The sequence below is a fragment of the Tachysurus fulvidraco genome, chromosome 23 (assembly GCF_022655615.1).
Source record: "Tachysurus fulvidraco isolate hzauxx_2018 chromosome 23, HZAU_PFXX_2.0, whole genome shotgun sequence".
Taxonomy (NCBI): domain Eukaryota; kingdom Metazoa; phylum Chordata; class Actinopteri; order Siluriformes; family Bagridae; genus Tachysurus; species Tachysurus fulvidraco.
This window is the reverse complement of record NC_062540.1, coordinates 13,459,566-13,679,298: the sequence shown is the minus strand read 5'-3', so window position 1 is coordinate 13,679,298 and position 219,733 is coordinate 13,459,566. Positions and strand designations below refer to the sequence as shown.

The 219,733-nt window shown below is 40.4% G+C and overlaps 6 protein-coding genes and 3 long non-coding RNA genes across 15 annotated transcripts; 4 read left to right on the top strand and 5 right to left on the bottom strand.

The window, feature by feature from the left end:
• Positions 1 to 4,554: 4,554 nt before the first annotated feature.
• On the bottom strand, positions 4,555 to 154,143 carry rerea (arginine-glutamic acid dipeptide (RE) repeats a). Of its 6 annotated transcripts, none has more exons than XM_027170530.2 (22): positions 153,860 to 154,143; positions 76,499 to 76,955; positions 65,234 to 65,304; positions 41,251 to 41,356; positions 40,169 to 40,265; positions 39,086 to 39,190; positions 31,355 to 31,403; positions 29,586 to 29,707; positions 29,364 to 29,463; positions 26,011 to 26,109; positions 20,502 to 20,582; positions 12,330 to 12,492; positions 12,011 to 12,103; positions 11,155 to 11,354; positions 10,873 to 11,034; positions 10,665 to 10,778; positions 9,109 to 10,466; positions 8,362 to 8,584; positions 7,571 to 8,273; positions 7,121 to 7,291; positions 6,786 to 6,966; positions 4,555 to 6,612 (listed from the first exon to the last, which is right to left on the bottom strand). In XM_027170530.2, exons 2-22 carry the CDS (start codon positions 76,809 to 76,811, stop codon positions 6,579 to 6,581), a joined length of 4,545 nt encoding a protein of 1,514 aa, XP_027026331.2. In that variant the 5' UTR covers positions 76,812 to 76,955; positions 153,860 to 154,143; the 3' UTR covers positions 4,555 to 6,578. The 6 variants fall into 6 exon arrangements, with proteins under 6 accessions (XP_027026331.2, XP_027026332.2, XP_027026330.2 ...); XM_027170531.2 differs by lacking the exon at positions 153,860 to 154,143 and adding an exon at positions 98,115 to 98,613 and having other exon boundaries at positions 7,121 to 7,261; XM_027170529.2 differs by lacking the exon at positions 153,860 to 154,143 and adding an exon at positions 98,115 to 98,607.
• A 6,244-nt stretch (positions 154,144 to 160,387) lies between these two features.
• On the bottom strand, positions 160,388 to 169,047 carry eno1a (enolase 1a, (alpha)). Of its 2 annotated transcripts, none has more exons than XM_047807253.1 (12): positions 168,892 to 169,047; positions 167,277 to 167,371; positions 166,109 to 166,204; positions 165,574 to 165,632; positions 164,437 to 164,506; positions 164,164 to 164,297; positions 163,829 to 164,051; positions 162,620 to 162,817; positions 161,797 to 161,998; positions 161,556 to 161,664; positions 161,422 to 161,480; positions 160,388 to 160,857 (listed from the first exon to the last, which is right to left on the bottom strand). In XM_047807253.1, the coding sequence occupies exons 2-12, from the start codon at positions 167,359 to 167,361 to the stop codon at positions 160,794 to 160,796; spliced, it is 1,299 nt and encodes a 432-aa protein (XP_047663209.1). In that variant the 5' UTR covers positions 167,362 to 167,371; positions 168,892 to 169,047; the 3' UTR covers positions 160,388 to 160,793. The 2 variants fall into 2 exon arrangements, with proteins under 2 accessions (XP_047663209.1, XP_027026373.1); XM_027170572.2 differs by lacking the exon at positions 165,574 to 165,632 and adding an exon at positions 165,237 to 165,295 and having other exon boundaries at positions 168,892 to 169,046.
• LOC125140058 lies at positions 168,237 to 171,128 on the top strand. Its single transcript, XR_007139293.1, has 3 exons — positions 168,237 to 168,352; positions 169,407 to 169,542; positions 169,784 to 171,128. It is a non-coding gene; the product is annotated as an uncharacterized LOC125140058 (long non-coding RNA).
• Positions 171,129 to 174,350: 3,222 nt separating this feature from the next.
• Positions 174,351 to 178,898, top strand: ca6 (carbonic anhydrase VI). Its single transcript, XM_027170751.2, has 10 exons — positions 174,351 to 174,463; positions 175,227 to 175,409; positions 175,787 to 175,935; positions 176,191 to 176,286; positions 177,246 to 177,312; positions 177,392 to 177,549; positions 177,627 to 177,753; positions 177,865 to 177,948; positions 178,065 to 178,091; positions 178,177 to 178,898. Exons 1-10 carry the CDS (start codon positions 174,382 to 174,384, stop codon positions 178,788 to 178,790), a joined length of 1,587 nt encoding a protein of 528 aa, XP_027026552.2. The 5' UTR covers positions 174,351 to 174,381; the 3' UTR covers positions 178,791 to 178,898.
• A 100-nt stretch (positions 178,899 to 178,998) lies between these two features.
• On the bottom strand, positions 178,999 to 184,693 carry LOC113658363 (solute carrier family 2, facilitated glucose transporter member 5). Its single transcript, XM_027170752.2, has 12 exons — positions 184,535 to 184,693; positions 184,257 to 184,355; positions 184,011 to 184,168; positions 182,408 to 182,532; positions 182,174 to 182,326; positions 181,759 to 181,884; positions 181,103 to 181,290; positions 180,861 to 180,971; positions 180,684 to 180,785; positions 180,360 to 180,435; positions 180,035 to 180,162; positions 178,999 to 179,819 (listed from the first exon to the last, which is right to left on the bottom strand). The coding sequence occupies exons 1-12, from the start codon at positions 184,559 to 184,561 to the stop codon at positions 179,595 to 179,597; spliced, it is 1,518 nt and encodes a 505-aa protein (XP_027026553.1). The 5' UTR covers positions 184,562 to 184,693; the 3' UTR covers positions 178,999 to 179,594.
• A 537-nt stretch (positions 184,694 to 185,230) lies between these two features.
• LOC113658119 lies at positions 185,231 to 190,010 on the top strand. Its single transcript, XM_027170319.2, has 3 exons — positions 185,231 to 185,529; positions 186,915 to 187,007; positions 188,787 to 190,010. The coding sequence occupies exons 1-3, from the start codon at positions 185,335 to 185,337 to the stop codon at positions 189,243 to 189,245; spliced, it is 747 nt and encodes a 248-aa protein (XP_027026120.1). The 5' UTR covers positions 185,231 to 185,334; the 3' UTR covers positions 189,246 to 190,010.
• Positions 190,011 to 197,959: 7,949 nt separating this feature from the next.
• gpr157 (G protein-coupled receptor 157) lies at positions 197,960 to 202,014 on the bottom strand. The gene is made up of 4 exons (XM_027170730.2): positions 201,398 to 202,014; positions 199,885 to 200,098; positions 199,097 to 199,291; positions 197,960 to 198,898 (listed from the first exon to the last, which is right to left on the bottom strand). Exons 1-4 carry the CDS (start codon positions 201,775 to 201,777, stop codon positions 198,674 to 198,676), a joined length of 1,014 nt encoding a protein of 337 aa, XP_027026531.1. The 5' UTR covers positions 201,778 to 202,014; the 3' UTR covers positions 197,960 to 198,673.
• Positions 201,481 to 206,128, top strand: LOC113658349. Its single transcript, XR_003444367.1, has 2 exons — positions 201,481 to 201,915; positions 205,849 to 206,128. It is a non-coding gene; the product is annotated as an uncharacterized LOC113658349 (long non-coding RNA).
• Positions 206,129 to 206,523: 395 nt separating this feature from the next.
• On the bottom strand, positions 206,524 to 214,685 carry LOC113658348. Its single transcript, XR_003444366.2, has 4 exons — positions 214,471 to 214,685; positions 213,461 to 213,574; positions 211,697 to 211,748; positions 206,524 to 207,275 (listed from the first exon to the last, which is right to left on the bottom strand). It is a non-coding gene; the product is annotated as an uncharacterized LOC113658348 (long non-coding RNA).
• Between the last annotated feature and the right edge of the window lie 5,048 nt (positions 214,686 to 219,733).

Sequence of the window (219,733 nt, the reverse complement as noted above, 5' to 3'; positions counted from 1 at the left end):
TCAAGCTGTTTTCTGTCTTAAGCTCCAGGACAACATCAAGCCCCTGCAGGATGATTCAACCACTAGGCCCAGTGGGTGTGCAGAGTAATACTCAAAGGGCCTCAAACATTCAACTCTCACAAGAAGGTTTTATTTACTTCATTCTGTGTAAAAAAATTGAAGAAAGGAATAAAGTGGAATGTCTTAAAACGTCTACATTTGATGCTACTACCTAAATATTATTCCAGATCGAATCTGTGTTTGGAGATAAAAAAAAACAAAAAACATTAATACTCTCTGTATAATGGTTATAATTCCCCTATATAGCAATAATACTGTGTAAACAAAGCCTGTAGATCAAACTGTGTTTTCTGCTCTACTGGTCCTACAGTTTATGCTTTCTGATATAACAGCATGATATAAATCAAGTCATGTGTTTTTACTATTAGTTATTACCATTTTACTATTAGCAGAAATGAAGTCATCACCTTTGCCATAAACATAGATTTGTGATGGCTCAAAGAGGTGTACGTCATTAAATAAACCATCACAAACCGAATGGTTTATAGTGTGGCAGGCTGCCAAAGGGAGTAAGTATAAAATAGAGATTTCACATATCTCAGACAACAACAATGTAATCCAGGAGAAAGACAGAGAGCAGTGTAAAGAATAAGAGAGGCCTGTGGGGGAGGGTGGGGTGTTGGTGTGGAGTTGGTGAGGAATGCACAAGGCTGGCCAAACGCAGATCTCTCTGGTCTCATGATACAGACAAGGGAATAGTGATCTGCTATGGCAGGAATGTGAGAGCGGGATATCATTAGAGGCTGAAAGCAGCTCTCCTGTTCACACACATGTCTCCTAACACCAGAGGGACACACACCAGCTGTCTAATAACATGGACTGACTGCAAGTTACCCCACCAGAGAACACCAGCTACTTCAACCATGTCTGTTCTCACCCAGAAGACAGAGTGAGACATAGAGAGGCAGAAAGACAGATTGAAAATATTATTGCATGTAGGCGTTTCTATCCACTTCAAGATGGCTGTCATAAACAGATGTAATGATAAAGACTCATACTGCTAAGAGCAAGACTGAATTGCTCTGCTCTGAAAATCCACAAGAAGAAATAAATCCATTTATTTTCAACAGAGAAAAGATCTGTCTTTATACTAAACAGGAATGTTTTATAGAATGACTTTTGTGCTGCAGTCACAGTAAAAATGGAATAAGTCAAAAATGGTGCAACATTAAATGGTGGTGCACACATTTTTATGATCTAACACTAAATGCTAAACAAATTAAATAATTCCAGTGCAATTGCTAAAAATAACAAATAAATTTAGCATAAAAAGGTTTTACAAATGTTTCCTCGCTTTGGTCAGGGGGTCTAGTGAATTTGTGTAGATAAGTTAAACATGCATGTTCTTGAAATAAAGTGGTGTGAAAACGTTTTGGTGCCCTTCCTTTTTTTTTTGCACGTTTTTCACACTTCAATGTTTCAGATCATCAGACAAATTTAAATATTAGTCAAAGATAAATAAGTAAACACAAAATGCAGTTATTAAATGAAGGTTTTTATTATTAAAGGAAAATGAAATCCAAACCCACACGACCCTGTGTGAAAAAGTGCTTGCCCCCTAAACTGGTTGGGCCACGCTTAGCAGAAAGAACTGCAATCAAGCATTTGCGATAACTTGCAATGAGTCTGTTACAGAGCTGTGGAGAAATTTTGGTTCACTCATCTCTGCAGAATTGTTGTAATTCAGCCATATCTAAACATATGTATTAAAAATCTATGATGTATCTTAAACAGTGCTCTCCCTTCTTTCTTAAACATTGCACTTATAATATATACAGTTTATCAGCAATTCAATTCAGCTGCTACTATATAAAACCGATCACTACAACATTGCTAGTCTTATTGTCCTGATGCCCTGATGAGCTTAGTATGAATAGCTACCAGTTGCCAAAACAGCCCAAGTTGGTTGACCATATTTACCAGCAGGTAAGTTATTTAATAACTTTTTATTACATGCTTAAACTGATCAGATATTACTTAAGATTTTCTAATGGCCTTACTGTTAAATTATTACAAAAGAACGGATCTTTAATATGGTATAACAAGTAATTCATACACTGTTTCAAAATACTATATGGCAAATATGGACTACCAGTAGTTCTCCCTGTCTTTTGGTGGCTAGTAACTGGCTTTTTCAGTAGAATTACCTTCGATCATGTATATACTTTATCATCAGTGCTTCGTTTGAAACACAAAGAAATATCACATTTTTATTTTATCTCGATGAACAAACCGAAAGGTTCTTCTCAAATTTTGGCAAGCATACTTTGTAATAAAGATTACAAAATGTGACAAAGTAAAAGTATTAAATGTGACAAAGAAAAAGTATGTCATTAATCCTTTAGACGTAATCTAAGTAGCTATGTTATTGTAAATATCTAGTTCATAACCAGAAGATTGAAATGCTACAGCAGAAAAACTAACAAAGTCAATAAATGATTTCTTGAAATCTTTAGGATTAGGAGTAATATATGAGATGAGTATGTTGTACTTTTCTGATTGCAACTTTGAATATTAAAGATTTTCTACATACGAACTGCTGTTTTCTGAAAATGTAATTTAACTGCTTTGGAAAATAAAACATTTTAGATTACATTAACACTAAATAAAAATCTCTAAACTTTATTCCAATGTAAATGAAAGGCTTGAAAAAAGTTTGATGACTAATACACTAATTATCAAGGTAGATTTATTTAAATTTTGTCTCTATTGTGCAAGAAGCAAGTTGTAGTACTCAAGTCTAGAAATTACTAAGGCACGTACAGGAAATTAAGCAGATTCTGTATTCTGGAAAATCTTATTTTCTTCCAAGTTTATGGAGCTTTTGAGCTGATCCTACAAACAGTTCATACAAGATCGTAGAGCCCTAAATCGCTTGAAAAGCACAAGATTTGTAGCTTCTTAATAAGAAGAGTTTGTCACTGGTAGTCAGAACAGTTAAGGGGGAGTTTTAGAAGTGCCTAAAGAGATGTAAGAAAATCAGTCCAATCAGTTCTGAACATTTTAAGAACTGGAGGGAGGGAAAATGATGGTTTATGTCATTGGTATATCAGTGATGAGCCATGACACCTAATTACTATATAGGAAGAAGAGCACTATGTAGTAGGAAAAATCCTGTAGAGCCAGGTCGGATCACAGCTCCCAATCAAGTTAGCAAGTATGCCCCCCCACCAGGACATTCCTAATCCCTGTGCTGTTTATAAATGATAATCATCCTGCAGCTAGTAATAACATGTTTAACATAGCCCTTCTAGAGTAATCTCATCATATTGGATGTTTTTTCTTTAGCTGGCACATCCCAGCATGTGGCTCAGAGCCTCATACAGAGACCGAAAGCCTGACAAACCTGACAGCCAACTTGGCGAACAAGCAGACCCACCGCAGCGCTGCTGTCTGATGTTGCTGAAACATGATAATGAAGCTCCCAGCCTTCACTCTCATCGTGCTTCAGTCACACCAGGAGTACAGCCCTTGGAGCTGATAAGACCTCCCATGATGTGACTCAGTGATTCTTTCTCTTCTTGAGCAGTCAGTGATGAAAATAGATGTAACCTTGGTTCTAACGTTTAAAAACTGGCTATTTAGGCCCACTGAATTAGAGCCCTAACCATCTAATGTAAGACACTGCAAGTGCTATTTGCAGCATGATCATTCCCATGTTTTACAAATTATTAATACATTGTGTGCAAACAGACAACAGTAGAGGATCACAAATAATAAAAAAACGAACAAACAAAAAAGATATCTACACACCCTCATTCACTTGTTTGATACGGATGCCAGAGTACGATTCTGCTCACAATATAGAACTCTGTAGGATAGGAACATGTTTAATCTGTTCTCTCTCTTTACTGAGCTGTATGTGCAGACCTGCTACCTGATCCTGACATAATACTGCTACTCCTGAGGCTCCTTTCATTCTACAGACCGGCCTGATTCACCTCGGGACCTTGTTGTTCTGCTCAAGTTTCTCACTTTTTGCTATTGTGTAAATAGATAAATAAATAGACAAAAAATTCTATGCATAAAACTCAAACCAGCTAGCTTATCTCATTATCGCGATGCTACAGACCTGTACTAAAAACTGCAGCTGCTTTTAATAGTAAGGGGCTGAGAATAGGTTCTCCCGTTCACCTCTGGCTTGCACATTAGAGATCGAAAAGTACATATTTACATTCACCTTTTCTGACAATATCTATTGTGAATAAGTGATATACAAGTAAAATGTAAAAAATTCACACTACTCAGTGTTCCTTTACATCCTGAACCGAATCCAAATTTGTAAATAGATGTAAACACAAAAGATGAAAGCAGGTGTCTTTGACCCATATATACAAATACAGAAATGCAAAAAAGACATTTTTCTTCTGGCTCTTGGTATAAAAATTTACTGCAAAGTGTAGAAGGGGAAAACACAGGCATTTTTTGAAGCATGAACATTTACTTTTTCCATGTTGTATAACAAAGTGAAATTAACTAGAAATCAAGTATCCATGTGGTGTAACTTAATTTTATTTTAATTTCACAAAATTTTCAAAAAAATTACAAAATACTCAAATGGGCAGAACACAGGACTCACAATTTTGTTTTAATTATTTCTACTTTTGTTTACATTGTGTCATCCCATGGCGACTACTAATATATACAATAAGCTTCAAGATACCAGTATATATAAATCTTAGCAGTCAGAATTTACATTCTGCTATTGCCGCTTTGAAACAAGAAGCTAAACCATTGACAACACTCAACATCGAAGGTTTAAGACACAGAAAGGGAGGAAATGCTGAAAACAAAATTAGAATGTTGTATACACTGAAGAGACAAAGACAGGTAAATTGTAGAGTCCAACTCAAAGAGAAAAAATGGCTGATGATGGGAGTTTGGGCTTCAGCTGACACAAACAAGTTTCCGTGCAAGCTTTGGCTGTTTTGTTTTCCTCTCAACCAATGGAAAAAACCCAACCTGTCTTCTACAACAGCATTGATTATCAAGTATTAATCCAATTTGGAAACACAAAAATACCTTCTGGCTTTGAATGAATCAATGAATGAATATAAAATGACCATGATGATGTGTGAGACATAAAAAGAGTGAAATACTGCATATAACAGTGGATAATGGCTATCACATGGCCCATGGATCACAGGAAGTGCAGTGTCAGGAATGCAGAAAGGAACTGCAGTGGTAATATGTTATTCTCCACTACTACATACATGCACACACAAAATACGCATATTCTTGTTCAAAGCTCTTATATCCATCTTTTATGGAGAACCACGTCTTTCTAGTATCACAGTGAGGTTGACTGAGTGAGGAGCCTCGCACATGGAGGCAGAGCGACTTGAGTAGTGGAGATGGGGAAACTGCACTGCTGTAAGCACCCAACAACTGGTTTAAAAATCACTAAAAAGCATTCATGAAAAGCACTGAGGAAAAAAAAATATATCAGGCAATTCCGATCATTGTGAGATGACGGAAATACCAGAATCAATTAGTAGGTTCAGAAAGTTGCATGAAAACTTGATTCAGTTTTTATAAAACCAATTTCACTTTGGTGCACAGAACCAAGGCGTTTTTAAAATGCAAACATTCACAGTCAGTTCACTTAAAACCAATTAGAATGGAACTTTTCATTGTCTGATGTTATTCAGTGCAATTTTTGTAATCCCCTCGTGCACAGCCTTTGAGCAATCACACTTGGAAAAAATGAAGATGGTAATGACATCATGAATGAGTCTGTGTGTATCTGTGGCTGACAGTCTATAGGATGAAAAGCAGCTCAACTTGAGAATTCACCTTGGGTGTATGTGGATAAAATCTGGTACCGCCATTTCTCTGCGACCCTGTTTTATGGACCGCAAGCACGCAACATGGCTGCTTTCTCAAATAATGCCATCTCATTCCCCTCTGAAACAAGGGATGATATGCTTCAGGACTATTATACTGGAGGTCTACAAATCGATCAGGAATCCACATCTAATAATAATAATTATAATAATCATATGTATATATATTTATATATACTATTTACAGACTCAAAAAATGCCATGCTGCAGCTTTTCTTAAAATTAAAAACCTCCTACAATGTATTAAAATAAACATTGAATTTAAGATAGCACTTTTCAGATATAATGGCCCGAATTTTTTTCCTTTTTTTTTTTTTTTTTGGAATAAGCACAGTGAACAGTGACAAAGTGTCTGATATTCTAGCACCTACAAAATGTCAGGGAAGCTTCTCAGAGGATGTTCATGCAGGAGAGTCACAATCAGTCTTGAGGACGTTGTCACTACTCGAACGCTATATACCAAAAGGAAAATAAAGTCAACTTCTTGAGAAAATAAAAAAAGTCCATAAGTGAAAAGAAAACTGACAACTGAAAAAAAAAAGTTATCAGATGATCCTTGTCACTTTGCATTTTTTTAAAAATGTCCCAAGGGCACGCAAGTTCCTGTCTGACTGTTCTGGTGCGACCTCCTGTGTCCTGCTGACCTCTGTGATATCACATCCCTCTGAACGATCACAGCTGTTTATCGCTCTCCTTCTTTAACCGGCTGTGAGGATGAGAAGACAAACAGCACCAGTCAAACATATGCCATACACACAATGCCCACATGGTCATTCAGTTGATATGTTAAAGTCAATACTTGGTTGTGGTTTTCATAGGACAGTTAGTTTCAGAGAAGTTACAATGCAAGTCCGCTATTATCCAGTGTGACTCACTGACCTGTAGTAGTCCTCCTGACCAGGCAGAGGCCCTCCGTGCATGTGGTGGTGACTTTGAAGCCACTGTTGCTCCATGGCCAGTCTCTGCAGCTCTGCAGACTGAGCGTGCATAGCCTGCAGCTGGTGTGCTGCTGACATTGGCGGAGGCAAACCCCCAGGCAGTTCTCTAGGGTATGAAGTACCTGCAACATCAACACACAGCACAGTATAGACAGTTTAAGACCCAAAGCAATACAGCATGAATGCAGAATTACAATTATCTATTAAAACAGTACAATTATCTAAGGAGACAAGCCAATTTGGCACGTGATATGACTCTAATGGCAAAAGACGCACCAAATACAGGGTGCCGCAGCATCTCGTGCTCGTGTGGTGGCTGGCCGAGCAGAGGGTTTGGGATGGCTCCAGGTGGGTATGGGAAGCGGGTCAGGTGTGGTCCAGCAGCCAGGGGATCAACTAGGGGATGGGCCCCAGAACCTGGTGGACACACAAGACATTCACCACCACCTACTCCGTGTCAGCAGCAATTTGTCAGGGTACAAAGTCAAAATTACAATATTGTAAAAGTACAGACACAAGTACATGCCCACCATGCAACAATGTTCAAAAACCAAGCTCATTTACAGAGTTCACAAACACAGGCCAAACATAGATGCTGCTGCATGCATGCATGTTGTCACATATACCACACCAAAAGTATAGAAAATATTTTATTAAATGTAACTGAAGCAGGTGAGAAATTTTTGTGCATTTTAATGACTGGTGTGAATAAAGAAATTTTCTCACCTTGGTGCAGTGGGTCCTGCTGGTGCAGGTGGAGGTGCGAATGGATGTGCGAGTGCTGGTGATGGTGCGGTGTCACATTGAACATCTGCAGCCTGGCGATGGGGTCGTTGGCTATCCTCTCGGCATGCAGACGCTCGGCAGCCAGACGCTCCGAGTAGGACATCTCAGGCCGTAACTGGGGGTTGGCCAGGGCGAGGCGCTCACGCTCCAGATGGTTCAGTCCATGGTGAAAAGTGGCAAATGGGTGGCCTGCCATGGGAGGTAATCCAATCGGGCCATGGCGGGCAAAGTGCTCCATGGGGTTGGCTGAGGGATGCAGATTGTCCAGGTCAGCTGGTTTGACCTCAAAGCCTGGTTTCATCCTTAGTTCCCTTTCACGTATCTCACGTTCACGTATCTCACGTTCTCTTAGTTCACGCTCACGCATTCCAGGGTCAGCATTGTACAATCCTGGCATGTGGTAGGCCAGCAGAGGCTCGGCTGGGTTTAGAGGCATAAAGAATGGGTGGTTGCGGTTTGTGGGTGACATGACATGGGGTCGAGCATATTCACTTAGCGTGCGCAGGGCTGGCGTGTCTGGGCCAATATAGGGTGGCACAGTAGCGATAGTGGCTGGAGTTGCGTCAAAGGGTGGCCGCATGTGAGCTGGCCCTGCCATTGGAGGTTCACCCAGTCTGCCTTCATGTGAAGAACTGGATGCCTTCTGTAAAATCAAACATGACTCTCATTAGTTATATAAGAAATAGCACATATATATTTAATAAAGGCCTGGAACATACAGTAAAACCTACCGCAGCTCGCTCAGCCTCTTTCTCCCGTTCACGCTCTCTTTCCCTCTCTTTCTCCCTTTCCCTCTCTCTTTCTTTCTCCTCCCGTGCTCTCTGCTCTGCTTCCCTCTTTGCTTTTTCCAGTGCTTCCTCACGTTTTTTAGCCAGCTTGGATGATGGCAGTGGAGTAAAGTAGAAATCAGTTCTTGCACATGTGTTGTAACCTCGGTCAAGATACTTATAGAACCTGAAACAGCAGGACAGAAAAAAATATTGATTCATTCAATGTTCACAATAATTTGACTAAACTACTTTTACTTGGGAAGTCTGTTTTGCTTGCTGAGATTCCGTGACCATTTGAAATACAATTACTTCATGACAAATAAATGACCCCTGGCATGTCAGCTCATTATTCTTGGGTAAAGCAACTAAATCAGTCTCTTCAGTGCCTCAGACATAATGAGCTACATCCTGGGTGCATTAGCAGCCTCATTGCTATTCACTGGCAGTGTGTGTGCAGCACTTAGAAGACAGCACCATAACAGAGTGAACAAGAGATGTTCTCATGTACTGATGCATCCTTTTACTTTAATGATAGTCATTAATCTCATGCCTGTGCTGAATTTGATGACAAAAGGTCAGGTATAAGCAGGAACAGAACAGGTATTCTTAACTTTCTTAAACATTTACTACACAACCATTTACTAAATAACCTTATTGGTAATTTGATTCAGTGACCCATGAGATTAGAGGTAAGAAAGTTTGTTGTACCTTGCAGACTGGCTGGCATGACTTGGTGTGTTGACGATTGTGGGCTCTGGTGAGGGACTCCTCTGTGGAGGTGGTGGGCTCTCAGGCTCCTCAGCCTCATCCAGAGGCTCCTCTTTAATCTGCACGGCTGGCACGGAGGAGGGACCTGAGCAGGGTGTACTGATTGAAGCAGGTAGGGGCATGGAGATGGATGAGGGGGGCTGCTGCAGTGCTGCCAGGGGTCCTGCCACAGAAGAAGGAACAGAGGAAGGCGGCAGAGCAGCTGGGGCTCCTGGGATGAATGGATGAGGAGGGAAGGGTGGCTGTGAAGATGATGAGTGTGAAGGACCAGTTGAGGGTGAGGGAAGTGGTGGAGCTGGAGGAGGCACATGGTTTTGGGACTGCGTGAGTACGGGCGGCTGGGCAGCCGGAGGCTGAGGCATGGGCTGTAATGGGGGTGGATGGGCAGAGGGTGGATGATGCGTAGAAAGAGAACTTAGAGGCTTTAGGGCAGGCAGTGGAGGCAGGTTGGGTGGCTTCTGAGGAAACTGTGGAGCTGACAGGTGTGGCGGATGTTTGTGTGTCTGGGGGTTTTGCATCTGCGGGATGGGGGTGGTAGGTGGAGGCTTTATGTGAGGCATGGACATGGGCGCAGGAGTTAAGGGCTGTTCCCGTGGGGGCTGAGTGCCACTCTGGGAAGATGTGGACTGCGATGGAGGAGTGTGAGGCGTTGGCTGCTGCTGGGAAAGTGATGAAGCCTGAGCCTGGGATGACATTGGGGAAGGAGGGACCTGAGACTGTGGAAGAGGGAAATTCTGTGGAGGTAAAGAAGTATGAGGATGAGGCATGTGCGACCCTGCCTGCAGAGGATGGCCCATTGGAGGCATGGGGCCATGCAGCTGAGGCTGTAGAGCTTGTGGGCCACTCTGAGAGGGTACAGAAGGTTGAGGGATTGCCTGCAAGGGCGAATGAGGAGAAGGCAACCTTGGAGGGTGAAGTGCTGCTCCGGACTGAATGTGCGAAGCAATCTGTTGTGGAGGAACTGTGGTAGTGGGCACAGATGGAGACACTTGTGAAGGGAGTGGTGCTGCACTTGACGTCAGGGGCATAGGCGCTGTGGTGGAAGGCGGTGCAGGAGGCAAAGTGCCTGTCTGGCACTGGATTACGGGAGGGTGCTGGCCCTGGAGGACCTGCTGTTGCGCTGACGAATCTGAGTCACTCTCATTGTCACGCGGGCTTGGAATGCTGGGAGACGAGCTGCGGTTGTCCTGGTCAATGTCCTTGGGGTCACTGCCCTCGTCGTTTATGCTGCGGCCATCTGAGCTTTCAACCTCCCCCTCTCCCTCACATTCTGAGGGTGAGTCAGGCCGATTCAACTCCTGGAAAAAAAATAATAAATAAATAAAATAAAGCCAGTTAGTCACAACACTACTGCAGGGTCTAAGGAACTGTTTACTTTGTTCCAGCTCCTAATTTGAGAGAGGACTACTAATCCCATTCTGAAATATAACTGCTAAATATAGAGAGGCGTTAACAAAAGCTAAAAGGAATGTGGCAGTTCTTTAAATAAATCCGACCTGAGTCTTTGACTTCTTAGCACTGGCCCTTTCAGACTCTTCTGTGTCTGAGGATCCCTTCTCTCTCTGCCGTTTGGCACTCTTCATAGGTGAAGGTGCCTCCTCCTTTATTTTCTGTGGTTAGAGAAAAAAAACATTTAAAGTATTTTGATGCATGGGCAAAAGCACATGTTGTGCTGTTAATGGGTACTATATAATAAGGCCATACCTTGCTGGGTTTTTTCACTGAGTCCATCTTGCTATCAGTACTGGACGTGCTGGCTGCGCTGGGTGAGGTACGACCACTTGAGCGTAGGTCTTCATTGTTGGGTGAGGCTCTGCCATCAGGGCTGGCTGTCTGCTTCTTCCGGCCACTTCGTAGTGTCGACATCTACACAAAAACATTCATAATTGCTGTCACAGCAGTAACACACTAAAATATATGTATTGAGTACAAAAGCAAATATAATGCCACATATAAAAGGCATTTTTCCTCGTGGCTCGGACTCACCGGCCCGCGGTTCCGTCGAGTCCTCATGCTATGCTTCCCGCCGAGCCCATCCTCTTCCTCTTTGACGGGTTTGAACATAAACGGTGGAGGGTCCACAGGCTTTTCTATTGGGGGCAGCTCACCGTACTTCTTGAAATGAATGCGGCAGTCGGTGCACAGTAGGATATTCTCTCGCCCGCCGTGGTGCCAGTCCTTAGAGGCTGCAAACACATTTCCGACTCTGATTAGCTCTGCTTTTCTCTGACTGTAGAGAGGTACACATGGACTAGCCTGATCCCTGACTCACACCCTTACATCAAACAAATATCTGAACGCTCACACTCAGTCTGGCCATGCTGCATTACATAGTGATGCTCATAGCTCATAACATATGGGAGTACTGTGAGCGCCTACTGCACCCAACAAGTCAGAGGGTTTAACGAGGCAAAGAACAAATGAGTAACTGTCAGGTACGATGAAATTAACAGCTACATCCTCCAAGGTCCATCTGCCAGTGGAGAAAGGGTGAGCAGCATGGCTCCCTCAAACAGAGAGTAATTACAGACCTGCTGTGGGGATTATTAAGGGCCTGACACGCCTGTGATGCTAGAACTGTTGTAGGAACGCCACCTGTTTCTCAGCATTACTACTAAAATCTAAGACCGTGATCAGTGCACCTGGGGATTGGCTAACTGCTGGCTGAAAAAAGCTCATATTTCAATCAAGTCAGTTGAATATCAGCGTGACTCTAGTTGGATGATGTGCTACTAAATATCTAAAGGATGTGCAAATACCCAAGCCTGCCTTAGACACCATTAGAATGCAGCTGTCAAACCGTTGTAATGGACATTTAGAAGTGAACAGAGAACTTTCTTACTGGTGGTAAAACAGTGGCGGCAGGCGTAGCCTTTCAGCTCCTGTTCGCTGTCTTCACTGTCAAAGTCATCTTCACTGGCTGAGCTTAGGTCCACTGTAGGAGAGAGCCAGAAAAAATATGACAGCATGCCCAAACCATGACAATCAACTGTAAATTTACATTTTATATAATACAACCTATCTGGGTTTTGCAGGTGAAAAGATCATAAATGAATTTGCTATGCAATAATAAAGGGGCATGGCACTCAGTTTGTTTTTGTATTGAACCCACCTCTTTAGCTAAGTCTGCTCTATGTCTCTAGGAAATAAAGAGCACTTACAAAATTCGCTGGAAGGTGGTCGGGAAGGAGTGTTAACAGGTGTGGTTGCTGTGCGAGTCTTGATCCGACGGAAGACAGGCTGCCTTCGGTGTCTACGGTGGGCTCGGGAGCTAGCAGCCTCAGGGGTTTTCTTCCAGTAATAGTAAAAAGTTATCAACTCTCCCTGCAAACAGAGAAGCATGAAGCTATTAGTGAAAAGATGCTCCTATACTGTGCATAATGAAAATATGTCTTGCTCAGATAATGTTCACCTTTTAATCTTATCAAAAATGACCCACTGCTGTTACAAATCAAGAGGTAACAAATTTATGCAGATCCACTAGTCCAAAATAAACAAAGCTGCTAGCTGAATTTTTTTGCTCTGCTTTGTTTGTACTTAAAGCCCTCAAATGTCAAACTGATAACAGCACACAAACAGAGGCTTATTTTCAGAGGGTGACTGTCGAAAAAGGTTTAGTGCTGAGGTCAGCTAGCGAGCAAGAGCACACGGATGTTTGGAGCAAGATTCCATGCCGGGTTTTGCAGCAGCCTAGCATGTTGTGCTGAGGCAGTCTCTGTTCCGGGATTAGGCAGCGAAGCTCACTGAATGCTAGGATATTAGGATCAGTACATTGGTGGCTGCCTGGGTGGCAGGCGCTTGAATGGGAACAAAAGAACATGTCGGGGAGAGCTTTGGCGCTACAAATAGGGAGTGAAACGGTTCTGAGTCCCTTCGTTGGAAGAGTCAATTGAACTTTAATCAAACATTCAGGGTGTGCTTGCCAGGGAGCAGAGCGTATAAATCCAGCACACAAAAGCCAGCCAGCAAATCAATACCCTACTGAAACATTAACACATGCAATCATGGATCAGAAGAAGCTTTGCTGAGACAGCCTGCACAAATTAACTGGTGCTTTCCGGCAGCTTTCAAAATAATACACACACCCTCAAAGTAAGTCAGGCGGAAAGAGCAATTATGTAGTATTCTGCCCATTTTGGTTTATAACATTTCTTCCATTCCTGCCTTCCTACTACATATTCATTTTGCAACAGGAATTTACTTACATACCGGTTGCCTCTCTTTAAACATGCCTTAATGTATTAAGGTTTGCCCAACTGATGAAGGAGGTCAAAGCACTAGGTATGACGAGTCTGTCAAACTCAGCATGAATTAGATTTAGACATCATTAAATTGTTTTGCTTGCTTTTTTGCTTCAGATGTTCTTTTTGACATAAATTGGTCAATAAAACACTGAGCTCAACAACACTCTAGCAGCTTGGTGGCTAACACTTTCCTTGGCTAGCAATCAAGGAGGAGGAAGAAAAAAAAAGTTTTACTTTGAATTCTGATGCTCAGTGAAATTAAGATACATTCACTACACTGCACTAAAACTGTTCTGAATCAATAAAATATAAAGAAAGAGAAATAAAGACTCAAACTATTGAGAATTTGAAAAAAATAAAGTCCAAGCTTAGTGAGGGACTGTTAGAATGAATGTCATGTTGGCCATGATAAAACACTACAGTTCAATCATTATTGGTAAATTTAAAATTATTTCTGTGTTTCTGACCAAAATTGGGAAAAAAGCAAGAAAAAAAAGGCAATTCGTAAATATTAAAGATATGGTATATCATTAACCTACTACAAGCTTTAGTTGGATTTAACAAGAAGTCTAAACTGGTGTTAGTCTTTAAAAACCTGAAAAAAAATGTAATAGTAATAAATATGTATGAAAAACTCTCATGTAGCTTTTTTGCTGGTGACCACTAAAGAAGTAAATACTTCCTCAGAGTGTCCGTTTTCTATAAATGTTTCCCACATGCTTCTGGCCTAATGCACCAGCAGTGGAACAGGCTGTGTAACTCCCTCACGCCCTCCCCCTTCAGAGCCCGCTGGCGGACATGAGTAGGCGAAATATCAATTATCACAATTACATCAATTACTTGTGGGTGGCTGAGACGTTATCCAAATGAGAAACACAAGTGTGACAAATCCTCTTCTTTGACTCAGATTTCCACCCACCGTAGCCTCTCACCACATTTTAAAAACAGACACAAAGAGAAAGGACTAGCGAGCCAGCGCTCCTTCCACTGCCTAGGAAAATGGGTTCATGTTAATGTCCCGCGATAACCCTTTACAATATGTGATTAGGGTAACTCCTTTGGGTAATTCTGCTGTGATATGATGTTGGGAGAAATAATGGGCTGTGTAAGCTTGTGAAGCGTAAGCGTGTGTTGGAAAGTGCAAAGCTTTGGCGGGGATGAACAGGGCGCAGGTGCAAGCCAAGGGATGCAGACTTCCTGATGTGAAATCTAATTGAAATGTGCAGATCAAAACCTATCAGGAGGACAGAGGGAAAGGCTTTCTTCACTATGTAACACACTATATTCAAACCCTCCCTTCTCTTCTTTGTGGTGTCAGTATTTGAGCCGACTTATGAAAGGAGGTGAGGAAAAAGTCAGCCCATTTATGAAGAGAGAATTTGATGTTTCCAAAACAAAATTGCCATGGCTAAAATTCTCCAAAGTTCAGTTGAATAAATAGGGCAATGCTGTTGATATGAAATGAATCACTATGGTCATTCAAAAGTAATTTAGTTTGTAGGCTATAAAAAAACAAGCGGAAACAGCTTGAGAGCAGACATTCATGCACGTAGTGAAAACGCCATGCTTAATATGGTCTGCTTGTGCAATATGTGGAGGAGTGGAGATGAGGCTGAACTGACTTGATGAATGTTCTGTGTGGATCCTATATGGTGGTGACAAATTTCCTTGGATGATAGAGACCTATAGAAAAACCCCTTTCCAGTGAGGAAATATGATTTAAAGGGAAGTGTTGAGAGGCTTTGCTAAGCCACACTTTCCTCCTGTAGTCCTCATCTTCCTTCCTCTTAACTCTTGCCCATCCTTTTCCAGCACAATCAGAAAAGCAAAACAAAACAGCTCCCTGTATAGCGTTGACTCATAGGAGGAGCACGCAAAAATTGAAGATAACAGCTGAGGGAGGAAAAAAATGCCTTGCATGGGTTCCACACCCACATTTCTCAAGTCGCGTTCTTCAACATCAAAATGTCAACCTGTCCTATAGTATGTGGAGACATTTTGAGCGATTTTTGAAGATATGACATTTTTCTGCTCTCTTTACAGAAACGTAATTTTAGATTTACCAAAATGTTTATATTTTTATTAAAGTTTTCATGCATTTTAACAATGTTATTTGTCCTATTTTTACAAATAGTTACTAGAATGTTTATTTCTGTAATTTCTGTTATCTTTCAAAAAGCACATTCATGCTGGTGAACAAAAATCATGGTAGCTTAACGCTGAATTACAGGCAATTTCAGAATGCTTCCATCTGCAGGATATTTCTGCGGGGTGGATTATCTGACAAGGAAGCGTTTTAATCTTCTATCACTACACTAAGGGATTTTTCCACCATCTCATTTCTGCCCCAAGTAAGTGTTGATGTGGGCGTTTGTGAGCAGGTTCTGTGTGTGTGAACTGCAATTTTTAAGAGATCTTGCCTTGTTCACTGTGATTTAGAAACAGCTCTGGCAGAGTGTTAGGGGAAATTGGACCATTTACTGGACCCTTCTAGTTGTGCATGTGTTTGAGTGTGTGCGCGTATGCATGCTCAGTATGAGCGTGAAGGCTAAACTCCTGTATTTATACACTCATCCGTGCTCAAGCCCAGGCTTGAACAGATGGTTTCTGTTTTTCCTGGCAGATTTGTGATGAAGCCACAAAAGGCCCCTGCTTTGACAGGGCGCCAAACGGTTAAGGCTGGAGCTGGCAAAAGCAAGGCAAGGAGAGCAGGGGAGAATGCGAGGGGAGGGCAGTGAGGGGGAAAGAGCGCCGAAGGGAGTGAGAAGAGGGAGAAAATGGAAGATAACAATGGACAATCAACCTTGCGTAGAGAAAATGTCTCCAAAGCCTGCTCGCTCGAGCCAAGTGTGTTGGAGGCTAAAAAAGAACATGTGGTGATTGGGGGCAAGCAGTCAATCTGCAGCTGTAAACATCCATTAGCTGAGTTTGGATTGCTCTTTCCTGTCCCTATGCAGGGCAAAGAGTGCCCATGCGGAGGGAGGGGGGGTGTATCTGGAATGTAATTCTAGCCTTGATGGCAGAAAAAGTGAGACAGAATTTTGACTCACAGTTTCTGCACTAAACTACACAACCTGGCTCAGAATGTTTGATTAGCTCCATTTGCTCTTTATTATGAGCACAAAAACATTAATAGTCTCTAATAAACATTCAAAATTGCTTTTCAAATTGAATACTTGTTTGAAGCAATCTAAAATCTCTACCACTGACTTTAAGCAGATATTTTTTTCACCCAGTCACACAGATTCATTCACAGTAATTCATCTCGCTATGTAAAAGGATTGAGCACTTAAATATTTTCAATGACGGCATTTTCATTGACGGTAAATGTAATCAATGTGTTGTGCAACTGGTGAAAAGCCAAGGAAATTGTCCTCAAAAGACATCAGCAGGCAGGTTAGGCATTAATCTACCCTTGCTTCAAGGTCAGAATAGGAAACTCAGAACCACACGGTGAAACCTGGTTCTGCTCAAATATGTACACCCACTTTCAAGATTAAACCAAGTAAAGGTGATAGGCCTTGGCTGGAACAGCACTGTGCAAAAGGATGTCGACTGGTTAATCTCTGCTGCAATCCTGTTTTCTGTTGGAATAGAAAGTATAAGCTCTGCTTTCACAGGTCAACGAAGTACAAGCGCAAGAATCAGCACTTATGTTTCACTGCTGTAAGCAGTTTTTCCAACAGAAGAAAATATACAGCTATGGCGCGACTTTTCAACAGGGGCTGTTCAGGCTAATCCTAAACATCAATATGAATAGCCACGGCTTTGTTCACAAAACTGCACTGAATGAGCCAGAGCTAGACATATTCAAAAAGAACTGTCAGAACTGCAGATTGCATATTTGTTCTTCAAATGTGATGCAGAGAGCAGAGCTAGAAGAACTACTGGATATTGGAATGAATTCAGAAATACATAAAAACCTCCAGTATAATGACACAATGACATTTTCCACAAACAACAAACTCATTTCCAAGCAAGCTATTTTGTCACAGACAGCTGCTCCTAAATGTGGTAGCAGTTTTAAGCTTTTAAATTAGTGCTCAATCCTTAGTGTGTAATTACATGAAGTTCTCTGGGGCCAAGGCAGCCGGGTGACGATGTTACCATGAATTTAATTTGATATGTATACAGATCGCATCAGGGCAAACATCTGCTACAAGGCTAAACCAATACAAATCAGTCTTGAATATTGCAGATCCTGAGGCCGTGTGCTGCTTGTGCTACCCGGGTCTCTGGTTCTCTTCACGGCACTGGATGGAGACTGATTTGCACCGGATTCTCTTCACGGCACTGGATGAGACAAGTAAGAAAATGTTCCATATTCCCACAGTCTTTTCCTCCTCCTTTACATCCATCTCAACTACCTCAGATATGACAAGCCCAATTAGGTCAAGCTCTTTCTCCGGAAAAAGAGGTATCCAAATACAATTTATGGCTGAGATACAAGTCAAGGAGGGTTTAGTCGTGATTTGAGAAAATGTCAGAATGGCGAAACTGTGTTGACTTCCAATCATAATTACATACTGTTTTCTATATACTAATTTCTTAATGGGTAAAGCATGAAAATACAGTCTAAGGATTCATCATTAACAAGCACCTAGATAAATAACAAGAAGCAACAACAACTGAATTAACATTATCGATCAAATGTGATAGAACATAACACAGCAAGACAAAATGACACGTGTTAATATCACTCAGACCTGAATCAATAACAGCAGAGAGCTGAGTAACCGTGGCAGTGAGACTCGATTCTCCCACTAGGCCTCATGGGATGGGTTGTGTTGGAAAAACAAAACGCAAAAGGAATTATCTGTTATCTGTAGACTAAGCACGTTGGGGATGTTTAGGAACATTTCTAGCACGGGTATACAAATGATTCCATGACGTCGTCTTTTGAGTGGAGGAAATGGTGGCGGTGAAAAGAACTGCGACGGTCAGGCAACACACCCACTTCCCCTGCTTCCCCTTTTATTGCCTTCATATAAAGCATTCCTGAGAGCTAGTCAGGCCTGGTTTGTTTTCACAGCAGTGGGCGCTTACTTTTGGCACCAGCTCTTTATGAGAAACCAGCTAATAAGTGCTGAGGGGAGAGGCAAAGACAGATGCGCTGCACTGTATCGCCCTCTGTAGCCCTGGCTGAAGGCCCAGTACTTTAACAAGCTGTGTACACGTCGTGAATTGTAGAACAACTGCTCTGGGAAAGACAGTGCTTAGCAAAAATCATTATGTGACAAGCTGTTTTTGAAAAAAAGGGAAAAAATTATTGTTTACATTTGGGTTGCAGCAAATTTGTCTTCCAAGAATTTAGGAGAGGGAGAAGGAAGAAAGCGACTGCTGGGAAAATAGATCAAACTTTCCTCAGGGCATTGATTGGAAGTGGCACAGAAGACTGACTTTGAACACAAAAGAAAGTTCATGCTTAAGCAAAGATGGGTTTTAGGTCCAAGACAGTGTTGGTTTTTTCCTGTGTCTATATAGAAATATCCTCTCCACCCTGTACTTCAAATTCCCCTGCCTCGGTCAATCTAATAAATCTTAGTTTTCTTATTATTACAGCCATCTTACGCATGGGTTAATAAAGCTGGTGAAGGACATAAGCAACAAGACAAGCAATAACAAATTATGTAACCTGTCAGGTTTGGTACATCTATTTAGAATCTTAATACTGCAACATATTCTTAATGACCTTCTAATAAAATCCTGACTAACTGTGTGATTAGCAGACGTTAATTATAGGACAGTGTCTCTTTCTTTTTTCCACACCGAGTAAGTAAACACAGCACTAACGAGTAATGAATCTGAACTGCTATTCTAGTCAAACATCTATTCGCTTGTGTCAACACTCCCTTGGTTAATATTTATTTGCAGTGAATTTGACGTCTCAGCAGTGGTTCCTTTTGTAACCTGGGATATTCTTTAATCGCCCTGGTTAAATCAATATACTAACATACGTTTTAAACTCGCTTATGTTACACAGGATCCAGAAAGATAGTGAGATGGAAAAGGCAAACAGCTGACCTTTAAATGACAAACGAGGTTTATGTCAGAGCCAACAAGGATTTCTCTCAAACTGTGCTACAGGCAGAGCTAATAAAAAACAGATATTTCTGGAAATACGGTTTGACACAATATAAAGTGACTATGGTGGATTTAAGATTGTACATAAAGTGAAGCATTCTCAACAGACTATATGCACTAAATCACACTCAAGAGTGCAGGATTACGTCTGTCAATTGGCGAATTAGTTAAAATGACATGCCGACAATCGTAAGCTATGATGTATATCGTTGATGTTAATGAAGATCAAGTCTACTGTTAACCACAACACATTCTACAGGTTCAACATTTCTGTGACTAAGTCTTTTGTAATCCCAGTGAAATGAATCTGTCAGTTATGGTACAGCCTTCAATCACTTGTTTGATGTAAACAGTAAACTTTGCGAGTCGAATGTAAACGTTTCACCTTTTGAAGCACTTAAACAGTGTTTATTCAAGAACCAAGTTCAACTAGTTTTGTGTACGCAAATGTTAAAGACTTGACAGAAATGTAAAACAGCACTTCTTTAATATTTTACTAACCAAAGCGTTTGGGTGAGTACAGCTCTCAAACATAGAACACATTACCTTTAAACAAATCTAACAGTTAAATCTAGGTTTTTTTTTTATGTGATGCAGCTTTGGTTTGACTCGAAATGGAAAAGGAGATGGTAATAAACTGGGCAAAATTGTAAAAATGATCAGTTGTGAGGCACAGATATAAAGAGCGCCTTCCTCAGCAGCGCTGCATAAACAGCCATCGTTCTGTTTTGGTTGCAAACACAGTGTGCTCACTGTTCTCGGGAATCAATCCAACAACCTAATATGCTTACTGTTAAATCTAATATCCATGTACCATGTCCATCTGTGAGCTACTTGTATCTCATTTCTTTCGCTAGGTTAGGTTCAGTGCGAGACTGACTGGAGCGTGTTCACTGTAAATATTACAAAGGAGGAAAAAAAAACTGAGTACAAAAATAAAAGTGACCTCATTTAAAGGACTAAGAAAAAAAAAATCTAGGTAAGAGGCAAGAGAAAATGACTCACCGTTTCCTTGTTCGGTAGCAGCTCTTTCCGAATCCTGAAGAAGTTTTTGCCGTACTGTCTCAGTCCTTTTATGAACCGTTTCTGTTTACGAAAAAAGCACACAAAAAGGAGACAGGAAATCAGATAACCATTTTCACGTGCATGCAAATACCTTATACTGTAAATAGAAGAAAACATTCTGATAGCTATCTCTCTGTGGCTTAAGAGCTAAAGGTTTGCATGAAGAGGGAAAAAAGGGAAAATGACAGCAAAAGCAAGAAGGAGAGTTCATATTAATCTACAACAAAGGGCAAACATGAAGGCAATTTCATCTGAAACAAAGTGTTAACTCCACACTGGAGGCGTCTGAAGTTCAAAAGTGAACTTCAGTAAGTTACAGAGAATCTCAGCAAGCCTTTCCTGATCGAGAAATTCTCATATTTCAAAGTGAGCTGTTAGAAAATCCTAGAACAATGTACACTTATTTGTAAAATTTTAGTAGGTTTAAAAAAATGTCTAATCTTAACTTGATTAAAATTTTTTTACTTTTCAAGAATGAATGTCCCCACTAATAAACTTCACTCTGTGTAAATACAACAGAAATACAAAAGGAGATTCTCATTGGTTTCAATATCTCCATTCCTTTAAAAGCCAAAAAACAGGAGAAGGCAGAAAACATTCATAACCAACGGAGCAGACAAGCAGCAGATTTACTTTCTTGTTCCAGAGACGAGCCCCGCTCCACAGAAATCTCAGCCAATCCTTACAACCACCAAACTCCACCGACTAAAACCTGCTCAAGTCCGCTCGCCGTACGCTTCAATTCACTCAGGTCCACTGGCAGGTAGAAGAAATACTGAGACGCAAATCCACAAAGTCCCAAAAGGTGCGACGCTTTTTTATGAGCAAGAAATAGCTTGTCACTCTGTGCTCCTCCACTACAAAGGGGAAGGCTTTACATGTGATCTTTCTGCTAGGGAGCCTCTGCTTGGCGGCAGTCTGTAAAACCTGGAGTGGAGTTCTGCACTGCATGGTGGCTCTCTGTCACTCAAGCGTGCTCTGAGTGCAACCACACTGCTCAAGCTGCCTTTATGTGTGCGTTTGAGCATGTGTGTTAGCCCTGCAGTTTCACATCTGCCTGTGTCATTATTACCCCAACCCCCTTAGTATTGCCTTTCAAGGGGGGGTGAAAAAAAGAGAGCGACCGTACGGTTTATTAAATGTACTGGCAGCTCAGAAAGAAAGACACCATCCGAGCAAAAATGCAAGAAAGGAAGAAGTCATCAGCGTGTGTGTTTGCATGTACACACATAAAGGTGAATTAACCCAGACAAGGCATTAAGAAAACCAGACATGGAGCTCCTACTGCCTGTTACAGTCTCTGCTGGTTATGTAACTAGGGAAGTGTTTACACATGGCTTTAAAATAAAAACTATTTGTGGCAGGGTGGGGGCATTTCTTTTTCTAATCAACAATCTTTACAATATTTCCCCTACAAAGTTTTCTTAAAACTCACACCAAATTGCATTTCTTTGAGATACAGAAAAGGCTAATTTAGCAAATTAAACACACAAGTGTCATTAAATCAGCCCTTTCTTCGCCTTGTTATTTGTACAAACAGAAACAGATTAACATGCTCAGACTTGAATGGAGAGAAAAGAGTCAGTACCCGACAGTAAGTATTGAATCAATCTGATATTGTGGAAGGTGTAGGGGATTAACCAGTAGGTGGCGCAGTGCTCAAGAACTGTGGTTCAAATTTATTTTGTAATCAAGAAATATAATGTTAAAAACCAACAAACAGCCTTCACGGTTTCATTACAGGAAAAGCAATTTTTAAAAAAATGAGGATCTGATATTAAACATGTAGCTTCCCAGGTGTACTGCTCCACCGTGCCTCTTCTACCAAAAGCATTGCTAACACCTGGCACAACAATTGGTGACCAGAGCTGGACCAATAGGAGCAGGATAAACAGCTTTTCGAGATGTAGGTACCTGACATTCCTTGTGTGTTAATGAGGCTCTAAAAGAGCAATGCACAGATTGCAGGTCTTTCCCTTGGTATTTTGTTAACAGAGAATCTGCCACTATCATTCGGGGTCTCGGATCCTGACCGGTGGCCCAAAACCAATTACACCTGCCAGGTCTGAATGCATGTGTTGTTTCTGGCCTGATTGTGTCACCGTAATTGTGTTATGCCTACTGTAGCATTTACACTACTCGGGTGTCTGCAAGAGCCGTGCACTGCACTTTATCATTCTCTCTCCCTCTCTCTCGGTCTCATGCTCTGTGCTCTGCATGTCGGCTCCGTTTTAAGGCTCCATTTCAGCTGCCTGCTCTCGCTGCTCCCTGAGCCCAGCTAATAAATCATCCTCCAATCTGCTTGCTGAATCGCTCTGGCCCTGCCACTATTGCTCCAGCCCTGGGTTGCTAGGCAACCGTGCAGAGAAGAGGCGGGGCTGAGGGGGGAGAGCCGGAGGGAAGGAGAGTAAAGAGAGCGAGAGAAGAAGGAGGGGAGGGTTACCAAATAGCCAGGCGCACATTCTGCTGAAACAACAGGCTTCTTTTTTTTTTTTTTTTTTTTTAGAAATTGTTCCAGAGAGCTGGCTCTTTTCCCTTGGTTTTGCTTCACACACCCTCTCTTTCTCTCACTGCTCAACACTACACCATTGTAAAAGAAAGATCATGGAGAGGGAAAAAAAAAATAATGAAAAGGCCATTGTAACTCAAACACACTTCCGGCTTAAACAATAATTGTTGGAAGCTGAAAAACTGGTTCATGCGAGCGTTTAGAAAATGTTACAAGCGTTTACAAAAAGATGATGTCAGAGATAAGGATGAGTGCGCTTCAAACGCACAGCAGCCGTGGTGGTCTAAACATTTGTTGTTTTTTTTTTAAATGCGCCTCTTTAAGAGAGGGTTGGCTAAATACACAGCAGGCTTGTGAAATCACCACTTGACCTTTTGCGAGGGCTGACCTACTACGCAGGGGTAGCAGGATAAATTTAGCCAAAAACAAAGTGTCGAGAAAAAATGACAACTCTGACATCTGAGCACACAAAAAGACCACAAATATAAGACAGCCCACATCCTGATTCAAACTTTATATAATATACAAACCACAACAGAAAAAGAGCTCAACCTACAAAACCAGCTGAAACAATCATATTAATCAGATTGTGTATGATACCACTTCAGAGTAGAAACAAACTTTGGCTCAGTCCCATTGCACGCACTCATGCACAGGGAATAAATATGCAACAACTCAGCAAAACCAGCTTCTGCGTAAATGCAAAGGTGACAGGAAACGTGGTAGCGTGCCCTTCCTGCCCTAGCTAACTCAGAGTGCTATTAAAAACTCTCTAAACCTGGCTATCACAGCACGAACACAACCTGCTTTGAGGGAGTGTGAAGGAGAGAAAACACTTCTTAAAAAAAAAAAAGCTAAATTAACTTCAGGGTGGGCGAGCACTTTCACAGACCAGACGAACTGTTCTGAAAATGTGATTGTGCCTACAATTTAAACACTCACCCACCCATACACACACTCTCTCAAGCTGTGACCCTTTCTCTATTCCATCACTAGACACTGAGGTGGAGTTTAGGGGTTTTCTGGGGGGGGTTTTGTAAGCAGGATGTGCAGATCCATTCTCTCACCACAGGGGGGCCACGATGACGGCACTTGAGCTATCTAAGACCTCACGCCGTCATTCATCACTTTCTGACAAGCGGTGTGATAATACACAGCAGGACTATGGAGCGGGTAGAGACTCAGATTTCAGTCCGATTGCAACAACAGGACAGCCGCCATGCCAGCTTGTGCACTTTCTCTGGAAAATTCCACTGTGTTTGTTGGGTAAAAGCCTTGGATAAGCAAAAATTTCAAGGCATGCGTGGGCATTAGAGGAAGCAGCCCGTGAAATAACGATTACTAAAAATGTAAGTTTAAAAAGGTGCTACCAGGCATCGATTGCCATATTTAACTCTGCTTACAGAGAGATATTAGAGAATGCAAACTGAACTGGCTCAGCGGGTAGCTTTGAAAATAGAGGCAGAGTTTAGAGAACTGACCGCTGATTGCTTGCTTAAGGGGGTGGAGCAAGAGAGAGGGTGGTGAAAGGTGACCCTGAAGAAGGGGCAAGTCTGTCATTTTAAACCTAGTCACTGTCACTTTTATTTACATTGCAAATAGAAGTGGTGGAATAATGAGGCCTGGGTCCTTAGGGCAGAGAGAGAGACAGAAAAAGAGAGCTGGAGAGTGAAGAGAAAGCGGGGGCTGATAATAAATAAATGAGGAGCAGCAGGCAGGGCTGGTATGAACGCCAAGGTCAGGGCTACATTTACACCTGTCCCTCCAGGCTCTCAAAGCTGCAAAGGCACAACTTGAAATCAGATCAGTGGGAGTGGTGTCCTTGGCTTCACGGCAGTGGGGAGGTGATGTGCGTATGTGCGACGTGGCTCTGTCCTCCTGTCTCTCACCCCCTCCGGCAGCATGCACACACAAACACACATGCAAGCGCACACATAAAAGACCAACGGTGAAGTAATCGAGGCCACCTCTCATACACTATTCATCTCCTCCCTGTATTATTCATCCGAGACAGACTGTTACACACTTCACTTCACACAAACTCCACACTCCAAACCTCCAAAAACGGCTGTCTGCGGTGCACGCCAAAACGCCCGTCTCAATTAATACAGAACAGAGACAATGATTCTTTGAAATGACCTGCTGGCTCTAAGAAATGAACAACAATTTTTGCATGCTGTCCAGACAGAGGATGGAACAGTGATGACAAGTATTGATATACACCGTATAAAAGACTTAATCACAATTTCCTGATGCCATACCTGCATCCATGACATAGCATAGTTTTAGCAAGCACCTGTGAGGGAGGGAAAAAAAAAGCTAATATGTTTTTACTTAGCAGCAGTTCTGACCGTGTCTGCTTTATTCAAAAGTCTCCATCAGATGTAATCAGCAAACTTATTAACTCACATCCATTACGGATTGACTGTGAATAGGTGAACAGATCAATTCTAAATCCACCTAAAGTTTAGGTACTTTCCCTGTGAATGGAAAGCCACATTTTTTAATGAGATCCTCCAACTATTTTTTCACAAGTAGAGGGGAAGGGGGGGGGGGGGGATTCGAGAGAGAGAGGGGGGGGGTGTATTTCAGGCTGTCTTTATGATTGAAGTGACTCAGTAACATTGGGTGTGGACACAGAACCACATGTCACAGAGCCTGGACTCGCAAAGACTGGAGTGCCTTCAAAAAAAAAAAAAAAAAGGAGAAAAAAATGACAAAGAAGAAAAGGAAAATAAAAAAAAGGCTGTACATCATTAAAGAACCAATTCTAGCCTCAAAAAAATAAAAAAATAAATAAATCCCAGGACTGTGAACAACATTTACAGCTAAACTATTTTAAAGGAGTCTGTTGCTTTCTCACAGCACTGTTCTCTGCACTCTGTCTCATAGTGGATCAGGATGCAGTCACCTCTTTTAGAAAACAGACTCGTCTCTTACCACTTCGTCTTCGGACCAGCACTTCTCAATTAGCTTGGGGACAGGCTTCTTCACCAGACGCTGCAGCGCTTTCCCGGCATCGTAGCTGCTTTCATGAAGCTGCAAAAAGGAGGCAACTATTTTACTCAAACTTTTACTCAGTAGAGTCTATTTAAATATGCTGCTTTGCTTAGTTCTGAATGAAAGAAATGGTGGAATGGTTTTGATTGGCTTTCCACAAGTGTGTCAGAGTGATGAAGTTTGGGCATCTGTATTATTCAACTTCCTTGTAGGTAACATTTCACTTCACTAAATAAAGAAATGCACATTCAGATTTCGGCTATATCTGGGAGCTTTAAAACAAAATACAACACACAAATATTGGTAATAATAATAGATAATTATAAGTAAGAAATAATAACCCAATAGAACACGCACTTATAGGAAAATAATGAAATATGTGGCAAAGTGGAGTTACTGTTACCACCTTGAAGTTTATTATTTTCCTATACAGCATGTCACAAAGGTTTATAGTCATGTTTAATTTTGTGTAAAGCAAAAAGAAGAAAATGCTATAAATTTGACAGCCTCTCTTATTTACTTTTTCTCTCTCTCCATCTTTTGTCTTATAACTGGAGACTCTTTCATAAAATGTGTACCAGACATCCCTTATGGAAGTTTTCTTTATTAAATAATTGCTCTCAGAGCTGAAAATGAAGGCGCCACCTTCTGACCGATCGGTTTAGAGAATCCAACAAATTTGTGGTATAATGTAACACAAAGTCAAAAATAAAAAGTGTTGATTTCTTGGTTGTAAATACTGTTTTTGCTATATTATTTTGAATTATTCAGTTCTGGCAGTGATTTTCATGTTCACATCATCTCATTGTCATGGCCAATGCAGAGCCAATATCAAAAAATCATTACATGCAAGGTTGAAACATAAAAGTCTGTCAAAGGGGAGCAGGTATCAGGGCTGGGAGAGTTTTTTTCTGAAAACACATTGGAATTGCAAATGAGGAGGGAAAAGGTCAAGAAACAGTGAACCGCAGACAGCATTAATTCTCCACTCCCCCCCTCCTCGATCTGAATGGAAATGCCATGTTTACTCCATTTTGAGCTCATTGGTTAATGGCTCCCTCTGTGTTCTGTTGTGTTCAGGAAGAAAGGAGGAACAGGAACTGTCATAATTGTGCATCACGAGTTATGGAGTATGTGAGGCTTGCGTTAACTAATTGCTATTACTCAGTGCTATTACAAAGCACTGTATCTGACAGAGTACATGTTCATTTGAATTAAGGTGAGCACATTCCACCCTTAGCATGTGGGTCTTTCCTAAATCAGAGCTGAGTTCCATGTGCTCGATTAGCCTGTGGGCGTTTCTGGAAAAAGCCAGCAAATGTGGGAAACAGCAGAGGGATTTTCTACAATTTGTCTCCATCTGCTTTTACACAGGAGGCCTGCCAGGGACATCTCATTTCAATGTGTCTCTACTAGTGGACACCTAATTGTTCAGGACAAATTGCCCCCCTCCCATTTTTTTTTGGATCAGCAGAGCCCAGCTATGGAAAGTCAGTATGAGGAGTGGAGTAGAATTACAAAAGCAAATATATTTGAAATGGCTATGAACAGCAACATTTCTCTGAGCCATTGACTGGTTTATTGCTAAGAATAAAAAGCCATACTTTGATTATTCCAGCCCACAAAGTGTAATTGTACACTAGATGGAATAACGAGTGGGATGTGAGCCATTTGCATTAAAGATTAGACTCTGTATCCAAAACAGTGTGCAGTAACCTCTCCAGTTTGAACATTCTGTCCTGCTAACACTTCCCTCTCAAAAGCTTAACAGCAAAAGAAAATGACTCTTGCTGATGCCTGTGTTCTTATCCTTATACCACTCTGATGGATACATTATGGCTTTCCTAAGAGGGGCTAATAGGATCGGCCTAATTGCTGCATTTGTGTTTTCCTGGATGAATTTTTTACCCTTCAGTCAAATTATAAGAAGCACTGAAATAGGGATAAAAATAATATGTTAGGACTAATTTAGAATGGTAAACTATTGATGAGACAGAAATTACAACCTCTAAGTAATTACTGGATCTGATTCAAAACCAGAGATTAAACTTGGAAAACAAATTGTTCATATCTTTTAAATATTTTTTATAATGCAGCTTTACAAAGAAATGAATGCTGGTGTAATAAAAAACAACAACAACAAATAATGAACAAAAAAAACCCTGAAGAGATACATGCAGTAATGCATCCTAAACTAATGATCTCAACTATTATGGCACCCAAGTTCCTGCTTATGGTGGCCTCATGGTTTCCAAACACAAAAACATGATCCGGGGTCACGTTCTGCTAAAGATGAAGATTAGACACTGTTTGTTTCAATTCCCTTATTAGGTAACAGCTCTATGGATTTTGTACGAATCGGGCACGGTGAATTTGCTGTAAGTGCTAATTACAGCTCTTAAATATACAGATAACAGAAAATCAAACACAAGTGCATGTAACGTCCGTTATTAGCTTATATCCCGTACAATTGTAATAGAGTATACGTTTTCATCTGCGCTCCCTTGTGGTGAAATACTACAACTGCATGACATACAAGGCAAAAACAGTTGAGCAAAAAAAAAAAAAATCAGCAAACCATACATGATAGTTGTGCACCCATGATGTATAGAAATGCATTTACAATCAGTAAAATATGAAACTAGAGTCATGACTTCCGTGGCTGGCCTCTGATAACACGTATAATGCTGTGTTTCCGTTTTCCAGACATTACAGTGTTAAACAGGACTTTTGGGTCGATGTTACAAAGCTGTGCTTTGTTTGTGCATCTGTATTAGAGACTGAGCAGCGCAAAGCAAAATGCATTCATCATCCACACAAACCATAAACAGACTGAGCCGCAATACCGTCCCTGGCCATTTCACTGACAGATTACCAGTTATGCTTTTTATACCTCATAAAAAAGGAGAATCTTGCTGACAGCAGATTCAATTTATGAGCGGAGCAATTCCAACACTCGGTTATGTTTGGGCTGTTATGATAAAGGAAGGAAGAAGAAGAAGAAGAAGAAAAAAGAATCCCCCTGCCTGGTTCTTCTTTTCGTTGCGTCCAACATGCTAAAAGCAATTAGCAATAAATCCTTCTGCGCTTTGCAGGAGCATTCCTAATATGTGGAGTTAATAATGCAGAACTCATCGTTCTTATATTTATGTGTGTCTCCTTGGTTACTGATGATTTTTAGCAAGAACTGGAACAAATGAATTTTTTACAAAGCATAACACAATGGAAATTCAAGCTGACACGTTTACTAACCAACATCACTTATTTTGGTGTTTGTGAAATGATGAACTTACAGTGTTTAATGCATTGAGTGTAGTGTCATCCCGTGAGGCAGCCAAGCACCCGTCCTCTGTCGAGCCTCCATCACACATCCCTGCAAACGCTGCCATGCTCCTGCACACACAAAATCTACATATTAACATCTACACAGCTTTAAATAAAAATCGACAAACACATGGCACCATTTTAGCCTAAAAAGCAGTGAGAGTGAGCATGGCAGAGCCGTGTGAACTCACCTGGCTGCCCGCAGGTACATGAGCAGGTCACAGTCATTGACCCCCGGCATCCAGACCAGCTCCTCATTTTCGGTCACTTGGCCTCCGGGAGAGGGGAAAGGCTGCAGCTCTGGGAGCTTGGCCTATTAAATAATTTAGACAGGGTTACAAACAAACCACAAAAAGCCCAAGCAGCCAGTGACAAATAATATTAACAGTCCCTATGTGGATAATAGATGGGTAAAGCAAATAATTATTGCTGAATGATTTTACATGCAATTGAACCAGTTATGCCACAAAACAAGTGCCACTTCTCTTGCCATACAATTTATTCAAGGTATTAAAGGGAAAAACAAAGTGCTTTAAGGTCTTAGCAGCTGTCAAAACAGCTTCAATGCCCCAGTGCATAAATTACACATGTATCTAGTACTGCACTGGTGAAATGTACACCATTCTTCCTAAAGACTGATGTTTTTAATAATACAGTGTAGGATGCTGTGTCAGTAATACATAATACTTCAGAAGTTCAAGTGCAAAAGTTTCTGTTGCAAAGGCAAGAGCATATGATTTAAATCATATGGTACCCTGTGTGTGGGGTTGGAGTCATCCTGTCAGAAACCAGGTCCATCATCTTAGTATAAAGGACATAGGTCAGAAGAACACTATTAGTTTGCAGTAACCTCTTATTCTAAAACAACTAAAGAATGCTAGCTTTATGCTGGTTATTCCTTTCATATGTATGCATGTATCAAGTTGTTTTGGTGGCACAGTCCACAATAGACATCAAAACGTTCCATTTTGCATGTGAAAAACCCACATATCTCTAAATCACTGAGGTTCCACTTTGACACGGCAATTGAACTTACTATCTATCTATCTATCTATCTATCTATCTATCTATCTATCTATATATACACACACACACACACACACACACACACATTATGTGTGTGTGTGTGTGTATATATATATATATATATATATCTTCATATACCAGCATTCATACTAATATATCAACAATACGCAATGGCAATCTAACGAGGTTTTATTACTACATTAACTACTGTTCAGTGCTCCTAATGCCCCTAAACACCCAGTGTCAAGTCTTAATTAAGCCCATTTGGAATAGAAAAGTGCCATTTTAACAGAAGGGGCTTAATACTTGAACGATTTTTTCAACATGCCGTTTATTTCCCGTCGGCTCAATTACTGTTTGTGAGATCTCATTTCCTTATTGAAAGATATCTTAAATCGTTCCGGATAAATGGATTGCTCTGAATCCACGCACCAGTGCATTTCTCTCTGTTCCAAACGGATCACGTAGTCCATTTGATGACTTTTAAAGAGGGACATACCACTGTAATCATTCCACATGAGAACACACCGATGTAGTACGTTTGAGACAAAATGCTCTTTAAAAGCTATGACAGTAATTGTTGACGGTATTCTAGATTTTTCTACATCTGCCATTTTGCCTTGTGCCCTCGCTTTTTTTTTTTTTAGCCTTCGATTTCAGAAAATGAAACCAGATCTAATTTCCAATAAACATGGCCAAGTCTGTGTCTCTTTTAAGCCCACCCTAGCCCAGGCAGAAAGTGTGTGAAATCCATTTGAGTGCAAATATGTCCATATTAACCCTTTATGAGAAGCTTGCCGGTAAAATTACTATAAACCAAGAGTGCCACATGCAAGCACTAGCCTATAAGGTTGTGCATCATTTAGCATGTAGTGGGTTAGAACAGGTTTAAGGGAGCATGTTTAAAATTGTAAGAGTGAAGGAATAAACAAACCTGGTGACTGGGACCTACTCGAATCTCCCCTTGGGTGCTGTTCAATCGCCTGCAAACCAAAAACAAACAAACAAAAAAAAGTTCAGACGACAAAACAATACGGGGTTGAATACCGTCATTATAGTCGAAACAAACTACATTTGAATACATATGCATGATATGTTTCCATTCTAAATGCATGAATTTTTTAGCATTTAATACGGTTATGCTAAAACACAATTAGTCTCAGTCAGATGTCATACGTCACTCATGCGATCCAGTGTCTGCATATATTTACTAGTAAACTGTCATCTATCAGTGATTGATCAGAAAGTTTAAAAGATGAGTAAGGAGCCAAGACTAGTAATTAAAGCCACTTTTTACATCTAAGACTTTTCAGTGGCCCCAGACATGCATGTTATTTATTTCTTTAGTGTTCTTGTAATTACATACAGTTTGTATTGGTTATACAGTACGGTTAATAGAAAGGGAGTAAGCATCTAGGACTTAAACAACTTGCTAATAATATTAAAACAAGGTTAGCTAAATTATAATACTTTATATGACCATAGTAGATAAGCTTTATGTATATTTAAATGAGAAAGCCAAACAATTAAAATATCAGTAACAGTTCACCCTTAAAAAAAGCAAAAAGCTCATTGTACTGAATAAAGTTAAAGCGATTTCAACTGATTTCCCACTTTAAATGTGAGCACTGCAAATGATACAACACACTGCACAAAGGAGCACAACTTGTGAATAGAAAAACACACTGAAAATTAGCATCAGATGACGACTGCACTAATATATACAGATGTTCTAGATTAATGTAATAGTGTACGACAGGCAACATAAGGGGACGATACAGACTGGAAGCCATGCTGCTAAACAAAAGGACAAAGGCGGTGAGAAACTGGGAATGATGGGCCTCATTGTTCATGCAGAGGTACAGTACAAACAGCTTCCGAAAGACCAGACCGTACGATGGTAGAGGGACCCTGAAATGACTGCTGCTACAAAGCCCCCCTCTGGTAACTATGGCAACCACAATTTAATAATAGTGTTCCGATCTCCAGCTGCAGTGGATTAAAGAAAATGACAAGATGTTCCTCTCAAAAAGCATTTCCCCCTTCCGTTGCCAGGGCAACGGCGCCGATTTTCATATCGCCGTCCGCAGCGTGCGCCCAGAAACTGTCAGTGTGATTTGCGTCCGGAGCAGAGCACCCTCCATCATCACTGTGAAACTGGTTGGAACGCCAAGATGTGGTGTGTGTGTGTGTGTGTGTGTGTGTGTGTGTGTGTGTGTGTCTCGGGGCCTCTGGTAGCAGCTCAAGGTCTCAAATCACAGCCTTTCTTTCATGCCTGTTTCATAAACACTCGCTACAACACTCATTCCTCCTCCAGTCCCAGCCACTAAATTCTGACAAAAAACATAAGCACTGTCAACTGAAGGAACGCTGCACAAAAACATATATTGCAGACAGATGCAAAGTGTGCAGAGAAATCTACACATTAAACACACAATTGTCTACAGATTAATCCACAGTTTAAATTTTCATCTTTTTAAGATGCATATTTAAATTAGAATTGAGCCATGAAAAAAAGAAAATGAAAGGTGAGAACAGGAAGCAGATCAGAACAGTAGGTTTAGGCTGAAAGTATTTATTGAAGAGGTGCAGCAGAGAAATCACTGAGAAATCTCCAGAACATCGTGCTGCAGCTTTGGCACTGCTGGTAGGCCTGAACAGCACAACGTTGATCACCCGAGCAGGGGAACATGACCCCCAGGAAGCCATGTGCCACTCTACGAGACACGCTCGTTCCTTTCGGTTCCAACAACAATCTACAGTTAGAGTTCGTACTCAGGCTGAAGCAAATAAGCTGCAGGAGCTCTTTTAACAGAGCAGACAACACAAAAATAATCATGGCAGTAAATCATTTCACTCCCATGAGCAGCTGCTTGTTGCTGTGCTAACACACAAACATTAACTCAACATCGAATTAATATTAATGTCTGTTTTAAACAGTGATCAGAGCAGCATACTGACAAACATATGTCTTGTTACTTTAGAAATTATTTTAAAAATGCTGTACGTAACACAAATTTAAAACACTCCGACAGGTGCATATGAACACAGGCACTCCAAAAAACAACAACAACAAAAAAAACAACAATAAAATTCATTCAAAAGACATCTTGAACCTGTAGATGCATAAACATACTGCATTATTTACTTTTCTTTGTCCTCAAATTAAGTGACATTCATTTATATACAGCCCATATTTTAGTGTGTGTGTGTGTGTGTGTAAGCTGGCTATTATTAATCATCAGAGCCGTGCGTGCCATTCCCTTGTAAATCTAGAGACGTCCAAACACAGCCAGCTAGTATGGTATCAGATGTTGTGTGTTAACTTTGATATTTTGCACAAAGCATACAGACGAAAAGCTTCTCTCTCAAATTGGTGGATGAGTATAAACCACTGATTAATTATTAAGTCTTTAGTTACCAAAGAGTAAAAAACTATAAAATAATGACACACTTGCATTAACTCACATGTTTCAATCAAATACAGAAAAAGTGTTGGACTGCTATCAGGTTGGGTTTAACATTTCACGGTTCAATGTACGGATGCAGTTTATGCTGAAATGACCAGTGATGACTCACAACAGTGATTTAAGCACAAACACCTAAGAGAGAAAACAGTGTTAGACCACGGTGTCATCATGTCTGCGAGGTTTTGCTTAATTTAGCAACAGAAACCTGTTAAAGATGTCAATACTGAACCATATGCAGAGTTCTGATATAGGTGATTTAACTGGAAATTAGACAAATAAAACAAAAATATTGAAATGTGTATGAATACCATTAATGCCTTGGTATAAAAAAAATAAACAAAAGTGTGCAGTGTGAAGTTCTCTATGATAATACATTAAATAAGTAAAAAAAAATCCTAGCTATATTACACAAAAAATAAAGGAAAGCAGTATGACAACAGTCTACAAATATAACTTGTGCAAATGTATGTTTTTGTTTCTTTTTTCCATCCTGTATAGCAGAACTGTGATGCAGTAACTGATGTGTAGTGGCCCATGATGCGCCACAACAAGCTGAGGGTGCATCCTGCATAATTTAACTCCAGCACGAGGACAGCAATCAAGCTTAGCCCCGCCCCTCCATCAAGCTCAGCCAATCCCTGCACGCCTGCAGTAAAGTCATAACATAACATAACATAGCGCGAGCGTCCCAACTTTATTTACTCCAGTTCTGAGAGACATTAGCTTTATTTACTGGTACACTTAGTACCCTGCGCCATGTCACCCTGTCTGTAAACACACACAGAGCCCTGACTCTAATAACATAGTGACAAACATGTGAAGTTACCAGACTTTTCACACGTTACTGACAGGTTTATTCTTGATCAAATGTAAATAAATAAAAGCACCGTTTGGTACTTGGTGTCAAGAGGCTCGGTTATGAAGGAGGTATTGGCCTGGAGCTACAATGCAGACAGTTTATTAAAGCAGAGCACCGGCGACAGACACAAAGCTCGCGTTATTAAAGCCACTGCGGCATAAAAGCAGCAATAATCGCTGGGCTCAAAGAGATCTGCGGCTTAACAGGTGAAGTCAGACACGCACACGTACCTCCTCGGGCTGAACAAGTCATCCATGTCGGACATGACACGCTGTCCGCGTCGCACGCCGCGATACACGACTCTCCTTCTCCGCTTATGCGCTTCGGATGCGCTCAAAATGGAGGCTCATGAGCTCGCGCTTTCACCGAGCTCGTGCCTTGCGTGGTTGTGTGTGTGTATGCGTGCGTGTGTCTGTGTGTATGACCTCAGCTTCACACACGGCGCGCGCAGTTCCCGTTCCGACAGGCGCCACTGAGCATGTGCCGCGACCTTCCACACCGACACGCGCGCAAAGCGCACTCCATCCCCGCTGCTGTTACATGAGCGCGAGCGGAGCGTAGCTTACCAAACAAACGCGAGTGCAAGAGAGGGAGGGAGCGAGCGGAGGGAGCGAGCAAAGGGAGCAGAGGGAGGGAGGGAGCGAGCAGAGGGAGCGAGCGGAGGAAGCAGAGGGAGGGAGCGAGCGGAGGGAGCCACAACCTCGGATTGGCTGCGTCCGAGACAGCAAGCTGCTATCTGTAACCATGGCAACGTAGGGCGGTATACTCGTGTTTGATGCATATATATATATAGCATGCGGTTTGGGACGGAGCCGTAAAGAATGATTTTCATAACCATGGAGTCAGATTCCCCCTCGTTATGGGCGCGTAAAACCTTCATGCACCCCGTTATTACACTGTAATATAATATAAAAATATATATTAAAAGAGCCCACAGCAGAGCCAGCTTCACAGTCACACAGCATTTCACCATACAAGAAATGTGGAGCTTAAAATGTCTGCTCTTTGTGCTCTGTTAAGCACTGGTCCAATATTATTTCAAACCATCAATCAGTATCTGTGATATTCTGATAGTTTAAACAATTCTAAACTTCGAAAACGTTCAAGAAGAGATGACCAGGATTAAGCCTCCTATTATGGAAACCGAACACAAAAGCATTAACGACGGTCATTATGAATACACAGGACGGTATGTAGAATTTAGGCTGGGGCTGATTTCTACTGAGCTAAAAAATACTGATTTCTGCAGTCTATTGGTGTCACAACAATTTGTTCAATTAGCTGCCTTGCTGACAAATCCTTATCAGCAACAGTGATTGAGATGATTTACTCGATCTGCATCAGCATATTAATACGTACAAGACAAATAAGACTAAGCTGAAAAAGTGCTTTGAAATATATATCTAAATTTCCTAAAACACAAATTACTCCACAAATAACAGGGCGTGTGTGTGTGTGTTTGAGTGTATGTATGATGCATGTATGCATTTGTGTGTGTGTGTGTGTGTGTGTCAGTCATACGGATTTTATGGAGTGTAGCAGTGTCACATATATACATACATATATATATACACACACACACACACACACACACACACTAAAATAGTCTAACTGAAGCTAAAGAGCAGTACAAAAAGGTAAACCACATTTTCCCCCAGCCACATTTATATGTGATGCATGGCTATTAGACATTAATAAAATCAGACAGAGGAGAATTCGTGTTTTTCACACTTCCTCATAATTCACGGCACATGTGCACATCACTGCTGGCTGCTCGCCCGGACCCACATATCTCTCATCACAGACGTGTCAGTAATAGCTGAAAAAATGGATCAAACTGTGCATCTGGTCTTATCTTTATCTCTTAAACCTCCTGAGCAAATGCTATGAAGGCTTGAACTGTTACTTTAATAAATAACTGCAATATACTGTTGAATGTTACTTAATTAGAAAATAAATATGTGCACACTGCAGTTTATTTACAAGCTAGATAGGTCACTCCCTTTCATGCTTGTAGCATGATGAAAAAAAAGGTCACAATGCTCTTGCGTAATCACATCAAAACAGTGTAGAGATTTTACACACTCTGTACGGAGTTAATAGCTTTAAACTATTTAGCTGCCTCATGAAACACAGTCAGATGGGAAATTTAAACGACAGAAACAAAGTCATGAATTAATGAGGGATCATTTCCCAAAAGATATAAAGAGCGAACCGCGATCACTGAAGAGATGACAATGAGGCTGGTGTTTATATGCACTAAGCAAATTTTCCCTCAGGTGCCAAGATAAGGGACTGGATTGCATGATGACACAAATGTATAATTTTCCTAAAAATGGGTAATTAGTTGTTTTTCTATATGTGGATTTGCTTGCCATTAAAAAACAACAACAAATGATCAAATAACATTTTAGCATATAAAATAACTTCTGTTTATTATTATTAAACACAGAATGGCTACTGGATGGGCGAGACATCCGAGCAGTCTGTATGCTCTAAACAAAAGAGAAGAAAGTCAGCAGCAGGAGAAGACCACATTGGATAAACAAACATGTTAATGCTTTCTCAAATATTTATGGACAAAGTTATATTCAAACAGATGATGAATGCTGCTTCCTACATACTATTCTGTTACCAGGTCGTGCAGACTGATGCACGTCACCATCTGTCACCATCGGTATAACAGTCAGAGATCACGTTTTGAATAGACGAGGATTCCTTAAGCTGAGATGGAAGTCGATATTCAAATTGTAATGAACAGCGTGTTCTGTTAATTTGTACAAGCTTATCTAAGAACACCAAATGTCCTAAAGCTGTACCCCTAAGCTATGAGTTTATGCTAATAAATCATGTAAAACGGTCAGCTCTATATTTAAACGAATCCTCACCTGTTCTCAGAGTAAGAGGACTGATGAAAGTAGATTAATTTGCCCTAGAAAACAGTATTTGATCAAGAACAAAGGACAGAAAGGGCTACCTTTACTTTAATAAAATGTGTGCAAGGAGAGATGTTAGGCATCACTGCTCTGATTTAAACCATGCTGATAAGTGACCTTACTTTGTCAGTAGTATCTGATGCTGAGGGAAAGGACTATTTGTAATAAAATAAGGAACAATGAACCAACAGAACAACTGGTAAAACATGCAAGACCTTTATGTTCTGGCTCTTTTGTATAAGGAGACGTACATAAAAAAGCAAGGAAGTTACTTTTTAGTGCAATCTTTTTCAGTGTCCGATGTATGTAAGTTTCCAGCAAAAACACAATACAACATGACTGCTGATGATCAGTTTAGCCAAACAATTCCCCTGGGAAATAAACCAATTCTGCTGCAGTGATATCCCTAAACTCTGATGTGTAATATGGGAGAAGGCTTTATGTTCTTTCTGATAACAGTCTCTTCCACTGACCAGTTTTTAATTATTTACACTCCTAATTTAACACACCTGATTCAGTTAATTAAGCTTTTATTACCACCGGGTGCACATGACTAAGTTTCCCAACCAACTCCATTTTAAATGCATCAGACCAAATTTAATTATGAGTGTTATTTATTCAGCCATAGTTTAGTTAAACCTGACTCCTCCATGTTAATGCCTTTCCATGTTTATTTTCCATGCAATTAGGGTTGCATCCAAACAGTTACAATACAAGTATTGTTTAAAAAAACAAACAAAAAAAAAAAAAACCCCACTATCATTTCATATAGCAAACATGTTTAAAAGATGTGCGTTGCTGTTTTGCATACATCACTGATTAATTCCTCTCAACTGTGCACTATATTGTAAAAGCTGCTTTTGTGGAAAGGAAAGAAACAAAATGAAAATGAAAGGGGAAAAGAATTAAAAGGAAAAGGAAAAGACAGAGACAAAGACTATTGCTACATGTACAGTGCATGGAAATTCTTTTCTCTGCATGTTCTAGCTCGTTAGGAAACTGGGGTAAGAGCACAGAACACATTGCCCCTGGAGCACATGAGGGTTACAGGCCTTGCTCAAGGCCCTGACAGTGTTGCACTACACTGACAGATTGGCAACGCTGGGATTGAAACCTTCTGACACACAGCCCAGAACTTTAACCAGTGAGACACCAGATTGCGATTACAATCATACGATACTCATTGCCACTGAACAAACGTAATCATACACAATTACAGAGCATCCATTATGTTACATATTTTATAATGAGAAATGTTTTGTAATGGTTATTTTTCTTGGTAATTTGTGTAAATAAAGATATACTTTTGTTGGTGCTTTATTAGCACTATATTTTACTATTGATATCTTCAATTACTGTGCTAATCATTTTTAACATGGTGAAAACCCAGCGTGCCTTACCTAGTCTCTGGGTTATATCCTAAAATGTAGAAGAAGGAGTCGATCCGTGGTTTGAACTCCCTGGCAGCAAAAATGTCAGAGAAGTGGGCGATGTTACATTTTCCTCTGCAAAACATAAAACAGACAAACACAAATGAGCCTCAAGTAAATGTGCACATACATTTCCTGCTTCTACAGTAATCATGCTATAAAGTAAACACATCTGGGCAAGCGTGCTACCAGCTATGGGAGCTCAATCACTGTTAAACTAATATTGTTTCTTGTGCGAGTAAGGTAGAGATGAACAAAAAACTATTCAGAGGCATTGTTATAGACTGCATGATCCATCTCCTCAGCCTCAGATTTAAACAAGGGATGACAGAAAACACATGGGATCTGCCCACGCGCTCTCCCACACACACACACACACACACACACACACACACACACACACACACACACACACACACACACACACACACAAAGAGCTATCAAGAGCCACCAACTGCATCTCAATATTAGTTCACTCTCACTTCCACGCCTGTGCTTTCAAAATAACAAGCACTGGTGTGGTTTGGGTGCTCGGCACACAGACACGATACCTTTCTCTGAAGATGAAAGGGACAAGGGGCTCGAATCAAACATTACACCATGCTTTCAGAATTCACAGAGTTTACTAAAAGCCCTGTAATAAGTCAAATCAAAGGAGCCTTTGGGCAGCAGAAGTTGCGGCTAATTTGCCCTGAAATCACTGGTTCAAAACTGTGGCTTTGTGCGCCTCTTTCCAGCTGGTTTTACTTAAAGTGCTGGAAAGGAAAAGGAGGAAAAATGGAACACATGGCTGGAGAAAAAAAAAAAAAAAGAAGACAGGGAAGATCTGGTTTCAAACACTGAGAATCAGCATGCCTGTCCTCTTTTTTTCTTCTGACCATGGAAAAGAACAGCATGATTGCTTTGAGCTGTAGTGCACATGCAGAATGTTATAATGGAAAAGCTGTCAAGTCCTGAGGTCTTTACTGAGAGGCTCGATTGTTGCATAGCATGACAACACGAAGACTGTGCAGTAAGAAAATGCAGATATGACTCAAACAGCAGGTGGGTTACCTAAGGGCTGCTGTATGGTACGTGTCCACGTAGTCTGAGATGAAGAGCTCTCTGCTTTTTACTACAGGGTCAGTGATGACCAGTTCCCGACCCGAGTCTATAGAGAGAAAGAGAGAATTAAATATAGATCATTAGCATGCACATATTCAAGGGACAGATAACGACTCACAGCCTTACTAAAAATCAACAAACAAATAAAGAAAGCCCTATATATCAGGTGCATTTCTATAAACATAAAAGTTCTTCCTTTTTTTGTTGGTAGATATTTCATAAATCTATTTTGTAATGGTCATTGTGTATCATAGAAAGACCATCAACTATCCTGATACTGCTATATATATAAGATATAATAAAGACATCTGAATGTAAAATGCAGCATGTAGGCTAAGGGGTGCTGTGCTGAGACATTTAGTCCCATAACCAGATCAATGTATGAACCTAATGCAAGTTTATTATGTCTTGCTGCAAAGAACGTGCCTTGACCCCAGAAAGGTACTGATGAAAATCCAAAAAATAAACATCAATACAGAGCTTTATTATGATGGGGCAGGTTGACGGTTTGTCATTCTAACCCAGGCTAGGGTAGGACGTGACGTCAGGGAGAGAGAGAGGGAGGGGTGGCGATGTCTGCCAGGCTGACAGGACTGCAGAGGCGCTCTTGGCTATTTTATTACAGTGCATTAAAATCAATGCGGTCTCGACACAAAGCCGAGTGGAAGCCCTAACCTGTTATTACTTCTTGATGTATGCATTAGCCCAGAGATGGCCATGGGACTGAGAGATATTACGCTCAGGGTTATTTGCACTTCACCTCACACTGCCTTTGTTTGAAGGAGCGTTACTATGGAAACAGGGCCAGCGGGGTGTTTTCACACACACGTCCTCTTTTATTTGAGGTGTCATTTACTGTGATGTCTAACACATTGCTAAGGATTGTTAAGTAAAAGGATGTGGCAACCGGATCATATTTTACATGTGTTATTTGCTAGTGGTAAAAATCTCTCTCTCTCTCTCACACACAAACACACACACACACACACACACACACACACACACACACACACACACACACACACACATACCGTTCTCGTTGTTGCGGTCCTGTACTAGGTGCTGGTAGACAGAGTCAGGTACCTCGGACTGGCGGTAGTACCATTTTACACTCATTAACAGATGGTCCCGTTTACTCTGGAAGAAGAAAATGAGGCAAACATAAACATATAATAATAAAAACAGACATTTGTTTGTTAACAGCATCACAAATTGGCCTCTTGGCAAACAAGACTGTGCTGCATGTGCCTTCATGATTCCCTCACTCTGTGCCAAAAGCCCTCAGCAAAAACCAAGTCAATTAAAAAGGGATTGAAAACATTTAGTTTTAATACGGTAAACAGAAAAACATTTGCATTTTTGGACTACTAGAGAGCCAGGCAGGAAGGAGAGCTGTGTGTTCAAAAGGGAGGCGCTTCAAGCTTCAAGGCACAAATGCAGCCACCCTTCCAACTGTATGATAGATTAACTCCTGAATACAACTCCAGACACACATCTGTAAAGCATAAAACCATAAAACCAGCCGAGCAAATCGCATGCCGCTTCCTCTTCTCGGGTTGCACTGCAAATTCTGCCACCCGCTGTCTGTTCAGGGGACTGCATGCAGTGCCAGCACTCACACTACCTCCAAGTCACCAGGAGGTGGCAGCACTGGGTCACCCAGACCTCCCACAGTCACTCTGCTTTCCAAGCAAGGGCCAGGATGAGGGAAGAAAAGAGCAGAAACACTGTTTTCATTCCCTGACATGAAATATTTATTGTGCCTTCACACAAACCCAACTGACCATTGAAACAGTTTAAGAGAACGTTAAAGAAGCCACAGCTGAGCACCGAGCGAGTGATGGGGCCTCTGGAGCAGCTGCCAGAAATCACAGTCGTTTTTAACGTGCCTACAGAATACCACATTCCCCACAAGAAGGCTAAGCATGCCATCACATCAGTCTGCTGGAGGAAAAAACATCCAGAGTGGAACAGAAAACTGAGGACTTGTTTTCCCCCTCGGCTTGCCTCGCGTTCCCTGCAGTCGCAGAACTGAGCAGCAGAGTGAGCTCATTGTTGAGAAATAATGAGGACTCTGCTACATTTCATGTGGACAGCGCAATGGGTGTTAAGCTGCGTGCATGTGTAACAGTATATTTCCACCACCTGGGCTTGGCATGGGACATGAGAAGCTGTAAAGTTCTGCTGAAGGCTCTATACACATTACTCATGACTCCTGGGCTAATTTTCAGCAAAAGAGAATTAGCCCAGGAGTCATGATCCTGTTAAGTCAGATTTTAGGGATTTTTCTTTTTATGAAGTAGAAATGTAGCTCAATTCAGGTGGATTAAAGGCAGCCATTATTAGATCACAGTCTCACTGGGTCTCTTCTTTGTATCATCAAAAGCACTGCTGGAGTGAATTACACTGCAGATACAGAAACAAGGAGGATTCACATAGCTTTCACAGTTCAGAGAAATCTCAGCACTGATAAAGCACAAGGACACACACAATCGTTTTACATGAGCATACACACATCACACATAGAGCCACCCAGGCATCTTGCAACAACAACAAAATCATGAAACTAAATGAAGCTGAAACCTGTGACCTTTTTCCGAATCTGTCTCACAGTGGAAATGACTGTTTCCTTATTAAACCCTAATTATGTTTTTATGTCGCAGAGAGCAGATCAGTGCACAGAATCAAATTATCAAGATAAGCACTCGCAGCCAGACAGGAAGGAGAATGGGAGGCAGCAGCAAGCCGCCCATTACAATTACAAAGATGAATTGATTAGTGACATTCCAAAGTGCTCTTGCTGCCTCTGCAACTCTTTCTCCCATCTCTGTAGGCTGTATGTTGGCTTTTGCCCAGCACTCCTGGTGCTCTCGTGAAACATGCTATACCCCGCAAAACGAAAGCTCAAAGCCAAACGGAGAGGCCACTTATTCAATCCTACACCCAGTCTCTCAGAGTAGGCCCATTCACTCCAATAAATCTGAGCTTCATATTACGAGTAGCACACAAAGGCAAGCGCTGGTGATGCCTGAGCCATGGGGGTGGAGTTAAAGAGTGGAAACATTCCTAAGACTAAGCAGGCCTCACTACTCTCAGGAATTGTTTCGCTGCCCCTTTTGTCTTCGCTCCAAACTCGACCCCCCCTTCAACTGAATCATGCACTCACACTGTCCCCTTGTCTCTCAAACAGGCGCAAGCAGTAATTACAGCGCAGGCATGTTGAGTCCAAGTGCAGCGAGGGGTTAAGGCTCTTGGGGGAGTTGAGCTTTATAGACCAGTCTGGGAGGTTGTGACGGTGTTTGGAGTGTGCCGAGCAACAGCCACCTCGCACAGCTACTTAAAGCAAAACAAGTCAGAGCTAAAATGCCAGCAGATAGCCTGTGCTCCAGTAACATCAACAATGAAAAGAATAGCAGCGCATGGAGCATTTTTTGAGCCGAGAGGCATGAGGGCGATTGAACAGGAAATTGAAACGAACTTGAAAGCACAGGTAGTGATACAGTGAGTTAGGAGGAGTTTTTTTTTTTTTTTTTTTGCTAACTAAGGTCACAGTGTCCCGGTTCCACCTTTATTTGATTGAAAGCTCCATGCCACTCCCCTGCCAGGCCACAGGAACACTCAATGACATTACACACTGCCTTCTGCTTAGAGGAATCATTAAACATGGCCAGTGCGGCACCTCTCCTGGCAGCTGTCATCTGTTGGCAAGGGGGTGACTTGGGGCATGTTCCCATAAACTCCCGCATTAACAAGAGAGCCTGGTGAAACTGCAACACTGAACCCCTTTCTGTGTGCTCATGCCATATTACTCCATCATAGCCCTTGGCTAAGCAAAACCAGACCCGCCGGCAAGCATTAACAGGAAATATGGGTTTATTTTCCAAACGTTTATATTCTGTTTCTCTTTCGCACAGCAGATCCAAACTCCAGAGTGCTTTAACAGGCTCCAGTTTCAGTATAGGGCAGAGTGCGGCCACTGGAGGAAGCTGGGAACTTCCACTTCCTCTACAAGATGGAGACTGGAAAAGGGGATGAATGTGCATCTCAGAACTACAGTTGTAAACCAGAGGAGACAAAATGACTGGGGAGTGTCTTACTGAGTGTGTGTGACATGGTGGCATCAGGCAGACAGAGCTATGAGCTAATCTCCTTTCCAAACATGATATGATTAGTGCACAGCACACAGGCAGGCAGCGCTGCTTCAGGATGCTCTCTCATACATGATGGATGTGGCTCACACTGCTTCCACCCAGTGCGTTCTCGGACTCGCTGATATAGACCAGACACTGCTACACTCCATAAAATCCGTATGACTGACACACACACACACACACACACACACACACACACACACACACACACACACACACACACACACACACACACACACACACACACACACACACACACACACACACACACACACACACACACACACACACACACACACTCTCTCTCTCTCTCTCTAAAGCTCTTCCATGTGTGCCCCCAGCGTGCAAGGCTTTCCACAGCTGTGTGTGCATGAGCGAGTGAGGAAAAACATTCCCACACTCTGTTCTAAACGAACAAAGAAAGGCAAGAAAGCCACATGCACACAACCTGAATGTGTATTGTGTGGAATAAGCAAGTGCCATGCAGAAGCACTAACACAGAAAAAAGGGTGCTGAGCTGAGTCGAGCTCCACTATGTGGAGACGCAAAACAAGCCTTTTGCGTTGCCTCATAGCTCGAGAGTAATTGAGCTGCCCTGCCTCTCCTCTCGCAGGCTCAAACTAATAATGGTAAACAAGTGTTGATGACATGTTTCCTCCCTGCAAGAGCCTGTGTACAGATTACTCCTCCTCCGCCCGTCAACAAGAACAAATGCAAGCAGGAGGGGAGGAGGGGAAAGAAAAGGAGAGGAGGGGGGAGTCACAGCTGTGATGGCGGCATAGTCAGGACCTTTATGCTGCTCCACATAGGGTGCCTCTCTTTTCTCTCTGTTCTCTCCCTCTCTCAGCACCCATGCTATTTAGATATTAAATCTCCACTCACTTTGAACACAGCCTGCCCATCTGTCAGCCCTGCTCTCGATTGGATTTGACGAGCATTATGCAGTCGGGAGATTCTGAGTGTAACAAAACCAGGATACACTGTACACAATGCACAATGACTCGGTCGTTTACTGGTGGTGTGTCGAGATGTAGATCTGCTGCTACTGTATTTCTTGTCTTTTTTGAATAAAGCAGGGTGACTCATGCAGAGCTGGACGTGCAAATAATGCTAATTAAGACGTGCCCGCTGTGGCTGTAATCGTATGCAACACTACAGAAACACTTCAAACATTTAAGAGCCTGAGCACTTCACATAATCACTCTCTGATCTCCCTGCAGGTCTCGATCCAGAGTCACGCGATACACCAAGGCCTGGTTGATACCCAGAGACGTGGCACAGCGTTTGGTTTGCTTTGCCCAGCAGGTGTGCCTGGGCATTTCCCCAATTCCCCCACCTTTTCCATCTTGCCCTTCACTGCTGTCTCCTCCTCCTTCCTCTTTTCAGAGTGCCCCCCCACTAAGTGCTCGAACACTTAACAGCTAATGACTGAAACGTCGAAGGCTAGAAAAGCGGGAGGGGGGGGTTCATTTGTCAGCCAAGAAATGATTGACAGAAGTCTCCAGGCGACAATGCGTTTAATATTTAAAAGAGCTTGTTATTGTGTTGCTATGCAGAACTAACAATGTTGCCGTGCAGCTATCACACTGGTGTGGATTTAAGAAGTCAAACAAATAATAAAGCACAAACAAATGAGCACTGATTAGGTGTTGTTGCAAAAATATACACAGCGGTGATAAACAATGATAGGCAGGCTGATAACTGATAGCTGATAATAAGAAAACCAATTTTAGCTGTCCTATGAAACAATGTGCATGTCTCTTTATCTCTCGACCGACATCTCTCTCTGCAGAAGTCGCCTGCACTTCCTCGTGTTAAGCAATACAGAGTGAAAAAGGAATAAATCTGCTTGTCAATGAGACTATCGACATCAACAGCACAGACATCAGAGAGACTTGCACTGCAGGGGCTCTACATCATCTACACTTACCTACACACACAAAACAGTGAGTGAGCATTCAGCATGCTAATTCAGCTCATCATGGCGGCTCCAGCAATGATTCCATGCCTCACTATTCTAATTTGCATTTGCTCCCACCACAGCTTTTATCCACACACACACACACTCTATTCCAGATGCTTCACGGTTGCTAATGGCGCAGATTTTTGCGCTGGAATTCAGCAGGCATTTTTCAGCAATGGATTCGGATAACGGTAGGGCAGAAAACATGAAGCTATTCAGAGATGTGGGTAAAGCAGGCAAGCTGTGTCACTGGCCTGACATGAGATGTCTCCGATAAGCTCATTCATTTCGCCTGCACTTCATGCTTGGCAGAAGACGCTGCCAAGCGACTGGACTGCTGATTGACCGATGACTGAGTCAGTCCACAGGCAGTTGAAGTGCTGGACACCAGTCACACAAAACAACAACTCGGAGCTCCTGCTCCGTCAATTTAAGAGCCTGTTTGAGGGAACATTGGTTTGACGAAGGATTTCTGAGTACAGCCTGTCACAGAAACAGTGGAGACCTGGTTAAGCCATGGCTAAATGGATTAGCCGATTTGGTCAAGCGCGAGGTAAGCTGTGGCATGGAAATGGCTTGGGGTATGAGCTACTCCTGCCAAAACAATCGAGCTGATCTCAACCCCCAGCTGCTCCTCCCAGCTCTGTTATCCTACTCCCCAGGGCAGATTGATGAGGAGGCGTGTGTGGGGTTGTGGCGGGGTGGGGAGGTGGTGCCAAGCCTGGCATAATAGGCATTGTTGTTGCTGCTGTTTTCCTGTCTGCACGCTAATCGCTGTGGTGACTTGCTCATGTGATGATTATTAGATTGGGTTGATTGCAGCACTCAACATGAGATAGAGGAACTAGCTGAGATAAAGAGAAAACACTGTTACATGTATATAGTACTTTTTAAGATTTACAGTCTACATTTGGAACACGCCCCACCAAACCCCCCTTTCCAGATGCTTTGTGTTCATTAATGGCAGGGATCCAAGTCAGATTAAGAAATTGTAATGGCCACAATATTACTATGAATGTACCCAGATATGCCTCTGAGATTCAACCAATCAGAAAACACCTGAAGGCTGGTTGTCAAACGGCACTGAAGATATATGTGGCGATTTGGTAAGACTTTGAAACACTGCGCGCCAAGGCACTGCAATTACCCATGAATCTCTGTGTGGCACGTCATAAATACTGTTCAACACTCCTATAAAGACCATTTCTCATTCCCTCCATGTGTGTGATCCACCAGCATAGCCTGGCTAAACCACATCAAGAACACAGCGCTCACAGCCCACAAACATGCATAGACAGAGACACACACAGAGACCACTGCAGACCACCATTACAGAGATAAGGTCACCATCTATAGACGTGTCATGGCGCTGAAACTGATGAAGGCTGTAGGGAGGGGTGTGTGTGTGTGTGTGTGTGTGTGTGTGTGTGTGTGAGTGAGTGAGTGAGTGAGTGAGTGAGTGAGTGAGTGAGTGAGTGAGTGAGTGAGTGAGTGAGTGAGTGAGTGAGTGAGTGAGAGAGAGAGAGAGAGAGAGAGAGAGAGAGAGAGACTGACTGCTCAACAGGCACAAAAAGAAAAATCACCTGTCTTTCTTCCTCTCTCTTTAATTACACACACACACACACACTCTGCAGTACAATAAAGGCACAGCCGCCTCGCCCCACTCTGTTTGTATGCAGAGACACATACAGTCGTGAGCAAACAGAATTAGCTGCAATGCTGAGGCACATCGTTGTTACACATCCAGCCTACAATGTGTGCATTATAAACATACACTGTGTACACCCATGCACACACAAACACACACACTCCGTTTTGTGAGACAGGCTGGGTGGTTATGAGACTGAGACAAAGACAGGATTTAGTAGCCTCAAGCAGAGTGTTCAGCCTGGACAAGGGGGTGAGAAGATGAGCAGACACACCGGTCAAAGGTCCTAGCTGACACTCAGCTTATGGTTTATTCCCAGCATGCCATTTTTCATGTTCAACCTTTCCAAGGTGACATACAATACACATACACCACTTCCTACCTCTTCTATTTTTTTTTATGTTGAGTACCTTCAGAGGGCTGCCAGATAAAAAGAGAGGTCAATCTAATTAAATGTAATAAGGTACTTCAAGTGCGCGCACAAAACAAGTTCACGCTGTGTTCTTTCCAATCATAAATTTCCTTCAAAATATCTGCAAGTTTTCGTGTAGGAGGTAAGAGAGAGCAAAAAAAATGTTTTACAGCGAGTACTCACACATTGATCATTTTTTATGACAAGAGTGTGACTGAAGAAAAAAAAAAAAGAGTGTCTTGATAAAGAAAGGAGACACTAACCAGAGCTGACAGCTTGGCGCTCCCAGTTAACCGAGTGTGTGGGTGTGTTCATGTACACAGCCGCTGAGAGGGGTGTGGTTATTAATGGTCTGTAATGCTGAGCATTATTAGCACAGCAGTCGCAAAACACTCACCACTCATTTTGCTTTATCCCCGCCCATATATACCGAGTCCACAGAACAGGCTCGCTGACGGACAGCACAAGCAGCCAATGTCCATGAGAAGCTGAGCAGTGCCCGGGGAGCTGAAACAAGAAGCGAGCATTCCTGCACCCAACTGACATGCATTGTTTGTTTTCAATACAGCTTAGATCAAGATCTATTCGGAGCTCCTCCATGCACTTGATATTGTCCTCTTTCTCTGTGTAGCACACATGGAGGATGTTTTCCCACCCATTGCTGCAATACAGATCACAGCTATACAACACTGACCAGCCTGACAAAACACACACATACACCCCACAAGAGTGATTTCATGAAGTCTGTAAAATCGACGTGGAAGACAGAAGTGAAAAGGGTTTAGCAGCCAGGATGACAAAGTGATCACTGAATGACAAAGCAATCCTACATCATCTTGTTGCATAAATAGCACAGTGACTAATATTGAAACCAAGTACCCATGTTGACTCTGAGAACACCTTTTTTCATGGCACCAAAAGTACAGAATAGGATACAGACACAGTGAGAAATGGACTGATTGGAGAAACCCATTTGTTTGTAGCCAAGAACTACACATGTTGATTCTGGCTTCCCTCTTTGCCAGGGTACAAAGACTACCACAAGGATGGAAACAGAAATATTTTAGACCACTTACGGGTCAAATGTAAATGTTCATAACCAGGCCCTAAGGACCCTGCTGTAATAAATCATCACGGCAGTCTAGCCAGGGGACATGTGGTGGATCTAAAAGTAGCCACTGACTGGTTAAATGTTGTCATATTTGTCATCAACTGCCGTTCACTGTAACCACGTCCCTGCCGTACAGTATGGCAAAACAACGACCTGGTGTAGTGCTTAATAAGATTTTAATTGTGCTATGGTCAGGTTTGCTCTTCAATATGTAGAAGGACGGGCAGATTTTGCAGCACAACCTCAAAACAGCTCCAGCTTTCACAGGTACTGCTATGCGACTAGAAACTATGGTTCTAGCATGTTAGTCTAGAACCACACACATAGCCATGCAGCTGTCCATCCCGAGGCCATTCTCACAGGACCCTTTCATTACCTTCATAACAACACAGTGGAAACTTCACAGCCCCTTTCAGACACATCCGCTACCTCCGCCAGCTCTCGCTTTAAATGCCTCTCATTCTCATCCGGCCCACGATGTGCTCAGCGAAGCAGCAGAGAGCCAGAAACCACTCACAACTTGTCAGAACATTAAAGACAAAGGAGACTTTATTAAATAGTTAAAATCGGAAAATTGTCGACGGTGTGAAACCCCCTCCCTTTCCTTGAGCCGCCTCCAGTCTCTGTCACTCTCATCATTTCTCTATTATTCTTGCCTCAGATAATCCTCATCATAGCCACTCCACATTGAGACTAATCTAACAGGCATTACACCAGTCTTATGCTTCTACATCTCTAAGAAAGCCTGCAGGTCTACTGTCTAATCTGCTACTGATATTAATATTATTATTATTAATAATAATAATAATAATAATAATAATAATAATAATACATTTCATTCCTCACACAAAACTAAAAAAGCCCATGTTCCCACATGAGTTGCTGCTGGTTAATTAAAGCTATGCTTCACCGTGAGGGTGGCTGGGGGATTCGTGCTGCTCTCTGATGGCCGTCTGTGTGATGGGACTGATTGCTAGAGTGGCTGATTGTTATGGAGCACTGATGGCTCCTCATCATTAGCGTCTGAAGCCCACCAAGCTCTTCCACTCACATGCAACTTAATTCTCAAAGACCCTTCCAGCCCTCCATCCAGGCGTGGCAGCGAGCTGAGCGAGGGGCAGTGTACCCCTCATCACATGCCTGTTCCGGCCACTGTTTGCCATTTAAATGCCTTTTGCGGCAGCAAACAGTTCGCACCTAATTACAGAAGGCAGGCAGCCGTAGCAGAGTGTGGAGCTGCAGCAGCACTTTCACCATCTTGTGCCGCTAAAAAGAAAGTGCACCTTTTAAATACTAAATTGGCCAGCTGCTCTGAATATCTTCAGAGAGGCCAGCCAGAGTTTTTGTATTAGCCTGGCCCTGCTGCTACGGGCTTGCCATAATCAATTGGTCTATATACAAAGGGCCCCCCCCAACTCACATGCACACACACAATGCTCTGTACTGCCTTAGATAATGTGATCCCAGCTTTATGTGGAAAAAATAAAAACCTATAAAGGGCTGTGTTAACAAATTGACTGGTAGTGTTATAATTCAACACCTGGCTGGATTGTCATAAATACCATGTTCCTGGCATACACATACACACACTCCATCGGAAGATAGCATAGCACGCCATTCATCTTATCTGCATGACAGCATCTCTTCATAACTGAAAAGAGGGAGACTCTGCCTGTCTCGGTTAAGGCTCAGAGAGAAATCAATCATGTCAGAATTCATTAGAATTCCTTCCAGTGGCTCTCTCAGCTGCTCTCGCTCTGTTTTTTTTCCTTATCTCTTTTTCTCTGTCTGCTCATCTCTACTACACAGGAGGGATAAATCACCATGACGATGTCACCTGATGAAGGGCACTCAGACCTGGCTCTCCGTGCCTCCGTCTCCAGCAGTCAACCCACTCATCCCCATCAATGCACTATTAATGAGAATCTCTTTCACTCAGCAGCTCAGAGCACAAACGCACACACCTCTCTCACCTATTCTCTCTTAGCCACCTTCACCACACACATATTCAAATCTCATCGAGTATCTATATAGCAGGTGGCGTTTCCTGACACACTGCCTCTGGAAGGCATCACAGTGCTTGTGAGTTCTCCTTCACCCACACTCTCCACTCTGTATTCCTCAGGAGTTGCAGTCGCGGTGCATGTGTGTAGCACAAATATTTCTGAGTGGCACCAGGGAACGCTGAGAGAGCAAGTGTGTCACGCTGACAGAAAGACAGGGATCTCAATCGGTTTGAACCACGCACACACACAGGTTGCCAGACTCCATTTCACCTTCTAGGGAGAGCTGCACATTAAATCAGTCCATTTGACCTATAGTGGAAAGCAGAAGTGGCACGTCTCCTTTCAGTCAGCCAGGCTCAGCCTGGACGCGTATCCCCGCTGCATGGAGGAGATTACAAATGGAGCACATCACCTGCACTCCGAGCGTGCCTACAGCTACTGATTTATCAACTGTGCTGCTCAGATTGAGAGCTTTCGCAAAAAGAAACAGGAAAAAAAATGACCAAAAAAAGAAAAAGCACAGAGATGGTGTGCTCAATATGATGATCTGTTCTTACCCTCACTCATTACTTTATCTTAAAGCTATAAAGAGTTATTCCCCCTCAAATGGCCAGGGCATTACTCCAATCTATAAATGGGACGTTATGTTCAATAGCCCAAGGTTAGCATCTCAGGACTTGAGTACTCCATCGCCCAGCACCATGTTCTTTATGGGTAGCTGATGAATCCGTGCGCAGCTCACGGCTGCTCTGTCTGAGTGTTTACGAATTCTGAGTTGAGTGGAGACTGAACACGGGTGCGAGAAAAAAATAAATAAAACATTCTGTCCTTGATAAGAATCCCTCTAGAGCACCTCCTCTCCCTTTTGCTGGAGCTGGCCTGTAATGGATTTGTGAATTAATTTCCTCAAACGACTGGATTTGCATGAAATCATGGCTAACGGTGCTCTAAAAAGGCGGTATAAAAAAAAAATCAATTAAGATTAGCAGGCTTGCTAATACTGCTGTGTCCTCGTCTTGGCTTCACAAAAAGCGTCTTGCACCGAATGGGCTCGGAAATAAAAAAATATTCAAATACCTCTACACTGCATCAAACAAGAGATGTTTTCAAACTAGGAGGAAAAAATAAAACCTGCTTCCAAACAAACAGCGACACAACTGCAGTGTAATGTGACAGCTTAGAAACATCAAGATTTGATGAACGAATTAATTCAGCATCAGACAAGAAGTTCTGGTAATAGAGGGTTTTTGTTTTTTAATTGGAGGACAAGGCGTCTTCTGCTTCAGCATAAGAATCGTGTAAGAGCAGATCTGGCTCATTTTAGTGCTGTGAGTTGACTGTATCTGGGCACCATTACATTTTTCACCCTGAAACATGGTTTGTTTAGATTAAAGCCTCGACTTTGCACTGTGCCCTTATTAAAACCACAGCGATTCATGTCTGACACAAGCTGGAGCCTTCTATCCTTAATCACAGCTGTTCAAAAAAGTAATGGCACCCCATATGCAACCAATTCGCAATGTAAACTACGATTGTGACTACAGGCTTATAGATAAAACTGCATTAAAAAGAGATGCTTAAATCAAGCATGAAGCCAAATGTCAGGCACAAAGCGAGCGCAGCTATTCATCTCAACGCAACAGGGCCAATAATAAATCATAAGCAGCCGGGTGAGATCTCTAAAGTAAATACAGCCATGCAGAGGAAAAGAGCTGGATTATAGCAAGACAAATAGTGTGACCTAAAAAGAACACACATGCAGCCATTTGCAATTCTTCTATACATTAAAAAATAAGTATTCAACATCCCTTTTTTCTCTTTTAAGCAGCTCAGCCCCATCCTACCCCCCTCCCACACATGGGGTTCCAGCAGAGCTAATTTGCAACATGTGTTCTTTAATAGAGAAAACCGCCCAACAGAGGCATGTAAACCCCACACAACCATATATCCAGTTCAACAACTCCTTTTTTTATTGGCACATCACACTTTGGACAAGCTGGAAATTGGACCTGCTGAGTGAGAAGCAGCGACATGACCGTCCAGGAGACTTAGGGGAAAGGGGCAAAAAAAAAAAAAAAAGGAGAGACAGATGAAAAGGAAGCCGTGTAAGGTGTCATGACTCCAGCAGGGGTGTAAGGACCGCTATCCGGTGTCAAGGGGATCCAATTTCACAAAGGCCACACTGAGCTGATGTGTTTGGGGGGGAAAGGGGATGGGTTCAATAAGCAGCACTGGCTGTGCCACTAGAATACGAGGAACCTTGCTAATGAGTGCATACTGATTTACTCTGAAAGATGAGTCAGCGGCGGCAAGGGAAACATTTTTGGTTAACAAGGAAAAATGAGTTAAGAACAAACCCGACTGAGTGCAAATTCCCTTGTAACATCTTGTAGCCTAAAACTGGAGATCCTTTCAGTTTGATTTAGCAGCTTTGTTTCCACCATTTTAATGTGATGAGGCAGATGTAATTAAAACGCTGAAGATTATGGCAGGCTGATGGCTTGTTTTTATTACAGCCTGTGGTCCTGTAATAAAAGAGTAAATATCACCTTCCTGGATGTATCTGTTACATGACTTTCTCTCTTCCCCACAGACATCAAAGCATAAAAAAAAGATACAGAAGTCTGCTTTTTCCTTTTAAAGATGAAACAGTCGAGCTGAATGCCAGGCCTCACCGTTCTACGCTTCAGATAGCGGTAAAGACATCAGAGGAGGCAATTTGCTTGTGATGCGCCAAAAACTGCCATCGTGGCACTGTGCAATTCGCAAAGCTTAAAAACAGAGCACCAGGACTACTAATGCTTTAATGGATCTATTAATACTAAACACAAAGACTGAAAATGTAAACACATGCGCATGGACGATGGTAAGTTTCTGCAGCATCAGCAGTTTCTTAACCATACCGTACATAACCATACGTACTGGCTGAACCTGGAGCCCCGCCTCAATGTCATGGACAAGTCTTGTGCAGCCAAATCAGAGGAATGTTAATGCATCCAAACACCAGGGACAGAAGCAGATCTCTCTTTACACCAGTCATGTGTTCTCAGTGTTGAGACAAAATTTTATTTAGTTGTTATTTCAAATTTACATATATAATTTTTTTATTTTATTTCTATATATATAGTATATAGTTTAGAAAATTCCATGCTTTACTTTTGAAAATTTCTTTCCGACTGCAGCTCAAAACATTTTAGGTAGCTGATATTTTTTATACTGAACTGAACTGATTAGATGCATACCAAATGCTCATGCATACCAAAACCATTATAAGATAATACAAAAGAAAAAAATTAATAACTTGCATATTCTACTATAATGTATTGGCTGCTGAAGTAAGATGAACAAAGCATGAATAAAAAGTAAAGAAAACAAATCTTCAGTGTTGTTCAGCCACATCCGAATCTGACGTCTTCCCGGGCCAACACGTATACTGGTCAATGTGTTAGCTAGATGTATTCATTTTTATTAGTTTTAGGTAGTACGTAGGTACGATTAGGTAGTGTATTACATATTGTATTTCTTCTCGTTATTGTTTTGTTCAAAAAGTTTTTTTCCTGGACATGAAGTCGATTTCACAACACAGAAACAGACGAGATCAGGCTCCAGCTCGGGGAAAGCAAGCTGGAACATTTTAAATCTCTACAGTTCGATTTCCAGCACCTACATGTTCAATCAAGAATAATAATCTTAATAATACATAGTGTAAAAGTGGTTGTAATTCAACAGTTTCATGACAATTTAGTTGGTTAAATTCTGTGTTTAGAACATTTTTCCAACAAAGAAAGTGATACTCTTATCTAATCTAATCACAATGTTTTTGATCGCTCTGATATCAATATCATACGTTGTTCGTGCTTACTGTAGCCTTTAGTTACAGTTACCACTTCACATAAACACCTTTATTAACAGGTTATTAAAGATTTAATCAGAAGAATGCTGATTGCACAGGCTTGCACAAATACAAACACCTGGGCTGGTACACATGAAGGTAGCAGTGCATTGGAAAGCCTGCATAATGAAACGTGGTGAGAATGGCTCTGTTTAATAATTTAGTTTCGCTGTTGTGGAGCCGCTATTGATTGCGCTTCCAGGAGTCTTATGAAAATGTTATCTCGAGCCTTAAAACCTCCAGCGCCACTAGCCCGCTCCATCTGGCAACGTAATCATCAGCCGGAGCTCTCCTACCCTGTCTCTGACCTCACACATCTCCATTTTGATTCTGTCTGTTGTTCTCCTCTTCCTGCTCCCTCTATCCCATACCCTGCACACAGCTGCTCTCTGAAACGGTGTTTACTGACTACAAAAGGAGCTGTGAAAAAAAAAAGAAGCAAGGCAAAAAAGAAACAATCCAAGGCAAACAAATAAAAGCGGCAAGGAAGCTCTTGAATTATGCTTGATTATGCTTTATTAAGGATTTCATGCTCAGACCGCAGTACCATTTCAGCCTTGAGATTGGAGGATTGTTTATTTATTCATTGCCAGGCTTGTGTGTACAATCAAACCTAAAACATGTCCCTTTAGACAAGCGGTTGAGTGTCTTTAAATATGTACAACGGACACAAGCCCTTCTCCCTTTAGCTCTGGAAAAATGCCCATTTGAATGCAGCTGCTGCTGAAGCTGAGAGGACTGTGCTCGGCTAAGCGCCTAATGTCATTAGCACCAGTGCTGTTAATGCTTCTTTCAGTGGAATTTCAAGTGTACATTAATAAACATGACCATTAAGCCTGCATTTTTGCAGCAGATTTACTCTTAATGCTGAACCAGTGCTTTAAGGGCTTTGGAGTCGGGGGTTTTTACCAAATAAACTGAGGCAATAAAATAAGCAGAAAGTGCACTGTTAAGAACCTAATTCAATGAAACACTAATTTAAAACAAAACAAATATACTGAAGAGTCAATTCTGGCTACTGCCTAATAAAATCACCTGGGAGGGAAAAAAAAACTGAAATGCTCATGAAAAGCTGAGCTCGCTTTTAATAGCTGCTGAATTTGGAAAATAAATCGGTCTCTTCCTTTAGTATTGGTGCATGGTTTCAAAACGTGCTCCCTATAGACCGAGGTCATGTACGTGTATTTCAATCTGCCTTACACATGACACGAGCTCCTGCAACGTCTGCTGTTGTGAGGAATCTTTCAGCAGGACTGGAGAAGCACACAATAACTGCAGAGCGTACCTGAGAGCCACCGCTGAGCCACGCACCTTTACATATTTATACATGCAAATCTACTGGCTTGTTTCCACAGGCTGAGCAAATGGTGAAAAAAAAAAGGAAAGAAAAGGGGGGTGTGTATATTAAGTGTCGAACTGACACTTGAAGAAAGCAAAGAAGGGAGGGAGGTGGGGTGGGAGAGAGAGAGAGAGAGATAGAGAGAGAGAGAGCGAGAGAGAGAGAGAGAGAGAGAGAGAAAGAAAAAGGCAGAGACAATGAAATAATCAGAGAAAAAGCCTGAGAGAGAATCAGAGCCCATTTCTATGAGGTGCTTAATGACTCTGTTGTAAAGATGGCGCTGGCTGGCGTGCTGCTCAATAAATATTAACAAGTACTGCGAGTGATGGCGCTGCTCACTGATCCATAATTGCATTTCAAAATGCTGAAGCCAAACAGAGCAGAGAGAGGGAGGGGGGGGGGGGGGGGAGAGAGAGAGAGAGAGAGAGAGAGAGAGAGAGAGAGAGAGAGAGAGAGAGAGAGAGAGAGAGAGCAGAGAAGAGTGGTGTAGTGGCGTAAGCAGAATCCTGTGGATTGATGAGCAGACAGCACTCATACTGGCCAAGCAAGCCAGGCTGAATGAGGATTTAATCACAGCCACAGAGAGCGTTTAATAGAGACACTGGCCATTCATTATGTTGCTAATGCTTCCTCTTCACAGTGTCGTGACTGCACATGTTATTATTCTTTTCTTCCTGTTCATGCAAATCTTGTTTAAGGCATTTATTTTTTACAGCATGGTAAAGAAGCGTTACACAAAGCAACGAGAGACACGATGCATCACGCAGGCTCCACATTTAAAAAATAAAAAATAAATTAATAGCACTTTTGTCCCTTGTTTCTCATTATATGCACATATATTTGCATTTTTATGCAAGCGTTTTAATTAATGCTGCAAAACATTAGCAGGCTTTAGAGATAAATGGCAAAGCCATCAGGAAAGAATTGCACTCTGCATCTCATGCATGAAAGATTGCATGCTCTTTACTCTAGGAAGGTTTCCCGCAAATGCTTTAAAACCACGTCGGCACTGTATTCACACTAAAAGTAATCAATGTGTGTTAATTGCTGTTTGGTTTCACTCGGGGTCAGCGTGAGGCCGATTCAGTTTGTTGTGCCCTCCATGTCCACTGCCCCAAGCTATTGTTTCCAGTAAATCATTAAACTCCGAGTCGCGGCTCTGTTACCAAACGGAGCGCGGAGGAGGACGCAAACTCGGCTAACCTTTAGCAGCCTGGATGCATACTTATACACGTCTCTCATTTAAACGCTAAGTGAGGCGTTTAAAATATTAAAAAACACACACAAAAACCCAAACAAATGATTAAGTGTTTATTGGCAAACAATAACACGTGTCCGTCCCCCTCCAGCCAGTCACGCTCGGCTAAAACCATGAGTCCTTGCAGATAATTGTATTGTACATCGCATCTAATTAAATGTCCATAAGCAGAGAAAGAGCGAGTGGAACAGACCAGGGATTTTTTTTCTTTCGGCTGAGCCCCTAGAGGAAAGCAGCAATCACTCCATTAGAGACTGTTCCGTGCTGCAGCTGAGCTGGCCAATATCAGCAAATTAGTTTAGCTATGGGGATGGGGGAGGGGCTGCCTACACACACACACACACACACACACACACACACAGACTTATAAGGCATACACAGGCAGCTGAAATTTAAGGAAAGCAAGATAGAGAGATGCACAAACAAAGGGGGGGGGGAGAGAGAGAGAGAGCGCGCACTGTGAACAGGGAGGACAGCAGCAAACAAAGAGACTGGACGAGTGTATCGAGCAGAGAAGGCGTTGATGTGAAGGTGCTGCTCATGATTGATTCGCCGGTGTACAATGTACTTTGTGTCTAACACCACAGCACCCCCCACTGAGAGATCGCTGTCGTTCTCCTCTCCCTTTCCTCTCTCTTGGGCAAGGCTGAGGGCTCTGATCCTCACTTATCAGGCGTCAAAGAGTGAGTCGAAATGCAGAGATAACGCTGTGCTGTGCAGATATGTGACTGTAGAGCCACACAAAGAGCTGATCGTTAACAAAGTACAGGAGACCAGGCACAGCTGGAACACTTTCCATTTCTTCCTCAATTACACCATGGTAATGTGATCAAACACGGTATACAGCACTTTTACTACAAACAATGTGTACATGGGTACTGTCATGCACAAGTCCCATCATGTTGGTTCATGAGCATTTTAATGAAAAACTGAAGAATATGTGAAACGACAGGAGTGTGAGAGCCGCCATAATGAGGAGTATCTGCATACGTTTTAGGGATGCGCAATGTGACAAAGCTGGATTAAAAAACTTGCCTCTGAGCACTGAATACTTTTGTAAATGGATGGATTTTGGTAATGTTTATTTAACCTTTTAGCAAGGAGACTTTGGTGTCAGCACAAAAAAAAAAAAGAAAAAGAAAAAGAAAAAAAAAGAAAAAGAAAAGAAAAATCAGGGAGGTTTCTGCCACTGTGCTTTTTCTGGTTTCTCTGTAACACGACGGGGGAAAAAAGGCTGAATGTTTACAGCTGACACAAGGTATGTGATAACAGGAAGTGACCTGTTCATGTGGTCGTTCCACAACAGTAAATGTAATTATAACTGGTTCAAATGTGTGTTGCAGGATGTGTCATTCTTTAAAAATAGTGTTTTTGGAAAGTAATCTTGCTGTTGATTATTTGCCTATAACAGCAGGCCTTGATGTGTTTAAATAGAACTAAAGACAAAAATGAAAGTGTTAACATGTCACTGATTTCACATGTGCTAAGCAATTAGGGGATTTGAAACAAAATTCTTAAACAGAACCAATAATCAAACAAAATCGGTAAAAGATATTAGAGGTCTCCTTTTCAATCAAATCCCATGCACTATAATTGTTTTAATTTTTTGTTGCTAATCAAGTTTTGTGATATAAAACGAGTGGAAAAGAAAAAAGCTTCTGAATAAAAACTTTGCTTAGGTGTGTGCAAGATTTCCATTAATACCACTTCCTCTTGCTGTCAGGAAGTGGGCGGTGAGGGACACATATACAAGTACTTTTTTATACCTATTTATGTAGCAGTCAGAGAGAACAGATTTGTTTTTTAATATCAGTGAAACTCTACACCTGTCATCGCATTAAAATTGCGTATATCGCAGGTTTCCCGCTAATGGGCTGAGGATAAGGAGTAAATACACTGTGGCTGCCAGTGTCCTTGAACTCAGCATGCATCACTAGCCCTTTAGAAGCTTGTGAAATGGTGCTGGGCTAACCGCCGTTAGCATAACAGGAACCCATTATCGCACCTGGGAGAGAAGGAGGACTATAGGGAAAGAGAGAGAGAGAGGGATAGAGTGATAGAGATATCTGCCCTGATTTAACATAAAACCAGCCGTGGTGAGCAAACACAGCGGGGGCAGAGTGATTCATAGCTAAAGCTGGCCCCTCCTAAGGTTATCTACTTACACAAGACCAAAAGTGATTGAGAGTGTGTGTGTGTGTGTGTGTGTGTGTGTGTGTGTGTGTGTGTGTGTGTGTGTGTGTGTGTGTGTGTGTGTGTGTCAGAAAGAGAGAGGGCATACGAGAAAGGAACATAACAGCACCTCACATTTTTCCACCCCATTTTCCCTCTCTGTAATCTCCTTTATTCAGTCCTGTGCCACAGAGCTGTTTACACAAGGCGAGGGCAGCCCTGTCATCTGTGCCTTAATCGCAGCTGAGAGCCACACACACAGACACTCTCACTCTCTCTCTCTCACACACACACACACACACACACACACACACACACACACACACACACACACACACACACACACACACACACACACACACACACACACACACACACACACAGCAGAGGGAGAAGGAACTGAGGTTTGTGCACTGTGTATAAATCATAGGCAATATGAGTGGGAAATCAGGAAACTGATTTCCCACTCAGGAAAATCAGGAAATCAGCAAACAGATAAGTGTTAATAGTGACATCTATACTTGTATACATACATACACACACAATATATATATATATATATATATATATATATATATATATATATATATATATATATATATATATATATATAAATAAAAGAGTATTGTAATTTGTTGCCATAGCAACAACTTCAGGACAAGTCCATTTGTTTTTTTCCTGACTATGACCATGAAATTCGACACCAAATTAGGAGCTGATTAGATGCTCGAGATATATTGTTTTTAGCACTTTAATTAATAATTATACAATTGTTACAATTATAATAATAGCATAATAAGATAATGATAGTTAATAATTATAATTGTTTTCCTGCTGCTCTTGTTTTGAAATGTTTTTTTTTTGCATTTGGCAACCAAACCTCACTTGATATTATTGCACAAAAAAATAAAAAATAAATAAATTAAATAAATTAAAATAAAATAATAAAAAACAAACAAACAGTTTCTGGTACCTCTAGTAAAATGAAGTAATCATTATTACACCTGGACCGAATGCGTGTGCAGGAGAAAGTGTGAGTACACAAAAAGTTAAGAAGTGCCTACAAAGCGCGAGAGGAATACTCACACTCATTCTTCTGTGCTTGCAAATTGATAGCAGCAGCTTGCTTGCTTTTAGCATCGCAGTGCTAATTGGATTCCCAGGTCATTAGATAAAGTGGCCACAGTGATGCTGCTCCAACCAACTGACTGCTAAGACAGTGAGTTCAAAACACTCTTCCTCTGTAATCCAGGCCAGTAAAGATAAAGCTCAAAAAAACTCTAATCATCATGTAAAACCGAAGCCTCTGCATTTAAGCCGTTATAAATATGGCCGCTGACATAGAGCATGATGTGTGGCTAATATGAAAGGATAAAGCAGGCCCTGGGGAGCTGTGATCGTTACACATATAATGAATGTGTTAATATGGAGGGAAAAAACACAGTGTAAATCCGCAGTGCAGGAAGGCGCCAATATCCACGCGCTCTGTTCCAGCCTCTCCTATTTGAAATTCAGAGGGGGAAAAAAAAAAAAACTTCTGATGCTCCGCTCTGTAAATCAATTAAAGTGCTAAAAGCGTATCGGGATGGAACGGGTGGCTGAGATGAGGTGAAAAATAAAGGATCGACCAGCGAGCTTTTCTTTCTAAAGACAGATGTGAATGTCCTAATTAAGATGGGATGTGACAGTATAGGATTAAAGATGAAACATGAGGCTGATTTGTTCATCACCTCTCCGTGGGATTTTACATAGGGTGAATTCGGTATTCAAGTAGATGGAGAAAAGACCAAAAAATCTAAATAAATAATGACTTAAAAATAAACAGGCTACTATGCTCAACAGGAGAATTAGACTCCTGGTTTTTAGGCTTAGTGGATAATTCGAGGCAGCTGATTGAATAAACATTTGATTGCATTTGAATATTAATGAGCTTTTAATACTTTTATCCCAGCACAGACAAAGTGATCAGCATTAGATTGTGAGATCAGTTACATTATGAGTTTGTATTGCATAAACAAATAATAGACTGAAGAAACTGTGTCGGTTTCAAAGGAAAAGAAGAAGAAGAAGAAAAAGAAAAAAAAAGAGTTAAAAAGGCCAAATAATCATCAGCTTGAAGTAGCAATAACACACCAGACCTGTTTTCTATCCACTATATGCATGCTGTGCATTTTGAAATGCTTTTCTGTTCACCGTGGTAGTAAAGAGTAAAGACTCGCTCACACACACACACACACACACACACACACCGCCCTGATCACCTGCTTTGTGCTGCTGCCACATGAATGTTTGACTGCACAACTTTATAAAGGGGCAGGTGTACCGGTGTACCTGATAAAGTGCTCTGTCACGGTATATCCAATATAACATACCCAACTGTCCATACAGGCATTTACATCACCTCACTCACATGCGAAAGTCTCTTCTATTGTATTCAATTTTTTCACTTTCAGCTTATTCTGGTTGCTCGTCACATTTCTACAACAAACACACATGCTGGGTCTCTTATTTTACATTTCAGCCTTTGAGGTAAGTGACCCGGTTGCACCAGGAATTCACATTTAAAAGTACAACCTATGAGCCTTATTTTTAATTAGTGTCAAGCCAAAGAAATACAAATTACAAGAATATTTTACTTTGTGTAGGTGCTTACATAATCACAGCTTGGTAGGTTGACTACTTGTGCTCATCACTAGGGCTGTGATTCTATCACAGTCTCATGGTTAATCTTGGTGACTTAAAATAGTGATTAAAAAGCATTTCTGTCCATTACCATTTGCTTGTTTTATTTTTGTTTCCCAATCAAGTTCCTTTCTCCTGCGATTCTCAGTCTTTTTTTTCCTGACCTCAACTCTACAATAATATCCAGTTTGTCCCTCTGATCTAATTAAACTCCAGGATCAACCCTTAACTCGTACCTCGCCGCGTAAAAGTTATATTTCTGCTTAAGTACATAGAAGAACATGGCACCGCTTCCTATAAGCGGCAAAGTAACAAATTAATAAATAAACCTCTATAACATATTCCAAAGAAAGATTAACTGGAAGATTTTGTGAAAGTGAAAGCCTGCTAACTCTTTCACCTCTAGCTCATCACTAGTTTCACCTTTGCTCTTATGCGGCTGCATTCATCACCTTCACAGAAGGGCTGAATGTTTCTAAAGATTTTCATAGAGTTGGGAAAGTGCTGGCAGTGCATTTACCCGGCCAGAATGCACACTGCAGGCAGAGCTCCAATCCGCTCCAGACAACAATGCAGATGGGCCTCCGTTAATTACACACAGAGAAGGGAGGAGAGATGGTGGACTGAGAAAGAGGCTAATATATCAAATGTTTTCTCTCCTGATCTCCAATGATGCACAAAGACCTCCTGATTTGCACTTAATCAAGGTGAAGATAGTCACAAAACATGCGGTTATTATTGGCAAGAGTGAATTTGTGTCGCCCTCAGCACTCTTCTTGGCAATCCGATTAAAGGCTGCTCTGATGTCCGGGCCCCAGTGCGCCAGCTTCCCCCCCTTCTGGCCTCTTATCCCTTCGTGCTCTTCCAGCCCTCCCTCCATCATCACCTTAGTTGTTTTGTGCCATTAACAACGTCTCCTGGGACTGCTCTCGGCACTCTGCAGGACAGCGGGTGAACCGGGAAAACTCTCAGCTAATTCTCTCCTACTGCTGATGAAAAAAAGCCCATCAGAACAGCCATAATGTGCCTATTTGCTTGTGACAGAGCATTATCTCGGCAAAACTCTAATCAAACCTGATTTACCTCGTGCATGATCTGGAGCGGTGAACAAGACAAGGCATATACAATCAACTGGCCACAGGAACTGAAATAAATCAGGAATTTCATTGCCCTAATAAACCAGATTGGATCTTGGAGGGTTTTGCTTTCCACATGACATGCCCTTTGAAGATGCAGGCGGTTAAAGTGGCTGATTAACAATCGACATAAAACGTGTCAGTAAAGAGCAATGTGGGCCCAATGGGTCAGAGCCTAAAATGACAATGTGCTTCTGCATGCTGTTTTCTTTTAATTGATCAATTACAATGGTGCAGATCTTCACCGGGGGCAACAACTAGGAATGAATCATTAGAAATTTTTTTTCCTCAGACACTAGGACATGTTTTTTAGTACAAGAGCGATATCACCTAAGCATGGCCATTAAAAATGAGCACACGGTGCTGTTTATTGTATTGTGACTCAAGAGCACAGTTAGATGCTGGTGAGTGAGGGGAAAGGAAAGGCTCAGTGCTCGCACATCTGAACTGCTTTCACCTATAAGTTTCTCTTCATGCTCACAAATGAAATACACTAATGACTAATCTTGCTAATACTGTTAAACACACTCAAGCCAGCTAAAGTCCCACACTCTATTAAAGATAGAGTGTGGGATACTGTTTAAACACCATGAGCTGTTTGGCTGCTTGTGTTGCACGAAACTGCTGTAGTTCTTCCCACAGTTTGTAGTCTACTTTACTTTGCCATCATCAAAAAGGAAATAAGACCAGACTGCTGACATTTAGTGTCATCTCTTCATTAGAATGACTGCATACACTGTCAGATTATACCATGTGTTAGATTGGTGGCAAATAAAACTGAGTAAGCAGAGAGACATCATAATGTTTGTCTTCTTCCCTACTCATTTCAATACACTTTCAGACACTTTTCACCCAGGGCTAATCAGACGAATTAATAGTTATACTGCCAAAAGAAAATCAAATAAATTAACTAACAACTAACTCAAAAACCGATAATCACTCCATTTAATCACTGCAATGTCCTCTTTATATTAAAAAAAGTAAAAAATCAAACTTTCTAATCCTCCAAGACAAGACCACAAGCCAATACAGTATCAGGAGTCTAAATACTGCATGTAATTTGAAGTACAGCTTCTCTATAATATGCTCGAGAGCAACTTTTGTAAGACATGTGAATGCAGGCAATCGCCCCTCTTTCCACATCAAAGGTTGTTTCATGTAGCTTTTGATAGGACTTTACTAAAAACAAAGGCAGGAGGGAGATAAGGCCAGGTATGAGGAAGGAAAAGGGCATCACCACTCACCAGCTTAAAGTCCTGAATGCTACAGATGAAGTAGGGTGTGTTGGGCCGCCGGCTCTCTATGTACACACAATCTGTGAGAGAGAGAGAGAGAGAGAGAGAGAGAGAGAGAGAGAGAGAGAGAGAGAGAGAGAGAGAGAGAGAGAGAGAGAGAGAGAGAGAACATTAGCTAGATCACCTCTACAGCATTGTCTGTGTTACATTATTTTCCCATCAAAATATTTCACTCTGTAAAATTCATCAGGAATGTGAGTAATAGGATTAAAGGGCTTTTGGGAGTGGGACAAGCCTGCCCGTCTCCAGAATAAACATCAAGACTCCAAGAGAAAAGGCCGGTATTGTTCCAACATGATTACGTGTCAATGGTGTGCGTGTGTGTGTGTGTGTGTGTGTGTGTGTGTGTGTGTGTGTGTGTGTGTGTGTACATATGGTTATGTTATTATATCTTGATGGGGGTGACTAAAATAGCCAAAAGTTTTTTTTTTATTGTAATGGTAATCTCAGCAGAAGGTCCTCATTAGGACAGTGAGACAAATGTGTGTGTAACATACTGTAAAGAGCAAAAAAGACAATGCAGTCTTCCTACACTGGGTGTCCCGTCTGTTTCAGAGCTGACTCCTAATTTTAACACTGTCAAATGACAAACTGGCGTCAGATCTTTGCTGAAGCCTGACCCGGCCTGAGAGCTTAAAGTGAATGTGACTGTTGGTGGCTAGGTCATGACCTCTCATCTCCTTTACAAAAACATTCACAAGGTACAGCAGACACACAGACAGCAACCATGCTCTTGCAGCCTGTCACTTAACTCTCATACTCACTCACTCTCTCTGTCACACACACACACTTCCTTCCTCTGTGGTTGAGCTGGCAAAGGAAGATGAGACGATCGTTGCATTGTTGTTGTTTTTTTTTTTTTTTTCCCCCCCCACGCAGCTCTGAAAGTGAACCTTAACCACTCTTTCGGGTTGAGAAATGCAGCATGTTTATCAAGATGATGCACAGAAACCTGGACATCGCTCACAGCACCCACCTTCCTCCTTTTCTTATTTACACAGAACAGCCTTTATAGTTTGTGTGAAGACATAAAGCAGAGTGTATTCTGAGGCAGACAGGAGTAGATTCTCTCCCTCAGACTGTGAGGTGCCAGCCAGGCTCCGACTCTTCCACAGCTCCATTCAGAAACACTCTCATTACATTACCCTGCTATTTCACACACTGCACGCCTTTTTTAGCCTGGCACTGCTCACATTATTTATGCTAGCTAGACATGTTTTAACTAGTTCTTCTCAGTAGCACTTGAGCTAAGAGTGGGAGATGGTGTTAAGGGAGTGGGATTGTAGTGCCGGAGATGTAGCAGGGGCTGGAGTCTAATCGCAGGATTTAGTTGTGGGGGATAAAGGAGGTGGTGGGTAGGTGGGGGGTTTTGGAGAGCCGTTTGTCGACTAATAGTCAGTAGACCTCCCAGAACGAGGGGTGAATGTCTGCAAAGCTGCCAAGCACACAGCAAAGCTCCATTTTCTCTCTCTCTCTGTATAGACTACCTAACAATAAAACAAGTGTGGAGAGAAGTCAAGATATAACTGATTACTCAGATAAAACCAACCATCATTATGAAAGCAACTGCAAAATTTCTTCATTCGCTTTTTCACTTTCTTCCTTATCTTCAAATAAAATGCTCTCTCTTGCTTAAATATGTAGCATGAAAATAAAACACTTCTCTTTAAAAGGGACAAATCTAATGTTTTCTTTTAAATGGTTCATTTTCCTCTTATGAATCAGGGCCTCATCCATGTTCTTCAGTGCCCTAGCAGAGAACATGCATGATAATCTTTACCAAAATTACATCTTTAAAGAGAATGAGTACTGGCATCTTTATGATAACATTAGTTGTATATTCAATAATCAGATAAATTTAAACAGACTGTGGTATTCAGTATAGAGTCATAGATTTGAATGACACACGGCAACTGTTCTCCAGTCTCTCAGAAATTCACCTTCATACCCCGAACGTTCGATCTTCTGTCCTCTAGCAGCAAAATATATTTCTCTGCACATAACCCAGTGCACACAAAGCTTCCGTATAAAGGGCTCAAATACATTTGATCAATCCTCTGAACATTTTTAAGGGAAATACTAATTAGAAAGATATAAAATCGGTTCATTGACCTTAACTACAGGTTAATAACATGGCAATGATTCCTAGAGTGGAATTACAGTATTAAATGTTTTAGTTTACTTGACCAACAGTGGCAACTCAGCCCAGGTCTACAAGCAGAGTCTCCGGAGCAGAATTCAGCATGTGAAGATCTTCGAAATGTTGTCCAAAGAAAATTTTGTTGTGATTATTCTAAAGAGGATGCAAATCAAAAATGCAAACCCAACCAGTCAGGTATGGCTTCATTCAAAAACACACTACCCACGCAAACAGGATTTGTACAGACTTTCAGTTGGAAACCATGCAACCACTGCTAAACAGTATGCCAACACTGGACAATATTAGATTAGCACAAGTAGGGAACTAATACATCCATTCAAGGTCCATTCCGTATGTCATTATTTTAAAAAACAAACTATTTAAAAAAAAAAAAAAAAAATCAACCAATCATAATGTCAGAGACGTGTATGGTGGCTTATTTAATGATCACATTGACATATCACCACAATACTGCCCACTTCTACATCAACAAATCACACTTTCATCTTTTCAGGATCAGGAACACAGGTATGTGTGGAAAGATGAAACTGAGCAAGACTAAGTGCAGAGTAAAGCTGTCATATAACTCTCCTGCTATAAGAAACAGTCGCCGCATGGTTAAACATGCTGAGAGAAAATAAAAAGGCTAGTCAGACATGAATAATATCCCTTTTACACCAGACGTGACGAGGGAACACCACAAGCTCGGTGTCGAAACCCCAGCCAACATCTCGCTAACTTTTTATCAAGAGTTCAGGCAGAATAACATGAGAAACTTTGAAGAGGATAATGATCATATACTTTCTCCTAGTCCTAACTACCTAATAATCTCACCATATGTTAATTTAATAACATTTTTCAGCCAATTAAGTTTCCAGGCAACTAAACCACATAACGGATCTATCAGTCGTTCGCCCGAAGCATAACCTTTCTCTTTATTGTACAGCCTTTGCATTCAGGTTCTGCAGCACTAACGCAATATTCCAGCCTCCTTGATACTGCGGCGATCCTAACTGGCACCAGTAGCTCTGAAATCCTTATGGGGAACTGTGTCAAGATGATGAAACGTAAAAAGGAAGGGCTAATCAGCATTCGAGGCACGGCACAGTTCACCACCCTGCTGTGATCGTATCTTTATTCAATCAGGAAACACTGAGTGCTGAATCCCTGATTCATAAAGCATGCAGAGAAGTGTGATGAATTACTGGGTACCAAGGTCACAGAGGCTCTGCTATCTTGTCTCCAGCTCCTTCAGTAATGTGTAACTAACGTGTGTGATGGGTCAGACAGAGCTTGTTTCACTGGCACCACTGAGATCAACCTTTACCCAACAGCCAGAGGAGATATACAAGAACAGGAGCTCCAGACCACAGTAAACAGCTCATTTGAATAGAGCTGCCGAGGGACCTGCATGGAGGCAGCATTTATCCAAACACTCCACATCCCAGAGGTGAATTAATGTAGCGTGGGCCGTAGGAGGCTAAAAGCTATCACTAACAAAAACGTGGCAGTTCCATTCCACTGCTCTTGACGCCCGCGCATGCATCATCTTTAATTTATTTGTTTTCGTCTGTGCCATTATTGATCTTGTTGCGTTTATCTGTTCAACGCAGCAGGCGGAATAAAGATATTTAATAGGCTCTACACTGGGCATGCTGTTTGTTTGGGTAGATGGGGCTATAAAAAATAAAAATAAAAATACACCTAGGCCATCACAACTTGATATCATTCAGCTTTCTGGTTGTCAGCGAGTACAGATGAATGAGTGACGTGCGGCTCCCACAGACATAAATGAAAAGCTCGGCTGGCGCTGCGACTGACCTGTGGGGCCCCACACACAGCTTCGTCTTGCGAGGAGGAGGAGGAATAGTGGGGGAGGGGAGTTTGGAGAACAAAAGGGACAAATCTAAAGATGAGACGACATGTCTTTGAAAGGCCCATGCCACGTCAAGGGGGATTTACCTCAGAGAATTGCGGCTTAGGGACCCTTAACCCGGGCAGTAGTTTCATTTAGAGGAGATGGATTCTGTCCAGACTGAAAGCTCGTGAACAAGCACTGAGGGGTGAAAGCAAAATAGCAAGCAGATTTTTTGCCAGCTGATTTTATTCCCCCCAAACAATGTTAAAACATTGCCGTGAACTGCTAATTTTTGCTGCGCTTTCCAAGAGCAGACCTCAATCTGTTCAGCAGCATTCCAGCCATTTTGTGCTTTTCCACAGCTCAAGCAGGCAGAGCCAGAGAGAAGCAGAGGAGGGGTTGCAGTGGGGGGTGGGAGGGGATGTGAGCTCTTCCAGGGTTTTGTAGACTTCCCAAAGCCTCCCTGAGGCTACAGGTCCCACCTCTCCCCCACTTCTCTCAAGCTCAGGGGCTTTGTAAACACCATACACCCTTTATCGACTGCTCAGCTCGAGCAGCACTGGCCTCGTCCTTCGACAGACAGATTTATTGAGCTTGAGACAGTCACTAATGCATGTGAGGGCAATAAAAAGGCATGCAAGGAAAAATAAAAGTAAAGCTTAAACATGACCACTTTTTGTTATGACTGTGTGTGAATCCACCTCTGATGCATGTAAGTAGGAAGAATCACACGGTGCTCCTGCTATATACACTTGCATGTCTCGCTCTCTGTGAAGCTGGGCTAATTTAAAACACTCCTGATGAAAATTGAAGGCTGAAGGAAGCTTGATCTTCAAATGTGTTCAACAGGTGGTGATGATACATGAAGGATTTGCTATGACTGCTTTTTGAAAAGAGAAAAAACAAACAAAAAAAACAACAACAACTAGAGCATAAACATCTAAGTGCTGGATAAAGATCAAATAGATGTTCTGTTATATTTTTTGTCCCAAAAAAATTTGATAGAAAAAAGAAAAAAAAGTCTTTTAGATTTATCAGGTGGAAACATAAGCAGCATAGGGTCTTAATGAAAATTTGGATGTTTGCCTGTATTTTTGATAAAGGGGCTGGTGTCAGTGTGTTGTTGATTATTAATCAGAAAAATCGGAATTGTTATCCGTTTCCAGGCTCTTTATGCTCTGATGAACTGCCTATTTGGTCCGTAATCTAAAACTAAAATATATTTATCATTATAGAATTCAGATTCTTAGGTCCAGATACCGATATGGAACGGTGTATTAATTAATCAATGAAGCAATCAAACATTTTATTTAGCTGTTTGTTTCCCCAGGTTTAAATACTGGCTATGGAAAATGTACACGTGTTCGTGCACTTAGGCTGCTCGTTCTGTACAGCATCAGCTAGATGCTTTTAAATGAAGTGCATTAGCAGGTTACATTACTTAACTTGGATTGAGTAGCATTACAGGATCACATCAGAAAACGTGGCTGTAAGTAAAGTAGGTATTTGTTTTCACTGTGCCAAAATCTCTCTGTGTCAAGAACAGTATATGGTGTAAGAGCTGTTATTTTAACTCACCTAATAGTGTGTTTGGGCATTTTTTTCCCCTCACCTAGCAATGTTTTTTTGCAGCTGTCTGCTGCCTTTTATGTTTAAAATGTGTTACCGAGTTGTAAGACAACACTATAGTTTGCCCTTTTATACATTTTGCACAGAGCACAATATGCAGTCTGCTTTGCGTACAATGCCACCAGTCATTCTGTGTGACTGTGAGCAAGGTATGGGAATGAAATCTGATTGGACATGAGTGAGGGCACTGTGGGGGAAAATAGCAACAAGCATGCAAATAAGAGTGCTGAACAACGCCTTCTGCCAACAACACACAAGCCTGGAGTTTCTAAACACTAAACATGCCTTTACTTCCACCGAAGCGTGCTGTAAAACAACACACCTGCGCTGTCAGGTTGGCCGGCTCAAAGCGGCTTGGCAGGCGGCAAACCTGCACTCTGCTGTTGCTCAAATTAAAGAAGCAGGAGGGATGCAATAATCGCTTTCACACTCCTCTCCTCCCACATGAACAACAAGCAGCAAACTGTCGACCTGCTTCACTTGTGTCCTTTCCTGCAGCGAATAGCGTCTCAGGCCCATCCCTGTGTGTTTGAGAGAAAGCCCGGTCTGAACTGCCGCGCATTCAATTTACACCACCACTCACTTCTTCTGCTCTGCTGCGAGGAAGTGAGTGTGTGTGTGTGTGTGTCTTCAAGTTTTGATTCTGAACGCATTCACACACACCATTGCCATGACTCCACTTAACAAACGCCACACCAATCCTCTACTCAAGCCTCACTCTAGTGTACGTGGTTTCCCTCACAGCTCGTATTGTTGCTCAAGATCTATGAAGCATCTATCAGTCGTTTCCCCCAGGTACGAACAGGAGCCCTCTGACAGGTTATCATGTAGCAGCTTTCTAATTTGTAATCTGCAGGTGGTTATGATCTCACAAAAGCCTTCTCCAGTCATACTGAACTAAGCTGGGGGATTTTTCTAAATAGATTGGCCTCCTTTTTTTCCTCTGCAATCCTATGGCCTGTATTTGAATTTCATGAGAATGGCTGTGCTATAAAAAAAAAAAAAAAAAAAAGAGGGGGGGGGGGTCCCTTGTCTTGTCGCATTGGAAACGCTTTAGCCAAAGCGATGTCAGGAAAGCTGTATAATACTAATACTTGAGATATGAATAGCAGCAAGAGAATCCCTTGTGCTGACTGAATACCAATGAACACCCATGTAAAGGTTATTGAGACATGTTATTCAATAGAATGTGTAAGCTAATATAGATATTTTTTTATTGAAATTTCACTGCAAGTCATGCACACACAAAGGAAGGCTGTTCCCAGCCATACACACAGGTGTGCTCAATAGCAGTCCTTCTTCCGAGCCTCATCTGTTTTTATGAGGACAGCCAGGAGTATGAGTGTGCAGGGAATGCAGGGAAAAACGACGACGTATCAGCACTGAGATCCCTCTCCATGACTCATGCAGGTGGCCAGCAGCTCGAAATCACACCTCAGTGAATTATACATGACCCACAAATCTCAGGTTTTCTTTTTTCCTCCCCTTTCAACAACAGCGTCCTGTTTGAGAAAAGCACTCCATTCGTTTTACTAATGTGCTCCATGTTTGCTTGTGCCCAAAGGACTGTACATTCTCAGCTCAGGAATGAGCTATAAAGTGGTGCTCCATCACATCATATAAAGCTAAAGCTACTGTTACCCTCTCTGCTGTAAAAGGGACAGAGCAGGAATTCAGGCACATTTACAGTGGTGTTTGGGAAATATTTGACCAGCCCTCATGAAACCGCTATGGTGCTGTGTACTTCACAGCTCTGAGGTGTTTTCTTCTAGAACAGCCATGTTTATGATAGCATTGGCTAAAAAAAAAAAACAGTACCTATTTGTGATATTGTTCTGTTATACTATACGTATCATAAAATGTATGTTTGTTAAAGAACTGCTAGGAGAAAAGTAGGGTTGAATTATTAGTGCTTTCACTTATGCTTTATTGATTGACTCTAAAAATATAGAAATTATTTGAGATAAAAATGTAAAATTAACAGTTGAATAAAGGAGGATGTTAACAAGATTCAGCTCCTTCTGTAGCTTAACACAACAAAAAATATGATAAATGGTCACAGTATCGGTATCATATCAATATTTTTAAAAATATTAGATATTGTATTTATATTCTTTATATATGCCTGGGATGAAGCATAAAGGAATAAAGGTCAAAGGAAATACTCGAGTTTTTCCGGTGTCTTTCATTTGGAAACGTTTCTACATTGATGTTTTGATCTTCTTTCCATACCGAGACGTTTTTTTTTCCTCGCCCAATCTAGCACAAACTAAGCCTTCTGAAAATGGTTGTGTTGTACCGTGGACTGTGAAAACCGAGATATTCAAGAACAATTAAGTATTTTAGTCATGTGACCCATTCATCTGGAAACCGACAAGATGGTGGATGATGACATACTACAGTCTGTGATCCATTTTGATAGCACTGTTAAAGATAAATGTAACTTTGTACAACCTTCAGATTGTATTTTATAAGGGAACGGAATGTGCACTCACAATTGTGTTACAACTCCACCTCTTCATCTGTCTGTTTAAACAAACACTGTGCTCGTTCTCCATATTGCAACGTCTGTTCGCAGCTTGTTGCGCTTTCACATCAGCGCAGTAAAGTGATGTCAGAGATTTCAATGTCAACAAGCAGGTTTAGGAAAACATCTAAAGAGGCCAGAGCACATAGAAAAGAAAGTTTTCAGATATCTCTGTGTCAACATGGATGTAGCCATATTCATATCCATCTACATCTCCTGTGCTGTATATGAGTCACTCTACTCTCCTCTCTGAATGTTTCTATTTACTGAAAAAAAAAAAAAAAAAAAAACCTACATTCTACTTTTTCCTACTTCCAAAACTCTTTGTTTATTAAACAATACATTTGTGTAATATATTCTTGTCACTTTGAAGGAAAATATATGCAACACTTTACCGTATTAATACACAGAAGAAATATGAAACCTCCACAAGAGCAGTTTGGTAAAAGTAATCTACCAAAGAGTGTTAAGTGTAGTAGGTCTTCACTTTCCTTGAGCCATACTACAGAGGATTCCTAGTTTTAACAGGCTAGAGAAAGAGATATTCGAGCATTAATAAGTGTTTACACAACTAGTTTACACTGAGAAAACATCCTCTTGAATTAAAATGCTGCTAATGTGATTAAACCAAAATGTAAATAATGAATTTTATCATAAAATAGCAAACAAAAGTAGTAAAACGAGCCATTCGATGTCGAACACTGCCTATTCGAAAACCGACTATTCAAAAACCGACTCTGACTCATCCCTGTGTGAAATACAAGCTGAGCTAGGCAAAAGCGCAAGCAGACAAAAGGTTTGTGGTTATTAAGCGGGCAGCAAGGTGCTCCAGAGGCTCCTGGAGGTGGGAGGCATTTGGCCCTGCTGACAGCACTGTGGGCTTTGGGTGGCTGTGTAATTAGGTGACAGCTGTCCAGACACCCACAGGCGGCCAGGGGGAACACAGACATAGAGAGAATATTAGAAGAGGGTGTTCTAAGGGCTACACGTGTCTCAAGAGACAGAGCACGAGCAAATGACACGAGCAGACCTATAGCTCAATGCAGCCAGCTCTGGACTGGAACACCACTTGCAATGCTGTAATGCTGATAACACACAACACACATCCTGTTTGGTGAACTCTTCAAAAGGCCAGTGGTGCAAGGACACTCGTGTAGCATTGCAAGCAAGACATTGCAGGATATGCACCGGGACCCTGGTCATTGATGTGTGTGTGTGTGTGTGTGTGTGTGTGTGTGTGTGTGTGTGTGTGTGTGTGTGTGTGTATAATCTCCTTGCTAGATCCATAAGTCTCCTCGGTGTGGTGAATATCCGCAAAGCTACGCGTGGCCCAGACACAGGAGGACCACTCAGAGAGGCGATCGATTGTGCTGCCTGGCCTGCTCAGTCCTGCACATACAAATGCTCCAGAAACTCCACACTACAACCCCCTCTTTCAGACACACACAGACACATACACCTTCCATCTCTTTTTACAGAAGCAAAGTTAAACACTGAATCAACATAGCAGCAAACTAATCAATGAGCACTAAGCCAGAAAACGAAAAAACACTAAGGTGACACATAGATGTATACGCTTTCAGTGTTTTTAATATTATCTAGTGTCACACGCTTGTTAGTCTCCCTCTCGAGTAACAAAAGCAATTAATGCCACATTTTGCCACATCCCCCCTCCCACAGTATGCCTCTCTGCCTGCTTAATACGCTCTCCAAGGGTGGTCACTTTTACATATTGTGTGCCACTAGACAACTATAAAAGGATTTAACATTTAGCTGTGCTTAATCCTGGCCAGGGCTTTGTGCTTACTTAAGCCACCCAAATCTGATTGCAATGAGGCTGCACCAAATGACCACCGACTCTTTAATTCTGAGCCTTAAACAATACATGTTACTGTAACACAGCCACAACGTCATATCCCAGAAAGCGGTGTGTGCGCAGATGAAAGCAGCTCCTAAGCAGGAAATTGAGTGCAACTCATTTTCAGCAGCAAGCTTCCAACAGACAATGCAACCTTATAGGCACATTAGATGTCATCCCTAATGTGTGACATCATATCCTTGTATATATCCTGAACATGGTGTATTTATTATTCCTGCCTGTCTGTCAGCAAGATGAAGAGAACCTGCTATTGTCTAGGCTAGCAAACACAGAACTGACAGGGCGCGGCGTCAGTGTCAGAAACGAGGCTTCATTAGGGCAGACAGCGCTTTCAAGGACCTTCCACAGATAATGCCTCCCAGCATATTATGCTGAAAATGTGTGTGTCTGAGGGGCGGTGGTATAATGTGGGAGCAGGAAAAGGGCTGAAATTACACACTGGCTATGATTTTCACTGTCTTAACTTTAAATAACTATGCACTGCTAGTGCGCTTCTACTTGACCTTTCGTTGCTGCTAGGTAAATGAAAGACATGGCAGGGATGATTTAAGTCTACAGGCAGCTCACACACACACACAGACCCTCACTACAGCTTTGACATTTCCCCTTAGCTGTGCATGTACAACCAATTTACAAACAGTAAGTGAAAGAGGCCGTGATTACAGACAGAGGTTACTGCTGCCAATTAAAGAAACACAGCGCATAATAAAGACCTATTTCACAATAACTAAAGGAAATAAAACGCGTGCGGTTTCGCATTTAAAAAAGCTGAGGCGAAAGGCATGGCATCATATGTGCAGGGCATGCTCGATATTCTTCTCTCAGTGAGTGCATTAGAACAGATTGCCATCGCTGGTAGCCAACACAAGCGCAATCCTTTTCATCTACATTGTTAGTTATATGAGTGATGTCTATTAAGACAAGAGTTAGCCGCTTGGGTATGCTAATGCAAGAATATTAGTTATCTTAGAATAATATTATTGAACACATTCTTTCCCCACTGTGAGCCAAATCAAACTCAAACTTGGCTCTCTCTGAAACCAAACAGGAATCTATTTACTTGGAGGACGCATGCCTTGGAAAATGTTGGGCGTGTAATTAGGTGCTGTTCAGCAAATGAAGTCATAAGCACTGTTGTGGAATTGTGGCCCTGTCAGAGCTAGACTTTAAACAGCTCTTACCACCAGGCCTGTAGATGACGTCGTCCTCTGTAACGAAGGAGGTGATCTCACCAGTCTCTGTGCGCTCGTAGCGTGACTTTTTCTTCGGCAGCTTCTTCTTGCTTTTCTTAGTGGCCTCCTCAGGTGCGGCGGTGCCGCCGGCCGCCTCGTTCTCCTCGTCCTCGCTATGTTCGCTCTCGGCATAGTTCTTGGCGCCACCCTCCAGTGTGCAGCTGCGGCGTGGCCTTGAGCTCTCGCTCTCACGTGCCTTCTCTCTCCGGTCACGCTCTCGGTCACGCTCCCGCTCCTTGTCCTTCTCTTTGTCGGCGGTCATGATTCGCCACGTGCCTTCCTCTGTCCTCTCACGGCTGGGCCTCCGTGAAAGGTAGACTGTGAGCCTGGGCTTCAGTCTTCTGAATTTACCAATCAAATCCAGGGAAAATTCGGCCACACCAACAACCCCAGGGTTTCAGGAGCGCTACAGAGAGAAAAAAGAGAGAGCCGTTTAAGACCTAAAATACTACACATCTTGAATCATCATTGACAAACATCACACTCTTTGCTACCATGAGACTCTTATCGTAGGTAAAAGCCACTAGAAAAAAAAAGGCTTATTAATAGACATGCAATCTTCAGAATCAATCAGAGGCACTAGACAGCGCAGCTGCTCAGAATAGAGAGGAACATCAATGGGCAATCTCCTCCACTGCAGCACTGCCTAGCCTCAGGAGAGCTCAGAGCAAAGCTATATCAAAAAGAACACAAACTTCAAGCTGCCTTCTCTATTCCCCAGTTCATTTTGCCAAACGCTGAGAGGCGGCCAATTGTTTTCCCAGTGACCTAAAGAGTGCTCCTGGCAGCACCATCTTCAAACAGCCTCCACTGAGCATCTTACAGGTGATCAGGTGCCCTAAGCTTCTCAATATCTCTGTGTTCAAGCCATGCTGGACTGCTTTGCCTCTACATAAAGCTTGGAAATGCTCTGAGGCAGGGTCTAAGCTGAACCAGCAGCCCTTGTGCACTTCAGGCTCAATGGCTTTTGGTCATTTGTGGGTCAGAACACCTTGCCTTGGTCAGCCTAGTAGAGAGTTCAGCATTTAAAATTAGAAAAGAGACAGGCACGGAGAACAGAACCTGGCTACAATCTCCAGGCAGAAAACAGCTTCAGTTTTTAAAAGCTTTACTGAAATGCTCACTGCTTCTTCCCCCCTTTTAAGTCAACAGTCATAAAAATAAAGATCAATCATCTGAACGAAAAAAAACTGTGGGGGAAAAAGAAAAACAAACCAGTGCATGTTACAGCTGTGCAGACCCAAGTGTACACACTGCTTTCTTTAGTGTAACAACTTCAATCTTGTCTGTCATAGCCTCTGAAGTCAGACTTCTAACCATATTTTAGTTTGGCACTTATTGGCACTAAACATGGCCAAAAATCTGGTTTCACCACCTGGTTTCACAGAAACAGGCCGTTTCACTGACAGCACAGACAAACTTTCTCACAGCCCATCAGCAAAAAAGGCGAGGCGATCTTATTTACTCACCACTATCTCCGACCTCTTGAATTACTTTTGACCTTTTTTGTAATCCAGTAACTTTACCTTGCACCAAAATGCTTTATAAAGAGAACTGTGTATATAGAGAAAGACAAAGAGCCAATCAGATTGTAACCTTCAAGTGCCTGAAGCTCTCAGGCCAGAAGAGTGTGCACAAGATATCAGAGGTTCCTGTGCTCTTTGTCATGAAGAGCAATGTGAGAATGGGGCTACATATATGTCCTCAAAAGTTGCCAGGGAAGAATCCAGAAACGTGAGAAGACAGAAGTAAAGATTCGGTTGTTTGCCAAAATCAGATGAGTGTTACTGAGAAGATTTTTAGTAAATATATAAAAGTAAATAAATTTTTAAAAAGGCAAGAGAAATAGGTTTTGGCAGGCAGAGTGGCGCGGTTGACAACTCGGCTCGTCAACAGGCAGCCTGTCATCTCTACAGTAGAAGCCGACTGACAGGGCAGATGCTCTCCTCGTCATCCTCAACACAAACACTAGCATCACGGCCGGATTAATCACCTAATGATGAGCTACCAAACTGACCGCAGGCTGGCTGACATCCCCAGCCCACCCCTCCACACAAGCATCACTACGGAACACTAGCCAAACAGCCCCCAACACATAAAGCCCTTTCAATTGAAAGCACTGTTTTGCAACATTTTTGAATTTAAGAGGAGACTTCAGACACCACGGCTGCATCTTAACACAACTCAAACCACATAAGCGCAGCATTAAAAAACAGAACTTAGAACAAAAAAGAACTTTTAGATCAAACAACATGCTTCAGTTGGTTGACAAACCAGGTGCGTAAACTGAGGATGATGATTCAGAATTTAATGTTTGTTGTGTCATGGACATTTTGCACTGAATGTCCTGACGATGCTTTTTATTAACATGTCACTATAGTGACACACCTGCACTAAACAGCGTGCTTTTTACCAAATCCTGTGCCACCTCGGTACCAGATTATAAACAGGAATGTCCACTGTGCGTGATCACGAAGTTCAATTCTGACACAGTTCACAAAGTTTAAGCTTGAAAGCTTCAGGCTCATGTGCTGTTTAGATTAAGGCCATATACTACAGAATACAATACAGATATTGTATATTATATTATTAAAAACAAAGCAGATGGTTGAAATAGAGCAGAGCAATCACACACACACACACACACACACACACACACACACACACACACACACACACACACACACACACACACAGCTATCATTAGCTATTAGACTGGAAAACAAAAAGAGGAATCCTGAAAGTCTGAGGTTTGGAAAGACAGCCATAAGCTGGAATGTAAGGAGAGGAGAATTGGTAGTGAAAAGCAGCAGAGCATCTCCATCAGCTCTTCAGTTATAAACAACAGTTTGACGTTTTGTGCAAAGCCGTAGAGCCATAACTGTATTTACTCCTGGAGAATTTGTCCAGAGGTTAGATATAATCGATGACCCTTGTTCTATCACGACTACAAACGACAAGCTGATTCCTTGTGCAGCCCAAATTTTGACCAGGGCCAATTACGCAGTTATCAGTGTGCTCTTACGCAGAGCTCGCAGATGAATAACATGCTGAGGGGCAGGTGAGGCCTGAAGCCATTACCCATCAATCAGTGGAGCAGGACCCTTTGAAAGATAGCAGCTGTCTTAATGGAAAAGGGAGGAAGGGAACGAGCAAAAGAGAAAAAGAGAGCGGGGGGAAGGGAGGGGATGGAGAAAAACCAGCCATTTGTGAAAGCCAGTGAATAGGCTTCAGGGGCTACAGCACCTATTTTACCATTTCCATTACTGCTATGAAGTCAAGGGGTGTGAGCCAGGAGGTTTTAAATAAAAATATGTTCCTCCCTCAGAGCAGCGGAGAAATTAGACCTCCTCGCCCTCTTAACCACCATGTTGCACTCTTTCTATTAACACATCACCCCACAATGGCCATGCAGCAGGGCTCTATTACCAAACGCACTCCTTTTTTCCAGCATAATTCTTTCATAGTCCTGTGCTTTATTCATGCCATGTCTCTCTCACATTACTCCTACAGACACATGATCTCATGCCGACATATTGCATGCAAAGTACATTGGCATTTATAAAAACTAACAGGTCAAGTGCCTGTGCCAATCTAGAGCTTGCTTCATGCCCTGGCTAAACATATGCAAATTATTTTGGAGATCTCAGATGCAACAAATGAGTTTTCCATCCAAGAATTATGAGATGCTAGAAGTAAGACTGGCAAGGATTTACGTGGGCTTTGTGGCGAATCAAAAGCTGCAAAATACTCTCATATGATTTTGGCTATGTCTTGAGAAAGCAAGATTAAGCAGCGTTAACTGCAGTGTGGGGGTGCTGGTCGAGGTTTGGGGTGGGGGGTTTCGAATTTATCGGACAAAAAAGTCCATATTCAATTTGCTTTCTATAGCTCATGACAATGGCAAGCACAAAACAGAGCTGTAATGAATGCTGTCAGCTTACCTCATCGGGCGAAGAGCTACAATGGTGCAACCAAAGAAGAGGTCCAATATAAAAGACGCAACACCAGCAATCATTCAAAGGCAGTGAAAAGCAGCACAAAGACACCACTTCACTGCCCCCCCACAACAATCCTGAACAGAGGAGCTCTCGTATGCAACCCCATGTCTCACAGTGCTTCTGGTGACATGTGTTTACTGAGAATCTCATACATTACAGAAACACACTGCCGCTTCAAAATGACACCAGTTCTATAAACTGCTCAAGACCTGTTGGCTTAAATGCTATGGATATTTCACAAATGGAAAGCGTGGGGAAAGAGATTGAGCTCTACTTAGGCACTGTTTACACGGGATAAGATTTATAAGTATATATCTGTGCTGATGGAAATGTAGGTGGGGGATGATGTAAAAATCACAGAGATCTGTGATTTTACACAATGCACAACATAGTAAATACATACAAGACATTTTAATACAAATGTTTACAAGAAGTGTTTAATGTCTGGAAAGTTAGTAGGTCACATGACCATAATATCTACATAGGCTGTACTACCTCAATAACTTACTGAGAAAAACGTCTTTCTGAAATGCTAGTGTGTGCTAGCTAGCTATATACACACACACACACACACACACACACACACACACACACACACACACACACACACACACACAGAAAGATGTGTAAATCACCTGTCTGTAAAGCTTGTTCTGGAAAACTTTCCTGACATGGCCGTTTCATACAGGACTAAAATCCCAGAGACTCTCGGGATACGCTAGTCCAATCCAAACAGAGCTAGATCTAAACCACAACTATCTCACTGTTGCTATCTGCACTCTCCATTTTCTGAAAGCAACAACAGTTCCTTCTTTGTTGTGTAGCATCCTTGCTTCGCATGACTAGGCAAACTCCTCCCTAAGTGGCCCCCGAGGGAGCTGTTCTGCCCCACCGAATACACACCTCCCCCACCAAACATTCAATCTCACCACTGGTGTACAAACAACGTGAACCCCTGACCTTTCCCATATTTACACATGGTGTTTAGGAGCACCTGGAGGATGAAAAAGGACACGGAGATGTTTCATTCACACTGGATGAGTTCTGAACCAGAAGAATATGGAACCGTAATCAATTTCAGACGTCTTCACTCATGCACGCGACTAAAAACTCTCAAGGTTGGCTTCAAGGTTATTATTTGCTCATGACCAATCTCGGCAGTGGCTTTGTTGAGCCAGTAAAACGGCGGCTAAAAGATCGGTGCTTGTGGGAGTGTAGGGGAGATGAGTGTATGCGTGTCCTTCCTCCAAGCAGTCGATCCCCCCGAGGGTTCTGCTTCCCATCAGCGCATGTGTATTATCAGGCTGAGCACAACTTCATTTTATACTGTAATACCTGAGAGAGACAGAGCTTGTGTGTGTGTGTGTGTGTGTGTGTGTGTGTGTGTGTGTGTGTGTGTGTGTGTGTGTGTGTGTGTGTGTGTGTGTGTGTGTGTGTGGTCTGCGCACTGAGACTGTTTGAGAGTAGGCTGTGTTTTTGAAAGTTACACACTCTCCATTCTCTCCATGTATTACCACAGGCTAGATGCTGGAGAAGCCCTTAATCTGCACCGCTGATAAAAAAAAACACAGATTTAAAATACAAAACATGAGCAGTTCTGAAGCACCTGTGACTTAGTTCCGTGTCTTATGCTGTTTTAACGAGTTGCATTTAACGAATACAGGTGGAAATTCCCTGCTTACAAGTTAAATATAAATAAATGAATGAATGAATGAATGAATGAATGAATGAAAAGACTTAAAGATCCTTTTTTGGTCAATTACAGCAGTCTTTTTTTGTCCGATCAGTAACCATGTAGCTGTAAAATGATTGCCGTTACTTTATAAACACATCATATCTGGTGTCAGGCATGTAATTGCATGTCAATCGCAACCTTGCATCAGCTTCCGGATCCAATCCTGAGAATGATTTCAAAACGTTCTTCTTTGTCACAGACATTCCTTAAAGGATATAGGGAAAGAAATGTATATATTATAAACTATTAAATAATTTAAAATTAAGGGGAAATTTTGGAAGTAATTTTGTTCAAATTCATTTTATGGCCTGGTCACTGAGAAAATCCAGAAACCAAACTTAACTTTGATTTTGACTGATTTTACAAATGGCAATACAACAAAGTGACGTTTTCACAGATGTAGGTTGCAAGTGGCCACAGAATAGCACAGAATATTTAGGCTTTTGTCAATAATCAAATTAGTTGAAGTGCTTTCATAATGAATAAGTGGCGAATTCACAGCTCAAGTCAAATCATCTCACTTGTTCCAACAAAGCTTTAGGTGTGAAAAAAGGAGAGAGCCCAAGAAATTATACTCAACCTCGAGGAAACTGGAGTTTTTGGTCATTTTTATCATATTGTATTTTAGCATATGTCCTGAACTACTGAAAGCTATAAAGCATTAAACTGGCATGGGAAACGACAATATTGGAGGCCATGTACACAGCAGATCTATAAAGCCAGTGCAGGAAGTGTACAAGGGTTTAAGTGAGCAGTTAGCAGGGAGCTGTTAGTATTGGCTCCTCCTTTTGCTAGATAATGCTCATTAAGTGTGCAGCGGGTCTGAGCGTGGCTCATCCTCAACCCTCAGCACGTACGAGCAATGCTAAATCAATGGTGCATAAACACAGCTGTCAGTGTCTAAATCCATCTCGCACACAGATAGGGATATTTACATTACACACTAAAGCAGCCTCAAAACTCCTGATACAATTATAGGAAATACAAACACCTCACTGTAAAGGACAATAAATAACAAGATGAGACTGTTTTGTCCAAAAAAGTAGAGCAAGCACATCTTCAGTATGCAAAAAGGAGCATCCATAAGCGCACACAAGGTTCAAGATGATTAGCTTTCCTGTTAGGTCAGGGTGTCAATTTGCTGACATTTTTTTGTTGCTATCTGGTGTCTCGTCTCCTCTTTTATTTTTTAAACCATAGCGTCTGGCGACAGATGGCCCAGGAGAACAAGTGTTGCATTCAGGCGCACGCCTAACGGCTTGGCCGAAAGCACCTCCGCCCTGGATACCGCAGGATGGCATTACCTCTAATTAGGAGAGGCTTTTGTTTCTGGATAAGCCACCTTTCTTTTTGCGCTTGCTCCAAACCACAGACTGCGTCCCTTTAAGAGGCTGCCTTCTGCCAGGGATAACACCCTCTCAGTCATCCACTCTCGTCTGCGCAAGGCCACACGTCTGCGAATATAAATATGAAACTGGGAGCCTGGGCTGTACTATTTCCGATTACTGTGGAGCAGGAGAATGCCTGCAGAGACTCAACGGGTACCATAGGATTCGGAAGAAACAGTCGTGTCACTGATTTGTGTCTTGTGATGTCTTAACAGCAATCTGCCAAAACAGGGAAACAGGCTGGGGATGAAAAGGGGACAAAATAAACCTACAGCTCTAAATCGCCTGTCTGGGTGCACTTCCAAGCAGACAGCACTGTAAACATCATTTCAGATTGCTTCCTTGCCTTGGAGCAACCAGACAAGGAGGGGAAAAGGGAATGGAGGAGGTAATGAAAATGCTGCTGGAACAAGCAGGATCAGAGCTCCACTATCCTCCCCGGACAGCTCATAAAACATGCATTGAGCAGGGCTATTACCGGCCAGGGCGTTTTAGTGTGCCCGGCACACACCCACGGACGGCACGCACTTACAAGAGCCATATCCGCACCCTTCTGCTGCCTTCATATTAACTTGATTTTCACGTGAGGGTGCTCTGTTTAGAGAAAACATCATCACGCCGAGGCCTGCGAGCGAGCTGGCAGAGCGCATAGAGTTTGCAGAGCGTTTGTCAAGCCGTACAGTAGCGATCAGGAGATTAACTTGGCCTATCTGTGTGTGAAATGGAGACCTGATCCCTAACCGATAACGTGGCCTGCCTCCAAACAGAGGGCGGAATATTTTTCCATCATTTCACAACAACAGCAGTAATATATTAGATTACAGATCACATCCTTCGCAGCGTGTGAGGAAAGGAGGTCAGGGAACGGCTCGTGTTTTACCACAAAGCCTAGCAGAGAGATTGGCTGAAGCCATGTTAAAGCCACCACTGGGAAATAGCTAATGGAAAGCTTAAGTAGTGAGCGAATGGCAAGCACAAATGATCCCCTCATTACAGTCAAAATACCAATAATTCTATTACAATGTAATTTGAAGTTTTTCCAGATCACGAAAATAAGACACACATACACACACACACACACACACACACACACACACACACACACCCCTCAAAAAAAAAGACTCTTGGCAGCATTTGTCATCTCCAGTACAATTGAGCATCAAGGCCAGAGCAGTCAGCGTGATGCATTCAGTCAAGGGAAACACTGGATTATACACATAATGCGCACAGTGTTCCATGACAACAAGTTATTGTGCTCCAGTTGTGATTTCAGCAGCTTCACGCTCAGGAACAGACTGCTTAACTTTATCGAGCCTCCAGGGGCAGGTCTCTGTGGCTATAAGTTAAAATAGCTCACACATGCATGGCTAAGCTTGCAACAGCCAGAGCGAGTGTGTTTCACCACAGACCCACATTCATCTGACTGTACACATGTACACACACGTCAAGGGAAATGACTAGTCCATTGACTGGGTGACTGTTTTCACTAATAGTTTTCACTAATAATAATAAGCTTGGCTGATGTGAAATGTGGCCTCCCATTTTCATATCCTTCTTTCCACAGCTCCTTTACATGGATTTCTAGTTCCTCCTCATCAATCACCTCGACAAATGGGTCTTCCAGTCACCTTAGCGCTGCCTCCTCTGAATAACCTAAAGCGGACCTCTCGGTGCGGCTCGCAGCATGACGGAGTGCTCTCTGATGCAGACTTAACACTTTAATCAAAGGATTCAGACTCAAATCCACCTCCTGCCTGCACTGCCATGAATCTGTTGCTTTATTTACTTCTTTATATTTTAAATAGAATTCAATTCAATTTATTTGTATAGCACTCTTAACAATGGACATTGTCTCAAAGCAGCTTTATAGCGGCACAGAAACAGAATAAGCGTTTTAAAATTAAGTCGCTGTTTATCTCTAACATTTATCCCTAAATGTCTCCATGAATCAGCTTTCAAAACATCCCTGGCATCTGCCATCAATAAGGCTCTTCAAAAAGGATTGTTGTTTGCAAGATTTAGTAGCTTCGATTGAGAGACTCGCGCTCTATTTGCAGGGGAAAATGAAAAGGGGTTTCAGTATTCCACCTAAACTCAGACAGATTGCAGTACTGCTCCTTCGATCTCAGGATTAAGATTTTGTAGCATTAGAAATAGAATTTCGTAAAAACCCTAGCTTTGTACATGCTCGTACAAAGTACTAACTTAAGTTTCATCAATTATTCACCAGGTTCCTAGGTGTTAACATGATAATACCATCGCTGATGGCACAACACATCCACTTCGTCGGAAAAGAAATCTTTCCTGGCACTCCACTGACACTTCAGCTGATTGAGCTTTAGCTAAAAGTGTACTGTACTCAGTATATGCTCAGTATAACGATAAAGACATTCTTGGGCCGAGCCCTGGTTTATTATTTACATCATGCTCGTACTAAGCAAGCTTTCGATGCACTTAGTACTGCTTGATGTTATAGTAAACAGAAGAAGATGGGGTCTGTTTTGAGCTTTCTTTCTCATGTGGTTTCAAGGAGATTTCCCTTGCCATTGTGGCCTCTAGCTTGCTCATCAAGGATCTGAATCTACATCCGGATGTGTCACTACAATAGCTGTTCACAGTGTGCATCAAATTTCTTCTTCGTGTGAAAGTAGGCAGTTCTGTGCCACAGAGAGTAACAGACTCTGTGGTGATTGGCAGACGTCTGGCTTGCGAGACTATGACTAATCAGCCCTTAGGAAGACCGTTATGGCTGTGTGTAATCAAGCTGGCTCAGAGCCAGGAGTCTTACAGACAGGTTTGACAATTTTATGGACATTTGGATACAGAATAAAGACTTAAATAATACACACAGACACACCATATATCGCATCAGCCAATCAGAGCATACATCATTAGAAAAAACATGGAGAGACTAATAGAACTACTCACAGCATATTTAAGTGTTTTGCCCCAAAGTGCTGTGTTATGATGACAAGGGTGGTAATATGCAAAGCAATTAATATCATAGCATAATTCATTTATATATCAGCTAGCCCATCACGTATATTAAAGCTTCACCGTCCTGCCCTCAACTGTGTTCTAGTATTTATATGTGTTTACTACACACTAGCTGAAATGATGCATGATATCCTATATCTATTGATTATATGATTATTATCCTCTGCTAACTTTCTGAAGTAACTCTGTCAACAAGGTGTTGGCAAACGTGCCAGTTTATTCCTAATTCTAAAGCAAAATGGCTTTTTGAAGAATGTATTTTTATATATATTTTTTACTAAAATGCTTTTATTCTGCAATCGGCCTCCAGTCTTTTTTTGGCAATTTTCTCACTGCATTGTAAGCATCCAACCAAGTGTTTTGTACCATGTTGTGTTGGCAAATAATCCTAAAATATAGCAATTTTTAATAATAAAAGGTTATGTGATTATCCCTACCATGTACCAGAGTAGAATAAGTCACAAACGCCAGAGGAATTTACACAGCAAATCATATCGCCCCTGCCACCCGCTTGTGCCTCTGAAGCAAATCACCAAAATCCAATCAAGAAAACAAAATGACTGCAATTAACGTCAATGGGAATCCTAACCACCAAAAAAAAGTCCCCAGCAATGTTGTTAATAACCCCTGATTGGCACTGCCAGCTCACTTCCAAGCAAATTAGTTTTGAGCTAAGAGTGCATTTGATCTCGGCATTTGTGTGAACTGGCCACAAAAACAGCGTGTAACCCGAGCAGGCCGTTCGGAAGTGCCTGGGAAAAAGCTGCTTCTTCACAATGGAAACATTCTGTCCACAATGTAATCCATTGTGTTCATTCAACATGCAGAGCGTGCGGTGTTTGCAACCTGTCTGCTCACACGGAAATCGGTCTAAATGGCAATCGAGTGCGATAGGGAGTGCGGAAAAGCCCCATTTTCGGCTTGGCCTGAAAACGACAGCAGAGTCATGTACTGACTCAGAGCCAGAAACTGGGGAAGAGAGACATCCGAGTGGCCCACAAAAGTAGTACAAGGTATAAACAGCCAGCTAATCACGCCAGCCAATAACATGATGAATCAATGACTAAGCAATACTGTAGTGACTAGGATGTAATATGTAACAGCTTTGTGTAGCTGGAGGTCCCGGAGGGGCTAAACAAAAACATGCGCTGAGTAAAACCAGATGACAGCAAGCATGAGCATTAAGAGCCATTAGTGTTGCTAACAACAATAAGCAGCAATGCTAGACCAGGCAACAGTGAGAAGCAGATGAACACCAACTTTTCCAGTTCACAACAATCAATGGTGGGGATTCTTTGTAAGAGTGTGTTAAAAATATCCTAGCACATGATCCCATGAAAACTTATCTATGATGCATAATGACTGAAGAGAGGGAAAAAAACTGAGTTCGGTGATGTGTAAGAAATAGACTACAAGGAGTCGTGCTGTTAGAGGAAATCATCAATGATACTATGCAGAGTTACTGTTATATTTAAGGGTCTGAAAGATCTGTAATTCAAGTTTGTTTCAGTTATCACTTACATCTTAGTTAGCTACATACAAGCATTTCCTTAACAGCCTCCCTTTCTCTCTTGCTGTTTTATGAGAAACTTCACAAAGACTCTGATGGTCAAAAAACACTGAAAGCAGAGAATCCTTCTCTAAACGTTAATGAATTCTTAAAGTGATTCATCATATAAGTAATGTTTTCTCTTTGGACATAAGAACTCATTTCTTATTATTCGAGCCTGGGAGGAGACTCTGTGGATAAGCTTTTACTATGGACACAGTAATGTACATTAATACAGACCTGGGATTTGTGTTTCAGTCGTCTGAGCTGCTGTTACAAAAAAAAATGTAACATCACATTCTGACCAATCGATTAAGAACTCAACGCTGCTAATGTAATATTTAATATAAATTTTAGCATCGATATCAGCTCGTTCCATTCTGTTTTAACTGCTACATGAAAACGTCGGAGTACCTATAATTTCTCAATAGAGTACTTGACTTGTTTCATCATGCTCTCAACAATATGGTGTCACGTCGCAGTCCTACAGGGTTTTAGCTGTGCAATCTTCAAGTATAAAGCCATCATGCAGCCAATTTGAGCACTAACACGAGCTAATTCCACACAGGAATCAACAGCTAATCTCAGGTGAGCTAATAACCTTGGGCTCCTTCACCCATTCCATTACTTTAAGGCAAAGAGTGGCGTATAAATAGTGACACCATTTCTCACCAGTGGTCTGTTACGGTTCTATTTCAGCTTCCCCGTCATTAAATATTTATCCCTGCAGAGTGCCGGCTCATACCATGCTGATAAGCATTTACCAATCCAAATCTTTCCTGCCTGGCTCCTTTCCTCCCTATCAAACACACACACACACACACACACACACACACACACACACACACACACACACACACACACACGTTTCAAACAGATTATCTACAAGTGTTCCTTTAATCAGTGTGAGCCAGAACTAGAGCTGGCTCCTGAAGGAAATCCTATTCCTAGACATATCAAGAAGAAAAATCACTTCTATTATATAGCAAGAGGACAAGGAAGGATGTGATGGCTCAAATGTGAGAAGACATGCACAATGAAGGATCTCGATCCAAAATAAGTAAGTAAATAAATAAATCTGTGCAAACAGGAATTAGGGTTAGGTGATATGATGAAATCAACACTGTGAAATTGTGTCACAGTACTTCACAGTCAAAGTCTGTGTCTCACACACACACACACACACACACACACACACACACACACACACACACACGTATTATGTATATAATGATCTTTGATGACAAGTTTAAAGTTTCTGTGGAGGACTTTGTGTTGCAGTCAGAAAGTGGTCAAACAAATTTGCCCAAATCTGCATCCAGACAATAGACATTAATCATATCTCCAAAACCATGCTTCCTTTATTTTTCTTTTTTATAAAATTGTCCACGCCCTTCCCCAAAGTACTATCCCCAGCTCAGTTTGAAAGCAAAACAGATTTGCACTGTGCTGACATGGAAATGATCCCTAATTAAACATGAATTTAAGAGGCATCACTACTGTTGTAGCTGCTGCTTGTGTTTGAGAGAGAATCTGGCATGGTAAAGTAGAGAATGATGAAACGGTTTTATGCCTTGGCCTTGTGGGTGGCTACTGTTGGGTGTGAATGCAGCTCCAGTGAACTCGGCATGCTTCAAAAAGCTCCTAGGGTTGACCTACTGTACTGCTCAGGTATTCTTGGATGGAGAACAAAAACGTCTCTTTTTTTAGGCTCGGTGGGGAACGGCTCGGAGCCAGTCGGCTGGATTCCAGCATGGAGAAAAAAAAGCCTGTGAGGTGAGAGCTCAAAGGCACACAATGCAGAGATCTAGCTTACTCATTGGTTAAGTGTTATTTACAACCAGAGTGAATAACTTGAGCTTTATGACTATATTCTGTTATACAATCCTAAAAAAATGCGCTATAAAACTGTACTAACCTGCTTACAGTAATCCAGTCTCAGTGTGTTTAGATCAATGGGTCACACTGTCATTTGCTTTCACCCTCCCTTCCTCTCTGTCTCACACACACACTTTACAGCTAAGCAGCCACTACTCACAAGCTGGTTGAAATTTGATAAGCACAAGCCTGGTAGCTTTCAATGGTCACTAAACCCTCCACTAGCCCTGAGGGAGTGCCCTATCAAGTGAAAATGCAAATGCTCTGCTGCACTGCTGAGGTAAATGGCAGCTCGAGTGGGTGAGCTGTGTATTACCACAATAGAGTATGATTTTCGTTTTGTGATGATGATGAAGCCACTCGATGAAAGCACAGACCCAACTAGCCTCTTCCAGTTGTGGTGACTCCCCCCTTGATCACCTCTCCTCATACCCTACCTCTCTCCTCTGTACTCTTAATAACAATTTTTACAGGTTGGGGACACAACTGAATACTCTGAGTGAACAGAATGTGTTCTAAACAGATACAAACACATATGAATAGGAGCTGTACTATTGACTGTGCTTGCGGGAGAGGTTTACAGGGCATATGGTTGAGCCTGGAGGTGTGCAGTAGGACTGGGAATTCAGGTTTTTTACTTTCATACGGGCGTGAGCTGGTGATTAGATATGAACCTCGCAGGACAAACAAAGAGCATGTGAGCTTGCGGCACTGTCTGATTCATTTACAGCATTTACTTAGTCATCCTTAGTAACTACCTGGTCCGGATCAAGGTGATCAAGCTCAATTTTAGAACCAATTAAAGGTGTTGGATAATAATGTAGGCAAATGCAAACATAAAGCAGTGAAAACATCTTCAGTTTTTGCATTCGAGTGATGGAGCTGAGGTTGAGGAACTGTTAGAGCCAGAAATCATAGATCACGACAACAATGCTGCCATTCAAGAAAGACTGAATGCAAGACAGCAGTGAAAAAACAAGAAAGAAAAGTGGGCCACACCCACCTTAGGTGTTAAATACAGATCCAGATCCGAATGATTGGAGTATATCCGGCTCTGTAACAGATACAGATGTTGACATTTCATTTCATTGCAGCTCTTTTACAGAGATATGCTGAGGCATGCTGTTAATTCAGATGTCACCATGCAGATGTGAAGTATAGGTTAAGCTGAAGAAAATCTCCACGCAGACAAAGGAGGTTAAATTCAGGTCCCGATGAACAAAAGCACAACAATCGCTAAAGGCCTGGAGAATCAAAGTGGTATTAACCTCAATCTCGTTAATTAAAGCCAGCTACTGCAGCTTGGCAAAGACACTAAAATCAATTACCTCGCAGAGTACTGATCCATCACATTGCTTGTTTACAATTTAATCCTGAACTTGTCAAAGCCATTATTTTCTTAATAATAACTTCCTCTCCAGGCTGCTTCGTCTCGAGCCTCATCTCTACAGGAGCAGAAAGGTCGTAAGCTTTAGCGCTCCCTGGGGCATAGCACGCCGCCGCTCTAATTATTCCTATGTATGAAATGACAAATGAAGTAGATCAAACCCAAGGTACCAGGAGGCCTTAGGATTTCTGCTCAGATGTACGGGTTAAAACCGAGGTCGCTAACTGCGAAAGTGAAAAGCAAAACTAGTTAATATCGTGTGACAATAATTATGTGGGTGACCTCTGAGAGGATCAAGCTGTTCCAATTGCAGAAGCTGATCTAATTGCACTTGTCGTCTCACTTCTCACCAAAGGACGAGGAAGAAAATTCTTACTTCTAGCATAATTGCCAGCTCATTCCATGCTGACAAAAATAATCAAATAAAACAGGTTCTACAGTCCCTGCATGTGACCTCGAGAAAAACAATAACCTCAGCAGCTGCCAGAAAAAGGGGTCCCAGAAACTAGTTAGCGATAGCGCATGGCGAAGATCAATGAGCAAATGATTAGCAAACGCACAATTCACAGCATGCCAGTAATCATTGAGGAATCGCTCCTGCATTATTTACAGCGTAATGTATAATTCAGCACTAACAGCAGATTTAATGCATAAATAAAGCTGTTGTGCCCTTACATTAAATGTTTACTCACTAAAACAGGATTCGGAGCTACAAGCATTTCAACAGGGCGCCTCTCAAACTTTCAGACCAGTCATCTATTTTTTTTTTTTACACGAAAAACACTAGAATGCTTTCCAGGTGCTTTCATCTAAAAAATCGAAAGGAAAGCATTCAGATGTGCTCGGCTGTCGAAAAACAGACTGGAATGTTAAAAATACAAAAATAAATAATTAGATTATGAGCTGTTAATGTGAGCTGAATGTTTACTCAGCTTGAGATATAAGCAATTCAGAGCAGAAAATGTCTTCACTTCAGCCTAATCAAGACTGTAGATAAGGTAGATATCAAAAACAGTCTAATAGCCAGGCTAACAAAATCGACTAAATCCAGTAATTTAGTAGCTAGACCAGTGTGCAAATAAAAGCTCCAGTGTGCTGGTTCTCCAGAAACCTGACCTGCTTAAAGGTGCTAGCTAATGACATAAAATAATGTGTCAAGTTTGTTAGCTAGTCGATAGAGATTGACAGAAATAAAGTAAGTATAAGAGCACGAAGCCTCTCACAGTCCAACGTGTCATTACGCTGCATGCAGAAGGTCTGGAATGCTGTGTAGTGTGTGTTCTGGACTGAGCAGCTTAGGTCATAATGACAGCATGAAAAGTGCGTCACTGCTCCATAAAGCACATTAAACATTAAAAACTTTTGTTCTGACTCAGTTTTACTACCTCCGACTAAGAAACCCGAAAGAACACCCCTGTAGAGCTTAGTTATACCGTCTATATGAGAATTTAATGGTAAATCTAAAACATCTAAACAGTTAGCTAAGCGAAATATGAGGAGGGAAATGTACATCACTCATCACAGTTGGCTCAAAGGTCAAAATGAAAAGAAGAAGAAAAAAAAGCTTTCAGTTCAGGCTTCCAAGGTAATCTGAAAGCAGGATTTTATCTTGTGGTTGAAGTTACATGCCCACCAGGCAAGTACAAATTAAAAACTAATAGCCCAGTCGTGAAATCTGCTTGTCCCAGGCACTCGGCTACTGATTTGTTCACGCTTTCCTTTAATGGTATTAGCATATGAGGGGAGAAAGCAGTGTGTGTGACAGCTCAGCTCCTCTTTACTGCCTTCAGTGTGCTGAATAAACATGTCTCCATTCCCCCTCTTTCCCCTTACCATTACAAGATGTGGAGGGAAAAGAAAAGAAAAAAGAACTAGAGCTGCTTCTTATTAAAAAAGATCAGCTTCGATTAGCCCAACTGTTCCTCACCAAGGAGCTGTAGAGATTTACACTCCACACAGAAAGAAGGCAGTGTTTCACTTTAAAATCTCAGTCAAGTTCAATCAGGACTGATTCTGGATGAGACTGAATTTGATCCGTCTTCACACGGCTGGAATTCACACGTCTCTCCCGTCTGTCGTGTTTGTGGTCTGACCTGTGGCCTGTCTCCCAGGCGATGAGCAAGCGTCTGTAGTTACTGTATCTATTGTCACAGCCGAGGTGCTAAGAAGGAGCTTACATTCTTGTAAACAAAGCACATTCTCCATACAGGGACACAATTAAGCCCTCATTTATGTGCTCTGTGCTTTACAAGGCAGGCTAACCTTTAATAGAGCGTGTCGATTTTTGCACACCAACCATGCGTACGGTAAATAAATTATGAAAGCAACCCCCCTCTCTCCTCTCTCCCTACCATTTATTCCCAAAAGCTAAAAATCTGCTCTGCTTCAAAAAAGTAGGCTGAAATCCTGGTTTGATGGCGTCAAAGCAGACAAAATCCAAGAGACAACAGTAGAGCGAGGAGGCTCCAACATGACATTAATTACCCCTGGCCTTTCTGGAAATTCATTAAGCATAGCATTAACAGGCTGCGCTGTGCCATTGGCTCTCAGGGAGAAATGCTGCCACTACAGACGGGCAGACGGATAGAGTCGCTTCTATCGCGCCAGCAGATTAAATAACACGCCTCCCTGAGCCCTGTCACTCAGATCCCTCCGGTTTGTAAAGGAAAGCCTGTTTGCAGCACGATGCCATGTGATCCAAATGATTGCTTGATGCCTGTGTATAGAATGTTCAGGATGCATTTCATTCATTGGAAACTTGACCTTTAGAGCTATGTGTAAAAGTTCAATATTTAGACGAGCCGCTCACGTCATCTTTGTACAATGACTAAGTGTTTACGGTTTGCCATTCGCCGTTCTGATCATGAGAGCTGTTTAGATCAATTTTCGTTTAATAACGTGTCTGCATGTTCACACTTTTAAGAAGCACACTTGATATTCTTATTGGCAGCTGCTGGGAAACAGACGTCAGCTGTTAATGTACATCTAAGCATTAAACATTTACTAGGCTTTCTCCACTCGCCTTTAGAGAGACAGGGACGACGCATTCAATCATACGCCCACACTCTGAAAACAAAGCCACAAGCTACCACCATGATTAGCTAAAAATCTCTATGCCACATTGGAGTCACACCGTTCTCCCCGAGCCTCACCTTTAGACGTAAACAAATCCGACATTAGCACGACTGTGCACTGCAGAAACACAGCGACTTGCTAATTCAATTATTCAGTGCGAATAAACTGCTGCTTGACCTCTGGGGAGATCCTTGAACGCAGTGACACAAAAATTCATAGTGGTTTCTGAACTAAAAAAATTAAAAATAAAGTGAAAGGAGGAAGGAAGGAAAAAACCCAAACAACAGAGTTGCAAGCAAATCCAGTTTCATATTCATATTCAATGTAAAAAAGATTTAATTTTTTTTAAAAAGTAGCTGTCATTATTAACGTCAAAAGAAAAAGCGCCCTACAGATATTTACTCACACGTCTCACACATCTAAAATGCTCACGCACTGTAAATCCATCTTAAAATCAGTAGCACGGTTAAAACCCCTGCTTTGTTTTATTCCAACAGATGTTATACTACTTTCTGCGTTGTATTGTTTGACGTGCTAACAACGCTCAGTGTAGATGTGAGTTTAAACAATGACCTCTCAGTCCTCAGAACACTCGAGTGATGCTAACGGATTTGAAACGAGGTTTCTTTTAGAGTAATACAAGACAATGAAAACATGCTGTGCCTTGCTCTGGCTTTCAGTTCCTTTGTGGGAGAGTGTTCTCCAGAGCTGACTCGTTTTTACCTCAGGCTACCCTCAAAGGCAAGACTAGCAGAGTTCGCAAACTCTACACTCCATAAACTGAAGGATTAGGGTGAAATATTCTGCATATGGTTCCTTCTGATGTCTTATCCTCCCTGAAAACAAACTTCTTGTCACTTTATCTTTGGCACCTTTTTACATGGTAATGTGAATGCAGCTTCATACATAACTGGACTCCTCTTGTACATTTTAATTATTTTTAAATATGATTAGAAATACAAGCTTTTCCAAGTTAAATGCAACAAACTGCCTATCCCTTGATGATCCAGTGGCAATGAAGAGTATAGTTTAATAGGAAGCAATTTTTTTCTGTCCAGATGTTTACAGAAAGGAAAAATCCCTCCTCCAAAGCGTTTATCTTTCAGTCATCACTCTGACTCATGCTTTGACAATGTTCTCTGTAGGAACTCGAACCAAAGCGTTCAGCATATCGCTAAAAGTGAGCAACTGCCATGGAGTCTTTGATCTATACAGAACAACCAACACAACTGTTATCAGATGGTGGAAAAATATGTTGTCTTTGCAAATCTTATTCAAACCTTGCACATGATAAATATGTATCGAGGTCAAAGGTAGAAGAAGGCTTTAGGGCACATAATAAACAGTCATTATTGTAAGAATTAGCCAAAATTGTGGGCTTTTTAAAAAAAAAAGGCTGTTGCATGTGAATTATTAGGAAGTGGGAAAATCCAACATGCATGAGTGAAACAAACTACATGTGGATCAATGTCTTAGCCTGCAAAGCAAAGATATCGATCTAAAATCAGCAATTTATTTTGGTTGTGTTGCATAATTTTGATTTTATTCAGTCAGGAATCTCACTCAGGAGAACCAGCTACGGATTGCTCCATCATGATAACCTAAATCTTCCAAAACAGACTCAAGAGATAGAATACGAACGTTGTTTGTCTTCTTTTAAAACGTCATTGTAAGGTCCATTGTGGAGACTCGCATGGTTTCGCCCTGAAGTGGAAATCTCTTCCAGAATGACATCAGTGTTAGACATTATGACTAGACTTTTTATTATATTAAGTATATTACATGGTGCACAGCATGTGTAAAAGGTTCAGAAAAGAAAAAAGAAAACTCAGCAGAGCGTTTAGACGACATGCAAACCATGTATGGCTGATAAAACAGTGATTACAAAAGGAAAAAAGAAAACAAGACACTTCCCCTTCACACATGGGACTTGTAGACTGATATCAGATAAGCTCAACTGTGAAACAAATACTGTTTAAGATTAGCCTTCCCAACCACCACCCATCCTCTTGCATTTTTTTTTAAACACCCACGCTGCCATAGGCTTGACTAATCACACACAGGCAATCACAGACCAGGGTTCACGTGGTTTATTCAGCTCAGGGGAAGTGAAGCTGACTTGGCTGTCCTCTGCAGCCTCCAACTGGTCAAGCAAGTCCATCAAAACCCTTACGGGTTTGCAGTAAACAAATGGCTCTAATTCATCACTTCAAATCTAGAAGGCATTGCATGGGGGAGGACGCATAAGGGAGAGTTATGAATGCTCATCAGAGACATGCCAGTTGGACTGAGTAGAAGTTTTGTGGTTTTGCTTATTAGTAGTCATCTGATATCTTTGGGGGTAGATAAATCTGATTACAACGATGACTGAACATGTGATTTTGTTTTGCTACGTATTAGTAAATAATTTCACACACACACATAACGAACACTTTCGGTATATTTTTGGGAATCCTAAGTATTCTGTAGACGTAAAAGCTTCCGAGAAGTCTTTTTGCTTTGAAAAGGATCCAAATGGAATCTCTTTAAAAAGCTGGAAAAAAAAACACACCCACATTTCCAAAGAAATGCATCCCATATACACTCGATCTGACAACGATGGCGAAGCACCAAACCCAAAACTACTACGTTACCATCTAATTGCAAAGTAGTGCTGTTTATCTTTTTTTTTTTTTGGTTTGAACCTTTAGGTATTTGTAAATAAGGTCATGTAGAATGTACCATAAATTTCCTTTAAAAACAAGAAGAAGCAAAAAAGTTTAAAGCATAATCTTGTTAAAAATCTTGTCCTGTTATGAGAAGGATTGTATAAGGACAACGTTTCCTATTGGAATGTGTTTAGAAAGATACACAAAGAAGCCAAAACTAATCTAAAGAGAAGGACTTATAGAAAAAGGCATAAAACCTTTTATAAACTGTTGAAACACAACTGTGCTTTTTAACCACTGGACAAAAGAAACCCTGCTTTCGAAAGGTTAAAAGGTTAAATGCAGAAGAGTAAAACTGGGAAGTTTTGACTTTCTGTTGAAAACCATAAAACGTTCTGGTGAGTTTTTGTGTCCAAAGATTTCACAAAATGAGATTCTCTAAAGAATAAAAAAAGAAGAAGAAAAACTGAATGTTTCTGATATTTGATCATGGTTTTGATTACATTCTACAGAAAACTGTTCCTCTGTGTGAGTTCTTCTGGACGGCTTTAAAGAGAAACTCCTTCACACAAACTTTCTGTAAATAAAATAAAAACTTTAAGGTTTTTCCACTGAAAGAGTTTTTTTGTTGTTGCCTGTTTGTCTTTCTGTGAAAATGGATGTGTTTACAAAATGTGTTTCCTTTAAGCAGATTTTCCTTAGAAACCGGCAAAGAGACCAAGAAACTGAGAAACATTTAGTTTCACCGTCAAAAAGCTCGTTTCCTTCTCATTTAATAATAAAAGTGAAAAGTTGATTCAGGAGTGAAGCTCGAGCTTTGAAGTTAGCATTGTTGCTAACACCCCCCCCACCCCCCTTCCTCCCTCCCTCCTCCCTCTGTTTTACACACTGTATTAGAAACACTCACCCCGCCAGTCTGGTGGTCTCCAAGTTCCGATGGACAGCTTCAAACCACTCCGGACTGTAAATAATCCCCCTTGTGTGTGTGTTTTTGTCCCTCTGTCGACAGAAGGAAGCCCAAACTCCTCGGGCCGGGGCCCGAATCCACGCGCGCGGAGCTGAGCGGTCTCGCGCAGCCACTTTATCCTACATGCGGATGGGAAACAGGCTCACGCGCTCAACAAAAGAGCGAACTCGTTTCCCTTCACACACTCGCCTTCTGGTGAACAAAAACACACACCGACGCGCGCGCGCACCCACTCACTCACGCGTCGGAGCTCCTTCCTCGTCTTCCGTTTCACCGCGTGATAAAACTCCGAAATGTTTGAGAAACGGCGCGGTAGTTCGAGGCGAGGAAATCACCGAGTTCGCCGCTTACACACTCCGCTTCCTTTTTTCACACACACACACGCGCGCGCGCACACACACACACACTCTCCCTCGCTCTCTTTCATATGCGCGCACACACATCTCTCTCTCTCACTCTCTCACTCACTCACTCTCTCTCTCTCTCTCTCTCTCTTTCAGCTGTTCACCAGACGCATCCACATGGCTGACCTACTAGTCTTTCTTTATACAGACACTATGAAGGAGAATTACACCACCCTCACTCCCTCCCCCACACCACGCATACACACGCACGCACACGACACTAAAACACGGACTGGATCCCAATTAGCGCGCGCACAAAAGCGTCCTGATTGATGCGCCGGTAAAAAGCGAGATCAAGTGATGCCACAGTGAACTGCAGTAAATGAGCATTAACGTTCTGCAACACCAGGCACGTACACACACACAGGCATTTAAAGCATGCTGTTGATGAAATAATGTAAGTGAGGAATGCATTTTGCGCATTGATTTGTCTCGTGTGTGTGTGTGTGTGTAATAGCTGATAAACGGCGCGCCTTTATGATCCTGTTGTAAATGATGATGGCAAACAAAGGCTGCAAATTCCACATGCATATGCGTATTCACTTTGCCATGGCTTCTGGGTAGCATTTAAATCTAAAGGTTAGGTACATGTTTAAAAAGAAAGAAAAAAAAGGGTTCCACAAGGGCTCTTAGCTTGATTAATGTGCTTGGTTCTAGCTTTCTTTGTAAAAGGAAACTCCTCTTTTGGAGAGTTCTACAAAAAGGAAGGAAAAAAAAGCTTTGGGGTGTTTTTCCCCAGAGAGACAAACAAAAGAAACCTCTAGGGAGGCAAATCTGATATGACAATGTCAGAGCATGTGACCTTACATTATTACATAGTAATAAGTAACTATAATATATAACTATATTATTAAAACAAAGGGATTTAAAGACATTTTATGTAGAATCTTTCAAAAGGGAAGTTTTTTCGCCTAAAAGAATCTCCTTCAAGAGCTACACTATGAATATGTGAAGAAAAATCGTCATACGATTAAAACCCACACAAATCTGATGGTGGACCGTGTGACCTTATGGTCTGTCTCCAACCGGTAATAATAACCTGCACAAAGAAAACAAATCAACAGTTCTAGTGTAATATAATCTATATCAGACTTAAAAATGAGTCTGACTCTATATACAGATATTTGATTTAGATCAGTCAACATACAAATATGTTCTCTTGTTAACTCAACACTGAATATACTGTTTGCTGTTTCAGGAGGTAAATATCCGTTGCTTATCAGTCTGCTGGATAGCTTGTTGCTAACAAGAGACAAACATGGAGGTGTCCATGAATGTTTTTTCTACTTTAGGTTGAATTTGCTGAGGTGAAAATGACATCGTTCCACTTGCAAATTACAGATCACAACCCAAGCTTAAAGAAACTTATATTACACCGTACTAAGTAAATACACACATAAAACTTTAACCCTGGCATTGTTGTTGAGTATTTCAGAACTGCTGACCTCCAGGAAATTCCATGCACATGAGTACAAAGAATGTTGCCCCAAAAAATGAAATAAATAAATAAAAATATAGGGTCTGCATGATGAAACATCTTGGGAAGCCTATAGTAACTCAATTATTCTTTACAGTGGTGGTATGCCTTCTTCAAAACCATCCAGTTTGTGTTAGTCTTTTTTTTTTTTTTAACAGATTCTGATTATTTTAATGTGAACATTAACTGAAGCTGTATCTGAATCAATTTAATGCATTGTGATTTATGCCACATGGTTGGTTGGCTGATTAGATGACTACATATTGTAGGTACAAAGGTGTTCCTAATAAATTAGGCTCTGTACATGTGAAATATACACATACACACATGTATAAAACACACACAACCACACACACCACTTAAGCTTTTAAAACAAACTATGTATTGGTAATACATTTTATATTCCCATCCCAAATAATTAAACTTCTTCACTCATATTAAAACAAACACCACTATGATACGTGAATACAAACTGAAATGAAAACTGACCATTTTCACCCTGTCAGTTCACATCAGTGGTTATATGGTGCACAAACTATCCGTATAATATTTTCATTATTTTCATGTCAAGTCTCTAAGCGAGATCTCTACATCCAATCTCGCAGCCACCTTTTTTTAGTACATCAGAGCTGTTCTGTTCACTATATCCAACTGATTCAATTGTTCAATGATAAATGTACAATGGTTTTTAACAGTATCTGCTTTGCCTTGTCTGGTCAAAATGTAATCATCTAGAAACAAAGGCTGTTTTGCAGGATGAAGGCGGTCCTCCTCATCGCCGACCGGCATACGGCACATATTTAAAGAGGCAGCCAAGATCAATAGGAATCAGGTTTGGTGTAGTGTAGAGGCCTTTATTGTGCTGCAAAGCATGTAGCTTGTCAGGTTTTCAAAAGGAGGAGGTGTCCCTTGTGATCCCAGTGCTGGCAAACGCTCTCCAGCTCCAGGGAAGCCAGAGACATTGTGACTCCTGTTCTCCTGACAATTCTCAGCTCAGCCCTCACACACACACACACACACACACACACACACACACACACACACACACACACACACACACAGACACACACAGCAGGCTGCCTCCTCCCTCCCAGTGAGCGTTTGGGCTGCACATTCAAGCATATTTATTACATTTACTCAAGTGCATCCTTATTTATTTCTCCTTACCAGTCTGGCCCTGACAGTATAGAATGAGCTCGACAGGAAACCTGAGTCACTTGCTGATGCAGAATTCACTGAGCAAGAGGAAGCTATTTAGAGAATGCACTTTTCAAAGGAGATACCAATCGTCGCTCTCAGGCTGCCAATACAGGATTAGCTTCTAGTGTGAGGGGTGGGAGGCGGAGAGGGTGTTGGGTTTGCCTAGGGGTTTGGGATGAAGAAGACACAGTGGTGTGTTTGACATGGCTGCAGCCAGTCAATTGCTGGTGCTGTTGGAAAGGGGGGGGAAAAGGTGTGGACCAAGTAAGAGAAGGAATGAATACATTTATATACCTAGAGCGTTGGCATGTTTAATAAAAATCGAATCCTAAAACATGGACAAAGTGGCGTGCCACAGAATAAGTAGAAAGAGTAAGACATTTAAATGGCTTGTAATAAATCTTCTATACTGAGAGCACAAGCAGAGAAAAAGCACAACACTTTAGCTGCTTATAAGTCTGGGATTGTTTTAAGAGTGAGTGCTTGGCATTTCCTGCACTCATATGGCTCTTTACGCAGCCTCCAGCATGGCAGAGATCCCATTATCAAGTGGACGAGAACTCCACCTCCAGGATTTCACAGCTCCTCTGTTCATCACACGCGCCTGTCATCTTGGGCACCATTAACCGATAATAGAAGGAGACAACCAGTGCAGTTACAAGCAAAGCGCTCCACATTCTACAGGCCTAAGCATGTATCTGGGAAAATGACTGAGTCTATTGAGTGTGGCTGTGTATTCAACACCCTATCAAAATATCTACTGCTACCGGTCCTCTCTGCTCATCATTGCTGTCATACTCTGGCCTCTATCTAGAGGATCTAAAAGACACAATTGATGTTCGACTGAAAGAATAACTCTTAACAGATGAGGTGTTTGGTCGGCAGATGGTAGATATCAAGCTTCTAAAAAGGGAATGAGAATGAGGACGGACGGGTTGGGGATGCTTCAATTTTCTTCTCTGAACATTTCTTCTCATGTCAAACAAAGGCTGGGCAGCAACACTAAAAGAAAAAAAAACAACATACTGTTCGTTCTTCAAGCTCTTCTTCAGATTTGAGTTGGCTTCGTTCAAAAATTAAACCCCACTATTATGCACAAAGTTAACACTGACTGAAATACAAATAAGTGAGCCAGTAGCTGAAACAAGAGAGAAGTAGAAGAAAAAAGAAAGAGGGAAAAAAAAAGAGAGAGAAAAAAAAAAACAGAGGTGACATGGATGAGTGAGCCAAGCTTGTGAGCGCCTTGGCAAGCCTCAGAGGGCTTGGCCCCTTAAGCACTCCCATCTAGTAACTTCATTTAATACATTCAGCAGGGAACTGCAGACAAGTGGAGAATGGAGACAGATTCTCCTTCTGACACACACACACAGAGAGAGAGAGAGAGAGAGAGAGAGAGAGAGAGAGAGGGAGAAATGGAAAGATTCACCACAGTCCTTCCTGTTTAATATATTTACAATATGGCGCTAAAGACAGCATGACGAAATAAAACAATGGCTTAAAGCCTGGATGTGGAAAAGGTGTTTCGTTGCATAAACAATTGATGTTCTGTGTAGCCTTAAGGAAAAAATGTCTGCTGTAAACTCCGCAGTTTTAAGGCAAGACTAAACAAAGGGAGTCCAGTCAGGTTGGTGTGTGTGTGTGATGATCACAGTGCCGCTGTTCTTCATTGCTCACTCGCTCTTTTTTGCCAGGGCTCATATTCACACTCTGATGCCGCTGTCAGGAGCGAACACTCAGGTTTCCCTTCAAGAGACACCAACTTCTATTCACATTTACTTTTCCTTCTGCCTTCACACAGGCACCCACCACACACACACACACACACGACTACACACACATCATCTGCTGACAGTTTCTCTCCACAAAAGCTTGACTTCAATTTACCCACTGCCATTTTAGCGCTGAGGCCCTTCACGCAGGAGGCTCTTTTTGCCAGCGCCGAGGCTGAGGGCGAGACAAACCACAGACTTAGGAGAAATGTCTCACAAGCTACGACCAGACATGCGAGAAAACACCTGGAAGTGCCACACAAACATCCAGAAAGCTCTTAAAATAAACATTAGGATCTTCGTTCTCTTAAACAGCGACATATAAAGGACCTGGCTTTGCTCTCATCAGAATTAAACATATTGTTAAGCCAAGGTCTGTTTCGGCTCAAACAGAGAGGCGTTGTTTTACACAGCCTCATTACCACGTCTCCAAAATAAGCCATGTTCTTAGACAAGCACTAATCCAAACATTACAGGTCTCTCATTTCAAACAGTCATTTGGAGATAACTACCTGACCATCCTTCTATTTAACATCATAAACACAGCGCAGGGAAAAAGGCACACCAAAGAAATGCTTGGTTTACGTCAAGATCTCACCCTGAGACATGGCCTGCGCAACTCACTTGTTTGCTTTGCCACTTGGTTGGTCTGGGAAAACCTGAACCCTGCGACACTTGCGTCGCTGGCTTTATTCAACGTGTATGACCTCGCAAGGATTCATCTGCTGTGTGGCAGCTAAACACTAAAACCACTGGGTTAGGAAAAAGCAGCATAAGCACAAGGCGTTCCAGATGTGTGGCTGTCACCTGGCAAACAAATTAGATCATAGCATGTGAATGGGAGGCCTGGCTGTGTGTCCGTGTTGCGTGTAACAACACAGACCAGAGCTTGCTGTCGTGCACACAGCCTGTAGTCTCGCCTGTTTTTCAGTCCTCGTACACAAGCTCGTACGCAGCCCCTAAATGAGCGGTTAGTTCTTAAAAATAAACAGCTGTGCTTGCCCAAATTCACACACAAGCACGCCACGGTTAGGGAGAAGCTGCAAAAGCCGCTGTGCGGAGATCCTTGAATTTTCTCTTTGTTTGCCAGCTGTAAATGACCCATTATGGAACCTACCCCTCCCTCCCTCTTTCCTTTTCACTCCCTCAATATAGACACACACACACACACACACACACACACACACACACACACACACACACACACACACACACACTTCCTCAGGTGCTACTTTACTCTCTACATTCAGAGCACTCATTTGGACAGTCTCTAGGCAAAAACTGCAGAGTAATTATTTCAATAAGAGAGGGAAAAAAAAACAAAAAACAGACAGTGGGCGAGAGTCTGTTCTGTATTCAACAACCAGGCCTGAAAAAATATTTCAGCACTTTTCAAATGGTAAGTATTTACACAACACTGGGAACATTTATGCCTAGCTTAAATAATAAAATATATATATACTTGATTGAAGAAAAAAAAAATATATATATATTATATATATATATATATATATAATAAATAAACAAACAGTACACATGCATTAAGCACAGACATTCGTCAGATTTCTCAAAGTTCTGAAGAGAGATGAACAGAGGCTGGTGCTAACAATGCTGTCGTCCAGCTTCATTACAGAAAACGGAGTCTTCCGTGTGTCTAACAGCATGCATTTCTCAGTCTGCCACCTCATGGACGCTGTGAAGAAGCACATAATGCTTGCTGAGGCAGATAGCATTATCACCAAGCAGGCTAGGTTATAGCCAAGAATGAATCTGGTTACATTTCCCACACAGGTACCAAGCGAGCTGAGATCATGTGAGCGGCGCTTAATGTAGTAGAGACTCCTGATTGGATGAAAGCAAACACCGCTGAATTGTCTTGATTAAAGCTGCCTCTGGCTGGAGTAACAAAAAACCTTTAGTGTTTAGTGTAGTGACTTTCTGGAAGGTTTAAGAGGCATCAGTAATCATTTTATTCAGTGCTGCTGTCTCAGAAGTCACAGAAGGTGTTGATTCGTTTTCTGGAAATGCCCAACACTGACATTAGTGTCAGCTGTATGTCAAGTTTCCTCAAAATCAGGTTCATGCACTCGGTCTAGCGTGCGATCGTTTCCATAGTAACAGCTCATTCACAGGAAAGTGTTTGGCAAAAGATCTTCATAATCTCAGGCAGTTAGGAAAGATTATATAATCGTCCTGTTAGTGTCGTTTTCTGTTAGGAGATGTTTAACGTTTAGGGAACGATTCTCAAGTATAAGAGCTTTGTAAAAGTCAGAGAATTTTTCGACTAGACGTGACACTTGAAGACGGAGGACTTTGAGCTTTGGACTTTCTGGGCAACGAGACAAGCTGAAATAAGGAAGGCTAATGAGGGAATGACTGTCGATAGCTTCTTAAATGGTAACAGGAAGTAATTTTCTGAATACATTTAAAATCAGAAATGATAGCAATGGACATAAATTGATCTGTTGTATAAGAGGAACAAGACTTATAGGAAAATAATCTGTTTCTTCGGGCATCCATCTCATATGTGCTCTTTTATTTGGAACTAATTTCAAATGGGTTAACAAGTTACTTTGTTTGGACTCTTCTACTTTGGGTAGAACATAATGGAACTGTGTACCATCCCTAGTGCCCTTGCAGGCATAATTAGAACAGAATTTGAAATTCAGCCAAGGAAAATGTTTTGTTATATGAAGCTGGTGATGGCTGCACTAGATCTAAAGCAGCTTCACCTATAAATTAAGAAATATCGTTCCTTTATGTATATATTGAAATGTAGTTTACTCAGTAATCATGCTTTTTACTTGTCACTGAACTCGTCCTACTAAACGGAGTCTTGGCTTCTGGTTTGTTACGTGGACGTGAAGTTTGGTGGAGATTAGTTAAATGTGAGTGAGAGTAATTAGAAGACAAATACGTATATGTACAGAGAGTTTCAGAGTAAGCATTTAGCAGGAAAGGGGTGAATTAAAGTGTGCTGTTAGTGACTCATAGTTTACCTCGTACTGTAAGCGGTAACAAGCTGATATTATCAAATGGGTCATACGGGTTTAAGTGACTCACAAACCACACGCAAAGAATCACACAGTATTCTCCACTGTGCTGTTTTTTTTTACTGTCTCAAATTGATGAAAGCAATTAGCAGCTTGCTGAATTGCTTCCAGAATATGAACGCTCACTGGTGGTTAAAGAAAATGGAGGCGACAAGACACCTTTGAGGTGGCCAGATGGGTTGAACAGCTTTAAAAGCCAATGCTTAAGCCAAAACATTAAGGCCATTGTTGGGCAATTAAGTGGCCTCAGGAGTGTTTTTGTTTGAATAGCACTTGCGTCTTAGGCTGCAGTAGCCAACTGCGCTGCCATTATTATGCTGAACGACACCGATCCTGACGACATGTTAATTTCCTGCGAGTCCACGGGGTTTTATCTTGCATAGTCTGAGGACACTCCAGCCCAGGAGCTTGGGAGTTCATAGTGAGACGCTTCAAGTTATGGAGAATTATGCACAATAAAAACAATAGAGAGGAAAGTTTCAATCTGGCTGGAGAGCGGTGTGTAGACGTTGCTCAGCAAGAGCCACAAAGACCTTATTGTTTTCCCCGGGCTGCAGGTACATTCCAGCAAAGGGAGAAAACAAACCGAGCAACAGCAGAAGCAGCAGCGTGAGAAACCACCACACACGCACACACACACACACATACGTGGCCTAATTCAAAATGGGCATCTTTCAACGTCTGTGATCTCTGGGTGCACGTGGGAACGAGCGTTAAATAAAAAATCTGTGCACACATTTTTCCACTGCCACTATTGAACGGCAAACCTGGTGTTCACCTCGTGTGCAGATATCGAGCAGAGACACAAAAGCTGACTTTGTTTTACTCGCTGGACAGCTGTGTGAGCACAGCCTGCATGCAGAAGCGGTGTTTCAGATAGACAGGGAAAGCCTGAGGCATGACTACTCTCTTGGCTATTAATAAAACATTCGAGTTCACAAAGTCACGCAAAATCCAATAAAAACATTACAGCATCAGTATTGTGCAGTTACTGATACTGTCTGGTATCTGCATCAGAAACATTTTTGACCTGTCTGTCACAGCTGTTTTATAAGTAGACAAAGCCGAGTATACATGGTAAACTTTTGTGTTTTACTTAGGGATTTTGTTTTGACACAATCATTGGGCTGGGTTTGGAGAGATTGTAAACCGAGGACTGTTAGCTTGAGATACTTTACTGCTTGAGTTGAAGACTTTAGATGGGGTATAACGGTGATATGCAGTTATGGGAGGTTGTCTCACTTCACTATGTGCTGCAACAGCTATATATGGTTGAAATGTCAATAAAAGCTTCTTAACTTGACTTGAAAATAATTCGACATCTGTTAAATTGACTCCATTTGACAATTAACAGATGATCATCCATGACTGGCAGCTTCGTTCTCAAGCATGAACACTGTTTAACGGGAATCTTGCAGAAAAGTAAACATTGTGTGTCCTTACTGATTTCTTGGTGTTGGTTTTGTATGATGCTGCAGTTATAGGGAGCGATCAATCACGCTAAACTCTCAGCTAAGGAATGACACCAGTTACATTGCATGTATGTTGCTGGTCGGAGGTTAATAAACAATTTAATTATTGCTTAACTCAACAGCAAACATTCTTGGTATCTGTCCATACTCCAGACTCACGAGCTGATTTAGCTCCGCCCCAAGACGATTGTCAAGCGGGTGAGGGGAAGAAAGATGTCCACCCCTATATAATCCAGTTTTCAAACTCAGTGCATATCACACTGTCTATTTTATCTGAAATAACTAATAAGAAGGACTGTCCAGTACGATTAATCGCAGCCGATTATTAGGAGTCATCGCTAGAACATGTGGACTGAACATTAGGCTGATGAAATGATCATTACGACTGGTCACTGGTGTAATGTGCATATAAATGGAGCTGCTTGTGCAGCCATGAGCGCTAATCCTACTCCAAATCTAGCTTCTATAGTGTCATCTATAGTGTCTCACAATGCTCTATAATAATACTCATTACACAAGAGAGTTATGTCACAGAGTAATGATGGGTTTGAGCTGCAACCTGTAATTCCCTGCATACAAGTGGTAAAAAACACAGAAAACGCCCCTCAACTTCCACTGTACCAGTTCATGAAGCACCGTCGAATCAACAATCACATGCTTGCCAGTGTGAACGTGTGAGACTAATTCGTGTCGCAATTTAATTTGCAAAAGTGTTTATTATGCTGTACGAGATGCCATTTGTTTATGTACGGATCTTCACATGCAGCTCAGTATGTAGATATAAAAAACAAAACAAAAAAAAAAAAAACCGCACACACGCAGTAGTATGCTGTTTGTAAAAGGTAATTATCGTGATAGGAAAATGCACGGCTGTGTATATTAAAGGCAACTGAGCCACGTACACAATATCCGTTTGAATGTAAGAGGAAAAGAAAAGAGTACGACATGGAGAGACGCTTGGCAGAAAGCCAATTACCCGAACTCATTAAGCAAGCCGCTCCAGCACTTTGAGAAGCGACGTCTCGATATCATTACCGGATTTATTGCTGTCATTTGCATCTCGTGATTCAGCTCAACACTTTTTAACTGCCTAAAAAGTGAGGTCGCGTCAAAAATAATCACCCCCTGAGTCAGAACCGCCGGAGGTGGCAGAGAATTGTGCAGGCGAATGCAGGGTGTGACAGCGGAAAGCAGTGGTTCGGTTTAGCTGAAACGTTGATGCATGAAAGAGGTTGGTGTAGCTGAGATCATAGCAAAAGAAAGGAGGAAGATAGAGGGAGGTAGAGAAGAGCACTCCCACAGTGAGCGCAGAAGAAGAGGAGGTAGATGATGAAAGAGGACAGGATGCTTGGACTGAAGTGCGTCCTGATGGTCACATGACTTACAGGAACAGCGGCGAACGTTATAGAAGAGAAGGAAACACTGGAAGAGGAAATCTCTTACCACTTTAATATGCATTATTGTATCATAACAATAAGTGCAGTTTTATCTCTCTTATCCCACAGCAATTTTCCCATGATTGCATTTATTCATTTCATAATAAACAACATGCTTTTAACCATTTATATTTACATTTAACGAGCATCCGCAAAACCGGTTAGTCCTTACATTAGTGTAGCTTTAAACAGCATCTCCTCGCAGAAAGCTTCCTAACATCAACGGTTTTATGTTTACCTTTGTTAAAGAACATGTTTAATTCATCCGTTCAGGGACATCTGGATGGAGCTTGGACCCCTAACCCTCGAAATTAAAATCACATTCACGATGATGTCACGTTCGTACGACATCAGCCAGCCTTTCATGATGAAAGGAAAACAAGGACAAGTGTGAGCGGCAAAACAAAACAGATACATGAACGAATGGCATAAATAAGTCACACAGCCAAGGCAGCCTGTACGATCACATGCGGAATCAACAAATAAAGAAAAACAAATAAATGAAGGGATGACACAGGGGAATCATGCCGATGGTTTGTTTAACAAAGCGTTTATTTTCACTACGCAGGCAGAAAAAAAGAAAAGGAAAAAAGTCACACCATCTTAGTGACAGCACCTTTCAACCAGCCACTTGAATCAATGACATTTATCCAAACCACTTATGCTGCAAAAATTAATCTAAGCATCAAGGCCCTAGAGACATCCACATGCCCACCTCCCCCCAGCCACACACACCATTTCTAACCCTCCTCCTCCATTTCAACACACACACACCATTTCTTACCCTCCTCCTCCACTTCAACACACACACACCCCTCCCTCAAATGTCTACCCCAGAGTCAGGGTGCTTGGAAATAAAAACATCAGGACTTTGCCTCACAGCGGCTGTTCAATAACTGACATTTTCACGTTTAGCATCCACAGAGTTTCAGAGCTGCTCTGGCTGCCTCGTGATGAAAACACAAAGCGAGTGCGATGCACTGAATTACTGTGACTCGCACACACACACTACACTAATCCCTTACATTTCTACATACAGTAAGACAACCTGCTCCTCATCACACTGTACGTGTGCTTCGACATTCGTGTCACTAAACACATCGGCGTTCGCTGGACATTAACATTAGTATCTACAAAAACGCCAACACACTGTTTGACAAGCGTGTTATACACAGAGTACATGTCTAAACACACAGCCTGTTCTGATTTCATAAGTGCTTGTTTTATAAACAAAGGCCGCTCTCTCCCACACACTATGTCCACACACGCACACACACTGAACTCTCTGTGGGCCATGAGACACATTTGTTCCGCAGCATTAGAGCTTTTAGACCCCTGCAATTACCAGAGATAAAGGTTATTAACTCAGCGGATTAGATCGCTGTATTAAAACACTGATTTATTTATTTATTTTGCTCTTAAGCAACTGAAGTTGCTTAGCCTCTCCCTGCCTGTGGCTCCTTCTGCATCCGTGTCTGATGCAAGGGAATCATGCTGAAATCTTTGTTTCTCCACAGCTCACATCGTTTCACCGCTATGAAACACACACACAGACATTTTTAAGATATTTAGCTCTGCTAATGGAGCGCCAGCTGTTGATGCATTAGGCTTAATTTTCCATACTCAGCACATCCATAGTTACTGTTTACTACCCATGTTGCTAGCACTTGCTATTCCTTAATCCGACAAATATAAAATGGTTATTCACTATATATAGACTCCCGAGTAAGATGCATCACCACTTCATCATCCATCCATCATCTAGGTTGCAAAAACCGAGCAGAAAACTACAGTAATTTTTAAAGTGCAAACTGAAATTTATTTAAATGTTGCATTGAGTCAGAACTGGAAAACTGTTCATATACACTTCATATTCACAGACACAAACAATTAAGAATTTCACTCACACACTAAATCTCAGACGCACTCACACACACACACACACACACACACACACACAGACGCACTCACACACACACACACACGCACACACACACACAGACGCACTCACACACACTCACACACACACACGCACGCACGCACACACAGACACACACGCACACACACGCTCTCTCACACACAGACTCTCACACGCAGACTCTCACACGCAGACTCTCACACGCAGACTCTCACACGCAGACTCTCACACGCAGACTCTCACACACAGACTCTCACACACAGACTCTCACACACAGACTCTCACACACAGCCATTTTTCTTTTAGATCTAATACCCTTTAAAACAACTATATTGCCTGTTATCTAGAGTAGCTCTAAAATAATTACCATGATAACTGCATTATTAGACATGTTAAACACTTCATGAATTAAACTGATCTTACCTAACTATCCACATTTTACACTATTTGTGGTCAACTTTCAGTTCTTCTGCACTTTAAGGTGTTAGAATGGAGACAATAACAGAGAATCGATTCAGTAATATTTAAATATGTGTTCAGTATTTCAAAACAGGGATTCAGCTGTTGCAGATTCATTACTAACAAGTGCTAACAAGTCCATCTGCGAGCCATATTCATTAACCAGATTCATATGATGAAGGGAGACAAAAATGTTCTCCAAGTGTATTGGTATTGATATTTGATTGACTGTGCAGTTGCCCCTTAACTATAAAGACTACGGCTGGTAAGATCATTAGCTTCAATAATTCATTCAGTCAATTATCTTCAGGGATGTAAATTAGGAGCTATGGAGATTATCCTGGAAACACTGGGCAGGAGGTGAGAACACACACAAGCCCTGGCAACATCCTGATCTATGTCGAGCCACACAACAATAGAAATACCTTTTAAATCTGGCTCTTGTTTGGTTGAAGAGACGTTACGTTATAATTCTTTGTTGAATTTGCACTTTGCTCTACTGTTTATCTATTCAAAATCCTTGTCTTGTTTTGTGTTTGCCTTTCATACTCAGTCGAGTATCAAACAGGGTTTCAACAACAGGGATTTTTACTGATGCTACTCTTAGTCCCTGAACTAGTGAACAGTCCTGAAGCTGTGTTTTTGACTACAAAGCTCTGTAAGCTCTAGAAAAGAGCCCCTGCCAGCGAATTACAGACGTGGCTGCCTAACTACTGAAAAATGTACTTACTTAATAAAACTTACAGGCTTATAGCTAATTAATCCAGAGGAAGATAAAACGAAATAAAAAAATTGCCAGCTTTTTTTTTTTATATGGGAAACTGATCGTTTGTATCTTTTGAACCATTGTCAATTCTTTTTAATTACAAGCTACGACAAGTATTCGGTGATACGAGGAAGACACGGGTATTCGGTGATACGAGGAAGACACGGGTATTCGGTGATACGAGGAAGACACGGGTATTCGGTGATACGAGGAAGACACGGGTATTCGGTGATACGAGGAAGACACGAGTATTCGGTGATACGAGGAAGACACGAGTATTCGGTGATACGAGGAAGACACGAGTATTCGGTGATACGAGGAAGACACGGGTATTCGGTGATACGAGGAAGACACGGGTATTCGGTGATACGAGGAAGACACGGGTATTCGGTGATACGAGGAAGACACGGGTATTCGGTGATACGAGGAAGACACGGGTATTCGGTGATACGAGGAAGACACGGGTATTCGGTGATACGAGGAAGACACGGGTATTCGGTCATACGAGGAAGACACGAGTATTCGGTGATACGAGGAAGACACGAGTTTTTGGTTGATACGAGGAAGACACGAGTATTCGGTGATTCCTGTAATTATTTGTCAAACATCTACAAAAGAGATTAAAAACAACAAGAAAAGATATTACATTGTAGAAAAATATATTTTTCAATAAGGTAGTCATTACTAAGAGTAAAACCAGAGTCATTCACACTAAATATACTGAAGAATATGGGCCTTATTTACTGACCAATATTCCTGTATACAGCAGACATGCGAATGGCCAAAAGTCAAAAACAGCCATTTGTTATTCTTCCCCATTCTGTGGCCACAAAGTTCAATTCAATGAAACCAAGAGGCCTAAAACTATTGCAGCATGTCGTTGTCCCTGTGCACAAAGCCAGCTTCACGAAGACATGGTTAAAGCAGAAGAACTCGCATGTTCACATTGAGCCCTGACCTCAACACCACTAAACACCTCTGGGATGAACTGGAACTCTGACTCGATCCCAGTCCTCCATGTCCAGCATCAGCACCTGACCTCACTAATGCTCCTGAAGTCTGAGATTGTCAGACTGTACGTGACTGTAGAAAGGACATTATTCATAATAACACTGTGTGTATCAATTTATAATCGCACCCTCCAGTGTCACCCAAATGAGGATGGGTTCCTCTCACAGTTTCTCCCTCTTCCATCTAAGGGAGGTTTTCCTTGCCTCAGTCACCTCAGGCTTGCTTATTGGGGGTAAATACAAACACATTCAAATATCTCTAATATTAATCTTGAACATCTGTATAATATGAATCTTTGGATATTAGGAAAATATTAAGAAATTCATTACAAATAATTCATTATTACTCATTGTTAAAAGCGATACAGAAATAAATTTGAATTGATTTGAATTGAATTCCCTAGAACCAAATGATGGAGTGGATTTTTATTTATAAGAGCAAATGGATGAAATCTGGAATGGGATGTTGAAAGAAGCATAAATGGGTGTAAGTGTCAGGTGCATACAAACATTTGAAATGCTTGAATGAGAATAATCAATAACGTATTTATAAAAACACGGCTCCCTAAATGGATACAGACGTCAGTATGTTTTAACTGGTGCTGAGTGTCACTAAGAGTGATTTTATTGGATTGTTTAAGGTAATGCTCTTAATGGAGGAAGCCAAAGATGAGGACTAGACAATCGTTGCCTTTTATCCATTAATCAGAATACAAAACACCTCATCACATGAATATGATTAATGACCGAACGGACGAGTGACAAGGTACTGGAACAGTTGCAGAGTGAGTGATCTGTGAGCCGGCCGTGTGGAAACGGAGAAAATCATGTTCTCTATTTTTCCCAGACGATGTTCAATCTTTCGCTGTATGTCTCATCACTTTCTGTATGAATTGTCTCGTTCGCTCTGTATAGAAGTACTCAAGATACAAAATTTTATGTCACCTGGATAAAAATTATACACGGTAGCCTGGCCACTCCTCCATCTCTGCACATAGAAATAAACTACATTAAAAAAAAATAAAAAAATCAATGAATAAATGAATGCTAGTTTGAAGCTTTCTCACAAACCTTAAAGAAAAATGAGAACAACTGGTATATCACACTGCCCCCTAGTACTAAACCTCAGTTCTTTATCACATTTATCAATGTTATATCTTATATTGAGTCCTGTTTCAAGCCTTAAACGGCTTTGAGTGGTTTGATTTGATTCTTAACATCGTAGCTCATAAACGTATGGTAGAAATAATGGATTCTGTAATAATCAGCTGGATTTATGAAGAAAATGAAAACATGGAAAAACATTCAGACATGTGGCTTAATCAGCAATTACCCTCCTTACTGTGTGTGCAAAAGAGCAGACTCGCAGCGAGTTCCAGCTCAGCAGCTCATCATGTCTCTTTCGATTGTGTATGTGTGTGTGTGTGTGTGTGTGTGTGTGTGTGTGTGTGTGTGTATGAGTAACCAAGACATCTGACCTTTTACTTTTTCTGTAAGCATAGCAGTGAAAATCTGAATATATAGCGCTCTATCTGTGTCGTTTTTCTCTAGCAAGCTCTGACAATGCAGGCCTGTGTTTGGAGCAGGAAATCCTTCACATATCCTCTGAAGCTCTCTCAAAACACCCAACACCACTGACTAAGCCTCTGCTGTCGTACACCATTGTATCATGCATTCGCTGCTTCCCACATCCCCAACTCGAGAACGTGTCCCAATGCTTAGTAGGGCTGAACCGTATGCAGAGTAAAACGTAATAAATTGCCTGCAAAGAAACAGTGTATTAAAAAAATAAGGGGCTTAATTTTTTTTTACGACTAGATTGGAGTGATATAATGCTAATGCTTGCAAACAAAAGCTCTTTACACAAGAACACAAGGAGTGCTCTCTCCATTTGTCCACAGGTCACTGGGGCTCTCTGGAGGATTCAAAGCTCATTAGGAATTCATTGCTGCTCTGCCTGTATGTATGTGTGCATGTACACAGATACATACACATTATATATATATACATATATACACATATATATACATACATACATACATACACACACACACACACACACACACACACACACACACACATATACATATATATATATATACACGCACGCACGCGCACACACGCACGCACACACACGCACACGCACACACACACACACACACACACACACACACACACACACACACACACACACACACACACAAACCTCTTTATTCCACTTAGCATAACATAGCACACTTAAAATAACAGTCTCACTCTTCTTGGCATACGGACTGAGGCCAAAAACAAGAGAAGGAGAAACGGCGATTTGGCACGCCTCCTGAACGAAAGGTAGCCGTTCGTCACTGCTGACCTGGGTGGGTATTAATAGAAAGCAAACACATTAGCTGCTGATTAGTGTGCATTATGAGGCAGCTCTATTAACCTTTGAGAAATGGACTGGCTGCTGGTTGCTTAGCCAAGCATGGTGCCTCTTTTTGCTCCACTCAGGGAGTGAGAGAGAGAGAGAGAAAGAGGAAAGTGCAGCAGCAGGACTGCAGCTTCCAATCCATTAGGTCAGCACGACAAGCCATCAGGCACACATACATCAGCACAACTCCATCCAACTCCAATGGCCATCCATCCATTTATCTATCCACCCTCCCATCTATCCCTCCATCCTCCCATCTAACCCTCCATCCTCCCATCTATCCCTTCATACATCCTTCCCGCCATCCATCCATCTATCTACTGGTCTACGGTGTTTTAGCAGGATTGTTCTGCCCTCACATAAAAAAAAAAAAAAGATATTCTTTGAGTCTGGATAGTGTCTTTATCGTCCCTTGACATTAACCACAAGGTGATTGTATACTTATCAGGAGAGGTATAAAAAGTGTTTCCACAGACCAACGTGGCTCGTTCTGCAAAGATCCTCCGTCCTCTGCGCTAATCAATATGTCTAGTAAAATGAGCTCTATCAACAGTCAAGTTACAGTTAGAGCATCGAGGGGCATCACATTACGTTTAACCATGCATACCAAAACAAAACTTCAGCTAGACAAGAAACGAGAAGGAGGAGGTTTATTCTTGGCTGTTCAACGTGTCTCTCATGTAAATATGAATTAATAAATAACATCCTCGGCATGAATTCTGTTCAGCCCAGGTGCCTGTTCCTACTGATATGTCCAGCACTATACATATATTAAGTTATTAATTAAGTCATTAATATACTACCATGATTTGTGGCTGAACAGACCCATGTGACCTTGAGTTTAGAGAAAGATGGCACAAGGTAAAGACCCAAGTGACTTTGACAGAGGGTTTGTTGCTGGGGCAGGAGCTTCAATCATACAGGCTTGTGGTTCAATTTCTGTGGTTTAATTTCACACAAACGTGTCACACTGTACAGTGAAGGAAAATGTGAACTGAAGGTGTTAAAATAAAATAAACACACACACACACACACACACACACACACACACACACACACACATTTACAATAAATCATTCTTAAGTTCACCTGATTGTTCAGCCCTGTAGGGGAAGAACAATCATGTTGCACATGTTCAACATTTCAGTCATAAGCAGGAAAAGTAATAACTAATTTAAAAAAAAAAAACTAATAAAAAATAAATAATCTGTGCTGTATATTACTCAACATCAGGAAAGAAAAATTACCAGAACAATTACCGTTTGGCTTAATGTCGGTTTTCTACATGACAACTTTGATGACTTGACACTCCAGCGGCTCTGCAAGTATTTAATTATTTGGTCAGGCAAACTGCCAAAATATGTTTACAGTGGACTCAAGAGGATGACTCGGTGGTTAATTCATCAAAACATTGCAAAAGAAGATCTGGAATGTTTACAAGCTACTCTATTTTTATACATGTCAAGGGAAATGCTGCACCACCTAGTAATAATGCTTTAGGCATAACATTAGTGTCATGACCCTGTGACGTCAAACGTCATGGTATTTAAAGCTCTGGATACAAAGATACACATGACGGTGGTTTTTCAGATGATGGAATAACTGCTTGAAATGTCTTAATCACAAACATATATTGTTATAATCCTATGTAACCTCTTACGTCCCTAGTCAACAATACAGACGTTTTCACTGCTCAGGGAATACTACAAACCTAACCTACATGCTAAACCACATATATTGATAGAGCTGCTCTGAAACCTAGGTTTCCGCTTCCTGCCCTTGAAAAACGAACCAGCAGCACCGATCCCACGTGCCTGCGCTGCTGCCAGTTCTCTGCAGAGATCAACGGCTTCATGCGGTGCTCTATTTTAAACCGAGCTGCAGTAGTGAATTGAGACTGAGCTGTGGCGTGCTAGAATGCAGAGTGTGTGTTCTTCTCAAGGTTGATGGAGAGGCCACTGAGTGGTGTCACACAGGCGTTGTCAGAAAGACAGAACCTCCTGCCTGCCCCTCGCTCGCGCTCCTCGTGCACGAGGTGGTGTGGGACTGACGGATGGAAGGCGATGGTGTCAGGGCAGCAGCGCAATGCATCAAATCATGCAGACGCAGGTCACTTCGGTTAATGTTCACATCAAACATCAGATTCGGGGGGGGGAAAAAGAAATCTCAGTGACTTCAACCGTGGTTTGTGTTTGATGGTCCAAGATGGGTTTGAGATTTTGTTCATGGGGTTTTCATGCTCAACAGTCTCTAGGGTTTAAACACAATGATGCGAAAAACAACAAAAGCAAAACTCACTGAGCAGCAGATCTGTGTGAAGAAACATTTTGTTGATGAGTGGATTAGACTGGAATATTATAAGAAGGTAAATAACCACTGGTTACAGACAGGGTGAGCAGAAAAGCATCTCCAAGAGTGCAACAAGCCAAGCACAGAAATGTGAAGCTGTACTGGACAGCTGAAGATGACAAATGTAAAGGTTATCATGTCAACATATAATCATGTCAAAACAAAACAAAAACAAGAGCGCAACGGTGAAAGCGGCTCAGAGTCGTGCATGTAGCATGCTTTGTACAGTAAGTGAGCTAAACTGACGTTCATAAAAAATTCTCTAGTCAACCATCTCAAACAAACTCTGAACATATCCCTTTGTTTGATCAACCACGTTACCACCTCCAAGCTGTTTATGTTGAGAAACAATTAACCAATCAGAACCGTACATGTCTTCTGTGTCAGGCTGAAAGTCAGCTAGCTCCTCTCTGAACTCGGGCATATTGTCATGTCGACTTTTCACACTTCCAGTACCTCAGGTTACTGCAAAAAAACATAAATAAAAAATAATAATAAATAAATATATAAATAATAAGGAAGAAAAGGAAAAAAACCTGATAAAAAGGTGCGTCCTAAATTGCACACTTATGCAATATCCTATGTTGTTTATAATAATTTGCATCATTTCTAATATGTAGAGTTTATACACTGATAATTCCAAAGAGAAGAAGTGGACTTCAGGGACACAAATGATGCACTTATTCAAATGTAGACTGTCATGGAACTCAATTGTCACAGCTTTCCTTACGTAGGTGAAAAGGGGCAGGGCTACTATGTGCTTACAGTGCAGTTTTTGGATCATGTGAGCAAAATTCATCTGCAGAGACCATTACACTGAGGTCACGTGCATTTGACCTCATTTGAGATTGCCTACAAAATGGCTTTTACTTCCACTTACTAAAAAAAAAAACGTTAGTGTTCGAGTTGAACATCTACATTAGGGTACATAGTGTAAGTCCATTTGAAACACGACTCAGGCTTTTTAAGATAAAATGTCATTATATTACTAGAATCTTATTTTAATCCTCATAAAAGGTGTTTTATGTTAACATTACTAATAAAAGGAGACTGCTTGGACAGGTGATCGGGCCTTAAATGATATATTTAATAATAAATTTGTGCCATCACTGTTCCTAATACTTTCTGGCATCCACCCAAAACGCATAAGCGCCTCACACTTACCGATATAATTGCACAGATCACACAGTGATTTCATTTAGTAAATGAATTCCTGGCTCCAGCACGGTGTCAGAGTGTTGTGTTTTGTGGGGTGAGCCGCACACATCGCTGCACAGGCATTTCCACACAGGCCGAGACGTCGGCTCAGCAGGAGCCCCACTTTAAACACCTTGTCGTATTCAATCCCACGTGTGCAGAAGGAACAGCATTCGAAGCTTTCCCTTCATTTAAATCTAACACAGCTGACTAGTAGCATTAGTAGTAGTAGTAGACGGTGGTCAATTTTACGTCAAACAAATAGGGTAAGAAAACGGTCGTGCGTACGCTCTGAGCCGCTAAAGCCCCTCGCCGTACGAGACGCTTTCCCTCAGTTGCTGATTATTCTATTCAGACTAATACGTGTCCGCTAGCCTGACATTTAGCATTCCTCCCAAGCAGCGAGAGCAGGAGAGGGGGAGCGGCGTAGGAGAAATGAACCCACTTATACGGCTTGACACCGTGCCCTGCGCTAGGAAATAAAAACACGGCTTTCAGTTACTGCCGGCCTCTGCACAGAGGCCATACATCAGCTCTGCTTCTGCTCAGCCTCATCCAAGGTCAGGCCTATTACGATCAGAGAAGAGACTAAAAGAATCATCAGAGAGATGGCAGCAGATGTAGAATAATAGAGAGCACAAACAATCGTGCTTTTAAAAAAAAAAAAAAAATGGCCCATACTGGAGCCTGATGGGTCATTTGGTTAAGCTGCTCATATCAGCTGCCATGAAACAAACTGAAGACATCGTCACTGACTAACCATCACTATGACTTGAAATGACGCAGGGAATTTTAACCTGCGCTTACTCAACAAAGAGTTAGTCAATATTTTCCCCCCATCACTGACAAATTTGCATGTAATTAAACCCACCCACAAGAAACCGCTTTAATGAACATGTTCAAAACAAGTCATCTACCATAAATAATGAATAAACTCCTCCTTACAGGAAAGCTTGACCACATTAACGATTCAATACTTTCCTGTCTTTGTTAAATAACAATTCATTTTCTATTTATTACTAGACTTAGACATGGAATCAAATCGTGTACTTATTCACTGATCTACGCCGTTTTCTAGCGTAAATAGTTTCAGCTTTAGATAACGTGCCAGTAAAGTATTTAGCACACACGGTTGTGTGAATAAGCTGTATACTATAGTAATGATGACGCATCACATCGAGAACCTTAACACGAACAGATCATCTTGACAGTACCGTCAGAGCCGCTGATATAGAAAAGTGGTTAATGCCGACTGACCAGTTAGAATACACTAACGTGTGAAAGAAGGAAAACAACGTGAGGATGTTCTGAACTGCCTAAAACATTAGCTTCCCGTGTGAACAAACAAAACGTGCACATGCTGCGTATGGTTTTCGTGCTGGTATGGCTTTTGTGAAATGAAACACAGCACTCTTAATAACCCACAGCAATAAGCGACGTTACTCTCCCCTCACCCATTTAACATGACTTCCTCTTGCCACAAGCTCTCTTACTTATGGTTTATCTATCTTTATCTATTTTTCGTGATCAGGCATAAAAAAAAAAAACAACAAAGCCTTTGGTACAGAATTAAGAAACCAATATCAAAAGCACAGTTTCTGGGGGGTTTTTTTCTGGGGCAAAACGTCTAGCACTGCATACGCACCGAACGAACGCAAGTTTTATATTACGTTTTTGCTAAACGGTTGTGCTACAAATGACTGTATAATCAGAAAATATATCTCACACACTGAGCTGCAAATTACATCCTATTGCAGTCGTGTGTGTGAGTGTGTGTGTGTGTGTAAGTAAAATGTCTTTTTTGGCATTATCTACACTGTGATATAGTCTATTCATTACTGCCACATCTAAGTGTTACTGCGCGAGGTGTGATCGTTTTTACACACAGCTGCTGTGGTGCGGCTTCACACGCTTTCTTCTCTGAAAACAGCCACACAAGCAGTTGCTTGTAAGCACCAGAGCACATACAAAGCTGGGGGGATATTCTTACAACCAGACCAACTATGAATGATGACTAACAAGCTAATCACTGACAGACAACAACCATTTTGGGAAGGCAAACAGCAAGAAAACTAGAGGAGCCCAGAATTTTACACAGCTTGAGACACAGGCTAATGTTACTCCGAATGATTCTTGCGTGTTAGTTTTAATAACGTACATACTTTTGTTCAGAGTATAAGCAGACAAATAAATAAATAAACAAACAAACAAACAAACAAATAAATAAATAGACTGATGTAGACTACAATTCAACTAGCAAAGAAAGCAGGCAGATCAAATCCTGGACAAAGTGATCACGTTTAACGTAGAGAGAGAGAGAAAGAAAAGAAAAGGAAAGGAAAGGAAGAAAGATATCCATCTGTTTATACATCTATCTTTCCGTTTCCTGTACTGGTTATCCTATACAGTGTTGCCTGGTGGTCTAACCCAGGGGACTCGGGGTGCAAACTCATGGGGCACAAGGGGGAGTGCCGATCCGTTACACGACACACACACAAACAATATAGACAATTTAGAGATGCCGATCATTCTACAGTGCATGACTTTGGCCTGAGGAAGGAAACCCTGGGGGTGCAAAGCAAACGTGCTAACCGTTAAAACCACCCTGCCACCACATAATGTAAATGTAGAATTAAGTGTAAAGTACATATGAATAAAAAACAGCCGGCTCTCTTTTATATGTAAACAGTTTAAACCCAATTTCTGCTATTTGTTACAGGTTCTGATGTGATCTGGTACGTGATACGTGTGCGCTGAAACCTGAGCCAGGATTATTTTGTCGCTATTGTAATCAGTGCCATCTCTAACTTCCGTAGTAAAAACTGATAAACACATTTGTGTGATAAAATTCGAAGGATGTTTATTATATACTTATTATATCTGTTTATATAATCACCCAGCACTATAGCTCATCCACAGGCTTGGTGCAGAGACACGGTTTAGGAACTCGGCGAACGCTGTTCTAAATTCATGCCTTGGTGTCCGCAATAAATAATCATCAACCCTTGTAAACACCAGAGGTCTTAAAAGATGAGTGTGAGGAAGATACGCCTTGTGTAAATTCTCAAGTCAAGGTCAAAATGATTAACAGCCTCTAAAAGCAGCATGCTCAATATGTGACTGGCAGGTTTTTTTTTTGTTGTTGTTGTTGGTTTTTGTACCATAGTAAAGTGAGTAATATACTCTGACCTGAACTCGAGCAGAAACACTCTGAATGCTGAGCAGCACGCTGGCTGATTGCTATGCTGAGCAGAGAGTGTGTGTTTGTGAGTGGGCTCCAGGTTCGCTATAGCACTTTACAGCAAGTTAACGTCGAAAGAGCTTCGGGAAATAGCGATTTTACACTACACTAGTCTTTGTTAACAACAAAGCCTCTTCTAATATTTGCAAAAGCTAGCTGATTCTTCTTGTTTCTGTGTATGCTATGAACAGACAACTGAACAAGGCGGCAAACAAATACTTCGCAGATATTTTCCTGAAGGGCTGCGATAAAGAACTGGTGATGTCACAGGTGTGGAGTCAGCGTTCTTGCGTAGCTCTACAACACCACAAGCGAGTCAAATGGCTTTAATAACCATCAGACTCGTCATTCGTCATTAACTGTGCCCTAGATCTTCATCATCACAGATTAGCTGACAAGGCAACAACCGCAGGTAACCGGATGTAGACGTGTCCAGTGACAAACTAACCGATGAGAGAAGAGACGGTAGAATGCACGTGTCTAAGACCACCATATGCTGCTAAACGTCATTGCTATGGCAACCAGTGGTAGGAACGCCTACAATTACTGGAGACTTCATAGTGAAGGGACTATCGATTTGCAGCAATAACAATCGATGTATGTGTGAATGTAGCTTCACAAGGCTGAAGTTGGATTAAAAAAAGGTTGTTGGCGCAGCGTATGATGTCAAAACGTCTTTTAATCCTGCTTTGAAATGAACATACAATCGAAACAAGGTAATTTAAAAGATTATAGTAAATACAGGGACGAGCCGGTGGACAGACAAAGACAATTTTTCTGTTTTCAACAAATGAACTAAAAATTTACACAAATCAAGACACGTATACAAATTATATCTGATCTATTCCACATCAATCTATCAATTAACTGGCAGAACGTGACCTGATTTATCCTTTTTAGAACCAACTAAATAAATAACACCAGCCCGAGTGGGCAACATTGTTCATTGCAAAAAAGTCAAAACATCTTATTTATAGCCATGAACTAACAAACGATGTTGATTAAAGCATTAAAATGTCCCTATTCACTAATATACGTGAGGAATTCGATGTAACTGTAGCCTTTGAAATTCTACCCCTGCTCTACAATAACGCTCGTGTATTTGCCTTTAAATGGTAAAAATGTGTTCTCACTCAGAAGTATGTGGGCGGACGCACGGGTAGGTGAGCGTTTGTCTTTAATCGCATGCTTGTCTTTACAACGTGCTGAATGTCACTTTCTTTGGAGATGGACCTGTTGTGTTCGACAATGGCGCTAAACCTTGAAACTCTCAAGCCTTAGGCATAAACATTTCCTCAAAAACATATTCTCTGTGCTGTTTATTTTTGAACATGGTCCTGAACATGGCTTCTGATCAGAGAAAGTAGATTTAAAAAAAAAAAAAGAGAGACCCTGGGTTAGTTTCCAGCCTTATGAATCCGTTCTGTGCTAAACATTAGGCATGTGGTGCATTGCTGGACTGGAGCACTGGTGACACTGGTGACAATCAGAGGGTTGGGTCTGAGGCTGAGGAGGGAGTCTGCATGATGAAGAGCAGTGAACTAGATAGTGTCTAGAGGTTAGGATCTTAATGGAGCCTCTCCATCTTGTGGCAAGGAGTGTAGCAGCCGGAGCGCAACAACATGGCTGGGAGACTAGCGCCGACACTGGCCCGATCACTCTGACTCTCTCTGGCCCTTGTTCACCCTCCTTATTCGACCAGGTTAGTATGTGGTGTGAATCACCTCCTCTCTCTCTCTAACACCCTTTAAAGAGAAACACAGTGACAGATGGAGAGCTTGCTGTGCCTACCTAATTAAAGGGAACGTGAAACTTCAATTAAATATCCAAAACACTGAGCCCTGTCACCTCTGAGGAATTCTTTATTAACACGGCCACCGACATGCCTCGAGCAGCAGAAGCCTGTGTCAATGGAATCCAGGAAGGGATGAGGATTCATTTTTATTTCTTTTCTTTTTTTCTTAAAAATGCTAAAGATTAAGAATGGAGCGGTCTGTGAGAAGGGAGACATTCCTTGCTTTGTGCCCCTGGCTTTCTCGATGCTGACAGGCTGTTTTAAAAAAGAGGATGATTTCTTGTTTATAAATGTGTTTTAAGAATACAATCTCTTTTGTAAGTATTTACACCACGACATAGTTCACCTTTAAAGGCATTACAGCATTTAGTGGAGAAATACTCCAGGAATTTCACACATCTGCTATGTGTGTGATTACCACAGACGAAAAAAAAAAACAAACAGCCTGGTAGTCTGAGCTGAGCTAGGATTACTTTACACACAGGAATACTTGCTAGTCGTTATGCGTTGCTAAAAAACAAAATGTAAAAGTATTTAGCAGAACAACTGGTTACAGATACCAGTTTTTTTGGTTAAAAAAAATAGAAAGTCATACGTGGACAGTCAGTTCTATAGAAGAAAAAAAGAAAATAAAAAATTACAGCATGGCTCATTATTTTCCATTTTTAGATAAAAAAAACTTCAGCAAGTAAATGTTTAATCAACAGACCTGAACAGCTGCCATTTGACCTCCATTATACGTGAATTATGATAAATCGGCACAAGAAAAACTGTCCTAATTCCAGTCTGTGGAAATCCCTCATAGGTGACTGAAGCCGTGGCCAAACATTCGCTCGATAAATGATTGAGTGCTGCTTTAATTCTGGTGTCTGCATTTAGCATGTCGACTATTCGTTTGATTGAACTGGATGGGAGTAGTGTGTTGTACATGTTTAACGTTTCTATGAGGTCAATCTGATGAACGTGTCCATTCCATGATCCCCCTCTGCTTGCTCATCGACAATTTACAGGCTCCTGTGTGATGCTGGAACAGTACGGCCCTTCTCTCTCCTCACTGCAGGCCCCACTTAATTAAAACCAGCAGAAGAAGGAGTGTGAGGCAGCGTGCCTACACCATCCATCATAACACCTCCCACCATCTCTCATTTAACCACTGTTTATAGGAAACCTCGGCAACACTTGATTATGGCAAATACAATACCGGGAGGGGAGGAATAATATTTTCTTATTTGACGTGTTCTGGATCAATATTGACACAGCAGCTGAAGCGAGCGTGAGGCCTGCAAGCCTAAGGGTAATGATATCTGGGAGCATTGAGGCGTTTGCTAACATGGCACCCAGGCAGATGGGAGCAAACACGGACGGGCCAATAAGAGCGATGCCCCACTCTGACCTCGACTCCTGCTAGTGTTCTAGCTCTTTCCATCTAAACGATGGGTGTCGAAACCTTTGTGCCCTCCCCTCTCTTGTGCTTTGTATTGTTTTCCCTTGCCTCCTCCTTTCTTCCCGAGGGCTGAAATATTTAGCACAGCTATTTTGGAGATGGTTCAGGGTCGGGGGACAGACCCGAGCACCTAGAGGACGAGAGTGAGATGGAGGGATTGGAGAAAGTGGCTGGTGGAGGGCACAGCATCGACTTTTGTTTAATAATTTCCTCGCTGTTCCCCTGTCTGTCTTTGTGTCAGGGTTCAGCGCTCTCTCTCTCTCTCTCTCTTTCTCTCCTTGACTGCAATCGGTGCGAGAGCTGCCTGAGTAGGTGTCAGGGGAGTTTCCCCTCAATTAAGCACAGGTACAGAAATGCAGGGTTTTTTGGGGGGATTTTTTTGTGTGGAGACGCTGCAGTGAATACATTCCCTCCGATCACTTCTCAGTCATGGCAGCCCAGGAAGATTCTGCTCCTGCAGAATGATATAACTTGACTAGGGAATGATAAGAAATTATGTTGTTGTTTTTTTTTTTTCAGTCATAGGTCGAGATACCGGCATCCAACCAAACTCTCAAGCAACTTGCCTCAAATTACACGGTCATGTGTAGGACTATTTTAAATACATCTCATTAGTTTATTAGTTTTATTAGTAATTCAGACCGTGTCAGAAATTAAAATAAAAATTAAAATCACTTCTGCTACAGTGTTCATCTAAAAGCCTCATGAATTGAAAGACGACACATAATTCACAGCTACATATACGACAGTGGCAAAGGCAAAAAATCAACAAAATGAGCTAATGGGAAGAAATATACGCTTATTACCTCAAACACACTTTGGTGTATTTATGCAACCTTGCTTTCAAGATCAAATCACACATGGTGGTGTAGTAATTTTGTTTAAATTTGATTTAAATCTATCATTAGAGGAAGGACAAAAAGCAGATAGTAGTTATGCTTTTAATCCATAAGCAGAAAGTTAACTTCCATCACATTTGCAAAAATGCTGACAATTAAAGTTGCGTATTGACAGAACAAAAGACTCGTACGACCGATGAGCAAAGACACGTTTCTCTTCCTTCGCTTGTGAAATCCTCAGCCGATCATTTCAAGGGAAATGTCACAGCCGCTCGGGATTCTATCAGTTATTGTGAAACAGCAGCAATACTGAGGACGTTTGATCTGAATCGAGAGGCTGAGATGATTGTTGATCGCGTCCTGACTCACAGTGGTGGCCTTTCTCGTCTGTCCGTACTTTTCAAGCCCTTACAGATGACTGCTCAAACGAAGGGAAAAAATAATAATAAAAATATTTGTTTGCACTAAGCATGAATTTGATTTCTCCTTCCTTTTACACAGCAATGTTTCAGACACTGGGAGAATTGATGAGGAAGTTGTTGCATAATTGATTCCCATTACCGTGACTAGGAAAAAATATTTAAGTGAAGATATGTAAAACACTCGAGTTGTTAATTTTTGCTCAAAAGCCAGTGAAGCCAACATTATTATACAGTTAAACAGCATCTGGACTTCTATCGGCACATTTATAGCATGTTATTTGTCATAATTTTGCACAAGTTAAAGTTCAGTTTAATCATGTCAAACAAAACGTAGTAATAATTTACATGAAACAAAAGAAGCAGCACTGACATATGAACAGTCCCGCATATGGCAGAGGGAAAAAGAGAGAGAGAGAGAGAGAGAGAGAGAGAGAGAGAGAGAGAGAGAGAGAGAGAGAGAGAGAGAGAGAGAGAGAGAGAGACTCATGCATATTGCTGATGAGAATTTGCAAAATCCTAATAGAGCAAACTTGGGTTGTTCCGTCAAGGTAAGAGAGATAAAAGGGCATACGCTTTCTCCACTGTCAATCACAGAGACACTAGCCAATCATGTCTGTGAGTGCATACATGTGGAAAACAGTGGATAGCTCAGACCTCTGAATGTGTTACTCTGCCCTATGATACAGCGGAGTAGCAGTATGAAAATATGCCGTATTCGGTCGTGGGTCTTAGGAGAGGGGGGATAAGGAGCTAACTAGTTGTTGGGAATTAATAGACAAAAAAAAAGGTGGATATAAATATAAAACAAAAATAAATAAATAAAATCAACTGTTTTGCATTGTTTGCTGACGTTAGCAAGGATCGATTAGGAAAAGTCCTTACATTTGGCAACCCACACACAAATAAGACTATTATTGCTCTATAAAGTTCTTTACAAAGTCCTATGGAAATCCTTCATTACTGATTCGTGCCATGTTCGTGTTGCTGAAAGCATGCGGCTGTTTGCTGATAAATGTCTAAGCGAGGCAGCGAGGTCGTCCCCTGTCTTTGTCTCCTTTCTGTCTCTCTTTCTTTCTCGGCAGCGCAGGCTTGGGCAGGAGAGTAAACACAGATGCTGAGCAGCAAACTGAAGGACAGCCTTTTTATCAGCTATGACAGCCCTGGCTGCTGTAAGAATCAAACAAACAGTGCAAGCAAGAGTGTCGCTTTAATAAAGTGCCAGGGTTAGAAACTAGGTAAGAGAGAGAGACATCGAGACACAGATAAGAAGCGAGAGAGGAGGAGAGAGATGTGGATGGAAATCACTTCCTGCATGCGGTAAACTGGCCTTATATCGTGCAAGCTTATGAATCTGTATCGTGGTGGTTAGCAGGAGCCGACTGAGCCAATTAACTCCTGGGATGATGACGGAGCATCATGTCTTTGTCAGGGTGAAATTCATTACCGTCTTTTTGTTAATGCTGCTGTTAGGCTTTACAGAGAGTAAATGGACTGCACATACAGCACCTTCTGAGGAACCATGGTGCAGTAACACCCTTCACTCCCCCCTCAATCCAGCGCAACAGCTGGGACACCCCGAGCCCAGGGAGGCAGCGACAAGCCAGGGGAAGAAACAAAAAAAGGGGGGTATTTCTTAGGGAAGAAGGCAGTTATGTTCTGACAATGTACAGCTGTCCCTATCACAGGAGTTCAGTTACAGCAGCACATACTGCCATCTCACCCCCCTTCACACACTCCTCTCAATGACCTTAGCCTTATTACACATTTAGCTCTGATCTGCATCTGGAACAGATTTCTTGTCTCCTCTCAGTGCTGCGTTTAAGAAAAACAAACGTACAAACCAAAAAAAAAAAGTCAATTACAAGCATTCACCTCTGAAGCTGGCTAATCCACTTGCGTCCCGTAAGCTTCCATGTAAATCCAGTTTTACGCAGCGCACTCCTGTTAATCAGCCACGGCCTGGTCCGAATCGGGTCGGCTTTCTGTTTTGACCTTGCTCATGCAGGTGCTTAGACATGGCTCGACCATGTGCACGTTGCTATCTATCATCTTCCACACACACAAGCTCAAAAGATAAGCTCATATGATTGTCTAATATTGCTGTGATTGACAGGCAAGTGAATAACATTGTCCCTCCCACCTGAAGAACAAAGCTCCCTTGCACATGGTCATGGATGGTTTCCTGTTGATAAAGTGAACAGGCAGTTCACACAAATGAAAAAAAACACACAATACAACAGACAGACACGAACGTTGTCATGGGGGGGGGGGGGTTTGCAAATGATTTAATGTGGATTTAAAGTTACGTGATTGTTTGAAAAAGAAGCAGAAGAAGAAGAAGAAGAAGAAGAAGAAGCAGAAGAAGAAGAAACGCATAGTGCTTTTTTCCGCCCCCAATATATAACATCTTAAATTTCCAGGATCCATTAATGACTATAAAAGTCCCTTTTCTACCAATTGTGCTGTAGTTGCTAAATTATTCAGACTGAAAATACTTGTTACTGAAAAGCAGACATTAAGATGAAAAACTGAAAAGTCGAATGACGTGAAAGAATTAAAAAAAATTTGGGGCTAGAACGATCTTAAATATTTCTAATGCTAATATGTTCATGGCATTTTATATAAAGCTGACATTAAAAGCACAGTTAAATTGCTTAAAGAGATACCGGTTTAAAAGTGCAATACTGTAATATGTGTTAATTTTATAGATTTAAATCAAGTGCCATGCAACTGATCAGGAAATAAGCTCCGCCCACCAGCCAAGCACAGCTGCTCTGACTGTCACTTTTACATCACCAGCTCATAAGGGACATGGTTTCACCAGAGGGGGTAAAAGCCGGTTGGGGTGAGAGGGGGGAGAGTGTGTCATTTTGAAAACCTTTCTGCTGCCTGCAAGGTGAAACCACATTTAAATTGACAAAGAGCTCATTTTAAGACTTAAAAGCGTGGTGAGTGAGAAGTGACACTCATGTAGGCTCAACATGGAAAATCTTTACGTCAAATGTGAGGTTGGTTCGGTGAAGATGTCATTGATTCACTCCTTTCTTAAATCGATACAAAGCCACCGTGTAGCTTGTTTTCTCTGATTACCGTTGATTATTGTGTTTCAAGTGTCATTGTATTTTTAACAGCTGGCCTGGTTAGAAAGCTTTTTTGTTGTGGTTGGTTGTGGTCGCAATTAATGTGGTTATGTAACGATGATATAAATAGTATCTAGTAGGGATGGGCGATATGGCCTAAAATCCATATTGCGATATACATTGCAGCCTCTTGCGATAACGATATATATTGCGATATATAAATTATAATAGAACCATTTCAGAACAGGTTACACAGACCCTTAGGAAAGCCAAACTGCTAAATGTATTTTTTTTGTAAGAAATAAAGAAACACATGTCGTTTTGAGAACATTTATTGTGCAAAAGCAAAACTTTAATTATACAACACAATGTTGCAGATAAATAAAAGTCTTTCCTTCTAAAAGGCACTATACTTAGTTCAAGTCCTTGGCTCTTAAAATGCCACCCAAGTTGCAGAGAACATAAAAACTGGTGTCTTTTTAGTTAAGGAACATACACTGTACTGAAAATACTTTCAATATTAATTAGGCAAAGAAAATTATTCTGTGTAAATGCACAGACACTTTAAATAAAAGCATATTTCAAACCTGCAGCCGAGGTAACGCATTTGGTTTTAAACATTTTGTTCTCCTAATGAAATTAAAACTGGTGTCTTGTTAACAAAGGAACGGACACTGTGAATTAGGGATATACGTCCAGTATTAGGCATGGCTATTTTAAATAAAGAAAATTCTTCCAAGTCTAGTGCACATACTTCAAATGAAAACATTATAAAGTGCTAAATGAAAGAACAAAATATATAAATAAAATACTTACAGTATAAGGAACATGTACGTCAATTAAGAGAATTTTTAAAGTATAAAAGTTTCTTTACAGTAGTGCCATGCAATATATACAGTAAAAAGTGCAAATGTAGTTTTAGTTATTTTCTTAAAGGACACAAAATATGCAAAGCACAGGAAAAACTGTCTGGTGTTAGCATGTTAGCTCATTAGCCTGTTAGCTCTTCCTAGTATAAGGAGTACCTTTTGAAAATGACTGTTGGATTGAGGTTTGGATCAGTTCCTGTTTTTATCTGTCATGCATTCTTCGTACTGGATCTTGCGGTTGGCTGCATTGCCTGGCAATGCTGGTGGTATTCAATGACATTTTAGTTTTGAGGTGGTAAGAACAGATTAGTCGTGTTACCGCCCTTAGCTGGAACTTTTGCCCCACACACTCTACAGAGTATATTTTTCTGCTGCTCGTCGGACGGCTTAAATCCAAACCGATAATAGATGTTGCACTGGTCTTTTTCACGAGCTCCTCTGTTTCGCTGATGCTTTCAGCCATGTTTATTCAAGATGACGAATATGATGATTCGTTGCAGCCGGCTGCAGCTTGTGGCTCTAAATTTCGCGGGTAGATTGCGTCATCAACCTGCATTATCGCAATAGTGCAATAGAATTAAAATCTCTATCGTAGGCCAATTTTGTATCGTTTATATTGTACATCATTTATATCACCCATTACTAGTATCTAGACTATGTTTTACTACACTTCCCACAATGCCGTGTGACTGTGTGCTCGTAGTAGGATTTAGTGTTCCCCCGAAAGATAGTGATGCGGCAGAGCTTTAGTCTTTTAGTTTGGGTTGCAAAGCTGCAAGGTTCTTGCAAATATCTCATTGATCACTAATAAGCTGAGCCTAAATATTGCATATTGGAGTCTAAGCGTTTGCCATATGCACTATTCTACAAGTGGCATCTCATTATTAACGACATTAAACAACACTGGAAAAATGCAGAGTGAGAAAAGAAGCTTTTAGCTTTTTAAGGCGCTAACAGTGAAATAAATTCATTCTCCGTTTGCTGGAAATTGTTGGTTGGTCCCATTTCATACGCCACTCTATCTGTGCCAACGACGTCAACGTCATGTGATGGAGTGTCTTCTCAAACAAATAACGGAAATACAGCACTAACTGTCACATTAACACCAGATCTGCTAGATTAGAAATGTTTCTACATGTTCACTATATTTTGGTGTAACTGCTTCCTTTCCATCATATCTTGTTTCCTGCCTGAAGGAGACGATCAGCAGAACACAGACGGACAGGCAAAGCTGTGATATTGTGGCAGATATAAGAATAGCATCGTCACACAGAGATCCCGTGCCATAAACCTTCATTGAAATTTGACCTCTGGTCAGCAGAAGAGACTCAGACATTTATTAAGAATTAAACAAAATGGCTGCTTTAATCTCCTTGTGGAGATGTAATCAGTTTTCTTGCCTCGTCAGTGAGTGTGATATTTACACAGATACAAGTGTGAGTGTGCGACAGAGCGAGAGAGCGAGAGACTGTGAAAGAGAGCGAGCAGTGGATCCTGTGTATTTGTGGAGGCTTTAGCAGTCTGATCCTAATAAAGAGGAAACCTGATATCTGAAGCTGGTAGCATTAGGCCTGAATAACACCAACACCCCACACCGCCATTTTACACCTGAGCTAATTGTTAAAATGTCCTCTTGCTATGTGAAGCGAGCATGACAAAGTGAAATGTAACAAAAGTATAAATCGTGCCCGATCAAGAGCTCTGTACTTCCCTTTTAACTGAGAGGGATCGATATGATTTGAATTCTTTTAAAGCTCTGTTTATGGAACGCAATAATCGGTCATTAAAAATGCAGGTGGCGCGTGTATGCGCAGCTAGCATAAATGATTCATAGTTTGATATCACTCCTGTATAATGGGCTTCTCCGGGGAGCCGGCGCTGCAGTGCTGCACGTTAGCCAGCCTGCTCGAAATGGAAAAAAGAACCATCCCGGAGATGAAAGAAACTCAGTACAAACACAGGAAGAAAATAATAAAATAATTTAAAAAAAAAAAAAAAAAAGTATAACACTCAATCTAACCTAATGGTACGAAATATCGACACAAGAGAAAGAGACTACGCAGCTTTCTAACGTCTGATGGTTTTCAAGCACGTTTTTTTTTTTTGCCTCTCCTTCTTCTCTCCCCATTCTCTGTCACTCTGTACTCCCCTCTGCCCACATTTCCTTTAGAGAAAATGAAGATTACGGCTTGTGTGTCTGATTTAGACAAAGCAGCCAATCATAAGGCAGAGATTAATACAATCTTGCATAATGAAGTGCTTTGTACTCGCTTCCTAATCTGTATTAATTTAAGATGAGGCTCTTGTAGGTATGGCGACGCTTACGAGCAGCCAAGATGTCCGCTCAGCACACGCGGCCGTACGTTCTGGTTTTAGACCACACGTACTGACAAAGCTCGTCTTCAAAGTGAGAGCAGGGAAGAAAGAGGCGTGTTCAAATGTGAAACTGGGGCTCGAATGGAAAGGTCAAGCATCATTACCACATGACTAAATAAACAGCCGTGCACAATGGCAACTGCAGCTGTCATGTATAGTCACAGCTCCACACACACACACACACACACACACACACACACACACACACGAGCCTCAGCAGACAGAGAGGGGGACAGACACACACACACACACAGAGAGAGAGAGAGAGAGAGAGAGAGAGAGAGAGAGAGAGAGAGAGAGAGAGAGAGAGAGAGAGAGAGAGAGAGAGAGAGAGAGAGAGAGAGAGATGCTGCCACTGCTTCTGCCTCTAGCTCTGTCCTCCTCCATCCTCCATCTTTATCCCTCACTCCACACAGCCGGCACATTAGGATTGTCATATCCTGTATCGATCCTTATCCGTGCTCCTGCTACTACTCTCCCAGCCAGGCGTGGGGATCAGTCCACTCTAGTGTGCTTCACACTGCATTAATATTAATTGCAATAGTATCCAGTGTGATAACACACATAGAGAATGAGAGTGAGGAAGAGAGAAAGCAACAGACAAACAGAGACAGACAGAGAGAGTGCGAGAGAGAAAGATCCCTCTATATATTGCGAGAGAGAAAGATCCCTCTATATATTTGCACGGTGTATTCTTTAGTTTCAATAGTACACAGAGCTTGATGCATATGCATTATGAACAAAACATTCTAATTAATTTCATTCATGCTAATCTTTATGTTAATTACCTTTTCTTCATAGCCAAGATCATTAAACCCCACCTCCTCAGTCCTCACAACCTATCCGCATGTGCTGAGAAACTGAGAACCTTTTGCCAAATTGTTGTTGCATATTTCTCACATACTCATTCATCTCTCCGAAGGCAATGACCTTGTGCTCACCTTGAAATGACTCTTCATATGTTTGATTATATCACACGTGCAGGCATGGGCTGAGGAGGTTTGGGGTGTGGTGGGGTGGGGGGGTGGGGGTGGGGTGTCAAACATCATATTGACCACTCGTGTTTATTCACTGTCCAATCAAATCTCCTCATTGGGCTGGTGATTGATCGTCATGCTATATATAGTGACTAATAATTACAGTATTAGTGTAATAGTGCACAGTTATAGATAGGTGCTTTCAAGCTTAAAAACAAAAGAAAGACATGATGCAAATAAACTGTAATGCTTCTAAAATGTATTACTGTATCAATAATTCATTAACAATTACTGTATTGTTGGAGTGGTGGCTATGAAATAGGCCTAAATAATAATAATGATAAATTAGCAAACAAACTACCAGGCAAACGGTAGCACTGCTTGAATGATATAAATCAATTATTTAAATTAAACGGCTCGGTACAAAATAGTACCGCTTTGTAACTGCATTCAATGTGTAACTGCTAATAAAAACAATCTTGATATCTTTCAGTGAACTCATTCAGTTGATCGGCTCACTGAGGACAAAGCTTGTGCATGTAGAAAACAGTGAGTGAAGAACTCCATGATCTGTGGGATCAAACAGACCATCGCAACCGGTTTGAATTTTAGGTCATTATGTATAAGCTATGACAGATTTCACATTGCCCCTAAAACACCAGTGCTGGGTATTAAAAGCTTGGTCTTATCATAGCTTCACTTTATGTCTTCACTATATTCAATATTTGCTGGCTTCATGTTAATCCACATGAAAGGGATTTATCTTCTATCCCTGCACAAGTAGTGCTAATCAGCATGTAAATAAGCCAGAAGCATGACTATAAAATTCAAATTGCAGCCCAGACCGACAGAGACACAGGCGCCAATCCACACACCTCTTAGCCTGTAAAAATAGTATGCAGTCAGAGGCATTAATGCTTTGACAGCTATATCCACTGCCTGCATGCCTCCTCCTTTTCTCGACTTCATTCGCGCCTTTTATCAGCGGCGAGGAGAACTGACAGCATCCTTAACGGTGCAGTTTTTGCAACGCCTTGCTGATTTCCCCCCAGACTCATCAGTGCAGCATTATCAAGTCAAATCAGGTGGTGCTGCGGTGCTCGCCTCACGCTGACACCAAACGGCAGAGACGCGTACGACCGCAGCCCACCAAGAAAACAAACGCGCTCTTTGATGAGCGCACTGCTCCTCGTTCTTCGTCCTTTGCTGCCACTCCTTCACCCGGACAGACAGATTGGGATCTCAGGAGCTGACTGTTACCGCATTATTGTTTCTCATTTTGAGTGTCTGACACAATTAAGGTGTGCCTGTCATTTCCTGCCAGAGCCTTTCACCCCCTGCTCAGATAGCGAGATTCACCCCGTCTCTTTGCTTTCCATCTTTCTCTCTGTTCCCGGCGTCTCTGTAGGCAAGGAAAGGTCACCCTTATTGCTCCTTTTCATCATCCTTATCACCACACCACCATTTACAAGCCAGACAAGCCCTCCTCTGGCAGAGCCTCAGAAAGGTAAAGTAAGGGGAGACAATGAAAGAGGAAATCGCTCCCCTATCACCCAACCACCCCCATTCCCTCGTTTAGACTGTATCCACAGCTGCATGGGCAAGACAAAACCCTCTGGGGAGGAAGCAGAGAAAGCATGAGGGAGAACTGTATTGTTTTCAGGCTAATTTGTAGTGCATGTCCATGATTAGCAGGGCATACTGCAACACTCAGTGAGCCTACACAAGATAGAAATAGTCTCTCTCCCTCCCTCTCCCTCTCTCTCTCTCTCTCTGCAATGTGACAAAACTGCTTGGGCAAGGAGTGAAATTTAAACTGCTGCTGTCAGGAGCATTATTTGGCTTTCATTGCGATGAGGTGCTCAAAGTGAAGAAGACGGTGCCTCTCCTCTCTGTGCTTTTATTAATTCATGATTGTGCGCGGGCCCGTACATGATAATTAACGACAGAAAGCCGGCTTTGTGTGCTGACAGTTGACACGGAGGTGAGTGATGACAGCACGGACCGAAACCTTTAAACGCAGCTGCTGGGTGACTATTAATATCACACGGCTTGCTGTCAGTACCTGGGCAGGGATTTTCAAAAGAATCCTTTAAGGGAATGGGGGTTAGGGATAAGGGATGCAAAAGATGCCAGAAACAGGTCATTCACGTTTTTAGCTATGAGCACTAATCACTAGGGGTCGGAGAAATCATGTGGCAACAAAGGGCACCCAAACCTTTCATTTCTGACTTGTCCGGCTTGCTACGGCCGGAACTGGATGTGAATTGGGAAGCATAAAGCTGGCTCTGCGACGTGGGCGAGCGAGATTCACTCAGCACTAATTAGCATTCTGCCAAGCGGAGAACAACAACGAGGAGCATTTGGTCTCCAAACAGGGCTCCGGACAGCTTGAGCTTAGATGAGAAGGTGCTCGTTGGGATTAGGCTCCTCGACAGGCTGGGGAGTGAATGATAAAATTAACAAAATGGTTCAAAAAAAAAAAAACCCTTAAATATGTGTCTTTAAAGAATCAAAACGCCCTGCCACCTGGTGGAAAAAACACACACAAACCTCCTTCTTGCCCTCTGCAATTTGCTTGAAAGGTGAGGAATGATTGCATGTGACAAGACAGTAATTAATCTCAGTGCAGGAAAATAAAGGAAGGTTACAAAGCTGGCTCAATTATATGCCGATGTGGTGTTCTCCTAACAGGCGAGGCAGGACTTGCAGAACACTTAAGATGACAAAAGAGAGCGGCGAATCTGATGTCATCAGAAACAGGCAGTGATCTCGGAAATCGATGGCGGGATCAATGGAGCGCCTGCCTCCCTCTGTGGAGCGGCACAGGCGTCGATCGCAATCAACAAAGAATCGCTGATCCACAGCCAGGAACAGGGAGAGCTTCTCGGTCTTCGCTGGTATAACCTTCGCATGCAAAAGACTTGGGAAAAACCCTCTTGACGCAAGAAATTTTGGAAATAATGAGCTGCTAAAACAAGCTCATGGCTGGGGGGTTGTGGTGTGGGGGAAATCTTCATCAGCGAAAGGGTGAGAAAACAGTGGAGTCAGGCACCATACCCTCTTAATTAGTATTTCTGCTGTTTCTCGCAAAAGGAGGCAGGAAGTAGAAGGTTGATTGCCTTTTATTTTGCAGCCTAGCAGCTTCATTGCACCCGTGTCTTTATTACCCGCAGAGCCTAAAGATTTAGAGCGGCCCTGCAAACATCAATTTCAATAATTACAAGAAAGTGTAAGCGAAGAAGCCCAGGCAGCAGCTCATCCACACACACAAACACGGGCGCCCGTTTCGTACTGATGTGCTGCTTTATGATAATATTTGACAGGAGTGTTTAAAAGTGTATGAGCACAAGCGCTACACAAGTGCTACACTTCACAGGCAAATTAATGTAGGCTGTACAGAAGAGCTCGAAGCAGAGAGGAACTCGATTATAACCTCTGTATGTAGTGATGTGCGTCAACAAGATAAGGAGGACGCGCCATCAAGGGCTGAGATCCTGTGATGGTACAGATGTTTTCATATTGTAAATTCGTAGAAACCGCCAAGACAACGCTGCGCTCACAGGTTTTTTCCCTGAAGCCCTATCTGAACCGTATTTGTTTCGCTGTAATTAAAGATCACTTATGTTTAGCCTATTAGTTTGTGTCAGCGCTCCTTAATAAAAGGTATGAACACAAGTGTAAATAAACACTCATCTCATCTGCTGTCCCTGGTCAGATATTATACCGTGATGCATATCAGGAATGTCTGCAAATATCATGATCTGTCACATACCCGAGCCCTACAGGAACATGGTACAAACACAAGAAATAAGACATGTATAACTGTTACTACGTTAATTTAAGGTTAAAAGAAGTGCACGTATACGCTGACAATCCAACACATTTATTAGCGAGAAAAGGTAAGGACGTCTGCAGAGGGGGAAAAAGAAAAGAAAAAGAAAGAAAGAAAGAAAACGACAAGACACTGAGCTAGAAGATCGGTTAAGAAGACAAAGCGGCACAATGGAGATTGGAATGAGTGCAAATCTGACTATGAATAAGTCATGATGTCTACTGACTTATGAAAGAACTGAGTGTTCATCTGTCTTTTGAATTCCACTCCTCTGAAGCCTTAGACAAAAATGCTAGTTGGCTAAAAGCTTTCCTTCTGAAAGATGCTACACATTCCTGAGTGTGACAAACATTAAAATTCGTTGTAAATGTCACACTTTAAGAAGACTCTCGGGGTTCTGTTTTAAGAATATTGGTAATAAATAATTACAGTGTATTAATTATATACAACTGTATGAACTTCATAGGGATCTGTAACAAGCCAAATGTAGTAAACTAATAAATAAGCAATGTAAATGTAAAACCTTTTTTTAATCTATTTTTTAACTTCTTAAATATCACTTATCACTAGAAAAAAATACTATTTTAAAAGGTTTAAAAACATAAGAAAAAACATAAAAAATAAAACTTTTTAAAGCTAAGTCACTCGGTGAAGTCTGGCACACAAATAATTTTTTTATTTAACGTAAGACTGTGGGTAAAAAGCTTGTGACGACACCAGAGGCAAGTAGTCCAGAGAGAACAGGAATCAGGATAATGAATTCTGTTAAATTACACTAATGTTATTCTCAAGTGATTTATTCTGAAGTGATTTTAATCTAATATTTTCCTAAACACTGCATTAAATGGATTCGGCATAAGTGTGGACACATGATGTAGTGTACTGTGTAGTCTGAATAGAACACTGAGGCGTTTCGTCTCTGGTGCAGTTCATATAAGCGCCTCAGCCTAATAACGGCTCAGAGACGCACGGGGACCGAACCCATGGTGTAGTCAAACAGAAAAGTTAACAGAATGTCAACGGAACACGTAACAGCTTAAAAACACTAAAGATTTATCCAAAGCCTTTCCAAGCTCAAGGAATAAAGCTCCAACAATGGCACCCTTATCCCCTTATAACACTGATTTAGTTAGGGGTCTTGACAGTGGCGAGCTTCAAAGCTAAACCTCATGGCGATTATTATTAAGATAGGAAATGAGCTCCTTTGACATTGATTTCTCAGCTACATTAGATACTAAACAAAACAATAATAAGCCTGTAGTTGTTAATCCAGAGAGGTTGACTCGACTTAAAGACAGATGATAGAATTACAGTCTTGCGGCTATTTAAGTAACTGACAGGTTGATGATCTATGCGGAAGGAGAGGCCTTTTTCAGAGCCGAAGATATCTGTATTCGTACCGCGGGTTTAGAATTCAATAAGTTTCTGAACAGTTGTACTTTGTGTTCCTGGTTTTTCCTGCTAGAACGGAGAACGCAGAAAACGCAGTAACAGGATAGCGAACTATACCCAATCATAGCATGTGAGTCAATAAGGTATTCATTAACACCCATTAATACCAATGATATTACCAATGAATTAGGATCATTTATGTTTACAGATCAGTTTTATTAGCTCAAGCCTCGTTCAGCAAAACATACGCCATAGCCTTCATTATCTCTGATAATCTGATTACAAAATATAGACGGATTTCTCGCTCGTGACCCTTTTCAATTGCTTTCTTTAAGAAGTCTGTGTGAAAACAGGAAAAAACAGAGGATCTAACACGTTTCTTTATGTATATTCTTTTTCCTAAAACAGTGGCATGATCACATACTGGATTGTGACATCAGATATTGTGTAAAACTAAATGTCAGGCTCGTTGTCTCGATTGTAACAGAAGGTGATGTAATAGGATTTTTCCAAAAACAGCAAGGTCTGAGGTAATTCTCTGGATTAATGTGCAAGAAGAATGAAATACAGCACACAGCACAGGTCAAACATCTATTTTGCAAAACAACATGAAACAACTGCCTGTGAACTGTTTACAAAAAAGAGGCATTTCTGGCTGAAAGGTTCTGAAAGAAAAAGCACCAGCATTGCTAAATGAACTCAGGACTGAGATCCCAGCTCAGGCATAGTACAAGAGTTCAACTGTCTCCAGTTCACTGTTTAAGCTCATCCTGTAAAAACAGATGCTAATGACTTGAAAATGAAAATTCTTTTTGTTTTGTTTTATAACAGACACTTTAGGGGTTGGCAATATGATGAACAAATCATGCCATTTCTACTATTTATGATAAAATGTGTAGATTTCCCAGAATGTGTAGAAGTTCCCAGAAATACAGTAGTGTTGTATGTAATAGATAGATAGATAGATAGATAGATAGATAGATAGATAGATAGATAGATAGATAGATAGATAGATAGATAGATAGATAGATAGATAGATAGATAGATAATAACTAATTCAAATTTTAAATGTTAGATTCCAAATATCTAAAGATTAATACAAATATTTACAACACTGAAAGGAGCAAAAAAAAATTGCAATGATATTTAAATTAGAATATAAAAAAATAGATGCCCATAATGTCATAATTATATAATTACAAAATATATTGTGATGTCACACTTCAGAAAAGCATAATTAGTCAAAAGGCCAATAAAGCTAATGAATCCAAAACACTAATATAGTAATTCAATACAATGTCAGTGTTTCATGAAGGCAAAGCTGCTATGAATAGTAGACTAATACTTCTGCACAATGAGTCCCTCCTTCCAGCAGCTAACTCCCTTGAGAGCCAATGATATGCGCTGGAATTAATTTCTGTTTTCATTATCTTCCGTCCATGAATGAGCTTGAACCCCTAACAGCCCATTTTATACAGCAATCAATACATTTCTATTAAAACACACACACACAAAAAAAATAGCAGCCCAAAACATCCATTAGTACCCATTGCGAGTTTTGTCTTTTTTCCCTAAACAGCAGCGTTGTACGAGCGGCTTCCCGAAGCCTACAGAGGTGTGCAAGTGCTCAGACAATAACCCGCGTCTCTGCACATACTGAGGCTAAAAGTGCCATTTGAATAAAATCAATAACCCTGTAGACTTGGACTTTATTGTGTTGCTCTTGTCGGCTTCTGTCTGCCTATGTTTCTTTCATGAGGCAGGTGCTGTGCCACAGTCTCTGTGCTGCGAAATCCCTAAAGGATCACTTAAAACGGTGAGGATCAAATTACTGCCTCCGCTCTCGACGTGCTGACGGACACCCGTACATTTTCCTGTCAGATGAATACAGATGATTGCTAATATTTCAAGCACTACATTTTGAGTGGACCATCAAATTTATAGCAGAGCCTTTCAGTAGCCAATATGCCTAATAAAAGCAGACAGGACGGCAGCTTGCTGGGGAAAAATATGAAGACAGAATAAGAGATCAATGGGTTTTTAAAGCTGTAGTAGCGTTTTAATTATTGTATAAGCAGCATCTGGGTCTTTAGTGTATTTGTTATTCAAACATAACCGAGTCCATTCAGACTTAATTAAGGGGGAATGCAAAGTCAAAAGATTTAGGGTGAAGAAAGAAAGCAGGACGGAGGAAACAAAAATGAGCTAGAGGGCACCATGTCGATGACGAAAGTGGGTGAGACAATCTTGTTTTGATAAATGAATTACCGGTTTTCACAAAATTTCCCAACATTTTCAAGCCAGTGTGTTCATTAAATGCAACAAAAATGTCAACTGAGTTCTTCCTTAAAATTGCACGCTGCTCAACAGCTCGAGGCAACACACTTATTACAAATTGAGCCATTAGACAGAGCTGTGCTGTGGCTTATTGTTTACACTTTTCTTCCTCTCATCTCTCAGCTATTCCTGTCCCCAACCAGCTCTGTGAAGAGGAAGCTCTATAAAGATATCACACCTATCCACACAACCGCTGCTTTTGTCTGCACTGAGGAGAGAAAAAAAGAGAGAGAGAGAGGGAGAGAGCTGTTAAAAGACAAGATGTCGATTCGATGCTGGCCGGTTCGTACACAGACGCGGTGTTGTCACTGCAAGGGTAAATCAAGGGCAGAGTGCTAGAGAGGCCACACAATGCCTTCTCTCTGATGACTCAGAGCTGATCGCAGCTCACAAAAGCAGCAAGGTCACTGTCCTCTCACACCCATAATTCACCAGTTTAGATCCCCACACATTCCGCCATTAAAACATCAGGCAGGATTCGATCATCACGGCTCAGGCGGCAGTAAAGAGAGAGACAGCGCCGGTAGAAAGAGCAGTGCAGCATTTAAATATCACCCTGTGATGTGGCTCTGTTTGACCCAGGAGCCCTTTAAAATGGGGTGGAAAAGAGGAAAGGAGGAAGCTTGAGGGACTCTTTAATGAGCTGTACTGTGTAAGCAGGTCATAAAGCTATTAAAGCAGAAAAAAAAGACAAGCAGCACTACAAGAACTCGTAATGTTATTATTAGTTATTATGATACGGAAAATACACGACTGACCGAGTGGCTCTTAATTAAATGTATAGTCTGGTGTCTTTCTCACAAGTCTTACTTCCTCAGACCTGGTAACAGTTTGTGTTCATGATGGCTCAGAGTGCAGAAAGTCAAATACGACTGCAAAATGAATATTTTCACTTACAAACTGTTTTTCAAATTGACTCAACTAAAAGTGAATCAAACATTCAGAGTTGCATACAGCATTTTTGTGTAGATTCTAAACCATGCAATAAACTTTATCATAACATTTAAGCTACAAAATAAAAGTCTCTCTTCTACAGATGCTTAAATGTTAACCAAATCGCTTGTAGTTCAACAACTTGCTGATTCTGAGGCAGTTTCTATTCAAAAATTTACTTTTCAACTATACATTGCATCCGCTGATTCCTCCAACTCAGGAGCTTTCCCGCTCATAATCCCACCTTTGTGCTGATGTTCGTGTGCGTTCAACTCTTTCTGACTTGACCACACCAACATTTCAAAGTGAAACAGGATATTAGGAAACCAGATGGACCTTTATTTTATTTGTTTGTCTTTGACTTGACTGAAATGAAATGATTTCCGAAAGAACCCACAGCTTTCACTCAGGAGGGAGAGAAAGAGAAGAGGTGGGGGTTGAAAATTGATATCGACCTACCAGGTAAAAAAAACTACTCCCCTGCTCACACATGCACGGTGATGCCAGACAAAGCACACGGACAAGAACGAGGTCTTTAACGGCAACATGAATATCTTCGCGAGGTTTCTCTGATTAATTAAATCAATCACCATCATCATCAATGGAAGGGTTTCGACATGTTTACTAACCACCCATGGAAAACGTCTGATCAATCCCATGCTGTGGTGGTGTTACAAACAACTAATGCTCCAGGGGATCATTTACACCCTCTTGGTTATTAGAGCTTGTGATTCTCTGGGGAAAAAAAGGCCAATATCCATCTAGAAGAGGTGATTTGGTGTATCCAGGCAATACTGTATCTAGAATTTGAGACCAACATCTAAGATATTGATCGCTGCCTATAAGGCCAATCAATCTCTTGCAACATGAGCCGCTAGCTGGTGGTGGACACGAACCATGAGCAATCACTGATGAGCTATTGATTATCGTTTACATTTCTTCGCGGGGTCGGGAAAAAGCCAAACAATGGCTCACCTTTCTGTAAGCCTGTGAAGCGGAGCGACGAGACTGCACACCTGTTTCTGACGTATCAGGTTGGAGAAATGCCATGAAAATGGTCTGAGGGTCATGACTCGATTATGCAGGTTGACATATTTCCTTTTGAAACAGGAAGTCACAGTGATGGCGTATTGACGAGCTAATTTACACAGCGGTCTGATACACAACTCGGTCAATGTAAACAAACTTTATCAAACTAAATAAACACTGAAAACATACGAAGAGAACTTCTCATCACCACCTACATATACCTACATGTATACATTGTATTTACCCTTTATTAGGAATATTATTAAGCTCATTCAGGCAATTCTCTAAATCAGTCAATCACATGGCAACACCACCATGAATTAAAATCACGTTCATATGGTCAAGAGCTTCAGGTAATTTTCACATCAGAATTAAGATTTAAAACGCCTGTGATCACAGTGCTGCACTGTTGTTGGGTGCCAGATGAGCAGATACAGCTGATCTTCTGGAGTCCCCCCCCCCCAAGGATATTCATTGATATTCATGCATTCATTCATTCATTGACAGACAGACAGACAGACAGACAGACAGATAGATAGATAGATAGATGAAACCTCACTGATAAGAGAGACGCCAGAGAAGAATGCCTAGACTAGTTTGAGCTTACAAATACGTCAGAATAACTCCATACAGCAATTGGGGGGAGGGGGAAGCATCTTCGAAAGCCAAGTTGTCAAACGTTAAGGCAGACAGACTACAACATGGCTATAAGCTCACTGAAACTGGACAGCTGAAGACAGAAAAAAAAATGCAGGTGATTGATTATTTTTATTATTTTTTTTATGAACTGCAGGAGTGAGACAACTGTTCCTAATAAAGTGACGAGTGAGCGGACTATTTTCTAGGTTATCTCGCAGTGCTTGGTCACACCTTATCTCAGCACAGTGCTCCAGGGCGGGACATACACACAGAGACTAGAAACCGTTTAATAGAGCGAAAATAAGCTAAGCCGAGAACAGGTTGAGTCATGAAAAAATTTAAATATACTCCACAACACTAAAAGACAAGCTCTGAAACAGCGAATTTGTTTTCCAGGGGCACTTTAACCATGGAATAAATGTTTATTTGAAATGCTTCCACTATGTTTACAGGGTGTGGCATGAATCAAACCCAATAAAAATTTCCCTGCTCTCTGCTCGTGAACTTGCTCTGTCACAGCTGCTGCAGAGGAGAAAACCGTCCTGCCTTCACTAATATATCTTCATCTCTCAGCCTCTTGTAGGTTCCTCACATTAATTCACTTACAAACAGACAAACCAGACTAGAAATTGTGTGTGCGTGTGTGTGTGTGCATGTGCGCGCAACTAAGCGTTTCCCTCTTATATAGTGTCTTGATCCTTGCTGTGGAAAAGGATATTATCAGAAGAAAGCTCACAGCCCAGGCAATAAAACACTAGTACACTCTGTGTGTGTGTGTGTGTGTGTGTGTGTGTGGAGCACAAAGCTAGCATCACGTCGTGTCATTACAGCTGGAAATCTCTTAGCTAATCAGCAGTGTAACACTCGGCCCCACACTCCAGTCGGCAGGGACGGACCAATATGGCTCCATTTTCCCACAAGATGGCATCTCATTTTCCACTCGCTTTACTGACAACAGGCCGCCAGACAAACGGCTGCGTTGCTCTTAAAAACAAAAACACCAGCTTGTTCATGGTTGGATTTTTCTCCCCCACTCATGGCGGTCCACAGCAATCCTGCACTACTTTCGTTCTCTGACATCTGCTTTGGTTTTGCTTTTAAATTACAAACACTCCCCTCATCTGATTCGGCGAAATGACTCCCTCAAAGCGCCGCTCCATCTGATCTGAGAAGACATCTTGCAGTAATCTGCGAGCAGGGCTCAGTAATTCATACAGGCCTGGTTGATTCTTCACTTCTGGGATGGAGTGCAGTCTATCAGCCTTGACCGTGACTCGGTTCTCCATCGGGGTTCTACCCCCAAATAACATAAGCCCTCGGGCTGTGAGGCAGAAATTCAAAATCACTCGATAAAATGTCACGTAACACTGACGCTGGAGTGTCTTTGACATTTACTACGGTGTAAATAGTGGGCTTAATGGAATCTGACCTCTATGCTGCTGTAACACTGTACTGCTTGGAATTGCGGGTGTCGTTTGGAAAGCAATCGCATCTATTCACATAATGGAGCATTTTATTCAGGTGAGACGTACGATTTTGGTAACAGTTAATCCTACACTACGTTAGTGCCGAGGCCAACGATCAAGCTTATGACTGATTTAACGCTAGGATCAAGGGTCTGATTATATGCTCGCTGGACAATTTAATAGGAAGACTTGTACCTCTATTTATAGCTTATTCATGAAATTATCCAGTAAACCATACATGTGGCAGCAGTAGAATACAAAACGAAATTATGCAGATGCAGCTCGAGCACTTCAGATAATAGCCACATCCTATTCTTCTCCCAGCAAAGAAAGAAATAAATACAAATAACACAAAAACCTTCATTGAGAAATGTAAGAGCGGTGAGAGGAGAACGGCTAACAGGAAGCCTGCAGCAACTCAGCACAGAAAACACACAACATGGTAAACACTGAGGCAGGAACAGGAATCTGTGGCTAGAGAGAACACGGGTTCACCGAAGACTGCAGAAGACCAGGCGGCGCTTACAGGTGTTCCTAATAAACTGGCAAGTTAATATATGTAACAAGTACACTAGTTGCATTAAAAAAAATCTTTTGCGATTATTATAACTAGTCTCGAGCTGGAAGGAAAAGCGGAACCATATAATGCACCGTTTTTATTGCTGATTTAAAGCTCTTGAAGTAACAAAGCAGTAGAGAAAATCCTTCTCTCGCTACAGAGCACAAAAAAAATATGTTAGGTATTTAGTGGGACGGTAAATGAAGTGAGTAATTGCTGTTTTGGGAAACATTTTACATTTAAGGCAATTTTTTTAAGCATTTGAAATTTGTATTTTATCAATAAATCATGATTTGGGTTGAGATGAAGCACCCAGGGGTTTAAATTACACATCGTGTAGTGAATAAGCCCACAGCAGCACGTGTTACATAACATGACGTTTCCAGTTCATCTTTAGAATAAATTAATTAACAAACACTCAAATATGATACTCGTAGTTTTATACCCTTCCTGTCCACTTTATTAGGAACACCTGTTTACCTGCTTGTTCAGATTCTCTCCCTCTCACACACACACACACACACACAGTACAATGTGCAGTAAAAAACTGTCCAGTGGCATTTTACAGAATTCACATTAAAAGTATCCAGTCAGCCGACCACGTGACAACAGTGCAGTGCACAAAAGTCTCTATATTAAACATCAGAACGGGAGAAAAATGATTCTGTCCGTGGATTTTGGTGCCCAGCGTTATAGTTTAAGCATTTCATAAACTGTGGAAATGTCTGGATTGCAGCAGTACTGTGGGTGGAAATGCCTTTTGGATGAGAGAGAAGGGTCAGACAAGAGTGGCCAGCTGACAGAGTTTAATGCAACGCAAAGCTGCACAGCTCACAACCTGCACAGCTGAAAATGGGAGGTGGTGTGTGTGTGTGTGTGTGTGTGTGTGTGTGTTAGAGAGACCGGGTGATGTTTCAAGTGTTGGTAAACCTGTGCAGTTTCCTGTTCTTGGCTGACAGTAGTGGAAGACTGTGGGGTCGTCTCCTGTTGTAGGTTTAAGGTGTGCGAGATGCTTTTCTGCTCAACGTGGCTTTAAAGTGTGGCTATTCTGGCTATTGCCTACCTGCTTTCTTCATGGAAGATAAACAGAGGACTACAATAAAATGAATCCTTGACCATACTAACGGACTGTGCAATTATCATTTGAACCTCAGACGAAAACCAAACTATTTCCAGGATCCAAACTTCCTGGAGAGAGAGAGAGAGACAATGTGAATGAAGCACAAGCACATAAAGCCTGTGTCCACTTCAAGCCACTCAATTCAAACACGTGTTCTCCTGCGTTCGGAGGGCTGTCACGGCACACGCCTGCTTCTCCTCACCAACACTAAAGATGACACAGGATGTAGCCTGTTCACACAAACCTCATGTTTCAAGGAGTGAAAGGAAGTGGGGCTCCGTGAGGAAAACTGCTTGAACTCAGCCTGCATTGCTTACAGAGATCCAGCACGTGTCGGGGGGAGAGGAGAGAGGGGAAAGCGGAGAGCCGGCCTGTCTCATTTCTGCCAGGTTGCCCTGAGTGTCAGCTGAATCTCTTAAAACGACAGACGAGCGAGCCAATTACCCTGCTTTTGGCACCCGTAACACATAAAAAAAACAGATTCTGAAGAAGAGCAGAGCGCCGGCTTGTTGTGTGTGCTGTCAGGGAGTGTTGGCAGATTGTTCAATTTAATGAGTACACAGCGACTGAATACCCGATCAAGAGTTCTTTTGAAGGAACGCGGCCGCCCGAGTGCAGGAGAGCAGACTCCTCTTGATGTGGTCTGGACACACACACTGATTTCCAATGAACGCTGTGGAAAAACACAATCGCGCAAGTGACTAAATGAAATTAGCCTTAAATGGTGGGAAACGTAGCATAAAAAGAAAGCACTAGCTATTCTAACTATACCCATCGTCTGGAAAATCTGTAAAAGGTCAGTTTTGAAGTTGAAAGAAAACCAAAACAACAACAAAGCAAAGTAAAGTTCGGTTAAATGAACAAGTATATAAGTATAATAAGTATTTCAAACTGCTTTTTAAGCTTAAGCCAGGTGAAAGAGGAAGGCAGACTTCATAGTGCCAGAAAGCTAACACTGTCGGACTTGCAAATGAGAAGAAAATCCCCTGGCTTAATCCGATCCGTCCAAATACTGCTTCCAATTTTTCATTTCGCAACTAATAGACTGAGTTTTGAAGTGCTATGTGTCTCATTCTGGGCTGTTTAGTCTCTAAACAAGTAATGAAATCAAAGCATGGATGAAAGCAGCATGCTTTCGAGTGTGTGGAATATCCAGGCTGAGTATTGATAAAAATCAACTCCATTACGCAGACCAGCTTCCACATGGGATCTTCCCTACAGGTTTGCCTGACACTTCATAGGAAAGCGGCTCCATTTGCAACACATTATTTACTGCTCTCTGCCTGCGAGTGCTTCACACGGGCTCTGGCAGCAGCCGCTCCAAATTGCCCTCTTGGGTGAACTCGGAACGCACTCCGGCTCAAAAGATGGATTAACGCTATGCCAAAAACACTAACCAGATTACTTCTGTTCTGTCACCGTCTCCCTCAAGGCTTCCCCGGGTTTCTGAAAGGCGAGGCAGGAATCCAGGATGGCAGAACACAACGTGTTTGATGGAAATAAAACTGCGAGGGGCAAGTGAACAGTCAGCAGTGCTGCGTTCTCATAGCGAGCACTAATCTTCCATGTAAAACTACTCTAATAAAAGACTCGAAATGAAGTGATGGCCACGTTCGCTCGGCTGACCGAGCCAGCCAGATGACACGTCGTGAGAAAATGATTGGCGGTCGGTTTAACGGCGGGGGAGCCGCACAAAAGAAATCAGCTTTCTTGAATGTTTTGTTTTGTTTTGTTTGCTGAAGCTGAGCACAATGGGACTGGGTTTGGGGAGGGGGAGGGGGAGTGGCTGAGAGAGAAAGATTCAAACACATTGAGTCACTTTAGGAGAGAGGGGAAAAATAAGCACAGCTGTGAGGAAGTGTGTGCAATGCTGGTTTTGCTCAAACAGCTCGAACACAGCTTCACTCTGTAGGACCCGGGAGACATCTTCGTGCCCTCTAGCCTGTGGGGAATGATTACTAATAGATGCCTCCTACGCTGTTTGACTGTCTCTCTCTGCTATTCACAAAGAAGCGAGACATTATTTCACCGTGTCTCACCCCGCCGCTAACGACTAAAGTGAGCCGTAATCCTACGCCTGCATGGAACTGTGACATTTGTACGAGGAATACGGGGATTTTTTTTCTTTTTTTTTTGGAGAATGAAATCGTAGTTGGAAGAGAACGTTACCTAAAGTGTCCTTTTTCTGGCTACCATGTGAGAAGTGTACAGAAATGCTGTAGGAGGGCTGATGGGAGTATGTTACTACTACTGTTGGTTTCCCCTCACAGAGGGTAAAAACAATAACCTGACACTTACACATTCACACTAGAGAACATCAACAAAGTAAATCTCCTCCTTAAAAACACATTACATATGAGCATACTGAAGCATTCAGGAAATATTTGTTCCCATGAGAACTTGGTGGATATTTGTTGCTTGGACAGTGTAGTTAATTTTATTAATGACATTTAACGAGAAGAAAAATGATAAATATTAGGGACACCAGTCAGGAGGTGCTGTTAATGGCTAAAAACAATAGTGCAGACAGCAAACATTAGACTCAAAGTCCCAGGATGCAATGTGGCACAACACTGCTGCGCTACACCACAGACCTAACTCTGCCAAAGCGAGAAGGCAAACAAAATGACAAGCATGAAATCTTTGGAAGCTGGTCAGCCTGAGCAGACTGCACAGACGAGGTGTGAGAGCCAGGACAGAGTAAAGCGTCGCTGCATTGTTGTCACTAGGTAGCGACGATAGGAGCAATAAACCTCTCTGCCGTCTACAAGCAGTCGAATGGAATTATGGGTAATGTAGGAAATTCGTCACCGATTTGAATTGTGACTTACAATTTACTCATTCAATGCGTGGATTTATTTTCCTTTAAGGTGCTAGAGGTCTAATAATCCCGACCGTTATTGTCCGTAATATTAACCCTTAACCAGTGCCAACAAACGACACCTATAATTGAGGCAACAAGGTCACTGAGAGGTGAAGTAAGCCTTGCACAGAAAAAGGATTCATGCATCTACACGTAACCTTTCAGGTTAATCCTGAACAACAATTCCTACGGACAGCATCGTGCAAACAACGCTTACTAAGCAGCCGAGTGTGCAGACGACACACTGCGAGCACACTGACTCACTGTAAGCAAAGTGTTTTGTATAATATGACAGCCCTTGCTTAAGAAGCATGTGTGTGTAGAGAGAGAGAGAGAGAGAGAGAGAGAGAGAGGGAAGCATGAGAGCACAAAATGATTGTGTGCTCTCCTCCAATCACACACTGCTGAGAGCTCCATTTGGTCGTGGTGCAACACAGTGGCAGGTGGCCATACAATCCGGCCTGTGTCTCCTGCACACTGAATGGACCCAACACAATGACACGCTTATGATCTTATTCAACAGCAACAGGGGAAACTTCCAATTAAACAAGTGCCCCTTTGTGGACCATGGTGTAAAAAGAATTAAAAAAACATTACATACAAAAATGAATGCATGTATGAAATGCATGAAAAGCAAGAAAAAATCTCAGGCTGGTACTTAATGTTTAATCGTTTCTCTACATCAGGACGCATCACAGCAGCTTTTGTCAAGACTTCACGGGGATCTTTGCTACTTTTCAAACATTCACCAAATCCTTGACTTGGCTAATATTTTTGTATCTGACTGTTTTGCTTGGATCTGAACATCGCTGACGTCTTGTGTTCTTAGGATTCTCATCATGACAATAGTATATCGATAAGATCAAAATGATCATAATGACAGCCCAAACAAAAGACATGATATGCATCATGATATACAGAAAAAAAAGAAAAATGTAACACTTTTTTTGTATACAATTTAATAATAATCATATTGTGCCTTAGAGTTTGCAATTGTATATATTGAGGTATTATAAAAACAGCAATGCACTAGAAAGTTCATTTTTCCACAACGTCAGAATGCTTTGTGACACATTTCCATGTTTTACGTACAAACCGCTTCCTGAGCTCTGTGGCTCTTCTTCCATTACAATCGGATACGTCACGTTGTCTTGTAGGTAGGATACAAACTCATGCAAAAGACAAGCAGATGTTTTGAGGCCACATCTGATCACCATCTGTCATCAACATTATTACATGGTCAACATGTGCTCCTCGCTCAGTCTGTCCATTCGGCTTGCTTCACACAGAAGCAGCATTACCTTATAAAAGGAAAACTAAAACAGGACGCTATTAGCACCTGCCAAAGGAAAAGAAAAAGAAACCCAAAAAGCATGTTTCATTTCATGCTGTTATTTCATTCACATTGTTAAATCAAGATCTAGCAATGTTTTGTATGCAGACAAAAATGACTGTGTTTATTAAATGACTGACAGGAAAAACACCCGAAAAAAGAAATTAATTAGAGAGAGAGAGAGAGAGAGAGAGAGAGAGAGAGAGAGAGAGAGAGAGAGAGAGAGAGTTCCAGACCTGAACAATCATGATTGTACAAGTAATTTCTCAGGTCATGGTTTAACAAGTACTGAAATAAAAACACATAAATTAAATATATATATAAAATAAATATAATAATTCACCCTTAAATGATTAGGCAAGCATCACACAAAGCTCTTGCTCTACAGCTGCGTTTATTCTTGTTCTGTCAAATATTAAAACCCCACGTCACAAAGAGTTAAGACTGGTTGTCTTAGAAAGCATATAGTGACATTACTTGTGCCACTGCAACCGAAGAGAGCCGACAACAAAGTTCTGCCAGTGTCAGAAATGTGTGTATTTAAATCTCAGAGTGTGAACGCTGCTATGACGCTTGTCTAAAATCCACTGATAGGACGATGGCACAGGACTGAGTAAAACTGACAGAACCAAACCAAAAACACAGACTTCAATCTAACTCTAAAAGACGTTTCTGTTTACACAACATTAGACCAAATCCCGCTGATTGATAATATAAGCAGGGCATGGTGACTTTCTTAAATCGCTGCTCTTTTATTAAATAATCATTATATAAACTGAAACCGAGAACACATTATCTGTTCACATGCTATCTGTTATGGAATGGAAAATATACACACAGAATACAGCTTATTAATATCTGAAGTTCATGATGATTTTAGAAATCTGAGCCTTGACCTAAAGAGCAAAAGTGTTTTTGAATGACATGCCTCAGATCTTGCAAGTAAACACAGAGCACAAACTGACTTAATTCTCGCTGTGAGCACATCTGTGATGTTTTGCCAAACTTAACAACAAAAGAAGCTTGCAAAGAGCTTGTAGGATACTTTGGATACACCTACCAGTACCCAAATTTCAAAAAAATAAGGAGAATCTGCACATTTGGAACAGTAACTTGCATTTCTTGATCACCATCATGTGATTATTTTTATCATCATTTGGGTCACAGTAAGATCAGCAGTTATAAGGACTAGGATTACACTGAATACCTTCCTCTCTTTCTTTCTTTCTGTATTTTATTTATTAAAGATCTTAACTTTATGATATTTTGGGGAAACCAGCCAGACGAACCAGGATTTTCCAAATCAGTCTTTATTTCTTTATATTTTTGCCTTGAAGATGTGTTTTTCTGAGTGACATGATTCAAAGCGTTTTAGCAACAACAACAACAACAAACTGTCCACCGTGTTTCTGATGTTTTGTATAACTTAGCAACAAAACCTAGCAGAGAGAGAGGTTATTTTGGCAGCTGGACACTTATTTTTGATGTCAGTATTGTGTGTGTGTGTTGGGGTGGAATAAGTAAATAAGTATTATCTGTGCATGCGTAACAAAAGCTGTCATTTCAAATAATACAAAGCCTAATAATCATAGAGCCCTGCAGGTCCCTGAAGCCCACTTTGAGAATCACGGGAGTAAGAAATGTACATGAAGGTTGTTTTTGTGTGTGTGTGTCTGTGTGTGTGTGTGTGTGTGTATGAATGAAAATAATGTCATTTATTTATGTGCCATGTAAAAGCCCAGCTGCTGGAGAAAGATGAGTGGAAGAGCAGATGGTTGAGACAGAACCCAGCTGAAGCCACAGCACACAGCAGCAGCAGCAACAACAACAACAACAAATAATCAAAAATAAACAAAAGCACGAGTCCAGCAGCCTCAACAAGTTCAATATGCAGAACACAAAGTGTCCAGAAGACAAAAGCTTTCCAAGTTCAAACTTGATGCCTTTTTTTTTCCAGCACAGACAGAGTAAAAAAAAAAATCCTGATAACAAGCATCCCTGAGTGGTGCTAAGAGCCTCGCTGCTGTTTAGCTAGCAAACCCACCTCTCAGCACTATGGAGGCTAATCAGCACCCCCCTTAACACTGCTAGCTAATAGCCTCTGATTAACACCGAGGCTAATTGTAGCAGCGACCGAATATCGACAGACCGGACGATAAAAAAAGAGACGCTGTCGGATGTGTCGAGGCTGGAAGTCTTAAATGTTATAAACTTACCTTGGGTCTTGCTCTACAACATCAGAGATTTGTTTGAGATGGGACTGCGAGCAACAAACACAAAGCGGCAGCAGGTAGCTATAGCTAAAGCTATAAAGCTGTGAAGCTATAGCTAGCAGGCTAAAGCTGCTCTATGGGTGGAAATGGAGCGAATGAGTGATTCACTAACGTCAGGGAGCGACTTTAATCATTCGGGAGGAAATCTTTGTAAGGTGTGCGTGTTATTGAGAGGGATGGGATTGGGATCTCTGTCCTTCTTCTGTAAGAAAGAAAAGCCCTGCATGAAAAAGCTCCTCCCTTCCAGCCAGAGAAACAGGACGATCCCCGCCTACTTCCCAGTGTCCTAAAACCGGATTGGATCGTTGTACTGCTGTGAAAGCAAGAGCAGCCAATGAGCTTGAGGTTTTTGTGATTTAAAAACGCGTGCGTGGGCGCGTGTGTGCGTGTGATTTAGTGTGCGCGTGTGTATAGTAGGTTAAGCGTGTGTTTTGTTGTGGAGTGAACTTTTAGCATCAGTGTGTTTGCTTTCGTTTTAATCCCTCATTTAAACTCGAATTTTGTCCATGATATGAATATGAACCGAATCATAACTTAACTTTTGTTATCCATCCCACAGTTTTACAAACACAGGAATTCAAAAATCAGTGTATAGCAGAATGACAGAAATGGGGACCCTATAAAAAGTCATGTTTAAAAAAATGTCCTAAATAAATATATTCAAGCTACAAATGTGCTGACTTGCAATCCCTGGACCCAAGATGAAGGAACCTTCTCTGCTCCTGGGGTGAAGTATAGCAGATGACCTTGTGCTTTGACCCCAACTTTCTATCTAATGAGCTTGAATATACCAAGAAAGGAATTGCACTGTGCTGTTATTTGACAAATAAATACTTCTTCTTCTTCTTTTTCATGTTGACAGGTGACCAAACCATTTCTCTTGCATCCCAAAAACATGCTGGTAAATTGCTTCTAGGTGTGAGTGAGAGTGTGAATGTGTGTGGAAGGTGCAAGGTGCCTTGTAATGGACTGAATACATTTACATAATAATATCCGACTGTTATATATCAGAATTCAGTCACAGAAGCTGGTATAACTTGTTTTAAAGGACAAGCATTAATATTTTGCTTTTTTTTTGTCCACCCTTAAAATAGATTCGGGAGGAAACCCGTTAAAGGAAAAATTAGAAAGAAATTATACATTTGACCTTGCTGTGACCTTGACCCTCTGTGGATCAATCCCAAATCTAGTCAGTACACCTAATAGTTACAATGATCATTCAATATAAATCCTACTAAATTTCAACCTCTCATTCTTGGGATATTGCAAGTATGGCAAAAGGGACGGGAAGTAAACATAATGCAAAAAAAATATATATTTTATCATCCACAAAGTCTCATACAAACTATATAAACTGCAGATGACGCTCCATATTGTGTTTGAGCCATTGAGTCATGGCATTAAAATTTTGCTAATAGACTCAATTTAACTTTAAATTCAACTTTATTATCATTATCCATATTGCACTGTTTAATGAAGTTCCAGATATAGTAGTAGTATATTTATTATAACATGTTTATTATAACTCACCTCCTGACACACATCTTTATGGATGTGAATAGCTCTCATCATGTAACCACTTCAGCCACCAGCATGAATATGTTTATATGAAATGAAGACAGCTTGCTCAAATAGATTAGTGAGTCCTCTAGAGCATTACAAATCCAGAACAAAATGTTCTAACTGGTTGGCTCAAAATACTATATAAAAGCAAAATAAAGCTATAAAATCTTCTTAATGGACTGACACATTCAGTGTCAGTTTTGACTGTGTGACATTGCTCTCTTGTCGTACTGTGTGTGAGTGGGGAAGGTGATCCTGTGAAAACAACACTCATGCACCATGAGCCCTGGCCACAAACTCACACCATTATCTTTAATAAAAGCTTTTAGGGTGTAGGGTTTGAATGTGGCTGTGAGTGTAGTGTATTCAGTGTACAGCCCTCTGCAGGAGGGAATGATTGGTTTACAGTGTGACTTTCTGAGCAGTGTGTTTCTCTTCCCCTGTCTAAGAAACAGTTCTGCTCCCAGAGGATTCATTCACAAGTGAATGATCAGGCTGAGCCATTACCACTGAGCTCTGCATGCTGCACTTAACCCCCTGTGTGTTCCCTAACACAATACTGTACACTAGTGATCGCTTTTTTCTTCCTTTGTCATTTTTGCCCCAGAGTAATTCAATCTGTGTTGTCATTACACACGCATACACACAGAATGAATAGCTGCCTATTACAGATCTTTTGGCTGAAGCAAAAACTGGCACTGCGCCATGAAAATCATGACCTTTTTCAATTTTCAGTGCTATTCTGTAGCATTGCAATTGATAGAAAAGCATGTAGGCCGGTGATGAAATAAAGCTATGAGGATGAAAATGCCTGTGTTCGGCATAACTGTCTGTTATTACTGAGCAGGGTTGAGAGATGATTGAGAGATAAGTAATTACAGAGAACCATAGATAGGAAAAAAGCAGAGAAAGGAGAAGAAGAAAGAAACAAAGATGAAAAAATACATCCAGAATGATTGAACCTGACACTGCTTGGTTTTGATATGCAGATCAGATTTTTATGGGGTGCCAGTAAAGCGTTATAAAGGTTAATACAAGGAGTTTTTTCTTTAATGATTTGCATATGTAAGCGTAGACCACAAAGACTGGTAAATGGTTATTCTGTGCTATCATCCCATGAGTGGTAGTTTTACAGACTGCACCTCAACCGCTCCACTGAAATGATCATAACTGAGTGTTTTTCCTTTTCCAGTACGATGTGAGATATTGTGCTTAGAAACGGATGGTTTGTTTTATCAGTGCAGCATGACAGACTAAATGAACAATGCAAATAGAAGAAAAGGAGGAAATTCAAGAGTGAGTGTAGTCAGAAAGAGATGGGGTAAGCTGCCGGTGATTGGAGAGGGAGGAGGCAAGAGGTGAGTCACAGCCAATTCACCAGAGTGCCTGTAATCACAGAGACAATAATGCCTACAAGTGCAGTTAAGAGACAGGCTCAGCGGCTCCAAAAGGAGCAAAGCACGCCACCCTTTTTCCATTGTAACTTAGAAAATGCATGCTTAATGGACCCTCTGCACACATAATACCCCCATCATTCTTGCCAGCACCAAACAGATGGCCTGAATCTCATTCCCACTGCCGAGCTACCTTGGCAGCTCATCTGAAACCTTGATATCAGTAATCCTTTACATATTGTGCATCAGAGTATAATTTACATTAAAGGTATTATTCTTGCAGTTTTTTCAGTACCTCTATTGGGTGACCATACGATACAATGAATGGGGTGATGTGTGTGAAGCGTCTGTTTTCCATAGAGCAATGGCGGTTTATTAGACCACATTGCAAGCTTGTATTTAAATAAAATCTTTTAGCTATTATGGCACTAGCATATCTAGGAGTGTCACAACATAATCTATACAGTAATGCGAATGTGGATCTGCTTATGTGCATTAGTATAACAAGCACTAGTTATTAATAGACTGTACTAAAACAACCTACTGCTATGAAAAACATTTCATAAATGGAAGCGGCAGGAGTCAGTGGGAGATAAATGCCTTCTACATGTCATGTCATTATTATCAGGGAGGAATGATAATTAATAGGAATGATTATTAATTTTCCCGAGTTTATGTAGGTTTCTTCCTATCTCAAGTTTATGTAGGTTTCTTCCTATCTACTAAAACATGTTAGTAGATTTATTAGCTATGCATGTGTGTGTGTGTGGTGCAAAGGGCTGGTCTCCCATCTATGGTGTATTCCATATTCATGATCCATGTTCCCGGGGTAGGCACGGTGACCCCGAAAAAAAATCCCGCTATCCTCCATTATCAGGGATAATACCAAAGAGCTTTCAACACAAAAGCAAACAAACAAGTTAAGCAGTTAAAAAATATTATTTCCATGTGGAACAATCAATAACCTGTCTCATGAGTCTCATGAGCACATGAGTATTACACAGTAAAGAGGATGAAAGATTTACACAGTTTACCTAATTAAATTTAACCAAAAAATAAAAAATAAAATGCCATGTCCATAAGAACAAGCTGTTTAGAAGCGCACAAACAAAATACCTTCTGAGAGCAGCACTTAAAATCATTGGAGCTACAACTGGAATTTAATGTTGTGGTCAGATGAGATCTGAAATATCAAGCACAATTTGGCCCTGAACACAACCGCCATATTTGATAAAAATGAGGACTGTATACAAGCTGAAGCACCTGACACCACTGTAAAATAAAGCTGTGAATTATCAATGCGGTGGGACTGTATTATTTGGCCTAGATAGTTTTTTTTTACCAAGATAATTAATCTAAATGTACAACTAATACAACAAAAAATACACAACACAAAGTCAATGTTTGGCAAAGGCACAATCTAGATTTGAATCCTAAGGCACAAATCTAAGAATGTAAAGCTGATGATACACATTGTTACAGGAAGACACTTCCAGATATTCTCTCTATGGGGCTTCAAAAATATAAATTTTATTGGGATACCCAAATTTCAAAATGATTGCAGCTTATACTATTCCAGTTTAAGCTAAAACATTTCCCTTACTGAATGGATGCTGTTATGTGTTGGTCTATTGACTTGATCAGTATGATCTAAACTCTTTCATAGATTCAAATTGGATTATTTATTAAACCAAATAATGACATATTCATAATGCTTTTTTCAATACAGAATTGATCAAAGCAGCTTTTTAGTCATTAGAACTCATTTGCATAATACAAACAAGCATTATTGCTCGAGAATTTATTTACTTAAGTGTGAAATTGAATATTTGAACTCTTATTAATTACATAAAAACACTTAACCATTAAACTGCTAGTTACAAATCTTGAAGGTCCCTTCTTCTCCTCTCATCCAGTCCATCACTGTACTCTACACGTCAGTGACATGGGCTCCCAAATGTTTTATTTGCACTTCACTTTAGCATTCAATCAATTTCAATAATGTTGCTAAAACAAGCAGAGATTGTGTTCATATCTCATGCTGTGACTTTGTTTAAAGCTTGGAGTACGTCATATAAAATCAGGGCATGAATTCATCTAAAAAAGCATGCTAAGGTAAGTTTCGGAATTTTGCTAACTTCAACTGGCTCTGTTTAACTCAGTTAGCCTGCTTTCTTTGCTAATGCTAGGGTAGAATAACATCAGTTCCAGTAGCTACATAATTATCTAAACAGCATATCAAATTCTAGTAAATTTTAAATTCTGTACAGGTAGCTATATTATGTTGCCCTTTAGGGGCACAGCGATTAACAGATTTGCCTTGCACCTGCAGGGTATGTGATTATATCCTGTGATGGGCTATAACACCCTGTCCTGTGTCACCTTTGACAGGCTGTAGGTTCCCCACATATCCTTTGTAGGATAAGCCTTAAAGAAACTGGATAGAGGTTGGTCCTTCCTAAACAGTTTTGGGCAAGTGTTGGAAAATGAGCACATTTAATAACAAAGCACTAGTTGAACTAACTTGGTCAAATGGAGCACTTTTTAGAAAAAAAAACTGGATCTGTGCTGGGAATGTGGATTTAAGGGTGGTTGAATGGCTGCTAGCCCAATTCGCCCAAGGTTTCCCCAAATGTCTAAAGTTAGATGGATTTCAGTTTCCTACCTGGGTGATTATTCATGTTAAAAAATCACATTTTGGACTTTGGACTTAATATTAAAAATATAAAAATGTCATACTCAAATACATTTAAATAATCTTTACTAGGGTAGATTTTTAGCTAGATAGTTTTATTTTGCTTAGACACATTTTGTATTAAATTTTAGGCAACCCTGAAGGATTAAAAGAAAATACTAGTTTAGATAGAGCTAGGATTGAAGATGCCAGCAGGGGGAGCCCATTCTCTTCAGAAGAACAAAAATTATTTGTGTAATTTATATCGAATGTTCGTTGACCATAAGAACAAATACAATTTGATATTACAACTTATATGTACAGGGTCAGGCTGGTAGGGAGTGCTTTGACTTAAAAAGCTAAATATAAGGAGTGTACCTACAGATACACAGCCCAGGATGATGCATGCTTCAGAATACTCTAGCATTACTCTAGAATAACAGCAGAGGTCAGCACACACCTGCAATCCCTGTACAGTATTTTGAGCTAGAGTTTTAAAAAACACTGGTCCTAGTTAAACACTGTTTAAACTACTTTTGTTCATTGCATTTTACAAATCAAAATGAAAATACCAAACCCTAAAACCCTACGCATGAGTATAAAGTAGTAATAAGGATGAGACACCATGGCTTTTGTTACTTGTTCATGCGTCACCGTTTTGGGCAGAACAACCTCTCATATTACCAGACCAAGGAGATATTATTTCTTTTCCACTCTACTCATGTTACTGTTCAACAATCCACACAGCCCCACATGTTTTTAACCAGCAATGGATAATCGATGAAAAGAGTTTTATGCATCCATGTAATAAAACGTAAAAATCAACACAATGATTCAATGCCACTTCCACACAAGTTTATTTGTTGTTTTGCCACACTTTACAGGAGCGCTACAGCTTTTCAACAGCAACACAACGAGCGTATGTTACTACACACAGTGCAGAAGACTGAACAAATTAACTCTAAATTAATAGATGCCCAGACTCAGTACAACACACAAAAAGCAAGGAAACATCTCACACAATACACATACTATAATTAAAGGACCAGTGCTATTATTTGAGTGCCAAAGCATAGAAAGATGAGTGTTTCATTGGCACAGAAACATATTTATGTCTTAACCTACAGACTTGGACCTTACATTTCAATGCCTTTCCAGGATCCTTCGGCTCTAGAGAGTGATACAGTGTGGCTTAATGTGTGGGAGCATGAGTATGGTAAACAGTGGCCTGAGAAAGGCCTGCTCTTCAGATGGGCTTCCTGAAGTTCTGGCCAGCAAAGCGGGCCTTGTCTCCAAGTTCCTCTTCAATCCTGAACAGAGAAAAATTCAACACTCAATTATGGCTAATCTATAAACAAACCCTTTCACACCATCTTATGAAAATTGTCTTTGATATCTTTAACTGCCATATTAATATATATATATATAAATCCAACTTAGCATTTGATCGGACCATCTTTAGATATTTAATTTTTATTTCTGTGACTGAGAAATTTATAGAAAAATCTGTTTACTGTAAACTCTCATATAAAAGGCTTAATTGCAGCTGCTGGGGCAGTGAAATATTTATGTGAAGCTGAAGATAACAGCTCATGTGATTTTAAATGACCAAATCATCCCAAGAGATTTGATGGATACCTGGATCCTCATGGATTTTTAATGTTTTATATAGTTCAATAACTGCGCCCTAAAGCTTTGGAATAAATAGGTTTTTTGTTCTCTTCAGTAGTCTCTCAGCAACATGTCAATACTGTGTGGTGACCACATGTATGTAAAATAAAAAAACAAAAACAAAAAACAAACAAACAAAAAAACCCCTGGAGTATTTGTTAAACATGAAGCAGATGTTGTATCCTCCAGCTCTGTAATCATACCTGAGCAGCTGATTATACTTTGCCAGACGCTCAGACCTGCAGGGGGCGCCAGTCTTGATCTAAAGTAAGACAAACACATTACTCTTTCTGTTCATTAATTAAATACATGAAATATTTATTGTAGTTACACTCACCTGGCCAGTGCAGAGGCCAACCACCAGATCAGCAATAAAGGTGTCCTCTGTCTCTCCAGAGCGGTGGCTCACCATCACACCCCAGCCACTGGACTGAGCCAGCTTGCAGCTACACAATGGCAGCAAAGATATAAATACAAGTTTCAGTAATCAAACTTTCCAGTATGTGCAATATGTTACATGCTAGCTGATGAAAAGCTTAATACAGAAAGCCAATCAATTAAAGAGTGTGGTCACTCACGCCTGGAGGGACTCTGTGACAGAGCCAATCTGGTTGACCTTCAGTAGCAGGCAATTGCAGGCCTTTTCTGATACTGCCTTAGCAATTCGTTTGGGGTTGGTCACAGTCAGATCGTCACCCACAACCTGGATGCTGGTGCTGCCTGTGAACTTGGACCAGGCTTCCCAGTCATCCTGGTCAAAAGGATCCTCAATGGAGACAACTGAGTGGGCAAAAGAAGAAAATAAGAACTTTCCCACTCCCACACACAACTGCATGGTCTGAAAATAGATACAAATGAAAAAGGGGCTATTGAAATAGCAATAAAAAAATAAAAAAATTGCAGGCTTAAATTGCACAGCACACAAAAATATTTAATAAATAAGCTTGCATTAGCTTTTATATTTGGCATGGATTAAAAATGCAGTCTTCCGTTAAATATATATTGTACAGAGCCCCCGTGAGCCTCAAAACCGCAGTGAAAGGGTTGTGTGCTCAGAGGCACATACATCACAGAGCACATTATCATGGCTCAGTTGATGGCTTCAGGGTTTATCCCATTAAAAAGAACCCGTTAAATACATTGGGATCTTCTCCCACTACTATAACTGGCACATCAATTTGGTGAAGTCAAAGATATTTAACTACACTGACATTATAAACCTTAATATGTTTGCACCGTATATATTGCATAGAAAGCTTAAGGTTTATAGCATCTATAGCAAAGGATAAAACAGCTACCATGTTTGCAGTACTTATGGAAGCTCTATATGGAAATATATAAAAAAAAACCTTTAGCTAAAGGCTTAAAGTGAGGTAAAATCCCATAGCTGATGAAACTGACCAGGATAATCCTTCACAAAGCTCTTGTAGAGGTCAGCCAGCTTGTCGTGGCTGATGTAACGCTTGGGGTCATCAGGTGACTTGAAGTCCAGGTCATATTTGCCATCTTTGTAAAATTCAGAGGCTGCAACATCCATACCAATCACAACCTTGTCAGTGTAGCCAGCCTTGCTGATGGCAGTCTTCAGCAGCTCAAGAGCTGGGGGAGAAATACAGAAATAAAATAAAACACCTTATAAACGGCTGATGCAATAAACACTCATCATGGTTGCATTATTCTTCTGCTTTTGAGCTCTTTTGCAACGTTTACATGAAGAAACGGTTTATAACCAATCTTCTGAAAAGACACCCATTTCTTATACATCAACAATGAAACAATGCTGCAGATTCTCGAATTCTCAAAACTCTAATAATAAACTTCCGCTTTTGCCTTGGAGGTAGGAGAGAGCAGGGTTCAACAGCTGAGAGACATTTAGCACAGCATGGCAGGTCTCACTGTAGGTGCCTAACTGTCACTGCAGATGCCTGGTATGAAATAGGAAACCATGTGCTTCTGCTTCAGGAAGGAATTTCCAGTTACAGCACTAAAGTACTAAAATTAGGGCCTAGGTTTAAGCTAGGTCTATGCTGTGAATGTCTCACGCTTTAAAGGTAGATTCATATAATAAATTAAATGAGATTTAATTACTAAAGCCAAAAGAAAAAAAAGTTTGAAAACTGCATATGCACAATAATATGGTATTTGCAGTCTTGTCTTAAGTGGGACAATAAGGTAGACGTTTCAAACATTCTGATTTTAGCAATGGTCTTATATTCATTTGGTGGAAGCTTGTGGTCTGGCTTTGACAAGCTGAAATTAAATAATAAAATGAAATTTCAAAAATGTGCTTCAGGCTTTGGATTTTGTTACTTAACGCCTATAAAGCGAAAGCAGGAAAACCTTTTTACTTTTCCAAAAAAGTACAGCAAAAGGTAGGACATGAAGTCTACAGTAGCATGTAATGGCATGTCTGAAAAAGAAAAAAAAAACAGAAGCAAACGAAGGAGATGCATTACTCGTACGAGCATGGAATATATTTCAGAGCGATAGAACCAGCGCTGGAGATTTCATAATCATGGATTGCACACAAATAAAAAAAAAAAAACAATGTAATAGACTTATTGCAGAAGGAAACACGCAAACTCCAACCGACACCATTTCTTCTCTCACCTTCTTTGTTCTCCAGAATGTTGGGGGCAAAGCCACCTTCGTCTCCCACGTTGGTGGCGTCTTTGCCGTATTTCTCCTTGATCACGTTCTTCAGGTTGTGGTAGACCTCAGCACCGATGCGCATGGCCTCCTTGAAGTTGCTTGCTCCGACTGGGAGGATCATGAACTCTTGCATGGCCAGTTTGTTTCCAGCATGAGAACCCCCATTGATAACGTTGAAGGCCTTGCAATATATGAATAGGTTTACTATAAGTATGACAGATTTCAGCAAGCTATCCCAAAGAGAAAGGGCCAGATTACACTCTGGCATGACAACGAACACGTTCTATGCTTACAGGCACTGGGAGGATGACCTCTGGGTTTCCAGCAAGGTCGGCAATGTGGCGGTAGAGTGGGACGCCCTTCTCCGCAGCACCAGCCTTGCACACAGCCAGGGACACACCCAGGATGGCATTAGCACCAAATTTAGCTGAGAAGTAACATTAAAAAAGCAAGTTAGTGTTAAACTAGTGAACAAAAATCATATGCATACATGCACTTTTTTTTCCAGCTGCATATCTACACATACTTTAGCTGTGTTTATACATACGTTTAAGAGGTTAGCTTACATTTATTCTCTGTGCCATCCATATCAAGCATCAGCTTGTCAATCTTCTCCTGCTCAATGACGGACACGTCCTGTTCGATAACAAAAAGGGAAGTCGTAAGAGGAAACCTGGCAGCAAGCGTTAAACCATGAGGCAGGGTTATAACCATCATGCAGTCAACACAAAGCCAGTGCAGTGTTAAACAGGTTCACAGCATACAGTGTTTGTAAATAGACATACCATGCCTTCCAGTATTATTTGCACCCTTCATGAAATTCAAAATTGACAAATATAAAAAAAATAAAATTAAATTAAATAAGGATAAAATAAAAGACAAGTTTTTAAATGAAAAGAAAAAAAAAAGTATTTTTTGGCTGTCAGTCCCCAGGAACCTTTGTTGCCTTTAATCATGCACTGTTTTAATGGTTAATTACAAGGTTGCACAGAACTAACAATTTAAAGGATGGCAGATGGAGGAGTGGATCAAGTTTCTCCACCTTGTTAGTCATTTAAAAAAAAAGAAAGAAAGAAAGAAAGAAAAAAGAAACTCAGTGCAGTTGTTGTTTGCCAGGGAAGCGGTTTTAAAAAATAAATAAATAAAAGTTTGAGCTCAATGCTTCACATTACATGAAGGGTGCCTATAGCTCTGGAGAGAATGATATAAACATCATTGTCCTGATTAATAGTCATCTCATAAAACTATTGTCTATACGTCACTAAATCAAGGCTGAATTACTTTAATAAATAATCTTTACAATGTCAAAAACCTAAAATCTACATTAACACACATTGTTGCGTTAGTCAAATAAAAATATTCCTACCTGGCTAACCAGGGCAGGTGCAATTGTTTTATTGATATGCTCAACAGCTTTTGAGACACCTGCAAGGAACAAGCAGACCATCACTGACCCGAGATTAGGGGAACATGCAGAGTTGGCTTGGTTAGACATTAGATCACAGAACCCAAAATGGCTCCTAACGTTTATTAGCATCCAGGCGAGGGAGCTCTAACACACATCGAGGAGTTTCAAATGTTTCTCAGGACTTCTGTGATCATCTGTTAGTTTGAAAAACAAACCTCAAAAGACAAAATGCCTCATGCTCAGGTACACACAGCTGAAGTGACCCTTACTTCAGTTACTGCACACATTCATTTACCTGGTTACACAAAGCTGGGGCCAAGAACTCATTTACATATTTTACAGCTCTTTTCACCCCTGATAGAGGAAAAGGAAAGTGTCAAAACAGGCGAGAGAAAGGAGGAGGCAGAGAACAGAATCACAGTAAAGAAATGATGGATACATGGATGAGGCAAAACAGCCTTATTTACAAACTGTAAACTGAAGCACAGTGCCAAAAGTGATTCATTAATATGGCAAAAATTAAACAAAATAGATAGATACTTTATTTATGCCAGTGGGAAATTCAGATAGTTTCTGAAAAAAAAAATAATTGCACTGAAAATTATAAGCTTTGATTAACCATGTCCTTGATTCTCTTTTGTCTAAGCAATATATTATTACAGCACATCAGCTTTGCTAAACCAACTGGCATCAAGGTCACTTTTTTCCAACACAAAACACATCAGTTCTTGTTGATCAAGTCTAACCACCTAGGCAAATCTTAACATAAAGAGGCTTTATCAACAGTATCATGTAACTTGTCATTTTTGCAATAACCTCTGTAACCTTACCTTTGCCCAGATAGCGAGTCTTGTCATTGTCACGAAGCTCAAGGGCCTCATAGATTCCAGTAGAAGCACCGCTGGGCACTGCAGCTCTGAAGAGACCTATGGAGGAAGAAACAAATTATTCAGGGTAATAGACATCATTTCAGGTACTGTCATAACAGACAGCCCACCATCCAGCCAGTTAAGGTGACTCACTTCACCAGAATGCAACCACAGATAATAGAAATGTGTTTTAAAGAAAAGGCTTGTTTTTAAAAATCAAGCCTTTTGTATGAACAGGTGTTGATTACTGTAAAAATGTTTTAAAAAAGTTAGTTAGACTTCTCTAAACTCTTGAGGGAAAACCTGGGTTAGAGTGAGGCCACAGTACATACTACAGCAGCTCTCCAAAAATAGCTCAGAGTATAAAAGATGACTAAAGCGGCACTCAAATTGCTCGGAGAGGGGCTGTCCCATAGCTCAGTACATTCTGGAAGGCTAACTTAGCCTCTTCCTAGCTTGGAGGCCCAAACTTCAAATAATTATTCAATGAGCTTCATTAACAGTCAGGTCTTATGTTAGGAGCTAAACCACTACATTGTTAGGTGAACCATGAGCTTAAAAGACTGGAACGTTTCAACTGAATTGTGGTTCAAGGTCTAAAGTATTAGTATTGCAAAATGTACTCACTAACACACACTAACACAGATAGTACAGTAAGTAATATAACTACACACAGCTACAGGGTATTTATTACCATTTAGTCACTCAGCAGATGCCTTCATCCACAGTGACATGATTCAATTCCATTTCACATTGAAATGCAACGCAATCCATGCTGTATACCATTACAATGACTATTTTTATTCATCTACCACCTGATCTGCTCTTGCAGCCTACTGTATAGTACACGGAAGACTGATCATGGAGAAAGCAACTGAACTGCTCATTCATTCGGAAACTCCACTGCCTTTATCTGCCTTGTAAATCCTGACTTGCCATCGTTCACAGCCCCTTTGAAACGATGTGGCTGCTGCAATTGACTAGGCTGTGTCTGAGGGAATGCTCTGAATGAATAATGAGTGTATACTGGAAAAAGCCATGTGGTGCAAAGGGTTATACACTACAAAATAGTAACGTGGGTTGCTATGACCGTGTTACTGGGAACCGACACAGTGACGGAAATCGTTACCTTTCTTAGTGTAGAGATCAACCTCAACTGTGGGGTTTCCACGTGAGTCGAAAATCTCACGAGCATGAATCTTCAGGATAGACATGTTACAGGATCTATGGGGAGAAAGTACAAAAAGACCTTATATTCAAGAAAAAATGCAACGTGTAATACACACTGATTTACTTTTCACATGCAAGACAACTCTGGAAGATGATTAGTAAAAAGTACTCTGGCACAGCGCATCAAATGGGTGATTCATTCTAGTAAGTAAAAAACTAGTCACTCACAAAGACTAAATGAATAAAGGTACTTTTTATGAGTTTATTCAGATATTTGCAGATCCTAACCACTACCATTCCAGGAAGATGTCCAAGCCTTTATGTAAAATCAGAGATCTATCTCTCTCACTCACTTCCAGTAAACTGTTTAATCCCGGTCAAAACCAAGGCAAACCTACAGTCTATCTCAGGAGCAAATGGAGTCCATCAGAGGGCACATGCTCGCTCGCACCTTGGGGCAATCAACCTTCTGCTACATTTTGGGTGATGGGAAGAAACAATTAAACCTTTTAAAAAAACAAATTCACGTTGCTATGGAGAAAACAGACAGAAACTCAGAATCAAAATGAACCTGGAGCTGTAAAGCAACATCTTTATTAGATCCTCTAAAGCATGCATCACCAGCAACAGGATTACTAACGTTCCACCTTTAGTACGAGTCATACCGACTTCAGAACAAAAGCACAGACAAAATCATGCTAAAGCAGCACATACAACTGTACACTACAGGATGAAAACAGCTGAAGTAACGAAGGCCCTGCTAACATTTGTACAAATATAAACCACTTAAGTGTCAAACACATTCACGACTACTACACGAGCTTTAGACGGACCAATGGAAAATCTTCTGGCCTTAAATGTCAATGAAAACCTGCCATTGGCCACAAAACAGCAGGCTGCATCTCAGCCACAAGACAGACAGCAGCACATGATCCTGATCCCTGCACAGAGCAGCTCATCTTTTACATCATTAACTGCACAAACACAGGCAAAGACGTGACATTGAACTGGAGGCCCACAGCCAGAACTCAACAGGTGAAGGACAGAAAATCAGCACAGAAATCAATACCATGTAATTATTAATCCAACTTAAACACTGGGTCTGATTGTGACGTCATCAGAAGGCTAAAGCTCGTGCACTATTTTCTATTACATAGGGTTTGGTCATAGAACACTGAGGATTGGAAAGTTTAGGTCGTTATATGCATGCTTTTTATTCGTTGCCACAGTTCAAACTATCAACATTAACAACCGGTTTCGGTTTCAAGGGCAAAAACTGCGCCCTTGGAATCAGTAAAACAAGCAGATTCAGCCAACTTCATGACAAGAGCAGCTGAACACTCCTCATCCCTAAAATAACCCATACGATCATGCAGACCATAAGTAAGCCTATCTAAAACTCCGTTACACGAATAAAATTACAAAAAGAAAGTAATATTAATATGCTGATGAAATCGGAAAGCGCACGCGCACGCTTCCGTCCCAGACATCCTCTTATGTCACAATTCAGTCTGTGCAATTTAAAACAAGAGCGGCATTTGGAAGACAATGACATTTTTTTACATTGATCTCACCTTCCTAGCTGTGTGCAAAGGACGACGGTGAGTTCAGTCTCCGCAGTAGAAGCGCAGAAGGCGGACGGATTTAATGTTGCGCAGTGAAAACCCTGGTGAAAAAAAAACAGGAAGCCGAGCGTGCGGTCTTTTAGAGCTACGTGATTGGCCAAGTCGGCATCACGCGGCACGCTCGTGCATGGTCAAGCGCACGTTTCCCTAAATCACAACTTTCATCATTAGATTTACTCAAGGAACAAAAATGCATGAGTGCATCTCAACTTAACAGATTAATTACATCTAAACACTGAAAAAAAGCATGTTTGCATCACAATTTAACAAAGTAATTACATCTAAACACTGATATAAATAAAAGCATGTTTGCATCTCAGTTTAACAAAGTAATTACATCTAAACACTGATATAAATAAAAGCATGTTTGCATCTCAGTTTAACAGAATAATTACATCTAAAGACTTGAAAAAAAAACATGCTTCCTTGGGTAAATTATTAAATAAATAAGTTTTTCATATTAGGTGCCTGATGTAGGCGTCACCCAGCAGCCTACGTGCCGAGCATCAGCTACATCCCCAGGCTGCGTCACTCAACATTAGTCACTCCATCCGGCACCAGAACAAGGACGAATCTTCCGACCACATTTCCTTCTTAAATGTAACCACCACGTGCATTTGACATGACCAACTAAAAGGGCGGTATATAGTGATTTTAAGCAAATATATTATTTAAATTGTTAAATAAAAGGCTTCTGATTCATTCATTATCAGAATACATTCCTTATATATACATAGAATAGAAATGCGTCAGTATTGTTTATTTTCCAGTCTTGTTTTTACACCTAGAAGGCTGTCTTTTGTATAACAGACTGGTGAGAGTGATCTGTGCTTTGCTTTAGTGATGCTGTGCAAACCTAAGCGTTGCTTATGGCCGCCACTGACGCAGCGTTTGTGAGAGACAGAGTTTGACCTTGGGAGAGAAAGACTGCAACAGCGACATCTGGTGTCTAAAAGAAGAACATCACTATTGCATTGGTTTCTTTCCAACACTTTCTAGCTTGCTTATGTTCACTGTAATGTTGATTGAAGTATTTCATCTTTATATAATATAACAAACTATATATTTTTAAAATGAATATATTGTACTATATTGTACAAACCCTAACAAAAGTATCTGCAAAAATACTCTTTAAAGCAATCATTTCATCTCAGTTCACATCATTTTGTAATTAGCATGTATTTTCGTTTCGTTTATCAAATATTTTTTTAAGTTGCTAACAATAGATAATAAAACAAAAGTAATAGACCTAAAATATACATGTAACATCAGTTCAGGACTATACCACTTCCCACCAGCAGAGGGCATGCTCTCCTGAGTTCTAGCCTGAACTATGACCTTCCTCCTTTCACATATATTACACATACAAAAAAGTGCAAAATTTTCTAGAATGCTTAAATAATACTTTATTATAGAGTTCTCATTGTTTCTGGGGCAGATGGTAGGTTTATGGATGAAAACAACTCAAAGAACTCAAGCTCCTTTTCATCCATGTGATTATTCATGGTTAGCATCGGTGGCCTAGATGGTAAACCCTTGTTTAATGAACATTAGAGATGTGCATCTATTTGAAAGAAATTACAAGTCTGAAGAACTGGTCCCAGGATAATAACCTCTTCCTGAACGTCAGTAAGACAAAGGGACTAATAGTGGACTTCATCATGAAGCGAGAGAGGAGCTACAATACCACCCCCTTTATTTCAACAGTGTGGAGTCCCATCTGATAAATGGACATTTCTCTTTTGTGGTCAGGGAAGCGATTCCTCTCCCTGAAGGCCAACACAGAGAGAATGAAGAAGAGGTTCTTCCTGCACACTCTGCAGGCCCTAAAAATCTTGGATTTGGATTTGTTTGCACAAGACCAACACCCACTACATTTCTGTAACTATACCCTTATAATCCAGTATTAATAAAAATTAATGTTAGCATTTTTATTTCAACTTTCTCAGCTCAATGTTGTAATTGCACATAACCTTACACATATCTGTATCAGCCTAAAGCATTCCCCTGCATGTTATATTGTGTGTCTGTTTGTGACCAAGAAAATTAGGTTTAGTTAATTTAAATTAGTTTCAGTTCACAATGGACACTTAATCAGTTCCTGTTATTTGCTTTGCTCATATTATTATACTATTATATGTTCCAATCCTTTGTACTTACAACCTAATTCTAAGTAGATAAACAACTTTAAAGCACTTAAACCTTTGGTTTATTTTACATCTGACCAAGAACATATTAAACATGTTAAACATGTACAATTCTCATTCCTTGCTTATATTATAGATGTCCAGGGAGTTACAATGGTTCATATTAAGACTTTTAGCTAGTTCTAGTCAATAGCACATAAACAGCACACTAAATTCCTGTAAGATTATATGCTGTTCACATCAGAATCAATCAGAAATACTTTATTGATCCTCAGGGGCAAATTGGGTTCGTAGCTTCATATAGAAGTTACCAAAATAAGAGTACAGTAATAAAATTCTATATAAAAGGAAAGAAGAATAAGACTTATGTACACTAAAATAATATATACAAAAATATAAACAAAACTAAGATTTAAATAACTATACAGGTAAAGGTATATTGTTGCACAGAAAGATACGTTGTTTTACTGAGGAATTATACAGATTAATAGTGAATAAAACTGAATACAGAATAATACAGAATTATACTGAGGAAGGTGGAAGGTACAGGTCCTCAAAAGAACAACCAAGGACAACCAACTAATCTGGAGTTAAAACAATTTCTTTTGACTTGACTTGAATTTCCCTGAATACACTGACAACCTCAGTGGCTGTCACTGAAATGCTAGGGAAGAAGAAGAGAAAAAGGTTTGTAATCCTAAATGTCACAGAAATACGAAATATGAAACAAGAAACAAGAAAGCACTACATGAAGTGTCGCTGAAAACCCTTGTTGCAAGGAGAAAGCCATTACTCTTCCAAAAGAACGTCACTCCCATGAAGTTTGCTAAAGATAATGTGCACAAGCCACAGTACTATTGTGAAAAATAGTTTGTGGAGGAATGAGAACAAAATAAAACTTGATTTTTCAATGAGAAGCGTTATATTTGGAGAAAGGAAAATACTGAATACTAGCATAAGAACCTTATACCATCTGTGAAACATGGTGTCGGTAGTATCATGCTTTAGGACTGTATTGCTGCATCTGAGCCATCATTACTAGAAGAGTGTATTCAGAATTATACCAGTGATCTCTAAATGAAAACGACAAGACATCTATCTATGAACTAAATCTCAAGAAAAAATGTGTCATACACCAAGACAACAATGACAAGCACCCAAGTCTGTCTACTGAAGAATGATTAAACAGGAACAAAGATAACGTTTTAGAACGGCCATGTTGATATCTTGACTTTAATCAAAGAGAAATTGTGAAAGGACCAGAAACAAGCATTTCATATGAGGACACCCACTAAAGTCTGAATGTTGAAGCTCTTCTCTACTGAGGAATGGAATAAAATTCTACTAAGTCATTGTGCATGATTGATCTAAAGGTACTGAAAACTTTACTTACAGTAATTGCTGCACAAGGGCTTACAACAGACACTGACAGTTACAGCTACGTAATGCTGAATCATTTTTCTCAATAATTAAATGACGTACAATATTATTGGCTCATTTGCTTGATTTTGTTTGCTGTGTTTACTTTTAGGACTTGTGTGAAAATCTAATGATGTTTTGGGTCATATTTATGTAGAAATATAAGAATTTCTAAAGAAAACATCAGAAACTTTAAACCGACACTGTAGCTTTACAACCATTTTTAATATAGTGTCCTTGCCCTGTTTTAATAACAAAATAATAAAATCTCTCATTGTTTATTTATTTTCTAAAATCAGGAAAATCCTTTGGTGCCAAGTTTTCTAGTTAGGTTAAAGTTAAATGTTTTACTGTATTATATATATATATATATATATATATATATATATATATATATATATATATATATATATATATATATATTAGCTGTATATCTATCTATCTATCTATCTATCTATCTATCTATCTATCTATCTATCTATCTATCTATCTATATCCACATACATATATCAATATAATTATCAATTATGTGTGTTCTCTCTAAACACACTTTCTCTAAATGCATGTCAGACTTACGCTTTATAATGCAAAATGCAAATCTGCTCTTGTCTGTAATTTTAGTCAAATCCTTTAGAACAACAAATTTAGGGTCTATAAACAGCATAACATATTGATTTAAATCCATTGATAAAACATCATGGGCATCAACAATGCAGTTCAGGCTTATATGCTTTAAGTATTTTTTTTCTTCAGGCTTTTTGCATGCTAACTAGTGAATAGTTAGAGAACTAATGTGACTATGCAAAAATGCAGCTTAATAAACATATGCCTGATTATTCTTAATCGAAAATGGAAAAAATGTTCACATAAACATGAACCTTTCTGGAAGTATTGCCACATACTCTAATGACACGTATAGATGGATTAAAAGTTGTGTTTAGACGCAGGATACAAATAGGATTACTTGTATTTTGAATTATTCACTAATATTTATGCAATGAGTCAGTCAGTGACGTAACCTTGAGGAAAGTAGAAATAATAGTTTATTCATGGGTCCTTTCCTTTCAGTTAAATATATCATGTGATAACTGAGACATCTTTGTAACCTCCTCACTTTACACCTTTTGTCACTTGGTCACATTATACCTTACTTTAATACAGTGCGATGCTTTATTTACGCCTCTCAGTTTTTTTTCTCTTTCGTTGACTTGTGTATTGTATTTTGTTAAATGGATTATTGTTGTATTTATTATATATTTTTATATAATGCTCTATGGCTTATATGTGCGATTGTACAGTATATTCTGTGCCTTATTTTATATGTAAGCAATTTATCCAAGCCTCACCCATTTTTTGGCAAAAAAAATGGCACTGCTAATATAAAAAAGTTTTTAAACAGCCAGCCATCTCTCATATATTGCTATTAAAGTTGACTGTGTTGACATTGACATGACAATTCTAGGAAGGTTTTCAAACAAATTTTGAACATAGCAGTGGGGATTTGTGCCCATTCAGGTACACATAAGTTTTCCACATCATTCCTGACAAACTGTTTCTTAATGGACCTCACTTTGTCTACAGGAGCATTGTATTTATGAAACAGTTCTGGGCCCTTTAGTTCCAGAAAAGGGAAAATTTTAATGCTACACTTTAACAAGATATCCTATAAAACTGTGTGCTTCTAACTTTGTGGAAGAATTTGGATCTGTCACCCACTCACATCATTTACAGCAACATTCTTTGACCTACAGAATGTAAACTCACACTAATGTTTAGAGGGTTTGGCCTCAAGGCACCAACATGTTAAATCCCGCCTCCATTCCCTTTTAACAACTGCTCCAGTCTGAGTGTGCAATACACACACAGATGTGCAATGGAGCTATTCAGTGTGATTATACATGCTGTTTCCCTAAGCTTTGTACTGGCTGGAGCTGGGGTACACTGGACATATAAAGGCAAGTACTTTTGAAACTTAGATTTAAAAAGGAAATTTACGGTTGCATTATTATAGTGCTGGCTTTGTATAAGCACTTTAATCTTGAGGTTAATTCCCTGAGGAACTGAATTTAGAGTAATACTGGGCTGGTCACCCCTTTGGGAAAACATGTTACAGTAAAATGTAATGCAGAAACTGCATTATTTGGTTAGAAATAAAACTGTGCCATTTATTTTTACTCAGGTGCTATCTCTATGTATTTTATTTTTAAATGTGGATATAGTGTACCCTTTTAAATTATTATTTTTTGGGAGATACATAATTTGACTCTAATGACTTTTTACTATAAAGATTTAAAGTTACAGATTTAAGATTTTTACAGATAAAATATAGATTTTTTTGTAAAGATTTAAAAGATATATACTAAAAATACAATAAAGGTACCATTTCAGAGACAAGGGAAGGTACAGTACAGTTTAGTACCCTTTTTTGTGAGTGGGTGGGAAAAGTTGTACTTGTGGATATTTGAGGTTTCTGCATCACAGCGTTATGTTTTTGTCTTCACCATAGCTTGATGTTGCTATTTATCACCGTTATGCCAACAGATTTTCTAACACAAAAAAATATTATATTGTGACTCATATTCAAGCTTTATTTGGTAGAAACTATCAGTGCGCAACTACCAACGACACAGTTTCTCAGCCTTAACGCTCCTTACTTAAACACACAGACTCATTTTCCAGCTGAAACATGAATATATCATGTGTGATTAAATTTCGCAGAGGGTTCTATGGATCAGATCCACTGGCCAGATGAGTATCCTGCGTGCGGTGGCCGCAAACAGTCTCCCATCGACATCAAGCGGCGCAACGTGAGGTTCAACCCACACATGCTACAGCTCGAGATGACCGGATATGGCGAGATGAAGAACGGCAAATTCCTCATGATCAACAACGGACACTCGGGTAAATGTCTCCACATTACTGTATCCATGTTACAAATGCTTCTGAAATGTTAAGTAGGTTCAAAGTATTGGGAATGAAAATTCTGCTGACTAACATCAGTACATGTACATGATTCCCATATCTAAAGAAACTCTAGATCTAATTCAGCACAACTTAACTTACAAATCAGGTTAGGCCATTTCTTACCTGCCAAGTTTGTTATTCATCACTGCGCATGAATGGAACAAGGTGCAAGTTTCCCATCCCTCCTCCATGCATGCCAGGACAAGTGGGGGATGGATGTAAAAATGCTTGTCATTATACACCTACAACTACACACTTCAGTTGGCTTGCTTCCATCTCTAAGTTTTTGGTTTCTTGTTTTTTGGTTTCACTAGTCCAAATTAACCTTCCACGGACTATGGTGATAACAAAGGGCTTGCCAAACCAATATACAGCTGTTCAAATGCACTTACATTGGGGTGGACGGGACCTGGAAGCCAGTGGTTCTGAACATACGCTGGATGGCATCCGTTATATGGCAGAAGTAAGATGTTTATTTGTTTTAATATCACTGTTTTCCTCAACAAGTTCACCTTAGGTACAGCAATTTGAGTGTGAAGTCAAAATAGATTATACATTTATTAATTTAACATTCTTCCATTAATTTAAAGTCTTGGACAAATACCAGCCAATATGGCTGTCATGTATAATTCTTAACTTAACTAACACGTTGAGCCATGTGTATGATGTTTATGAGTCTGACTTGGCACTAAGCTCTGTGGGCTGGTGTGTTTCACAGCTCCATGTGGTGCACTACAACTCTGATAAGTACACGAGCTTTGATGAGGCCAAGGATAAACCTGATGGTCTGGCAGTGTTGGCCTTCTTTTATGAGGTAAATCATAACACAATGAACCCATATCTTAACCTATCTGCAAATGATCTAAAAATATATTTTACAAATTCATGTAGGTATGAGACTGCCATCTTGTGGAAATAGAACATACAGTATTTGTGAATAAATTGCATTGTTTTTAACATCTTAAATTATTTTATATGCATATTTATAAAAATGATTACAGTCAGATGAGGTACGTTTTTATACTTAAACAGGTTTCTTATATCATATACATATATGGAATTCCAAAGCACTGATTTGTAGACCAACAAATACAGTTGTCAGTATTATTTATATTGAAGACAATAAGGTGCTTAACCTAAAGTCTTCAGATTAATTCATAAGGATATTGCATAGGAATATCATATTGTCTTATTTATATGGTTTGTCTTGTCAGCTAAGTGGCCCAAGGAATTAAACAAATATATAGAACATACTCTGCAATGTGTATGTCTGGAATCTGGAAAGAATTAGATTGTGCCAGAACCCTAGTTACTCACTGAATTAGTCTCTTTGCAGTTACTATCAGTTCTTTAACCTACTAATTCCTTTACTTGTAGCTGAAACAAGAACAAATATTGAGGCAATTTAAATTCTAAAATGTAAGTGCAGTGCAGGGTCAGGCACTCTACTAAATGAGGCCATTGTGCTAGTCATTGCGTGTTGGCTCACTGGCTTCTTTTTTAATCCCAGAAGAATATACAGTATTTAGGCCATCCTCTCTAGTTTTAGTGTGAGTGTTAATGCATGGCTGTGTAACAGTGATGCTACATGCTTTCTCCTCAGCTGCATTATGCAGTGTCTCTCTAGCTCACAGTTTCTATTTGTACCCATGCTTTTAGCATTGATTTACGAAACCATCGATTTGCACAATCATATGGATAAATGCGTTCATCAGGGTCTACTGTCAGATTGGCAATAATAACTTTTTAATGTGTGCCTTTCTTTGTATCTAGGATGGTCACTTTGAGAACACATACTACAGCGATTTCATCAATAACCTGGAAAAAGTCAAATATGCAGGTAGCTATTGAATGTTACCATAGATATTTTTGCATTAACACTCAGTCCTCATACACTTCCCTCCTATAACCTTTCTCAGGGCAGTCCATGTATATTTCGACTCTAAATGTCCGTTCCATGCTGCCTGAGAACTTCGCTAATTTCTTCAGATACGAGGGCTCTCTCACGACTCCACCATGCTACGAGAGCATTCTGTGGACTGTGTTTGATACCCCCATCACCCTGTCTCATAACCAGGTATTTCATGTTTAGAATACATTTCAAACGTTCCACAAGTCTCAAATTCATCTCTTATTAATGTCTGTGACTTGCAGATCAGGAAGCTGGAAAGCACTCTTATGGACCTGGAAAATAAAACCCTGTGGAATGACTACCGTATGGCACAGCCTCTCAATGACCGAGTGGTAGAGTCCTCATTCCTCCCTCGCATGACCAAAGGCAGTATGTACACAGCACTTTTGTATTAAAAAGCGATTTTAATTTTTTTAATTTATTATTTTTTAAAGAATTTTGTGTGCAGTTGCATTCTGTTTTATTTTTATCTCTTGTCAGCATTTTGTAGGCAAGACGAGATTGAGGAAAAGCTTTTAAATATTGAAGGCATGATTACCTCTCTTGGAAAGCACATATACTCAGGTATGATTCGCCAACACTATAGGTGTTAATCAATTTGAAATGGCTTGCTTTTAGACAACTATATATGGAAAACTATTTATTGTGCAAATTATTCTCCTAACTTGTTTGTTATTCAGATGGTGCTATTAGGCCTAACAGAAAAGGTAAGCAAGTATTTGATTTTTTCCTAAATCCCAATTACTGAATGTGCCATAAAAGACTAACACTATCCTAATTTTTCCACGTAAGAAACACAGATATTCCCACTAGTGCTTTACTTCTCTGCAAACCAGCTAGAGAGTTATGCTCTGATAAAACTGGCTCAGCCAATGAACCTGCACTCCTTTACAGTGTGCATGAACTTACGTATGCACTTACGTTCTGTGCAAACCGTGCTTTCCTACTCCACCCCCAAAAATGATAATGAGCTCATGATCACTATGGGCTACGAGGTGGGGCTCTGGATTGGGAATGAGTTTGTCAACCTTCCCCATGAGATGCGTCCCAATGTCTGGGCACATTACTGCGTGACTTGGGCTTCACACACAGGAGGGGCGGAGCTCTGGGTGAATGGTGTCGTTGGAGAGGAGCAGTACCTGCGAGCAGGCTACACCATTCCCCCCAGTGGTGACCTCATCCTAGGAAAGGACCAGGATGGCTTCTTGGGAATCTCTGATTCGGATGCATTTGTGGGCTACATGACTGATGTGAATATATGGGATTATGTGTTGGGTCCTGAAGAGATCCAGGAGGAGATGAAATGTGAAAGAAAGTCAGGGAAAAGCAATGTGCTGAATTGGGGTGTCACTCGCATGAATCTGTATGGAGGAGTCCAGCTGGAGACTGAACACAGGTGCTCCTGATCCAAACCTATTAAGCTCTTCTGAATGGCCTGAATAACACATTGTTGATGTTTCCTCTCTCTGACTATTCATAGGAAATGTTTTTAAAATAAAGTAACATATGAGATATTCTTTTTTTCTAACATGTAAAACTGATTTAAAATGACATTTCATATACATACAAATATTAAGTAACTCTGAATACTAATCTCAACAGTTCTTTGGAGAATCTAATGAAAAATAGTCCATTTACTCTCAAAGGTGTTCTGAGTGGTCATTTAAACAGTTACATGTTATTGTTAGATTCCTTTTAGGATTTTACATGGAGTATCTAAACTGTGTACTACACCAAACATTTGCTGGACATTGTAAAAATTCAGAATTAAGTAAAAGGCTTGTCAACAAAATATGAAACTTCCTGCTGATTCATTCAAATGTTTCTACAGCATATTTTAGAACTTGGTCTTGGTCTGATCTCAGGTTTACAAAACAGACGGCTTGTAAAAGTGCACTGCACACATGTAACACTAGCAGAGCCAGGATTTGTTCTGCTATAATTATGCTGCTATTGTAGCTATTGCAATGTCAGACATACAATTATGTTTTGAGCTGATGTATGGTGAATGTTCTTTAGGCAGCAGGCCAACATTATTCAACACCTGATGCCCTTTATAGTCTACAGTCTGCATTCAAGTCATTCTAAGTGCAGTTAAGTGAAAGGAGACGTGACATAACAATGCAATTTCAAACCAATGAATACTGAGTTCCAGACCGAGACTAAAGTTCTGATATATACAAAACAACACTCAGTAAGCCATCCTGTATTTAGAATGCTGTAATTATGTCCTTTTCATGGTCGGTCACTCCAGCCTCTTGCACCTGGCAATCCTCATCCTCTACCAAAATCTCCACTTTGTTTTTCTTAGCAAACAGCTTGCTGATCTCCAAGAAGGTGGCACCCTTTGTTTCTGGAATGACCACCCAAATGTAGATAAGTGTGGCCAGGCAGATTCCAGCAAAAACGATAAAGCTGAAGGCTCCCAGGTTTTTCTGTAGAAAGCAAATAAATAAAACTTAAAGAATGTAGTCCTGCTCATTAGCTATTTTGAATGATCATGTCCTAGGGGTGTATTCAGTCTGGGAGCATCAAACTACCAATTACAAGTGTGTTTCAAATTAAAGGATTTGAAAAATTAGGGAACTTCTTAGATAAAATAAAAATATTACAATTTTTAGTGTGTTTGGTTTTTGAATTGAACTCTGACCTCTAAGAAGGGGAAGACCAGGCCTATGGTGAAGTTTGACAGCCAGTGCACAGAGCCTGCCACCATAAAAGCTGCAGGTCTCGAGGACTGGCGGAAAATCTCAGTGGTAATTACGGTGGGAATTGGACCTGTAGGAAGAAATAAGCATCAGAAGCCTTTTGCTTCTTTTTCTTTTTTCGGAATCATGTTCATTGAGAAAGTAGAGGAACGGATGTAAGTGTCCACTTATTGTTTGTCATGCAGTGACACTTAATAATCCAAATGGATGCATTAGACAAAATAAATTGTGCACCACTCGGTTAGATGAGATCAAACGTGTACTTACTTGGTCCTATGGCGTGACCAATAACATAAATGATGACACAGGCAATGCTGACATAGGGCATCCACTGCATGGTGTCCTAGGATAGTCCAGCAGTCTATTAATGCACTGTAACTTTTTCACATTTATGAACAGCCTTCTGTCACTGACTAGACAAAGAACTGCTGCAACAGCATGTTCTCCATCCCAGAGATTCAGGGCTCTATTTATTACATCTATCAAACCCCACTGATGATATTTATTACAGTGGTGGGCCCTGCAGGCACTTTTTGAAAATTGAAAATGATTTTAAGTGCTCTTCTGGGAGATTAGTGTTGTGGTTTGTACCTGCAGACTGAGAGCTACAGTAAGGATCACACAGGCTAGGCAGCAGATCCCAAACCCAATCAGAAGCAGCAGCTTCCTGCCAGAGGCTTCCACTATAAACACCTATGCAACAGCAAAACACACTCATGAATGATGAGTCAGTAAAGCACCTTGTTCATGGTGTGATGTAACACTTACTGCACCAATGGTCATGAGGACATTTACAGATCCTGTTCCAACAGTCACATACTGAACGTGGTCCACTTTCACTCCAGCTGAAGAAAAGATGCTGTCCGCATAGTAATAAATCTGCAAATAGACTTGGGGTTCATTCTTAGTAAAGTTACATATTAATCCAGCTACAACAAAATCATACTGGCATGCACTAAATGAAAAATATGGTGCTCTGAGCAGTTTGCAGTCAGTGTGATATGGCTTACGGCATTCACTCCTGATAACTGCTGGCCCATGTTTATGATGATGATGGACAACAGCTGCCAGCGCAGAGAGCGGAAGGTGAAGAGCTTGAGCACAGTAAGCTGGCCCTCGGCTCTCTCTGACTGCTCTTCAAGTCGCATCTCTGTCATTTCCTCTTCTACATCCTTCCATCCTCTCAGACGTTGCAATGCTGTAACACAACACAGCACACTCTATCATAAATAAGGTTGTTTAAGTTCGTAAAAATTATTTAGCTTATAGAGACATAAAAATATATATTTTCTAAACATTTGTAAAAACACCAATTTGCCTTTGACCTGTCCTGGACATTGCAAGCTAATTTAAAAATGGGAAACTAACAAGCATTAGTGGAAGGTTTCTTCCAGGTCTTTTTTGTGGGTTTGTAACTGGTTTGAAAGCTTCTTTGAAACCTGGCAACCCTGATTAAATATGGGCTCTTTTATGTGTACTGTATATTGATGAAAAAAAAACATTTGTTGTATTAAATACAGTTGAAGTTCATTCTTGGCCAACTTATACTTTCAACAACTCCCTATTCAAGCGTATATTCAAGGACTGCCTGCTAAATCTTCCCAAACATATTAGGTCACACTTGCTTCTTACTTTATATCGGAAATAATTATTAGCAAAACAATACCAATTTTGCCATTATTGTCATCACCACGCTGAATGAGCATGTAGCGAGGACTCTCAGGGCAGAAGGGCAACAGAAGCAGTTCGATGAGAGCAGGAACTCCAGTGAGACCCAGAAGAATGGGCCAACCTACAGAGAGGACAGAAGTTCACTACAAGTTCACTCCTGTGAACACTCCTGTATACATAATCAACACATATATATAATCCACAATATTTAGGACTTAAAAAGTAGTAAAGAATATAACAACATATATATCTACCATACCATATATTATATATTCTAATGGAAAATATTCGGTGAATAATATTGGGTAATATTTATTAAGTTACATTACATTTGGCTTTTTATCCATTAGTGAAATTTGAGTTATTATTCTACTAGACAAAAACCTTAATCACTTGTGTGTCTACTTTACCTTCTGCGTTGCCAAGAATATTTCGGATACCAAACACCTGGGCTGTGAGAATGCCAATAGTAATGAAAAGCTGAGGCACAATCCCAATGGCTCCCCTGAGGTTCCTTGGGGCCAGCTCTCCCAAATACATTGGCACCACATTGGATGAAATGCCTATAAAAGAGCCATACATTTACAAAATTCTGCAACTGCATAAACAATTTGATATGTATTGGTGAGTACAGATCTACCCACCGGCACAGATGCCCACAAAGAAACGACCCACGATAATAATCTCAAAAGATCCCAGCACCTCACTCACACCCATCATTATAGCAGGGCCGATGGAGAAGATGTTGTTGAACAGCAAGGTACCTTTCCTATGAACAAATATGACAAGTATCCTGCCAAAAATGTCCTCAAAGGAAAGGATAATACATTTAAATTTACTCACATTCTAAAAAAGTAAAATGTATTGTTTCAGTATAAAAAGAAGTCTTTATGTCTGTAGCAGGTCACATGTATAACCAGGCCTATATAGATTGTTAATAAATTAATCCAAATTACAATATAAGGTAAATTACTAAGGTAATGTTATATAAGGTAAATTACTGGTAAGTAAATTGCTCTAATTATTGTTAGTTGAATCAGGCATTAGCAAAGACTAAAGACATGCTAACTTAGTTACATATACAGATAGAGTTCATGTTTTTTTAAATGTATTTTTTATTTAGCCTTTATTTTACCAGTTAATGTACACTGAGTTAAAAAATGTCTTTTTGCAAGAGCGTCCTGGGCAAGATAAGCAGCAGTACAGTTCTTATGGGTTTAAAAAACATACATACATACATACATACATACATACACACATACATACACACACACATACATACATACATACACACACATACAGTACATACATACATACATACATACATACATACATACATACAGTACATACATACATACATACATACATACATACATACATACATACATACATACATACATACATACATACATACATAAACATTAAAACAAATTACAATATAACAAAATGTATAATGAGAACAGGATCAATATCAGTAAATAACTATCAGGCAAATCATCTACAGCCAGATGTTTCTGTCACTATTTTAAGCCATTTGAAATCACTTTAAAAGCATCCAAATAGATCAGCTCATTAAGTTTCAGCTCAATCTTTGTGTCTTCTTTGGAGGCAAAGGGGATGCATATTTTTAAACAAGCATTTCCCACATATGTACCACATACTACATGGTACGATGAGAAGGACAGCACACGCAGACTGGACCCCAGACCTCCTCACCCAACATCAGTGTCTGTCCTCACTAATGCTCTTGAGGCTGAACAAGAATTAATCCCCAAAGCCACACTTCAAAATCAAGTGAAAATCCTTCCCCGAAGACTAGATGTCATTATAACAGGATAGAGAGACTTAATCAGTTATGGATGTGATGGTTAAATATGGGATAAATTAAAGTACACTTTTAAAAGACTGGTTAAATATAAAATGTTTAAAGGTTCAGTTTGTCCCTCTGGCAGAACTATTTTCCTGTACAATATGATCCCAAGTAGTACCTTAAAGCCTTAACAATTTTTTTTATTACAAAACCTCTTTTTTCTAAAGAGAATGTGATATGTAAGCTAGCAGAATATTATTAGTATTACCTCAGGACAAAATAAATGAAAAAATAACAAGTCATTTATGGAAAATTAAATTGTTCCCTTATCGACTTTGAAATTACATTGGGAAATGCTATTCAAGGGAGCTGAGGGTTCTTTGGTTCCCAAAAGGGTTCTATTTTCAAGCGTTATGTGAATCAAAAGCCCTAGTTACCTTCCAAAATTATTCACCAGTGGTGCCACCATGAGAGAGCCAAAGAACCCCCCCAGGGGGTACATGGACACAGTCAGGGACCACAGCAGAGTTAACATATCGTTGGTGACTGTGCTATTGCGACTCTCAAACACATTGATGTAAAAACTCTTCATGTCCTGAAAGTCCATTTACATGCACAGGATTACAGAGAGTATACAAAGACAATAAACAATCAGAGTAAATATGTAAATTCAGAACCAGTACTGGGGCTGGTGAGTTGATAACAGCCACATTGTAGCCATACTGAAAAGACGAGCCAAATGCAGAGATCAGGGTCGTAAACGCCAACAGCAAAGTGAGTTTCTAGAAGACAAGGACTTGTTTACAAATGTTGCTAGTTAAACTACACAACTTTTGACAAATCTTGTAGAAAAATGTCACAACACACAAGTTTAGAAAGGATCTCAAACAATCTGGTCTTTTTTGCTTGCATGAGACACACATAAAGAATGTAAAATTTTGAATAATAACAAGTGACTCACTCCTTTTCTTTCACTAAGGTCCTCCATTTAGATGACTTTTGACAATGACAAAGACAGATTAAAACTGCAAATAGCTCCTAATATAAACTCTGAATGTGATATAAATGCCTGCATTTTTTTAAAATGCACTTTGAACATTGGCATCAGTGTTATTATTGGCTTGCTGAACAGATCACTGATAAATGTCATGTGCACACTGTGATAAAGCCTTTAGTGAGACCAATCCATGATAACAGGTCAATGAATAACAATAATAATAATAATAATAATAGTTCTATGTGACTGAGAGTGTGTTTGAGAGTGTGTGTGTCTGTTTGTGTGATTGTGTCTGTATAAGAATGTGTGCGGTTTTGTGTGCGTGTGTAAGAGAGAATGTGTGTGTGTGTGTGTGTGTGTGTGTGTGTCTGTGTGGTTGTGTGTGTCTGTGTGGTTGTGTTGGTATGAAAATCTGAGTGTGTGTGTTTGTGTGGACCTTGAAATATAACCTCTTTGTTAATGCTTTTAGCTTGATTGACTTCCTAATATAAATAATAAAAAATATATTTTTAACAGAATATATATATATTATTTTAAAATCATTGTGTTTTAAGTTTTTTGTTGCCATCTAATTATAAATCATCTCCAGTGTCTCTGCCCTGAAGCTGCTGCTGTACAACCTGATGACCTCATCTTACATCACCAGATTCTGAATAGATTCCATCAGAACAGATTTGGAACCATAGCTTTCAAACAAAAACACCCTCAAACACACAGGCTGAAACTGTTCTTTTGAATTCATTACTTTGAGATATCTTCAGATCATGATGAAATTCTCTAAGAAGAACCAAGCCAGCCCTCTGCACAAGGTCCTGACCGAAACATTGTGTCGATTTTTTTCATTTCAGATTGTGCAGAAGAGGAAGAGGGAAGCAAAAGGGCAGGATGATTCTGGTGAACTAACAAAACCTAAGAAAAAGCGTTTGACTGACCTCCAGCAGCAACTGTCTGATGAAACAGTAAGTTTGCTGAGTTTGTTTAATTGATTTCATTTTTTATTTTATTTAATAACATCCACAAATCAATAAAAACATAAAGCTCATAAAGAGCTGAAAGCGTAAAATGGCGATACAACATGAAAAGGACAGGAATTTCTTTGAGGCAGAAGCTGTGTTTGTGATTATCTTATTTCTCTGTATGTTCCTACTGGATGCTTAATTTACTCTGGCGTCAATAAAGTAAGTAAGTAAGTAAGTAAGTAAGTAAGTAAGTAAGTAAGTAAGTAAGTAAGTAAGTATCTATCTATCTATCTGTCTGTCTGTCTGTCTGTCTGTCTGTCTGTCTGTCTGTCTGTCTGTCTGTCTGTCTGTCTGTCGGTCGGTCGGTCGGTCGGTCGGTCTGTCTGTCTGTCTGTCTGTCTGTCTGTCTGTCTGTCTGTCTGTCTGTCTGTCTGTCTGTCTGTCTATTTATCTATCTATCTATTGGTCTGTCTGTCTATTTATCTATCTATCTTTAACAGTGGACATTGTCTTGTGAGGAAAAACTCAATTAGATGGTCTGAGGAGGAAACCTTGAGTGAAACCAGACTCAGAAGACAACCTCATCCTCATTTGGGTGACACTGGAGGGCGTGATTGTAAATGATGTCCTTTCTACAGTCACATACAGTCAGTTGTGAAACCAGGAGCTCCTGAGTAACTCATAAATTAGCTCATCATCTTCATCATCAGTTCATTATAGATTCCATACCTCCATTCAACTACTCCGTGCCGAAGCCTACAAAATGCTCAATGATAGAGATCCAGCATGTGTAGAATGTTCTTTCGTGTACTGATTAAGAGGTTGTTCTCTTCAAAGATCTTATGAAGCAGATCCAGAACAAATTTCACAGTGTCTTGAAATTTTAAGAAATCATACAAGAAGGCTGAAATTTCTCCAGACACTGTCTCTTGGCTCACAAGAGGAAGAGAGAAACAGAAGAACAGGATGATGTTTAATATTCAAAATAAAAATCTGGACCTTCATTACAGAAATGTTGAATTAGGTGTGAATTAAAGTGAGGGGAATATAAAGCACTGGCCTCTAATTTAATATCTTTTGCCTCCTAAAGGCAAAATTTTCAGGAGCCCAATATCATGAAATGCAAAGTTTCAACATTTATCAATACCAATTTTCTACACTCTGATGCCGATGACACCTGAGATGGCTCCTCGTGACCCGAGGTAGTTCGGATAAGCGGTAGAAAATGAACGAATGAATGAATGAATTTTCTACACTGTAGATATGAAAAGTCATTAAATGTGCAGAAAAACCTAAACCAAGATATGTGCCACATCCACCAACACATTTCAAGATAAAAATTGTTTTCAACTTGCTTTAACATTTTCTCATGTTTCTTGTTTCAGACTGTGAGAAAGAGGAAGAAGAGGGAAGTGCAGGATGATGCCATTAAACTTAAGAAATATCTGAAATCGTGCACCAGGCCCAGTGGCAAAAATGTGAGTTCAGTGGATTTAAACTATTTCGTACAGTTTTTTTTTATCTATATGTGAAGGTTTGTGAAAGACAAATTGAACAAAACATTTAAATCACATTCATAAAACTGTGGGTAAAACTGGATTTCATTCATTTGTTGAACATCAATCACACTTATTTTAAGTTTGATTGATGAGTTTAAGCGTTTTGCTAAATGTAGTAGTATAGTAGTAGTAGTCGTAGACTTTATTACTGGTCACAGGTACCAGCAAAATTAGCCATCAACCTGTCCATACATACAATACACACAATATGACAAAGGGGGACAGGACAGGGAGACAGGGGATTGAGGAAGAAATACAGCATAACATGAGGGAAGGGAGGAGAAAAAAAACAACCCCCAGACTATGCTTCTGTGGTGAGTACAGTGTGGGAACCGGAAAAACACCTCAGCAACATAAGCACATAATCAGTACGCCATAAAAACACACGACTTGCAACAGGAGAGGGGAGTGGGGGGTGGAGGTAACCCAGCACAGGCAAGCAGCCATCCGGTCCTGCAGTCATTCTTGGCGCTGGTCACAGACCCGCTTGTCAGACTGGCGGTGGCAAAGGACTGGGATTTGGGGTTGGGGGTTGAATGCATATCTTTATATATGTGCGTATGTGTGTACGTATATAAAAGTTCTTGTATGTGTAGGCCTGGAGAATTGCTACTCCCGGCATCAAATCTAGGTGCCTCAGTCCACAAGATTGTCATAGCGATACACAGCAAATTGCCATAGAAACAGCCTTGAACAGGTCCTAGACAGAGTCAGCAATCAGCAGGTGTCTGGAAGTGGGGGGGAGGAACGCAAGAGTGTCTCACTTCAGTGCTCTTCCGGGGGAGTTGTTCCAACAGTGGCCTTGGCTAAGGCCAGTGCTGGTTGAGGGGATCCGAAAGCAAATATGATTGGGATTGTTTGGTCTTGGGGTGAGTAGTCGCAGTCCAATTTACACGACTACTCTCTTAGTCCATTCTGGTCTCCAAATCGATCTATTTGTTCTGAATTTCTCGATAAACCAGGGCAATGCCTAATCCAATCAGCAGAAAACCTGTTATCATTGTTCCGAATAGGTAGAATGAGAAGAAAAAGAAAGAGCCGCCAGACACACGACCCGCCACCTCTCCCACGTGCCCATCCTATAGCCAGCTGTGAACAATCCGGCAGGGTAGTCAGGTTCCCCCGAACCCAAGCTTCTCGTCGAGAAGATGATGTCAACCGCACTGAGAGACCAGTTGATCAAATCCATAATATTTCGATTTTTTAGTTTGAAGAGCAGTGCGGAGAGAGTCTCTGAAAGTATAAGACAGTAGATGAGACGAGAGGAGCAAACGGGAGGAGAGGGAAAGAGGCTTGTTCAGACTTAAGTACTCAATAGCTGTAAGAACTTAATAAATATAATCACATTTTTGATAGATAGTGGTAGATTGTAATTATGCCACTGTAAGAGAAAAAAAAAACTTTAATAAAACGGACCGCCGCTGAGTTTAAACACCATGTTGAGACTAACAGGCAACAACAAAATGCAGAAACCTTAAAGGTAGAATGCTTCCTTGACCCTGCTACAGCTGCCTACTGCATAGCCCAGCTCAGTTCGGTTTATAATAAAAAGAAGATAAAAACAAGTCGCTCTGTATAAGGGGCATCATCCAAAGGGTGTAAAAAAAAAAGAAAGACTTTACAGAAGATGCAAAGCAGAGGCAGTGAAACCTTTATACACACTGACCATCCATGTTCTTGTCATATTTCTTTGTTCAGATTGCAAAGAGGAGGAAAATCCAATCAGCACAGGAGAAAGAGCTGCAAAAACTGAGGCCACATCTGGAAACGCGTTTCATTGTGAATGCCGCAGAGATTCCTGAATTCCGTCCCCGACCTGCCTCATTTGCCGCTGCTGCCCCAGGGCCAAGCTTTGTCAGCGAGTCACTGACGGATTTGCCTGTTACGATCCATGGTCTAAGCATTCCAGAGTACCAAAGTGTTTATCACTCAGTGGTGGATCCAAAGCTAGTGACGTCCACCGGACAGCCAGGCTGCTACTCCTTGGCTCTTGGCCGCTACATCAAGCAGCAACTCTGGGACAAGCTCAGCTGTCCCTCCGTGATGGAGGAGGAGCAGGTACAGGATGGTGAGCAGGTGCACTATATTGAGAAATTCGGCACACAAGCACTGACAAACTTTGCTCCTCAAATCGACTTGGACATCAATGAAGGTTGAAGGGAGAGCAAAAGGGAAAGCAAAACCATGTTATTGAAGGAAGGAGAAAGAGGTATAAACTGCTTTGACGTGCCAGATCTACAGTGTTCGTCCTGAACACCCTTATACCTGTCATCTGGTGTCACCCAGAAGTAGGGTCATTCTGTTTGGAGTCACAAGTTTCCCTCTCAAATACTTAAGTCTGTACAAAATTATTTTAATTTTATGACTTTTTTTTATTACTTTTTATTATTTAAAAAAAGCACTCACTGTAAAAAAAAATCAAATAAAATGATTTATTGTGCACTTCCTGTTTGCTTCTTCGTTGACAGTTCCGGCTGAAGAACTAGATAAACACACACATACCGTCTACATCACGTCTATACAAGCTCTGGCCACACACAAAAGCTTGCAACCTTTTTAGTCTACAGGTTTTTAATCATGTTAAGTAAAACAAAGTAAAAACAAAAATGAAAACAATGTTTTTTGTCTTATTTCCCTAGTTTTCTCCTTTTACATTTAATCCGACCCAATAGACCACGAGTACGCAGCGATCATGAGGCATCTGCAGCGGAAAAACACAAAAAACGCTGATTAATTAATAATTTTCTTAAAAAAGCTATTGGCTAACTAGCTAGCTAGTGCTTACTAGCTATGATGCTAATTACCACTCGAGTGGCTGAAACCTCCATCAACTACCGCTCTTTATTTACAAAGAACTAATTTTATTGATGTAATATTATGTTTACTTTGTTTGTACATGCTGTTTAATTCTTGAAAGTTATGTTTCATATTTAACATGGGTTTCATTTTATTTGTTTGTTTGGATGATTAGCTTGTTAATTTAAGTTAGGTATAGAATTATATAAGTACTTTCCTGTATTTATTATTTTAATGTTCATTTAAATGTTTTTATTCTCATCCAGTAAATGAACTATGAATTAATTCTGCTGAGTCTTGCTAATATATCAATATCAATGGAAAATATGAGTGTGTGTGTGTGTGTGTGTGTGTGTGTGTGTGTGTGTGTGTGTGTGAGAGAGAGAGAGAGAGAGAGAGAGAGAGAGAGAGAGAGAGAGAATGTGTGTGTGTATGCGAGTGTGTGTATGTATGTGTTGTGTGAGAGAGTGTGTGAATCTCTATGTGATTGAGAGTATGTATGTAATGGGGTTTAATCCCCCTGAATTCCTGTCTATGTGTTTGAATGCTGCCCTGCTTTGCATCAAGACTTAAATGTTGCCTGTGGCCAATGTTTGATTGAAGGCAAAAGCACTTGAAAATGTACAAGCTTTTATCTATTAAAAAATACTAAAGTTTATTAAAAGTACATCTCATCTATGTGCTGATTGTTCCTTTATAGATCTAGTTGATACTATCTATACCGGTAAATTTGACCCTGATACATGTACACACTTTGTAGGCTTAAAGTAAGTCCTGCATTTTTTAATTCAGACACTAATCTGATGAAAAACCAGACTTCCCCCACGCTGACCTTATTCTGTCTTTGTCCCAGAGAGCGCAATGAGAGCTTGGATGACAGCTGAAGCGTGTATGCAGTGTGAAGGCTTTTTGTCTGACAGGGCAACAGAGGAAACACTGAAGGCTGTTTGGAACTGGCTTGAATCCTTTTGTCAGGTCTGAGTTAACCCACCAACCCAACTTTGATCACTGTAACAAGCAGTTGGCAGGAAAAGGAGGTCATGAATAGGCCATTTCCACTACCTTGGGGCACTTTCTAAAAGAAACCGTTCTTGTCTGATTAACTCTGATTTCTCTTGGTGTGTAAGGTGGATACTGGACATGCAAAGCACACTGGCTCCCCCTACAGACTGTGGAAGTAACTGGAATGTATAGAAGTATGCAGCAAATGCTTTTATTGGCTGGCACTGTGACTCCATGCCTCAGACTCACACTTCTGCAGTTACTGCAGTGGCTAATGGAGGCACAAAAAGCCTATTATTATCACTTTGAATCAATTCTAGGGTCTCAAAGGTTTCAAAATGTTTGTTTAACCTCCTATTGCATCCTGCATTATTAAACTTTCATTACTTTAGGGCAATATATATTTCTACTTATGTTACAATAAAATAAAGTGAAAATATATCACATTTATCTCTCATGCAAAAAAATGAAAGCATATCGATACAAAATATAAGCTAATAATATTTAGGCTCAACATTGTAACTGGTTTTAAAAAGGGACACACAAATAAAATAACATCTCATTGTTTTTGCAAATCATCTGTATAATAAAGTTACATGCATATATTTCTTTATCCAGAAACAATGAAGAAGGCACACGTGTACATCTAGTCTTCACTATAGGGGTGTATACCTCAGGTTTCCATGATACAATGTGAATTCTAATCTTGAGACAATTTTTGTTAATATTTGTTGATATTTGTCAATACCAGGGAATGTGCTGTGATGTGATTTCGCTTTATGTCAGTGCTTTTTTTTAAATAGTTACTCTGAATCTTTTTTTTATATACAATTTTGCTGTAGAAGCCTTGATAATAAGAATAAGATTAATTTATAAGCAGTTATAATGAATTCTAATAATTAAAAACCCATTTATGGTTGATGCCTCAATTCATTTCATTTGTTGCCTGTTAAATTGATGCATCAATCCAAATTGTCCAATCACTGCACCCCGAATAATATATAATGTTTTAGTCATAGCAGCTCAGAGCCTTTCCTGCCAGTTTTACCAATTCTAAATTAGACTTTGACTATTCAAGTCTTTTCTAAACCCTTTTCTAATCACGTTATAATTAATCAGTGATTCTCACTGGTCTGAAAACAAGGTATTCAGTTAATAGTCATGCAATGGTGCTCTATTCTATCAGCTCCAGGAGCTGTATAATCAAAAATGTACAATCTAAATAAAGAAGTTGTGGTAATTTATTTAACCTCTGTATTTTGCGCCTAGCTCCCCTGTTGCACTTAATTGATTAAGTGGGCAGATGGCCAAAATGCTATGAGGGAAAGTGCAAGAACTCTAGAAAAGAGTGCATTGAATGACATAATTCAGTGGATGTTGAAAGCTGCCAAAACCCTGTGTTCAGGCAAGTGTGGAGGAATTATAAAGCATTCCTTGTTCAGCGTTTCCAAATTATTAATGTAGAATGTGCCTCTTTTTAGCCTCACAGTTAATTAGTGTAGGACTGCATTTAAGTTACATCAGTACAGTTTACTTAAGTTTCCAAATTATTATAATGTACATCAGACATGAACATATTTGGAGAGATTCATATGCAGTTCTCTGAAAGATTACACAGTTCACAAATTAGAAAAAAATAATTATTGCATTAGAATAAGCCTGTTCCAACAGTTCTTAAGAGTTCTTAGCTTTCATGGCAAGAAAAATACTCTTACAGTATTAAGAAAATAGCGTATAAGCTATTGAAAACAACTCAAGTCATGTCAAGGTCACAATTCTACTATTAGTCAAACTTGCAAAATATTAACAGTGAATATACAGTCACAGCTTCTGTCCATGATTGTTAATAAATTATCAAATCATTTCCTGTCTCAATAACACCCTCCTCATAGGTCATTTCTAAGGATGTCTGAAGCAGTGCTCATTCGACAGTAGGGGTCTCTGTGCGACTGGGGTTTTGTCCCTCCTGCAGTGCAGCATTGCAGACTGCCTCATTCCTATTCTTCCCTGAGCAACTCATTAATCTTATTGATTGTGGCGTACCTTGTCAGCTTAAGCAGTAGGGACTTGGCTCCTTTATTTCTGCAGTGCACGGGACAAATGCAGAGCTGAAGTTTACAAAGAGGAGGGTGACCCCACAGCATGGGCTTTAAAGCCATTTTTTGTGGGATGTTCCTCTGCAGTGTCATAAAGCATTAGAAGGTGGGAATCCGCAATGTCCAGGAATTGGACACCGAGACAAAAAAAGTGCAGGTTTACTGTACTCAATAAATTGTGGTGAGAGCACAATCCTAAGGTTTACTGATAGTCTTGGCCAAGGTCAATAGCTCATTATTAACTGTACAGCATTGTAGCAAACAAAGTGGAGGCTGATGGGTGAAAAATGATAAAGTTGAATATATGGTGTACACATAGTACATGATGATGAGTGTAAAACAGGGCATTCAGATAAATACTTATTCATCAATTCATCTTGGTGAAGTAGGCTCCAGATTCAGGGATTCTGTAGAAACTAAAGATGTCTCTAAAACCTACTGTACTAGACATTATAGGGGTGCAGTGATTAGTGATCAGTGATTGGTTTATCAATATAAAAGGAAACAAATGTAATGCATCAAGGCATCAACTGTAAATTGATTATTAGTGATTACAACTAATAAAAAAAATTCATATTATCAAGTTTCATATAGCAAAGCATTCATATAGCATTCATATTAGCCAAGGTCAATAGCTCATTGTTAACTGTACAGCATTGTAGCAAACAAAGTGGAGGCTGATGGGTGAAAAATGATAAAGTTGAATATATGGTGTACACATAGTACATGACAGGGAATTCAGATAAATACTTATTCATCAATTCATCTTGGTGAAGTAGGCTCCAGATTCAGGGATTCTGTAGAAACTAAAGATGTCTCTAAAACCTACTGGGCACAAGGTAAGGATGCACACTCTTGTAGTGCTGAGTCTTTTTTTAAACCAATTTGCTATATGAAACTTGATCATATGAATCATTTATTATTAGTTGTAATCACTAATAATCAGTTTACAGTTGATGCCTTACATTTGTTTCCTTTTATATTGATAAACCAATCACTGATCACTAATCACTGCACCCCTATAATGTCTAATGAATGGTGAATTAGGCTCCAGACATTCAAATGCACATCAACAAAATATGATGATGGGTTGCCAATCCACCTGCGGGCATATAAACCTACAAGAGAACATGTAACACTCCACACAAACAATAACCTTTTTCTGATCCATATCCACTCCTTGATGGCTTATGATATACCCCAGGAATGATGTTGTGGTGCAGTGGAATAAAAACTTTTCAGTGTTCACAAATAGATGGTGCTAAAGGAGAGGGAGAAAAGCCATCAGGACATGGTTTATGTGCTGTTCTCTTGTCATTGAATATATCAGTATATCATCTATATTTACAATGATGTATTGATTGATGAGGTCGGGGAAGGTATCTCTTTGATAAAAGATTGAAAGACCACTAGTGCATTAGGTAGTTTAAAAGGCATAAGAAGATATTTATAGTGCCCCCTAGTGGTATGGAAAGCTTTTTTCCACTCTTCACCTTCCCTGATCAGGTTGTAAAGCTGAAAGTGAAAATCCGTGCCTCTCTGAGTTGATCCACTGTGGCATAGGGTAATGGTGCTTTATTGTGACAGAATATATCTATACAGGGTCTCAGCCTACCATCTTGGAAGTTGAAGGGTGTATAAAGGCAACAGCTAGGGCTTCCTTGATATTTCTTCCATAGCTTGAATTTTTAGGATGGACAGTAGGTTCGGTGCCTTGCTCAAGGGCACCTCAGTCGTGGTATTGCCGGCCCGAGACTCGAACCCACAACCTTAGGGTTAGGAGTCAAACTGTCTAACCATTAGGCCACGACTTCCCCTTTAATCAGATTGTGATACTCTGTTGGGATATTAACAGGTTCTTAGGTGTTGAGGCTCTCTATTGTCATCGTCCAAAAGGGTTGCTGTACAGCCATCCTAAAACGGTGTCTCTCACAGTGGAGAACCAATGGATGAGTTCCTTTAACAGAAGTTTAATGGAGAGGTGATGACAAATAGGGTAATTATCTCAGTGTGGAACCATTCCACTCAAATTTCCAGAGGGACTTTCTGGTGGGTAATGCCATCCCTGATAGTCTGATTGTTTACCACAGTGATTCTATGGGCAGATGCACATGGTTCACATGGGAATATTGAGCTCCTGCACCAGTTGGTGGTGGATAAGATTAATAGTGGAACTCAAATCTATGAGCTCGGCTATCTGGTGGGTCTGAACGGCTGGTAAAAAGAAAGATGAAAGAGATGAGTGGGCCTTTCCCCAAATGGCTTTGTTAGGGCAGGTAGCACAGCGATGACCTAGTTGTCCACAATACAGGCACAAACCCTGGGTGATTTATCGCTGTCGCTCCTCTGCTGAAACCAAAGTCATTCTCAGCTATTTGTGGGCACTCTCTGTACAGTAGGTGGGTTCATGGATGGATGGTTGCGATGGAGATTGTCTAGCCAAATGGCAAGACTGATGAACTGATATAGTGTAAGGGCATCGTGCCTGCATGAGTGCACGCCACTCTAAGTGGCCAATTTCTAAATTGGATGGTGTATTCTGCTACCGTGCTGATCCCTTGACATAGCTGTAACAAATGTACAGAAATGTCCTTCCTCCCACAGGGTATTCAAAGACCTCCGGGATCTGCTGAGTGAAATAGGCAAAGGAACTCTTGATTTGGGAGTTATCCCTCACAGCTGATGAACATTCCAAAGCTTTCTCTTTAGCAGAGACATAACAAAGGCACACAGAGTTGTTTCATTTGAAAATGCCTCGGGTTGATGGGTGAAATAAATACTGCATTGAAATAGAATCTCTTTACATTTTTCTGCGGAGTCATCAAACTTGGGGAGTGCCATCTTGACTGATTCGGCTTGCATAAATGGGAGTCCTCGAATGGCGATCAGTAATTACTCATTTGTAGCCTGGAGCAAGGTTATTTGCTGATGGTAAAGATTGTAGCATTTCTCCTTGCTACAAGCATCAGTAGCTGTGGAAACTCCGCTGGATCCATGTGGCATTTTATTTAAACACCGAAGCATACAATCCAGAATTGTGAGGCAACATAAACGAACAGTAAACAGGCAGAGTTCAATAAAAAGTGAAGCAATCCACAGAACAAACAAATCCATAACACAGAATCCAAATAGCACAAAAACCAACAAACAGAAATCATACATACATACGGTATGCAGAAAACCGACAATGCTTCGCAGTGAACAATAGCGTGAGCATGGTAGAAATGCCTATGGATGCAGAAGTGAACAGATTGGAAGTGCTAGTACTTGGATGATGGTTGCCTCCGGTTGTGAGGAGGGGAACATGCGATGCCTGATGTTACCCTTAAGCAAACAAGCAGGAAATTGCATCAAAAACTACTAACATGGATAACATAAACGGAATTAAACTACCTCACCACAGACACCACCATTACTGTATATTCCATGAACAACAGTACTATTAAGAGGTATCTATAAATGTATTATTGTAATTAAAGAGGGGGGGGGGGCAGGCAGGCACTGTGGCTTAGTGGTTAGCACGTTCGCCTCACACCTCCAGGGTTGAGGTTCGATTCCCGCCTCCGCCTTGTGTGTGTGGAGTTTGCATGTTCTCCCCGTGCCTTGGGGGTTTCCTCCGGGAACTCCGGTCCAAAGACATGCATGGTAGGTTGATTGGCATCTCTGGAAAATTGTCCGTATTGTGTGTGATTGCGTGAGTGAATGAGAGTGTGTGTGTGCCCTGCAATGGGTTGGCACTCAGTCCAGGGTGTATCCTGAGTTGATGCCCGATGATGCCTGAGATAGGCACAGGCTCCCAGTGACCCGAGGTAGTTCGGATAAAGCGGTAGAAAATTAATGAATGAATGTAATTAAAGGAGCTATTTGGATTTCCATGCCATTGTAAATTTAACACCCCTGTAAATTATTTAAACAATTTTAGACCTGTAGGGATCTGTGAATTGTAGCCATGTTATTTAACTGGTCATTTGAATGAATTGGCTTTAATCCAAATCTCAGTCATTCAAAAACTGGCAGATCTATAATTAATGTCAACAATGATCAAAGTCCAAATCAGCTATAACAACTGTACAGAGAGCTCAGCTGTGAAATGGTACACCATACAACACACACTCAAAGAAAGCCCTGTGTAAATTACAAATACAACACCAACACAAGATCTGAGCAACTGAAGCTTCATGTAATGGGTTTCCATGGCAGAGCAGCTGCACACAAGTATAAGATCATTATGTGCAATGCCATGCATCATGCACGGAACTTCAGAGCAGTGCAAACGTGTTCTCTGGAGTCTGGCGGTTTTATGAACAAATCTGGTCTTGGATGCCAGAACGTTTCCTACCAGATTGCACAAAGAAAAATAGCAAAGTTTGATAACAGTCTGTGGTTTCAGCTCAGCACCTTATTTCCAGTGAAGAGTAATGATAATTCTACAGCATACAAATACATTTTAGACAATTGTATGCTGCCAGCTTTGTGGACCTAGTATGGGGAAGGCCCATGCTCCAGCATGACTGTGGCCCTGAGCTCTATGGAGAATTTGTGGATTGACAAGTAGTCTGGAGGAACTCCAGTGGTCTATAGAGCCCTGACCTCACCCCCACTGAACACCTTTGAGAAGAGTAAAAGAGATACAGATGTAATATGTTGTTAGTACTGAGCAATCATTAGAGTTGCTTAGCATTAGCTGCTGCCTTCAGAGTAGTGAGTCACTAAATGTCCTAATCAGCTCCAGCATGGCCTACGGTCACATGCTCCATTAAAATATGTCAAATAGACAGTTCTCCACGTCTGCTCTTTCTCTAGCTCCAAGAAGGGAATTTAAAAAGTGACTTTAAAGTATTTCTGATTGGATGGATATGTGGAGATTTTGAGTGACTTGTTAAACTTTATAGAGGAATTGTGGATCATTATGTTTGAGTGTGTTCGCCATCATATGAACAAAGATAACACAATGAAACACAATCACACAAGCTGAAATGACTCTTGGTCAATGTAACTTTACTAAAAAACAAAACAAAAACCATAACAGTAAAAATATCAATAAAGTGTACTATGCCACAAATTTCCATTTTTCAAATAATATATATACACAGACTATTAAGATCAATGATCTGGATCAGTAATTATTTTCCAGGTTATCCTGTAATTTTCACTAGATCAGATTACACCCTAACAGTCAGTCTGGTTACAGGTAAATAATGGCATGCTACATATCCAACTTGTTTAAAACAGAATTTCAAATACATTGTTAGTCCATTTCAAGGCACTCCGTGCTGTAAGATGTATTTAGTCAGAAAATGACTGAGGTATTCAAATAGTATGTTCACAGTACGTGCAGGGTTTTGGTCACGTAACTAAATGACCTCTAAATCCTCACATCCCTGAGCTCATGATTAAGTGGGGAAAAAATACTAAAGTGCCAGCATACAACACAGCACTGCTACACTGTGAACATAAAGGACACTCGGACTCTAGAAAGTGTAGCATGTGACTGCAGTCTTCTTTAATCCTTCAACGCACTCGCAATCAGAAAGTGGAGTTTTGAACACTCACACACATCCACCTGCTCCTCTGTGCAGAAAGCATGGCAGTCACTTTACAGTTCATCAAGTTTTCCAGCAGATCTGCTTGGCTGAGTGTGGTGCTCTAGATTAAGTGCTGAAGGTCAACAAGCAAGCAGGGTTTTACTTACTATTCCTCATCCTCACTTTCATCAACTCCCATGTGTGAGACGCTGGGCCTGTCTGTGTGAGAATACGAGTGTGTTTTAGCTCTGTGGTAAGACGGAATATCCGAGTTGCTCTGTGTGTCATGGCTTCGACAGCAGAGCCGAGCCAACAGTCTTGCCCGCACCGGTCGAGTGCACAGAACAAACATGATGCAGTTTGCAGCTCCTTGAAAGGTGTTCCCGATTCCCTGCATAAAAAAAAAAGCAGAACAACTTGAATTTAAGGAAACTCATGTTTTATTCTTTCTTTTTATAATGCAAAGAGAAACCGATGCTTAAATACAGGTAGGTTTCAATTTTCAAAATCAGAAACCGTGTTAGAAATGCATGTCTCCCCTCCCTCCTTTTTCTTTTTAATTAATGGAGATGATTTACTTCATGCTTACATGTAAGGTGACCAGCACAGGGTTTTGTCTGACAGGAGAGTCAGTGAGCAGCAGCACAAAGCGAACGGTGCTCCAAATGCGCAGTGTGATGAAGATGATGGGAATGAGTGTGAGCTTTCTGTCTGCCATTGCAGGAACTGAGTGAGAAAGTCGGTTACAGGCCAAGATGGGCCGGTACTCTGAGAGGGCTGCATGCTGGATAGAAAAGTTTAAGAAGCTTATAATTACAGACAAGAATCAGCAAATGGGACTAACTTTCACACTTTCAATTGATTCTTGTCCGTAGTAAACAACTTTAGAAAGCATTTTTCTTTTTATCTTAAAGCCAATGTCACATGGATTTATTATCAGCTGTAATAAAATAACACAGCAAATTACCAGAACATTAAAATGAAAATGAATACCAATTTCAGGCAGCTATATGATGAGAGCATAAAGCTGGATTTAGCACTGGGTAACTGTGGTTTATGATGTGGCATAATACATAAAATGGGGTGAATTATGGAGCTTTTGTCCAGATATGACAATCTAAAAAAAAACTCCATTCATCCAATAAAGGAAAAAATACAAGCAGCAGATTAAACAGATTAAACCTTAATGTATTATGCTCACTTTTTCTAGGCTCAAGCACAACATAAGAATAAGAATAGAATAAACCAAAGACAACTGTACAATATATAATTGAAACCCTCACTAGTTCCACATCTATACTGAAAGCACAAGACCAGACAGTTTCACAATGTGACATATCGATAATGAAAGATAAAACACAGACACCATCAGCTTACCGCTTTGTGGATGTGTCTCTTGATGAGGATATAAAGCACAGGCAGTATCACATAGGCAAGTAGTTCCCATATCTTTCCAGTGAGTAGCATCCATAACACATGATCGCTTTCCTTGATGCTGATCCAGCACCATCCGACAGACACCTCGGACGCATCGTAGCCGATCTTCTGCAGAGACACGGCTGCCACTGTGATGGCCAGGGGAACGCCCCAACTATAACAGACAGAATTCTAGTTAAACACACAACAGTGAGTTATACACTATTTGACAAATGGTGGTAGAATTTACTGACTTATGACCTGCAGCTAAAATGCTTCACACAGTCGGTTACTCATTTTTGTAGTTTGTGCAAAATACCTGCTGATGCCCGTTTTTAAATAACACAGTCATCATTAAAAGTCTATTTACAAAGATGCAAAACACCAAAATTTAAAATGAACTGAAATGTAATTAGCTTTATACTGTACATCACCGGTCAAAGTTTTGACATTAAATCTGACCAAACATATTTTGAATGATAGTAAGAATATTTTGGCTGATGAACCTGTAGAAGCAAGATTAGAACATGGTGGAAATTGTTCTACTTCCTGTAGAAAAATGTACAGAAAGCCTCACATCATCAATGATTAACATTACGGTCACTGTTGTCAGAGATGCTGTTACAGAAAACGAATCAACAAGTGAATCAAATATGATTCAAGTCATTTCTGTTGAAGTTCCAGCAGCATTCTGACCACAGAAAGCAAAAAGAGGATGTAAAAGTTAGAAGCTCAATGAAACCACCAGCCGATCTGTTTCACAATGTATAGTAGACGATGTCGAATTATATTTGCTACAAAAATGTATGAGGAGATTGACAGAAATGAGAGAGAAATAAATAATATATATATATTCAATGGCCAGTTTGTTAGGCACACCTTGTTGCACTCATAGAAAGTGTAGCAAACTGTACCAGTCATTGTTGCTTAATCTTTTTCCTTTATCTTTTACCTAGAAGGGTGTGTGTACCTTTAAAACTCTGCAAGCTAATTACAGATCGATTATTACATTATACCAACATTTATATCTGAAAGATAAATATTAAAAGGTGCAAATGATAAGGGACTAATCTCAGGGACAAGGAAAGGTACACATTAGTAGGCCTACCTTTTTTTAAACCCCCTGAGTGTGTGCACAGTGCATTATGTACAGTATGTTATGTTGTGCTACAATGATGCACATCGAGGATAAAATGTATTGTGTATAAAATGTAACCAGAAAGAGAGGAACACATTGTAACCACAGGTCAGCAAAATGGGAAGGTTCAGTTTTGTCAATAATAATAACAACAATATTAATATTAATAATAATAACAACAACAACAACAACATTGTACATTGTAATAGTAATAATAATAATAATGGTCATAATAACAATGATAATAAATTATTATTGTTGTTGTTGTAATAATAATAATAATAATAATAATAATAACAACAACAACATGAACCATGTATAGCACCCAGGATATACCTGATGAGATGAAAATATAAGACCAAACTGTCGGCTAGTCTCTGACTGGACTTCACGATGAACATGTACAGGTACACAGCAATGGCCACGGTCCAGAAGAAGGAGCTGGTGTTGGAGAAAGTGGAAAAGGCTCCTTGCGTCACGCAGTCCCAAGTGTTCGCTTTAAAAACTTTATAAACTCCGTACGAGTAAGAGACGGCTGAGATTAAATCAGCTACCGAGAGGAAGACTAACAGCTGTCTCGGTGTGGTTCTTAAATCGGGCCACAGCGCGTACGTGCTAATAACCAGCACAGAGCCCAAGACCGAGAGAGCACAAGACAACAATATTACAACCTGCTCATACACAGCCACGTCCTCCTGCTCCCACCACACCGCCATGACTTCCTCAAACAACCCCTGTGAGGACAGAAGACCGGATTAGGGCTGGATTTCATGCGTAAAATCTCAGGAAAGTCAGTCTGGCGTCTCCATTTCACTTGGTTTCGTCGAACGTCGCGTTTTGTTTTTTAACCTACGGTAAGTTTTAAATTCCTGTCTAAATACAAAATATCCCTTTTTATTTTTTTAGACACACGAACAAATCTGTTCAGTAAAGTTTCGTCACTTCAAAGGAAAAACATGGAAGTGTGAGTGAGAGAGAGCTTCACTTGGTGTCACTTTAACTCCTCCCAGTGAAAGTCAAGCTGAACTCAAACAAATAAAACATTTTTATTACTAATTACCATATTAACATACAATTTACCAACAGAATTCTAAATTCTAACTCTTTTTTTTATTTTAAATGATTTATATTTCTTTATTCGTATTTCTCGCAGATTAATATATTGAACGCAGCCTATACGATTATAAAACGATAATAAACATTAAATGAGTTTCTATGTTATAATAATAATAATAATAATAATAATAATAATATATTTATTGTTATTATTTAAATTTAATGGTCCTTTAACGTGTGGTTATACAGAGTGGCCACTAGATGGCGTCATAAACCACGAGGCAAAAAAACAGCAGCTCTTCACTGTGCCCTTGTGAAATTATACACAGTCATCGAAGGAGGTCAAAAAACGTATATGTTATTATTGATTCATTCGTTGTTGTTTTTTTTATAATAATATAATGATATAATATTTTTTTCTAAATAATGTAAGCATCGCCTGTGTTTTTACAGGCAGACAGTGATATTTTTGTGGCTTTCAATCCTGAAGCACTAAACTATATAAGGCTTTTCATCTATTACAATTCTGTAAATAGTATAATAATAATAATAATAATAATAATAATAATAATAATAATAAGTTGTACTTTTCAGTGTAGCATGTTTGTACCTGTATGTTTTACATAAGTGAATATAGTGTATGTTTACAATGCATAGGAAAATATTTAGAAAATTATTTCGAAAATATATATTTTTTTTTAAATGAAAAGCAATTGGACATTATTTTAATAATTATAATAACAATTGTAATTTCTTTTATATGTTTTTTTATTAAAATGATGAGCACATATAGTATAGTGTATATATAGTATAGTATAATAAATATATCCAGTATTTATGGATAAGTGCAAATGCTGAAATATATAAAAAGAAACCCAAGAGAGAAGAGTAAGAGAGGAACGCAGACTGTATATAATAGTAAATATTGATCTTTTTTGTGTTATTTACTAGACAGGCTATGTTATAGAAAGAAAGTATCCAATATCTCTTTATATCAGCATCGGTAGAAGCCTTGCATCATCAGTCTTGATGTGGACTTTTCACAGTGTCTTGCTTTTTATTACCTTTTGTGTGGTTTATACACCTTTACTTTTCTCTTTTACTGTACATTACACTTAGAATTGTACTTTTTTTTATTTAAATCTCCTTTGCATATCTTTTCAATGATCTTGTCTCACTGTAGGCTGCAGCAGTTCTACTTTATGAATTAATATGACATGACCTCACTTTATTGTTTTATTAACATAAATAAATGATACATTCTACTCAAGTGGATCTTTTAGCAATATTAACTGTTCATAAAGCATAAAATAATATCTTACCATGCTTTCTGAATTCGGATATATGCAGTTACAAGTGTCTTTTGATATCATAAAACTTTTTCTTGCCATATTGTCGGATAGTGAGCTGGTTTCTAGTGGCCCCATCACTGAGTTTGCAGTATTGCTGATACATTGAAAGGAAAATCTCCCCCTCCTCATTTAGTTATCTACAGGGCGATGCAGAGGCTCGCCTCCTGAAGAGCTGCAGTGTTTCATCCTGCTATATTCTGCAGCAAATGCATCATCTCATCTCAGAGAAAGCGAGAGCAAGCAAGCAGGAGAGAGAGTGAGAGATAGAGAGAGAGATCAATTCTTTTCCTAAAGATGAGCCAACACGTTAGGCCGGTTTGCTGTACATTTTTTCTCGTGTGGGTGTCATGCAGTGGCTCATTGTCATTCTCTATAGCTGTACATAGCTGCAGGAAGTAGCTTCGTATTTTGCTTGTGAATTCTACAGCAGAAATAGCCACATCAGACCTTTTCCTACATTGGCCTGAGAATCAACGGTCTCTATGTCTTAACCTTTTATACTCTACCAAACTGTGTCTTGCATAATTGTGTGTTTCCACAAAAAGAAGTCAAAATAGTCTAATTATAATGTTTTATAGGTTTCTCAAGCTGAGCCTTGTTTTGTCCTCTCATTCTGGTGCAGATTTTCCACTAGGAGCATGCTGCATAACATAGTATGTACTATATAGTGAATTGGATATTCTGTACAGTTCAAAAACTAGTTATACAAATACACTAATTGAATACTATATTAAAGTAATATATTGTATATGTTATACACACCTTTTAAATGTTCATGGAATACTGAATTAGTAGCTTATAATATCAAGAATCAAGACTCAAGAGGTTTATTTGCCATAACAGAGAAAAACAGAGAGGTGTAAGTCTGTACATGCAATCAAGTATAATAAAATACCCAATAAAATAAAAATGCAATTAAATGAAATACAATATGATGTAAACTATGTAGGGAGGAATATTGCACATTATGCAGTTCTTATGCAGATCTCACTGTATCATCAGATGGTAAGTAGTGTGAGGAAGAAAATTACTGAGGTATAACAGATAATTATGTACATACGCACAACTTTAGAATTATAAATTAGATAGAAAATAGATTTATAAAGTCTGTAAATCAAGACAGTTTTTAGTGTATTAGTGAGCAAAGTAAAATATTTCATTGAAGATAATTCATAAAATCAAATCAAATAAAAAAAGGATTTATTTACAGTGATTACATTGGGATTGCTGTTAATTAGGGGAAGTCTAAAGTTTACACTGTGTGTACTCTGTACAACATATGCTGTATATGCCATAGGTTTTATATGTTTGAGGATTATACTGAACATCTTTGGATATTATTTTACTGTAAAAATGTACATTGTTTTATGACATTATTTTATTGTATGTACTTAAAAGGAATGATACAGGAAAATGTCAGACATAAAGTACAAATGTCAATCATAAAAGCAACCATAAATGGCTTATAAATGTGAATATGTATTTAATATAGAACTCATTTTGTATAGTATGTTACTATGAAATCTGATCACAAGCTTGTGCATATTCTGTTACAGATTTATTACTGATAACCTTAATAAACAATTCTGTAGATTAGTGTTTTTAGTTCAATATTAATTTGATTTGTGTAACACCTTACTATTCCACCTTTAGTGAAAGTCTTTTTAAACGATTGATATGATTTACTGATTTAAATATAGAAGCATTCAGTCATCTTTGACACCGATTTGAATGAGAGCTTCCTTTATTTCAAGTACAGGCACATCAGCACCATAAAATAATTTTACCACCAAAAGCCCCTTCTGACTCACAGCCAAGTGATTCTTCTCATGCTTGCACAACCTGCTTTTCACAAGGAACCTTAAACAAACAGCTGAACACAATCAGAAAAAAACACACACATCAATGACCCTGTTCATAGCTTATATTTAATACTTTGATTTCATAAAACCAAGTTTCTTTTTTCTGTGTGAGTAAAAATCTTAGATGGTGTCTGTATAATTTGTATTGAGATTCATATATGACTTTTCATATTTTCAATGTGCAATGACTTTTTTTTAGTCGATGACAGATGAGTTTATTTTCATTTCGGCTGGTGGTTTCCTACATTACTCATAACGCCACACCAGAGGGATTCAACACTTGCTTTATCTTTACCTATTGCTACCAGAACTCCATTAATATGACCAGCTGTCTCAGCTCTGCATAATCATTACTAAAAAATGGTGAGAGAAAAGAAACTCTAACTCATTTCAGAAGGTTTCTGTCTATGAAAGCTTTGGAAATGTAACATCTCTGAACAGGCTTTGTATCCGTACAACCGATCTGGCAGTGTGATCATCTTAACCTTAACTCAGCATCTTCCTGTTTTTTTTTAAGACTGCAGAAATGCTGATTGGTCAGCAGAAGCTCTTAGTTGTGAAGCTGCAAGACATCAGAGTGAAGACAAATAGTACATGTTCCAGCAACACCTCTCAGATAAATGTTTCCTTTACATCAGACACAGTACTACACAACATCCGAGCAGTTCTTTCCCCAAAGGTCTTGAATCCTCGATAAACAACTAAGCACCACTGACCTTCCATTTACTCTGTAGTGTTGTATGCAGACTTTTGTATTTGTAGTGTGTTTATTATATTTTATAAATTTCCTGTTTAAATATTGTTTCTTTGTATATGTCCTTGCGCAGATAGTTGCCAGTTTAGTTTTCTGTCATACCTGAGCATCCTCACGTTTCAGATCGCCGCGAAACTAGCTCACCTACTGAATATCATTATAACTGTGCTAGTACAGGCCCATGGCAATAACAAATCTGGCACAAATCACACAAGAATTGTTACACACATCACAAATATTTCAGTATATTTATTGAGTTTCAGTGTTGTCCTTGAAGAATCATACACACACACACACACACACACACACACACACACACACACACACACACACACATATATATATAGTGGTGCACTTAATGCCATCACCGTTAAAAGCAGAGAAGTGCTGGATAGCATATACTTTATTAAGACCTAAGCATTGACAATCTGCAAAACAACTGCACATGTTCATCAGGCCCGCGTTACGGCCAGGCTGCCGACAAACAAACAAACAAACAAACAAACAAACACAAAGCAGTCAATCAATCAATCAATCAATCAATCATGTTGTTCATGGCAACAGCTGACTGAGCATGTTTCATCTTATTTTATTACAAGAGACATTTGCGGAAACGAGAACAGTAAAAACTATTACATACAGAATGAAACAACACAAATACAGAAGAAATGAGAAACTGAAGTGCAAATATTAAGAAACAGATCACTATTACACAGAGGCTGATGGTATAAAATGGAGTTCCTTCGATCTCTAGGTCAAAGTCTTGAAGCTGCGTCTGGACAGGCTTCGCATGGTGACGAGTTTCTGCGGCAGTATACTTGCTGATTGCTTCGTTCTCACTCCTCACAACAACCAGCTAAGACACTGCCAGAGAAACACTCACAGTAGCCACTTCTCTTGACACACCTCTTCTTCTACTCTTTACCTCCTTCTCCTCTGCACTTTTACTCCCATTTCTTTTCCTCATTCTCATCCCTTGAGAACTCAGTTCAGAAATACACGTCCTACTTTATGGAAGCCTTTGTGTCAGCAATCACAGTTTTTTAAGAGCTCTTGTATGTCCAAATATTTAGCTATAACCACTGATGACAGACTAACTGCTGATGACAGATAAGTGCAAAATTTTCACACTAGGGTTTAACAGTTTTAAATCCCAGGGTCCCCTTTGAAACAAGGATGATGAGTTATTCCTGTGGAAAAAAAAAAACCTCATGAAAGTGGTGTTGTATTTTTCATGTTTTATTTTAACTTTTAGCCGACACGATGCTCATGGCACATATAACAAGATATACATATTAAACTAGATATTAACCATATAGTTCTTTTAGCCCAGGATGTACTACATTAATTCTGTACTGTAATCTCACTCAATATGCAAAATATTGTAATTAAAAAAAAAATTCAACTATTAGCTTTTCAGCAAGCATGTTTCACATATGTCTTCTTTTACCTGTTCACAATTATAAAGATGTACCATGGTAGAATTTGTTTTTGATATTTTTATATTTATCTTACTACATTAACAATGTAAATGCACAGAAAGAAAAGGAAACCTTATAAAATAGAATTAAATTAATAAGAATCCAGAATACAAGAGAGACAGCGACTGGGAATGTGACGTGATTTTCCTGCAAATTCCTGATATATTAGACAATGAGGCATGAGCCCTGTGTTTGTGTGTGTGTGTGGGTGTGGAGGGCATCTACAGTCACTCCTTTGTTACATAGTCCATAAAACACTCTGACCACCTGGATACAAAAGTGAATAAAGTTTAAAAATAAAGAAGAAAAGGCCCAAAAAAGAGACCTCGTGTTAGTAAGAGCAGTCCATTTGAAAGGTTAGACTCTAGGCTATACGCTACGATCATCTTCTCAACCTCATAAAAACTGGTGACTCACTTGTTCGCAAATAAACGATGAATCTAAGTTCATGAGGTTCAGACTATATTTGGATTAACAAATTTATTAGATGAGAGAGTAGGGTTTGTGTGTGTATGTGTGTTTGTGTACATGTGTTGGTGTTTCTAAGAAAGGTGGCTGTTAGGAACATGCCGTAGGAGTGTGAGAGAGAGGAAAGAGGTAGAGCCCATGCTATGAATTGCTGAACACCCACAGAGATAGTGTTCAGGTTTATCACTTGGTATTCCCCACCACTGGGTTATTTTAGGTTAATTGCCCCCCTCTGTTCCTCCCCCACCTCTCTCTCTGCCCTGACAACGACACAGGACTCACAGCTGATAGAAGTAAGCCTGCTCTTCTCATTTACAGTACAGTAGAGAAAAAAAGGATGAACAACACTGAGGAAGATAGAGAGAGAGAAAAATCATGGCCTACCAAGGACAATGTGGTCAAGCTTTATTCTATACCCTCACAGCCAGCAACTGCAAGCTCATAAATCCTAATCTAACCCCAAGAATTGTGTATTCTGTCAATATATGTCTGCGCAATTACCTACACAGTGTATACATTCTCAAAAAATGGAAATAATAATAATAATATCATCAATAATATTAAATAAATAAAACAGTATAACAACAGCATAACAGTGTACTCTAAGTACTAAAATTAAAAAGAAATGATGCTACTAACCACAGGAGCCTTATGCTAATTTATAGGTAATGGGGTTTAATGTCTTGTGTAAGTTTATAAATACGAAACAGAATTATTAGCAGATGTGGATCTTTAATAGCTCATTAACACTCAAGATGAACAATTTTGGCGCATTTGTATACAAGACACAGTATAAGACACAAACCAGGACACAGAGGGTTGGACAGGCAAGCGAGCTTGAATATCATGTGAGGTTATAACAGTATACACCTAATTAATTTATTTAAAACATTAGACCTATTTTAAGTGTAAATTTTATAAAAAAAAATTCCAGATTATATTTACTGGAAATAAGGGTTGTTCGAGATGGAAATGTGGCTCATCCTTAAAATAAATTAAAACATTTACAAACCTTCATTAAGGGATTGGGAAAGCCAAAGGTTTAAGACCTTACCACCTCCACTAGACTTACGCTAATATCCTGTTTACTTCTTATTTTGTGTTGACTTTCTGTTTCTGAGGCTTTTGAAAGACCACAAACTCACTGAAATATCTTTTCTCCTTTCCATTCACTTTCTTCATATCTGCTTTCTTTTCACTAGTTATAACTATTACTTTTAGAATGTATTGTGTAGATTAGATGTATATAAAGTTAATTTGGTGATTGTCATGCTCATGAGTATACAGTGGGCAGAAGCTTGCATCCATGCAGCTGTAGGTGATTCATCGGCTGTGCTCAAATCCTTCTTGTTTTGTTTTTTAATGTTGCATGACATTTCCATAAATCAGACACTGATTCACACGTCATAGGTATCAGATCTGAATTTGTTTCAGTTAATAGAATCATCCTCTTTCTCTTCATCCTCTTTTCCTATCATCACTCTTTTTGTGAAGTAATCTCGAATTATTGCATAATATCTGTATAGTGTGTGTGTGATCAAATTTCAACCCACTGCAGGGCGCAATCACATATCCATTCACACACCACGGATAATTTAGAGGTGCCAATATCTTTGAACTCTTGAGGAAACTTGCAAACTCCACATACTGTACACAATGTGGAGGTGGGAATCTAAACCCCAAATCTCTAAAGTGCGAAGAAAATGTGCCTCCAATACATGTATTATACTGTGTACTGTATTATTTATAATATAATACATATTGAAATTTATATTTACTTTTATTATTAGCATGGGAAGGTTGTAGTATTTAATCTAAGTCTAACCATGCCTTTTAACCAAAAATTATTCCCTATGGTAATTACACATATATTACAGACGCATTAGATAGAGATTAGGTTAAAATATAGAGTATTGTGTGTATTCCTTTATGGAATATTTATCTGGCATTATTTCTAATATTATACACTGGCTTGGATTAAACAGATTGAATTTTATTCAAGTGAGAGATTCATGATTGAAAAATACAAATCTATAACTGTGTTACACTGTGATAGCAATTATGCAGCAATTTCAATAAGTTCGAATTAATTTGTCAATCGCAAACATCTCATGCAACATGGTTAATGATTGGTCAGTATCCACATTATTTATGTGATTGGATTCAATGCATAGATATACTGATAAGAAACAAACAGTAAGTTATCCACCTCTGAGGCTGTGCCTGTGTTGGCTTCCTGTATAGGACACACCGTTCATGCCGTTTTATGATAGCTGCTGACACGACATTCCAGGGGCCAGATGTGTTATCAGTGCTTGAGCACAAGCACCTTTAATTAGAGGGCACTTCAGTTCCTGCTCTGCTTACTGCCTTATTCAAGAGACATTTCAGCCAATGGATTGAGGGAATGACTGAACATGCGTGAGTCAAACTGAAACTGATCTCGAGCTAATGGAAAGAGAAGTACCCATAAACTCTCATAATGTCAGGCCCAAAGTTTTGTTCTCATGACAATGACAATGTTAAATAAATATCAGACACACTTTTCTGAACTTGTTATACTCCTGTTCAAGCGTCTATGTCTCATTTCCATATTTGACACGCCCGTCATTCCTGCAATGCCAGGTGTGCGCTGCTGCGTCATTGTACATCACCTCTATACATGCTTGCTCGAGGTGGAGAACTCTGTGACTAGAACAACGTGCAAGCCGACATGCCACATGTCTGATCACATGTCCGGCATTACAAAATTACAGGAAGATTCAAACGCCACTAAACAGATCTTAAAATTCATGGGGATAATGATGCAGAATGACACATCATTCTCATAAACACATCATAAACACATTGTGGTCATAAAACCATTTTTCTTTGCCAGATAGCACAAAGATGGAATCTTTCTACTTTTCCTAACAGCATAGGGAAAAAAGGTGTGATTGTTTTTGGTCTAGACTTAGTCAAACTCACACCCTCAAAAACCCCTGACAAATAAGAAACACACACAAAGGTGCAAACACAAACAAAAGCCTCGTGATCCCATTTTTGCTGTACTTGCCAAACTACAGCGTCGTGTTCGCGTGCGTCTCATGAGGCAGTCAAGGGCACATGATGGTAGGAATTCCATGCTGCCTTAACCCTGATGTAATCCCTAATACCGGCCTTCAGGAAGTAGGGGAAAAGCAAGGAACTGCCAGATGGCATTCCCCAGTCTTGCCACCGACATGTGTGTGCCTGTACACCTCTAACACATGTTCTCCTCATTGATTCACATGTTTACTGTCCAAAATAAAGCTGATATAAAAGATGTGACGTGTGCCAAGTCAGCATAATGTGCTGAGTCATCGTCTATACTTCTCTCAAATTTACTCACAGTATGAAAGTGATGCTATTTGAGGCTAATCTTGCGCCTGATTGTCGGAAAAAAGTTCTGGAATTACATAAAAAAACTTCCCCCTTGTTTGTTGTGAAAATAGTACTATCTGGTTTTTTACTTCCTGTTTGCTAAAACAGTGATATCAGGCACCGAAGGGTCACATGTGCTCATGACTAGAAGCTTTACAGAAAACTGAGCAAGCTATTGCTTATGGAAGATAGAAAAATGAGTAGAGACACAGACTCAAGGAACACACAGAGGCACAAAGAATAATCATTAAAGATCTCACCACTGTGCCTGCTTTAGCTTCTCAGTCACTGCAAGGACCTCTGGTAAAGCTGCTGTGAAAGAAGAGTAAAGTAGTGATAGTTATTCTCTCGTGCTCTCTCTCTCTTTACAACACACACACACACACACACACACACACACACACACACACACATACAGACATACATTGTACTATTACTCTGTCCATTCTACCACAGCGTACACCAGACAATACACAAGCTTAATCATCTTAAAGGGAAAGTACTTGTTAACTGAGGCTTGTGTTGATTATGCCCTTTGTTCATTTCAAAGTGCTGGATGATTGTGTATTTTAATGATATATATTAAAAAAATGAACCCAAGTACAAACCTAAATATTATTATAGATCATACCAGACATTTTTTAATCATGTAGCAAAATATCTGGTATTTGAGTTGGCCAAAAAATACAGTGTCAAAGCTTGCAGTAAAACAGTACAGCGCTAACACTTACATTGATCTTATATCAGAGATTTCAGGATATTATGAGACAGATCACAAAAAAGTGTCACTCTAAATAGAAATGCCTGATAGAAGAACTCTCTGAAGAGAAAGAACATTGTATCCCCTAATTTATTTCACTAAATTTGTCAATCTTTAAATAAATAAATAAATAAATAAATAACACGGAAGAAACTCTGTTGTGGGAAATCTGACGGTGGCCTCTGCACTCTCTTGCCTGAAATGACTGACAGGCAAGAAACTCTACCGTTTCCCCTCCAAAAAAAACAAAAAACAAAAAAAAAAACAGGAGACAGTAAGGAACAATCTGGGAAGACAAAGTGCAAACACTGCATTTCTAAACAGTATCAGTTACCTCAAGAGACTGGTGATCAATGCAAGCTCTATTTGTAGAACTGGAGAGCATTAATAATTTAATACCTCACCCTTCATCCAGAAAAATACACTATTAACATCACCGCATTGCTCCTGGTGACATAAAACTGACATACGCATACAGGTACATACTAATGTAATGCAGCTATATGCTATACGCTTAACAATTCTGGAATCAACAAATCACACATTTATGGTGTGCTATGAGCATCCTGATCAATCTCATGCGATTCAACAGACAGCGATCATTTTTGAACCAAATAATGTGTTAAATCTCAACATCTAGTAATCTAATTACAGTATGATATTTGTTATACAGTGCTTAAAATCATTTTTCTATAATATTTTTATTTTACAGTTTGTTAACTCTAATTTACATATATTGTGACAATAAAAAAACAAGGACCGGTCTGATATTCTTAATGTTATTAACAATTTTTAATTTTTAACCTCAACTTTTAATTTAATATTATTTGAATTTTAATTGCAATCCAAAATGATAGAGTGCATCATAATTCTAATTTTAGTAAAAAGAAATAAAATAGAAATTGTTATCTTCATTTTCATTTTTAGATATTGGACTGATTATTGTATGTCACTATTGTTGTGTTTTTTTTTTTTTGTGTCTTCTATGTTTGTAATGTCGTTGGATGTTAATGTGGCTTCCTTGAGTGCAAAACAAATTCCCTCCGGGGCAATAAAGGCTTCAATCAATCAATCAATTTAATAAAGATCTAAATAAATTATAAATTAATTTCTGGGACATTTTTAGAAAGATTAAATATTTTACTGTTTTGAAAGTTCCTGAAATGCATTCAAAAGAACATCTTTTGGATTTACGATTTTAAATTGTTATACAATGAATTAAAAAAAAAAAATTCTATATCTGTACAAATATCTGCTAACTTACCTAATGTCTCTTTGGGCTGCAGGAACAAATTATCTGTCTCTCTGCTTGAAGGAACAGAGTGAATTATGGTAAAGCTGGGGTTTTCCAGTGAAGGGACAACCACCGACATATTTGCTGTTGAATAAAAAACACAAACCACATTCTATGATCACACTCATGATCTCAGCGACTGACAATTCCTTTGCTTTGTTAATCTCAGAGTGATATATAAGCTTTAAATAGACTTTAGCAGTAAGGAAATTGATTTTCTCTGTTCCTCAAATGGATACTTTTTGTTCAGGGAAAGGGCCGAGGCTGATGAAGGTGACCGTGGGTATAAACTTAATTCAATGAACACGGCAACCATGGCCATGAGAGAAACATAAGCTTAAATTGAAGTGCTGAGCTCAGCATCATCACATCATACTTACTGAAATATTACAGCTGTTGTGAATAGTATAATTACATGATTGCATAATAATATAGCAATACTTATATGTACATATATGAGCCTTTGAAATGTATGACAGTTGGCTGTTGTATATGAGTGTTGAATGACAGTGCAGAATTGCATAACAGAGTTTAATTAATACCTACATCATATCGAAATAAATCAACTCTTATGTTTAATAAACTTAAACGAGCTCATACATTTTACAACTATCCTATTACACTATATATTTACAACTACCATATTGACTTAACTCCCACAGAGAACTTAAATTAGACATTACAGTTCAACTGTACTTATTACAATGTAAAACTGACACCCACAGTTTTAAATAAACTCACAGCTGAAAGGTACAAAAACTAAATCATGGTGATAAGATTACCACCTACAGCTTTTACACCTTTACAGTATTGAAGTAAGACCTACTCTGTTGAATAGACACATAAAGCTGGACACAAAATAAACATGTTGGGTGTTGATAGCACACTAGTTGGTAAGAAAGACACTAAAAAAGAAGTTGTAGAGAGAAGGGTGTTCACACTACCTGTGAAATGAAACACATCCCAAAAAAGTGTCTTACCTAGTCCAGGGGTTTACAGCTGTAAGTCCAGGGCACAGAGCAGACAGACACAGAGAGATACTGGTAGAACCAAGATGTGTGTAGTTATCTTCACCATGGCCAGGGTCATTGTGCAGAGGGAACAAACAAACACACACATACACACAGCTGCTGTGTTGATCACAAACTGGAGCTGACTTCAGACAAGCCGGTACAAGTCAAGGCATGTTCCTGTCGAACAGAGAGCGCCCCCTAGAAAGAAAGAGGAAGGGGTGAGAGAGAAAGAGAAAGGGAAAAGAAATGGAAGGAAGAGAACATGAGGAAAGACACGAGAGAAGGAAAAGAGAAAGGGAGAAAAGAAAGGTAAGGCAGTTTGCTAGTATCAGAGGTAATAGGATAAGTGAAATTTTATCCTAAAAGAGCATAAAGCAAATATTTACTTACACATATAACTACCTAACTAACTAACTAACTAACTAACTAACTAACTAACTAACTAACTAATGATTAACAAACCAAAACAAGCAAGCAAACAAACAAATAATATATTTGATATGTTTTGACCGATAAATAATAAAAAAATTTAATACAAATAAAAAGTATTAAAAATATTTTTTGTTTTAAAAATTTAAACAACATACAAAAATGTTATCTAATAATAATAATAATAATAATAATAATAATAATAATAATAGTTGAAAATACCATTGTATCCATCTGTACACAAATATATCATTTAAAAATGAATCATGTTCGATATTAAAAATAACAACAGAACCATATGCTTGTTTCTAAATTATGGATGGATAAATCTATGAATAATAATATCTGACCATATTATGGAATAGACTGATTATAATTGTATTGAATTATTGATCATTTATAATGCAGCATTTGATGCTGGACAAAATCAGCATATTGAAGTGAATTGTAAAGTCTTAAAAATTAAGTGTGCGTCCATTGCACCCCCTGTTGGAGGAACGTTATAAATGGACATTGACCCTGACTACAGTCTTTAACATTCTAAACTGCTTAATTTTTTATCTATTTAAATGAGGGTTTATTCAAAACCAGCAGTTCCGCTGTCGTCCCAGGCCTACATACTTTTAGCTTTAAATCAGGAACATGTTCAGCCACAACCCTAAAGGAATATAACTCACACATATTAGACATTAAACAGGTTAATATTAAATGCACAATAAAATCTTGTGCTCATTTGTGTGCAAACACTATGAAGTCCAACAGCCTTAGCTTTAAAACTGACATATTCCCCATTGATTATAGGAATAAGATCTTTTTCTGGTTTAAGCCTAATTAAGTGTGCACCAATTGCACGTCTATGCAGGAGGAGGGTGTAATGGATGGTTACAGTACGCAGCTTTACAAGCGCAGCATCCTGGAGTTACAGCGTAGCTCAGCAGTCTCTCTGTCTTCTCTCTGCAGTCTGGGCTACTGTACAGCACTGGACGATGACTGCATTCCACTCTACTGTGTCCAAGCACTTTTATACTGATGACCTTATCAATAAACGGAACAAAGTCACATAAGCCAGCATTTCCCATTTCCGCTACAACGCTTTCTTCTGCACCTTGACATTTTCTCCCCATGCTGTGGTTTCGCTTCACTCCCCTACTCTGTTATTTTCTTACATTTTTTTATGCCTTTACCTATTTGCAAAAATCATGTTTTTCAATGTTTATATATATAACCTGCATGTGCATTGAACTTTCACGGATTGGAGTTTGGGCCAGTTAAGAGTGGGGGTGCATGAGTGTGTCCCAATGCAGAGAGCCCCCTTGCACATGAGGCTGAGTGAGCCAAAAGCTGCAGTGGCCATTAAGACAGTGATAGGCGAGTGGCCTACTGCATTGGATTCCCATTTCTCTTGAGTCATCAGAATCCATAGAGCACATTCCCCATATAAGGCCGATACACTCCACTGATTCCTTCCATCTGAATTGTATATAGGGAACAGTTTCTGTGCAGTGTGCTGCTTTAAATCTGGCACCATTTTGTAATGAAACTGCATTTATAGGTAGTAAATGATCTGTTTAATTTTTTTAGAGCAAAAATGACAAAGAGGATTAGGAAAAATTATGAATGGCATGTGTGTTGAAGGGGACAATATATCTTCTACAGGATATCTGTAGGAATTCTTAGTGGAGCAAGTCCAAAGCTTGCTGCATTGATGACATCACCGAGAAGACTAGAGTACTGGTATGGGACAATGCACCATTGGCAGAAAGTGTATGTGTGTGTGTGTAAGGATGGGGGTGGGGGGTGGGGTGTTTAGGGTATAGGTAGGAGTGGTGGTAGTCAGGCTAATCTGTCTGTTTCTGTGGAGTTTCCTGTATACACAGAGGGCACATTGACACTCATACAGTAGCTGCCAAACTCAGCAGCAGAGTCATTCTTCTCTTTTGCTCTCTCTCATCCCCTCCATGTGACTGCATTGCTGCTCCAGGCTAACCCATCACTGCAGGAGCTGTGCTGCAGGACACTGCAGGATAGTCTATGCTTCTTTCTCTCTCTCTCTCTCTCTCTCTCTCTCTCTCTCTCTCTCTCTCTCTCTCTCTCTCTCTCTCTCACTCTCTCTCACTCTGTATCTGCTCACATGGGATGGCGATCAGAAAAAGTGGTGCATGCTTTGCTGAGTTTTTTAATGTCCAACAGTAAGAAAAAAAAACATGCTCACAATGCACTATACCGGGCAGCTGTTCTCTGGGGAGCTAGAAAAAGGTAAAGAAAAAGAGAAGGAGATCGGAAAGAGATGGAAAGGGAGAGGAGAAGGAGGGAGAAAGATGGGACAGAATAGTGCTGGGGGAGGGGGAGGGGGTGCAGAGAGTGTCAGGTGAGTGCGGCAATTTGCAGCAACAGCAATACCCCAGTCCTCCCCCTTTATACCCCCCTTCCCATCCCAGCACCATTCAGCAAGAAGCTGCAGAAAACTGCAGTTTCTGCTAATGATGTCAAGCTGTGAAATCTGACAATGATGTATCACTCCCCACTTCATCCTGTATAAAGTATAAAAGCTTAAATCTCTTGCAAGGCCCTGATTATCTGAATGTTGAGAAGCTGAACGCCTGAAGCTCACTGTGCTTCCTGATTAGTGAGAGTATACACACTACTTGAGCAAAAGGAAACAAATTGAATGAAGTCTAGGGAAGAGCTTTTACTATAGGCTAATGTTTATTTTAATAGCTTACATTCCAAGGGCACACTTGGACACAATGCACACTTTAAAAGGCTTATAAATTATAAGCCTGCAGCACAGGAAGAGTTATGTGTCTATAGATAACACACCATTGTCATTCCCCTTCACATTTTTCTCGATCTGTGTACACTTCTTTGGTCAAGTAGTGTCGAAACATTGGCTATGTGTTCAATTACAGATAAAATTTAATTAAAGAAACACAATATTCAGTCATTTAATCATCCAAATATTAGAGAATTAGCTGCTCATTTTCCATTTACAAAGCAACACACTTAAACCCACTATGGGGGCTCTTGTGCACCTGGTCAGTTTAGACTTAATGTCAAAATCTTCTGTCTCAGCTGTAGGGTTTTTGTGGCTGTGACGCTGCTAGATGACATGCACCGAGCATTTAGTTCCGCAGTGAGAACCTTCTGTCCCAGCTAGGCCGCCCTCGAAAACTTGTCTCTACTTTCACTTCTGCTGCAAACTACTTAACTCTTTCCCTCCTGGCGCACACATACTAAACATATAGACAGGAAGAGGCAGAATGCAAGATGCAGAGAGGAACATCAACATTTCAGAATACAAAAGCTGCATCTAGCATACTGCTGACTAAGATGGACTGATATCTGGAATATCTGCGTGCATGCATAGACCCTGCACCCACACAGCAACTAATTCCCTCCTACATCCGGCCTCTCTGCCTGTCAGGTTGACTTGCTCTGCTATTTAAAAATCATGCCATGTGTTAGCTCACACACGGGAATCCTTCACCGATTCGGCTGGTGCAAAGCAGTCGGCCACTCTTTGACAGAACAGGAGGCTGAATGCAGAAGAGCGCTCATCGTATAGCTCGTTACATCCTTTACCCGGCATCCTGAAGAGCCTGGTCCCAGTTGGGAGAATTATGCTTCTTCTCTAGTATAATTCTCAAGCACCTGCTCTGTACCTTAAGGTGAAAAGTTGTTCATGCACCCTTCGCTGTTGAGAGATAAGCAAAGTTCTGTATACTCACTCAGCCTTGTGTTCACATCCCAGGACGTGGAGCCTTTGCCGTGTCTCTGGTTGACTTCAGCAGCAAAGTTGACTGCAGCATCGTCTGCTGAACGGAATGACATTGTTTTGTGCTCGCTCCCTCTCTCTCTCTCCGCCTCATTCTGCTGTCTCTCTCTATCTCTCCCTCCCTCTCCGTTTCTCTCTCTCTCTCTCTCTCTCTCTCTCTCTCTCTCTCTCTCTCTCTCTCTCTCCCTTTCCCTCTCCCTCTCCCTCTCCCTATTCCTCAGTGCGTGCTTGCTGGCTCTTCAAACTGCACAGCTCAGCAGTGTTCCCCTACTGCCGCAGCAGCTCCTGCATGAGCGAGTGTGCCGTGACTTTTAAAGGGGAACGCAACCTGGAGGGTCAGCGTGCACCTCAGCTCCCTCCCACTGCCACCACCATTACCCTCCACCCACTCGGCTGCATCAGCTGGACAAGACGCTCCTCAAAAAAAGGGGGGGGGGGGGCTTGGGGGGATGGAGAGTGTGCATATTGGAAGGGGCACCAAATCCAAATCCCTGGCTTTCCATAAGAGCTCCAGATAAAGGTTTGACCCTCTTTGAGAGTGAATTGTTCAGGGAGCATCCGTCATTGCAGCTGACACTGGCCTAAATCCACATAATGCGTCTACGCTCAAAGTGTTTTGGCAGTCAGGACTTAATATATGGAACTACATTCAGAGACACATTCATTATCCTTACTGTTTCTTTCTCTACTGTACTATTGGCAAGGCATAGGAGCAATAGGAGGTAAAGGAACGTGGCAATCCGAAACTTCATTTTACCAGCATCTTAAGAAACTGGATCCAGGTACGTCCAAGGTGTATCAGGAACCAGCAGGTCAATATGGTCTGCGAGTGAAAGAGATCCATTACCAGTGGCATGCAACATAATATCTGACACAGGAAGATCACAAAGCATTTTGACAATCAAGATGATTGTAGTGTGGTCTCATGTTCCATCCTAAAAGCTGCTTGGGATGCAACCGAAATCCTGAGAAAATAAAGCAGTGAATTTTATTAATTTGCCCAGACTATGAGTGAGAGAGTGCAAT

Excerpts from the sequence above, each read along its gene's own strand:
- LOC113658363 (XM_027170752.2), bottom strand. The coding sequence starts at position 184,561 with ATGGAGGACCTTAGTGAAAGAAAAGGA. Across the intron at positions 181,291-181,758 it reads TGACAATAATGGCAAAATTG|CATTGCAACGTCTGAGAGGA; the intron begins GTATTGTTTTGC and ends GTTGTGTTACAG. Across the intron at positions 180,163-180,359 it reads TGGTCACGCCATAGGACCAA|GTCCAATTCCCACCGTAATT; the intron begins GTAAGTACACGT and ends TTCTTCCTACAG.
- LOC113658119 (XM_027170319.2), top strand. The coding sequence starts at position 185,335 with ATGATGAAATTCTCTAAGAAGAACCAAGCCAGCCCTCTGCACAAGGTC. Across the intron at positions 185,530-186,914 it reads AGCAACTGTCTGATGAAACA|ACTGTGAGAAAGAGGAAGAA; the intron begins GTAAGTTTGCTG and ends TTCTTGTTTCAG. Across the intron at positions 187,008-188,786 it reads CCAGGCCCAGTGGCAAAAAT|ATTGCAAAGAGGAGGAAAAT; the intron begins GTGAGTTCAGTG and ends TTCTTTGTTCAG.
- ca6 (XM_027170751.2), top strand. The coding sequence starts at position 174,382 with ATGGAGCTATTCAGTGTGATTATACATGCTGTTTCCCTAAGCTTTGTA. Across the intron at positions 177,313-177,391 it reads GGAAAAAGTCAAATATGCAG|GGCAGTCCATGTATATTTCG; the intron begins GTAGCTATTGAA and ends AACCTTTCTCAG. Across the intron at positions 177,949-178,064 it reads TGGAAAGCACATATACTCAG|ATGGTGCTATTAGGCCTAAC; the intron begins GTATGATTCGCC and ends TTTGTTATTCAG.
- gpr157 (XM_027170730.2), bottom strand. The coding sequence starts at position 201,777 with ATGGCGGTGTGGTGGGAGCAGGAGGACGTGGCTGTGTATGAGCAGGTT. Across the intron at positions 200,099-201,397 it reads TTATATTTTCATCTCATCAG|TTGGGGCGTTCCCCTGGCCA; the intron begins GTATATCCTGGG and ends TGTCTGTTATAG. Across the intron at positions 198,899-199,096 it reads CTGTGCTGGTCACCTTACAT|GGAATCGGGAACACCTTTCA; the intron begins GTAAGCATGAAG and ends TTTTTTATGCAG.
- rerea (XM_027170530.2), bottom strand. The coding sequence starts at position 76,811 with ATGACCGCCGACAAAGAGAAGGACAAGGAGCGGGAGCGTGACCGAGAG. Across the intron at positions 29,708-31,354 it reads GAGTAGGTCCCAGTCACCAG|GCCAAGCTCCCAGAGCTGCA; the intron begins GTTTGTTTATTC and ends ATTATTTAATAG. Across the intron at positions 12,104-12,329 it reads ACCACCTTCCAGCGAATTTT|TGGACCTAAGCTCAGCCAGT; the intron begins GTAAGTGCTCTT and ends TCTCTCCTACAG.
- eno1a (XM_047807253.1), bottom strand. The coding sequence starts at position 167,361 with ATGTCTATCCTGAAGATTCATGCTCGTGAGATTTTCGACTCACGTGGA. Across the intron at positions 164,052-164,163 it reads AGGTCATCCTCCCAGTGCCT|GCCTTCAACGTTATCAATGG; the intron begins GTAAGCATAGAA and ends ATATATTGCAAG. Across the intron at positions 162,818-163,828 it reads CATTCTGGAGAACAAAGAAG|CTCTTGAGCTGCTGAAGACT; the intron begins GTGAGAGAAGAA and ends TTTCTCCCCCAG.